The sequence below is a fragment of the Moschus berezovskii genome, chromosome 10, assembly GCF_049115385.1.
Source record: "Moschus berezovskii isolate FMDL1 chromosome 10, NW_MosBer_1.0, whole genome shotgun sequence".
Lineage (NCBI taxonomy): Eukaryota > Metazoa > Chordata > Mammalia > Artiodactyla > Moschidae > Moschus > Moschus berezovskii.
In genome coordinates, this window is record NC_142469.1 from 38,454,847 (window position 1) to 38,743,204 (window position 288,358).

At 40.3% G+C, this 288,358-nt stretch overlaps 2 protein-coding genes across 7 annotated transcripts; one reads left to right on the forward strand and one right to left on the reverse strand.

Moving 5' to 3' along the window:
• Nucleotides 1-16,874: 16,874 nt before the first annotated feature.
• On the forward strand, nucleotides 16,875-147,878 carry ROS1 (ROS proto-oncogene 1, receptor tyrosine kinase). 2 transcript variants are annotated; one of them, XM_055433306.2, is made up of 44 exons: nucleotides 16,875-17,447; nucleotides 30,473-30,517; nucleotides 32,923-32,982; nucleotides 35,910-35,936; nucleotides 40,801-40,861; nucleotides 43,158-43,306; nucleotides 44,260-44,398; nucleotides 47,303-47,504; nucleotides 48,174-48,250; nucleotides 49,735-49,857; nucleotides 50,021-50,205; nucleotides 51,678-51,775; nucleotides 56,430-56,926; nucleotides 58,275-58,487; nucleotides 59,184-59,294; nucleotides 60,258-60,436; nucleotides 62,583-62,774; nucleotides 70,248-70,348; nucleotides 79,292-79,506; nucleotides 79,829-79,989; nucleotides 80,365-80,509; nucleotides 83,168-83,430; nucleotides 85,560-85,623; nucleotides 86,637-86,839; nucleotides 90,477-90,682; nucleotides 91,761-92,044; nucleotides 95,003-95,182; nucleotides 99,912-100,114; nucleotides 101,644-101,788; nucleotides 102,645-102,877; nucleotides 102,965-103,141; nucleotides 106,684-106,852; nucleotides 107,575-107,692; nucleotides 110,660-110,850; nucleotides 112,755-112,838; nucleotides 116,874-117,006; nucleotides 118,272-118,434; nucleotides 120,023-120,087; nucleotides 121,020-121,149; nucleotides 128,651-128,748; nucleotides 128,965-129,168; nucleotides 130,535-130,669; nucleotides 138,416-138,579; nucleotides 144,654-147,878. In XM_055433306.2, the coding sequence occupies exons 1-44, from the start codon at nucleotides 17,325-17,327 to the stop codon at nucleotides 144,962-144,964; spliced, it is 7,026 nt and encodes a 2,341-aa protein (XP_055289281.2). In that variant the 5' UTR covers nucleotides 16,875-17,324; the 3' UTR covers nucleotides 144,965-147,878. The 2 variants fall into 2 exon arrangements, with proteins under 2 accessions (XP_055289281.2, XP_055289283.2); XM_055433308.2 differs by lacking the exon at nucleotides 30,473-30,517.
• Nucleotides 147,879-164,071: 16,193 nt separating this feature from the next.
• Nucleotides 164,072-172,126, reverse strand: VGLL2 (vestigial like family member 2). 5 transcript variants are annotated; one of them, XM_055433455.2, is made up of 4 exons: nucleotides 171,812-172,125; nucleotides 169,301-169,613; nucleotides 166,569-167,093; nucleotides 164,072-165,307 (listed from the first exon to the last, which is right to left on the reverse strand). In XM_055433455.2, exons 1-4 carry the CDS (start codon nucleotides 171,890-171,892, stop codon nucleotides 165,267-165,269), a joined length of 960 nt encoding a protein of 319 aa, XP_055289430.1. In that variant the 5' UTR covers nucleotides 171,893-172,125; the 3' UTR covers nucleotides 164,072-165,266. The 5 variants fall into 5 exon arrangements, with proteins under 5 accessions (XP_055289430.1, XP_055289427.1, XP_055289428.1 ...); XM_055433452.2 differs by lacking the exon at nucleotides 171,812-172,125 and adding an exon at nucleotides 171,427-171,776 and having other exon boundaries at nucleotides 164,072-165,452; XM_055433453.2 differs by lacking the exon at nucleotides 171,812-172,125 and adding an exon at nucleotides 171,427-171,775.
• Nucleotides 172,127-288,358: the final 116,232 nt, after the last annotated feature.

Consider the following 288,358-nt stretch of genomic DNA (forward strand, 5'->3'; position numbering starts at 1 on the left):
TATACATTTCTTTCTAGACTCCTTTTTTAAAAGTAAATATAAAAATTTGTGAATATCATGTCTGCACCATTGGATATATGCTAACTGAGCCAATTCAAACTAAAGGTAATTGTTTTTGGGCTCATTTTCCAGATAACTTTGAGAATATTAAAGAAAGGTTGGACTAGAATTATGTTTTCTCAGTTTAAGAATTTTAACACACCCATGTGTCGAGATTTGGTGTTAAGCATGTAAAAGTAATTTTATTTCTAAGAAGCAAGCATTGAAGCTAGTGAGTGAATAAATTAAAAACTAGACAAGATTATCTTTATATCCCTGTCATTTACCTGAATTTCAAAATTCTTCCTTAAATTGAGGGAAAGGAGTGAAGTTATAATTCATGAAATGTCAGGGGCATGTGTAGTGTCTGAAAATGTGTTTTGTGTTTTTTTTGTGGAAAAAAGGCAGAAAACACTGAATTTTGTGATTTTTAAGGCCCTAAGATTCTAAGATTTTGTCAAATTTTTAAGAAAGCTTTAACAAGGGCATGTAATGTTAGCCTTTGAACTGTTTGATTAAGTTTGTATTTCCTCTGCCATATGATCCAGCAATCCCACTGCTGGGCATACACACCAAGGAAACCAGAATTGAAAGAGACACGTGTACCCCAATGTTCATCACATCACTGTTTACAATAGCCAAGACATGGAAGCAACCTAGATGTCCATCAGCAGAAAAATGGATAAGAAAGTTGTGGTACATATACACATGGAATATTACTCAGCTATTAAAAAGAATGCATTTGAATCAGTTCTAATGAGGTGGATGAAACTGGGGCCTATTATACAGAGTGAAGTAAGTCAGAAAGAAAAACCAGTACAGTATATTAACACATATATATTGAATTTAGAAAGGTGGTAACGATGACCCTATATGCAAGACAGCAAAAGAGACACAGATGTAAAGAACAGACTTTTGGATTCTGTGGGAGAAGATGAGGGTGGGATTATTTGAGAAAAAACAGCATTGAAACATGTATTTTACCATATGTGAAATAGATCACCAGTCCAAGTTCGATGCATGAGACAGGGTGCTCAGGGCCAGTGCACTGGATGACCCTGAGGGATGGGATAGGGAGGGAGGTGAGAGGGAGGGTCAGGAAGGGGAACACATGTCCACCCATAGCTGGTTCATGTGAATGTATGGCAAAACCACCACAATATTGTAAAGTAATTAGCCTCCAATTAAAATAAATTTTTTAAAATGTGTGTATTTCTTGTTAGGGCTCCAGGGTGGTTTGGAAACATCAGTCCTTAACCATCTGGGTCCATTTACCAACCACAAAAAAAAGCCACTGATCTCAGGAGGAGTTGACTGGCCTTTGCCATTTCCCTGTGAAGATAAAGACGAGGTTTTCTTAACACAGGTGTTGCTTACGCTCCATTTGGGTTCATGGAGTGTTACACTGCCACCCTGTGGACACGAGGCTTTTCGGCGTTTGGGGTAGTGGTGCTCAGTCATGTCTGAGGCTCAGTGACCCTTTGGACTGTAACTGGCCAGGCTCCTCTGTCTGTGGCATTTTTCAGGCAAGAGTGCTGGGACGGGTTGCCATTTCCTACTCCAGGGGATTTTCCCCACTTAGGGATTGAACTCACGTCTTTTGCATCTCATGTATTGGCAGGCAGCAGATTCTTTACCACTGTGTCTCCTGGGAAGCCTATTTCAGCTTTTAGGGAGGTTTTTAAATTACTAACTAGTACCCCGCCTAAAAACTTTCAGGGCAAGCAATTGTAACAAACATACCAGTTTACTGGGAGACTTTGATTATGGAGGAGGCAATGTATGTGTAGGAGCCAGGGGTATATGGGAAATCTCTGTACCTTCCACTTTATTTTACTGTGAACCTGCTCCCAAACATAAACTCTTAAAAAATATCAAACAAGGAAAATAAAAATGCAGGGCAAATAGTATCTATCTACTTACCATCTAGTAGATAAATATGTATAACTTTAAAATAGTATATGTGAAATTGTGAAATTTTGGGGCATTGTTCACCATGCAGAGATTAAAAGAATAATGGTTTTCTACTCAAATGAGACTATGTAAAACAATAGTTACTCCATAAGCCAGTTTAAAAAATATAACTATACCATCACCAGAAATATGTAAAATGATAGGTACCGCAAAAGCCAGTTTAAAAAAATTATACCACCACCAAAAACCACAAAACTCATTCTGGGAAAGTGGGTTTCTTTTCTGAGCTAAGTCCCAGTTGAAATTGGCCAACCATCCTGGTTTATCCGGAATGAAAAGTTTTCCTAGCATGCAGGAATTTCCATGTTAAAACTGGAGAAGTTCTGGGCAAACCAGACTTCCCTGGTAATGCAGACAGTAAAGAATCTGCCTGCAGTGCAGGAGACCTGAGTTCGATCCCTGGGTTGGGGGGATCCCCTGGAGAAGGGAATGGCAACCCACTTTAATATTCTTGCCTGGAGAATTCCAGAGTAGACCATGGAGTTGCAAAGAGTTGGACACGACTGAGTGACTAACGCTTTCACTTCACTTCCTGGACAAATCAGGAAGACTTGATTACCCAGAGTGTGACCCACATATTGCTATCTTGCCCAGGGATTTTAGTCTTCTTTCTTTCTAGTAATTTGTCCCAAACATAGGGGAACTCATTGTAATCACTATAGAGTAAAAGGGGAGTATGGTGAGCTGAAAGCAAATGGAGCTAGTGTCATGAACAGCATTATTCATAATCATCCCAAAGTGGAAGTACTCCAAAAGTTTGTCATCTGTTGAATGGACAAAAAATGTGGTATATTCATACAATGGAATATTATTGAGCAATAAAAATGAATTAAATACCTATACAGGCTACAACCCTGGAAACTCTTGAAGACACCACGCTAAGTAAAAGAAGTAGACCTAAAAGGCCACAATTGTGAGTCCATTTATATGAAATGTCCAGAGCAGGCAAATCCACAGAGACAGAAAGTAGATTAGTGGTTGCCAGGGGCTGGAGGGAGGGGGAATGAGGAATGTTAATGGGTATGGGTTTCTTTTTTGGATGATGAAATGTTCTTAGATTAGATAGTCGTAATGATTTCACAACTCTGTAAATAGACTAAAAGCCATGGAATATCACACTTTAAATGGGCAAATTGTCTGGTATGTGAATTATATTTCAATAAAGTTGTTTACAAAAGAGAATAGATCCTCAGCATCATGCTTCCACTATAGCAGACTGTCAGGAAACAGAATGATGAATAATATGGAAAAACATGAAAAATTAACGCATGTGTAAAAGTTTCCATGATTAACCCCTTTCAGGTCTATAAGCTATGGAATCAATTAACTTGCAAATGACTTGAGAGAGTAAGGAAGCCATCAATTTCAGATGCAACTTTGCCTGAGAGAGTCAGAGATATATCTATCTGGGTTTCACTCCTGACTCAAGCACCTCATTGCTCAAGCCTCAGTTTCCTCACCTGTAAAATGGGTTTGAGAACATGTTCACTGAGTTGAGTTGCTGTAAGGACTGAAGGCAGGTGGGTCTCGAGCAATCTGGTTGGTCTCCTGAGGCACAATTGTCATGACTGTTGTTCATGCACATCCTATGTTCCTGTTGTTGCTGTCACCCCAGAAACTGACCAAGTGCCGGGCTGGGTGAACTGTCATTCTGGATAAACTATTCCGTATATTCAGTGTAAAAGTTAGGGGAGTTTTGGCAAGGCATCCCTGGAGAGAAGCTCCTGACTGAGAGAACCAGTCATGGTTTTAAACAATTCAATTCAGGAAGGGAGAGTCAAGAAGGGCGTCTGCAGCAGGTGTGTGGCATATCCGGTCCTGGTTCCTCCTTCCACAGGTAGGAGGGAGAGCCTGTGGAATTCACCTGTAGGGGCTCCCAGGAGCTCCAGGTATGACTATTTCAGCTAAATCTACAGAATGAAGAAAACTCAAGTGAACAGAAAACTGGCCTAAGATCAAAGCAGTAGAGGGAAACTACTGATGTATTTCAAGTAGGACCCGTTCTTTAGAATTCGTTATTGTATTTAACTTTGAAAAAAATTTGTGTGAAACCCAATTAAATGTTTTAAATTAGCATAATTTGAGATTCTTTTAATAACAGTTAACAATTGCTGAATACCGCACCCCCCCAAGAAATCCTAAAACCACAGTGAATGTTTTTTAATGTGTTTGCTTAATAAGTATTTGTTGAACAGGTGTTAGGTTGAATTGTGTGAAACTGATGTTCAGATATCAGCCCATTTCACATGCTTGAACCTATTGGCTAAATTTTAGTTCAAGGAGTCAGCAGTGAGAACACTGCTACTCTCAAGTGATTGATGATCTAGTAAGGCATACAGCCTTAATACAAATAACTGAAGAGTAATTAATCAGCAAATAATTACAGGTGTGCCAACTATGAGCAGAAAGAGGGATCCAGGGGACCACAGAATGAGGGAACCAACCTAATCTTGGGAGGGCAACTGGGAACGTGGGGGGAGGGATGGGCAAGAGTAGTCAGATGGAGAAAGGGGTGGGTCATCTAGGTGGTGGAGACTGACCAGGGAAGGCCCGCTGGGGAAGAAAAGAACCAGAAAGAGCTCTGGCCAGTTGGAGGCTGATGTAACGAGGAGATCAGAGAGAGAGGAGCCGAGGTTTACGGGAGGGAGGTTTACGAGGGCCCTCGTAAACCATATTCGTTTTAGGGACTTTTAGATGTTGAACTGTTAAAGGGTAAACTGCGGCACATTAATAATTTTAAGAGTTTATGTGAGCAAATATAGATTCTAATGGGGCAGTGCCAAATCAGAATTCGTTAGGAGGGAAGTGGGTGGAAGTGCTCTGTGGACAGGAGCTAGGGGAGAGACTCACACAGCTAAGTGAAGAGGCAAAGCAAGGAAATGATCTATTTTATTTGGCCATGCCGCTTGACGTGTGTGATCTTATTTCCCCAGCCAGGGATGGAACCCCGACCTGGGTCCCGTGCATTGGCAGGGTGGAGTCTTAACCACTGGGCCGCCAGGGAAATCCCAAGGAAATTATTTGATTAAGCAGTTGCCTCATTTGGGAAAAGCCCAGTTGGCTGTTTGCGATGGCTTGTTCTCAGGTTTTAATTTCTCAACCTTGAGGCATTTACAGGCTTAAGTTTTGGTTTGCTTACCTCGACCACCAGAACATTAGAACCAACTCAGACTAATGGCCTCCCTGTTTAATTAATTAAACAGTCTAAAGGGAAATGGGAAGCCACAAAGTGTTTTAGGTAGGGGAGCAGTTGATTTTTTATCAATACATTGTGTATTGGTATAGAATGTCTCAGAGACCGTCTAGTTGGCATTTCCAAGTCTGAACAGAATGAAGCATCCGAAGTCTGAATTGCTGTCCAGTCTTAGGAGTGTAGGCTATGCATCTGTGCCCCTAGAAGGAGTGTCCATTCATGATGAGGGCAGTGCTTATCCTGGTGGGTAGGGAGGCAGTGATCACACCACAGCCCTCACAAGTGGGTCCCTTCAGATTCATTTACAGGCTCTCTTGTACCTCTGAGAAACTGTGACTATTCAGTTTCCAGTGGAACAGATGGAAGTTGAGATTCAGAAAGGAGGTGGCATATGGAAGACATCATACTTCTCTTTTACACTTGAAATAAATGGCTTGGGGTGGATTAACTGCTGAGAAGTCCCTTCAAAACAATTGAGCCAGGGTTTTAAAGTGACTATTTCAGTGAAAATTCAAGGTAGGTATAAAAGCAACTGAAAGAATACAGTATTGATCACAGTAGTTGATCTGCTTTATATAATCACACTACACATAATATTGAAACACACAGCCATGTTGACTGTTGACTGTAGATAGTGCACTGAGTTTGGTTGTTGTTGCTCAGTCACTAAGTCATGTCCTGCTCTTTGCAACCCCATGGAGTGTAACATGCCAAGCTTCCTTGTCCTTCACTGTCTTCCAGAGCTTGCTCAAACTCACGTCCATTGAATCAATGATGCCATCCAATCATCTCACCCTCTGTCACCCTCTTCTCCTCCTGCCTTCAATCTTCCCCAGCATCAGGGTCTTTTCCAATGAGTCAGCTCTTCGCATCAGGTGGCCAAAGTATTGGAGTTTCAGCTTCAGCATCAGTCCTTTCACTGAATATTGAGGATTGATTTCCTTTAGGATGGACTAGTTTAATCTCCTTGCAGTCCAAAGGACTCTCGAATCTTCTCCAGCACCACAATTCAGAAGATCAGTTCTATGATGCTCAGTCGTCTTTATGGTCCAACTCTAATATCTGTACATGAAATGTTAGAAAAACTGTATGCTGGAAAAACATAGCTTTGACTATAGGGACCTTTGTCAGCAAAGTAATGTCTCTGTTTTTTAATATGATGTCTGGGTTTGTCATAGCTTTTCTTCCAAGGAGCAAGCATCTTTTAATTTCGTGGCTGTAAGACTGTTTAATACCTGGAACAAACCTTACTAGTAAATAACAGCTCTGTGCTCCTGAAGCCTAATTAGGATCCATTCTTTCCATGTAATTAGGATAAGCTACCAGAAAAAGAAAAATAGAATTATTATTGTGAATTTTTGACAGTAAATCTTTTCATGTTTGATACCAATATTATCACCTACAAACATTTTTGTATGACCTGCAAGATGTTAGCCTTCATTTTTATCTGTTATCATATCATATTCTTTTTGCTTTTATTATAGTGTATTACTTTTGGAGAAGGCAATGGCACCCGACTCCAGTATTCTTGCCTGGAAAATCCCATGGACAGAAGAGCCTGGTAGGCTGCAGTCCATGGGGTCGCTAAGAGTTGGACACCATTGAGCGACTTCACTTTCACTTTTCACTTTCATGCATTGAAGGAAATGGCAACCCACTCCAGTGTTCTTGCCTGGAGAATCCCAGGGACGGGGGAGCCTGGTGGGCTGCCATCTATGGGGTTGCACAGGGTTGGACACGACTGAAGTGACTTAGCAGCAGCATAGTGTATCACTGTAGAAATTCTTGACTAAGAATCACAGTAACAAATGGAAAATATCTTAAACAACACAAACATGATCTCATTTAAAGAAGTCTGAAAGTAGGTGGGCCCGGTGTTAATTCAATAAACTGCTAAGTTTGTATGAATTTTAAAGTCAAAACTAGAGATAGAAAAAAAATTTGAGCTCATGAATGACTCAAAGCCCAAAACACAAACCCAAGTCCAGAGATGGCCATCATCCCCACTTAACTCATAAATTCTCCTTTGCTGTCAGAGTTCTCCCAGGGAGAGGAATCAAAAGCACAGAACACTGTGACCTTGTGAACATAGTGGTGTTGGTGATTAGAACAGGCCAATGAAGTTTGGTTATCTCACACATGTCAGAGGGATTTGGTTGGATCAACTTTTCACAGTTCTAGAGATCAGGGAACAATCTGATTGACCTAATTACATATTCGTAAGGACATTTTTAGTTCCCAGTAAGTTAAAAGACACTTACTCCTTGGAAGGAAAGTTATGACCACCCTAAATAGCATATTAAAAAGCAGAGACATTACTTTGCCAACAAAGGTCCGTCTAGTCAAGGCAATGGTTTTTCCCATGGTCATGTATTAGATGTGAGAGTTGGACTGTGAAGAAAGCTGATCGCCGAAGAATTGATGCTTTTGAACTGTGGTTCTGGAGAAGACTCTTGAGAGTCCCTTGGGCTGCAAGGAGATCCAACCAATCCATTCTAAAGGAGATCGATCCTGGGTGTTCATTGGAAGGACTGATGCTAAAGCTGAAACTGCAATACTTTGGCCACCTCATGTGACGAGTTGACTCACTGGAAAAGAGTCTGATGCTGGGAAGGATTGGGGGTGGGAGGAGATGGGGACGACAGAGAATGAGATGGCTGGATGGCATCACCAACTCTGTGGACATGAGTTTGAGTGAACTCCAGGAGTTGGTGATAGACAGGGAGGCCTGGAGTGCTGTGATTCATGGGGTCGCAAAGAATCGGACACGACTGAGTGACTGAACTGAACTGACTGAAGCCAAAATTTTGGCTTCTGTGGTGGCTCAGGCAGTAAAGAATCTGCCTGCAATGAAAGAGACCTGGGTTTGATCCCTGGGTTGGGAAGACCCCTTTGAGAAGGGTATGGCTACCCTCTCCAGTATTCTTGCCTGGAGAATTCCATGGACAGAGGAGCCTGGTGAACTGTTACAGTTCATGGGATCACAAAGAGTTGAACATGACTGAGCGACTAACAGTTACTTACTTAAGCCAAAATTTAGTCTCTTGTCCAAACCCTATTTAGTCTTAGATCTTTGTCTTGGTAACTTGGTAACAAAATTATATTATTATAAACTATTTTAGAGGGGCTTTGCAATCATTTTGTGTTGTAAAATTTCTTTCTAGCAAAAGATTCAATTGGAACATTTGTCTGAGGTATATGTTGCAATATTTGCGAATGCAGATCCGGTGATTTGATAAACAAACAAACTTGCTAAGTCTGACGTCATGGTTTCCTAGTTCATCATCTCTTAAACAGTGTGTCTATCGTCCACAATAGCAATAAGAGCTTTTGAAAGAAAGCACTTTGCTCTTGGCTCTAATCTTTGCTTGTAAGTGGTCGAAGTATTCTTGTTGAAAAATATGTGATAGAGATCGAGACATCTTTTTACTAAACACAAATAGCTAAAGAAAGTAATGTTTGTGCAAATGTTTTTAATTTGTGAGCAGATAACCTTGTTATATGGAATTAGTTCATATAATGGAACTAGTTTACTGTTCCAGTTAAAATCACAATCTTATATATCTTTAAATAATAAACAAAATTATATAGAGTTTCAGTTCAGTTCAGTCGCTCAGTCGTGTCTGACTCTTTGTGACCCCATGAACTGCAGCACGCCAGGCCTCCCTGTCCATCACCAACTCCCGGAGTCCACCCAAACCCATGTCCATTGAGTTGGTGATGCCATCCAACCATTTCATCCTCTGTTGTCCCCTTCTCCTCCTGCCCCCAATCCCTCCCAGCATCAGGGTCTTTTCCAATAGAGTTTGCTGCTGCTGCTGCTGCTAAGTCGCTTCAGTCGTGTCCGACTCTGTGCGACGCCATAGGGGATTCTCCAGGCAAGAATCCTGGAGTGGGTTGCCATTTCCTTCTCCAACGCATGCATGCATGCTAAGTCGCTTTAGTCGTGGCTGACTCTATGCGACCCTATCAGTGCTATAATATCTAATATAGCAACCTGCAAACTCAGCCCTCTGTCCCCACAAATCTGTCCTTTTTTCTGCTTAGAACTTATTAGCATATAATAACTTAGTATGTCTTTTACCTGTTTATGTCTAGTGTGTCTTCTGGTCCCTACCCAAGTGACGACAGGGATTTTGATCTGTTTGGTCCACTGGTGTCTTCATAGTTCTTTGCATGGTCTTTGGCACGTAGTGCCAAATAATTGTCAAACAGTCAATTCAATAACTGGCAGAGTCAATGAACAAGTCATTAGAACTAATTTAACCTCAACTGGAACAACCTGGGTGCCTAGAGTGATAAAATTCTTCAACGTGAAGAAATTGATGAAGATCATACCAAGTGGCAGGTACTAATACACTGTGATTGAATCTGTTATCATCTCCACCTACAGATGAGGAAACCGAGTCAGACAGAACTGAAGCAACTCCAGAGCTCATGGGTGGAGCCAGGATCAGACACCGGCTAATATAGGAGCCCATATTCTAACTACTGTACTATTTCCAGAAGACAGGAAAGGTGAGGGCTCTGACATCAGAGACATGTTGGGAGTGGGGGATATAAGAGAAATAAAGTGCTTTGACATCTAATACCATGTCTACCATGATGGTAGTAATTGATCTTTCCATACACGCTAAGGGTGAAGAACTGTTTTCTGACATACCAAGAGCCTCTCTTTACCACTGCGGTAATTTCTGAAGCAAAGAAAAACCTGGAAGATTCCTTTTCTTCTCTTTCCTAGGTGAACTTTGGTGTATTCTTGGAAAGACATTAGTATTTAAAGCTAATTGGTTTTGTGCTCAGACTAAGTCATAAATGGCAAACAATAAATGATGTAATAGAAATAGGAGGGAAGGAGGCAGGGCACAACCACTAAAAGAATGACACAGCTGTTGAGGACACAAGGAAAACTGGTTAGAATCTACTAGGCGCAAGATGGTGGAAGATTGGACTTGCTGTAGACCCTGAGCCTCATTATACAGTCATTGTAATACATTAGCAGGCTAAATGACACACACACACAGCCACCATGGCAGTTCTGAGGCTGAGCAGAACAGGCCAAAAAATGGGCAGTGCCCCTGTTCCTGGAAATCTCTACCCATTCTCAGAGATAGAATATTCCTCCTACTCGGTAGCCTATGAAATTACCCAGCCCATAAAAACTATTGACAACTACTCCTGACCCTGGGGCTGCTCTCACCTTCTGAGATTGACTTTATTATGACTCGGGAATGTGTATCTGTCTAAATAAACTTGCTTTCCCTTTACTATGGATCACTCTTGAATTCTTTCCTGTGTGAAGCCAAGGACCCTCACTTGGTGGCCCGTCCCAGGAACTCACCTAAGACCTGGAACAGGGCCATCCTCTTGATCCCCATTTTGCTGCAACATAATTAGTTATTGGATAAGTTTTCCTGTTCTTCCCACTCTTTTATTCATTTCTCAATATCTGTAATAAGGACGATGTTGAAGTTTTTCCCACATCACTCACAGCTTAATAATTACAATTATAATCATACATTTCTTAGAGTGTGCAACTTCATTACAAGATAAAAGTCCTGGGACCTAGTTCTCATGGTTTAGAGTCGCTGCCTCCCTCACCTGCTCCCATGACCCATTGAGGTTCCCTGGCTCAGGGAGCTGCATCAGTGCTTTCCTGTCCTGTGCCCACCTTCTGTCCTTTAGCAGTTGCTTTCTTTGCTCTGTTCATGTATTTCATGCCTGGAGTAGGGTTTCAAACAGCAGCAGTTCTGTTCCAGTGGGGTGCTGGTGGTGTGTATGGCAGTCTGCAAGGTGGTGCTGTGTGACATTGCGGGGTTCCTGGGCCCTAGTGCCACACTGGTAGGAGAAGCTTCATTAAGAACAAAGGTTGGGACTGCCCTGGCAGTCCAGTGGTTAAGACACTGCACCTCCACTGCAGAGAACACAGGTTTTGCCCCTGGTAGGGGAACTGGGATCCTGATGCTCTGGGGTGTGGTCAAAAAGCAGAAAAAAAGCAAACAAAAGTTGATGGCACTCTTGCTGGAGAGGAACCATGAGAACCCTGCTATAGATTCTGACTCCTCTGATCTGGAGGCTGGGAGACGGGGGCCTGATTTAGCATTTGAAAACCTCTCAACTTTATTACAAAAGCAGTTTTCACTTCAGGGCTGGCTGTAGGTAAAATGTTAAGTGGTCATCCAGTGTCAGGATTCAATCTCTGAAAGTATTTTCCATGAAAACACAGGCTTTAGTTTCAATTAGATTGAAAAGGCTCGAAAAGTGCAAATACTTTCAAAATAAAACCGAAAAAAAAAATTGGTAGAAATATATCAGAATATTTTTCCTCTGAGTGGTGAAGAAAGAAAGGAGAAAGGAGGGAGGGAGGGAAGGAAAGATGAAAGAGGGAGGGAGGGAGGGAGCTGGTTTTACTTTACATACTTGAGACCAGTCTCAGAATACATGTATAATTTTATACACTCCTTTCTACCTAATATTACAGCATTAATTTCCTCAAGCCATTAAAAAACTCCTCCTGAGGCAGATTTTAAAGAACTGTTAAGTACCTCATACAAAGAGCAACTGTTTAAAAACCAGCCTCCTAGAACTTTATGAATCTGAGAAAGCTCCAAACTTGGAAGCAGCAGGGAAACAGGCTCTGAACAACAGCAACAATAATAAAATCCCCTGAGCACTCAGAAGTAAATAAATATATGAGAAGAGCCGGAAAAAAAAAAATGATGCCTTTATATTGTGATTTTTATCTTTTGTTGTTCTGTGCGAAAGGGGTGGCGTAATTGATCCTGTTTCCACCTTCAATTCTCAGGGAAGGAGTGTGGAGGACAGGAATGTCTAAACTCCTCACTTGTGCATTTCAGCCACTGAGGTCCCAGGCTAAAATAGAACTTAAATTTGATAGTAATGTAGCAAATCCAAACTGCAGACCAGAAACTGAAATGTGTGTTTCTGGCCTCTGTTCCTCCTGGTGAGGACATTGGCTGTTGAACCTGAAAAGCTAATAATTTAATATTTTCCTCCTTGGCATGCTGTAGCATCACCCCTTCCTTGAGGCATGGAGAGGAGATGCACTGGCTCTGACGAATGTCAGTGGGGGACCATACCCCCTTGAATGATACCCACCATCGGAATAATTATTGCATTGGTGATGGCTAGTGTATCTGTCTTTTTAGCCAATTTCAAGGTTCAGCATATGTGCCATGGCAGACCATGATCTGGCTTCTAGCGGTCTGATAAAGTAGTAACGCGGGATGGCAAGGCCATGTGCTGGAGTAAGAATTTGCTTGCATGGCAAATTCTTAGGCTGTGAATGAGAAGACATGGCCCTTCTCAAGCCTGGTAGTGTAAAAGGTCCTTCTCTGGGGCTCCTTTTGATGACTGTAAAATTTTATTTCCCTGTAAAATTTCATTCCCCATGTGGTACTGATAGACTGCAACTGAGTTTGAGGATGTACATTGTATATTTTCCATATATGTAATTTCAAAACTCAGATGTATTTGATCACATCAAATCTGTTAACCATCTGTAAAGCTTATTCTAATGAAATAGGATTAGAATAAAGGAACATTTTAACAATTTCTCCTTTCATAGTGCCACCTCACTGATTCAACTGTGAACCAGGCCATTGTTTCAGAATGTGATCTGTTCATTGCAGAACTGATCCCATGGGAAAGTCAATTTATTCTAAGGGATTTGCAGGAGTTTAAGTCTTATTTGTTGGGATAACATTTTTAATGCATGTACAAAAATGTTGTTCAAAGCCGTCTTGGAGGAACTTGTTTGGTGTGAACTCTAGTCACTTGTTTCAAGTATCCTATTCTAACTTGAGATGAATTTGGAGGCTTGCAAGTAAGTAATATGCTTTCAAATTATTATTCAGAGTATGTTAAAAAGTTATTATTTAAACATTAATTTTTTGAAGCTGTAATATGTACACATGGTACAAAACTCAGACATTACAAATAAACATTAACCTCGTCAGATATGTGATTTGCAAATATTTTCTCTCATTCTATAGGTTGCTTTTTCATTTTGTTGATGAGTTCCTTAGCTATGCAGAAACTTCTTAGTTTGCTATAGTTCTCTTTGTTTATTTTTGCTTTTGTTGCCTTTGTTTTTGATATCAAATCCTCCATTTACATTGGATTCAAATATCACTTGCAGTTTTATCAGTTTTTATTTCTCTGCTGCAATTTTATCTTTGTCAGCCAATTCCTTTTTTCAGTTATCCATTTTCTAAACATCATTTTGCAAAATGTCATGTGGGTTTATCACTGGGAGACAAGGAGGCAACACGATGCCTTGCTTTGCTCTCTGTGTAAGAACAGAATAACAGATATGCAGTGAGTGGTCAACAGTTGATAAGCTTTGAAAGAAGTGACATGACTGATGTCTGATCTTAATGTGCATCTGTTATATGCATCTGATTTGTGGACTGCAGAGATAGCAGAGAAGTTTGTACTCAATGCACAATACTCACAGGTAATGTATTGTACTAACTGAAGTTTGAACTGTGTTATTAGTTAACTAAACTGTGGTAAATGAAACGTCTACATTCCAGTCATGACTGCCTACACAGTGGCAGATTTTATTCCAAAGATGGTGCAGTAGTCTCTCCCATCCTACATGTTCTTCTAGGACTTTGCCAGTCCCATCTCAAAAGGTAGGGTCTAATTCTCCTTTTCTTGAATCAGGGCAGTTTTGTGCCTTTCTGGTAACCAATAAAATGGGGAAAATAGCCTCATTAAAAAAAATAGCTGAATGATTTCTAAAGATGAATCATGAAAGTCAATACACTTAACAGTGGCACACTTTTATCAAAGCTCGAAGTCACTATGTAAGTTACCCAGTTGCTTGGTGACTATTGTGCTGTGAAAGTCCAAAGAAGTCTATTTGGAGAAATCACCCGGACAAATTGTGTGAATTGGTTGATCCACTATTAGATTATTGAAATTTTAGGTTAAGTCTTTTGCTAATATAATTAATTTTATAACAAACATCTTGGAACATACTTCATTTTTCACAAGTGCGAATCTATGTGCCAGTTAAATTCCTCAAATCAGAATAAGCACAAATCTTGATATTAAAAGGATACACCAAAGGATTAGATTAAGTGAGAGTAAAGATTATATTTAGGTTTTCAAGGAAGTACTTAGTGGTCCACTTAGTGAAGTAACAGTTACAAGTATTACTTGTGCTAATATCATGCTCAAAATTCTCCAAGCCAGGCTTCAGCAATACATGAACCGTGAACTTCCAGATGTTCAAGCAGGTTTTAGAAAAGGCAGAGGCACCAGAGATCAAATTGCCAACATACGCTGGATCATGGAGAAAGCAAGAGAGTTCCAGAAAAACATCTATTTCTGCTTTATTGACTATGCCAAAGCCTTTGACTGTGTGGATCACAATAAGCTGTGGAAAATTCTGAAAGAGATGGGAATACCAGACCACCTGACCTGCCTCTTGAGAAACCTGTATGCAGGTCAGGAAGCAACAGTCAGAACTGGAAATGGAACAACAGACTGGTTCCAAATAGGAAAAGGAGTACATCAAGGTTGTATATTGTCACCTTGCTTATTTAACTTATATGCAGAGTACATCATGAGGAACGCTGGGCTGGAAGAAGCACAAGCTGGAATCAAGATTGCTGGGAGAAATATCAATAACCTCAGATATGCAGATGACACCACCCTTATGGCAGAAAGTGAAGAGGAACTCAAAGGCGTCTTGATGAAAGTGAAAGTGGAGAGTGAAAAGGTTGGCTTGAAGCTCAACATTCAGAAAACAAAGATCATGGCATCTGGTCCCATCACTTCATGGGAAATAGATGAGGAAACAGTCGAAACAGTGTCAGACTTTATTTTTTTGGGCTCCAAAATCACTGCAGATGCTGATTGCAGCCATGAAATTAAAAGACGCTTACTCCTTGGAAGGAAAGTTATGACCAGCCCAGATAGCATATTAAAAAGCAGAGACATTACTTTGCCAACCAAGGTCCGTCTAGTCAAGGCTATGGTTTTTCCTGTGGTCATGTATGGATGTGAGAGTTGGACTGTGAAGAAAGCTGATCGCCGAAGAATTGATGCTTTTGAACTGTGGTGTTGGAGAAGACTCTTGATAGTCCCTTGGACTGCAAGGAGATCCAACCAGTCCATTGTATAGGAGATCGATCCTGGGTGTTCATTGGAAGGACTGATGCTAAAGCTGAAACTCCAATACTTTGTCCATCTCATGCGACGAGTTGACTCACTGGAGAAGACTCTGATGCTGGGAGGGATGGAGGGTAGGAGGAGACGGGGACGACAGAGAATGAGATGGCTGGATGGCATCACCGACTCTGTGGAAATGAGTTTGAGTGAACTCCGGGAGTTGGTGATGGACAGGGAGGCCTGGCGTGCTGTGGTTCATGGGGTCGCAAAGAGTCGGACATGACTGAGCGACTGAACTGAACTGAACTGAACTGAATAAGACTGAAGGAGTTAGGGGCACAGGGAAAAGATACATTTCTTTGGGAAGAGAAAATTCCATAGGCAAGAAGGTTTATTCTCTGATTTAAACATGCTTTTGTAGAAAAATGGCCATATCCTCTGACCAAGGAACTGGAGAATTGCATATTCTTTGATCTATGTTCTTTCAAATGCAGACAATGAACATAAAACGGGCAGAAGGTGGGGAATTTTTTCAAGAGAACAGGTTTCAGGGGTCAATCTAAAGTCAGTACCATTCTTCTTTATGTTGTTTATCAGTTTGGATAGCATTTGCTAAAGGATACTCAGCTCGAAACAAACCCTCAGGTGGGTGTTCCTCACAATGAGAACTTCACATCATTAACACAAGGATAAGTTACAACAGTATAATTTATTTAGGAAGACAAGGAAGTTGATTTGATACTATAGATTGTCACGAGAAAAAATACCAACATGACAATATCTGGCCTTAAAGAGTTAACCCTCAGCAATCTAACAAGTAGCTATCCAGAATGACTCACTTCTGTACGTTGCAAACTTTTCACATTCTTTGTTTTGGGCTTGAACTTTATCTCCATGCTGAGCTGATTGAAATTTGTACAATATTTCCTTTTCAGGACAGTTACCCTCAGACGTATTTTAGGTCTCTGTGGCGGCTAGTTTCAGTTCCCTGTCTCAATAGACTTGATAAGGCAGTGTTTTAGTTAATATGTAGTGAAGTTCTCAAAGTGCCAAACAAACTTCCTTGTCTTTAGCTGACCTTCAGGGTATCTATCTATTAATTTCAGGTTTGTTTGCTTTTTCATTTTAAAGTATGTATGTTTGGTTTCAAAGGGTTATGTTTTCCTCTCTGCTGCATCATTTGATTTGGGCGCTTTGATTTTTTTTGGATAATTCTTTATTATAATAGTGTTGCCGTTTGCTGCTGCTGCTGCTGCTGCTAAGTCACTTCAATTGTGTCTGACTCTGTGTGACTCCAGAGACGGCAGCCCACCAGGCTCCCCCCTCCCTGAGATTCTCCAAGCAAGAACACTGGAGTGGGTTGCCATTTCCTTCTCCAATGCATGAGAGTAAAAAGTGAAAGTGAAGTCGCTCAGTCGTCCGACTCTTAGCGACCCCACGGACTGCAGCCTACCAGTCTCCTCTGTCCATGGGATTTTCCAGGCAACAGTGCTGGAGTGGCTTGCCATTGCCTTCTCCGGTTGCCGTTTGCTAAACATGGTTAAAACCCAGTTTCCTGCTTAGCTGAACAAACCTCAAAGAAGTGAAGTGGTGGAGGGTCCACTGAGTCTGATCCAGTCTCAGATTGTGCACGTGTCACGTGCTGGCTGAAATGTAGTTTGCGTTCTCTGCTCTGTTTCCTTTCCTTGTGAAGCGCTCTCCTAAGACCTAACCTTTACTCAGTGGGTGACTTTCTTTATGGGAGTAAAAGGAAGCCTCCTTATGAAATAGCTGTTATGGGAATGATACAAGCTATCTAGTATTCAAAGTTCTGAACATTATTTAAAAGACAAAGATATCCCAACACATCAAAACAAGACCAAAAAGTCCAGCAGCCAGTCTTTCAAGTGAAGTGATGAAACCCAAGGATTCAGATAGCAAAATGGAGACTATGAGAAGAAAGTTCATCTGAAAATCCGCCATTAGTGAAGTGATGAAGAACGTTTACTGGCTTAGTCTGAAACTTGTCAGTTTTGCAACTCTTGGCTGCATATGGATTTCTGTGGTCCAGTGTACAGTTTTAAACAGCTGTTTAAAGTCGTGTGTAACTAACCTGGTAAGTTTTCCTGGTCTAATATTTGTCTTTATAGAAAGCAGAACAGACAGAATTTAGCTTCTTATATTGGTTGAATTATTTTCTCTATGAGAGATTTTCTCATGAGAAATGATGGCAAGACAAGTCTTTTTTCCAAAATAAGTTAGGAATGTTAGTGATTATTGTAGGTAGGGCAGAGCTACTTTATTTCTTTCAAGTTGTCTGTTCATAGATTATTATTATTATTTTTGCAACAGGGGGCATGGGATTTGGGCAAAGGAGGCATAAATGAAATCAGTTTGCACACCTTAAAAAATATCAGTTAAACTCATTTATTACAAAATCATTTATATTTGTCTTGAAGCATGAAATAGGTTTGGCCACAGGGCAGTGCTTTGTCATTGCAGGCAAAAGTACAATTTATATTGTGGATAGACGATTGTATCGGAAGGGGGATGATGAGGGAAGCAGATGTGGATGCCATGTAGAACACTTTATTTTATTATTACTCATTATATATTTAGATGTTATTTTATGTATTATATACTTACATGTGATTATCATTGTTAAATGACAGAATTGTAAATTCCTGCCTACCTGTGCCTTTATAGTATTTTCGGTGCGTTTTCTGGACATCTGTGGTGTTCTTCTCATTTCTGGGTGTCATTCCTCCCAAACAGTGTTTCAGATCTTTACAGTTATTGTGGCTTATTTGTGCTTGAAACCGTCACTGAATCAACTTTAAAAGCCAAATGCATTCTAGTCAGGGAAAGATGCAATCTTCTTATCTAAAGACAATGTGACAATTTTTAAAATAAAATACCAAATACTATTCATTATTAGGCTAAAGTACAGAGAGAGAAGCCTGCGGTAGAGTGAAAAAGGAAAGGTATTTGTGTTATACTCTTGGTTTAATTTAAACTATCATTTTAAACACTGCTTAAGCTTACTATTGTTTCGGCACTTTTAAAAAATATGTTTGGTATTTTATAGAATTCTTTGCTGAAGACTTCACTACCATGAATGTAGAAATATGTGCTTTAGGATTTTTATAAACCTAAATATCCAAACATAAAAATGGAAAACTGGGACTGTTAAATGTTTTCTTTTTTATTAAATTTTTTTCTCTGATTATAAAAACAATACATATTCATTGTAAAATGTTTATAAGATAGAGAAGAAGAAAAGAAAAAAATCCTATAATTCTACAACTATTGACCTATAATCTTATTTTCTTTCAATGATTTTTCCTCAAGTATGAATATAATTTTTCACACACTGTGCACTCAGCTCTTTCATTGAACATTATTTTGTGGATTTTCCTGTATACCTTAATGTTTTTATGGAAATAAGGTCCTTAATATATTTTAAATATTCCATCATATGAATGTGCCACTATACTAATTTCCCAGCTATCAAAACTGATGTTGGCTGTTCCTGTTATTGGAGTCTCCATTTTATTTTTTAGCTAAACTTAGTTTTATCTTATCTTTGTGTGTGGGCTCCTTGATTTCAGGGTTTGGCAGAAGGAGTAGACAGTCTGTTCCTTTGCTGAGCTGCCTTCCGTTCACCTCCTACAGAGAAAGGCACAGCTGATGCAGTGGCAACTGCAGAAGACACGGTCTGCCAATTTGACTAGTGATTGTAACCATGTTCTCCATCTGTTCCTCCCACATCAGGGCAGGGGAGACAAAAGCTGGGTGAAAGAACAATGAACAGAGCCACCGATCAGAGGAACGATTTGAAAAGTGCTGGACTTTATTGCACTGTTTGAAATTTTTTTTCCTGTGCTATCGTTTTTAGCTTGGACTCTGCTATGAAGGTCATCTGATTTCATTGGGTGGTTCTTTTTGTTAATTAATTTTTTGTTATCATGCTTGGTAAATAACGTACAACATACTCACTGTAACTGCCAATTCATGTATCTCAACATTTTTAGAAAATTATTAGTCATTATTTCTCAAAAGGTTGCCTCTACTGTATCCTTTTCTTGCCTACTGATACTCTGTGCATGTTCAGTCACTCAGTCATATCTGTCTCTTTGTGCCCATGGATTGTAACCTGCCAGGCTCCTCTGGAATTTCCCAGACAAGGATACTGGAGTGGATTGCCATTTCCTCCTCCAGCGATCTTCCCTACCCAGGGATCAAAACTGCGTCCCCTGCGTCTCTTACATTGGTGGGCAGATTCTTTACCACTGAACAACCTGGGAAGCCCTGAGACTCAAATTAGATATATATTATATTATTCTCACTGGGTGATTCTTGATATCGAGGTATCTTTGCCTTTTAAAAAGAAACAAAAGTGTCTTGTAGAAAGGAATGTTAAAACTGCTGTCCCAAAATGCACAAATCATAGTTCTATGTTTGAGCATGGGTTTTATACTAATGGAGGAATCTGTGTGTATTAGTTGAGTGTATTAACTGACCTGACATTTTAAGACTGCATATGGCATGTGCTGCAGAGAACAAAAAACTAATTATTATTTTTCAGAACACTAGCATACAAACAAAAGAGATTCATGGCCAAATAATTTATGGAAATGCTTTTTGCCCATACCCTCTTTTTGTAGATTCAACAGGATACAACCTCATATTGATGGCTTTGTTTAATCATAATTTTGTGATCTCTTTTGGCAATAAAACTCTTTTATTTATTTTTTTGAGTAACAAATCCCAACAGTTGAGGACCTAGTACTCAGAAGTGCTCTTTTAGAAGCCTCAGGTCAATTCAATAAGATTGTCAGAAATAATAAGATTCAGATGGTTGTCCTGTTTAAAAAGTATGTATATATATATGTGTATATACGATACTTTTCTTATATATCAATATACAACTTTATAACATGCATGCTGGGCTGCCTCAGTCATGTCCAACTCTTTGCAACCCTATGGACTATAGCCCTCCAGGCTCCTCTGTCCATGGGATTCTCCAGGCAAGGATACTGGAGTGGGTTGCCATGCCCTCCTCCAGGGCATCTTCCCAGGGATCCAACCTGCGTCTCTTATGTCTCCTGCATTGACAAGTGGGTTCTTTGCCACTAGTGCCACCAAACCATAATTCCAAAATTCCATAAAATATCCAGAAATTAGTACAGTATGTACTGATATAGGAATAGGCAAGCCAGTAAAACAGAATAGGCTCCAGAAATTATGCTATGTACATAAGGGAATGTGGAATATGATAAACATGATAATTCAAACCAAAGTGAGGCTATCCATTTAGAATGAAAAATAATTCCTTCCTTCAGTAGGTGAAAGAATAAGAAAACTGACAATTCCGGTTCAGTTCAGTTCAGTTCAGTCGCTCAGTTGTGTCCGACTCTTTGCGACCCCATGAATCACAGCACACCAGGCCTCCCTGTTCATCACCAACTCCTGGAGTTCACTCAAACTCATGTCCATCGAATCGGTTATGCCATCCAGCCATCTCATTCTCTGTCATCTCCTTCTCCTCCTGCCCCCCAGTCACTCCCAGCATCAGAGTCTTTTCCAATGAGTCAACTCTTCCCATGAAGTGGCCAAAGTATTGGAGTTTCAGCTTTAGCATCAGTCCCTCCAATGAACACCCAGGACTGATCTCCTTTAGAATGGACTGGTTGGATCTCCATGCAGTCCAAGGGACTCTCAGGAGTCTTCTCCAACACCACAGTTCAAAAACATCAATTCTTCGATGATCAGCTTTCTTCACAGTCCAACTCTCACATCCATACATGACCACAAGAAAAACCATAGCCTTGACTAGACGGACCTTTGTTGGCAAAGTAATGTCTCTGCTTTTTAATATGCTGTCTAGGTTGGTCATAACTTTCCTTCCAAGGAGTAAGCTAAGGAAATATTATTCAAAGCTATTATAAAAAGAAATGAGCTATCAAGCCATGAAAGACATGGAGGAAACCTAAATGCCTATTACTAAGTGAAAGAAGCCAATCTGAAAAGGCTGTGTGACTCCAACTGTGTGATGCTCTGGAGAGGGCAAGGCTACGGAGATACTGGAAAGATCCATGGTTGAGAGCGATGGCATTGGGCTGTGGGGAGATGAACGGGCAGAACACAGGATTGTCAGAGCAGTGAAAGTACGCTGTGTGGTATTATATTATTATACTTTTGTCCAAATACCAAGACTGAACCCTAAGGTAAATTATGGACTTTGGGTGATTGTGATTATTCCACTGTAGGCTCATGCTTACTAAAAAATGTGCTATTCTGGTGAAGGATGTTTATAATGGGAGAAGCTGTGCATGTGTGGGAGCAGGGGGTTGATGGGAAATCTCTGTACCTTAGACTCAGTTCTGTCATACACCTTAAGCTAATCTAAACAAAATAAAGTAAAAAATAAAGTACTCCTTTCTTTGAAAAGAAAAGTGAAAAAAAAAGATTCAAAAAATTTCAACTCCTATTAACATATTACTGCTGCTGCTAAGTCACTTCAGTCGTGTCCGACTCTGTGCAACCCCATGGACGGCAGCCCACTAGGCTCTGCCATCCCTGGGATTCTCCAGGCAAGAACACTGGAGTGGGTTGCCATTTCCTTCTCCAACATGTGAAAGTGAAAAGTGAAAGTGAAGTTGCTCAGTCTTGTCCGACTAGTAGCGACCCCATGGACTATAGCCCACCAGGTATTCAAATCAATTTCCATGAGGTATTTTAAAAAGATATAATTTAAATACAAACAGACAACAAAAACAGAACAAGACCTCATCCTATAAAATATTTTGATAAGTTAGGGAAGACTGTTTAATCTTGGAGTGGAAAAGAAAGTCTGTTTCAAAAACCTAGACTCACGAAAAGAAATTATTAATAAATTCAACTGCTTAGAAATTAACTGTATGACAATAAACAGAAGACAATAAAAGCAGAGCCAAAGAATGGAAAAAAGTTTTACATATGATAAACACAATTTTACATATGATAAGCACAATTTTACCAACTCTTGTAAAGGAGAGTATTTAAATATTGTTCAGAACAAGAAGGCCTGCTTTTTTAAAAAAAGAAACATTAATGGCTAAGAAACATTAATGACTAAAATATGTGATAGATGTTCAACCTCACAGCAACATAGAATTGCATAGGAAAAATGAATTATCAATTTTTAATCTGTCAGATTGGCAGAGATAAAGACATCTTATAATTGGCCAAGTTTGGATAAGCTGGAATGTCCATGTGCTTTTCGTTAGGATGTAAATTGATAGCATTCTAGAAAATAGTGGGTAAATAAATATCAAAATTAAAAGAGAAAGCATACCTTTAACCCTGAACATCAAGAAATTTATCTGAAGAGATTATTGCATCACTAATGGTATGTCTGCAAAAGGCTGTTTATAGCAAATTTGCACATAATATTAATAATAGATTTCTAAGTGCCTGGCACTGTACTATAATAATGAATATATAATTTAATTTAATCCTTACAGAACTTTGGAGAAGGCAATAGCAACCCACTCCAGTACTCTTGCCTGGAAAATCCCATGGATGGAGGAGCCTGGTAGGCTGCAGTCCATGGGGTCGCTAAGAGTCGGGCATGACTAAGCAACTTTACTTTCACTTTTCACTTTCACACATTGGAGAAGGAAATGGCAACCCACTCCAGTGTTCTTGCCTGGAGAATCCCAGGGACAGAGGAGCCTAGTCGGCTGCCATCTATGGGGTCGCACAGAGTCGGACACGACTGAAACGACTTAGCAGCACCAGCAGCAGCAGCACAGAACTTTAAGCACTAATTATTATCCTACTTATGTTTCAGATGAAAATACTAAGTTTAAACAGCACAGCTAACTTTTAAATGATCACATCAGGAGCAAATATCATATGTGGGATTAAAATGCAGATCATTCAGCTCTGTTTCATTAATAAGGTAGGAAGTAAAGAGTGAAGTTAGTTCTGGCTGAGGTGGGCAATATAGGGATGCTTGTGCCAAGAAGTGGGAGTTGGGTTGAGGATTTAAGGTCTGGGACTAGGACAGTATCTTTCAAGCAGGTAATTGGAAGAGGTGAGCTCAGGTAAATGATGAGAACTCTCACTCCAAAGTGAGGAATTTGGTACAGATTAGAAGAGGCATCTGTGCTTTGGTTAAGGGCACAGGCTCTGGAGGCAACTAGTGCCCCATTAAAATCCTAACTCTTGGACAACTTACTAGACCTCCCTGTCTCTCAGCCACAAAATGAAGTTAATAAAAGTATCTCCCAAATAGGGTTGCTGGGACGTTGAATGAGATTCAGTGTAGAATGCCAAGAAGAGTGCCTGGAACTCGAGACTCACTCACTAATGTTAGCTATGATTATGGAGAGGAGTGGGATGGAGAGGGAGTTGGAAATTAGGGAAGAGTGTTGACACTCTGAACCCCTCATGAGGCTCATGAGGCTACCTTTCCCAAGACCATTTGATGGGCATGCCATTCAGTTTATTACACTTAATTTTGAGAGCTGACAATAGAAAGACTCAATACTATTACAGTGTGACTTAAAGGTCACCAAGAAATGTCTCTGTTGTTTCATTGTTTAAAAACTACCCAGGTATTCACCCTTTTGCTCTTATGAGCTAACACTGATTTTTTAAGGGATAGGAAAAAATTCAATTGCAAATTCGCCATCTTACATGTCACTGTATTTGGTTGTGTTTCAATCACATAAGGGGGAATCAAAAGCTCCATTTTGAACAAAATTATGAACACAAAGAACTATGAAGCATTTGGTTGCACAATTAACCTAAAGGATATAGTTCTTACTCTCTATGTACTTAATTATCTAAAAACAAAAAATGTTAAGCTTTCTTCTCCTTTCTCTACAAATATAAATGGTTAGGGAATGGAGATCAGAGGAATCTTTATTCACACACCAAATGAGAGGAAAAGAAGTCAACATTTGTCCTTTGGTTCCTATGTCTGATTACTTCTCAAGAAATGAGAGTAATCCCTCATGATCCTAGGCCACTGGGTGATGCTTCCAAGGCAGCTCTGGACCCTTCCTGAATAGTAGGCCATCTTGAATTCTTGGATTTATTCCTTCAGCATATAGTTATGGAACACCTTTATCCTTTTGGCATTGTTCTAGAGGCTGGAGAGAGTGAACAGTGAAGCGGATGGTGCTTACATGGAATGGAAAGAGAGGGCTCCATGAACTCAGCGATGGTCATCTTTTTGCTTCCTTCTGAAAAGCACAGGCTGTTCAAAAGGTCACAACAGATGCTTAAGCCACCTTCCAAGCCCTTTTAGATTTTCTTTTGTCTCTTGAAACGTATCTTGCTTGTAATGCTGGGTCACCCCAGGACAGATGGTATGCTCCTTGCTAAACTAATCACCTCTCCAATTCAATGGCTCAAATTCAGCAACTTTTAAGGAGAGGTTCTGGTCAGTACTGGACCTTCTAAGTGACTCAGTGGGAGAAGAATTTGCCTGTCAAGGCAGGAGTCACAGGAGGCACCAGTTCCATTCCTGGGTCAGGAAGATACCCTGGAGGAGGAAATGGCTATCCACTCCAGTATTCTTGCCAGGAAAAGCCCATGGACAGAGGAGTCTGGCGGGCTACCATCCGTAGAGTCCTAAAGAGTCGAACACGACTGAGCACAGGCAGATGCTGGTTAGTACCAGTTATAGTTACTAAAAATATTCACTCAGTTTTCCTCTGCCTATAATTCTAAGTCAATGAGCAGGGCGGGTTGACAACTATATCATACCTATGTAAGGTTATTTGGGTGCATACCAGGTTATCATAGACTCAGCATTGCATCTTTTGTAAGCCTTTCTGCTCATGAAGTACTCCACTCAAAAACGACCAGAGAGAGGATGAACAATTTATAGACTCTTCCTTCTTAGTTTCCATTTATTTTCCTTCAGCATAAAAAAGTTCTTAACATTTGTGAAAATGTGAGAAATAGAGGAATCTGTTGTTTCACTATATGCAAAATTCTGAATTTGTATATTTCCCTTTGCTCTTAATAAGACTGCTTTTAAAAAAAGAAAAATGCCGTGTGCCGTGAGGTAGGGTTAGAAGATCTGACCCCTAATTTGTCACATGGCAGCTGCTGCACTTGCTAGGACATGTATGCAGACACACTGCCTCTGTGTAAAGTCTCGAATATGTTTGCAAACTGGGCTTTTAAGAATTAATATCAATCTCATATCTATCTATGAGAAAAATGAGACTTTAGTTTTTGTTTGTTTTAAGAATAAAACCCTGGGCTTCAGTGAACCATCAGCAAAAAAGTTGAGGCTATGACTACATGAATGAAAATAGGATGGTCTTCGATCAAAATGCTGTTAAACCTGCACCAAGCTTGACCTATTGTACTATTTGTGAACAATTTAGAAATTTCTGGGTTGTGATTGTATGCTAACTTGGTGATTCATGGGAAATCCAGATGGGAATCTAATAATTCTTTTTGCCCGGCATGGGGGATCTTAGTTCCCACACCAGGGATTGAACTCATGCCCCCTACAGCAGAAGGGTGGAGTCCCAGGGGAGTCTCGTGGGAATCTAGTAACTCTTGACAACAATGGGTGGTATTCTGTTTCATTTTACAGTAACAGGCTCTAGTAGTCACATTCAAGTTGTTTTGTCTGTGAGATTTAAGCAATGTGAAAGGAAGGTGGATACAGATACTCAAAAGCTTAAATACTAAACAAGGTTGATGGCCCTTATGTTTATGAGAAGCTGAAACAGATGGAAAAAATGTTTAATTTTTTTTTAAGATTGGCATCCAAGTTATAGAGATATGAGTAGAGATATCTTTTAAATAGGAGCACAATTTTAGACTCTGTGCCTTAAGTCTTCATAGCAGACTGAAAATGTAGCATTGCTCTTCATTTAACTATGGATAGTTGTCATTTTAAAGGACTGGGTGGCAGAAAATTATTTTTATATAAAAATTGTTTCATTAAATGGGATCACTTTGCTAAATGGCTTATCATGAAATTTGCCAAATCTCTGAAAAAGCAACAGTTCAAAATGTGGTTGAGAGTGTAATTTGAAACAGGATGTCCTGTTTTGTTGGTTTGGCTGCTTTGATTAAAACCTTCTGTGAGGCAATTTTCGTGATCGGCTGAGATGCAAGTTAACACGACAACAACATGTTGACCTAGTAAACAAAAAGCACAACGGCTCTGTAACCATGAACAGATACAGTCACTTCACTGCTTGGTGAAACAGCACACCCCAAGCCCTTAACCGCTGCTCCCTGTCCCTCTGCCCCAAGGGGGGACAAACAGTTTCAGCAGTGGCTTCTTTTGGACATATGTAAATCCCTTCATGGAAAAGTTATGAAATGCCAGGAAATCGCACCTGTGAATCACTGTAGTTTTTGACCCAGAGGTTAGTTCCTGTAATGCTCATTTCATGAAAAACTTCCCCCAACCCCCATTTACAGTGGTCAGTTTGTATAAAAAAAGCTCAAGACTATAAACCTGAAAACCATAATTTTCCCAAACAGGCAGGATTTTCAACAATTAACAGGTTAAACTCATTATTCAGGCAAAGTCAAAGTCTCTGAGTATGATTGTATGTGTGTGCGTGCCTGCTTAGTCCCTTAGTCCTGTCTGACTCTTTGCAACCCTATGCACTGTAGCTGGCCAGGCTCCTCTGTCCATGGAATTTTCCAGGCAAGAGTACTGGAGTGAGTTGCCAGGTCCTACTACAGAGGATCTTCCTGACCCAGGGATCGAATCCATGTCTCTTGCGTCTCCTGCATTGGCAGGCAGATTCTTTACCACTGAGCCACCTGGGAAGCCCCAAGATGGAATAAGCCACAGATTAATGACTATGCTAATCACTTTGCTAATCATGCATGTGATTATGTGTTGTTGTTCAGTTGCTCATTTGTGTCTGATTCTTTGCAACCCCATGGACTGTAGCACTCCAGGCTTCCCTGTCCTTTGTCAACTCCAGGAGCTTGCTCAAACTCATGTCCATTGAGTCGGTGATGCCATCCAACCATCTCATTCTCTGTCACCCCTTTCTCCTCCTGCCTTCAATCTTTCCCAGCATCAGGGTCTTTTCAAATGAGTCAGTTCATATCAGGTGACCAAAGTATTGGAGTTTCAGCTTCAGCATCAGTCCTTCCAATGAATATTCAGGACTGATTTCCTTTAGGATTGTATCTCCTTGCAGTCCAAGGGACTCTCAAGAGTCTTCTCCAAAACCACAGTTTAAAAGCATCAATTCTTCAGCATTCAACTTTCTTTAGGGTCCAACTCTCACATCCATATATGACTACTAGAAAAAACCATAACTTTGACTATACAGACCTTTGTTGGCAAAGTAATATCTCTGCTTTTTAATATGCTGTCTAGGTTAGTCATCGGAGAAGGCAATAGAAAGCCACTCCAGTGCTCTTGCCTAGAAAATCCCATGGACAAGAGGAGCCTGGTAGGCTACAGTCCATGGGGTCGCTACTAGTCGGACAAGACTGAGCGACTTCACTTTCACTTTCACACATTGGAGAAGGAAATGGCAACCCACTCCAGTGTTCTTGCCTGGAGAATCCCAGGGACGGGGGAGCCTGGTGGGCTGCCGTCTATGGGGTCGCACAGAGTCGGACACGACTGAAGCGACTTAGCAGCAGCAGCAGCAGCAGGTTAGTCATAACTTTTCTTCCAAGGGGCAAGCGTGTTTTAATTTCGTGCCTGCAATCACCATCTGCACTGATTTTAGAGCTCAAGAAAATAAAGTCTCTCACTGTTTCCATTGTTTCCCCATCTATTTGCCATTAAGTGGTGGGACTGGATGCCATGATCTTCATTTTTTGAATGTTGAGTTTTAAGCCAGTTTTTTCACTCTCTTCTTTCACCTTCATCAAGAGGCTCTTTAGTTCCTCTTCATTTTCTGCCTCAAGGGTGGTGTCATCTGCATATGAGGTTATTAGTATTTCTCCCAGCAATCTTGATTCCAGTTTGTACTTCATCCAGTCTGGCATTTTGCATGATATACTCTGTATAAGTTAAATAAACTGGGTGACAATATACAGTCTTGATGTACTCCTTTTCCAATTTAGAACTATGGTTATATGTGTCATGTGGAAAAAATCATTCAAAGGACCCCAAGGTGATGATGGTATAGGCCACCGTGACCTTGGGATACTTTGAGTTTTTGCATGACACATATAGTTGCACGTCTGATTAGCATATTCATTAATGTCTTTCTGATATGCATATTCTACATTTATGTCTTAAAGCTCCCAATACCACCTTTGTCTCTGTATGAGACAATTTAAGTGACTTGTGTTATAAGAGCATTGTGGCATTCTCCAAGTCATGTGCTTGGCAATTTACTCAAGAAAAGTTGAATACAATGTTTTTTCATTATCTCTATTTTTGGGGGCTTCCAGGGCTTCCCAGGTGGCACTAGTGATAAAGAACCCACCTGCCAATACAGGAGATTTAAGAGATGTGGGTTCAATCCCTGGGTCAGGAAGATTCCCTGGAGAAGGAAATAGCCACCCACTCCAGTATTTTTGCCTGGAAGATCCCATGGACAGAGGAGCTTGACAGGATACGGTCCATAGGGTCACAAGCAGCCCGGCATGACTGAAGTGACTGCATACAAACTCTAATTTTTTACACCATAGCTTTATGTTTAATCTGTCTAATCTGTTTGAAACTGTTTAATCTGTCTTCTGGTGGTATAGTATTTACAACAGAAATGTTGTATGTGAAATGATGTACTTTTCAAGCAACCCAAACACCTGGTTAGAATAAATCTTTTAGTGGTAATGCCATTCCATCAACTCCTTTGTTTCCAGAACTTCTGAAAATCCCTTTGCTAAAGAGTTGGAGAGTGACTGGTCATATAAACCTCAAATATTGCATAGCCCAATGACTCAGCTGGTAAGGCACCTCCCTGCTAATGCAGGAGATGCAAAAGACGTGGGTCTGATCCCTGGGTTCAGAAGATGCCCTGGAGAAGGAACTGGCAACCCACTCCAGTATTCTTGTCTGGAGAATCCCATGGACAGGGTAGCCCAGCAGGCTACAGTCCATGGGATCGCAAAGAGTCAGACATGACTGAGCATGCATGCATACACACACACATTGCATAGCCATGAGAATTAAGAAACACTGTTCATATTAGTACATGAGACTTTATAAGGAACAAATCAAGTTGTTTCTGGGCTTCAGATTATTAACCTCATGGTCAAATAATCTGTTTAGCTTATGATTTTATTTTTCCATTTCTTAATTCTGGATCCAAGGGCACTAATGATATTTATATAGGAAGTACTTTCTTGGATGGAGGAAAATAGCTTTTTACATTATAAAAACAAATCCAAAATAATAAGCATAGAAACACGAGGAAGAAATACACCTTGAAAAAATCTTGCCTAGGGCAGCTGTTATTCCCACTTTGACCTTGTGTGTTGTGAACACAAATGTATACAGATTTAGGTTAGAATATGAATGCATGTTTTGTATGGTTTGTTATATACTGTTAATTAAATGCAGTCAATTGTTGTTTTAGTCTCTAAAAAAAGAAAAATGCAAATGTAGTTCATCTCTCATCCAGGAGTCCTTGACTGACTAATGTCACAGGCTTGTTTAATACTGTATCTCCCCATTGCTCTTAACTGCTTCTTTTGGCTACGTCCTGACCCCCACTTTTATCATTTCTGCAGAATCCTTAGACGTTGCATCTTATCCAGGCACACTTCGTTTTATTGCACTCTGCATATTTTGTGGTTTTTTACAAATTGAAGATTTGTGATAACCTTGTGTTATTTCATGATGGTTAGCATTTGTTAGCTATAAAACATTTTAAGTTAAAGCGTGTACTTTTTTAAAAACAGTGCTACTGCACACTTAATAGATTTAGTATAGTGTGAACATACTTGTGCATGCCCTGGGAAGCCCCCAGATTTGTTGATTTCCTTTGTTTCAGTAGTCTGGAACCAAGCTCGTTGGATCTCCAAGGTATTCCTATTAACTTGCAGAGGCATCTTGTCTGGTTTTATGACTGATTTAATGACTTTTAAATATTTGGCTCCTTAACTTACAGTTAGAAAGCACTGGAGAGGCACAAAAAGGAAGCTCTTTTTCACACCGTCCCTCCTTCTTCATTTCAGGGCAGACAGCTTGACGTCGGCACAGCTCACAATCTGAGTGAACCGGTGAGAAATTGCTTCCACTGCCCGGGGCTTTACAGTGTTTGCATTGATAAAAAAGGGACAAAAGTCAAGTTTGATTACCGTCAAATAATTCCTAAGTAAAAGCTCATTTTATTGTGCCCGATGGAGGAAGCTGGATGGAAAATAGTGAGAAGTCTGCATCACAGATTATTCAAACATGAGTTCAGGGACAGTGCGTTGAAGTGGAAAGAACACAGGACAAAGCCAAGACCATGATTTTGATTATACCTAGCTGTGTTCAGTTCAGTTCAGTTGCTCAGTCCTGTCAACTCTGAAACCCCATGGACTGCAGAACGCCAGGCTTCCCTGTCCATCACCAACTGCCAGAGCTTGCTCAAACTCATGGCCATTGAATCAGCGATGTCATCCAACCATCTCATCCTCTGTTGTCCCCTTCTCCTGCCTTCAATCTTTCCCAGCATCAGGGTCTTTTCTAATGAATCAGTTCTTCACATGAAGTGGCCAAAATATTGGAACTTCAGCTTTAGCATCCGTCCTTCCAATGAATGTGGCTTTGGCCAAATTACTTAAAATTTCTGAGATGTAGTTAAAACTACTAAAATACGGGTATTCTGAGGGTTGGATTAGACAGTGTCTGCTCTTTCCTCTATCAATTACATTTATGGTCTTATTTCTTTCCTGCATCTCTATCCATTTACGCAATACGTGTTTGGTGACTCCAAGTATAGGTATAAACCAGGCACTGTGCTGGGTAGTAGAGACTTAAGAATGAGTAAAATAGGGTCTCTGTTTCAAAGGACTCACAGTCTTGTAGGAGAGACAGACATGTACATAAAATAGCTAGACAGCATTGTGAGAGTCAGAACAGCGGTGGGTTTGAGGAGAAAGAAGAATACATAGGAGGAAAAGCAGCTTGCTTGCCTGCAGGTCTTGCATGGCTGAAACTAGAAAGATGAAGAGTTTTCTAGAAGGACTAGAGGGGAAAGGTACACTAGTCAGAGGGAGCCCTTTGTGTCCAGACCCAAAAGTTTGAGACAGCTGAGTTGTGCAGAAAAGGAGGGCTACTTCAGCTTGCCTGGGGGAGTGTGCGTGTGCAGAGACGTGAAGGAGAAGACTGGGCTGACAAGCTAGGTGGGGCCAGATGGTGGAGAGCTCGGTATACCATGTTGGGAATATTTGGTTTCAATGACGCACAGGGTTTTAGATAGAAGGATGTGATTAGGTTTTGTTGTCCCCCATGAAGCTGTTAGCAAGCGATGGTGGGCCCAGAAAAGCAAGGATAGTGAGTGAGCAAGCAACCAAGACAGAGTCCAGGCAACAAAGAAGTGAATCCGTAGAACTTGGTGATGGATTGTCCACCAGGATCGGGTGGGAAGGCGGTGAAAGAAGGAGAAGCTGCCCTGATTCCTGGCTCAGGCAGCTCAGAGGATTGAAGCATATTAATGGAAAACACAGGAGAGAGAGCAAATTCGAGGGTACAAAGGGAGGAATTTGACGTTTCATATGCTGAATTTGGGGCTTCCCAGGTGGCCCTAGTGGTAAAGAACCTGCTTGCCAATGTAGGAGGTGTAAGAGACACGAGTTCAATCCCTGGGTAGAGAAGATCCCCTGGAGGAGGAAATGGCAACTCACTCCAGTATCTGAGGTGCTTGTGAGGACTCAAATGGAGCTATTTAACAAACAATTGAAATCTGGGTCTGGAGCTCAGGAAGGGGTCTCCGCTGGAGGTCAGATTTGGATGGTTGATACTGAGACGGGGGATGAGCTCGGTCTTGGAGAACCTGCAGAGTGAACAGAGAAAAAGTTGAGGATAGGACATAGACACGCGAGGAAAAGGGAGAGAAAGAGAGATGGCAGAGCAGAAGGAACTGAGGAAAAGGGGAAGGCGATGTAGGTGCCATTGTGGCCTGTGGTCCACACAATCACAGGCACAGACCAACCAGGCAAGGAGGCCCAAGCTGAATCTGTCCAGTGGGAGGTCAGGGCAGCTGGCTTCCCAAATGATCCACTGACCTCGGTTTTGATGTGCTGTCTCTGCTTGAGTCTCCAGCTTTAGGTTTTGCTTGTTGCGTGACACACCCCAAGGACCTATTTGATGTGCTTGACACCATGCTGTCCTGGACTTCTCCTGCACCAAGCACCCAGTGGACAGTGTATTCCCAGACATTCCATTGCTCCCTGGGATCTAGGCCTACCTGCCCCAGGCTAGACTCCACTCAGCAACCCTGAGCCACACCAAGCCCTCCTCTGTCTGTGAATACGACTGCTCTGCTTAGAATCTCAAAAGCCCTAATCCCTGCGAGGCCACAGATTCCTTGGTTGATAGATTTCTACTTCAGGAACACTTTATGTTACTATTTGCACTTGCAGGTGACTAGAAAAATCACACTTCTTCAGCCATCATTGTCTCTTACTCTTTCATACAGTGCATCCAAGGATGTCATTTCTGGAATTCGGCAGATCAGGAAAACTGTGCCTTAAAGTGTGTAAGTATTAATTATGTTTCTGTTTTGATATTAATGTTGCCCTCAAGAGAAACATTCTCCATGAGGATTCCCTTTTGAGTTTCCCTTGACTTTTAATTAGCTTGCTTGACTCTAAAGCCAAAGTATGAGTAATACGTAATGGAAATGGAGTAATGGAGAAAATGAAATCAGTGTTGGGTTTTTTTAATTAACTAATTTGGCTTTGTGGGGTCTTAGTTGTGGCACACAGAATCTTTGCTTGCATCACGGGAGACCTTTCACTGTGGTGCATAGACTAGTTGTGGAGTGAGCTCAGTGGTTGCAGTGTGAGGGCTTAGTTGCTCTGTGGCATGCGAGATCGTAATTCCCCAACCAGGGTTTGAACATGCATCCTCTGCATTGCAAAGTGGATTCTTAACCCCTGGACCATCAGGGAAGTCCCCAAATCAACATTATTAATGCAACTGGTGAACTGGCAACCAAAAGAAGTTAATGCAAACCATGGAAGCCAGAAATGACCAATTGCTCCAAACTATAGTGACCTTTTAGTAGAATGTTAAGTATTTGTTAAATTTCCTAGCCCTGTACTTCTCAAATTTTAATGTGCAAATATCTGGGATCTTGCTAAAATGCAGATTCTGATTCACTAGGTTTTGTATGGGGACTAGAAATTCTGTGCTTGTAACATGCTCCTCGGAGAAGGCAATGGCAAGCCACTCCAGTACTCTTGCCTGGAAAATCCCATGGATGGAGGAGCCTCGTAGGCTGCAGTCCGTGGGGTCGCTGGGAGTCGGACACGACTGAGCGACTTCACTTTCACTTTTCACTTTCACGCATTGGAGAAGGAAATGGCAACCCACTCCAGTGTTCTTGCCTGGAGAATCCCAGGGACGGGGGATCCTGGTGGGCTGCCGTCTATGGGGTAACACAGAGTCGGAGACGACTGAAGTGACTTAGCAGCAGCAGCAACATGTTCCTAGGTGATGCAGTGCTGGGTGTTTCCAGACCACACTTTGAAGGGACCTAAGGCTTCTCTGCAGGGAACATGGAAGCAGTCTAACCCAGAGGGCACACACACCTAGCTTTACTTCACTTTGTGTAGGAAATACATTCTCTAATCCTTTTTCATTTTTCATTTATCCTGGCTTTGCCAATTAGTGTGTGACTTCATTAAGGTACTTGGTACTTTACTTTCCTAATAGGTATATTAAGATAATAAGCGAATCCCTGCTAAGGATAGTGCTTGTTACACTATAATTAATTACTTCAATCTCATGGATAAGAGTTTTGTAATTTAAAAATGGGTTGCTTTGTTCAGTTCAGAGATTCAATTAGTTAGGATCATGATAACTTTAGGTAGTATCATTTTCTTGAACTTCCTTGGTGGCTGAGATGGTGAAGAATCCGCTTGCAATGCGGGAGACCTGGGTTCAGTTCCTGACTTGGGAAGATCCCTGGAGGGGTGCATGGCAACCCACTCCAGTATTCTTGCCTGGAGAATCCCCATGGACAGTGAAGCTTGGCGGGGTACTGTCCATGGGGTTGCAAAGAGTTGGACACAACTGAGTGACTAAGCACACAGAATATCATTTTCTATTAATGACTCAAATTACAGCATTGAGATTTAAATAAGAATATTAATCTCTTCGTTTGAGTGAGCTCCGGGAGTTGGTGATGGACAGGGAGGCCTGGCGTGCTGTGATTCATGGGGTCGCGGAGAGTCAGACACGACTGAGCGACTGAACTGAACTGAACTGAACTGATGTATAGTCAGTCCTCACAGCTTTTCTTGTACAGTGCGTCCTCACAGATCTCAGCTACAGGAGTCACTTACACCTACTCTCCTGCTTGTGATGATGTGCTTCATAGACTGGAAGTTACCAAAAGACGGAGCAGGTGCTGTTTGGACTTGTGAACAATCACACACTCTAAATACATTTTTCCAGGGACTTCCTGGGTAGCCTGGTGGCTAAGACTCCACAGTCCCAATGCAGAGGGCTATAGTTTGATCCCTGGTTGGGAATCTAGATCCCTCATGCTGCAGCTAAGACCCAGTGCAGTCAAGTAAATAAATAAGCAAAAAAATAAAAACACTTTTCCTTGTCCTTGGTAGCACATTGTCCAGATGGCAGTTTGAATCATTATTTGCCTAGTCATGTGCTTAATGTCCGTTGCCGACATGTAGGGCTATCGGGGAGGACGCTTTCTGTCTTGTTCACACTGTCCCCTGCACCGAACACAGTGAGGGGTATGGAGCTAGGGCTCAGACTGCGCTGAGCGAGTGAAGGAATGAGAAGTACCATTTGTTGGGGGAATCAGTCCAGGAAGCAGAGTGGATGCTGGAGTGGCCAGTTTGGACATAAGAACCTGCTGGCCTTTCCTAACCAGACCTATTGGTGGCTTTTCATTTCCGATTCTGTCTCCCTGGGCACCTACCAGCATCCCTCACGGGTCCATCAAGGATTACTGCTTAGTTGAGATTTTCTAGTAGACATCATGTGTCCTTGTTTTTCCAGTGATGCAAAGAATATAATTTTTACAGCAGTTTGTACAGTGGCCTTCCTGGATGGAAGGCCCAGCTCTGGAATCTTTTGCTTTTGATTATTCTTTATTGGTTATTTTGTCACGTGCTCATGCTCCATTGCTCAGTCTTATCCAACTCTTTGTGACCCTTTGGACCATAGCCCACCAGACTCCTCTGTCCATGGGATTTTTCAGGCAAGAATATTGGAGTGGGTTGCCATATCCTCCTCTAGGGGGTCTTCCTGACCCAGGGATTGAAGCTGAGTCTCCTGTGTCTCCTGTATTGAAGGTGAACCACTGGGGAAGCATTTTGTTGATGGTGGGGCATAAATTAATTTGGTAGAAATGCCTAGCTAAGTGTCATTAAAATTATTTACAACTCTAAAGATTTTAAGTAATTTTTCTTTCCTTTCTTCTCCATGCAGAATGAAACCTATGCTGCAGTTTGTGAGGTGAGTGCCAGTAGCTTGCAAAGAAGGTGTCATTAAACCCCACGTCTTTCTCTCTTATCCTTAAAACACTATTAAAAAAAGGATAAAGAAGGCTGAGTCATTCTTGGTACACAAAATCTTGTTTCTAGGAGTGCTCTAACTCTGGGTGTAAAAATGACTGTGTTTCCATCTCTGACTCAGGTATTTGCTGTGCTTTACATATCTATGTGCACATAGAAAATGCATGTATGAACGTATACAGAGGTATGTTTGCACTCATACGCATTCTCACATGTACCTATATTACTCTAATCTGGTTTGAAAGGTTCTTCTGATTCGTGAAGGCTGGGTGGTGGGAAGAGAGGAAAAGGCATAGCGGGGATACCCTCATCTCTGCTGATTTCACCTCTTCCCCCTAAAGCCTGTGCATTATCATTAAATACAGTGCATTCGAAGAGAACCTTTTATTTATTTGTTTATTTATTTTCTCTTTTGGCCACACTCCGCAGCAGGGATTGAACCCATGCTCTCTGCATACGAAGTGCAGGATCTTAACCACTGGACTACCAGAAAAGTCGCAGAAGAGTACTCTTAGGTTGCAATCTTCTTCATTATCCAGCAAACTCCTTTGACAACACAGCTTTTTAAAATTTAAATTTCAGTTAATTAATTTACTTCTTGCTACGATAATAAGGGACCTCATACTGACTCTGGCTGCCCAGGTGTCTTCCAATTACCCTCTCCCCTAGCCCCACGGGAGGTCTCTCCCCAGCCCTTGACTTCTTCTCCTTCAGTCTTCTTCAATTAAAATTTCCTGTTCAGGATTCTATACCCTGCAGAATTTATTTTAGTTTATTTGACAATAGGTCCTTATGATGAGGCTGCATTATTTCTGTTTCGCAGCTATGCTGTATTCTATTTTAAATGTCCTTGAAACCAGAGAACAGAACTATCCTATCTTGCCTGAGGAAGAGATACAGATGATTGTTCATTAGTAAAATAGAAAAAATTCCTTTGAATAGAAAATAAAAGCAAAAAATTAAATTGGAATATTCTCTCAGTAGTCTGTGGTGACCCTGTATTTGAGTGATTTTTCCTTGGGAGTGAACGGTGATTGAGTTAGCTAAGAAGAAATAAAACAAACAGGTAAAATTGCTCCTTATGTAAATAGACAATTAAAGCTTGTTCCTGGATGAGATTTAAAAAAAAAACAAACAAAAAAACTGCCTGAGAACTCTTTTATGTGACCAAAACAAAAGCAGCAGCCAAAATAACAGTTCTTTTGAGGATTGCGTTTAGAAGCCAGGGACAGCAAAAGTGTCTGAAGCATCCAAGCACTTCAGGACTGGGTTTCTTTCTCTTTTTTTAAACTTTGTCAATTTAAAGCATTTTTTTAAAAATTGGAGGATAATTGCTTTACAGTGTTGTGTTAATTTCTGCTGTACAACAATGTGAATCTGCTGTGTATATACATATATCCTCTCCCTCTTAAGCCTCCCTCCCACTCCCTGCATCCCACCCATCTAGGTCATCACAGCGCACAGAGCTGAGCTCCCTGCGTTACACAGCAGCTTCCCACTAGCTATTTATTTTACATATGGCAGTGTATATTTATCAATGCGATTTTCTCAATTCATCCCACCCGCTTCCCGCCCTGTGTCCACATGTCCATTCTCTGCATCGGCATCTCTGTTCCTCGAGGACTGAGTTTCTAGTGCGATAGTTCATTGTTCATCAGTATGCTGCCCAGTCGTGCTTATGTAACGTGTACCTTTTCTCTCTGTTGTAACATGTAAATTTTCTATTCTTTCCTATTATAGTTTGCTATTTTATACATTAAATAATGTAGACCTGAACAGTCATACATGCTTGATAGAGGTGGAGGTAAAGAGAGAGATATAGAGATAGATATTTTTAACTCGGCTGCTCACACCTTTAGGAACTTTGAACTCCTTGACCATCAACGCTTCCACCTAGAAAGCTTGGGATTTGCCCACACGTTTCTTGGAGGGAATAGTTTTGAAAGTGGTAGCTTGCAAGGTGTAATTCGGAAAATGATGTGAGCAAGTGAGATGGCTTATCCCTGATAATTTAGAACACAAATTAGATTATCCTAATCTAGAAAGTTCTAAAAACCTTTCTATGACTTCTCATTGCCATTTTGGAAAAAGTACAAACTACCAGTGTTTGCTGGCTCATCCAGCTCATCTTGCCTCCTGTTCCTTGTTCTCTGCACCAGCCATACTGGCCCTTCCCTCATCTCCGAGTCTATGTGGCATATTCCTACCTCAAGGCATTTGCCCTTGTCCAGATTTTTGCACGGCCAGCTCCTTCTAATCTCTCAGGTCTTGTCTTGAAGGTCACCTCTGCACGGTTCTTCCTGACCACCCTAACTAAAGCTAGTCCCTTTCCTGTCTGGTCATGCCTTCTATCTTCCTCATGGGTGCGTGCTAGGTCTCCTCATTCATGTCCAACTCTTTCTGACCTTTTGGACCATAGCCCACCAGGCTCCTCTGTCCATGGGATTCCCCAGGCAAGAATACATTATCCAAGGGTACTTTATTTTTTAAGTTAGTTACTTTGTTATTGTGTATTTTCTTCTAAGAGAATATAAATTCCATGAAGTCAGGGAACTTACTGGTCTTATACATTTCTATAGCCTTAAAATCTAAAACAGTGCTTGGCATGTAAAAGGTATCAGTAAATATTTTTTGAATGAATGACTTTTTAGGAGATGAAGCCACAATTCACATGGAGACTCTGCAATAGAGGCATCCAGGGAGGGTGGTGGGGCCTGTCCTCCTTGAGCTGCAGGAATAGCAAAAGGCACCGACAGCTGTGTGACAGTCAGGGGAACACAGGAGTGGAGCCAGAGGGATGATGATAAAAGTGATCTTACTGCTATGAGAACAGAGACAGCAGATGGGTGAAGCCCGTGGGAAGGATGAACTTGGCTTTCGCAGTGGGAATGGCAGCTCAGTAGCCTGGAATATGTTGTATAAATGCCCCATCCAGGGCTTTCGGCTCAGATTCTGTGAGCTTCTTAAATCCAAATTCCTTGAAGTTCTCTCCAGGGCAACTTGAGTTTGAGAAACGCTGGATAACTTCATTTGAAATCTAATGTTAGATTAGAGAGAAAGAGAGGAGAGAAAGCAAGATAGAGGGAGGAAGGCACAGAAAGAGAAGAGGGAGAGACAAAGGAAGGAAATCCCATTCAGTAGGTTTGCCTCCACTCGAGATAACGTTTAAACTCTTTGGAGCACAAACTTCTAGTTATAAGATTAACAAGTTCTGGGAATCTAACATACAACATGGTGATTATAGATAATAACACTGTATTATGTTCTTGAATGCTGCTAAAGAGTTGATCTTAAATATTCTCATCACAAAGCAGAAATGGTAATTATATGATGGAATGAAGGTGTTAGCTAATGCTATGGTGGTAATCATTTATCCTAATAAAGCTGGAAAAAAAAGGCAAGCTTCATCGAAGTAAACAAAACATTTAAGCTCTTGGATAGGTCAGAACTAGCTGTGTTACCAAATACTCATTATTCCATTTCCTTTCTTCTTCCTCAGTTTTCTTTCTTGAAAAGAAAATCCCATGTTAATGATAATTTTGCTGCCACTTGGTACATTTATTCTCTGCAGTTAATGAATGTGTTGAGTGTATTTTACTGAAACCTCAAAGAAGATGTGAAAAGTATACTAGACCCTTAAGTTAAATAATCCTGAGCCCAGACTGAGGTATTTAATCCTTAACTAAGCAAACCTGGGCTTATCAGGCTCCACTTCCTTGGAGAGCACAGATCAAATATGGGACAGTTGAGTATTTGCAAATTAAACAGCCCTTCTCTACCTGGACATTCAGAGTAAATGTATTGAGTCATGGTTTCCCCTATCATCATGAGAAACAATAGAATGTTGTCCTAGGTATTATAATTATAAACTGAATGACAGTGGGAAGATCGATCATGATTGTGTTGTAGTTTTATGATGTGTGCCTTTTCTCCTTGTTTTTTCTCCTCCTGACTATTGTTAATGTTAAAAGTCACAGGAAATTTGTGTCTCAGCCACCAAAATGTTTACTCTGTTTTCAGTTAATGAGATGAGATGTTAATCACCATTAGGTTTTTGTAGACCTTAAAATTTAACTTTGGCCCTAAGACATTCATTGAAATGTTCAGTTGCTCTAAAGTTTAAAGTCCATTTGAAATTTTTCAAGGAAGGCATGGATACAAAAAATAAATAGGCCTCATTTTAGGCTAGAATTTTAAGTAACTCACTAAACCTTTGACTAAGATAGCAAACATATAATTGCATTGTTGAGCTCAGTATTTTGTCATCTTGTGGGGTATCACCCATTAGAAGGTTATGAAATTAACTTATTGAATAAAGAGTCCCAATAAATAAAATGACATAGAATAGAACATATAAGATTGCATCACAGCTCAGGATTCCTTTGGAGGCGAAAATGTTCTAAATTTGGATTGTAATGATGATTTTACAATTTTTTGAATATTCTAAAAACCACTGAATTATGTGCTTTAAATGGGTAGATTTTATGGTATGTAAAATATATTTCAATAAAACTGTTTAAAAAAAGGGAAAAAACTACCGTTTCAGCAATCTTTTTTCCCCAACTTGTATATGTGTAAAAAGTTGTTTTGTTAAATGTATTTTGGAATTTGGGACATGGTCAAAAAAGATTGAAAGGTGGTGTTCTAATCCCACTAGCAAATGGGAACTTGAGTATTACAGCTCAAATTCTTGATATACAGGTATACTTATATATCAGGAATTCATATTTCAAAATTTGGTTGAAGCTTGTGAGCAAAAGCAGCACAAAGGCTGCACTGACTGGCATGCTACCTGTCTTCCATAGCGAGAATCCTGTGAAATCGGCTGCAGCAGTGGGGAAGGCGCCTATGAAGAGGAAGTGCTAGGTAAGCAGATTCACACAACTATTATTGAAAATAATCTACACCACTCCAGGTACCTGTCCTAATGAAGGAGCAATGAGCCATCTCTTAAAATATCTAGACTTCTTTGTCTCAGTATGATGTATATATATATATATAATTGAATATATATATATTTTATTAACTTCAAATGTGGAATCCATATTTAGAGACTCAGCAAGTCTTCTTTCAGAGCAAAATAGGGGAAACAGCACATGACATATTTAGACTTTGAGATTTTGCCCTCAGTTCAGTGGATACAATCACTTCTATCTTAATGAGAGGGACAAATGTGAATCCTGAGCAACTTGATTATCAGGAAATGCCACTGTTTTAATGAACTGAAAGTGTAGAAATATTTTATGAATTTCATTACTCAGCTAACAGTTATTCAATTGATTGAGTACCTTCTATAGTTATGGCTCCCTACAACATATTGGGAAATTTGCAGAATGTATAGAAGTTATGCTTCTCAGTGTTAGATTTGGAGTAAGGAACTTGACTGTACATGTCTCCAGTTACCTCTGACTTATTTCAGAGCAGGTTGGGTGTCTTTAAGAGACTTTGCCTGAGTGTTTTAATTCTCTAGTAATTTCTGAAGAATCAACACTTTGATAAACTATAGCCTATGTGAGCAGCTAGCTTTTCCAGAATTCCCCAGTTTTTCCTCCCACTGGAAGATAAACAGTTCCTTCTGGAACAAGAGATGATTGGCTTTTCCATAAGCTGCAGTCCTTGTTTCAGTGACTGATGAAAACTGGCAGGTGGATCTTGCCTTGCTATCCTGATTTGCTTCTGAATCAGAGTGGTGAAGAAACCTTATCCTCTAAGTTCAGGAAAAGAAGCCTGCTTTTGCCACTTCTATAATACTGGATGTCCTAGCCAAAGCAAGTAGGCAAGAAAAAGGCATCCAAATTTGAAAGGTGGAAGTAAAATTATCTTTGTTTGCAGATGATATGATCTTATATGCAGAAAACCCCAAAGATACAACAAAATATCCTGTTAGAACTAATAAACAAATTTGGTAAAGTAGCAGGAAACAAAATTAAAACTAGAAAATCAATTGCATTACTATGCACAAATAATGAACCATCCGAAAAGGAAATTATGATGAAAATCTTATTTACAATAGCATCAATAAAATACTTAGAAATTAACCAAGGAGGTGAATGATTTGTAAAGTGAAACATTCACAAAACATTTCTGAAACAAATTAAAGAAGGCAAGTAAATGGAAAGACATTCCACATTCATGAATTAAAAAACCTGATATATTGTCAAGATATCAATATTATCAGAGCAATCTACAGACTTAATGCAATCCCTATCAAAATTCCAAATACATTTTTGCAGATGTTTTACATGGAATAGAAAGACTGATTCTGCAATTTATATGGAATCTCAAGTGACCCCAAATTCTGAAAAGAACAGAGTTGGAGGATTCATACTTCCTGATTTCAAACTTATTGCAAACCTATAATAATCAAAACAGTGTGGTTCTGGCATTCAGAATTCTAACACTTATACAGTGTCTGGGAAGTAGTACCAATAACTGTGTGTATCAATTGTAATGTTGCTAATGCTTAAAAGTCATGAAATATTTCACAATAAAAAAGAGCAGAATATAGGATACTTTGGAGCTCAGACAGTTACTTGCACATATAAAAATAATGTGTTTGACACAATGGGCTATAGATATATAGTATAAAATTTTAAAATATCTTGAGATACGTGCCCTGGGTCAGTGGATGGTTATGTTGCCCTACACATACCCTTGGCACCCACCCCTCTAACCTGTATAGAAGTGGTATGACAAGAGAAAATCAGACAGTCTCAGAACACTCCATTTTGCTTGCCTGTAAGAAAAACTATCGTCAAAGATTAGATGGCTCAGTGGGTAAAGAATCTGCCTGCAATGCTAGAGACACAGGATATGCAGGTTTGATCCCTGGGTCAGAAAGATCCCCTGGAGAAGGAAATGGCAACCCACTCCAATATTTTTGCTTGGAAAACCCCATGGACAGAAGAGCCTGGTGGGCTACATCTAAAAGGTCACAAAGAGTTGGACATGACTAAGCAGGTAGGCAGGATGAGGGGAAAAAAGCTGCCAGACCAACTGGCTGATTTAAAGAAATAAACCAACTGAATTATAGGCATCAGTTACTGTTCAAATGAATGATTGTGGTAAGATGTAGCGGGAGTGTGCTGAGATGAAGCAGGGACACGCTGTCCTGTGTCGATAGACATGGGATGTGGTGAATGAAATCTTGTTTTCTCCCCAGAAAATGCAGACCTCCCTACTGCACCCTTTGCTTCTTCCATTGGAAGCCATGATATGACATTACGATGGAAATCGGCCAACATCTCTGGAGTAAAATACATCATTCAGTGGAAATACACACAACTTCCTGGAAGCTGGACTTACACTGAGGTATGAACCACTGCCTATGTATCTACGTGCCCATTCAGTCATGTCCAACTCTTTGCGACCCCATGGATTGTAGCCCACCTGACTCCTCTGCCCATGGGATTCTCCAGGCGAGAATACTGGAGTGGGTTGCCACTTCCTACCCCAGGGTATCCCAATCCATGTATCTAACCTGTGCCTCTTGTGTCTCCTGCATTGGCAGGTGGATGCTTTACCACCACTGAACTTCAATCTTTGCTCCTCTTCATGCTAAACCTTTTATTTTTGAGGAAAATATATTGTTGGATATAGATATTATTCCTTCAGCTCAGCATCACATAACCAACTGCTCATATCATTGGTCATTTTCTGTCCATCCCATTGAAAATGATGCCAACTAGGGTGGAGGTCAGGGAGGTCATCCAGGCGGGTCCCTATTAAGACAGCAAAAGCAGGTTCAGAGAACAGTCCCAAGACACCAAGTATTTTAACACAGAAAATTAAAGGAAAGCCTTGAGGTAAATGCCAAATAACTAAACCCATAATTTTATGAAGACGGAAGGAATTTTGGTGTGAATTGTGTGGACTGAGATTGGGATATCTCAGCTCTGAGCTCCAGGCCTCCTTTTCAGCTGGTCTGACAGGCCCTGTGCTGTGTGCGCTGTTGCTCAGTCATGTCTGACTCTTTATGACCCCATGGACTGTAGCCCTCCAGGCTCCTCTGTCCATGGAATTCTCCAGGCAAGAATACTGGAGTGGGTAGCCATTCCCTTCTCCAGGGGATCTTCCTGACGTAGGGATTGAACCCAGGTCTCCCACATTGCAGGTGGATTTCTTACTGTCTGAGCTACCAGAGAAGCCCTGGATCACTTCATATCCAGAAGGCCATGCATCAGCTGCAAATGAATCTGTGCTCTTGAGTTACAATATACAGAGGTGATTCCATAAATACTGACGTTTGATCTCTCATTGATTAGGCCATGTCCAAGCTCTCCTATGTGGTAGAGCCCCTGCATCCCTTCACTGAATATGTTTTTCGAGTGGTTTGGATCTTCACAGCCCAGCTGCACCTGTATTCCCCTCCAAGTCCCAGTTACAGGACTCATCCTTATGGAGGTATGGCATGCATACCTTGCTCGAGAAATCAGGGGTTATTCCAAAGCTTTGGTTTAGTTCACTTTTATTTTAAATAGTGAAATAGATTTATTCCTTTGTTAATCAATCCATCTAACAATGGGGTATGTAACTGGGTGTCAAGTCATCTTCTAGGTGCTCACCATGAAAAGTGAAAGTGTTAGTCGCTCAGTCCTGTCCAACTTTTTGTGATCCTATGGACTGTAGCCTACCAGGTTCCTCTCTCCATTAGTTTTCCCAGGCAAGAACCTCGGAGTGGGCTGCCATTTCCTTCTCCAAGGGATCTTCTGGACCTGGGGATTGAACCTAGGTCTCCCGCATTGCAGGCAGATTCTTTACCATCTGAGCCACCAGGGAAGCGCAGGTGTTCACCATACCTCTGGTCAAAACAAAAATCTCTGCTCTAGTGAAGCTCTCATTTTGTGGAAAGGAAATTCCCTTGACAGTAAATCTAATAAATAAGCAAAGTATACTGTGAGTAGGAAGACATGGATTGCTATGGTAAGAAAAATGCTTTGAGCAGGGTCTGTCCATGAAAAATGGGGAGTGCATTGAAGAAGCTGGTCAGAATAAGCCTCATTATGTGATTAGGAGTTATGGAATGTTTTAAAGGAGTAATTGCTTCGAATACTCCTTAAAAAGATAATTGGCAAATACACATAGGATGCAATGAATGATATTGAGTGATAGAGACTGAGAAGTACAGAGGTAGCAAGACCAGCTGGGAGGTTATCATTGTACTTCAACTTTTGGTTAGAGATGATTTAAAAAAAATAGCCAATATGTTGGAACATTTTCTGATTTCTTCTTTCAAAGATTTGACTTCCATACTGGGAAAAGGATTCAAACCTAGAGCCTTTCAGGGAGATAAATGCCAGGGGGAGACATTCGGGGAGAGTTGCTGGTGTTCTCAATATCTGAGTTAGCCAAGGGGACTTGGGAGGGCTTATTCCAAGCCAGATACTGGATGTCCCTACCCCTCAGTCCTGGAGAATCAGCTGCGTGCAGAGACCCTCACACTGAACTAGGCCTTGGATCAAACCTCAGCAGGACAACTGATGAAGCTGGTTGGGGCATTTTCCCTCTCCCCTGATTAGTGCCTTCTTTATGCTTATCAGATTTTAGGGTACATGTGGTCCCTCTGCTGATTATTCCCTGACCATCCTCAGTACCTCAGATTAGACACGGGTCTGGGGCAATATTTGAAATGTTCCAGATCAGAGTAGAATACATAGATCCTTTTTGTTCAGAGCAGTGCCTCATGGACTCCAACAGTATGGGAACATTTTCCAGTACTGGAGACATACTGTGGTCCAGGGCAGATGGCTAGTTAAATCAAAGTAGTGAAGAAGGCAAATTTTGCTTTCTGAGTCTTTCTCCGTATATGCAAGCCCCCAAACCCTCCATATGTTTCAGTTCTTGTACTGGGTATCCTTTCCATGGATAATATCTCATGCTTCAATTCTGCCTCACTTTTTTAGCCACATCAAAACTTATAGAGTTATCCATTTTGTGTTCCGTCACCTTGTGGTCCTTTTCTCTTTCAGCTATGGGAAATATATGACTTTAGATGGTTATTATCACCTTTTAATTGGGGTCCTTATAAAGATAATTTCTTAATCAGGTAGAATAATTACCTTGCCTAACCTGACCAACATTTTCAGGGACGACTTTTGTCAGGGAGATCTGGACTACTCACAACTTGCCATGGAGGTGGCATGGAATGTACTTGCAGCGGGGTAGATCATGCCTGTCTGGGTGTGGACTAAAGAGTTAGGTTTTCTGACATCCTGACACTGATTCGCTAGGAGATGATTCCTACTTCCCTATTCACCTGAGTCAGTGCGTGGAGCTGAGGAGTGAGGCAATGATATTTGTGTTTGCTCAAGCTCAGTCTGAGAGTTGGGGAGGAACCGTATCAGAGATCAGTTGAAGGGCCTTTTTAAAACACAGCCAGTGGGAGGGCTGCACTGACTTCTCTCTCCCCACTCTAAGGGGATGGGGGTGATGTGGTGCACTTGCCAAAAATTGTTCAGAGGGAGCGAGCCTGCTGGAGAGCAAAGTGATACCAGTCTGCCTTTCTATGAGAAGAAATAAACGGATGGGGTTGCGGGGCATAGGAGGTATGAAAAGCAGGTGGGGACTGGTTGTTAGTTCATTTGTTTTTCTTTCTGTTCTTTGCCACTGGGGTAGATCCTACAGTCTGTGGGTGAATGCTTGGTTAGCAAATGCATGCTCATTTTCGTCCTTCATGAGGGAAGGGATGCTGCCAAGGCACAGAAAACCTGGATTTGGGGGACCTTGAGAGCTGCGGGAAGGAGAGTACTGTCTGGGTCAGCACAGCTGATGCCAGCAAAAGGGAAGCAGGCTGTTCTAATTCAGGCTTATCTAAATCCCTATCTTTAGCTAGAACTGGTCCAGCCACAGGACCCTAATGAGGGAAAAGGCCCCAGGCCTTACTTCTTTCAACTCATGTTAATCATTGACTTCAGTTTTGTTACAGAGTCCCTTCTCCTTCCTAACCTGGTTCCGTCCCATGTTTCAACTCAGTCAGGTATCTGGAGATTTTTAACAGTTTTGTTTTTTTTTTTTCCCTACAGCATTATGCTATTTGTATACTTCCACATTTAATTTTATTGCATAAATTAGAAGTGAGGAAAATACCACTTTCTTTACAGAGTCCCTTAGAAGAGTAGCTAACTGATATGGTTTAGGGATCAAGAATTGCAGTTCATAGATACATTACCACCTCCTACCACTTATTGTGACTATTAAAGAAAATATTTCACTTATGCCAAGTTTTCAAAAAACAAGACTTTTACCCTACCCTATTTACATTTTTCTCTGTATATTTTCTGCTCACGGTGTTACCATTATCTCTCCTAGTTCCTGAAACTGCTCCTTTCATTAGGAATATTGAAAGTTCAAGTCCCGACACGGTGGAAGTCAGTTGGGCTCCACCTCAATTCCCAGGTGGACCTATTTTGGGCTATAACTTAAGGCTGATCAGCAAAAATCAGAAATTAGATTCAGGGACACAGAGAACCAGTTTCCAGTTTTACTCCACTCTACCAAATACCACCTACAGGTAAGAATTTAGTGGTGCATGAAGAATGTAACCAGCATGGGTGCATTCGTGATCATTATCTAAGAAATATGGCTACAAAATAATTTAAAATGTATTTTGAGAAGTCCCATTGACTTTGTGCTGCTGGTTTGAAGTTGTGGTTTCCCTCAAGTTTGTATGCTTATTAGATTACACCATCCTAAGCAAAAGCATTTTCAAGCATTTTCTATTATATTCAGAGAAAAATACAAACGTGGGCTAATAAATATGGGCTAAAAAAGACAACATAAGCACCATCAATATCATTTCCTCATTTAATCCAACATGAAAAAAAAAGTAAAGAGGTAGAATTCTGTTAATGGTATTTTTACATTAACTGTTAAGGGAATTATTTTATTATTGTTAGCTTTTCTAGCATTTACTAAGACCTCCATAAATTAGGGCATGAATGAGGGTCATGCAGATAGCAGAATTCAGTTTATGACCTCTGTGACCCTGAACTATTCTGTGGGGAATGCAAACAAGGACATGATTGATGGTCATTTTAATGCTGAGCAGCGGCATCAAGTAACTAGATACATGCATTTCCACCTTGTCCTTTAAATGGAAACATTATTGCTCCTTCTATTTTTATCTTATGTTCACACCATGCCATATAAAACATCTCTCTCCAAATTGTTTTTGGAATAGGTTTTCTATTGCAGCAGTAAATGAAGTTGGTGAGGGGCCGGAAGCAGAATCTAGTATTACCACTCCATCTCCAGCAGGTATAGACTGGGGGTGTGCCTCCTGTTACTGGGAAGTTGAGGGGTGGAAGGGTGGATTCAGATCTTACAGGTCCTGAGTCATCCGGTGTTCCTTAAGCCCCTACTCGCCTGCCCAAAGAACACCATCTTGTGAATACTTGATAAGTTTCAATTTTAAATGAAAAATCAGTCCCACCTGACAAACAGGAGTAAGTTGTCAGAGCAAAGTTTTCACACTGAAATTTAAAAATTAAAAAAAGAAAAAATAAAGGAATTTAAAAAATGGCCCCAAGCAAACTCTTGGTTTCAGTTAAAGTCACTAGTGATTATGACTTTCATTTACATACTTAGGGAATACATATATCCTATTCTAACCTCTGCTTTATGGGTCATCATTTAATAAAGATCAGATATCTTTTTCTTCCAGTTTCCTTTAGGTTTTCAAATCTATCTGGACTTAGTAAATTACATGTTACTATTCTGAATATTCAAACCAAGAAATTAGCTTTTGTTATTATTTGGCAAGTACCTTTTTTTTTTTTTTTTTCTGGCTTCAGCATTTTAACGTTTGCCTTGGGAAACTAAATATTTACTGCATGATTCCCACATAAGCAAAATCTTAATAAAATAAAATGCTCCCTAAAAAGCACCAGAAATATTTTGGGGAAAGTTAATTCAAAACGTTTGGAATAACATGCGAAAACTCAAAATACTAGGAGTGTGTTTTCTGGCTTCGTGGCAACCCTGTTTGCTGACTTGACTTCCCATTCCCTGAATCTGCCCCAGAAATGCTGGTGGGTATTTACTGAATGTCATCCATTACTAACCTTTAGTTTCTTTGGCTGTTACTAGACTCTAGGAAAGGAGAGGTATTTTTGTTATGCAAGAAGCATCCAAAGGACAAGTTAAATATAGAGCAGGTTTAAGGTCATTATTACTGTGATTACTGCATAACATTTATTAATTTACCCTAAAAGTGTTGATCAAGGCACAATGCATCAGTCTCCAGTCGAATAGGATGTCACGCAGAGTTCTGCAGTCCTCCAATTTCATTACTACAGGCTTTTCTCCTGCCTCAAAGGAAGAGATAATTGAAGACAAAACAGAGGCAACCAAAGTCTGTCTATATGTGTGTTATGCAACCAGCCCCTCCAACCTGGGCTGGACTACCTCCACCAAGCAGTCAAGATTCCCAGGGTGGAGGATAATGAGCTGAGCTCCTATTTGGGCAAGGCTGTTGAGAACAGTGATAATGCATGTGATGTTATTTTGAGGGCATTCAGGGGCACATACCCAGAAGTCCTACTTGGTTGACACAGTACTTCCCACCTCAACCATAGAATGTGATTTATACCACAGTTGAGATACCCCTTGATCTTCAGAGAATATCTGGCAAAGCTCTTCCATGTGCCAGTCCCCTTGTTTTAAAGAGTGGTATTGATCTTTTTTGTGTCAATATGTATATGATTGGTCTGTCTGTCTATAAAGTCGTGTTGTTGTTTTAGTTCAAGAAGAGGAACAGTGGCTCTTTTTATCCAGGAAAACTTCCCTAAGAAAGAGATCTTTAAAACATTTAGTAGATGAAGCACATTGTCTTCAATCAGATGCCACACACCAAAATATTACAGGTCAGTGTAATAGACAAAAATGTTTCCTTAGTGTGTAAGGAAAGATCCAGGTTGACTTCAACTTTAATACCTTCATTAAAGATTAAATAAATGAGTTCTCTTTAGTGTCAGTGTTTTGTCTGGTTGTTACATAGTAACACATGTATTTGCATCACTTTTCCAGGAATATCAGTTAATGTCCACCAGCAAGTTGTTTATTTCTCTGAAGGAACTCTCATATGGGTGAAGGATGCTGCCAACATGTCTGATGTGTCTGGCCTGAGAATTTTTTACAGAGGTTCAGGATTAATTTCTTCCATCTCCATAGACTGGCTTTATCAGAAAATGTATTTCATCATGGATGAAATGGTTAGTCTGAGAATTTAAAGTGAACAATTAGATATTGAAAATCTAATGCATATCTTGACATATTAATAAGTAAACATAATCCTTTCATTCAATAATTAATCATTAAGTGTTTACTATGTTTTAGATAATGGGTTAGCAATGAATCATACATAGAGTCTTATAGGAGGGTCTCAGTTCAGTTCAGTTCAGTTGCTCAGTAGGAGATCAGCCCTGGGTGTTCATTGGAAGGACCGATGCTAAAGCTAAAACTCCAATATTTTTGGCCACCTCATGCGAAGAGCTGACTCACTGGAAAAGACTCTGATGCTGGGAGGGATTGGGGGCAGGAGGAGAAGGGGACGACAGAGGATGAGATGGCTGGATGGCATCACCGACTCGATGGACATGAGTTTGAGTGAACTCCGGGAGTTGGTGATGGACAGGGAGGCCTGGGGTGCTGCGATTCATGGGGTCGCAAAGACACGACTGAGCAACTGAACTGAACTGAACTGAGACTTTATGTAGTACTAAGTACTTTACTTAGTCCTGATATACCATTAAATCATCTTTCTTGTGATTTTTCAGAGCTGGAGTTTTCACTAATGATAATTTGACTTCCATGAGACAGTGGTACCTGAATTATCACTGGGTAACAACTGCTAATCATGCTTAAAATCAGCTGTGAGCATTTTAAATTATGTAGTAACCATGGATAACTTTAGGAGGTATCTGAATATATTGGTATTATCAAATCAAGTTTCCTTTTTCGAAAGAGAGGCTGGTCTCAGTCACTGTGGCTGGAAGCCCATAAGCTTCAGTTCAGTTGCTCAGTTCAGTTCAGTTCAGTCGCTCAGTCGTGTCCGACTCTCCGCGACCCCATGAATCACAGCATGCCAGGCCTCCCTGTCCCTCACCAACTCCCGGAGTCTACTCAAACTCATGTCCATTGAGTCAGTGATGCCATCCAACCATCTCATCCTCCGTCACCCCCTTCTCCTCCCGCCTTCAATCTTTCCCAGCATCAGGGTCTTTTCAAATGAGTCAGCTCTTCGCATGAGGTGGCCAAAATATTGGAATTTCAGCTTCAACATCAGTCCTTCCAATGAATATTCAGGACTGATTTCCTTTAGGATAGACTGGTTGGATCTCCTTGCAGTCCAAGGGACTCTCGGTGTCTTCTCCAACACCACAGTTCAAAAGTATCAATTCTTCCGTGCTTAGATAGGCCCATAAGTTTAGATATAGCTAAAATATTAATAAAAGTAGTTGAATGTCTCCACAAATATGAAAAATATGTACTTGTATTTCATGGATACCAAGAGAATATGAACTCATTAGGATATAGGATATAAAAATGTCTTTTAAGGGCTTTTTTATGTTTTAAAAAAGTGCTCTGGGACTAGTGAAATTCTAAGCACAGAACAGTTGCTCAAGGAATATTTGTTGGCCAAAGTGACTATAGACACTAACACTACTGATGTACTTTTCTCTAGGTATGTGTCTGTGATTTAGAGAACTGCTCAAACATGGAGACAATTACACCTCCCTCAATCACTGCACCTCAAAAAATTGTGGCTGATTCATACAATGGGTAAGCATTAGCCTTGTAAATGTGAATTCTCTTCCCTTGGCAAGAATCTTGGGGAAACTTGCTTGCTAATAATATCCTAGTGCCAGATGAGCCAATCTTATTTCATATTTAATTAAATCCAGGCAAAGTTTCACTCTTATAGAGTCAAGAGGAAATTTCTTTCAAACTTCACTCACAACTTTTCTAGGTAAGCAGGCTTTCCTTTCTCCTTTGCAGTAGATTATGGGCTTATGGGGAAAATCTCTTCTCTGGGACTCAGGGACCTGGTTTCTCTTCTTGGGTTTGTCATGATTTTATGCATGTTTTATTGCATAAAAGAGTTTTATTGCCCCTCAGCTCTCCTCATGAGAAGCCCTTCCTGCCTATCTTTCCTCTTTTCATTACACCATTTTCTCTTGCTGAGCAGTTCAGTGCCTGTTTGTTTTTCTGGTCTGGCTATCATGTCTGTTGGGAGATGGGTTTAACATTCTTCCACTGACTCCTTTCTGGTGATTTTGGGTGGTCCTTCCCGGCTGTTTTTGCTCAATTGTGGGGTATTTCATCATAGTTTTGTAAAATGCTAACACTATTGCCTAACTCAATTGTGAATATTTTTAAAAGCTTGTTCAGTTCAGTTCAGTCGCTCAGTTGTGTCCGACTCTTTGCGACCCCATGAATCGCAGCACACCAGGCCTCCCTGTCCATCACCAACTCCTGGAATTCTCTCAAACTCATGTCCATCGAGTCGGTGATGCCATCCAGCCATCTCATTCTCTGTCGTCCCCTTTTCCTCCTGCCCCCAATCACTCCCAGCATCAGAGTCTTTTCCAATGAGTCAACTCTTCCCATGAGGTGGCCAAAGTATTGGAGTTTCAGCTTTAACATCAGTCCTTCCAATGAACACCCAGGACTGGTCTCCTTTAGAATGGACTGGTTGGATCTCCTTGCAGTCCAAGGGACTCTCGAGAGTCTTCTCCAACACCACAGTTCAAAAGCATCAATTTTTCGGCGATCAGCTTTCTTCACAGTCCAACTCTCACATCCATACATGACCACGGGAAAAACCATAGCCTTGACTAGACAGACCTTGGTTGGCAAAGTAATGTCTCTGCTTTTTAATATGCTATCTAAGTTGGTCATAACTTTCCTTCCAAGGAGTAGCTATCTTTTAATTTCATGGCTGCAGTCACCATCTGCAGTGATTTTGGGGCCCAGAAAAATAAAGTCAGCCACTGTTTCCACTGTGTCCCCATCTATTTCCCATGAAGTGATTGGACCGGATGCCATGATCTTAGTTTTCTGAATGTTGAGCTTTAAGTCAACTTTTTCACTCTTCTCTTTCACTTTCATCAAGAGGCTCTTTAGTTCTTCACTTTCTGTCATAAGGGTGGTGTCATCTGCATATCTGAGGTTAGTGATGTTTCTCCCAGCAATCTTGATTCCAGCTTGTGCTTCCTCAAGCCCAGCGTTTCTCATGATGTTTCTGTATATAAGTTAAATAAGCAGGGTGACAATATACAGCCTTGACGTACTCCTTTTCCTATTTGGAACCAGTCTGTTGTTCCATGTCTAGTTCTAACTGTTGCTTCCTGACCTGCATATAGGTTTCTCAAGAGGCAGGTTAGGTGGTCTGGGATTCCCATCTCTTTCAGAATTTTCCACAGCTTATTGTGATCCACACAGTCAAAGGCTTTGGCATAGTCAATAAAGCAGAAATAGATGTTTTTCTGGAACTCTCTTGCTTTTTTGATGATCCAGTGGACGTTGGCAATTTGATCTCTGGTTCCTCTGCCTTTTCTAAAACCTGCTTGAACATCTGGAAGTTCATGGTTCACGTGTTGCTGAAGCCTGGCTTGGAGAATTTTGAGCATTACTTTACAATATGAAAAGGCAAAATGTTAGGATACTGAAAGAGGAACGCCTCAGGTCGGGAGGTGCCCAATATGCTACTGGAGATCAGTGGAGAAATAACTCCAGAAAGAATGAAGGGATGGAGCAAAAGCAAAAGCAATACCCAGTTATGTATGTGACTGCTGATAGAATCAAGGTCCAATGCTGTAAAGAGCAATATTGCATAGGAACCTGGAATGTTAGGTCCATCAATCAAGGCAAATTGGAAATGGTCAAACAGGAGATGGCAAGAGTGAATGTCGACATTCTAGGAATCAGTGAACTTAAATGGACTGGAATGGGTGAATTTAACTCAGGTGACCATCATATCTACTACTGTGGGCAGGAATCCCTTAGAAGAATTGGAGTAGCCATCACAGTCAACAAGAGTCCGAAATGCGGTACTTGGATGCAATCTCAAAAACGACAGTATGATCTCTGTTCGTTTCCAAGGTAAACCATTCAATATCACAGTAATCCAAGCCTGTGCCCCAACCAGTAGCACTGAAGAAGCTGAAGCTGAATGGTTCTACAAGACTTTTTAGAACTAACACCCAAAAAAAGATGTCCTTTTCATTATAGGGGACTAGAATGCAAAAGTAGGAAGTCAAGAAACACCTGGAGTAACAGGCAAATTTGGCCCTGGAGCACGGAATGAAGCAGGGCAAAGGCTAATAGAGTTTTGCTAAGAGAACGCACTGGTCATGGCAAACACCCTCTTCCAACAACACAAGAGAAGACTCTACACATGGACATCACCAGATGGTCAACACCGAAATCAGATTGATTATATTCTTTGCAACCAAAGATGGAGAAGCTGTATACAGTTAGCAAAAACAAGACCGGGAGCTGACTGTGGCTCAGATCATGAACTCCTTATTGCCAAATTCAGACTTAAACTGAAGAAAGTAGGGAAAACCACTAGACCATTCAGGTATGACCTAAATCAAATCCCTTATGATTATACAGTGGAAGTGAGAAATAGATTTAAGGGACTAGATCTGATAGAGTGCCTGATGAACTATAAATGGAGGTTCATGACATTGTACAGGAGACAGGGATCAAGACCATCCCCATGGAAAAGAAATGCAAAAAAGCAAAATGGCTTGGGAGGACTTACAAATAGCTGTGAAAAGAAGAGAAGGGAAAAAACAAAGGAGAAAAGGAAAGATATAAGCATCTGAATGCAGAGTTCTAAAGAATAGCAAGGAGAGGTAAGAAAGCCTTCCTCAGTGATCAATGCAAAGAAATAGAGGAAAACAACAGAATAGGAAAGACTAGAGATCTCTTCAAGAAAATTGGAGATACCAAGGGAACATTTCATGCAAAGATGGGGTCAATAAAGGACAGAAATAGTATAGACCTAACAGAAGCAGAAGATATTAAAAAGAGGTGGCAAGAATACACAGAAGAACTGTACAAAAAAGATCTTCCTGACCCAGATAATATCGATGGTGTGATCACTGACCTAGAGTCAGACATCCTGGAATGCGAAGTCAAGAGGCCCTTAGGAAGCAACACTACGAATAAAGTTAGTGGAGGTGATGGAATTCCAGTTGAACTATTTCAAATCCTAAAAGATGATGCAGTGAAAGTGCTGCCCTCAGTATGCCAGCAAATTTGGAAAACTCAGCAGTGGCCACAGGACTGGAAAAGGTCAGTTTTCATTCCAATCCCAAAGAAAGGCAATGCCAAAGAATGCTCAAACCACCGCACAATTGCACTCATCTCATACGCTAGTAAAGTAATGGTCAAAAGCTTGTTACTGTTGTTCAGTTACTAAGTCGTATCTGACTTTTTGCGACCCCATGGACTGCATGCAGCATGCCAAGCTTCCCTGTCCTTCACTTTCTCCAGGAGTTTGCTCAAACTCAAGTCCACTGAGTCAGTGATGCCATCCAACCATCTCATCCTCAGTTTCCCCCTTCTTCTCCTGCCCTTAATCTTCCCCAGCATCAGGGTCTTTTCCAATGAATTAGCTTTTCACATCAAGTGTCTGAAGTATTGGAGCTGCAGCTTCAGTACCAGTTCTTCCAATGAATATTTAGTGTTGATGTCCTATAGGAGTGGCCTGTTTAATCTCCTTGCAGTCCAAGGGACTCTCAAGAGTCTTCTGTAACACCACAATTTGAAGGCATCAATTCTTCGACACTCAGCCTTCTTTATGCTCCAGCTCTCACATCCATACTACTGGATAAACCGTAGCTATGACTATACAGACCTTTGTCAGCAAAAAGCTTAGTCTAATACAAATGCAGGATTAGAATTGTTGGGTAGCAACTGTGCAAAATAATACCATGAAGTTTAAAAAATGACTTAAATGTTTATGTTTTCTTCCGTTTTGTCATTGACAATGCATGGCAATATTTATTGATAGATTTTGACTAAGAATTTCTGTGTATTGGAGAAAAATGTTTCATAATAAATGACAGGTTCAGTCATATAAGTTTTATATAATATGCTTTCCTTTAACAGTAGACTTCATTAGAAAACCTTTAAAGACCCCTGTTGTTCTTAAATTCTGATTCCTTAAAAAGTCACATGTAATAATTAGAAGATTAAGCCTTATAAGAGAGGCTGACATTTTCCAGGATTCCAACTTCTAACTTAAATGAATAGAACATATTTCTAATAAATGACTTTGCCAATTTGCATCTTGGGAAACCCTGTACTTATCCACTCTGGAGATACTTGGTTCTGATTGCCCAACAGGATAAGACAATGGTGTTGCTCCTCCTTCACCCTTGCATTGATTCACACCAGGCTTCTTTTGCTCCTGTGTCAGGTATGTCTTTTATCTCCTGAGAGACGGCATTTATAGAGTCGATCTTCCTGTGCCTTCTGGTGGGGGCTCAGAAGCGATGCGTATTGTACAGAGTGGCACGTTAAAGGACTTTGCGATCAAGCCACAGTCCAAGCGAATCATTTATTTCAACGACACCGCCCAAGTCTTCATGTCAACCTTTCTGGACGGCTCCGCATCCCACATCGTCCTACCTCATGTCCCCTTTACTAATGTGAAGAGCTTCGCTTGTGAAAACAACGACTTCCTGGTCACAGATGGCAAGGCTGTTTTCCAACAGGATTCTCTGTCTTTCAATGAATTCATCGTGGGATGTGACCTGAGTCACATAGAAGAATTTGGCTTTGGCAACTTGGTCATCTTTGGCTCATATACCCAGCCACACCCGCTGCCGGGCCGCCCGCAGCAGCTCTCTGTGCTGTTCGGCTCCCACCAGGCCCTGGTTCAGTGGAAGCCCCCCACGCTCGCCATCGGAGCCAGTGAGTTCCCTGTCCCCCGCCTGGAGGCTGGTCTTGTCAGAAGGAGAGGAAAACTTAATAGGCTTGGCATGGCAACTCAGCTTTGAGAGCCCTTATGTGATTATTTAGCCATTAACCCAAAGCGCTACTTAGCACTCTCTCTGCCTCCTCTCTCACACACACACACAGTGTTATTACGTTTGTTCTACATTTATCAGTTTTGATAAATAAAGAGAATTTCTATAGTTCATCATGTACATCCCAACAGAAGGGTTGGAACATTTATTGAGTGTCTCCTTGGAGCCAGGCACTGACAGTCTAGTTGGAGGGAATGCATTAGCCAGGGTGATGGAACACTTGGGTTGAGATTCTGTATCCAGGGAGACCTTGCATGAATTTGAGCCTGAAACTCTCGGGACTTGAATTTTCATCTCTGGAGAAGCAGCATGTGTGGTGGGTATGCAGGTGGGCTCTAGAGCCAGCCTGCACAGGTTCAAAGGCTAGTCTCACCAGTTATTAGCAGAATGACCTGGGCAAGTTACTGAACCACTTCATGCATGTATCCACTACTGGAAATAAAAATATTAATTATATCCTTCTAAGGGATTGTCATTTAAACCAAATCAAGATGCATGGGTAGAACCCAGAACAGTATCTAGCATAGCAGTTGGCAATTATTTTTCTTTTAATAAAAGAAGGACCAGATAATAAATATTTTCAGTTTTGTGGGTCATACAGTTTCTGGGATAGCTACTCAACTCTGTGGTGTGTAAGCAGCCATAGATAATATGTAAATAAGCCACTGTGACTGTGTTCCATTACAACTTTATTTATAAAAACAGGCAGTGGGCCAGACTTTGGCCTGTGGGCTGTAGTTTACCAACCTCTGGTCCCCTAGCAAACATTGGCTACTTTTACTTTAAAACCAAGTTAATTATGCCTGTTTGTTGTATACCTCAAAGATGGCTGAAAATGAATTAGCAACATTTTTTAATTTTTATTTTTTGAGCTTGTAGGAGAGTGATATTCTGCTGACACTGGAATAAGATTAGAGATTTATCATTCAGCATTTATTAGGAGCTTGTATAGTATCCCCTTCTGATAGTTCTCTGCAGTCAGTCACACAGCAAGGTGAGGGGAACAGTGGCCTCCCATTTGTTGGCAAGATGTCTCCTTTGATGAGACAAAATGAGTGAGTAGAATGCCCACTGTCCTAATCATGTCATCAAGTTAACCCGGTGATTAAGGGGTAACAGGCCCAATTATCCTTCCACTCAAGGTGAAGCTGTAGATAAGCTTACTGACAATCCGTTGTTTGCCCTTGCTAATGTCATCCTGGTCAGTAATATTGTTTAACTCTTCCACATAGGTCCTTCTGCCTGGCAGGACTGGACTTATGAGGTGAAAGTATCAACCCAAGACCTTCCTGAAACCACTCACGTGTTCTCTAATATAAGTGGGACCATCCTTAATGTACATGACCTTCAGAGTGCTACAAAATATGAGGTTTCTGTGAGAGCAAGTTCTCCCAAGGGGCCAGGCCCTTGGTCAGAGCCCTCAGTGGGAACTACTCTGGTACCAGGTGAGAGAATGCTCTTGATTTAGGGAGTGATTCTGACAAAAAAGGCTTTCTCCCTGTCTTCTTTAAAATTTCTCACCTTAGATGTGGTAAAGAAATGAGAAAGAGGGTGCACTGACCCCTTGAGCATGTTTATTGCCTGAGATTAGGAAAGCAAGTAAAGCACAGCGTGATATTAATGTTTCTAACGTTCTACTTTATACTGTCCATGATGTTTTTGAACAAACAATATAATTTTCTTCTTTGTGGTTTTCTCCTTTCTCGTGGCTTATTAAGCTGTAGCACTGCTTGGAGGCTGAAAGTCTCGACGAGAGAAGTTGAGGGGCTGTGAATTATGTTGAATTCTGTCCTCTTGGTTGAAAGAAAATGGAAAGAACTGACCCACTTATACTACTGTTGTTCTGAATATCACCAATAGCTAAAGCAAAACAACAAAAAAATTCACCATGATGTGACATTGCTATAGTGGCAACATCAATACACATTTCTCTTCAAATTCAATTGCAAATATTTACATAAAAATCAAAGTGTGTTTGATATGATAGAGTATTCTTTTAAGCAGATACAGTTATTCACATACTTCCAGTGTATTTTTCAAAATGCTGATTTACTTTATAAAAGAAATCTAACAAACAAGATGTGTACCTAAAAATGCGTGTTTTCTGTGATATTTCTTTCAATTTTTTTTAAACCAAACAGCTGCAGAACCACCATTTATCATGGCTGTGAAAGAAGATGGACTTTGGAGTAAGCCATTAAATAGCTTTGGCCCAGGAGAATTCCTATCCTCTGATATAGGAAATGTGTCAGGTAAACACCAAGTTCCCTCTACACTTGGATGGCAGGTTTCTACTTGTTAGACTTCCTGAGATATTCGACCAATCAGAAGAATTGAGTGTTTTAATATTAGGTCAATAATGAAAGGAAAAAATATTGACTGAATTATACTGCCAGGGACATGATGAAGAAAATGTCTGTTCTCAAGGAGGAGGGCCATTTATTACTCCACAAAATGTGAGGTTATTTAATGATGTATGCCCATTTCAGGAAGGCTTTGATATACTTCTCATTTTTTTTAATCTCTCAATGTCATCTCAAAGTAACAGCTTATCTTGTTCCATGAAGATAGCTATAGTTAAGTAATTTGTTATGAGTTTGCTATAAGACCGGAGCACAGAACAGCTATGTGAAGTTCTAAATAAAGCATAAGAAAGAATTTCATGGCAAAGAAGATTACGTAATAAATGCCGAAGGCAAAACTACCCATTTATTACTTAATGGCATCTTCCATAATTATCTAATTATTTGATTTGTTTATTTGGTCATTAAAAATTACCATAGCACTTCTGACCAAAATGAGCTGGACTTAGGAGGTAGTGTGGTATTAGTGGAAAGAATGATACTTTGAAGTTGGTTCAAGTCTGAGTTCCTCCTTTCATCTGTGAGATCTCGGGCAAAATAGATAATTTCACCGAGTCTTGAGTTTGCCATGTCAAAAAATGGAAAGAGTTAGAGCTTTAAGAGTTGAGTGAGATATATAAAAGTGCCCAGGACAATGTTGGCAAAGAGGAGATGCTCAATGAATATTAGTTCCTGTGTCTAGTTCCAGGGCTTACGATTTCAGAATAACATTATTAAAACATTCTTGACACATCTCTGAGGCTCTAGTGAGTATCTGTGTTACTGCTGAGGTGCATGTGTGATTTGCTGATGCGCTGTGTTTACACTGGCATACATGAAAAAATAACTGCTACCAATTCACTTTGTTTTGAGACATGGATTGGTATAACAACAGCCTCTACTACAGCGACATGAAAGGTGATGTTTATGTATGCCTGCTGAATGGGACAGACATCTCAGAGAATTATCACATATCCAACATTGCAGGAGCAGGGGCTTTAGCTTTTGAGTGGCTGGGTCACTTTCTCTACTGGGCTGGAAAGACCTATGTGGTAAGTTAAAGCCTGACATCCTACATGCTCTCAAACAATGCCTACCCACTTCAGTGACTGGAATGTCATTTTCATGATTTTTTTCATACTTGTATTTCACCTGTTATTATTTACTTAATATTTGTCTCTAAGCCTACTCACCTGTTAATTAAAATATTCGCGTAGAAAGGAAATTCTATATCAGTATTTGATTAGTCATATATTTTCAATAATATCTTGAAATAAATATATTAAAATGTTCACCGGTGGAGTCGTGTCCCGGGGAAGATGGCACATCCCAAAGGCGTAATAAAAAGAAACTAAGTGAGGGGACTATTTTCAACAGGGCTAAGGAAAATGAGCATAGGACGGTGAAGCATGCTCTGGGCTAGCAAGTGTAGGAGGATACTACTGCCTCTAGGCATAAAGGACAAGGGAAAGAAGGGAAAGAATGGTGAGGGCTGTAGCTTTCACAGAGTTGCCAACATGAAAACCAGCCATTGTCAAAAGATACAGTCCAGCAAGGAGTGATACGATAGTACTTATGTACCTCCATGCCTCTTTGCTTCAGCCCTCTGATCTTCTGCCACTGCTTCCATTGGCTGAACCTCCCTGGAAGCCAGAGAACAGGAGCTAGGTTGATGCAGTCCATCAATGTCAGGCTCAGGGGGCACTGAGGAGAGCGGACAGGGTGGGATTTAGGGGCAAGATGAAGACATCCTGTGCATCGTGCACACTGAAGAAAGGAACGGTTGATGAGATCAACAGTCTAATACACCAAGAAAAAAATTGTTTCAGTTTTATGATACGAAAAAATCATTTTGGTTTTATGGTACAAAACTTGTTTTTTAATCAGGAAGGCACCTGTCCATTAGTTTATTTATTCATTACCTGTTACCAGTATGTTTAGAGCCTTGAAAATAGGCATAGTAGAGGATATGAAGAAAATAGTGGTCATGTCTCTGCTCTTGAAAAAAAAAATATCGGCTTTGTTGAGATATAATTTACGTACCATAAAACTCACCCTTTGATTATATAAAATGCAGTGGTTTTTAGTATGTTCTGTGCTGTGCAACCATCACCACTTGCCCCTGCTCTTTTCATGACATAAAAGTAAATTCATGGGGACTTCCTTGGTGGTCCAGTGGCTAAGACTGCGCATTCCCAGTTCCTGGGGGGCCGGGGTTCGATTCCTGGTCAGGAAACTAGATCCCACATGCCACACCTAAGACCTAGTGCACCCAAAAAAGAAAACATCGTGAATCTTTAGAAGAAGCATACAGAGCATTGCTGCTGTGCATGCTTAGTCGTGTTCGACTCTTTGTGACTCCATAGACTGTAGCACGCCAGGCTCCTCTGTCCATGGGATTTTCCAGGCAAGCATACGAGAGAGCGTTGCCGTTTCCTTCTTCAGGGACAGAGCATTGTATTTAGAAGCAAGGTAATATGGTAGAGTCTAAATTCATAAGTGCCAGTGACTTATAGGCAGAAAGGAGCTGAGTGGGGTTAATCAGAGAATGATTCCCAAAATGGATTAGTTTGAAAATAGTTTTGAAGGAGGAAGTGGAAGAGTAGTAGAAAAACTGGTTTCAAGTATTTGCTCTGTTTCTTTTTAAATGATTTAACTTCTTGAAAAATCACTTCACCTCTTTGAACCCAGGTTACTTGTGAAAGAGTAGGAAATGGAAATTCTTTACAGGCTTAATGTGAGGGTTATAATAACTAATATTTTAAAGATAAAAAAGAAGTACAGTGTGTGGCATATAATAGGTACTCAATAATGACAGTAATTAATAGTAAGCAGATTAAACAGACTGAGAGGAGCAAGGAGAGACATCACTATCAGAGGTATACATCTATGGGAGTCTAATCAAATACATTCTTATGTTTTGATTATGTGTTGATGGTCTAGGTATATGATTAGGAAGAGCAAGTATTAACTCAAAATAAGTGTATCTCCTTTCTCTTCAGAGACATAAAAAGGAGTTAGCTTCCTTGTCATTACATTCCTGAAGCTAGGCACATGACACAGCACAGAGTGCCAGTAAATATTTATGGCTGGAGAAATGAACGGATGAATGCAGTAATTTACTAACAATTGCAATAAACTATTCAGAAATAATGATGCCATTTGAAAATCACTAACTGAGTTATGATTGTTTTATAGATTCAAAGGCAGTCTGTGTTGACAGGACACACAGACATTGTGACTCACGTGAAGTTGCTGGTAAATGATATGGTGGTGGACTCAGTTGGTGGATATCTCTATTGGACCACATTATATTCAGTTGAAAGTACCAGGCTAAATGGAGAAAGTCCACTTGTATTACAGACACAGCCTTGGTTTTCTGGGAAAAAGGTGAAAGTTAAAAAAATAAGAACTGATATTTAATTATACTAAATAATGCTGTTGTATAATTATAATAATATTATTTCTGCTTGTTGTGAATACTTCAGGTAGAATCCGAAAGGAAATACGACTATGATAAGATCTTGGTATAATCAAATTTCTCTAAATCTTTTTGATTGTCATAATTGATTAAATAAAACATAATATGGAGATTTTTATATTTTGCTTTATCTTGAATGTACTCACACTTTCATTTCAGTTCAGTTGCTCAGTCATATCTGACTCTTCGCGACCCCAGGAACCGCAGCACTCCAGGCCTCCCTGTCCATCACCAACTCCCTGATTTTACCCAAATTCATGTCCATTGAGTCGGTGATGCCATCCAACCATCTCATCCTCTGTCGTCCCCTTCTCCTGCCTTCAATCTTTCCCAGGATCATAGTCTTTTCCAATGAGTCAGCTCTTCGCATGAGGTGGCCAAAGTATTGGAGTTTCAGCTTTAACATCAGTCCTTCCAATGACCACCCAGGACCGATTTCCCTTAGGATGGATCTCCTTGCAGTCCAAGAGACTCTCAAGAGTCTTCTCCAACACCAGAGTTCAAAAGCATCAATTCTTCTGTGCTCAGCCCTCTTTATAGTCCAACTCTCACATCCATACATGACCACTGGAAAAACTATAGCCTTGACTAGGCAGACCTTTGTTGACAAAGTAATGTCTCTGCTTTTTAATATGCTATCTAGGTTGGTCATAACTTTCCTTCCAAGGAATAACTGTCTTTTAATTTCATGGCTGCAATCACCATCTGCAGTGGTTTTGGAGCTCAGAAAAATAAAGTCAGCCACTGTTTCCACTGTTTCCCCATCTATTTCCCATGAAATGATTGGACTGGATGCCATGATCTTAGTTTTCTGAATGCTGAGCTTCAAGCCAACTTTTTTACTCTCCTCTCTCACTTTCATCAAGAGGCTCTTTAGTTCTTCACTTTCTGCCATAAGGGTGGTGTCATCTGCATATCTGAGGTTATTGATGTTTCTCCCAGCAATCTTGATTCCAGCTTGTGCTTCTTGCAGCCCAGCATTCCTCATGATGTACTCTGCATATAAGTTAAATAAGCAGGGTGACAATATACAGCCTTGACGTACTCCTTTTCCTATTTGGAACCAGTCTGTTGTTCCATGTCCAGTTCTAACTGTTGCTTCCTGATGCATGCAGGTTTCTCAACAGGCAGGTCAGGTGGTCTGGGATTCCCATCTCTTTCAGAATGTTCCACAGTTTATTGTGATCCACACAGTCAAAGGCTTTGGCATAGTCAATAAAGCAGAAATAGATGTTTTTCTGGAACTCTCTTGCTTTTTCCATGATCCGGCGGATGTTGGCATTTTGATCTCTGGTTCCTCTGCCTTTTCTAAAACCAGCTTGAACATCTGGAAGTTCACGGTTCACGTATTGTTGAAGCCTGGCTTGGAGAATTTTGAGCATGACTTTACTAGCGTGTGAGATGAGTGCAATTGTGTGGTAGTTTGAGCATTCTTTGGCATTGCCTTTCTTTGGGATTGGAATGAAAACTGACTTTTTCCAGTCCTGTGGCCACTGCTGAGTTTTCCAAATTTGCTGGCATATTGAGTGCAGCACTTTCACCACATCATCTTTCGAGATTTGAAATAGCTCAACTGGAATTCCATCACCTCCACTAGCTTTGTTCGTCGTGATGCTCTCTAAGGCCCACTTCACTTCACATTCCAGGATGTCTGCCTCTAGGTCAGTGATCACACCATTGTGATTATCTGGGTTGTGAAGATCTTTTTTGTACCGTTCTTCTGTGTATTCTTGGCACCTCTTCTTAATATCTTCTGCTTCTATTAGGTCCCTACCATTTCTGTCCTTTATCGAGCCCATCTTTGCATGAAATGTTCCCTTGGTATCTCTAATTTTCTTGAAGAGATCTCTAGTCTTTCCCATTCTGTTGTTTTCCTCTATTTCTTTGCATTGATCGCTGAGGAAGGCTTTCTTATCTCTCCTTGCTGTTCTTTGGAACTCTGCATTCAAACGGGTATATCTTTCCTTTTCCTCTTTGCTTGTCGCTTCTCTTCTTTTCACAGCTATTTGTAAGGCCTCCTCAGACAGCCATTTTGCTTTTCTGCATGTCACAAACCTTCATCCATCGTTCTTCAGACACTCTGTCTATCAGATCTAGTCCCTTAAATCTATTTCTCACTTTCACTGTATAGTCATAAGGGATTTCATTTAGGTCATACCCGAATGGTCTAGTGATTTTCCCTACTTTCTTCAATTTAAGTCTGAATTTGGCAATAAGGAGTTTATGATCTGAGCCACAGTCAGCTCCTGGTCTTGTTTTTGCTGACTGTATAGAACTTCTGTCTCTTTGGCTGCAAAGAATATAATCAATCTGAAATCTCACACTTTAAGAGCACTTTAATTTGTCCATTTTTATAGTCTTTAGGAATTCTATTGGAAATTTTAGAACTTTTTCTTGGGTGATTATTAGGTGTTTTATTACTTTTAGTTAATTTCTGGCACTGACTGCTCTAGTATTGCAGTTCCTAGGAAAGTTATTTGACTTTTCCGTGACTGTTTCATTAACTGAAAAATGGGAATATTAACAACTGTCCTCCCTCTTAGGGTTGTTGTGATGATTAAATGAGATAATTCATGGGAAGTAGTGAGAACAACCATTCAATAGTTAAGTTATATTTTATAACTCAATCTAAAAAATGCACTAATATATTAAGAGAAATGATTCTAAGACAAAATGTTTTTTTTACTTCCTCAACTTCTAGAAGCAATATCTATTTTTCTTGATCCTGTTTAGCTTCCCTCTGGCTATCCATCTATATTTTAAAATTTTATTTTTTCTGGTGATCTTAAGAATATGTCTCCTGTAAAAATTTTAGAAATTACTGAATACTGTGTGGAAGAAATAAATCATTCATACTATTTCTATCTATTTAATATTTCTTAAAATTTTTTAATCTCTTTTTTGTTGTCAATAGAGATAAAACATACACAATACAGGTATACCAGGTCATTTATAAACAAACAAACAAATTGTTGAGTCATTCGATTCTCAATTCCAAAAGATGTGCTGGTTATAATTACTAAGATTTTCATATCCACATTATAACAGTTCAGTTCAGTTCAGTCGCTCAGTCGTGTCCGACTCTCTGTGACCCCATGAATCACAGCACGCCAGGCCTCCCTATCCATCACCAACTCCCGGAGTTCACTCAAACTCATGTCCACAGAGTCGGTGATGCCATCCAGCCATCTCATTCTCAGTCGTCCCCTTCTTCTCCCGCCACCAACCTTTCCCAGCATCAGAGTCTTTTCCAGTGAGTCAACTTGTCACATGAGGTGGCCAAAGTATTGCAGTTTCAGCTTTAGCATCAGTCCTTCCAATGAACACCCAGGATCGATCTCCCTTAGAATGGACAGGTTGGATCTCCTTGCAGTACAAGGGACTCTCAAGAGTCTTCTCCAACACCACAGTTCAAAAGCATCGATTCTTCGGCGATCAGCTTTCTTCACAGTCCAACTCTCACAACCATACATGACCACGGGAAAAACCATAGCCTTGACTAGACAGACCTTTGTTGGCAAAGTAATGTCTCTGCTTTTTAATATATTATCAAGGTTGGTCATAACTTTCCTTCCAAGGAGTAAGCGTCTTTTAATTTCATGGCTGCAATAGCATCCACAGTGATTTTGGAGCCCCAAAAAATAAAGTCTGACACTGTTTCCACTGTTTTTCCATCTATTTCCCATGAAGTGATGGGACCAGATGCCATGATCTTTGTTTTCTGAATGTTGAGCTTCAAGCCAACCTTTCACTCTCCTCTTTCACTTTCATCAAGAGGCTTTTGAGTTCCTCTTCACTTTCTGCCATAAGGGTAGTGTCATCTGCATATCTGAGGTTATTGATATTTCTCCCGGCAATCTTGATTCCAGCTTGTGCTTCTTCCAGCCCAGCGTTCCTCATGATGTACTCTGCATAGAAGTTAAATAAGCAAGGTGACAATATACAGCCTTGACGTACTCCTTTTCCTATTTGGAACCAGTCGGTTGTTCCATGTACAGTTCTGACTGTTGCTTCCTGACCTGCATACAGGTTTCTCAAGAGGCAAGTCAGGTGGTCTGGTATTCCCATCTCTTTCAGAATTTTCCACAGTTTATTGTGATCCACACAGTCAAAGGCTTTGGCATAGTCAATAAAGCAGAAATAGATGTTTTTCTGGAACTCTCTTGCTTTCTCCATGATCCAGCGGATGTTGGCAATTTGATCTCTGGTGCCTCTGCCTTTTCTAAAACCTGCTTGAACATCACGGTTCACATATTGCTGAAGCCTGGCTTGGAGAATTTTGAGCATGACTTTACTAGTGTGTGAGATGAGTGCAATTGTGCGGTAGTTTGAGCATTCTTTGGCATTGCCTTTCTTTGGGATTGGAATGAAAACTGACCTTTTCCAGTCCTGTGGCCACTGCTGAGTTTTCCAAATTTGCTGGCATAGTGAGTGCAGCACTTTCACAGCATCATCTTTCAAGATTTGAAATAGCTCAACTGGAATTCCATCACCACCACTAGCTTTGTTCGTAGTGATGCTTTCTAAGGCCCACTTGACCTCACATTCCAAGATGTCTGGCTCTAGGTCAGTGATCACATTATCGTGACTATCTTGCTCGTAAAGATCTTTTTTGTACAGTTCTTCTGTGTATTCTTGCCACCTCTTCTTAATATCTTCTGCTTCTGTTAGGTCCCTACCATTCCTGTCCTTTATCGAGCCCATCTTTGCATGAAATGTTCCCTTGGAACCTCTAATTTTCTTGAAGAGATCTCTTGTTTTTCCTATTCTGTTGTTTTCCTCTATTTCTTTGTATTGATCTCTGAGGAAGGCTTTCTTATCTCTCCTTGCTATTCTTTGGAACTCTGCATTCAGATGCTTATATCTTTCCTTTTCTCCTTTGCTTTTTGCTTCTCTTCTTTCACAGCTATTTGTAAGGGCTCCTCAGACAGCCATTTTGCTTTTTTGCATTTCTTTTCCATGGGGATGGTCTTGGTCCGACAGGTATTTAAAAGAAATAGAATTTTACATAACATATCCAGAGATTATTCATTTCTGTCAAATAATGAAAAGATCCCTTAATTGTATTTTGGGGCCACTTGAGTCTGCATACAAAGTATATATTTTATGTTTCAGTAAAAACATATTAGAGGAAAAACTGTTTTTTGTAAAAGCATATTAAAGATAATAGTATCTCAAGAGTAACTTTCTACTCATCCCCTTGACTTCGTCTGTAATTACCCTGATGTCCTGATCGCGTTCTTCGGGATACATCTACTCAGGATAGCCCTGGAGTGGTCCTGGGGACTTTCCTATAAATGAGTGAATTTTTAGACTTCTCAGTATGTTTGAGGAAATACATTTTTATTTAAAATCCACTCCAAATTCTCTCACAGGCTAGCTAATGGTGCTGCTGCTTGTGCCAATATGTGTTCTGTACATATTTGGTGTTTTATGTTTGATGTTTTATTCATCTATCTCTGTTAATGCTAGTGAGTGTTTTGAAGGTAATATGTTTTGTGCTGAGTAAAACTTTCCCTCTCACTGTCATTCCTTTACATGTTACTCACAAATTTATCATGAAGTCATAAGATACTTTGCGATCAACAGGTATAATAAAATAGTCATTTTTAGAAAGACTCATCTGTATGATGAAAAGGGAAAATGAAATGAGATATTCCTTTAAAGTGAAAAGATGTAGGACTCATAGTATACAGTACATTTTACCACAGGATTAAACTTCAAAGTTTTAATTTAGATCAAAGGGATTATTTCCAAGGGATGGGCTTTATTAGACCGGATGATTGTTACCAAAGGTTTATGGAACACCCTCTGACACTGTTTAACCATGGGCTCCAATGGCTGGTGTAAAAGAATGGGGTAATGACCCATCCCCTGAATTTGACTTATGGCTGGCATAGTTTGTTGTATTTCAGCAGAGGGAGTTGTAGAATCTTCTTTTTTAAGAGATAAAGTAGAGTTAATTTGTAATTTAGAAAACTCTAGGGCATCTCATTATAGATAAGCAATATTAACCTGGTTTCACTTTAACTGGAAAAATTATCAATAAATCTCTTTTAGCCTGAAGCAAGGACATAATTCAATTTCCCAAAGGCTTGGAATTGCTAGAATAGTTTTCTACCTTTTGGAAAAAGAATAGGTTGAGTTTTCTTAAAGACAGAAGGCTGTGATTCATGTGATGACTGAAGGTTCTGGCAGCCATGAAACTTGAGATTATTTCTTTATAGCAAGTCTTGGGTAACCAAGTACTTTCAGTTCTTGGATACTTCATTGTATTCTTTTTATATTTTTCACTGGTTGATGCTTTTGTTTATATGTTGTTATATCTTGCTAAAGATATAATCATCAGCTTTATTTTATCTGATACCTGTTAGCCTCCAGGTCTGCTCTAGAAAGACTCCACTACTCTGAGGTCAGACTCCTTGTAATCTCAATACCTATAAAGCCAAAGAAAGCAAAAAAGATCCCTTGGATTGTAAATTCTATCTCTTACACTCTATTTCATAGGAGACTCAGTCTTTCCACAGGTCTCACCTAATTAACTGGACTTAAAATTAAGACACAAATTATAACAAGAAGACAAAGAAAGAGTAATAAAAAGTGGTTGTAAGATGTCAGCTGGAAATGAGACTAAAGTTCCATATGTACACGACTCTATCCACTTGTATCACATGAAAACCTTGTCTGTATTGTATTTTAGAAAATTATCAGAATGCTTTTGGTTGTAATTAACAGATATTAATATAATTTAAAATGGTTTGAATGGTTGCTTCTCAAACTTGGTGACACATTGGAATTATCTGGAGAATTTGAAGACATACTGGAGACTGGGTACCATCTCCAGAGATCAAAATTTAACAGGATGCCAGACTGGAAATTGAGATATTTAAAGAATCACAGGTAATTCTAATCTGCAGCAATGTTTGAGAACAACTAACTTAAACAGCGATCAGATTCATTGACTTACGTGACTGAAGAGTCAAAGTTGTGTTAGCTTCAGACAAGGCTGGGCACGGTGACTCACAGTTCCTCATTCAGCGGGACCTGGAGTCTGGCTGAAAATTTGTATTTGTAACAAGTTCCCAGGTGATGCTGATCCTGGTAGTCCAAAAATCAAACTTTGAGAACCACGAGAGATAAGTACATAGAAGTGAATAATAGATAGTTCCTGCCATTTGAGGATTTTTAGGAAACCAGTGCTTATATCCAAACTACACAGTAATAAGCATATTCACATGGTATTTATATTCAGTGAAAGGTAAAAATCACTAAGTTTATTATTCCAAAGAGGATGCTAAAGAGAAATCTGTAGCTTAAGCGTGACATAATCACAAAGATTAAACATGTATTTGATTTGTTTTCTTTCCTTATTTTCTATTTAGGTAATTGCTTTAACTTTAGACCTTAGTGATGGGTTCCTATATTGGTTGGTTCAAGACAGTCAGTGTATTCACCTGTATACAGCTGTTCTTCGGGGTCAAAGGTGAGTAATACTGAAGGCAATTGGTTGAAAAAAAGGAAGTAATTTGCTCCTTAGTTATAAATGATAGTGCCTAAGAATTCATTTATTCTTTCAATAAACATTTACTAATTATCCACTGTGTTTGTAGACATTGTGCTTGCAAGGAAAGATGAGTTTGTAAACAAATGATTAGTGTAGAACATGGTGAATATTCTATGGCTTTCCTCTTAGCTCAGTTGGTAAAGAATCTATCTGCAATGACAGAGACCTGGGTTCGATTCCTGGGTTGGGAAGATCTCCTGGAAAAGGAAATGGCACCTCACTCCAATATTCTTGCTTGGAGAATCCTATGGACAGAGGAACCTGGCAGGCTACAGTCCATGAGATCGCAAGACTCAGACATGACTTAGTCGACTAAACCACCACCATGGTGAATATGGCAATGGGGTATAAAGAGAGTCTAGTAGAGGTACTGAGGAGAATGCCCCTCAAGAGCCTAGGAAATGAGTGGATAGGTTTCTATGCTTCTTAACACAGTCTCTAACTATGATTATAGATAGGCCTATAGACCTCTTTAGTTGATCTATCTGAATGCTTTCAGTTTAGTATTCTTGATTATATTCAATTTTGTCACTATAAAATATTCTAATTCATCTATGGTAATACTCTTAATCTTAAAGAATATTTTGATATTCAGTTCAGTTCAGTTCATTTCAGTCACAGTCATGTCCGACTCTTTGCAACCCCATGAACCGCAGCACGCCAGGCCTCCGTGTCCATCACCAACTCCTGGAGTCCACCCAAACCCATGTCCATCGAGTCAGTGATGCCATCCAACCATCTCATCCTCTGTCGTCCCCTTCTCCTCCTGCCTTCAATCTTTCCCAGGATCGTGGTCTTTTCCAATGAGTCAGCTCTTCACATCAGGCAGCCAAAGTATTGGAGTTTTAGTTTTAGCATCAGTCCTTCCAAAAACACCCAGGACTGATCTCCTTTAGGGTGGACTGGTTGGACCTCCTTATAGTCCAAGGGACTCTCAAGAGTCTTCTTCAACACCACAGTTTGAAAGCATCAATTCTTCTGCACTCAGCCCTCTTTATAGTCCAACTCTCACATCCATACATGACCACTGGAAAAACCATAGCTTTGACTAGGTGGACCTGTGTTGGCAAAGTAATGTCTCTGAGTTTTAATATGCTGTCTAGGTTGATCATAACTTTCCTTCCAGTGAGTAAGTGTCTTTTAATTTCATGGCTGCAGTCACCATCTGCAGTGATTTTGGAGCCCAGAAAAATAAAGTCAGCCACTGTTTCCATTGTTTCCCCATCTATTTGCCATGAAGTGATGGGACCGGATGCCATGATCTTAGTTTTCTGAATGTTGAGCTTCAAGCCAACTTTTTCACTCTCCTCTTTCACTTTCATCAAGAGGCTTTTGAGTTCCTCTTCACTTTCTGCCATAAGGGTAGTGTCATCTGCACATATCTGAAGTTATTGATATTTCTCCCGGCAATCTTGATTCCAGCTTGTGCTTCCTCCAGGCCAGGTTTCTCATGATGTACTCTGCATATAAGTTAAATAAGCAGGGTGACAATATACTGCCTTGACGTACTCCTTTTCCTATTTGGAACCAGTCGGTTGTTCCATGTCCAGTTCTAACTGTTGCTTCCTGACCTGCATACAGGTTTCTCAAGAGACAGGTCAGGTGGTCTGGGATTCCCATCTCTTTCAGAATTTTCCACAGTTTATTGTGATCCACACAGTCAAAGGCTTTGGCATAGTCAATAAAGCAGAAATAGATGTTCTCCTGGAACTCTCTTGCTTTTTCCATGATCCGGTGGATGCTGGCATTTTGATCTCTGGTTCCTCTGCCTTTTCTAAAACCAGCTTGAACATCTGGAATTTCACTGTTCATGTATTGCTAAAGCCTGGCTTGGAGAATTTTGAGCATGACTTTACTAGCGTGTGAGATGAGTGCAATTGTGCGGTGGTTTGAGCATTCTTTGATATTGCCTTTCTTTGGGATTGGAATGAAAACTGACTTTTTCCAGTCCTGTGGCCACGGCTGAGTTTTCCAAATTTGCTGGCATACTGAGGGCAGCACTTTCACCGCATCATCTTTTAGGATTTGAAATAGCTCAACTGGAATTCCATCACCTCCACTAGCTTTGTTCATAGTGATGCTTCCTAAGGCCCACTTGACTTCACATTCCAGGATGTCTGGCTCTAGGTCAGTGATCACACTATCATGATTATCTGGGTCGTGAAGATCTTTTTTGTACAGTTCTTCTGTGAATTCTTGCCACCTCTTCTTAATATCTTCTGCTTCTATTAGGTCCCTACCATTTCTGTCCTTTATTGAGCCCATCTTTGCATGAAATATTCCCTTGGTATCTCCAATTTTCTTGAAGAGATCTCTAGTCTTTCCCATTCTATTGTTTTCCTCTATTTCTTTGCACTGATCACTGAGGAAGGCTTTCTTATCTCTCCTTGCTATTCTTTGGAACTCTGCATTCAAATGGGTATATTTTTCCTTTTCCCCTTTGCTTTTCACTTCCCTTCTTTTCACAGCTATTTGCAAGGCCTCCTCAGACAGTCATTTTACTTTTTTGCATTTTTCTTCGGGATGGTCTTGATTCCTGTCTCCTGTACAGTGTCATGAACCTCTGTCCATAGTTCATCAGGCACTCTATCTATCAGATCTAGTCCCTTAAATCTATTTCTCACTTTCACTGTATAGTTATAAGGGATTTGATTTAGGTCATACCCGAATAGTCTAGTGGTTTTCTCCACTTTCTTTAATTTCAGCCTTAATTTGGCAATAAGGAGTTCATGATCTGAGCCACAGTCAGCTCCTGGTCTTGTTTTCACTGATTGTTTAGAGCTTCTCCATCTTTGACTGCAAAGAATATAATCAATCTGATTTTGGTGTTGACCATCTGGTGATGTCCATGTGTAGAGTCTTCTCTTGTGTTGTTAGAAGAGGGTGTTTGCTATGAGCAGTGCGTTCTCTTGGCAAAACTCTATTAGCCTTTGCCCTGCTTCATTCCGTACTCCAAGGCCAAATTTGCCTGTTACTCTAGGTGTTTCCTGACTTCCTACTTTTGCATTCCAGTCCCCTAGAATGAAAAGGACATCTTTTTTGGGTGTTAGTTCTAGAAGGTCTTGTAGGTCTTCATAGAACTGTTCAACTTCAGCTTCTTCAGCGTTACTGGTCAGGGCATAGACTTGGATTACCGTGATATTGCCTTGGAAACAAACAGAGATCATTCTGTCGTTTTTGAGATTGCATCCAAGTACTGCATTTCGGACTCTTTTGTTGACCGTGATGGCTACTCCATTTCTTCTAAGGGATTCCTGCCCACAGTGGTAGATATGATGGTCATCTGAGCTAAATTCACCCATTCCAGTCCATTTTAGTTCACTGATTCCTAGAATGTCAACATTCACTCTTGCCATCTCCTGTTTGACCACTTCCAATTTGCCTTGATTCATGGACCTAACATTCCAGGTTCTTATGCAATATTGCTCTTTACAGCATCAGACCCTGTTTCTATCATCAGTCCCATCCACAGCTGGGTGTTGTTTTTGCTTTGGCTCCATCCCTTCATTCTTTCTGGAGTTATTTCTCCACTGATCTCTAGTAACATATTGGACACCTACTGACCTGGGGAGTTCATCTTTCAGTGTCCTATCTTTTTGACTTTTCACACTGTTCATGGGGTTCTCAAGGCAAGTATACTGAAGTGGTCTGCCATTCCCTTCTCCAGTGGACCACATTCTGTCAGACCTCTCCACCATTACCCGTCCGTCTTGGGTGGCCCCACGCGGCATGGCTTAGTTTCATTGAGTTAGACAGGGCTGTGGTCCGTGTGATCAGATTGGCTAGTTGTCTGTGATTGTGGTTTCAGTCTGTCAGCCCTCTGATGCCCTCTCTCAGTGCCTACCAGGTTACTTGGTTTTCTCTTACCTTGGATGTGGAGTATCTCTTCACAGCTGCTTCAGGAAAGCGCAGGCATTGCTCCTTACCTTGGATGTTAATATTTTTGATCTTAGGATATTAAGAAAGTCATAGCAGCATTCTTATGCTCAGCAGGGCACAGCTCTTTATCTCTTTACTTTAAATTTTTGTCTTTACCCTTAAAGTGTGTTCCTTGTAAACAGCATATAAGTTTTTGCTTTTTTATGCAGTCTGACAGTTTCTGCCTTTTAATTGGGGTGTTTGGCTCATTTATATCTAAATTATTTATTGATATGTTTGGATTTAAGTCTACCATCTTGGTGTTTGACTTCCATTAGTCTCATCAGCCCTTTATTCCTTTATGCATCTTTGACAGTGAATAAAATACTATTTTAGTATTCTATTTTATCTCCTCTCATGACATTTAAATTATGTGTATTTATAATTTTCTTTAGATTGCTTTAGAGAGTAAAATAAGCACTTTTAACAGTAAACATCTTCAACTTACCATTGTCATATTCAAAGTGTTCTTATTTCATAAATGATTTTAAAACTTTATGATGATATGTTTTCAATTATTACCCTCCACTCTTTGTGCTCTTATTGTCATACATTTTACTTTTACCTATACTATAAAATCCATTTTTAGTTTAAACAGCCAATAGTTTTTAACTTCAAGGAAACAGTTACATATCTCAAATTAAAATAAGGACAAAAGTCATTAGAGAACAGCAGTCAGAGGGAGAATTTAGAGGTCATATTATTTCATAGACGAGGACATTGAAACAGAGATGTGTATACATTTGCTGACTGTCACACAGTAAATTGGAGAGATAGTCAGGAAAAGGTTAAAGTAAAGCAAAAGGTCCTGCTCTTGCAGAGATTTCTAATGCTGGGTTCTTGGACCCCCTAGGGAATTCATGGCTGGCTTCAGGATGTGTGTGAGTGCTTGGAAGCTGAGCATCCATTATTTCATCAAATTTTCAAAAGAGTCTAATCTTACAAAGGCCAAAAGTTCCTGTTCTAGGAATACAATTTCAAGATTACTTTTAGATTAAAAAATACTTTGGTTTATGGAAAAATTCTTAATCATAGAGAATATGAAAAAGGAATATGTATACATATATAAACGTATAATGGAGTGTATGTGTGTATATGTATACAAGTGTATGTGCATGCATCCTCAGTCACTCAGTTGTATACAACTCTCTGTGACCCCATGGACTATACCCCAGCAGGCTCCTCTGTCCTGGAATTCTCCAGGCAAGAATACTGGAGTGGGTAGCCATTCCCTTCTCCAGGGGATATTCCCAACCCAGGAATCGAACCCAGGTCTCCTGCATTGCAGCCAGATTTTTGCTGTCTGAACCACCAGGGAAGCCACATATATATAATGCATACAAGCATATACACAGCAATCTGGTTAATCATTTATTTTATATCAGCTATACCATATAGCTCTAGCTAGTTTCCCAACTGACCATAGAAAACTGACTGTTTCTTTTCCTAGAAATGTGAAGTACTGGCAATCTGATTGTCAGAAGAATCTGTCTGTGTGATATAGACAGTGCTGAAAGTGACAGTGTCCTGAATGATCATGATTCTCTGTATGCATCTGCACATCTCAGAGGACAGTCTAACTGGCATTGTTTGAGAGTCCTGCTCTCAAGTGTCCAGAAAATCAATATTATTGGATTCAGCAGATAAGAGAAGGAAGTTTCTCCTTTAAAAATGCATTTCTTTATCTCAAGGTTAATTTTCCTTGTATGCATGCCCAATGGAGTGCAGCAGATCTTGACAAGGTTATACAAATGACAGGCATTTTGCCCTCCAAGTAAGTCTTGCCTTTTTAACACATGAGAAAAAAGAGTGATACATAAAGATAGGAATTCCAGAGCCATCTTACAAGCAGAAAATTTTCCCTAATTTAAAACCAAAATTCCTTCTTCGGCATTTCAAGTTCCTTACCTCTAGTCTAGATCATCACTGCCCAATACAAATAATGTGAGCTACATACATAATTGTAAATTCCCTAGTTGCTTCAATTTAAAAAGTAAAAACATAGGTAAATTATTGGTGAGATATTTGCATTTTTTTCATATTAATTCTAATTAATAGCCTGGGTATATTTTACAGACATAGCACATCTCAATTTGCACAATAAGTTTTCATAGGAAATATTTGATTTACAGTTCGATTTTATAAAATTTACAGTTGAAAAGGTTGATTTATGTACCCAAGTTTTTCCAAAATACTTGAAAAGTTTTCTAGTAAATCATATATATGATTTATAATGTATAAATAAAATATTAGCTTAAAATTCTAACCTAAGTTAACTAAGATTAAATAACATAAAAATTCAGTTCCTTAATTTTGGTAGGTAAGGGCTCAGCAGTCACCTGTAGCCTACCTTATTGGACAGTGTAGTTCTAGCATACAGCAGAGATGACATTGGGCTTCCCTGGTGGCTCAGTGGTAACGAATCCACCTGCCAATGTAGGAGACGCAAGTTCGATCTCTGGGTCAGAAAGATTGCCTGGAGAAGGAAATGGCAACCCACTCCAGTATTCTTGCCTGGAGAAATCCCATGGACAGGGAAGCCTGGTAGGCTGCAATCCATGGAGTCACAAAGAGTCAGACGTGACTTAGTAACTAAACAACAATAGAGATGAGATTAGCTATTTACTGCAGCAGTAGCAGCATACTCTGAACTTGATGACAACTGCAAGTGGCTTTTCAAACTGTTCTTCCCTCTGCTATGTACAACCATTCCCTTTGGTTTATTAAATAATGAATCTATTATCAGTATAACACCATATCTGTCTTGGAGGTTAAAAAGGGTGCATCTGTCGTAAAAATTCAGGCATATTTAGTCATGTCAGAACTGAGTATATTTATTGCTCTTAAAGGTGCCTACACCCTGCTGTTCTCTCTGAATAAAATGGTCCCCAAACCTGCTTCTCTTGGTTACTTTGTGTTCAGACTGCATAGCTCAGCTTAAACATGGTTTTCTCTAAGAGAGGCTTTCTCTGACCAGACTCTATTAGGTCTCCTTGTTAAGGAGCCCATTCTACCTTTTCATTTAAAGTGTCATTCAATTATGTAGTTATTTGCTTCTTACCTGCCTATTCTACTAGGCTGTATATTCTAGGAGGGCAGGAATTGCATTTGTCTTATTTACCACTGTATTCCTAGTGGCCACCATAGAACTAGGCACCCAACATTTGCTGAATAAATGAGTAAACCCCCAGTAGAGTAACCTCAGCTGACCTCTATACGTATCTCATGCTTCATGGAAGGATTTACCTTTTAGTGATTTTTTTGTTGAGCTTCGATTTAAATCCAGCTTTACCTGTTGCTGGGAACTGAAGGGTTTGAGGTACTGACTTCCTGCAAGTGAGGAGGTTGTGCTGAAATTGTGATGAACACCAGATGTTAAGAATTTTTGGATCAGCCCAGAAGATATTCACAGAATAAAAGTCTTCAGGTGGGCATGAGGGGCAATCCCAGTCAATGACAATTAAGGGATTTCCAGTCTCAGCCTGCAGGGAAGTCTCTGTCCTGGAGACTGTTTTGGGAATGCTGAATAAACCACTTGTGAACAAGGCTATCAGGAACATATCTGTAGGATCTAGGCTGCAGCAGCCCTGTGCATGGTCCAGAAGTGCTGGCCTTCTCAGGTCAAGTGCATCCTGCTTGGTGAGCTTCTTTCCATATGGAATTTGGTTTTATATATCTCACCAAGAGATATACTGGAAAGGTCTTATGAGAAGTGGAAACAAGAAAGTGTAAAATTAGAAAAGGTGAAAGTCCAAAAGGTAAGCCAGGTGCTGTCTTCACATCTGAATAGGTATGAATAAAGAATCTTTTACAAGAAAAAGGACTATGGGAATAATACGTGAATGTAATTTTTCTTTATAAGGCTCAAACTCAGGTCCTCTGAGGTAATTTCGGAGAAGGCAATGGCAACCCACTCCAGTGGGATGGAGGAGCCTGGTAGGCTGCAATCCATGGGGTCGCTAGGGGTTGGACACGACTGAGTGACTTCACTTTCACTTTCACACATTGGAGAGGGAAATGGCAACCCACTCCAGTGTTCTTGCCTGGAGAATCCCAGGGACGGGCGAGCCTGGTGGGCTTCCATCGATGGGGTCACACAGAGTTGGACACGACTGAAGTGACTTAGCAGCAGCAGCAGCAAGGAGGTATTATGAAACTCTCAGAACAAAACTTTTATTTATTTTGATTTTAAGTGCATATTTTCCTAAAAAGGGGAATGTCAACACTTTAAAAGATTTAGAGAAATCATTTTTTTTAAGTGAAATGACTACTACAAAAGGCTGAGAATCATTGAGATAGTTATTATTGAGTACTAGAAAATTGGAGTAATTAGTACTAGAAAACCAGAGTAAACCAAGCAGATTTTTAAAGTAAAAATCATTATAAAATTCCTGATCATTGAGAAAAAACTTTAAAAGCAATTCAAAATGACATTGTTTACTTGAATTCCCTGGTCTGGAACAGAGCATTTGGACTAAATTGTGGAAATTGGTAAGTATCAACGAAGCAACCGACAGTTGTGAATAGTATAAAGCGAAGGATCAAACAGCTTTGAATAAAGATTGGTGAGTAAACAGTATGACTAACCAAGAACAAGAGGAAGGCAGTGAGGAGAAACCAATCAGTGGGTTGTGCCTTCCGATGCGGGGTTATTACGAAAAATCACAAGGATTTAGTAAGATCTGTGTAACACTTGCTATTGCAATATCACGTTCGTAAGAAAAACCCTGGAAAATCTACTTTAGGAATACTTCCTGAAAAAAATGCAAAAAGTCAACTTTACATAGAATTAAGAATAATGAGAATTATTGTCGCAAAGTTTGTTCTTTGTTTTCAAACACACACACTAAACAAACACACATTCTCTCCTCTTGAATTCTCTATTTGAACGTCCAACCCTTACCCCTCTCCAGACACACGCTAATCAGCGTCCTGTTTCAGCAGTGCTGGGGATACCGCCACCACAGAATTCGCAGCCTGGAGCACCTCCGACATTTCCCAGAATGCACTGATGTACTACAGTGGTCGGCTCTTCTGGATCAATGGTTTTCGGATTATCACAGCTCAGGAAATCGGTCAGAGGACCAGCGTCTCTGTTTTGGAACCAGCCAAATTTAATCAGTTCACAATTGTTCAGACATCCCTCAAGCCTCTGCCAGGTACGATATTTTATTCCTGCTTACCCTCTCTTCTTCATACTTTCTGTTAAATAAATTTTAAGGTTGGTTGTTTTTTTTTTCTTAAAAATTATGTTTTAAGAGGGAAAAAAGGCTTTAGTAGTTTCTGTTGATTTGCTTGCAGTCCTTTTAAGTCAACCCAAATTTACAGCCTGAAACAGAAAAAAGGTGATTTTCAGAATATATTAAAGGAAAGAAAAATTTTATTTTGGTTCTGATTATCTGTGATTTCTATTAATATTCCATGTGTCCACAATAATTGATAATCCCCATTTTTTTCTCTATTCTTTCTTTCATCCCATAGGGAATTTTTCCTTTACCCCTAAGGTTATCCCAGATGCCATTCCAGAGTCTTCATTTATGATTGAAGGAAATGCTTCCAGATTTCACATCCTCTGGAATGCTCCTCCAGCAGTGGATTGGGGCGTAATTTTCTACAGTGTGGAATTTAGTGCTCATTCTAAGGTATGGCATTGGTTCTAGTAACTTCTAATTTTCAAACAGACTGTACCATCTTCATCAGGCCTGCCTATACTGATTTGTACTTTCTTTACTTAGCTGAATCCATCTCCCTCACTGTTCCTATAGCATTTGGTTATAAAGATTATTCCTGAGAATTCTGTTTTACAGCTAGTCTCTGATTGGTTTATGGTTAGTGTTAACCATTCGTGTGTTACATACACTTGTGTTGTGGAACAACATGGAACTTACCAACATTAGCATTTCCAAAATTACAAGGTTAACTTTCATGTGGACCGAAGTTTAAAGATTGTAATTTGGAAAAACAAAAACGTTATGATTCTCTTCCTAAGAAAATAATGTTTTGTGCTTATATTTTAGTTCCTGGCTAGTGAACAACAATCTAAACCTGTATTTACTGTGGAAGGGCTGGAGCCCTATGCCTTATTTAATCTTTCTGTCATTCCTTATACCTACTGGGGAAAGGGTCCCAAAACATCTCTAACACTCCGAACACCCGAAACAGGTACAGGGGCTAAAATCTCTTTTTAAAAAAGGCAAAATCTCGCTTTCCATGATCTAGAATGGATAATTAATCATTTTTAACAATAATTTTTAGTTTTGTGTAGATGTATTTAGATTCAATACTCTTTTCAGTGACTTTTTGGGGCTTAGAATAGCACAACTAAATCTGCATAATTCATTTCAAAACAATATTTCAGATTCCTTAAAGACTCTTTCACTTGACCGTGATGATGTATGTATATAATGCAGAAATATGTTTCAGGCTATTTGTGAAACGCTTCATAAGGACAAAGGGGATTTAAGAACGTAAAAATTTCCTGGAAGGCAGGTTTACCAGGAAGTGTTCTTACAGATGGCAACTCAGAATCTTCTGTAGGTGAACAACCAATGTCTAAACTTTTAAAAAAATGTTTTTCTTTGGAATATATTTTTTTAAAAGGAAATTAGCCACATCTTTACATGTGTATATCACTTTAAAAATATAAAAGTACATTTATATGTATTATTTCTTTATTAAACAGTTATTACATCCCTATCATGTGTCAGAAACATCATTGTATCATTTATTTGATCCTTACATAGCTCTGCTGTATGTAGAACAGGTGTTATTATCTCCGTTATCCCTTAGCAGGTTATTATGTTATGTTAAGCCTAAGAGTTGCCCCATGTAAGACAGTTAGTAAGTGGTGGGCTGGGGCTTACTCTGAACTTTTCACTTTAGTTTTTTCAAATCTCCATTCAGTCATTTTTGTAAACATTGGCAAATGATCATATCATGTTAATTTAATTTATATAAACTTCCCAGCATGGGACCTGGCAGGCAGTAAGAGCTCAATAAACGTAGAAATCCATTTGTCATTGCATTTTTTAAAAGACTGTTAAGATTTTATCAGCAGTATTTATTCATGAGTCTCATAACAGGAACGTAGTGGAACCTGGGCAGGTTCTGGAGCAGTTAGCGTTGGATCCAGGTATGCATTCTTTGAGACTGTCTTGGGGTGTTAGCTTTGGTAGAATTCTTCTGTGGAAATGGACTTGACTGCATCCATCCGGGGATGCACTGAGAGCAAGGGGTCTTCAGTACTCAGCAGTAAGGAAGAATGATATGATTTGGCACTTGCCTCAGGGGAAATTTATAATACAGTTGGAAATTATTCAAATTGACAAATATTTATTAAGCACTTACTGTGTGCCAGTCCTCTACTAGATTTGGGGTGATTTAATAAAGATCAAGAAAAGGTGCTTTCTCTGATGAAGCTCATAAAACCATTATGAGTTCTGGAGATCAATGTATATCATGGTAATTGTAGTCAACAATACTGTATTATATACTTGAAAGTTGCTAAGAGAGTAGAGAGTAAATATTGCCACATCAAACAATTATAATTATGTAAGTTGATGTGTTAATTGACCTTAATCATTTCGCAGTATATGTGTGTGTATCACACCATCACACTGTACACCTTAAACCTAAACAACACCGTATGTCTATTGAAAGTATTAGTCACTCAGTATACAACTCTTTGCAACCCCATGGACTCTAGCCTGCCAGGCTCTTCTGTTCATGGAATTCTCCAGGCAAGAATACTGCAGTGGGATTTTCCTGACTCAGGGATTGAATCTGGGTCTCCTGTATTGCAGGAGATTCTTTACCGTCTGAGCCACCAGGGAAGCCTGTATATCAATTATATCTTAATAAAGCTAGGGGGAAAAGTTAAAAAAAATGCAAAGAGAAAAACACAGATACTGACAATAATAATAGAAATGAGACAGTGACAGTTGACTAGCAATAGTGCAGAGTGAATAAACAAGCCATGAAACCTTCACCTCTATCAAGTGAAACATTCTTAAGAGAGGGCCATGCTTGTGGACTGGTGTGACCAGGGAAAGCCCTCCTTCGGGGAGTGGAAGCTTTAGCTGGGCTCTAAGGGATGAAGCAAGAAGAGGTTTATCCCATGCACATACAATGTAAGAAGGCCTGGGGATTGGATAATGATGTGAGGGCTGAACAGTAAGGAGCAATGGGATTGGAGTGACAGACTGGGAGAAGACCTTGTGGGGGAATCCTGAAAAAGAAGAGGAATGTCTTGGATGGCACGACTTGGAAAACAGGTGGAAGAGTTTCTCTTGATTGACGTACACACAGAGAGAGAAATTAATTAAAGGACTGTGAGAGGCTCGATTGCTTGGTTGGTTCTAGAATAGATGGCAACAGTCAAGCCATACTCTCAGAGAGGGTTCAAGATGAGATGACCTGGACCCTGGATACGCTTTATTTTATACCCTGATCTGGTGAAAATCTAGATAGTGTCTTCCTTCCAATGGTGACTGCCATCTCCACCTCCAGAATGAGAGTAAATACTGTATTTTATAAGGAGAACTAGCCAGCTTCCATGTATACAAACACAGACTAGAAAGATGAGCCTCAATGGTAGTAAGCAGGATTTGGGTTGGAGAAAAGGAAGACTAGCAGAAATATCAGGATAGGTTCCTGAAGAAATCTGTGGCATAATCTCTCCAGAAGATCTCTAAGGACAAGATAGATACATCTTAACTGTCTGGAATGAGAAATGTTTATTACTATGTTGCTCCGTACCCTCATTGTGAGTGATAGAAGTTGACCTTATATTCTTTTCTGCCCTGCGTCTTGGCTTTTCAGTTCCATCAGCGCCAGAGAATCCCAGAATATTTATATTACCAAGTGAAAAACACCGTAACAAGAATGAAGTTGTGGTGGAGTTTAGGTGGAATAAGCCTCAGCATGAAAATGGTGTGTTAACAAGATTCGAAATTTTCTACCAAATATCCAACCAAAACGACACAAACAAAACAGTTGAAGACTGGATTGCTGTCAGTGTCACTCCCTCAGTGATGTCTTTTCAACTTGAGGGCATGAGTCCTGGGTACAGTGTTGCCTTCCAGGTATGAGAGTGAAAATGGGGATACGGGGGTCTTAGTGTAAACAGAGAGTGGATTAAAGGACCAGGCTAAGAATTCTGCTCTGTTAGTAATTTGATGTATGCTATAATCACAGAGGTCAGGTGGGCAGCAAATATACAGCAGGGAGAGGGGCCAGTTAGGATAAAGGACATCTTGACACTTTCTTGCTTCCAGATTCAGGTCGGTATCACGGTTCACGTATCATGGTAGGTGCTTTTCTATTGATTATCTCATTTAATCTTCACATTGTCTGTGAAGAAAAAGCCATGTCCCCGGGTGCATCGGTGAGGTACCAAAGCTGTGTGGTTGGGAAGTAGTATGCTGTTTGGTCTGGCTTCTAGAATCCTTTCCATCATATCACATCAGTTGCTGGGAGGCATCCAACAAGTGGGGATGCCCTTACTTCCAGTCATCGAAGGAAATAAAAGCTGAGGGTCTAGGTAGTTAACATCTCACATTTTTCACCTGGCTGCTGAGAGAGAGGAAAGTGAAAGAGAGTGGGAGTCAAAAGGAAAAAGCTACTGCCACCTGTTTGGGCATTTTAAATTTAATATGACAAAGCCTTCCCCTTATGGTAGATGGCTTGATGATTTTTACATCCTCATTCTATATTGGGCTAGTGACAAGGTTGTGCATATTTAGAGTTATTTTCCATCCTTTTTGGGAAACATGGTTTTGGGGAGAGTTTTAGAGATTTGTGGTTTCCAGACGATCTATTTTATTTTTGTAAAATTTTAATTCAACAATTATTTTTATATTAGGTTAACATATACTAATGAAAATTATACATAAAAGTGAAAGATAATACACATTCCTATTTGTTAAGAGTTACGTGTGTTCCACTTAAACAAGTGTTCTGGTTAAGTGTACTTGCCTCTATGGTGTGTTGATGTTGTTTAGTCTCACAGTTGGTCTGACTCTCTTGTGACCCTGTGAACTGTATCTCACCAGGCTTCTCTGTCCATGGGGTATCTCAGGCAAGAATATTGGAGTGGGTTGCCATTTCCTCCTCCAGGGACTCTTCCCATGTCTCCTGCATTGGCAGGCAGATTCTTTACTGCTGAGCCTATATGGTTATAGTGGTTCAAATCTCAGTCAGCACAGAACTTTGCAAAGTGACACACATGCATAGGCATTAGTTTTACTTGAATAGTCCAGTGCAAAAGTGAAAACTGCTTGATGTATATAAAATATATGTGTATACATATATGCACCATGTTATACACACACATACACACACACCAGAGATAGTAATAAATAGAATACAGTAGAATTGATTTAATAGAAGTATAATAAAGATGAATCAATATTTTGTTGATTGAGGGAACACTTGAGGATCTGTCTTTCAAGGTCATCATCACGGACAGCAGTTTGCTTGTAGGCTATAGTACACAGGCAAGGTTTGGAAGTGGACATACTTATTATGTATTAAAAGATGTTTAATAAAACTTGTTTAAAAATGTTGCTGTTGGAACGCAATGTGGTGCAGTGGGAAGAAAAGCACACAGACCTGAGAAGGCTTAGTTCTTGTGCTGGTCCCCACATGCGTCGCTGTGGCTGGGTCACCCGCCCTGATGATGATCTTTGTCCAGTTTCTACTCTGAGTAGTTGTGGGGATCAAAAAGGATAATATGTGTAAAAGTAGTTTGAAACACACTATTCATTTTCACACATAAGGGATAATTACTATTTTTGTAAATCTCCTTTTTAAAAAGTACAGTAAATTTAGTTATTTTAAAGTTCATGTTGATTTCATGACAAGTGGAAGTTTACCATAATCTATATAGTTTTGTTTCTGTTAAATATTCCATGTAACTTAATTTTGGAAATAGCTAAAGACCTTTTTTAAAAAGCTTTAGATCTTTTGCAATAGGGATTTGTGCCATTAGTTGGTACTTTTCTGGACAAAAAAGCCCTAGCAATAGTAGTTTAGGACAATATTTTTCCTCATAATTAATTGCTGTGTACTTAGATGTGACTAACTGAAACTATTCATAATGTATCTCATAACTCTGAAATGAAGCATTCAATAATTTATCAGTCTCAGAACTTAATTATTGTTACTCAGGACACTTCTGAAGACACTTCTTTATATCCTTTTCTTTCTTTAGGTTCGAGTCTTCACATCCAAAGGACCTGGACCATTTTCTGACATAGTAAAGTCCAAAACATCAGGTATTTATTATCTGAAACCTGTGCAAATGTTAATAACAATTAGTGATTTAATTATAAAATATTAATATTATAACAATTTTATATAAATATTTTATTAACTTATATAATATAAATTTGATTTATCAAATATTAATAACAATTAATTATTTAATTATCAGGAGCTTCCCTGATAGCTCAGTTGGTAAAGAATCTGCATGCATTGCAGGAGACCCTGTTTTGATTCCTGGGTTGGGAAGATCCCATGGAGAAGGGATAGGCTACCCATTCCAGTGTTCCTGGGTTTCCCTTGTGGCTCAGCTGGTAAAAATCTGCCTGCAATGTGGGAGACCTGGGTTTGATCCCTAGGGTTGGGAAGATTGCCTGGAGAAGGGAAAGGCTACCCACTCCAGTATTCTGGCCTGGAGAATTCCATGGACAGTCCATGGTGTCGCAAAGAGTCGGGCATAACTGAGCGACTTTCACTTCACTCTCAAGTGATTTAAAAACATTTTGACTGTTAGTATTCTCAGGGATACCCAAGTACTATCTCTGAGCTGAAATTAAAGTCAAACAAAGTAATTTACTTTTATCATCACCTAACCCGCTTATCGGAGAAGGCAATGGCAAGCCACTCCAGTACTCTTGCCTGGAAAATCCCATGGATGGAGGAGCCTGGTAGGCTGCAGTCTGTGAGGTCGCTAAGGGTCGGACACGACTTCACTTTCACTTTCACACATTGGAGAAGGAAATGGCAACCCACTCCAGTGTTCTTGCCTGCAGAATCCCATGGACGGGGGAGCCTGGTGGGCTGCCGTCTATGGGGTGACACAGAGTTGGACACGACTGAAGTGACTTAGCAGCAACCCGCTTATATAAACCTAGGCTTAGAGTCCCTGGGCAGTCTCCATTGAGTAAGGTATAGGTGTAGTCCATGAGCCCAGAGACTCATGGGTTTCAAATGGTCTGACACTGAATCAAGGGGTTTTGCTAAAGTTCTTTTTCTCATACATGTTATCTACGTGTTTTGTTTTTAGAAATTAACCCATTTCCATACCTCTTAACTCTCGTTGACAACAAGATAACTTTGTTAGATATGGATCAAAATCAGGTCTCATGGACGTTTTTGGCAGAAGGCGATGTCAGTGCCATGGGCTACACAGCTGATGATGCAATGGGGTACTATGCTCAGGGAGACTCCCTCTTCCTCCTCAAAATGGGCAACCGGTCCAGTACTAAGGTATTTTGTTATGTAATTCCTTTGAACAAAAGTGGAGTATTTGCCTATCACACAAGCCTGTGATTAAAATGACTGGCCAGTGGCTGAGACATTAAGATTAGAATGGCTGAAAAAGACAGGTGTTGTACAATTATTTAGTTACAAATGAATTCAGGTTAGATTTGGGGCAAATGTGATTCAGGCTTAATTTAGCCAACAGTGGGTTTAAGGCACTGTGTTACCTTAGATAGAGGTTAAAAAAAAAAGTCACTGTCTTTGAACAAACCCAGTCTAGTATTAGTCTAAGATAAGGAAGACAGGGCTGCATAGTGGTTAAGAGGGTGAGCTTTGAAATCTGACAAGCTAGAGTTTAATTCTGACTCTATTACATGCTAGATCTGTGACCGTCAGCAATTTCTTTAACCACTGTGGTTGCACAGTCCCTCATCTTAGGGTGAAGATTAATGAGCTAATCCTTAGAAGGCACTTAGCACAATGCCTGGCATGTGGTAGGCATTCACTGAATTTAGCTCGTGGAGGGGATAGGCAGAAGACTGTAAGTGCTGTGCTGAGGGCAGGATGCAATGGGACTGCAGAGTGGATACTTAACCCAGGGTGGAATGGTGGTGATGGCGGTAGAGTGGAAAGACATCTTGGGTACAAAGATGATGAACCAGGTGAAACTGGGGCATGGCTGAGAGATCAGCAAAGTCTGGGGAACTAGAGAGTCACAGCCTGTTTGGGGAGCTGTAAATAGAAGGAGGTCTTCCTTGGTGGCTCAGTAGTGAAGAATCTGCTTGCAATAAAGGAAACGTGGGTTTGATCCCTGGGTTGGGAAGATCTCCTCGAGAAGGAAATGGCAACCCACTCCTGTATTCTTGCCTGAGAAATCCCACAGACAGAGGAGCCTGGTGGGCTACAGTCCATGGGGTGGCAAAAGAATTGAACATGATTTGGTGAATATACAACAAGTAGAAGGAACTTGGAATGGAGATGGGTGTGAGGGCACAGTGAAAGGCAGGTGTTAAAGCTGAAGAGGTAGGCAGGGGCCTGAATATAATGGGCCTTCTTTACTGTTCTAAGAAGTTGAGTGTCAATTTTAAAGCCAACATTAAGCCATTCAAGACATTTAGTGGATTATTAATGCAATCAACTAGTGTTTCAGGAAGACCTCTCTGAATAACCTTCAGTTCAGTTCAGTTCAGTTCAGTCGCTCAGTCGTGTCCGACTCTCCGCGACCCCATGAATCACAGCACGCCAGGCCTCCCTGTCCATCACCAACTCCCGGAGTACACTCAAACTCATGTCCACAGAGTTGGTGATGCCATCCAGCCATCTCACTCTCCGTCGTCCCCTTCTCCTCCCGCCCCCAACCTTTCCCAGCATCAGAGTCTTTTCCAGTGAGTCAACTCGTCGCATGAGGTGGCCAAAGTATTGCAGTTTCAGCTTTAGCATCAGTCCCTCCAATGAACATCCAGGATTGATCTCCTTTAGAATGGACTGGTTGGATCTCCTTGCAGTATAAGGGACTCTCAAGAGTCTTCTCCAACACCACAGTTCAAAAGCATCGATTCTTCGGCGATCAGCTTTCTTCACAGTCCAACTCTCACATCCATACATGACCACGGGAAAAACCATTGCCTTGACTAGACAGACCTTGGTTGGCAAAGTAATGTCTCTGCTTTTTAATACACTATCAAGGTTGGTCATAACTTTCCTTCCAAGGAGCAAGCGTCTTTTAATTTCATGGCTGCAATCAGCATCTGCAGTGATTTTGGAGCCCCCAAAAAAACAAAGTCTGACACTGTTTCCACTGTTTTTCCATCTATTTCCCATGAAGTGATGGGACCAGATGCCATGATCTTTGTTTTCTGAATGTTGAGCTTCAAGCCAACCTTTTCACTCTCCTCTTTCACTTTCATCAAGAGGCCTTTGAGTTCCTCTTCACTTTCTGCCATAAGGGTGGTGTCATCTGCATATCTGAGGTTATTGATATTTCTCCCGGCAATCTTGATTCCAGCTTGTGCTTCTTCCAGCCCAGCGTTCCTCATGATGTACTCTGCATATAAGTTAAATAAGCAAGGTGACAATATACAACCTTGACGTACACCTTTTCCTATTTGGAACCAGTTGGTTGTTCCATGTCCAGTTCTGACTGTTGCTTCCTGACCTGCATACAGGTTTCTCAAGAGGCAGGTCAGGTGGTCTGGGATTCCCATCTCCTTCAGAATGTTCCACAGTTTATTGTGATCCACACAGTCAAAGGCTTTGGCATAGTCAATGAAGCAGAAATAGATGTTTTTCTGAAACTCTCTTGCTTTCTACATGATCCAGCGGATGTTGGCAATTTGATCTCTGGTGCCTCTGCCTTTTCTAAAACCTGCTTGAACATCTGGGAGTTCACGGTTTACATACTGCTGAAGCCTGGCTTGGAGAATTTTGAGCATGACTTTACTAGCGTGTGAGATGAGTGCAATTGTGCGGTAGTTTGAACATTCTTTGGCATTGCCTTTCTTTGGGATTGGAATGAAGACTGATCTCTTCCAGTCCTGTGGCCACTGCTGAGTCTTCCAAATCTGCTGGCATATTGAGTGCAGCACTTTCACAGCATCATCTTTCAAGACTTGAAATAGCTCCACTGGAATTCCATCACCTCCACTAGCTTTGTTCGTAGTGATGCTTTCTAAGGCCCACTTGACTTCACATTCCAAGATGTCTGGCTCTAGGTCGGTGATCACATTATCGTGACTATCTTGGTCGTGAAGATCTTTTTTGTACAGTTCTTCTGTGTATTCCTGCCACCTCTTCTTAATATCTTCTGCTTCTGTTAGGTCCATACCATTTCTGTCCTTTATCGCGCCCATCTTTGCATGAAATGTTCCCTTGGAATCTCTAATTTTCTTGAAGAGATCTCTTGTTTTTCCTATTCTGTTGTTATCCTCTATTTCTTTGCATTGATCACTGAGGAAGGCTTTCTTATCTCTCCTTGCTATTCTTTGGAACTCTGCATTCAGATGCTTATATCTTTCCTTTTCTCCTTTGCTTTTTGCCTCTCTTCTTTTTACAGCTATTTGTAAGGCCTCCTCAGACAGCCATTTGGAGGCAGTCAGGAGGCTATCACAGAAATCCAGACGGGAAATGTTAAGCAGGAAACGAGAGACAAGGAGTGAGAGAGGAGAGGATAAACTTGGAAGATATTTAAGAACTAATTCACTATGGGTAGTAACGGGAGGAAGAAGTCAAGGGTGAATGACAGTTGTCAAGATTGTTCCTCAGGTGAGTGTTGGAAATCCACAATAATATAAAATGCAGGAGAAAAGGAAATTTGGGGGTGGAGTGATGCATTCTGTTTTCTGGGATCATTCATTTGGAGATTTTCAGTAGGTAGTTTGATATTTGAATCAGTAACTCAATGAGCCACCTTGACTGAAGATGTAGATTTGTAGCACTGGTCTATGGATTACAGTTGAAGCCATGGTGATTGAAATTAACCGCATGTGAAAAGAGGTCCAGTGTTACAGTGGGACACAATCCAGAGTTATCAAGGTTTGATGTTACAAAAGAGAAGTGCAGTTAATAAGTAATATGAATGTTAGAGGCGTCAGATTTGAGGGAAATGATCGCTATCTTCTTGACTGTGCTTCTACCTGTTGTTAAGATTTTCAGAGATGCGCTGGTTTCTGATATCACATTTATTACAATTGACTGGATTTCAAGGCACCTCTGCTTTGTGCTGAAAGAATCACAAAACAGAATGCAAATATTTGATATGGATCTTGAAAACAAGATGAAATATCCCAGGAAGCTGAAAGTTTGCAACAGAAATTCAACAATAACTTCTTTTTGTGTGTATCCTTTTTTAAGGTATGTGAAGTGTATCTGTTTCTATTGTGATGAAATAGACATAAACATATTTAATGTGATATCTTTGGTTTAATATCAGAGTCAATGATGGGACAATAAGATAGATGCCTAATGTTCTTGATGTTAACTTACAGTAAGTAATGCTATGTATGAATAATGAGCCTATAACCACAAATATATAAAATTAATCCATACTGAGAACTCCTTTAACCTAAAGTTAGATTAATTACCAGGCAGGAAACTGAAGTGTATTTTTAATCCAGTGAATTTAATAAATACCCCCCGTTGGTAAGGACAGGAAGGGGATTGAGACAGTGGCAGGAAATGAGCAGGAGATAGGCAGTTTGTTTTGCACAGTAAATGATATTCTGGACTCATTTGTCTTTATTTAATGTCTTCATAAGATGAATTTTAAGGCCACCATTCAGCAACAAAAGGGCAGTTTTTCAGGGTGCTTATGTTTGTGCCATTAGCATGGTTATAGTCTATCTTGAAACTAGATTGGTAACTAGTATTAAGAAGTAGAAACAAACTTAAGAAGAGAGGAATGGAGATGGTGTTGATGGAAAGTATGCAAATGTATTTCATATTTAGAGCCTTTAATGAGCCATTTAATACAATACCTAAGATCATGAAGGCTTCCCTGGTGACTCAGATGGTAAAGAATTCGCTTGCAATTCAGGAGACAGAGGTTCGATCCCTGGGTTGGGAAGATCCCCTGGACAAGAGAATGGCTATTCACTGTGGTGTTGCCTGGAGAATTCCATGGATGGAGGAGCCTGATGGGCTACAGTCCATGGGGCCACAAAGAGTCAGACACAAATGAGTGACTAACACACACTTACAAGGTCATTATAGTCCAAGGCTTTTGTTGTAAACACACTTATTGAGGAATTGTTGGAAAATGCTACATACTGGACTTCATGTGACCTTTTCCATCAGAAGGTTTTTGAGCACTGAAACATGCTCTCTCTAAAGGTGGCATCAGTCATTAGAAATGATTTCTCTTCATTAGAAAGTGATATGTGTGATGGTAGGTTTAACTGATTAAATTGGAGGATCTTTTTTTCCCCAATAGTCGCCTATATTGGACAGAAGTTTTTGATTCTGGATCTCAGATGTTCTACTACAGTATTATCAACCAGACTGTGCACCGAATTCTGCAACCCCCAGTCATAAACCATCCAAATGGAAGCCAATGTTCTTGCAACGTGACTGAATCTGAGCTGAGTGGAGCAATGACTATTGACACCTCTGACCTAAAGAAACCACAGATATACTTTGTCAAAGGTCAAGAGATCTGGGCAACAGATCTAGAAGCATGTCAGTGTTGGCAAGTTATCATCCTGCCTGCTCCACTTGGTAAGACACTCATGTGTATATAGATCTTCACTGGCGATGGGAGACCTTCCTATCCCATTAAAAAGGGGTTACATTCAACATATACTCAAATGGATATGTATGTATATATATATATATATATATATATATATATGGTATTTACTCCAAACCGTACCAAATATTTTTGTGGGTTTCAAGTTGTATTCAGGCAAATTGTACATAGGCATTCTCATAATTATCTGGACCAGTGGGAAACTTTTTTCTTCTTGTCATTTTACAGTTAATAGAACTATTAATACAAATTATTGAGCTCAATTACATATTCTAAACAGGTTACTAAATGCATTATTGCATTTGATCTTCAATCTACCTCAATGAAGTAGATATTAATATATGCATTTTACAGATAAGGAAACTGAGGTTGAGAAAGGTAAGGTCACATGTCTGTAGGGTTACAATTAATACAGGAGCTGGTGTTTGAAATTGGGCTTAACTACAGCGTCCCTGATCTTCCTACCAGTACTTCACTCCCATGTTGATGATCTCATTGCCTCTACACTTAGTGTGACTTGGTCAATATTTGACAGGTCTATTTGCTGGAATTCACAAGCTTGTGGAGGAAGTATTTTAAAGTCACTTGGTAGTCTAATTAGGAATATTTGTAAAATTTAAAAAACACCCTAAACATCCCCATATGTTCTTAAGGCTCTAGTCCTCACCATCCAATATAGTAATCGCTCATCACATGTGGTGATTTAAGTTTAAATTAATTAAAATTAAATTCTAAATTTAATTCCTCAGCCATACTAGTCACATTTTAAATGCTCAAAACCCATTAAGTGGCTAATGGTTACTGTATTGGGCAGCATAGATATAAAATATTTCCATCACCAGAAGTGCTATTGGGCATTTGAAACTGCAAATGTGTGTGTGTGTCTGTGTGGTATAACAGAATGTATGATTTTGTTGACATGTCCCAGAGCATTCTAGAAACAATTGCAATGTATTTTCAGTGGGCTTCAGATTAGAGATAATGTTTTGAACTTCTCTTACTAGGAGAATAACTTGCTTCTGTTGAGTCCGTGACAAAGATTCACAAAGATACTCCCAAAGACTCACAAAGACAGAGACTCCTTGGTCAAACTTTAATTCCTTTTTTTTTGTCCGTGCCTTGTGACCTGCTGGATCTTAGTTCCTGGACCAGGAATCCAACCAGTGCTTCATGCTGTAGAAGCATGGAGTCCAGGGTCTTAACCACTGGACCGCCAGGGAAGTCCCTGGTTAAACTTTAGTTACACTCTTGTGAGGAGTGTAAATAAACTAGGCCTCATACTTGACCTTGCACGTCCATCCTTGCTGAGTCCAGTTTTAGCAAGAATCTTGCAAATCGGTTTAGAGAGAATCCCTCCCACTCAGTATCTGATCAAGTTCTTCATCCCCGACTCTTGATGTTCTTGGCTTGCCTTTAGCAAAAATCCTATTGGACCAGTTTAGCAGGAATTCCCTGCCCCTGCCCCTTGATGTCTCCTCTCCTTGTTGGCTACCGCCCCCAGCTGTCATTGTTGTATTTGAGTTGTGCACGTTTCCCTCCCCTATTGCAATATTACAACATCCTTGATTAAAGTCTTCCTGACCATTTAAACAAGTGTCAGAATAACTTTCCTTACCATCTGATACACAAGAATTATCTAATGGGCCCTTATCTTATAGAACTAGTCAGTCTTTCATGAAGCCACAATTGAAATCCATAATCCAAAAATTGGAAAATTAAATGACTTTAGAGATCATTTAGCTGACATAATATTGGAAGAAATCTCCTTTACAAAAAGAGCCTTGAGCTCTTGTTTATAAAACATTTACTACCTTATAAAGAGGTCTGTTTAATTTTTGTGCAATTCTAAATATTATATATTTTTCTTATGTTTAACCAAAGTTTTCTCCCATTCCTCTATTCACTGACCTGAATTCTGACCTTTAAATTTACAAAGAATGAGTCAGTCACTTTCCAGATGATAGCCACTTAACTGTAGAAGCAGCTATCATAGCCCATACTAAGCACTTCTTTAGAGGAAAAAATTCAAGTATCTATAAGTACTTCTTAGGTAATGTGACTTCTAGATCCTTCTTTGCCCTGGTCACCCTCCTGAGATTTTACTCTAGCTGCTTAATCCTCTTAAATGTTGCCCCATAGTAACTCACTGAACTTTGAGTGTGTTTTGGTCAGCGCAGAGGACCTCTGACTACCCAGGACTTCTTTTGCTGCAGCTGAAAGTGACATCAGGCCTTTGAGCTGCCTGCCATTTGAAGAATGCATGGCTGCCTTTATGTTAATGATTATTAAGCCAGAGTTCTTTCATTCCTAATTTACAGACTTAATTTTAACCTTGAATTTAGGATGTTATATTTGTTATTAAATTAAATGCTGTTAAATTTCCATCCATTTCATGATTCTGCTGTGATATTTTTGAATGGTAAGCCAAAGGCTGAAAGCTCTAGTGACAGTAAGATTCATGTATTATCTGCCAATTTGATAAATATATTTGTTCTGCATTCGTTCTAAACTATTGATAAAATATTGAGCAAGGCATTGAGCCCCGAGCCTCGCTCTTACCTCCCTTCGGTCAGTGCTGTTTGTTGTGAAATCACACAAGTAAGTTTTAAATACTGGCTCTACCCTTGGATAACTTTGTAGCCTTGAGGGGATTATTTCACCCCTCCAAGCCTCAGTTTCCTAATTACAAAATTAGACTAATAATAATAGTATTTGCTTTGATATGGCAAGTTGGCTTGATATGGCAGTAAAATGAGAAAATATCTGTAAAATGCTTAGGCTAAAAACTCAGAATAAAATTATTTTTTTACTGAAATAATAGTTTCAAAATTGATCAGAAAGAAGATTTCACATATCGCTTAGAGCAGAAAACGTCAGCTATTTATTTTGTTCTTTACGTTGTTTCTTTCATTTATGTTTTTCATCAGCAGGAAAAATGCTTGTCAGCTTGGCTGTGGATGGAGAATTTCTATATTGGATCTCCAAAGGAGAGGACTGCACACAGATTTATCGAGCAAAGAAAAGCAATGGGGCTATCCTCTCCCAGGTGGAAGCCCCAAGGAGTAAGCATATTTTGGTTTACAGTTCAGTTCTTCAGCCTTTTCCAGGTAGGAAAGTCACATTTTTTATAAGCTTGTTCTCCCAGTTTAGGGTCAGGAAAATCTCATAATGTCTCCTCCTCCAGGGCAGTGCTTCCAACTCGTCATTGTGCTCTCAGCATTGTTCCAAATGGTCAGGGTGCCGTGCATGCTGTAATCGCTATTTGCCCTGGGTCGCAGTTTATGTCTACGTGTACTTGCGGCTTGGGCTGTGGCAGGCCACTTTAGATGTGGGAAATCCTTGTCCTGTCAATCTCTCTGTTCTCTTTCTCTTCTCAGTCACATAACTTCCTTCTTTTTGTCTTGTGTCTCCCCTGATGGTATTTTAGACTTCCCAGTGGTGTCAAAAAGCTTTGCATTTAATTCAGGTCTTTTTCAAGGTGAAGTGACTCATGTATTATAGTATTACATATGTCAACTATTTAACGTGTGTGCTACTATTTTTATTGTTTCTATCTTGCTTATTTCATGTGTCACTCATGAATTTTTCTAGTCTTGTGCTCCTAAATCTATTTTCTCCACAAATCTTCTGGATTTTGTTTAATGCAATGACTTTTAGGAATGTATGTATCATATTATGGTGGAACTGACTATATTTTTTGCTGAGAGTCATAATAAAAAATGTTTGAAATATAAAAACCAACCAACCAAAACCAAAACCAGCATCACATAGCCTTATGGGTGATATTCAAACCTAAAGTGGTTTTCTCAAGTTCTCTCTTCCATTAAAGTCACAATGTCATTCTAAATTCAGTATAATTTTCTCTTAGAGACGGACAGAAATGAATAAAAGAATCTCTCTTTGCGTAAATATATTGAGTTATAAAATATGTAAGTTATACAGTATGAAAAATGGGAGAATTCATAAATAAGGTGAATGTATATTGTGGTAAATAATTCATTAAGAGATTCAAAAGGCACGTGAAATATTTGGTTGAGGTTGAGCACACAGGCATATCTGTAGAATGAAAGTCCTAGAGGTGACATCAGTTTTCGTCATAGGAGTTCATTGAAAAATGTGATTTATAGAATACTCTCATTACTTTCTTCAAATAAAAAAGGGTCCATTTTGCTACTATCTGGAAACAGTGTCAGACTTTGTTTTTTTGGGCTCCAAAATCACTGCAGATGCTGATTGCAGCCATGAAATTAAAAGACGCTTGCTCCTTGGAAGGAAAGTTATGACCAACCTTGATAATATATTAAAAAGCAGAGACATTACTTTGCCGACCAAGGTCCGTCTAGTCAAGGCAATGGTTTTTCCCATGGTCATGTATGGATGTGAGTTGGACTGTGAAGAAAGCTGATCGCCGAAGAATCGATGCTTTTGAACTGTGGTGTTGGAGAAGACTCTTGAGAGTCCCTTATACTGCAAGGAGATCCAACCAGTCCATTCTAAAGGAGATCAATCCTGGATGTTCATTGGAGGGACTGATGCTAAAGCTGAAACTCCAATACTTTGGCCACCTCATGAGACGAGTTGACTCACTGGAAAAGACTCTGATGCTGGGAAAGGTTGGGGGCGGGAGGAGAAGGGGACGACGGAGAATGAGATGGCTGGATGGCATCACCGACTCTGTGGACATGAGTTTGAGTGTACTCCGGGAGTTGGTGATGGACAGGGAGGCCTGGCGTGCTGTGATTCATGGGGTCGCGGAGAGTCGGACACGACTGAGCGACTGAACTGAACTGAACTGAACTGAGGTACATAATTAGGGCTTCCTTGGTGACTCAGTGGTAAAGAATCTACCTGCAATGCAGGAGACCCAGGTTTGATCCCTGGGTTGGGAAGATCCTCTGGAGGAGGGCATGGCAACCCACTCCAGTATTCTTACCTGGAGAATATCATGGACAGAGGAGTCTGGCGAGCTACAAGCCATAGGGTCACACAGTCGGACGCAACTGAAGTGACTAAGCAGCAGCAAGTACATAATTAAGTATACTTTGGCTCCATCTTCTGGAAATTATAAGCAATTACCAGTTACTTTGCTCTCTTTTCCCCAGGCATTTATCATCTTCAAAATACATGAAACAAAAAGTGTCTTCAGGCACTAAGACGAAACCAGGTAAAGACACAGAGAAGACAATACACAAGATAGGAGACAGGCTAGAATACATCCTTTCCTCACAGTCCTCAAAGGAAACCAACCCTTCCAAAGATTTGATCTTGGATTTCTAGCCACTAGAACTGGGAGAAAATAAATTTTGTTGTTTAAGCCACCCATTTTATGTTACTTTGTTATTGGAGTACTAACAAACTAATACAATTTTCTAGTAGATAAATACAGAACATACTAAGTGGTCAAATGAGCTCACATTAAAAAAAGATTTAGGGGCTCCGGCGGCGCAGGCGCGAGAGACGCCTGGCTCCGGCACAACCGACCACGTGCAGAATCGTGGCTGAGAGGAGCTACCCTGCGCCCAGGGTTAGGGCGGTGGCTGAGAGGAGGTGTACCACGTCCAGGAGGCGGTGGCTGCTTGGGCACCGGAGGGCCGCGAGGAGCTGATCCACATTCAAAGCAGGAGGGGCGGCCTTGAGGAGATACCCCTCGTCCAAGGTAAGGTACAGCGGCTGCGCCTTGCTGGAGCAGCTGGGAAGAGATACTCCACGACCAAGTGGAATATAAGAATCCAGTGTTCTGGGGAGGAAGGAACAAGATGGCAGAGGGATAAGACGGGGAGACCACTCTCTCCCCCACAAATTCATCAAAAGAACATTTGAACGCGGAGTAAAGTCCACAAAACAACTTCTGAATACTGGCAGAGGACATCAGGCTCCCTGAAAAGCAGACCATTGTCTTCTAAAGGAGAGAGAAGAAATCCAGCTCCACCCACCAGAACACCAACACATGCTTCCCTAACCAGGGAACCCGGACAAGTCACCCGTCCAACCCCACACACAGCGAAGAAACTCCACAAACTGCAAGAAGAGGGAAAGGCCACCCCAAGCAAAGCAATATAAGCAAGATGAAGAGGCAGAGAAATACCCAGCAAGTAAAGGAACAAGATAATTGCCCACCAACACAAACAAGAGAAGAAGATATAGGGAATTTACCTGATAAAGAATTTCAAATTTTGATGGTGAAAATGATTCAAAATCTTGAACGCAAAATGGAGTTACAGATAAATAACCTGGAGAAAAGGATTGAGAAGATGGAAGAAAGATTTAATAAGGACTTAGAAGAAATAAAAAAGAGTCAACATACAATGAATAATGCAATAGATGAGATCAGAAACACTCTGGAAGGAACAAACAGTAGAATAACAGAGGCAGAAGACAGGATAAGCGAACTAGAAGATAGAATTGTAGAAATAAATGAAACAGAGAGGAAACAAGAAAAACGAATTAAAAGAAATGAGGACAATATTAGAGACCTCTGGGACAATGTTAAACGCTCCAACATTCAAATCATAGGAGTCCCAGAAGAAGAAGACAAAAAGAAAGACCATGAGAGAATACTTGAGGAGATAATAGTTGAAAACTTCCCTAAAATAGGGAAAGAAATAATCACCCAAGTCCAAGAAACCCAGAGAGTCCCCAACAGGATAAACCCAAGGCGAAATACTCCAAGACACATATTAATCAAATTAACAAAGATCAAACACAGAGAACAAATATTAAAAGAAGCAAGGGAAAAGCAGCAAATAACACATAAGGGGATTCCCATAAGGATAACAGCTGATCTTTCAACAGAAACGCTTCAGGCCAGAAGGGAGTGGCAAGACATACTTAAAGTGATGAAAGAAAATACCCTACAGCCCAGATTACTATACCCAGCAAGGATCTCATTCAAATATGAAGGAGAAATCAAAAGCTTTACAGACAAGCAAAAGCTGAGGGAATTCAGCATCACCAAACCAGCTCTCCAACAAATGCTAAAGGATCTTCTATAGACAGGAAACACAGAAAGAGTGTATAAACTTGAACCCAAAGCAATAAAGAAAATGGCTACGGGATCGTACTTATCAATAATTACCTTAAACGTAAATGGGTTGAAATTTTCAAAAAGGCTACGAAACAATTCTCATAGCCATCAATAGTTCAGTGTTGAGTTCATGAATAGTTTTTAAAGTTTGGGACAAACTGTAGTATTTGCTATTTGAAGTACTATTTGTAATTGGCATATTACGATGTAACATTGGTCTTCATTTCCAACTTAAAACGCCTAAAAATGCCTAACAGGTTTTTAGATTTGTGAATTTTAGTTGAAATGTATTTTACGATATTACTAAACCTGCAGAAATATTGAAATATTTCAGAGAACTTATTCACTGTACATTTAATTTATTTTATTTATAAAAGTTATGAACAGTAGAAAGTTTTACTTGTTGGGTCTAATGCTTGTTGCTTCAAATGCTTGTCGCATTTGAAGTGCTAGTTACAAGAAAATCAAATACCTTCAATGTATAAATGCTATTAAGTTTTTAAAGGACTCTGGAGTATAAGTAAGTTTGTTTAAAGATTTTAGTCTGTTCAACTTGAATCAGCTCTGTCAAACATTAATTAAAAGCCTCATTTAAAAAAATAAAATAAAATAAAGATTCAGATGCTAAAAAAACAAACAAACAAAAAAAATTGTCTTCCTGTCCAGAATAACATTTCCAACACTCCAATATATCATACCTTATCAGTTAAATAAAAATGAAATGCGACATTATCCTTGATGTTAGATAAATATGCTGTTTCTCTCTTATCCATATGTGTGTATATATTTAATCATTTTTATTATTATTTTAGATAGAGCATTTCTGTCTCTAGCTTCCGATATTGCAGAACCAACTATACTTAACACCACTAACACCAGCCTCACAATCAGATTACCACCTGCCCGGACAAAACTCACATGGGATGGCATCACCAGTCCCACTCCCACATACCTGGTTTATTACAAAGAAGTAATTGACATGAAGAACAGCTCTGAACTGAGAGATAAAATGCTGGTAAGGCTGAAGCCAGTTATCTTGTCTTTTCCCAAGATGCCCTATTTTGATCTGAAATCCTTAGCTGAAGTATTTTCTGTATAATGTTCTGAAATATGCTGTTACTCTGATTTTTAGAGCTGAATCATGAAACCATTCTGGATTCTAGTCTCTTGCCTAGGAGTAAGTTAAGCTTTAAGGAAGTACTTTAACTTTAACCAATGGTAGATCGCCTTATATTAACTGTTCCCTGAGTGTCCTAAAAGAGCTGGGTTTGTTGCCTCTCTAATTTCATCTAATTATGCCCAGAAAGTGATAGAGACCTATTTTTGTGGCCATCCCAACAGATTGAGGGGTAAGAAGTAAATTGGACAGAAAGAACATTATTGTGTACCTCTCTTCCATCACATACAGCTAATATGCAAATTGTACATTATATTTTTACTTTCTATAAGTTGTGAAATGTGCGATTAGGCAGGGACTACCTTTTTTTCCATCATTGTATTCCTAGCACCTAGCATAATACTTGGCATTGTATAGGCATTTACTAGGTATTTCTGGAATGAATGAATGGACACAATTCATTCCACCACTGATCCATGATGGAATCTAGTGATTCCATCACTGATGTTCGAGTTCCATGTGATGGAATCATGTGTTTCTAGTATTTTCTTTGTACTTATATTTTGATCTAGTCAAAATGTGAAATTGACCATCATCTATTGGAGGTAACAAGCACTGTACACTTTGACAGAAAGTACATCTGATTCTTGTTACTTTGTCTATTTAAAAAATATATATTATTTACTTTTGAATTTTGTCTATTTTACTCTTCCTTTACACGTTTCTAAAAGGAGTTGTTTCAGAGACAGATTAGATCATTTGGCTGACTAATACTGGGCTTCTGGCATTGGTATTAGAGCTAATCTATCATTTTGGCTTCACAGTGATTAATATGGATCAAAGACAGTGAGTGGTTCTCAGCCTTGATGGTTCATTGGAGTTTTTAAAATCTCTGAGCACATGCTTCACCTAAGACTAATGCAATCAGATCTCTAGGGGTGGGACCCAGGCCTCAGTGTTTTCTTAAAGTTCTCCAGATGATTCCAAAGTATAACCAAAATTGAGAACCGCTGGTCTAAGGAAAGCCTTTTCAGTTTCTTAAGCTTTATTTCTGAGAATGATTAGGTAATGTAGCTTAATCTTTCACTGTATTCACTTATGTGTCAAATCCTCACAATACCTTCCTGCTGAATTTCAAATGCAAGGCTAATAAGACAGTTTTGTCCTCTGGGAATTTAATATCCTTCATGAAATAATTGAGTCACAATTGACTGAGCGCTGCCAATTATTTGACATTTATTCCTGGAAACATTAAACAACTCAGGTCTGGGCAGACTAGGACAATGAAGATCGTCAGTCATGATCCAAGATTTAAAAATAAATTAAATATTTTGAGTCTTTTCCTTTTTCTCTCTTTGATTAAATAATTTCTCCCGATTTGTACAAAAAATAAGAATAAGATATTGATTTTTTAAAATTAATTACAGGAATTTCAGGGGAGTATAGCCGTTATTGAAGGTTTACAACCATTTTCAACATATATGATACAGATAGCTGTAAAGAATTATTATTCAGATCCTTTGGAACAAATACCTCTGGGAAAAGAGATGTGGGGAAAAACTAAAAGTGGAGGTGAGTTATGGGCATGGTGTGGGTTTCTAGAGTGGGATTTTGCAATTAATGTTATGTGTGAGCCTATATTCGGTTTTTATCTGGATGTTAAGATACCTTTCTTATGTGAGTTTTTTTAAGCTTAGTAAGAAAAATGTGTTTGTAGAAGAATATTCTGGTGACATCCTTACTCTGATACCAGAAGAAGATGGATAATATTCCATCAAAATGAAAAGCAGCTATATAGCAAACATCATAACCAATTCTGTGTTACTAGACACATATTCTTTGGCCTCACCACACAGTGTCACTCTCTTCCTGTTTGTTTGTAGGTCTCTGTACACGTGGTGAGACCCAGGGAAGTCAAACTTTTTCCTCTATGTGAATTTTAAAAAATTTATTTTTTTTTAATTGAAGTTTTAATTTAGTTGCTTTACAGAATTTTGTTGTTTTCTGTCAAACCTCAACATGAATCAGCCATAGGTCTATGTGAATTTTACCGAGGGCTGCTGAGATGTAAAGTCACGTAAACTCATTGCCTTAAAGAAAATGGATTTAGAGTCTGAAAATGTGTTGTAAGAGGTGACGATTTTTATGAGGAAATGCCATTTCTTTCACGTGTCTCCGATGGCTTTCACAAAACTCACCAGAATTGGCCAGATCCTTGAACTGGAGTCAGAGAATGATTTAGTCATTATTCAAAAATAAGCGAGAGCCTGGTAACTTACTGTTATGTAAGAGGCTGGCTTTCCCTTGGAACATCTGTCATTCATTCTGCTCACATGATATGCTTATTCCTCAACCAAGACCCTATGACTTCTTTCCATCTTTCAGTGCTGTTGCAACATCCCTTATTGTGTGATGCTATTTATTTCAGTACCAGAGGCGGTTTGGCTCATTAACACAACCGTGCAGTCAGACACCAGCCTCGTTATATCCTGGAGGGAATCTCACAAGCCAAATGGACCGAGAGAGTCCGTCCGCTATCAGGTGGCAATCTCTCATCTGGCTCCCATTCCAGAGATTCCACTAAGGCAAAGCGAATATCCAGATGGGAGTCTCTCTCTCCTCATTACTAGACTGTCTGGTGGAAAACTCTATGTGTTAAAGGTACGGCCAGTGGATTGGGTACTTTAATTACCACTCTCGAGAGCAAGGTTCGAGAAAGGTTAAGCAATTGTTCTTTTTTACTAAAAGGTTCTGGCCTGCCATGCGGAGGAAATGTGGTGTGCAGAGAGTCACCCTGTCACTGTGGAAACATTTGACTTGCCAGAGAAACCTTATGCCTTTTTTCCAGAGAACACTAGTTTGCAGTTACATTGGAATGCTCCATCAAATGTTCACCTCATCAGATTTTGGTTTGAACTCCAAAAGGTACATCTCAACGTACACTTTTAATGCAAATCTTTGTTTTATGCTATAGAAAAAATCAAAAGGCCTTTTCAAAAAATATCTTGAGGGCATTCACTTGTATTAAATGAGTGATATATTTGACAACACTCATTGATTCAGATTTTCCAGATAGATATGGTAAGCTATCTAGACTGATTTCTGATGGAAAAAATTCCCAGAGAGATTAATTTGCTTTTAAAAGGCTCCACATAAAAGGGTATAAATTACGATTTACTGGTTTCATAATGTTTTACTTACTTTAGATGTTATCAGCATGGCTCTCTGGTTTGAAGTCCATAGCAATTTGTTTTATTCTATGGAAAAAAAAAAAAGGAAAGAAATGAACAAACATAAACTTAAAACCTGTTTATAAATGTTCTTTCAACCATTTAAGTACTGTATAGCAACAGGAAAGAAGTAAATGATAAACTAGTTTATTCTCAAGTAGTTGGATCTTGGCTTGTAAACTTTAAATAGTTCCTCATTCAAAAATCTTCATGCATTAACCAGTGTAAAGATATCCACTGAATTTAAGCATCAGTTAATCTAATTAATTCACTTCTAAGGAAAATCTACATTGATTTTTATACTGATACACTTAATAAATTATTAAGTTTTTATAATTGTGACGTTTCATTTTTCACTACTATATATTTGTGTGTTCATATTTGTAAAGACTGGTTAGGAGTGTTTTGTAAAAACAAATCAGTATGGTCACGACCTCACTTTTCTTTAAAAATGAAGTTGCTCCCCAGAGGTTTTAAAATTTTACTATATAAAATATTTTTAGAATCTTGTACTTTTAGATAAAAACTATGAAAAGTAAGCAACAGCAGTGATCAGTTGCTCTAAGTATTAAGTTGATAAGACCAAAGACCATAGTTTAATTGGATTTTTTCCATTGAGCATGTTTATGATGATTTATTGCCTATTTAGAAAATAGTCATTTCATAAAAATTCAGCTTTAAATTGGAGAAACTGAAGGATCATCTTTTTGGGAGACATCTGTTTACGTAAGCTTAATGCGGTTCAGCTTGAAGTCAAGGGCAGAGATGTAAAGTTCTTTTCCCATATCAAAGGTGTGAACTGAGGCAGGACCTTAGAGGTGATTCCAGCCTCTCGTGTTACTGATGAGAGGCTGGAGGCTCAGGCAGGTGGCCCAATGAGTCAGAATCACGGCTGGGCAGGGGAGGACCCTCTGCCTCATGGATGACTCATTGCTGCAGAGGCTTTCCTTAGTCCATCTGCAGAAGGAACCTGAGTCATCATCACCCACCCCACTTCAAGTTTAGGAGAGGGGCAGCAGACAGGGGCCACCTGATTCTGTCCTCATGAGTTTCATATGATGCTTTTATTTCAAGACCTCCTCTGCCCTTGCTCAGAACAGGTTTTTAGATAGACCACTTGAGAAATCATGAAGCTGAAAATGTAAGATGGTAATTTCTACATGCATGATCACCTAAAAATACTAATGTAAAAGGTACTAAGGTAGAAGACTGTGTTCTGAGAGGGTTGGTGATGACATCTAGTTGGAAAGGTCTATTTCTTTTGAGCAAGTTGAACGTACCTCATCATGATAGGAAGTTAGGAATAATCTTGTAACTCCACGCTGCAGCTCTGAGGGGTGAGTAACAAAGGTGAATATGCATATTTTAATTAATCTTTTTTGTTCCTTTCCACCTCCTCCCTTCTCCTTCCTGAAAAAGGAGAAAAAGATAAACTTCCAGTCTTCATCTTTTCCTTACATGGAAAAATGAGAGTCTTAGAAGACAAGGGCTAAATTTTTATCCTGGTCTTTAGATTTCATAGATTCTTTATTATAATAATGCATAGAAAAAAACACATTCAAGATTGAGGAGAAATAAATAATTTTACTTTGGTAAAATTTTTTCATGAAAATTCATTAAAATTATTTTTTTCTCAGCTGTCCAGGGGAATCCCTACCAGAACTGGACATTTCCTAAAGTTCTGTCTCTGAGACATCATAGTCTGCAACATTTCCCCCACACCCTTGCTCAATAATTTGGAAATCCTCTCTGGTAGCCTTCCCCCCTGCAGTTGTTGGCCTCTGATGAATGAAGATCCCAACTCCCTTGTGATTTACTGGGGTAGCCCATGGCATCTCTATAAGTTAGTGGTCCGCCCAGAACATTCATTGCTGTGTTGAGGTCAATACGGTACAGTTTTCCAGCAAAACCTTTGGGCCAAATATCTCCCTGACATTCCAAGGAGTTCTTATGATTTCTGAGTGGTGTGGAATGTTGGGCCATCTAGACTACTCACTGAAGGAGACATTAAGGAGGCAGGACCAAAAAGGGCTAAAATTTTCAGCCAGGACTCAACATCTCCCTTCCTCCTTCCCCCTTGCCCGCTTCAGAAGGTTCAGAATAAGTATTCTTCTGCATCTGCATCTGTTTCATTAGGCTATATGAATCAGTGGGGCTGAGACATTTATGAGTTTAACAGGCAGTGTCTCGGACATCGGCATTTCTGGTTTTTTCTTTCTGTAATAAGGTGATCTGCTTCCTGAAGGTGCTATAGTGAATTATTTCTAACTGAATAGAAAACCAATATAAAGTGCCCATCCAATGAAATGGTGTGACCTTGTGAATGCTAAATGAAAAAGGAGATGTAAAGTAAGGTTTATTTATGGAAACTGATCTTCTTAGGAAACTTTACTGGGGAAAACACATGAAGAACCCTTGACAGAATGCCGTATCCTCTGTCTTCTCCTATTTGTATGTTGAAAAAAGTCATCATTTTTGTATAAGATGTTAAGGATCTTGTGTCTTATTTAAAATACACAGATATTTAAAAATACACAGATTCTTTAAAAGCAGTGTTTCAGAGAAAGAATTTTAATATAGCTATAATTACAGACCCAGTGAAATGAAGGTAACATTTCCTATATTAAACTTCTAACCTTGCTACTTAGTGATTGAGTGACAATAGGCAAAGATTTCCTTCTTTTAGGGAACTAGGCTTCCTATGTAGGAAAATAAGGAATGTTGCTTAGATGCCTGAAGAGGGTTTGGGGAGGAAAAACTAAATGTTTTCATTTATAAGTCATTGTGGACGTCTTCAATATGTGAAATATTGTGAAAATATGTGAAAATATTACTACTTTAAAGTCAACAAATGTGTGGAATTGAAAATATCACAGTTTTAATCCATCATTTCCCTTCAGCTGTGAATTTGCACCCTCAGCTATCCTGATTTGATAAAGAGGCCTATGATTAGGGATGCCAAGAAGCCAAACAATCCTCCTGATGATAAACAGTCAGAGGTGCACCTCTCACCTTGGACTTATACTTGGGATCATCGTTCAAGTAACTTACAGCTTGTCATAAAAAATAAAATTGCTGTTGGTGGAAGGGGATACTGTCTGGAAGCAGACACTCATAAAGAAGCTCTTATTTTAGTATAAACTTTAAGCTTTAATGCTTGCTACAGGCTTTTGAATTTCTATGTTTAAGAAGTTTTTCTGAAGAGACAAAAATGTTAATTGAGACTTCTTTTCCTAGTGGAAGCACAATGAGTTTTATCATGTTAAAGCTTCGTGCAGCCAAGGTCCTGCTTATGTCTGTAACATCACAGACCTACAGCCTTACGCCTCCTATAATGTCCGAGCAGTGGTGGTGTACAGGACAGGAGCAAACAGCACCTCGCTTCCAGGAAGTTTTAAGACTAAAGGTGAGTGGTAACACATTCAGCACTTAGGAAACTCTGGACATTTCTCAATTCTTTTCTCATCACTTACTTCACTAATCCTAGAGGTTGAGATTTTTCTTAAAAGAGTAAATTACTATCTTTAGAGCCTGACTGAAGAAATTGAAAAGAGGTAGTTTCTTACAGGTAGTAATGAACTGTCTTACAGGCAGTAATGACAAAAACTCATCTGGTTTTACAGGATCCTAAACTGGGAAAAATTATTTCACCTTTCGTTATTCTGATTTTCTGTCTAGCTATGATATTTTGTACTAAGAAGTAAATGAAAACAGTGTCACTGGGTGTTCAAACATTTACGTATAGACTACTACAACCAGATGTTAAAAATAAAAAATCTAACAAGTGTATTAAATTAGCCAGTATTTTAACAGCTATACCATAACTCCAAGTCGATCCCTGTAAGAATCAGTGAAAAATGCTCCAAATCTTACAATCATCATTTTTGCTTGCATCACTTATTTTGTGTCAGGCTAACATCTACTGTTACTCCTATCATAAACCTATCTAATCCGTCACTGATAAAAATCTTCAGGTACTCACTTAAACATATGCACTCTATGAACGTATTTCTGAACATTTCTTTAACGTATTTGGCTTTTCTCTTAGTAAATGTTGTCTATAGAAAGATGTTATGCAGAGTATTTTATACTTCTAACTATCAATCAAATTTTCTTTTGTTTCCAAAGCTGGAGTCCCAAGTAAACCAGGGATTCCAAAATTATTAGAAGGGAGAAAAAATTCAATACAGTGGGAAAAAGCTGATGATAATGGAAGCAGACTTATGTACTATATCCTTGAGATCAGGTATGTCTGTTTACAAAAGTGCTTTGTAAACTGCAAAGACCTAAGCAGTTGATTTTAAGGTATTATTGGATCAAAATTAACAATATTTATGAATGTGTATTTATAAGTAAACTTAAGGGATCTTTAGTTTAAGGGCCTTGCATGCCTCATTACATTCTTTGCACAATTCCTAGTGGTCACCCTTGGCATTCAGTTACAAGGCAGATAGTCATTCTTCTCAGAAATCTGTGACAGCTTGTCAGTGGGAACAACTCAGTCTTTTGAGCATACACCTAATATTTACTTGATATGGATTCTGTTTAAGAAGCTAAATTGATGTTTGATGTTAGATGATGGTATGTATGTAAATTTCTGAGACTGATTTGTTTTAGAAAGATGAATAAGATCTAGTGAGAACTGGCAATGAGCTGGTATATTTCAGAAGGTAAAGTCAAGTCAAGATCTGAAATGGTCTGTAGTGTATTGGCAACCCAGGATTCTCTCTCCATTTTCAAGGTTACAGTTTGTAGTGTGTTCCCAGGGACTAAAATTGTGCCTTCGATGAAAACCTGATGAATATACGCAACCTCAGATCCGGCCAGTATGGGGAGCTCTGTGAATCATAACTGGCTCAGATGAGCTGATTTCGTGCCAGCTTGAGGAGAGAATTCCAAATTCCACATACACTCCCCTCACGGGACTATGAAGCCATCTTTTAAGAAGCTCCAAGGACAAAAGTCACTTCCATAATTATAGTCCTGGCAACTTGAGCTTTAGATCTATTTTTGCTTCATCTTGCTCTGGCATTCCCATAACCTTAAAAAAATTTCCTGCTCACACTAGAGAATTATGTTTGCTTATTTCTAATTGAAACCTTCTTGAAATTTCTGGTACTTTAAAAAAATTGCAGAGTGAAGTACATTTTGACCTGTAGAACTGTCTTGGTGGTCTATGGCTGCAGTTATGTTCACCAACCAGGCCACACCACAGTCTTACTATAGCCTTGCTGGGAGCACTGTAGTGTATTCCCCTCAGTAACATGTTTAGTGCATAGCTCCATAAATGCTCTGCATTTCCTTGCCCCCAAGTCTCTACTCTCAGGAGAGGGACTGTAGAATAATATAAAGTGTCGTCTATCTCAGAGGATCTCATGGTATCTCAGAGTAACTTCTTCGGTCAGGATATTGCTCATGGTGTACTGGCGGTCCTAGTGCAAAGTGCATGCACTTGGGGGCTGAGTAGATTGCATGAGTTTCCCAGGGCAGTTTCCCAGGGCAGCCAGAACAAAGTGCCACCAAGTGGATGGCTTAAAACAACAGATATGTATTCTCTCACAGTTCTGGAGACTGGAAGTCTTAAGTCAAGGTCTTGGCAGGGTGGATTCTAGGGAAGCATCCTTCCTTGCCTCTTCTCAGCTTCTGGTGATGGGCCACAGTCCTTGGCTTTCCTTGGTGTGTCCGTGGATCCCTCTAGTCTCTGGCTCTGTCATCGCACAATGCTCTCCTTGTGTGTGTCTCGTCTTAATGGGGCACTGGTCATTGGATTTAGGGCCCACCCTAAATGAGGACCATCTCTTGGCTTAATTACATCGGAAAAGACTCTGTTTCCAAGCAAGGTCACATTCACAAGGTCTGGGTGGCTTGAGTTTTGAGGGGGATTAGCCAACCCAGTACACAGACTATTTAAAATCCTTGCTCTATTTCTTTTTTGAACATAAGCATTCTCATCTGTAAAATGAGATCATGATATTTACCTCTTCAGGTTGTTGTGAAGATTCAGTGAAATGATCCAGCATAGGAAAAGCCCCAGTATGATGTGTTGTAAATAGAAGGTGGTCAACCAGTATAAAAAGTCTTCCTTCTCTTCCTTAGTGGCCAATGTCTGTGAAGAGCCACTTTACACATTTAAAAAATTGATTTATTTTTAACTGAAGGATAATTGTTTTACCACCTTATATATGTTTAAAGGTCTCTTTCTTTTGGATCAGAGTTGTTTGGGTTGAAAATTGAAATTGCCAGTTCCCAGCATGAGGTGTCACATGATGCAGGAGAAACACAGCTTTACTTAGGATGCTCCCAAGGACACTTAGCTGCTGGTCACATTTGTAACCGTCGCTGCCATCTTGGCCCTCCTGATGTCCTAGCTCATCCTCTGTCCCTTGGAGGCTCAGCTCTTGCTGTCCTTGATGCTGTTTCAGGGCAATCATTCAGTTAGTGGGAGCAGAACTGGCTTCCATTATTTACCTTCAAGCTGACTGTGGGTTGGTACTGTGCCCTAAAACTGCTGTGGTCTGAAAAGTTTCAGACCTTTTCAGACTTGAAAAGGTCATTGTCAGAAAAGACATAATGGGAAGGCCTTGAGCTTACCTTCAGTCTGTGGTTCTGTTAAAAGTCATTTTAGTATGTCTTTTGAACCCAGCTCCTGATGTTTCATTAGGAAGAGTGATGCGGACTGATCCTGAGGGAGAGTGTAGGCTAATTTTAAGCAACGAGGCTCGGAATCTCAGATACAACGATAATTTTGGTAGCTGAACTATTTTACTTTCTTTTTCATTTTTATGTTCTGTATTTTATCTAGATATGGTATCAGTAAATGACAGATAGCATAAGAGACTGAAAATTAAGAAAAATTTAAAAATTCCCAGTTAAAAAGTATGAAATCATTGTCTTTTGTGTTTGGAATTCTGAAGAAAGTTTGCACACTCCAATAGTAAGAAGAGGCTCTTCAGCTGTCTCTCAGCCATTGATTATTCGTCATTTTCCAGATGGGCTGAGTTGGTTGGCTCCAGGCATTGCTGGGATGACTTTATAAGACTCTGCTATGTTCTGTAGCCAAACCATGTGAGAGGAATGAGATCAAGGGCAAAGTGTGCAACAGGAGACGCTCTGGAGTTCTGTCATTAAAATGATATATGAGCATCTAGAAATAACACATATATTGTCTTGTATATTTCCTATATTTATGATTCTGCTCTTTTTTTTTTTGCAGAAAGAGCACTTCAAATAATTCATGGAACCAGAATCTAACATGGAAGATGGCATTTAATGGCTCATGCAATAGCATTTGCACATGGAAGTCCAAAAACCTGAAAGGAACATTTCACTTCAGAGTAGTAGCTGTAAATAATCTGGGGTTTGGTGAATATAGTGGAATCAGTGAGGATATTATATTAGTTGGAGGTATGTTACCATGTCTGTCTACATACTAACTTATTACACAAGGATTCAGAGATAAATATAAGTGTATTCTCAGCATTAGCAGTAATTGAGTGACTATATAACTTCACCAAACTACCATAGAAACTATTGAACTATTCATTTTATGTGATGAAACATCAATATCAACATGTCCTTTTTCTCCTCAGTAACCGTCAGCCCCACATCAAGTCCATGCTCCTAGATGGACTTCCAAGGTTGTTTGCAGTCTGGTTTTTATCCAGCCTTATTTTTCTGTTCCTGGTTCTCTCATCTGCTACACAACACACCTGAAACTCAACTTTGTCTCTTCCTCAATATCTACATCTTCCACTGGGTAGCCTATTTTTGTTTATAATACATCGTCTTTCTAATCACATTGGCTAGAAATCTCAGTACCATATTTGATTTTTCCCTTTATTCAGTCACCAAGTTCTGCTGACTTTATTATCTTGATTTCTGTCCACTAAGGTCCCTTCTTCCTGTTTCTACTTTGGCTTTCCTAACTTAAGCTACCACTTCTTGCTCGTGCTCTTGGCTTAACCCCACTGCTGACAGCTAATCCAGCTGAAGCACAAGCTGGATCACTGCACCACTTTCTGAAAATCTTGAAATGGCTCTCCATTCACTGCCTTCAGAATCAAGTACAAACTTTTCTGTGGCATTTAAGGCCTTCCATGATTTGCCTTCCAATTGTAGTTTCTCTTTCCCAGTATTTATCCTTACGGCTATAGCCATACCAAACTGGTAAACAAACAAACAAACTTCCATGACACCAGGTTCCCTCAGCCTCAAAGGCACACTTGCACCACCTACCACTTGCCCTTTACTGGGATTTTCTTTCTCTCACTTTGTCGATGGAAATTCTTCTCATCCTTCAGTACCCATTGTGATGCTTAACTGCTGCTCCTTGGACACACACAGCACATTATTCTATGCAAACCTGAAGCCATTCTTATTTGTATTACAGTTAGTTACCTGGAGAAGAGCTCCATAAACCTTTTGTGAAAGAAACAAATAGTAAATATTTGAGGCTTTTCAGGCTACATTTGGTCTCTGTAGCATCTTCTTTTTTTTCTGATAATATTTTTAAAATGTAAAAGTTATTCTTGGTTCACGAATAGTACAAAATCAGGTTACTGTGGCCAGATGTGGCCTGCATGACATAGTTTGCCAAGTTCTGGTCCGCAAGTTCGTCTTCTCAGTGAAACTAAGAGCAGGTACCATGTTTTCACCAGGTGGCGCTAATGCAAAGAACCCACCTGCCAATGCAGGAGATTTAAGAGATGTGGGTTTGATCCCTGGCTTGGGAAGATCCCTTGGAGGAGGGCATGTCAACCCACTCCAGTATTCTTGCCTCAAGAATCCCATGGACAGAGGAGCCTGGCAGACTGCAGGACATAGGGTCCCACAAAGTCAGACATGAGACTAAACTGACTTAGCAAGCACACACACACACACACACCATGTTTTCATGTTTATATTCCTCAGTTAAATACTCATAGAATTAAATGTATATGAAGATGTTATAGAAGGAAATAATGTTCCCAACTATATGATAAATGACAGTTGAGACTTCTTTGTCCCAAATTCATTAAAAAGATTATTCATGTTTTATCAATCATTTTAAAGTGGAAGATAGGGTGGGTATACTGCAATGATATACTGGAAACCAGATCACTGGAAATGAAAAAAGAAAAAAGAAACTTGACTTTGATTACTCACAGTGTAAATATATTCTTCTCTATGGATGATTTCAAGCTACTGATGGTTTAACTATTGGCTTGCAGAAATTCAGTAGAAGCTAACTTTGGTATATTCTGGCATAATACTGAGACAATCGAGTTTTACTCTTTGAATTATGTTCTTTTTCTCATTTATTTTATTAGATGGTTTTTGGATACCAGAAACAAGCTTTATACTTACTATTATAATTGGAATATTTCTGGTTATTACAATCCCATTAATCTTTGGTAAGTAGTATAATAGATTTAAAAGTACATCAATAGATAATAAACTGCTTATTTGATCATATTAATTGATTTGTCTGAGTTTAATTTTATATCTGATTAATTTTCTACATGAAATAGATTCATGAAATTCACAATGTTACCTTTGGCTATGCTTCAATAACCACTAAACCCTGTGATTTTTTTTTTCTAATCTGGGGTAACCATTTTATGAAAAATATATCCATATTTATACTTCACAGTGTTTTTTAGATAAGACCACTTGCAAAAGCATCAACTTCTACCCTTTTTTAAAACAGTATTACAGATTGGCTATATAACAAGTGTTTGTAACTTATAGTTTTAAAAAAGTAAAAGAAAAATAACTCTGGGTATAAAAAAAAGTGTAGGATTAAAGGGAGACCAGTGAATCCCTTGTTCAGGGTAGTCTGGGTCTCCAGGCAGACAGCCTAGTTTAAAATGAACAGGGCCTCTTGCAGATGATCCATTTCTGGCTTGTAGCATTCACTCTCACTTTTGGATGTCTGGTCTATTTGTTTCAAATCTCTGCTCATTTGTAAATAACCAGGAAAGCAGAGCAATTTGGTTAGATTGATAGAAAGCTAGCTATTTCTCATCACTGCTGCTGCTGCTGCTGCTGCTAAGTCGCTTCAGTTGTGTCCGACTCTGTGCGACCCCACAGACGGCAGCCCACCAAGTTCCCCCGTCCCTGGGATTCTCCAGGCAAGAACACTGGAGTGGGTTGCCATTTCCTTCTCCACTAATTTTATACTAATGTGTTAGTCTTAAAAATCTTTCTTTAAACATTTAATAATGAGAAAATACAGGGACAAGCCCCCAAAAGGTGATTAAACATTAGACCTATCAGGTTATCATGCATCAGGGCTTCCCTGGTAGCTCAGTTGGTAAAGAATCTGCCTGCAATGCAGGAGACCCCGGTTCGATTCCTGGGTTGGGAAGATCTGCTGGAGAAAGGATAGGCTACCCACTCTAGTATTCTTGAGCTTTCCTTGTGGCTCACCTGGTAAAGAATGCAGGAGACCTGGGTTTGATTCCTGGGTTGGGAAGATCCCCTGTAGGAGGAAAATGCTATCCAGTATTCTGACCTGGAGAATTCCATGGACTATATAGTCCATAGGGTCACAAAGAGTCGGACATGACCGAGAGGCTTTCACTCTCAGGGTATCATAGTGGATCATACATCCTGCTTTATTCCCATCGTCCCATTATAGCCATTACTACTACTTTCTTTCAGTCTCCTAAAATGTCCTGATTTGGATTATAAGATACACAGTCACTCTGTCATATGAGCCTCTGACATGCTGAAGCATTACAAAAAGACATATTTACCAGAAACCAACACTCAAACATATATTCAGGAAATTGGGACTTCTTTTTTTTTTTAAAGAAATAGGGAAAAGTTTAAGGAAATGTTACAAGCATAAAGTTGAACTCTCAGGATAAAGAAAGTCAATATTTCACTCCATGTCCTAAATCTGTATTCTTTCCCCAAACTGATTAGAGTCATAGCTCAGTTCAGTCGCTCAGTCGTGTCCGACTCTTTGCGACCCCATGAACCACAGCACGCCAGGCCTCCCTGTCCATCACCAACTCCCGGAGTTCACTCAAACTCATGTCCATCAAGTCGGTGATGCCATCCAGCCATTTCATTCTCTGTCGTCTCCTTCTCCTCCCGCCCCCAATCCTTCCCAGCATCAGAGTCTTTTCCGGTGAGTCAACTCATCGCATGAGGTGGCCAAAGTATTGGAGTTTCAGCTTTAGCATGTTGCAACTTGAATTCAGATTTCTTTTCAAACATTCCACACCAGACAATATGTGGAATATATGATTCCTTCAGCTAACTTGGAAAGCTAAAAATTTCAGCTGACCCTGCCAGGATTTTAACCTGTGGTTCCAGGGAGTCTAAGTACTGCACAGCTGATGTTTGTGCTACTAAGCCAGCCCCTCCAGAATTACGCATATGACTGTAGTATATTTGGCAGTTGGCATATAGGCTTGACTATCTGTCTGCTTTCCTACTGGGAAGGAGTATTATGTGAAGGATCCTTCATCTGACCTTTGCCTGCCTACTTGTACATCACCATTGTCTAAACTCATGACTCTCGTGGATGAACATGAGATAATTTCAGACAACCTATTGTGCTTTCAAGACACTTCATGGATATCTGACTTTCTCAGGACTTAAAGGTCTTTATTCTACTTGGAACTCATCAGTAGAGCTAAGCTAATTTGGTTCTTTTGCTTTTAGTAATAGTGCATGTGGTTTTACTGGTAGGGTTGTGTGAGTGCATGAGGAAAGATTGAGCTATTCAAATAATGAAAATACCAATTGTTTAAAAATTTGAATTGTGCTGAAGGCTCTCATCAGTCATAAATACAAAATTGAAACAAAGATTTTAAAATAAGCATCAACAGCCTACTGTTTGGTGAGTGGTTATATCTACTGTGCAACGTGAGCCTTAAACTGGGAGCAAAGGAAAATAAGCTGTAATGTGCTCTTTGACAACCTAGAGGAGTGTGATGGGGAGTGGGAGGAAAGTTTAAGAGGGAGGGGATATATGTATATTTATGGCTGATTCATGTTGTTGTATGGCAGAAACCAACACAACATTATAAAGCAAGTATCCTCCAATTAAAAATAAATTTAAAAATATAATTGCTGACCTCAGGAGCTTGTCGTTTAATGGGGGAGGTAAGACATATTGGTTTCCCTTGTGGCTCAGCTGGTAAAGAATCTACCTGCAATGTGGGAGACCTGGGTTCAGTCCCTGGGTTGAGAAGATTCCCTGGAGAAGGGAAAGGCTATCCACTCCAGTATTCTGGCCTAGAGAATTCTGTGAACTGTATAGTCCATGGGGTCACAAAGAGTCATACATGACTGAGTGACTTTCACTTTCATTTTCAAGACATATCCTGTGCAAAAAGTAAAATAATAAGAGATGTGTTAAACAGCAATAAAAAGAAGTAGTAAATGGAATGTAGAAGACAGTGACACAGTCATGCTGACTGAGAGCCGCAATTGGTCTTATAAGTTCAGAGATGAGATACCAACAAAGGTTGCAGAGGTCTTGGATAGCATCCCTGAGGATATGGAGTCTTGAGCTGGGTCTTTAAAAATGAAGGACGGGTGGTAAGAGCATTTCAGGTTTAGAAAAATTGCATTAGCATAAGTACTTAAGATCTTTTCCCGTGTGGTCCCTCAGATGGAATTTCACTTGTGTAAAACTCTCACCTGTTGGGTACAGAAGCTACTATGGAATAAAGTTCAAATTTTAATCATCATCTCACAAAGCATTCCTACTGCTTTCAATTTCTGTGTCAATATTCTAGTATAGATGGGCAATCTCAATGACATAAATGTATTTTAATCTTTGAAAAATATAACATGTTTTATGGTTATAGAAATAATATTTGCCCATTGTATGAAGAAAACAATACAAATCACCCATGATTCTACAACTAGAGAGGATCACTGCCAACACTTGGTAGATTTCATTCTAATAATCTTTCCATGTATGTGAGTATGTGCATTATGAACAACGATTAATATACACTCTGTACTCTGTATTTTAAAATAAAGCATGTCGTTACATAGAAAGCATCCTTTAGGTCTGCTGAGGAGAATAACCTGGATGTATCTGGATTCAAAAATGAATTTGTTCACTAACAATTATAATGCAAATTTGGTTTATTTTGATTCTAGACTATGAGTGATTTTGTGAAATAAGTTCTGATAGTAAGATACTTCCACGTGTTTATAACAGCAATTGGAAATATATTAAGATTTACACTGAGAAGTGAGATAAAATGTGATGTGGTATAAGTTATACATTTTCATATGATTTTTTTACCTGGATTTAGTTAGTTTTTCTATTATGGGGCTATTGTTTTCAATCAAATTTGGTTATTCTATCAATAGTGTTGTTGAATATAAACTTTAAAAATGTATTGTTAGCAGCATTTTCTAAAGAAAAAGCAATATTTTATTTGGTAAATTATGCTTTTTTTTCTTTATAGTCTGGCATAGATTAAAGAATCAAAGCACTCCCAAGGAAGGGCTGACGGTTCTCATAAACGAAGACAAAGAATTGGCTGAACTTCGAAGTCTGGCCACTGGAGTAGGGCTGGCAAACGCCTGCTATGCGATACAGTATGTAACCTGGGCTGGCATTACGGGACACCTAGATGAAAAGTGTGTGCGTGCTAAGTCGCTTCAGTTGTGTTGGACTCTGTGATCCTACTGTGGGCAACTCTCAAAAGAGTGTCCATGAGTGCCACGTTGCCCAGGACTGTCCTGGTTTATGCCCATTATTCTGGCATATTCAAAAGTAACATCCCCTTTCATTCTCAAATGTGACCTGGGATGGATGGCAAATTATGTTGCTATCCTATCCTAAGAAACGTGAACAAAAATCAAATGTTTTCTAGTGTTTTAGCACATAATTTAAAAATAAGTAAAACAAAGAGATAAATACTCCATAATATGGTTGATTCAACAAGAAGAGGTGGATTCTCTTGTGTGTGCTATTAAGTAAATTTTTTTTCGTTTGCAGAAATTGTATGGTGACTGTCTACAAAACTTCTCTAAAATATATGAAGTTTTAACTTCCATTGTCATCATACTTTAAGAAAATATTTAAATGTCTTATTTAAAAGACAGACACTATATTATGCTCCATGCAAGAAGGATTATATATAGTCATGGGCCTTGTTTCTAGAAATGTATTTAAAGACATGAGAACACAGGACTTGGAGTAGACACAGAGGTGACCTAAATATGCTTTTCAGAGATGACTTTTCCTTGAGGAAATATGCAGCATATCTGATTTTCAAGATTCTCTTTTAAAAGCTCAAAGCATTTTTAATGCTGATGAATTTTCTCCTCCTCATAATATTCCAGGTGAGAAACTTGACTTTCTAAAAGTTAATCTGATGGACAAGAAATGATGCTGTGGTCATAGTAAATTCTGTATTACATGAGCGATTAGGTGTATGAAGTAAAGTAAAGGCTTTGAGCTCGTAAGCCCAGCTGTATTTATTACTAATTTGCGATAGCTTTTTATACAAATAGGTGACCTGAAGAAAATACAGACTGATAATTTTAACAAAACAAACTACAGTGGAAAATTTTGAGGCAATGCACTCACAGGCATGTTATCAAAAGGAAGCTGCCTAGAAGTGAAGTAACCTACTCTGTCTGGGTTTCACAAGACAGAAGGAATATTCTAGAAGGTAGAATAGGACTGGAATAGGAATGCAGACACAACACCGTGTCACATTGAAGGCACTACAGTGTTGCCAAACCATGAGATTTCTCTTCCCTTTCTCCTCCCTTTTTACTCTCAAACACTAACACCCATATCCACTTATAAACCATATGCATTCTGGGAGACCAAAAATAATGTTATTTTCCAGTACTCTTCCGACCCAAGAGGAGATTGAAAGTCTTCCTGCCTTCCCTCGGGAAAAACTGACTCTGCGTCTCTTGCTGGGAAGCGGAGCCTTTGGAGAAGTGTATGAAGGGACAGCAGTAGACATCTTAGGAGCTGGAAGCGGAGAAACCAAAGTAGCCGTGAAGGTAATGTGGCTCCTTTAACTCCTCGGCTTGTTGTGTCTACCTTATTGACAGGGACTTATTTAAATATAACACTGAGAAAAGAGGAGTGATCTTGACTGAAAAGATGACTGGGAGAAGGTAGAAGCCTATCCATGGCTATGGAAATCACAGTACCTTTTCCATTTCCTGCATAAGTTCTGTTATTAACAGTTAACTCTGAGGTTACTAATTCACTAAGACCAGCAGAGAGTTTTTCCCTCCAAATATACTCTAAGAGAACTGCGGTGCTTGGTACTAGAGCAGATAGTAAGTATTTTAGACTTGCTAGCCAGGAGAAGGCAATGGCAAGCCACTCCAGTACTCTTGCCTAGAAAATCCCATGGATGGAGGAGCCTGGTAGGCTGCAGTCCATGGGGTCGCTACGAGTCAGACATGACTTAGCGACTTCACTTTCCCTTTTCACTTTCACACATTGGAGGGGGAAATGGCAAACCACTCCAGTGTTCTTGCCTGGAGAATCCCAGGGACGGGGGAGACTGATGGGCTGCCGTCTATGGGGTCACACAGAGTCGGACACGACTGAAGTGACTTAGCAGCAGCAGCAGCAGCAGCCAGACGGTGTCAGTTCCAGCTATGCAACTCTGTCACCACACTGTGAAATCAGTCACAATCAATATGTGAATGAATGGGTGTGGTTGTGTTCCAGTAAAACTTTATTTATAAAAATGGAAATTTTCATTTCACATAATTTTCATGTGTTATGCAGTCCTCTTATTTTTTATAATTTTTTTCAACCATTTCAAAATGTAACAAGTTAATTATACTTCAATAAAACTGGAAAAATAAAAACATAACACCTATTTTCAGATTATAACTGTACAAAAATAGATGATAGGCTAGAATTGGTCCACAGGTTGTAGTTTGCTGACCCCTGTACTACAGAATTATTCATCATAGTGTATTCGATGTAGTTAAAAGGAAGCACGGGATATACTCTTGTATTTTTGTAAAAATTTCTTTTGATCAACAGATGACATATCTTTTATTTAATTGAGTAATATCCTGATAATTGCTTGTTAAGAATTTATTGCTTTGAGAAGTTGTCAGAGAAGTTGCAAAATTCTCTCCATTTCTAGTTGATAGGATTTTAACATACTTTAATCTCAAGTGGTTTAAACAAGTGTTTCTTTTTCTTACATAACAAGATGACTTCTGGCTTTGGTGTAGTACTGTGTCAAGAAGAGCTAGTATATCTGAAATTCTCTCAACTTTGTATGTGTGTGGTGCCTCATGGTTCCAAGATGGCTGCCAAAGAATCAAGCATCACATCTTCATTCAGGATTTGGAAAGGGGGAAGGATAGTGTTAGATGTATATGTTCAGGAAACTAAAAAATTTCCACACACCTCCTCAACAATTTACCCCTTACATTTCACTGATCAAGACTGAGTCATATGACCACCCTTGCTTTCAAGAAAGGCTGGGGAATTGGAGAACATAGTTTTTTAAGATAAATGTGGCTATTACAAAACAAAGGTTGTCTCCATTAACCTACTTAGGTCACAGAAATGTCTGCTATACTGATTCCTGGCTTGTTTTATGTTGTGCAGACTTTGAAGAAGGGCTCCACAGACCAGGAGAAGATTGAATTTCTGAAGGAGGCACATCTGATGAGGTATTAGGCAGTTCTGAAATAATTTTCCCTTTGTATGGGTAGGAAACTTTTACATATGATTAGTGGATTTTTAACTTTCAAAATCAGCTGACATCACAGATTATGTTCAAAATAAGCATGGTTGAAATTTAAAGGAAATATGTCTGGAGTGACAAGTATTCTGTAGAATAGATTTTTTATGATAGATTCTCTGAGTCTGGGCACAGGCAGTCCTTAGACAGTAGGTCTTGTCTTTTACCTCCAATAAGAAGAATGTTTTGCAAGGGATTTCCGAGGCTGATAAGCTTTCAATATACTTATGTTCTTTTAAATGTGTGATCATAAGTCAAGTAGACCAAGTAAGGGAGAGTTCTCAAGCATGGTGACATCAATGAAAATATCCTTGGTCTTGGTAAACTTGTCTTCAAGTTAGAGTTAGTTGATAGTAATGAAAACGACTCAGGTACATTTTAATAACCCTGAGGCGGTGGTCGACAGGGTCCCAAGTTGCGGGTTCTGACCGTTAGACTGGGGCTTATTTGCTTTGAGGTCTTGAGAAAACAATTGTAGCCAAAACTGTGTGTCTGAATTGTTTTTCTAAAAGGGAGAGAATTATTTCATATTTGTCTTGACCAAAAATGTAGTGTTTTTTAAAATGTCTTTTGAAGAAAAGTATTAGTTAAAGTTACTTTTTTCCCCCAAAACATAAAATACTTGAGCTAAATGCCACTTCTGAAACTACCCCTATTCTATCCACATGCCTTGGCCACTAGGGGTTGCAATATTACCTCTGTAAGGCAGGCATGAAAAGGAGGCTTTCACTTATTAGAGGGAGAAAAAAAATTCAGGGCTTGAAAGGAAACCAGAGATAAAGATTTGCTCTGTTTCACAAAGGCCTTCACAAGACTTCTGTCGCTGACATGTCAACCTGCCTGTCTGTTTCCACCTTTCAGCAAGTTTAATCATCCCAACATTCTGAAGCAGCTTGGAGTTTGTCTGCTGAACGAACCCCAGTACATTATCCTGGAACTGATGGAAGGAGGAGACCTTCTTACCTATTTGCGTAAAGCCCGGATGACACCGGTAGGAAATGGGGTCCACATTATTGGTTTGGTAACGCAGATGACCTTTAAGTTCCTCTTAATTTTTTAAATTCAATAGACTGCAGTTTTGCCTGATGGTAGAAATTAGAAGACTTCCATCAGAAAAATTCTTGTATTTCCTTCATGTTGGATTACTCAAACTAGAACCGTGGGCTAATATCTGACCTTTTCTGGCTGATTGAGCCTGTTTTTAGTATCTAATGGAAAAATAGGTTCCCCACCACCACCAGAATAGTGTTCTCTCAAGAACAGAGAGTGTGTGGAGTTTCTCTGTACTTAATTTATCTGCCTTTATGTCACAAATTGAAATTTCTAGCCCTCATGTCTTTACCAAGTACTAGGTTATGCGTCCCTCCCCAGCTGACATTTTCCGTGTGGATTTTCACAGGCATCTCAAAAACAGATCTGTTGATGTCATGCGCCCTCCTTCATGCCCCCCATCCAGTCCCTTACTTTCTCTTTTCCTACCATCATGCTAATAGGTCCTGTCTGCTCTGGGGTTCCTCTTACAACATGCAGCCCCAGTCCATCCTACCCATCTCTTCAGGCCGAGAGCAGCCGCTGGCACAAGAGATCACTGAAAATCCTGTGGCCTGTGTGTTGAATCAGGCTTGGGGGCGGGGGCGGTGTGTCAGCTCCTATGGAATTTGCTTTAGGTCTCAGATGAGAAACACCTGAGACTAAACAAGTAACTAAAATTTAAATCTGTAGTTCTAAAAATTCTGTTTTTTATTTCTATCAAAGTACACGTGCGTGCATGCGTGCTAAGTTGCTTCAGTTGCGTCCGACTCTTGCCACCCCATGGACTGTAGCCTGCCAGGCTCCTCTGTCCATGGGATTCTCCAGGCAAGAATACTGAAGTGGGTAGCCATTTCCTTCTCCAGGGGATCTTCCTAACCCAGGGATCGAACCCAGGTCTCCTGCATTGCAGGCAGATTCTTGACTGTCTGAACCTCTAGGGAAGCCCATCAAAATACACATTATATGTGTAAAAAACTGAACTATATGACAAGGTTTATGGTGAAATATAGGTGTCTGCTCACTCCTTCTGGTGTTTACCTCTGCGTTCCTAAGTGCTCTGCATATATGGTACACAGTGAGTTTTCAGCCTTGGGGGAAATCTATTGACTGTCTACTATGAGAGGCAAAGGTTGAACCTTTAGTCATGTACCAGCCCAGTCCCACCAGCTCTACACACAGAAAAACTTCGTTTTCCCCATTCTTTGACAGTCACCCCAATTTGCAGATAAATCACCTTTGCAGGTTTACATTGCTATGCCTATTTAATCATTATTTGCTAAGATACTCAAATACTATGATTGTGATTTTTCTCTTGAGTAGTTTAATAAATGCCTCTTTCCCCCATTTGCTTAGCTTTCTATATACCTAAACTTTCTGGCAGAACTGTAATCCTTTCTCAACATGGTTAAATGTATCAGGTAATCCAGCTCCTCACAATTTTTCCCCTGGACACTTCCCTCATGGGGTTGATATGGGCACTTTGTCTCCTGGTCTCTACAGTGCTGTTATCTAGGGGTTTCCTTCACGTTTACTCTGGTGATTTCCATGTTGGGACCTTATTTCCTCAATTCCATGACTTTATTCTGTTTTAGAAAAGAGAAAGCACAAGAGGCAAAAATCTCCTTTTTTCCCCACTTTGAGGAAATGTTCTTTTTCATTCCCTCCCTCTGGATTAATGATTTGCTGCATTCTAGGCTGAGAATCCCTTTTCCTCAAAACTAAATCCTCTTTGTCTTTGTTTTCTGGCTTCTACAATTGCCTTTAAAACCTTTTATGCCATTCTGATTCCTGGACAAATGATCAGTGACCTGCTTTTTTGCCCTTCTCTTTGGAAAATTTTAGGAACTTCTGCTAATCTGTGGTACTTTTTGCTCATCTGGATGCTCAGCCTGAAAAACCATGCCTTTCAGTTCTGGGTTTTTTTTCATATCATTTCTTTGGCAATTAACTCTTTGTTTTATTTCTTTGTTCTAAAAATCCTATTATTTGGGTAACAGTAATCTCTGTTTTATCCTTTTATTAACTATTTTCTACTCTGCATTTTTGCTCTCAATTCTGGTATATTTCCTCAACTTTGAAATAGAATTTAAAAATTTAATTTTCCACAGACTCATTCTTATATTTTGACTGCCTCTTAAAATAGTATTCTGATTTTTCCATACATGCAAAATCTTCTTTTATCTTTCCTAGGATACTGATTACAGTTTTTTTTTAAAAGTGTTAATTTGCTTGCTACATTGTCTTGACTTCCTTTTTGCCTCTTTGTTCTGGGATCTGTTTGTAATGTGAGAAGCTTTTCTCAAATGTGTGGTAATTTGTGGCCAGTCTGCATATTTAATAGTGAGCCCCAAGAAGCTGATTGGAGCCTATGTGTCCGAGCAGCTTCCTTTTGTTGTCAGGTGGGACCCTGCTGTTCCGTTAGGGTCCCCTAAGACAGCATCTGGATGTCTTCCCTGGCATATGCCAGTTTCCCCCAGAGAGGAGTCTGCTGGTCTCCTGCTTGGGCAATAAATGCATGAGTTCAGCGAGTCGAAGCAGGGAAGAGAGCTGGGGGATCCCAAGGCTCGGAATGAGGATGCTTGCTTAATTCCCTTCTCCATTTTCAGCACAGAGCCTCAGCATGACTGGTATCTTTGAACCTGGAGTTGTTTTGGTTCTGTGTGTGTGTGGGGGGGGGCGGGTGGTGGTGGGGGTGCGGTTTGCAGAGGAAAGCCTCCTGATGCAGTGAGGGGCTCTAGTTAGTCCATGAGACAAGCTTTTAAGTGTTCACCTTGCTCTTCATGCTACTCCTCACCCCTGCATTCAGAGATACTTGCTGCCTTCAATTCCATAGTACCTATAGGGTTCTATAGTGAAAAAAATCTCTTAATTCTTGCCTTCTTCTCTGCAGGCAGCTAGCTTTCATCTCTATGGGCTCTGCTAAATGACCACGCCTCCATCCGCTTTCCTTCCTCCAAAACGTTGGCTCGCGCTCTATCTATTCTCATCTGTTCATCCTCGTGAGTTTATAACATTCCCTTTATAAGGTCACTTTAGTAAGGCTTGGGAAGAGACTTTAATAAGAAAGTTTCTCAGTAGATTTCTTCGTTTAGTTTTTGGTTGGAGAGAGAAGAGACAATGCAGATGGGCTGAAAGAACTCACAGCGCTGCTTTTCTCTAGTGAATCCTATTCAGCTAGTGTCCTAGTGGGTCTGATGATCGGTTCTCAGGTGCATGTCGTCTTTCTGTTGTCTTTCCTGCTGGCTACCCAGGCAGCTTCCATGCTTGTCTCCCTTGCCAGGACCCTATAGGACAGGGTGTCCTTAGGTGGTCAGTGCTAGAATTAAGGTCTGGGGTTCTCAGCAGAGCACTACAGGCTCTAAGCTCTTGTCAGGCTAAGTTCATGGGAGCCAGCCGTCTCTCCACAGAGGGTACTCAGAGGCACCTTTCTAGATTTGCCACAAGCATCCTTCTCCCCATCCCTGCTCTGAGACTGTTTTGTTGAGTTGAATGCTTAGGGATTGACTGCAACTGGGTTTATAAACCTTAGGGTACTCCTTCATTTTCAGGACACTCAGTTTCTGCATCTGTAAAATGGAATATTAAATCCAAAACTTTCTCAGTTCCTTTTAACTTTGACATTCTAAGATAGAACTAACATTCTAAGATGTCAGTCAGTCAGTTCAGTCGCTCAGTCGTGTCCGACTCTTTGTGACCCCGTGAATTGCAGCACGCCAGGCCTCCCTGTCCATCACCAACTCCCCAAGTTCATCCAGACTCATGTGCATCGAGTCAGTGATGCCATCCAGCCATCTCATCCTCTGTCGTCCCTTCTCCTCCTGCCCCAATCCCTCCCAGCATCAGGGTCTTTTCCAGTGAGTCAACTCTTCGCATGAGGTGGCCAAAGTGAGTTTCAGCCTTGACATCAGTCCTTCCAATGAATACCCAGGACTGGTCTCCTTTAGGATGGACTGGTTGGATCTCCTTGCAGTCCAAGGGACTTGCAAGAGTCTTCTCCAGCACCACAGTTCAAAAGCATCGATTCTTTGGTGCTCAGCTTTTTCATAGTCCAACTCTCACATCCATACATGACCACTGGAAAAACTATAGCCTTGACTAGACGGACCTTTGTTGGCAAAGTAATGTCTCTGCTTTTTAATATGCTGTCTAGGTTGGTCATAACTTTCCTTCCAAGGAGTAAGTGTCTTTTAATTTCATGGCTGCAATCACCATCTACAGTGATTTTGGAGCCCCAAAAATAAAGTCTGACACTGTTTCCACTGTTTCCCTCTTTGCCATGAAGTGAAGGGACCAGATGCCATGATCATAGTTTTCTGAATGTTGAGCTTTAAGCCAACTTTTTCACTCTCTTCTTTCACTTTCATCAAGAGGTTTTTTAGTTCCTCTTCACTTTCTGCCATAAGGGTAGTGTCATCTGCATATCTGAGATTATTGATATTTCTCCCAGCAATCTTGATTCCAGCTCGTGCTTCTTCCAGCCCAGCGTTCCTCATGATGTACTCTGCATATAAGTTAAATAAGCAGGGTGACAATATACAACCTTGACGTACTCCTTTTCCTGTTTGGAACCAGTCTGTTGTTCCATGTCCAGTTCTAACTGTTGTTTCCTGACCTGCATATAGGTTTCTCAAGAGGCTGGTCAGGTGGTCTGGTATTCCCATCTCTTTCAGAATTTTCCACAGTTTATTGTGATCCACACAGTCAAAGGCCTTGGCATAGTCAATGAAGCAGAAATAGATGTTTTTCTGGAACTCTCTTGCTTTTCCATGGTCCAGCAGATGTTGGTAATTTGGTCTCTGATTCCTCTGCCTTTTCTAAAACTACCTTGAACATCTGGAATTTTACAGTTCACGTATTGCTGAAGCCTGGCTTGGAGAATTTTGAGCATGACTTTACTAGTGTGTGAGATGAGTGCAATTGTTCTAAGATGTACTAAGGTAGAAAAAGTGAAAAAAGAAAAAAAAAAGCTCTATCAATAAAAGCTCTATAGGTACAAACCTATTATTTGTATCTATAATACAAATCTATAGCCAGATACAATTCAATTCATGAAATTTCTGCTGCATATTTATTTCATTTAATACAGCAATGGGGGATGTGGCAGTTGCTTTCAACTTTCAGTTACCTCGCCGTATGGTAGGGTGGGTAAGTCACATGTGAATAACTCATTTAAGGTAGAATTTAAGGTACAAAGAGGGAAGGTTCATTAGAATGGAGTAGAGAATATACTTCTGAAGCTCAGATAAGAGAGAGAGATGTTACCTACTGGGAATATGCAAGAAGGTTGCATGATGGAGGTCTTCTGTTTGGGACACAACCAAGGTGCAAGAGAGAACAGTTTCTGAAACTACAGTTATAAAAGGCTTTGACTAGGGATAGACTGAGATAGAGATTTGATACATCTGGAGAGCTGGCAAGAGAAGACAGATGCCCAGGGTAGCATCTGCAGTTAAATAGGCCCGGCATGGGGTGATGAGGTGTCTCCATAGGTTGTCACAGGGACTAATAGGTGTTAAGTTGTAGTTTGAGATCCAGGCAGGCAAGGAGCATCTGAACATCTGTCAGCAGAGAACAAGGCACCAGCCATCAGACTGTCATTCAGGAGGAGGATTCTCTGGGAAGAATGTCTTCAAGAGTAGAATAGGTTTTGCCAGGAGTAAAGCAGGTTCTGTTCGTCGAGGAACCAGTGAACCTGGTGGGACACCCAGCAGGGACTCAGACACACGGCTGTGAGACAGGCATCTGGTGGACCATAACGGGGCTGCAGGGTACCGATTCTTGGGAATAGAATCAGGTCGAGTTATAAGATGTAGGTGTGGTTGAATGGGATCATGGCAATACTGAGTCCCAGATCATCAGGATTCTTCCTACTCTGGGCACAAGACATGAACTTGTCAGAGGAGGCAGAGGGAACAATATTTAAGAGCACCCAGTGACTTCACTTTCACTTTTTGCTTTCATGCATTGGAGAAGGAAATGGCAACCCACTCCAGTGTTCTTGCCTGGAGAATCCCAGAAACGGGGGAGCCTGGTGGGCTGCCATCTATGGGGTCGCATAGAGTCGGACACAACTGAAGCGACTTAGCAGCAGCATCTATGAGGAATCAAGGGATTTCAAGGTTGTGAATCCTTTGAGATGCTCAGTGAAGGATGTTGATGGAAATCAAGCATAGGGAAGGCCTTCCAGGAATGATAGCAGGAATAATGTACAGAGGTTGAGAAATGCAGAGCAGGTATAAGGAGCTGCAAATGGCTCAGTGTGACCAAAGCACAGATTGTGGGAGGAGAATCTATGGAAAATAAATAGATGTGAGGAGAGGCTGGTGCAGCCTGGGGCTTCCATGGAGGCTGTGCTCAGCGATCTCTAATAGACTCTGCAGGCAGTGGGTCACAACAAAGTGAGCTAATTAAAGCACAGGGGGACTGGAGACATGGAGAGTTTGGGAAGCATCAGATAGGGATGATAAAGGCTTGAAATAGGGTAATTTCAGGGAAATAGTAAGGAACAGACATATGAATATTGCCTCCAGGAAAGAACTTTGAATTTTTTCCGTATGGTCCTAATAAAAACTCCAACTGGCTTTTTTCATGTAGAAATCATTGCAGCTAGTACAGGCTCAACTATGTGTTTGTGCTGGTTCTCCTAGATGAGAGGAGTAATCTGTGACCTTGAAACAGAGGACTGCTAGCAATTCTATTGGGCTCATATGGAGAACAAGCCCATTCTCATGATGAACATTATTGCGTGACACTGGGCCAATAATTAAACTATCATAATTACTACTTATGAGAGCAGCTACTGTTTATTAAGTTCCTGATATGGCCCACCAGATTACATATCTCATCTGAGATCCAACACAATCAGTCTTATTGTTCCCATTTTAAACATGAGAAAGTTGTTTAGTGCATTAAGCCCTGTAAGCAAGTTCACACAACTTGTAAGTAGCAGAAATAGGTTTTAACATGGTCTATTTGACTAACACCCTGAGAGCTTTCCAATGAAGATTCTACATTGCCTTGGCTTATTAAACATAGTCTTATTTATGTATATTTTGGTGGAAAGCCTATAAATATAGCTCTTTTCCTCTTTGTTTGAATTCCTTAACCATAACTAAAAATTCCCTTAAAGCATCATATATGCTCAGTCATATGTATGCGTGAATGCTAAGTCGCTTCAGTAGTATCTGACTCTTTGTGATCCTATGGACCCCCCAGGCTCCTCTGTTCATTGCATTCTCCAGGCAAGAATACTGGAGTGGGTTGCCGTGCCCTCTTCCAGGGGACCTTCCTGACCCAGAGATCAACCTGTGTCTCTTAAACCTGTCTCCTGCATCTCTTAAACCTGTCTCCTGCATTGGCAGGAGGGTTCTTTACCACTAGCGCCACCTGGGAAGCCCAGATATATATATATATAGTGTAAACTGGAAAAGTGCCTGTAAGTTTTCTTTTGTTTCCTACAGTTTCATGGTCCTTTACTCACCTTGGTTGACCTCGTGGACCTATGTGTAGATATTTCAAAAGGCTGCGTCTACTTGGAGCAGATGTACTTCATTCACAGGTATAGTGACTTTCTGGATACTGGGTTCTTATGAATATTGATAATCAATAATCACCTTAGTTTGGGTGAAACTTGCAAGATAGTTAACATTTTCATTCCTTCAAAATAGCAATACTTTCTATTAAAGTCTCTCTTCTCTCCAGAGAACTAGTGTTTCTTGTCTGATCTCTGGAACTTTATTGTTATTATTATTATTAAATATAGCTTCTGCTATAGGGATCTGGCAGCTCGGAATTGCCTTGTCTCCATGAAAGACTATACCAGTCCATCACGGATAGTGAAAATTGGGGACTTTGGACTCGCGAGGGACATCTATAAAAACGATTACTATAGGAAGAGAGGAGAAGGTCTGCTCCCTGTTCGGTGGATGGCTCCAGAAAGTTTGATGGATGGAATCTTCACTACTCAGTCTGATGTATGGTGAGCTTACAGGGCACAGAGAAACATGGGCAGCACCATCAAATATCAGAGCCAGAAGGGACCTTGAAAGGTCATCTTGTTTCGTATGTGAGAAAACACAAGACCATAGAGGTTGAGTGATTTTCCTCAAGCTAAAGTGAAAGCTAGAGGGCAAGAAGGAGCTATTCCTGGGTCTCAGCAGTTTATACCAATTCCTTTTGATCTTTCAGCTTACTGGTATATGTTCAAGAGATCCATTATTTCAGCTATCTCTTCAAAAATGTAGAGGCTATGACTAATAGGAATTGGCACCTATGAATTAATGTCCAAGTTTGTGTCCAAATGTCAACTATTTGGGGATGTTTGGTCATTAATTTATAAGCAGAGTTTAAATCATGGATCTCAAAAAGATTAGGACATGAGGGAGGTTTGGACAGCTCTTTATTACTTGAATAGAACCCCTTATTTTTTGCTTGTTGACCCCAAACTTTTGATTAGAGCTGCTCAAAATGTAAAGATGTATCCAGTAACTTAAAAAGTAATTTTATTTATTTATTTATTTGGCTATGCTGGGTCTTCATTAATGCTTGGGCTTTTCTCTAGATGCGGTGAGTGGGGGCTACTGGAACGGGCGCTGACCTAGTTGCGGTGTGCGGGCTTCTCATTGCCATGGTTTCTCTTGGTGCGGAGGACAGGCTCTAGGGTACTCGGGCTTTAGTAGTTGTGGCTTGTGGGCTCAGTAGTTGTGGCTCCCAGACTCAAGAGTGTCACAGACTCAGTAGTTTGGCACACAGGCTTAGTTACCGTGAGGCATGTGGGATCTTTCCAGACTAGGAATCAAACCCATGCAAATCACTTGCACTGGCAGACAGATTTTTCACCAGGGAAGCCCTCCAGTAACTTTTAAGCTGGACTGGACCTTTGCAAAATTGGGGATAAGATAAAGTTGGCCCTCAGTGTCGCCAGTTTTTATTCATGCCTTCTCTCTCCACGTTTGCTGGTATTCAAACTCAAGTAGATGAAAAGCTTTCTTGCTCACCCCTAGTGTTTTTACATACTGAAGCTATGAAAGCCATAGGTAATGGAGGTCTGCAGTGCAGGTTCAGCCAGGGAGGAGGAGCAAAGAGTGTGTGTGTGTGTGTGTGTGTGTGTGTGCCCCTACTACGCCTTCCTATCACCTTTGAAGTGTTGCTAGTAGGCTGTTGCTTTTTCTACTTTTTCTTGAGGTTGACTTGCTTTTAAGTCTCCCATTTGCCTTTTATGGGGCCAATAATGCCAATCACAAAGTAGACTCTTGATAGCCCCAGGAGTAAATGTGTTGGAAAAACTACTGTAAACATGATGTTTGTAATAAGTATAATTAAAGCAAACTGTTTAATATCCTTAGGTCTTTTGGAATTCTGATTTGGGAAATTTTAACTCTTGGTCATCAGCCTTACCCAGCTCATTCCAACCTTGATGTTTTAAACTATGTGCAAACAGGAGGGAGACTGGAGCCACCAAGAAATTGTCCTGATGATCTGTGAGTTAATTATGTTCCCATAAGCGTCTCAAAAGCAAAAACACATGTACATGCATTCTTATGCCTCATTGGTATGGTATTCTTAAATAAAAACTGGAGTTCATATATTTGTATATCCTATTTAAAATATAAGTTGATTGTCACATTTTACTCACTAAATATATGATGATTTCTTTGTATATATATACACACATAATACTTTACTTCAGAAGCAAAATCTAGAACAACAGGATATGTTTATACTCTTGGTTAAGTGAATCCTAATAAGTAAACAAAAGCTCTTTGTGTGTTTGTGTGTGTGTCACACACATATCATTTTATTTTGGAACATCTGATTTGGCTAACATCTTAACCTGCATATTTAAAGATTCTCTTAAACCGGAATATATTGTTTAAAAGCTGAATTGCTTTTGTTAATAAAGCTGATATTGGGATATACTACTACTGAAAATATATAACAACCTATATAGGTTGTTATCTATTTATGAACTTAACATAAAGTAAGTATTAGAGACTCTATCAAATTGGTCCTGGAAACTACTGAATTCTAATAGATTTGTGATCCTTAGAACAGTTGGTGATTTTGATCTAATTATAAAGGGAAAACAAACCAGGTTATTTTGCTGTGTACTAATCTACCTTCTTGTGAACAATCTTTTAGCAGAAATAGGAAGTCTTGACACTTTTTCTAAAAGGTGTCTTACCCACGATGTTTCTGAAAGAACATAAAATCAACAAGTATAAATTCCTCTGTTGTATGTGCTACACCACGCTATAGATTGTGTGGAATACAGAGGTGTTTAAACCAGAGCCACGGCTCTTCAGCACCTCCAAATGTATTTTGAAAGAACAGACACACACATGGAGCAGTTGGATAACAAGCCAACATGTAATAAAGTGCTAAACTGTGTGGTACAGACAAGTGCAAAAGGAATTAGCAGCATGCGGATACACACCATGGCTGTACGGCCTTGACTATGCTGTGTTATTTAAAGGATTATTCAGCCTGGAGCCAAAAGATGATTAAGAACTGGGCACCTTGGTTGGATGTTCTTTGGGTAAATGTTTTTGTATTATTTAAATCTTCCAGCTCAAAGAAGATTGGAATCACTGTCTGTTTCTGCTTTAGCTTTTATAGCCTCTGGGATATTTACAGAAGGATCAGTTATACACATATCTGAGCGAGTTTGGTGGCAGTGCCTGAAAATATGATTCATGATCCTTTTGGGGCAGAGGGAAAAGCTTCTGTAAGTTAGGGGTAAGAAATTTATACAAAATTTAAAAAAAGTTAGTCTCGGGCTTGAGGGGAAAAAAAAAAAAAACTAGCATTCCTAAGTATGAAATACATTTGTATCAAGTAGTTAGCAAACTAATCACTGTTTTGCATCTCTTATACATCTATTGAATACTCAGAAAATTTCCCCCAAATTTCAGTTGCACAAAATTTTCCTTGTGCTGTTAGAATTCTATTTGGCATATCTTCCCCTCTAGGGGGTAATGTATCTCATCATAATTATGCATTTCTTTTTATTTGATAGGCACTCTAGGATTAATGTGTTCATTTATTCTGTTTGGGGAGGAAGAAGGTAGATAATTAATTGTCCTATTGTAAGGAAGAAAAATGCAATTATGTTGAACTTTGCCTCTCCAAAGGTATCCAGAAATTTAACTAGGAGGAGGAGGAAGAAGGAGTGCTAGAAAAGTTCTAGAAAAATATTCCTGATTATTAGTGAAAAAAGATAATGCTCTATATGATTTTATCTTGAGTAGTTATTCATTTGAATATATTATTGCTCTAATTTTATGAAAGCATAGTTTCCTTGAAGCCAAAATTTCCATTGCTGATTTTGAAGTTCATTTGAACATCAGTAATTATAAAGTAAACAATGCTCCACACTCTCCAAAGGATCTGCCTGCTTCAGATCCCCAGGAAGGGTTAACGATCCATGGCTGACTAGGAAGACAAGCCCTGCTAAGGAAATGGAGCTCTCAGCGATGCCATTCATCTGGCCACGGCCTTAAGTTGTCATGATAAAGATTAACTACTCTCCTTAGAGTACAGAGGAAACTGACTTTTATTTGAAGCCTTTCTCTGAGATCACAGGCCCAGCTTAGAGGGTTGAAAGTCTGCGCTGAGCCGGTCTGCACCTTCTATTCACTGCTTAAATACTCAGCACCTGGATGCACTCTGGGTCAGGTGAGCCCGTAGATGGCTACGCTGTGCTTAGCTATTAATGGAATGTGAGAGTTCAGAGCATTCCCGCCCTTCTTTCCATGGTCTGGGACGTATGGTGCAAAGCCTAGTCCTCAGTGTTCTCTTCAGCTTTTCGTTTGCACAACAACTTTAACACTCTCAGGAATAAACGGGGTCAAAGGGCAATCTACATCAAGTGAGAGCTCTTTGGGGTTCTTGGCCACAGGTATCACAGGGGAAACTGAAATTACTGGAGAGTCTCTCCAATGCAGGAGGTCACAATAGAGAACATGGAGGCTCACCATCTTATTTTTACCATTTAACAATATGTATAAGTGTTAGTTGCTCCGTCATGTCTGATTCTTTGGGACCCCATGGACTGTAGCCTGCCAGGCTCCTCTGTCCATGGAATTCTCCAGGCAAGAATACTGGACTGGGTGGCCTTTTCCTTCTCCAGGGGATCTTCCTGACCCAGGGATCGAATCCGGGTCTCTTGCATTGCAGACAGATTCTTTACCACCAGGGAAGCCCAAGAATATGTATATCTGGTTGTTAATTGCATCTTTCAAGGACTGAATACAATGAGTAAGGGAGTGTTTCAAATCTGAATTTTATGTGATTTGCTTAGTTCAGTTCAGTTGCTCAGAAATCCCTATTAATTCAGTTCAGTTCAGTCGCTTAGTCGTGTCCGACTTTCCGCGGAACAAAGCTAGCGGAGGTGGTGGAATTCCAGTTGAGCTATTTCAAATCTTGAAAGATGATGCTGTGAAAGTGCTGCACTCAATATGCCAGCAAATTTGGAAAACTCAGCAGTGGCCACAGGACTGGAAAAGGTCAGTCTTCATTCCGATCCCAAAGAAAGGGAATGCCAAAGAATGCTCAAACTACCGCACAATTGCACTCATCTCACACACTAGTAAAGTCATGCTCAAAATTCTCCAAGCCAGGCTTCAGCAATATGTGAACCGTGAACTCCCAGATGTTCAAGCAGGTTTTAGAAAAGGCAGAGGCACCAGAGATCCCTATTAATTAACCTCCCCTTAATTCTGAAAGATGCCATGCAGTTTTCATCTGTTGAATTTCAATTGCTTTATGAATCCAAGAACTTATAAAAACTAATAATGAATATGGTTAATGAGTTATGTGCTATTTTGGAAAAAATTGAAGCAAAGAGGAGTAAAAGGGTTGGTGTGGTGAGTGGAAGAATTTGAACTGAAACACTTAGCTCAATGAGATATTTCAAGTATCAGACTATCTGTTTAGAGGTAGAAACAGCCCAGGTAAATTTTAACAAAATTGAAGGACCTGTCACTTTATTTAGACTAATATGATTGAATATTTATAACTATAGCTTGGTAAAAGTATTTAATGCATGATATTGAATTGTGACAAGTAAGGAAAGACACCTGTTTGTAAGGAAAGACCCCTATACTAAAGAAATAGTTGTTAATTTACAAAATGCAAGAAATGCATTTTTTGGGTCTGATAATATTTAAAAGCCTAGTCATTTATTCCATTGCCATTTTAATATTGTTTAAGAGCACAAGTTATGTGTGTGCTCAGTTGTGTCTGACTCTTTGAGACCCCATGGACTGTAACCTGCCCTGCCCCTCTGTCCATAGGATTTTCCAGGTGAGAATACTTGCCATTTCTTTCTCCAGGGGATCTTCCCGACCCAGGGATCGAACTCACATCTCTTGTGTCTCCTTCACTGGCAGGCAGGTTCTTTACCACTGTACCACTCGGGAAGCCTGAACAAGTTGTACTCTTTACTTTTAAATGACTATTGCTTTCTAGAGTGTGCCTCTTTTCTTAATCTAGGGCAATCAAGTACTCATTTGACCCTGGACAGTGGGAGAGAAAGGTTTTATATATTTATCAGGTCACTTGTTTTTGCCATTAGAGAGTTAAGCAGAATGATGTAAATTAAAGCCTCCATAGGTGAAAAATTAGGAATATTTGCTTAAATAACTTACATACATTAAACTTGCAGGAAAGTGGGGGTGGGTGAGGTGCAGAGTGGAGACGGGCCAATTGTCTGGGTGCTTTCTGTCCTCTGTCCCTCCTTTCTTTTCCTCCTTCCTTCTCACTATATCATCTTCATTAAGTGTCTTGAATACTTTGCAGAATGAAGTGGATTATAAATAAAGTAAAAACTTCATAATTGAAATATGGCAAGTCTTGAGAGATTCAACGTATCCTTTGGTAATATCTCAGAGTTACAGCTTTGTTTTCAGAAGAGGCTGGGCTTCTGGTGGCAAGTTACACATTACTTTCTCCTCTCACCTCTGTGTCTAGTTGCTCAGCTGTGTTCAACTCTCTGTGGCCCCACAGACTGTAGCCTGCCGCTCCACAGAATTTTCCAGGCAAGAATACTGGAGAGGGTTGTCATTTCCTACTCCACAGAATCTTCCTGACCCAGGAATAGAACCTGCATCTCTTGCGTTTCCTACAATGGCAGGTGGATTCTTTACTGGTAACACCACTTTAGAAGTCCACCCTTAGGTTGGTCATTAAGATTCCATTTTAAATATTGGTTTAAATTCCATGATCGAGTATCAGTTACATGATATTATTTTACAGTCAGATTGTCCTCTGAGTTCTTTGTTTCATTCCTGTTGCTAAATGCCAAAGATTATAAAGCAATATGTAAAGGAGTAGGTTCTTAGTGATGATTCTAATCTATAAAAATACAGCCATGTTCAGTACTCTATATCCAGAATGTAAATTGTAGTATAAATGAAAAGTCTTCAGATCAATACCGAAAAAGGTCAATATTAGGTTTCTCTATAATACTCCGATATTATTAACACTGACCTGAGGAGCTTGTCAAGAAATAAAAGAGATGAAAGTGGAGTTTTTGTGCCACATACAGATATTACTATTCAGTCAATACCTATGATGGTTTCTGGGTCATTGTCACCTAGAGATTGAATGTATTCTTACTCCGTTGTCATTGCTTTAGAACAAACTACCATGGTCTTTCGCCTAGTCTTCTCAAATAACTTCCTTGCTTCCAACTTGCCCCTCTACAATCAATTCTCCATGTATATCAGCTAGAGTCATCCTTTAAAAATGTAAAGATCATGCCCGCTTAAACATTTTTGACAGCTTCCATTGTGTTGCATAAAATCTAGCGCCAAGGCTGATCTTTGACCTTTGTGATCTCACCTTCCTCTCTGGCCTCGTTTCTTATACTCTCCCCCTCAGTGGCTGCTCGACAGCTATACTGGCTGCCCTTCACATCCTAAAATGTGCCAAGTTCTTTCCAAAGTTAGGAATTTACACATGCTTTTACCTCTTCTAGTGTGTTCCCTGACTTTCATCCCCACCTAGTTCCCACGACTAGCATCTTATTTTTCTACAGAGTTCGTTGGCTTAAACATCACCTCTGCAGAAGTTCTTCTATGAGCAACTTACCAAAAATGTTCCATCTCTAATTAGAGTTTGCATTCGTTTTCTATAGTATCATTTTTAGAACTTATAATTTTTAATTATATATTTATCTCTTGATATGGTAGTACTAAAATTTTTAAATACTTCCCAGTGTATGCTTCTTCATTACTCTTTCTCTCTCTGCCCCAAGTCAGCCTTCTAGCTCCAGAGAGCAAAAGAAGAGAGCAGGTACTTGACCTTTTTAGTGAGTCAGCAGACTTGGAAAGGATGCTTAGAGCAGAGAGAGGGTTATGTAGAATTCTTCAGCTCCTTGTTAGTTTGCTAAATGGCAACTTTGAGTTACTAAACCTATAATTCTAAATAATCTAATAAACACGAAGATTTGAAGAGAAACTCTACTCCTTCTAAGCCCTGGACAAGGGTAGGAAGAAGAAACCTTGACAGAGGTAGGAGGGTGAAGATGTTGGATATTTAGTTTGATGAGGTGTGGGTGACACCAAACACAGGGAGCAATTGCCTACTCCTCCCAGTTTGGCAGTATGGCAAGGAGATCCCTGAGCACGGGAACCCCCGCATTGACAGGGACACTCAGGATCCTGAATAGGATGGACTGGCATGTCCAGACAGAGAACATGTAGCTTGTCCTTCCAAGCCTCCTTTGTTTCCCTGTGTAAAGTGAACATTTTGTTGAAAGCTAGAACTTTGGCTAGGGAGCATCCTGTAGGCATGTAGCAGAAACAGGAAAGGATTCCCCAAGCCTTGTCAGCAGATCTAGGACATGATGCAGTCTCAGGGAGGCCTGCAGCTAGAAAGAGAAACAGGAGGACCAGTTGAGTGAGAAGGACCAAAAGAGCAGGTAAAGAGATCATGGATTGCAGATAGCAGCTGATGCCTGCAGGATGGACCAGACCAGTCGCTCTTTAAGGAATTCCTCGTCATTCCACTTTGAGACTAGAGAAGGCCTGGAGGGCACAGTGGGGCCCAAAGCATCCTTCACTGGGCGTACAGCTCATGTAAATCCTGACACCACCTTGGAGAGGAAGACAGAGGGAGTAGCAATGGCCTGAAGATAAGAGACAGTGATTATTAGCCATAAAAGACAGGATTACCTAAAAAGGGTGGTTTTCAGAATAGACTAGTTTATAACTGGCATTGTTCTAAATGAAGTTAATTTTCTTCTGCTGGGTGGGGCTTTGAGAATCAGTTACAAAGCTATCAAAAGAGCTACGTTTTCCCCCTGTTCCTGTGAGTTGTAGTGGGTAAATTTTGCCACCCTCTTATATGTGCTTTATGTATCATATGAGGACAGGAGCCACACTGCCACATCTCTTGCTCTTGATATCCTGCTCCTATATAATGTGTCCAACAGATCTTTGCTGAATGAATGAATGAACACTCATTGAGAGTTCTGCACAGACATGTCTTAGACAATCATTAAGGAAAAGATAATATTAAATAACCAGCTATTTGTGGCCAGTGGAACTGAGCATCTTAATTAACCTGACAGTGAAGAACTGGATCTGATTTCTGACTCTGGTTCTGCCACTAAACATCTGTGTGGCTTGGAGTACATCTTAGATTTTGTTTCAGATATCAATGTATAAATGTAAAATTTAATCTCAGCTTCTTCAATAATTTGTATAGCTGTTGGTTTTCTTATTAGTTTGGTAAACATTTTCTAACCATATATTTATCTATTTATTTGATTAATAATTGTTAAATGTTGGCCTTTCAGAAGGAAGATGTTTTCTAATAAAGGTAGTTATGTTGCCAGCAACTGGTATCTTCCTGACCCATGGCTCAGCGGTAAAGAATCTGCCTGCAGTGCAGGAGACATGGGTTTGAATCCTGGGTTGGGAAGATCCCCTGGAGAAGGAAATGTATTCCTACCTGGGAAATCCAATGGACAGAGGCACCTGGTGGGCTACAGTATGTGGGGTTGCAAAAGAGTCAGACTCGACTGAGCAACTAAGCAACAACAAATTAAATAAATAAGAAACAAAAGCTTTTGTTCTGGTTCAGTTATATTAATTATGGAAAACTGGCAATAACTCAAATTCTTTTCCTTCTGAAATGACCTTACCCGGGTTATCGGTAATGGCTACCTAATGATATCCAGTCACCATTTACTTTCATGGCTTTACTCATATATCCAGGTGGAATTTAATGACCCAGTGCTGGGCTCAAGAACCTGACCAAAGACCTACCTTCCATAAAATTCAAGAACAGCTTCAGTTATTCAGAAATTTTTCTTTAAATAGTATTTCTCAATGCAGAGGAGAAGCAAACCCCAGTGGAGTCATAAATGAAGGCTTTGAAGGTAAGTTTGATTCTTCTTCAGAATTTCTGGGTCTTCTCTCCAGTGTTAACTGAACAAGGTCAAAATGGATGTACCTGGAAGGTACCTTACAGGGCACAGGAGAAATAATATACTGGCATCATCCTCATAATTAAGTATTTATTATCTTCCTCTTATAAAATAATTTTGATTTGTTCATTACATTAAAAAAAAAAAAGAATAATGATATGGCCCCTGGATTTATAACCTAAGATAGTAAGGAAGAGAATTAACACATTAGACTATATTTTCATGAGGCCTGTTCTCTTCATTCTCCACTTCTCATGCCAGTTTGGACCTCAATGGCAGAGGTGAGTTAATTACAGTTGAGGGTACATTATCATCATTGGTTTATGCGGGGTTTCTCTTTCATTTGTTTGTTTAGCCCCTTAATTGCATATTCCTCTTCTGTTCTAGTTCCTGTCTCTACCTGCCAGGTAGCCATTTAATGTGTCTCTGTTAATTTGTATGTTTTCTACAAAATGTGTATTGTATGCATGGGTACTTTAGTGCTAAGCAGTGCTTCTTTTCTTCCTTTTTGCATTAATACTGTGTTTTTAAAAGCCATCCATGTGTATATATCTAATCTAGTACTTCAAACTGCCTAGTAGTTTGCTGTGATTATTATAGTGGGTCATACCCTGATAAAGGCTAGTGTAATTCCACTTCAGTATTTTGGTATTAAAACACAATAGTCACTTAATTCATTTCCAAAGACAGATTTATAATACATTTGCCTAATTGGCTGCAGAAAAATAAATTTTAAAATGATCCTTTCCAGCTGTTCTTAAAGTCCATCCCATAACTAAGTGTTCACAGGACTTTTTTTTTTTCCAAATGCAAACATTCTTGCTTAGAAATAAACCTGGCAAGATGGACCATGACTCAGAATCCCTCAGAAATTAAGCCTCTTGGCTCAGCACTGATTGATTATACAATGGCTGATTGTTGGCCTGGAGGCGTCTCTCTGCAGTGAGACCTTCACCTTGAGTGATGCACTTGACTAATAATAGCAGGGAAAAATAAGCAGCCCAGGATGATTATCTGCTTGTCTTATTTGCTGTGTTTCTAACTACACATTTTGAGTAAATTTTGATCCATGACATGAAAGGAGATAAGACTCTTGATTGTGAGACTTCTTTAACATAAACAGCTAAGCGACAATTTGGAAAGAGATGTGCTTTGAGCATACATCCCAATCCTCCTCAGAATAAGCCTTGTTAATCATCTCACATTGGTACTACCCACTATCTCATCATGAAGCTGAGCTGATGATTCTCAGAGTGTCAGTGGTAGAAGACAGAAGACTGACTGACTTTTCTTGGTGGGCACTGAGAGAAATCAGAATTGAGGAAGGTTGTCATGGAAATCGAAAAGAGAGACTCACAGAGTCAGGAGTGGTCAAATGCTGCAGGGAAAAAGAGTTCTGTGGGGATATGAGGAATTTACAGTTGACTTGTGTTATATTTCAAAATTCAGCTTTGCTCACAGAAGCCTGTGTATAGACATTTGTTAAAAAAAAAAAAAAAAAAAGCAAAGGCTGCCATAATGGGTGTTAGAAGACCTGAGAGCTTAGCTTTATCTTAGGGTCTACCAGATGTCTCCATGAACCCTTACAAAAATCTTTTTACCATGTAGCATTACCTAGTTCATCTATGAAGCTGAGGTAAGTACCAAACTCCTCACGGTATCTGTAAAGGACAAACCCCTTTTAATGAATGTTTTTTAATTGCAATATTATGTAACTTTATTTCAGCACTTTTGAATATACCACTTGTGCTATTTAACTCATTAAATCCTTACAATAGCCCTAGGAAGTGGGCATTATAATATTACCATTTTACAGATGAAAAGACTGAGGTTAGTAACTTGCCCATGGTCATCCTGCTGAATGGGGCTGGAACAGGACTATTCTAGAGCCTTTGCTCTCAGCCTTCACAGAGAGGTAGCTAAGGCAAGGGAACTTTGTTATCTTTAGTGTCCTGCGTAGCTAGGGGTAGTGAAAGAATTTGCTACTTTTGGCCTGCTAGAAAAGATATAATAATCTGTCCTGGTTATATCTAATTTATTGAGGAGCCAAGTTGTTGACAGACTGAATTAAAATTCCAAAGGGTATTTTTTAAAAATAGAGAAGCAGACATAACTAGGCAGAATAAGGATACTGAAAGAAGAAATATAATCAAACTCTAATTTATTTTTATTTATTTTTTAAATTTTTTATTTTTATTGGAGGCTAATTATTTTACAATATTATATTGGTTGGCTTTGCCATACATTGACATGAATCTGCCCTGGGTGTACATGAGTTCCTCCTCCCGAATCCCCCTCCCACCTCCCTCCTCCCCTTATCCTCCCTCTGGGTCATCCCCGCACACCAGCCCCGAGCATTAGAAACAAGTCTGTGCCATGACAGATATATGATTTTGGTAACAAGAGAAATTCACATTCTGAAATCTACAACAAATGTACATCGTGACCATAAGGAATGGAAAGATACGTGGCGATCACCAACGTTTTTGATAATTGGCATGTGAGTGAACAAAAGTGACAGAGAAGCGAGAAGAAATAGAATGAAAAGCAGAGTTTGAGTATTTGCAAAGGATAGACATCATAGAACAGTCACTTTAAGGCAACCTTAAACTTAATTAACTTTTAAGTAAAGGAATGTGTTTAATAATAGTTTGCTGTTTTGCAGACTGGTGGATGTATTTAACAAAACAGTAAGAAGTCTTCTTTGTTATTGTCAGAGATATATAAGAAGACAAGTAAAGCCACTGGGAGGACTTTTTTGAAAAAAAAAAAAGAAAGAAAGGAGGGGGCATTAGGATTAAGGGAGCAATAATACCATGCCTATGCTATGGTCCTACTGACCTAATGGGGTGGAGAGGGGATAGAGAGAAGATTAGTAACATATCTGGGCATCTAGTAAAAATATCCCAGTGACTTCATCCAAACATTTGTGTAAACATCACCTCATCAGTCCCAGAGAGTTCTACAGGAAACAAATCTAAATGCTCCTCTGCTGTTCTAAACATAGCCAGTCAGCCGGCATATGTCTCGTCTGTAAATACCCTGTCTTACTTGGAAGTCTTTATTTTAATATTTCCCTCTTAAACCAAGGGTTGCCAAGTGCATGCCTTCTTTGCTCAGGAAATCTGCTCTAAGGACCTGCAAATTTTCTATTCAGTAGTTTTTAAATAAAAATAAACAACCCACCCCATCTCTCATAAATTCCTTATGCAATAAGAAGATGTACTCATTGCTGAAAGCTTGCCAGGGTCAAGTTACTAAATATTGTCCTAAGTACTATGAAGCGATGAAATAGTGAGCTAATGATTTTTCTTTGACATATTGCACCAGAATTTGTAAAAATAGAATTTCTTTGCCTTATGGAAAAGAATTTTTTTCCCATGTAGGCAAAAAATTGAAATCATGTTTCCCAATATGCTATTTAATGAGCCAAAGGTATGGCAGTGAAGCGGCTGATAATGTGAGTTCCTAGACCTATGTTATAAGCATATGTTTTTGTTGAAATTTTAAACTCCTTTAGCCTATTTCTTTAAGCCCTTCAGGAATATCATCCTAATTTCCTCAATAATCTGGGCCACTGGGCAATTTAATCCTATTTCTTCCTATCATTTTTTGATATTTTTATTGCTATTTTCATGCATAGCAAGTTATTCTTGTGCATTTCTCAATGGCTATCAGTACATATTGACAATAACCATAACAGTTGGATTCTTCCATAGATATTCAGCACATAGGCACTAACCAAACTCAAAAATCTGATAAGCTTATTTTTATGGGGGAGATATTTTAGAAAAACTGACTATTCACATGTTTTGAAATATACTAGAATGATGTTGGAATAATGAAGAGGAACATGGGATGATACCAAAGAGTCTGCAGCCTGGCCTCTGTGTTATTCAGCAGTGGGGGAGGGCCTGAAAAATGAAATAAACACCTACTAAGACAGAGCAAGAACAGTGATTCATGTGTTTTTATAGTAAAATAAGCTTTGTAGTTCAGATTTGGACCTGGTAATAGGTGTGTGCATGTGTGCTAAGTCATTCAGTCATGTCTGACTCTTTGGGGCCCCATGGACTGTTAGCCCGCCAGGCTCCTCTGTCCATGGGGATTCTCCAGGCAAAAATACTGGAGTGGGTTGCCGTGCCCTCCTCCAGGGGATCTTCCTGACCCAGGGATCAAAACCGTGTCTCCTGTGTCTCCTGCATCGCAGGCAGATTCTTTACCCCTGAACCACTGGGGAAGCCCTGGTTAATAGGTAGATCCATTAAATTCCATCAGGGAATAAATAGGTGCAATGGTGCTTCCCTTCATCCTTTGAAATTGTTTAAATTTTTCTGATATTTCAATTTAAATGCATTCCAAATAAATCCAGCCTGGGGTATGCACAGAAGCTTGGCAGCCAGACTAGTCTCACCCACACATTTGGATACTCTTGTGCTGGAAGTATTAGCAGAAAGGGAGGGACCTTCATCTATGTTTCTGATTTGTAAAATGTGATGCTGTATGAAAGGGCAGTTATATTTCTGACTGTAAACTTTTCATCCAGGCAGTAACACTCAGAGATTGGAAACATGGATAAAAAACAAATAATTCCTACAATATACATTTGTATGTTTATCTTGTAGATTCCCTAGAACTTTGTGGAATGTTTCAGAAGCTCTGCTATTAGGTTTCAACAGAATTCTTATATGTTTCTAAGTAAGAAGCCTTTAAGTAGAGAAAGACAAAATAACATGAGCGCAGTTGTGAAGAAGGTCAGATTTCCCTCTGACTATCTGTTTTTCTGCAGGCACCCCCACCTCACACATGTGTGTCTGGAGTCAGTCCCTCTCAAGGACTCCTCTAGGGCACACTGCCCACCACCTCCTCTGCACACAGCACGTCAGCTCCTCTCTCTGTGTGGGGAGGTGAACGTGAGGACAGACTAGAGCCAGACAGTTTGGGTTCAGATTCTACTTGTGTGACCTTGGGCTTCTCTGTCCTCAGTTTCCTCATGTGTTGAATGGAGATAGTGCCAGTACTTACTTAATAGGGGAAGAATGAGTTAATAGATGCATATAGCTTAGAATAGTGCCTGGTATGTAATTAGTACTCTATAAGTATTAATAACAATTATTACGATTGTTTCATATCAGCATTTATTGCCACCTGACATAGATTTAATTGTCTACTGCTTTATTGTCTGTATCCCCCAATTAGAATGTAAACCCCAAATAGCAACAAATGTGTTTCATGCACTGCTATACCATCAATACCTAGGACACAGCCTGGTATGCAGTATGCTGCTGCTGCTGCTAAGTCACTTCAGTCGTGTCCGACTCTGTGTGACCCCATAGACGGAAGCCCACCAGGCTCCCCCGTCCCTGGGACTCTCCAGGCAAGAACACTGGAGTGGGTTGTCATTTCCTTCTCCAATGTGTGAAAGTGAAAAGTGAAAGTGAAGTCACCCGGTCATGTCTGACTCGTAGCGACCCCATGGACTGCAGCCTACCAGGGTCCTCCATCCATGGAATTTTCTAGGCAAGAGTACTGGAGTGGGGTGCCATTGCCTTCTCCGGGTATGCAGTATGCAGGCAATAAATATTAGCTTAGTAAATGACTGAATTCCTTGATCTAAAAAAGTACATCTTTAAAGGTAGATATTTTAGCCGATGTGGCAAGATGAAAGAGTAAGCACTTTATACAAAAGGGCATCCTAGGGCCACTTAATTTCTGTCACAAAGACCAGACCTGTGTCACCTGGTATGGCAGAGTTACCTCTATGCTCTCACTGCTTCATGTATTCCTTTCTTACAAAAGCACACGTAACCTTCCATCGCATTTTATTACTTCTGCTCTGCCACTAGACTGGAGTAGTATCAAGGACAAGGAACGTGTCTTTTATCTTCGTGTTCCCTCAGTGGTCTCATAAATGTTTACTGAACCAATGAGCAAGGCTGGTGTTTTTCTAATTTTCATAGAGCCTGGATATTACAAATACAGGAAACCAAATAGATGCTAGAATAATGTTTGTATTTTTTTCACAGATGAAGATGGTCATCCAATTTGTTTGAATTCAGATGACGTTATGTCAGTTGCTCTAATGGAAACCAAGAACCAAGAAGGGTTAAACTACATGGTACTTGCTACAGAATGCAGGCAAGGTGAAGCCAATTCTGAGGGTCCTCTAGGCTCTAAGGAATCTGAATCTTGTGGTCTGAGGAAAGAAGAGAAGGAACCACATGCAGACAAAGCTATCTGCCAAGAAAAACAAGTGGCTTACTGCCCTCCTGGCAAGGCTGAAGGCCTGAACTATGCCTGCCTCACTCACAGTGGATATGGAGATGGGTTTGATTAATAGCTCTGTTTGGGACATGCAGGGTTGAGATAAACACTCCTCCCATTAAGTGGTCACTGAAAGAAAACATAGTAGAGTGACAGATGTTGTGGTGTGGTGGTCTGTGACTCCAAATTAACACTGGAAAGTTCCTGTATTCTAGTTTTGGTTCTAAGAGCCATTTGGTTTAGGCTGAGACAGTCTCCATACCAACAGTCTAACCTTGAGCAGAATTCTGTGGTGAACCTCTGAGCATTTGAAAAGCTTAGAAAGACTAATGAGTCTGGAAATGAAACTGTGATTCTTTGCCCCGAGGTCCCTTAGGCCACTTCCCATCCTTCAGTCTGGGCTGTAAGAGAAACATCTTAGGTAGACAGAAAAAAAAAACATGTACATTCAAAGACCTGAAGGAGGAGAACAAGTGTGCTCAGGGGGCCAAGTGAACTACAGATTATCCCAAGCAGGACAAAGGAAATGACTAAATAACTCTACACATACAGAAGGAACCAGCACCCAAGACACGAGTCATTAAGAAAGCTATTAATACAGTAAAATATTGTCCTTAATGACTACTCTAAAATATTTTGTTTTTTGGAGTCTTGGAACAGCAGTTTCAATCATATTGCAGAGAGGACCATGAAGATCTCTAGGTCCTAAAGTTTAACATTCCATGATCTTTGGGTCATATACAAATGACTCTGTGATTTGTGTGCTATTAATATTATAGAAATTAGCCAATAGAGATTTTTTTTTGCCATATCTATTTTCTACATAAAATACTTAAGATTACATTTACTATGAAATTGTCCTTAAAATTAAATATAAATGATAATATAATGTTAACTCAAGCTATATGATTTTCAGCAACCATACAAAATAATAAGCACCTAAATGAGAACTATGAAAAAATTGCTTCAGGGAAACACTGATTTAAAGGCAATCAGTCTTTGCAGTTACCCATTTAAATCTGAAATCCTCAAGCATTCTAACAACAGATCTAATGAAAGTATTTGATGTGTTATTTAGTTGCAGCATACAGAGTGTTCACAAGACAAAAAGAACACTTTGATCATACTAATGACATTTGCTCAAAACTATTGTGGAAGCAAAGAATATAATCAATCTGATTTCAGTGTTGACCATCTGGTAATGTCCATGTGTAGAGTCTTCTCTTGTGTTGTTGGAAGAGGGTGTTTGCTATGACCAGTGCATTCTCTTGGCAAAACTCTAAGCCTTTGCCCTGTTTCATTCCGTGCTCCAAGGCCAAATTTTCCTGTTACTCCAGGTGTTTCTTGACTTCCTACTTTTGCATTCCAGTCCCCTTTAATGAAAAGGACATCTTTTTGGGGTGTTAGTTCTAAAAGGTCTTGTAGGTCTTCATAGAACCGTTCAACTTCGGCTTCTTCAGCGTTACTGGTTGGGGCATAGGCCTGGATTACTGTCATATTGAATGGTTTGCCTTGGAAACGAACAGAAATCATCCTGTCATTTCTGAGATTGCATCCAAGTACTGCATTTCGGACTCTTTTGTTGACCATGATGGCTACTCCATTTCTTCTAAGGGATTCTTGCCCACAGTAGTAGATATAATGGTCATCTGAGTTCAATTCACCCATTCCAGTCCATTTTAGTTCACTGATTCCTAGAATGTCGACGTTCACTCTTGTCATCTCCTGTTTGACCACTTCCAATTTGCCTTGATTCATGGACCTAACATTCCAGGTTCCTATGCAATATTGCTCTTTACAGCATCGGACCTTGCTTCTATCACCAGTCACATCCACAACTGGGTATTGGTTTTGCTTTGGCTCCATCCCTTCATTCCTTCTGGAGTTATTTCTCCACTGATCACCAGTAGCATACTGGGCACCTACCGACCTGGGGAATTCCTCATTCAGTATCCTATCATTTTGCCTTTTGATGAAAGTGAAAGAGGAGAGTGAAAAGTTTGGCTTGAAGCTCAACATTCAGAAAACAAAGATCATGGCATCTGGTCCCATCACTTCATGGGAAATAGATGGGGTAACAGTGGAAAAAGTGTCAGATTTTATTTTTTCCGGCTCCAAAATCACTGCGGATGCTGATTGCAGCCATGAAATTAAAAGACGCTTACTCCTTGGAAGGAAAGTTATGACCAACCTAGAGAGCATATTAAAAAGCAGAGACATTACTTTGCTAACCAAGGTCCGTCTAGTCAAAGCTATGGTTTTTCCAGTGGTCATGTATGGATGTGAGAGTTGGACTGTGAAGAAAACTGAGCACCGAAGAAGTGATGCTTTTGAACTGTGGTGTTGGAGAAGACTCTTTAGAGTCCCTTGGACTGCAAGGAGATCCAACCAGTCCATTCTAAAGGAGATCGATCCTGGGTGTTCATTGGAAGGACTGATGCTAAAGCTGAAACTGCAATACTTTGGCCACCTCATGCGATGAGTTGACTCACTGGAAAAGAGTCTGATGCTGGGAAGGATTAGGGGTGGGAGGAGAAGGGGACGACAGAGAATGAGATGGCTGGATGGCATTTCCGACTCTATGGACATGAGTTTGAGTGAATTCCGGGAATTGGTGATGGATAGGGAGGCCTGGGGTGCTGTGATTCAGAGTCGAACACGACTGAGTGACTGAACTGAACTGATTGTGGAAGCAGAACATGGATCCATTTCCGCTTTGGATCATTTAGTTCATTTTAAAATTTGTCCACTACCTGAGAACTTGCAGAGATGACAGGCTGTATGGTGAGGTACACAGGGAGGTCAGTGTGTTTGTTCTATGGTGAAGAGCCCCCAAGTAAAGGTCCAGGATTTATGGCCACTCTATCACTTAAATGGCAACCCACTCCAGTGTTCTTGCCTGGAGAATCCCGGGGACGGGGGACCCTGGTGGGCTTCTGTCTATGGGGTCACACAGAGTCGGACACGACTGAAGTGACGCAGCAGCAGCATCACATCTAGTATCCACTGAACAAGGCAGAGTATTTTCCCTCTGATCTTTAGACTTTTTAATGGGCATTGATCATTCTTTTTGTTGGCCTACCATATGATGCCCCTTCCCCTGTTGGGGAGTTCCTCTACTTTTATCTTCAGATGGGGAGCCATGTTCTATTGCTTCCCTAGGATCTCATGCAGTACTAAGGCAGGCAGTGACCCTAGCCCCCACCACTCAGACACACCCACCACAGGCTTCTAATTGAGAGAGAAGGAAGCAAAGAAACAGGGACCCCGGTGAGTCATGCCTGGTCATGGTGGCAAGTGGAGTTAGACCGGCTCCCAGAATGCAGCGTCCAGGGCTAGGGGAGCCAGGAGGGCAAGCCTGGAACCTGGTGCCTCTGGCACCCGGGGCAGGCAGACTGGGAGCTTGGTTCTGCTGTCTGCTTCTAGCAGGGGTAAGTTCGGTTCTCAAGTCCTCCCAAGGATTCTGTAACTTATCTTCATATCCTTTTAATAAATGTTTTTCTTTTAAGTCAGCCAGAGTCAGCTTCTGTTTTTTGCATCTATGACTTTTGCTCTGCCAAAGTAATACAGAAACTTTATTTTGGAATGCACAAAGAAATGTATAGAAGAATTGGATTTTTGGTACAATACACTTGCATTACAATCTGGATAATAGAGAAATTTACAGAATATGTGAGGAGAACAGCCCATAAAGTATCATACTTTAGCTAGGATATAAGTGTAAATTATTAGACTTTTAAGAATAAATCATAATAAATGATATTGGTAGAAATATTTACTATAACATAAAATAGACAGTGGCTGAAATCGCATAAGAAAATTTATTATAGATCAAAGCAATTGATAAAAATACAAATGGCTGATAATATTGAAAACTGTAAGTTTATTCTGGCAAAATTAGATTTTGTAATCAAGAGGGGAAAATTGGCTATGGCTAAAATCAGCACTAGTTAAAATGTGTTATTCACTAAAAATTAACAGAAGAATAAAATCTCACTGATACATTTTTTTATCTGCAAAAATGACCTGGGAATATTAGACTTGAGAGAAATTATGGCTCCCAAAGGCAGAAGTTATCATTGGTATAAACAAAACAATACAAAGTCAATCAATAACTCTAGCCTTAATTTTACACTGTTCAAGGAAAAGAAACAGTCTGTAAGAAAAATATTTAAGTTGAAAATGAAAAACATTTTTTTAAATGTTGCCAGTTGAACAAAGATTTACCTGGATAAAATTAATATGTTGCTATAATTCTGCTGCAAATGCTTTATTCAAAGTGTCCTGGAGGAAAGAACCTGTCCTTGATCTCAGATATCCTGTGTTGCTTACCCATCCTGGTTTTCCCTGGCCTGTTGGAATGTTCTCACCTATTCTTCTCTGTGTATCTAAATTCCAGACATCCTTTAGGGTCAGCTCATATTCCAACTTGTTGGAAAGGCTTGTCTCTAACTCTCTCCCCTCCTTCTTATCAGAATTACGGCTGCTCTTCGCTTTATGCCTTGTTAACTGGAAATTATGGTATTGTGGTATGGTATTTCTTACCTTATTTCTATGTGTTTTGTTAACTTGAATAAATTGCAAGCTTTCCAAACTCAGATGGTATCTTTTAACCCTTTGTATCTTTAAAGTAAGTATTCATATTTAATGGGTGAATTGGCTTTCTCATCATCCTTTTCCAACACATTTCACAAGTTTTCGCTTTTAACTCATAAAAGAGATGCCAGATGACTCGTATATTGCCGAGAGGGACACTTATGAGGATTCTTTTGATTCTGAGTTATCTGAGACCTAGATATATTACAGAAATTTGTGGACTGCTTTGAGTTTAAGATCAGATTTAGATGAGCCTGAAATGCTGAAAATTCTTGAAATGATGGTAAAGGACATTAAAGAAGACAAAAAACTATTTTTCTCCCTCATTGTAAACTCAACTTTTATCCTCAGAATGGCTTTATGGATGTGGAATAAATGTTAAGTTGTCCTTCACTTCTCTTTGACTTTCTCTCTTTGGTAAAGAAGAGCCCATTCAGTTTTGCTTTTCACAGTTGATCAAGGCTCTGGGTTGCCCAAACTAGAAGACCTATCTCAATCCTTCTAGGCTTCTTCACAACCAGAAGAAACAAAGGGCCAACATATACAACTCAAATGCCATTGTATGTAATTCAGAATATTTCCTTTTAGGTTTCTTTTTTTCTTCCTCAATGTGAGCTTATTTTCATGGCTGGGTTAGTTTCTCTTTTTTTTCCCACTTACTTTTTTGCACACGCTTTCCCTCTTATCATTAAAAATTCCTTGTTTTTCTAATAACTGCATACAACCCCTTAGGATGGATACACTGTAGTTTAGTGTTCCCATGTCGATTCATTCACTCATAAATATTTATTGAATGTTTATTACACAGAAAGCATAGGTGCTAGGAATAGAACAACAAACAAAGCTAAGTCTCTGCCTTGATGGCGGTTACATTCTAGCATTCTGGATGGGGGAGAAGACAGTAAATAAAAAATAAAAGTATGTATGACAATACATTAAAAAGATGATACATCATGATCAAGTGGGCTTTATTCCAGGGTGCAAAGATGGTTTAAGCATTCACAAATGAGTCAGTGTGATGTACTGTATTAACAAAATGACAGACAAACATCATAAGATCATCTCAGTAGATGTAGAAAAAGCATTTGACAAAACTTGGCATCCATTTATGATTAAAAACTCTCAGCAAAGTGGGCATAGAGGGAATGTACCTCAACATAATAAAGACAGTATATGACAAACTCAGTTAACATCATAATCAACAGTGAAAAGCTGAAACTTTTTCCTCTAAGGTCGGAAACAAGACAGGGATGACCACTCTCACCACTTTAATTCAGAATAGTACTGGACTCCTAGCCAGAGTAATTAGGCAAGAAAAAGAAATAAAAAACATCCAAATTGAGAAAGAAGTAAAACTGTCATTATTTGCAGATACTATTATATATAGGAAACTCTGAAGACTCCATAAAAAGACGCTTTCTAATAAATTCAGTAAAGTTACAGGATACAAAATTAATGCTCAAAAGTCTGCCACCTTACTTTACATTAATAATGAACTATCAGAAAGAGAAATTAAGAAAACATTCCCATTTATGACTGCAACAAAAAGAATAAATCTAATCAAGGAAGTGAAAGAGCTGTATTTAGAAAACTATAAGACATTAAAAAAAATTGAAGAAGACAAAAAGACCTTGATTAGCCAAAGCAATCTTGAGAAAGGAGAAGGAAGCTAGAAACATGTTTCCTGATTTCATACTATATTACAAAGCTATAGAATTAAAATAGTAGTGGTATTGATATAAAACAGAAACATAGATCAATGGAAGAGACTAGAGAAGCCAGAAATAAACACAGGCATGTATGGTCAATTAATTTATGACAAAAAGTGGAGGCAAGAATGTACAATGGGGAAAGGATTGTCCATTCAATAAATGGCACTGGAAAAATTGGACAGTCATATGCAAAAGAATGAAACTGGATTATTGTCTTATATACAACTCCCTTTAGTTAACAAAAGTTAACTTAAAATGGATTAAAGGCTTGAATATAAGACCTGAAACCTTAAAGCTTCTAGAAGAAAACAGGTGGTAAGTTCCTTGACATATGTCTTAGCAATGATGTTTTGAATCTGACACCAAAAACAAAAGCAAAATTGAACAAGTGGAACTACATCAAACTAAAAAGCTTTTGCACAGTAAAAAAAAAAGAATCAACAAAATTAAAAAGCAATCTACTGGATGTGAGAAAATAATTGAAATTATAAATGTGATAAAGGGTTAATATCCAAACATAGGCTTATCTGGTGGCTCAGACAGTAAAGAATCTGCCTGAAATGCAGGAGACCCAGGTTTGATCTCTGGGTCGGGAAATCCCCTGGAGAAGGGAAAGGCTACTCACTCCCTACTCCAACATTCTTGCCTGGAGATTTCCATGGACAGAATGGACTAAATATACAAAGAATTCATATAACTTAGCAGCAAGTAAAAGAAAGGATGGAGAGGAGAGTGCTAGTGGGGTTAGATCTTGAAGGCCAGTGTATGGACTTTGGCTTTTTACCTGATAGGAAGACACTAGGGGGTTTTGAACATACAAAATACATGATTTGACTTTGGTTTTAAAAGAATCTTTCAGAGCCTGTGTGAAGAAGGGACTGAAAGTAGGGTGGGACAGAGAGGTAAAAACAGGAAAATCAGAAAGTTATGATGATTAACCATAAGATGGAAAATGGCTTGGCAGGGAAGAAGATGAAACAGCAGTAAAAGTGAAGAAAGTGGTTGATTCTATGTTTCTTCTGAAGGTTCTGCTGATGGATTAGATATGGAGGACAAGAGAAGAAAAGATTAAGATTTTTAACCTGAGCAGTGAGAGGAACGTAAATTAATGCTTATCAGATGGGAAAGACCAAAGGAGAGAAGATTCATTTTGAGAAGTGAGGTGGCAATTAGAGGTTCAGTTTAGGATGTGTTAGTTTTGAGAGGATTCTTAGAGACCTAAGGGGAGAGGCTGAATACGCAGTGGGAGAGGGGATTAAGGACGGGGTTCTGGCTGGAGAGTTATCAGTGTACTGATACGGCTGAGACTAGCCACGAGACTGGCCCAACTCAACCAGCATTGTGGATAAATAAGAAAGAAGGGCTGAAGGCAGAAGCCAGAGTCTTTCCATGTTTAGACATTAGGGAGCTGAGGAGAGACTAGCAAAGAAGACTGAGAAGGATGTGTCAGAAAAGCAGCATGAAAATCAAGAGCCCATGGAATCCTGGAAGTCAAATAAACACAGTGTTTGAAGAAGGATGGAATTATGAACTGTGTCAAATATTATTGACAGTGATGGTAACCATATGTCTTAGTTTGGATACTGCCAGTTTATGCCTTTGTCCTGGATTATTACCCATGTTCATTTCACATGTACAAGTGATCTTGTTCAGACCATAAATTACATGGTCCCCTGTGGTGGACACGGAGGTGTGCTGTTTAGATCATCTTTCAAGAGAACCTGCCTTGGGGAGCATGGCTAATTGACACGTCCAGCTGCTATACCTTCAGATCTACTGTGACATTCATGCCAGGTCATGCTTCCCTTGGGCCATTTCCAGCCACTGACTAAACACAGGGGAGTACCAGAAATGGGCCATTCCTGACTGATCTGGACATTATTTGGCTACTGTCAGGCCATTCTTTCTTGGGGACTGACACCCTCTCAGTCTGGCTGACACCTACCCAGAACAGCACTGTAGTTCCAGGCTCTCCTCATCCATTCTTCCTGCCTCTCTGTTCTTAACAGGTTTCAGGCCTGAATTGCAAACTGAAGCTTTTTTTTTTTAAAACCTACTCTTTCTCTCCCTCCCTTTATCTTTCCCAAACATTTATCCCAACAAATCATTTGCACATCTATTCCTCTTGGCATCTGTTTATTTGAAGCCCTTAACTAACATAGATAGTAGCAGGAACAGCCAAAGAAAACAGGTAGCGAGATGGGGTTTGGGGTCTGGCTCACTCATCACTCAGGGGGCTAAGAGGACCTCATCGTGAGGGATATGTGGGACGTGGACAGTCCTGGGCACAAAGTGGGGGCCCCAAGGGCTAAGGACTTCATCAGTGGCGAATAAGAAAAATGTCCCATGGAGGGAAACCTCTGCCAATGCGATGATTCAGGCCTTTGAAAGACACAGAGGTGATAATGTCTATGAGAACAGTGAAACTGGCTGGCTCTTACTAAGATGTCCTGATTCCCTGAAGAAGGATCATGAGAAATCAAGGATATGTAACAAATAAAGGCCAAGTGTGAGAGCTAGAGGACGCCTCTGATAGGTTAAAAAGAGACGTTTATAAACTGTCAAGTAAGAGCAAACACAAGTAAGGGTCAAGCCTTGCGTGTGAGTGTTACAGAGCTCCAGAGAGGTGGGACTGATAGGTCAAGGTAGGTCTGTTGAGAAAACCTAAGACCCTGAAACTCCGGGCTGGGGAAAGAGACTGGATGGATGCCCCCAAGGAATTTGGCTCAGCTGACCCCTTTCACCCCTCCCTGCTTGTCGAGATGGCTCATAGCTCTAATGTAAGAGCCAGCACTCTCTCTGTACAGGAAGATACTCCTGTGGCCTCTCCACAGCAAGAAACATGGGCTCCCTCAGGAGCTGCACACACCTCCCCTGGACACTACCAGCTTGATAACCAGGTTAAATCCCAGACTAGCCTGGCTTGGGATAGATGATCTGATAGAGGAGGAAGAGACTACATCTCAAAGGAACTACACAAATTAGCTAATACCTGACGGTGGGAGCCAGGCATCCCTGAAGGCTTAGCGGTGAAGAATCTGCCTGCCAATGCAGGGAACACAGGTTTGATGCCTGGTCGGGGAAGATCCCACATGCCTGCCACGGGGCAACTAAGCCCATGTGCCACAATTAATGAAGCCCGTGTGCCTAGAGCCCGTTTTTCACAATGAGAAGCCACTGCAATGAGGAAGCTGAGCACTGCAATGAAGAGTAGCCCCCACTCGCAGAAACTAGAGAAAACCCATACAAAGCAATGAAGACCCAGTGTAGCCAAATAGATAAATAAATAATTTTTAAAAATGTGTAATAGGGATCGACATACTTAGTGGTTGGCTCGCTGCATCTTTGGCTTGTGGGGCGAAATGTATCATGGTGTGTGGAAGGCCAAACAGACAACGCTGGAACTGTGCCTCTCCTCTCTTCCCTCCCTTAGCCGATATGGTAAGTTAAAAATACAATAGGATCCTGGGGAATTACAATGATGAGCACCAGCATTTATGTTTGAAAAGTCACAGTGTTCATGGCTTCTGTCTTATTTCCTTTTATTTTACCAGAGCTCCTGAAAAAACCACATGGACTCTGGAGAACAGATATCAGTTCAGTTCAGTTCAGTTGCTCAGTCGTGACCGACTCTTTGTGACCTCATGAATCACAGCACGCCAGGCCTCCCTGTCCATCACCTGGAGTTTACTCAAGCTCATGTCCATCGAGTCGGTGATGCCATCCAGCCATCTCATTCTCTGTCGTCCCCGTCTCCTCCCACCCCCAATCACTCCCAGCATCAGACTCTTTTCCAGTGAGTCAACTCGTCGCATGAGGTGGCCAAAGTATTGCAGTTTCAGCTTTAGCATCAGTCCTTCCAATGAACACCCAGAATTGATCTCCCTTAAGATGGACTGGTTGGATCTCCTTGCAGTTCAAGGGACTCTCAAGAGTCTTCTCCAGCACCACAGTTCAAAAGCATAAATTCTTTGGTGATCAGCTTTCTTCACAGTCCAACTCTCACATCCATACATGACCACGGGAAAAACCACTGCCTTGACTAGACGCACCTTTGTTGGCAAAGTAATGTCTGTGCTTTTTAATATGCTATCTAGGTTGGTCATAACTTTCCTTCCAAGGAGTAAGCGTCTTTTAATTTCATGGCTGCAATCAGCATCCGCAGTGATTTTGGAGCCCAAAAAAATAAAGTCTGACACTGTTTCCACTGTTTCCCCGTCTATTTCCCATGAAGTGATGGGACCAGATGCCATGATCTTTGTTTTCTGAATGTTGAGCTTCAAGTCAACCTTTTCACTCTCCTCTTTCACTTTCATCAAGAAGCTTTTTAGTTCCTCTTCACTTTCTGCCATAAGGGTGGTGTCATCTGCATATCTGAGGTTATTGGAGAATAGCTGTAGCATGAGTCAAATCAAATACTAACTCTGATCGCAGCTGCCATGCCAGGTATAGTATCTTTGCTGTGTACTGTGCTTATATGCTCAGTCATGTAAAACTCTTTGCAACCCCATGGACTGTAGCCTGTCAGGCTCCTCTGTCCATGGGATTCTCCAGGCAAGAATACTGTAGTGGGTTGCCATGCCTTCCTCCAGGGGATCTTCCCAACTTGGGGATCGAACCCAGGTCTCCTGCACTGCAGGATTCTTTATCATCTGAGCCATTATCTTTGCTAGAATATATTAATAATGCCTCAAGTACATGGTATGTGTCTTGACATCTGCTTATCAGAGGACCTTAACTGATGCATCACCCTATTGCTGAGAGAAATAAAAGATTATTGAGAGCTGATCTTCAGGTTTATATAGAACTAGGTGATGACCTTTACAAGTGTGTAGTAGAATCTAAGCTAGAGTTGGTACAAGAGAAGATGTAAAAGTTAGTGGAGAGAGCAAGAAGATGACTCATTTAAGGCCTGTTGCCGTTTAAAGGGAGCAGAGAAATGAGTTACTAAGTAAAAAGTGCTGTGCTGTGCTGTCCCTCTGTCGTGTTGGATTCTTGGTGACCCCATGGACTATAGCCCTCCAGGCTGCTCTGTTCATGGGGATTCTCCAGGCACAAATACTGGAATGGGTGCCATGCCTCCTTCAGGGGACCTTCCCAACCCAGGGATCGAACTGGGTCTCCAGCATTGAAGGTGTATTCTTTACCAATTGAGCTACCAGGTAAGCCCAGTAACTAAAAGGAGATGGGGTCAAAGAAGGCTGCTTTTTTTTAAGGCAGGAAATATTGCATCCTGTTTTTATATTAATGGAAATGATCCAGCAGAGGGGGAGAAATGATGGTGCAGGGAGAGGACAATTGTTGAAGGGATGTCCTTGAGCAGAAGACCCAGACTGAGGATCCGGATAGAAGCACAGAAAAAGGATGTGTGCATGCATGCCTGCTCAGCCGTTCAGTCGTGTCTGACTCTTGTGGCCCCATGGACTGTGGCCCACCAGGTTCCTCTGTCCATGGGGTTTTCAGGCAAGAATGCTGGAGTGGGTTGCCATTTCCTACTGCAGGGAATCTTCTCGACCCAGGAATTGAAACTGCCTCTCCTGCATTGGCAGGCAGATTCTTTACCACTGAGCCACTTGGGACACTAATTGCCTCCTAAAAGTGACAGAACCTCTCCCCACTCCTTTTATTAAGAGGATTTTTTTTTTAACTGAAGCAGGCTTTTAGACAATTTTTCATTTTTTTCAACTTGTACGTTAAACCTTAGATGAACCTATATTTTAAAATTGCTTTGCACATAATAAAACAATTAATGCAATAATTTGTATATTTTTCTCACAAGAGTTGGTGGTACCTGCTCAATGTACTTAATATCTAGTTGCTGCTGCTGCTGCTAAGTCGCTTCAGTCGTTTCTGACTCTGTGCGACCCCATAGATGGCAGCCCACCAGGCTCCCCCGTAACCGGGATTCTCCAGGCAAGAACACTGGAGTGGGTTGCCATTTCCTTCTCCAAGGCATGAAAGTGAAAAGTGAAAGTGAAGTTGCTCAGTCCGACTCTTCACGACCCCATGGACTGCAGCCTACCAGTCTCCTCTGCCCATGGGACTCTCCAGGCAAGAGTACTGGAGTGGGTTGCATTGCCTTCTCCGAATATCTAGTTGAGGGGGTAAAGAACATTAAAGTCAAGAGAGAATGAGATAATCTTTAGGATTATTGAAACCTTTTAAATCCTGAACTCGTGTCACAAGATGTTAAATAATAAATGGAAAATACATGGCATAGACATTAGGTGGTAAGAGTTCTGATACAGGTGAGACCACTCACTGCGTCTAGAGTGGAGACAAGGCTTCGTTTCGTGTTAAGAGGCAGAACTTAAGTGAGACTTCTAAGAATTGATAGCATTTGGATGAAAGGGTAGTTAGGTTGAAGGTTTCCTAATAGCACAGGAGGGGGGAAATTACCAGGAAGCTTCTGTAGAATATAAGAAAGTCATTGCTGAGTGTGCTAACCCAGAGGAGCAGTAGAATTGTTAGATGATGTACCCTTGAGCTGAAACCATCTGATGGTGAGCTGGATGTCCTCCTGAGAACTGTGACAAGGCAGATCTAACCTCATTCTGAGCATCCATATGGACATAAGGACTAGGAAGCATAAGAACTAGATCAGGAAATGAACAGACAACATGGAAAGCATTTTTTATAATGTCCCTTTTAGGACTTTTCTGTTTACAGTAAGTAAGAAGCAGGAGAATAAAGCATGTGTAATTGAGTTCAAATTAGAAAGTCCTCTAATAAAGAAGTGACAAAAATTATATTTGGACTCTAAAGTAGCAGTGAAAATGTAGTCAGAAACTTTCATGATCTAAAGAATATACATTATTAAGTGGTATAATTTTGTTTTAACTTAATGTCTTGCCTTCATTATTGTTCTGTGACACATGGAGAGTCAGTGGTACCTGTACTTTCTACCTCTGTCTCCTGAGACCCAAAGCCTATATTAGGCTGCAGCCTGGTATTTTATGGTAATGAAGCTTTATTTATTTTTCAAGTTTTTAAACATTTTATTTTTAATCTTAATTTTTATTGGAGTATAGTTGATTTAAAATAGTTTCAATACAATTTATATCACAAACATACAAAACAAAAAAAAGGAGATGGTAGCAACTTACCGGTGGATTTAAAAAATTTTCAGTCCTTAAACATCAAATACCCAAATGTCCCAAACTTCAATGAAAGATGACAGAGCCTATATTATCATTTTTCAAATTTATTAGAGAGTTTGAAACAGTTAAGTGTAAAATTGTGAATAAAAATTTCCTTCTGATCAATCCCAAGTGAATGTGACTGTATCATGGTTTTCCCTTAGGATACAAGTCTGACACTTCCCTAGATTTTTTTCTTATTCCTTTCAAAAAGTACAAGAATGTGTTTTTAGAAGAAGCCTTTGAACAAGGAGGAACAAATATCATAAGCCCTGTTCTTTGTGTTTCTTACCAAATCTGTCAACGCCCTCTGTCAGTTTCTGAGTGTGGAAGAGAAACTGCCTGAGGTAAAAACAGGATTTCACACTCCACAAAGCAAGGTGGAAGAATACAAATAATACAGAACCTTTAGATATATGGAAATGACCTTCCAGATATGTCAAGAAATTCCCCCCAAAAGTTGGAACAATGAAAAAAGTGCTATGTTACCAGATGAGAAAACACCCCATTGTTTTCTGAGATGTATTACACAGTGGGTAAAATGCGCTAGAAGGAAAAAGAAATAGGATCGTGCCTAGTAAAAATAAAAAGCAGTAACAGAAAGTTTTAGTTTTTGTTTGGTTTTCACCTTGGTTCTTGATAATACTTAATAATGACTGATACAGGGCCATTAATGTCGTTGACAAAAATAAGGGCAAAGCGGTAATAATGAGAATTAGCAGAAAGATAAGTTCTGACATTCTCATCAATTATAATGCATATTTTAAGCAATTGTGTGTTTATATTTTTAAGATACTTGATTTGTTCTTCCTAAGTGAAAACTATTTTTATGTGAAGTATTCTAAAGAAGCTTCCAAATTATGAGGTAAATAGAGTGTTTTATTGAACACATATATAGATTATAAATACATATATATTTGTACATCTATAAGCTATACATATATGATGTATACCTATAAATACATATATAGACTAAACTATGTACTCGTTAAATAAATGTTGGTAAAAATCTCTAAGTGGTAACTAGATTATTAGTCATGCAACTATTGATTAGAAAATAAAAATAGTTAATATTTTAGCTTTGTTTTTCAAATTTTAGCCTACCTTTCACCTAAACTTCTTATAGGTAATAACAATTGTATACTTATTAATTATACAGTTTTGATAGGAAATGGAAATAATAATGACAGAGGATGGTTTGAACAAAATCACTCTTTAATGAACCAGAAATTTTGGGAGAAAAGTAAGACTAGGGCTTACTAGGAGATTCTAAGGACAAAACAAAGGAACAGAAAATACGCTGCTGTTGTTTTTCTAGATGAAACAAATGAATTCAATATGATAAAGGAAATTTGCTTCTGTTTTAAAGGAGCTTAGTTCCATAAAAGTTAGACGCCTGGAAACACTGTAATTTGAGGTAGCACATGACACCATGTGTGGAGAACTTTAGATTTTTCTTACTGAGTTAAAAATTATAAAGTGAAAAAACCCAAATAGAGGGTGATGTTTTACCAAAGTATTATTTCAGTAAATTCACTATATATATTGCTCTGAACAATGTTTTCCTAAACATTAATTCTTCAGTCAAATATTTAATTCTTTTCCCTCAAAGAGAATTTGTCTGTTTTCTTAAAGTGAGTTTGGATAACCAATCACCTCTGCCGACTCTCAGTGGCCACTCTGCCTGGATGCAGTGTTTCCACTGGGGTGGAGGTCAAGGCTGGAGACAACTGGGCGCTCCTCCTGAAGGCTGCCTTGCCTTTTTAGGTTATGAGGGTCTCTCCGTGTTTAGGATAACATGATTGACAGCTCTGTTCCAGCTCCAATTAGCACCCTATAATTTATTAGCTTCTGCTTTCAGATTATGCGTTAACTTTACAAATATTCCAACCACGGAAACAGCAGCTATCAAGTGTCTCTTTCCTGATCCAGCCCTCTGGGGCTGGAGTGAAATACAAGGAAAGAGTGGTACAGTTGGTCTGTCAAGTGAGAATAATCATTTGTGTCTGTGTCTGTCTGAGGGCATGGGGTCTCTGATTTCTCTTTAGGCCTGCATTAGTGATGTGTGTGTCTGTATGTGGTACCGGTAGATAGATTTTATCATGTGTGCGTATGTGGTATTTGTAGATAAACAGATTCTATCGCGAGTGTGTGTATGTGGTATTTATAGAGAAACAAATTCTATCATGTGGATCCTGTATTTGTATTATGAATTTATTTATGGGACAGGAAGTAGAACTGGTAATGAGGAAATATGAAATTTATGTTTGCTTTACTCTGTTGTTTGTTGAAATGTCAAAACATCAGTTACGTGCAGAGAGCAACTGTAGAAATGTAGTGCCTTTAGAATGCTTTTTCCTTAACTCCAGATTTTAGAAATATGCAACAAATAATGAATGACAAATCCTAAAACTCTTGAAAGGAAGAAGGGAATATAGAGAGCAAAGACTTTCACAGGTATAATCAAAACTTGAATTATCTGCATGCAAATGATCCACAGATTATTAAAGCAATTTTATAAAAGAATGTTTTCTGGTTTCGTTTAAAGTCTTTTCAAATATCTTTCCATTTTTCCTCCATGCTTTGATACCTGGTGAGTTATGTTTTAAAATGCAGCTTATGGAAATGGCATTCATATGGAAAGCAGCTTAAGTTTTATTTTTAAAAATCTCCTCCAACTCTGAAGTAACAAATCACCAAGTGTTTTTTTTAAAAAAAAGCTTGTCTATTTTGACAGACGGTATATGGGTGCCTGCATATAAGCAAAGGATTTATGGTTCTAAGTATTAATAAATGGGAGGTTAAAATTACCTTACGAGTTGTTTCCCCCAGTTTGAAAGGGCACAGAAAATGTAGTACTTACCCAAGAAAAGTGGCAAGGGAAGCTTCCAGTCAGGCAGTCTGGGTTCCCAGCACCCACCACCTCTGCCCTCCCCCCCATCCAGGCCTGAATCAATCTTAAGTCATTGCTAGAATTTGCCACGCATTGAAATAGAACTTCAAAGGGGAAATGAGACAAGACGGCAACTCCTATTAAACCAGAGGAGTAGAACAGATAGAGTTCCCTGCAGTTGGGTGACTGAGTTCTCAGCCAGAGGGCAATCGGCGACAGGATTACTTGGTAGCGGAGAGCTGTCTCTCCCCTTTTCGTCACCTCTCCCTCAGCGGAGGCCAAGTGCAAAGGGAACACTGTGGGTAAGGAGGACACCAGTGCCAACCGGGATGATTAGAGGAGAATCTCATCTCTCTGAGACCCCCAACCGGGTATAATATATGCAAACACATCATGGTTACATTTCTCATGTCATCCCTCCTTTCCTTCAATGTCTTTTTTCAACTACTAGGGCCTCCTCTAGTCTGTGTGGTTTCACGAATACTAGCAAGACAAGCCGGAGAAGGCAATGGCAAGCCACTCCAGTACTCTTGCCTAGAAAATCCTATGGACAGAGGAGCCTGGTAGGCTGTAGTCCATGGGGTCGTTACAAGTCGTACGCGACTGAGCAACTTCACTTTCATTTTTCACTTTCACGCACTGGAGAAGGAAATGGCAACCCACTCCAGTGTTCTTGTCTGGAGAATCCCATGGATGGGGGAGCCTGGTGGGCTGCCGTTTTTGGGGTCGCACAGAGTTGGACACGACTGAAGCGACTTAGCAGCAGCAGCATCAAGACAAGCACGAGAATTCATCCTTTACATGACCTGGTAGGCCTAAAACAATGTTGAAAAAATGTCAGTTAGGGCTACCAATTCACCAAAGTTCCCTCTGAAACTATTACGCAGATCTGAATGATGGGAGTTCCAGGGCTTCTTGCATTTCTACTTTGGGAACGTAAAACATGGAAGGAAGCACTCTGCTCTGCGTGTTCCACGCGCCAGGTCACTGGAGCCCTGCTCAGCAGTCTGGAAGGTCTGTTCACGACTGCCCCGAAGGCCAGTTCCAGTGAATGAGTCTCCTCACCAGCAACCTGATATTCAGGTCAGATGTGGCTCAGGAGAGAGGCTTCAGGAATCAGAACTTCATGGCTGGGAAAAGGCTCCCTGTGGGTTCTGATCAGAGACCTTGAGTGCTAACATAGGTGGAACTGAGGGAAAGCTTCTGAGAGAGGGAAGAGACTACGAGGAAAAGATGTCCAGCAGAGAACACACTTGCTGTCTTTATCTGTACACTCATTGAAAAGTTTTTAAAAGTGCGCTGAAAGGAAATGCATTTTATTTATGCTTGTATACACTGGTGATCCATGCCAATGGAACATGGATTTAAAAAATCACAGAGAAGTCCAAAGTTAATTTTAGTTTTTGCTTCAGTGTCCAAACCTCAGACTAACATGCTTAACATGACTTGGTTAGGTTGGGTGTGAAGAGCTTCAGAGCAAAGAAGGCTAAAAATACTGAAATGAATTAATAAGAGATGCAAAAATAAGTCCTTCCTAGAGATGAATAGAACTCTGCACCTGGTTGCATGGTCAGCAGGTAGGAGTCTGGACAATGTCCTGTGATATTTCCTTTGAGACCCGGGATTCTATACATTCTAGCGTGCTGGTCTTTGCTGCCCCGTCTCTTTTCCCTTCTTTGTTCATCTTCTGTGGAGGAGAAAGTAAGCCCAAAGTTGAGCATCTCAAGACAAGTCAGAAGTGGATCAGCAGTTACTGTTGTGGGTAACAGTGCAGTCTCTGCCCCCTGGATACCTGGGTTGGTTTCCTGGCACTGCCACTTATTAGCTATGTGACTGGGCAGATTACTCCTCCTCTGTGAGCCTCTGTGGTAATAAGTACCACACAGAAATGTTGTGACGTTAAGGGAGTTAACTTATATAAAGCCCTCAGACCAGTGCCTGGAAAAATAATAAACAATTAATATTTGTTATTGCTATATACAATGCAATGATTAATAGTTATTACTGATTGCTGTCACATCTGGGAAAATATAATCATATAGTACCTTCCATCTGAGCAAAATCAGTAGCAGGTTCTTTAATGATCACAGTCTACTTAACAGGTACCAAAATGATAGAAAGAAGAGATAGGTAACTCTGTTAAGTCATGCTCTGAATAAGGTCCCCTAACTGCACCAAACTCTTGAGAATATTATCCAAGATAAATGGTATTTGCCTCTTGTGTTATAATGAAGGAGGAGGAGAATCCCCATGGACAGAGGAGCCTGGCGGGCTACAGTCCATGGGTTTCAAAAAATCAGACACATTAAAATGAAGATCAAGATTTGAATTAATATTTTATGCTTTAACAGCCTTCAAGGGCAATTTGGTCACAACATTAACTTTCTCTTTAGGGAAAGAACACAAATAACTTTGGCATCAAGGGAACATAAAACCATTAAAAGAAGCCAATTCATAAAACCATTCTTTTTTTTTTTTTTCTGGCCTAGTTGTACATTTGGTTTCTTAGCCCAGCTGATCGAAGTATAAAACAACCAAGATTTCAAAAACATTTTTAAACTGAGTATTTTACTATCTTAAGAGTCTAGAATCTAAGAAGTAATGATAATTCTCTTTTGGAGAATAATGTGTGTATCTGACTGAATGGTGCACAAGTCGGTTTTCCTATACATCTCTTTTACTTGATGAAGGCTATCAGGTAACCCAGGCTTCCTTGGGCCATGATTTTCTCGTTTACGAAACAGAGAGGGAATACCTAACTTCTCATCTCCAAGGTTGATATAAGGTGGAAAGGAGTTCTCAGATTTCATGGCATGGCAAACATTTTGGAAAACCAAACATACTTATACAAAGTGATTTTACTTACTGACATCAGGTCATGCTACTATAAATTATTTTATTCCATTAGAGAAAAACTAAAACATTTGTTTTCCTTTGAAGAAATAACACAGCAACCTAGTGGTAAACAAACATCTTTAATGTTCGTTTCTTCTTCCTCATCACCTTCAGTTTTGCCCACACATGTACCCCTTCCCCTGTCCCAATACTAAAGTGATCAAATCATGACCACAGAGACTGAGAAGAATATCTAAGGGACCCGAGACTCCATGGACATCTCTTCCCCTTGTGATTCCTAGTTCTTCTTGGAGACCATTGGGGTCTCTCGAGGCTTAATTTTTTTTTCCCTTCCATCCAGAGGAGGATAGAGGGAGGGACAGAACTTGTGGGAGAGAAGGCAGAGAGAGTTTTTTTTCTTTCATCATAAAATGTCCTTTGTAAAAAATATGATATACACACACATGTATAAAACATATCCAGTGCAATTGCAATTGTGCCAAACACTGGGAAGTGCCACCTTGGTCGATGTATTTCTGGAGTTTTAAACAGTTGTCTTACGACAGCTGCATTTTAGTAAGACTTGGGCAGGTGGCTCCAGATAAGCCACTTGCCACTCACATTCAGGCTGAGGCTTCCATGTTCACAGTCCGAAGGAAAAGGTGTGTCTTTGTGTCTGGAGTGGGTGTTGCAGGGAGGGAGTAGGCAGGAAGGGAGCTGGAGGCTACAGGTGAGGAAGAAAGAATTGGCTTCTTTTGACTTCTCTACCATATAGTCTTTGATGCAAATACAAAGACATTTTCAATGTGAGGATATTGACGTCAGCAGTGCTGTGATCCCACTACTTAATGAAATAATTCACACCAGCATAAAAAAATTATTCACACCAAAACGTCTCTTTTTCTTTCCTTCTTTCCAAGAAAACCATGATATCTTGTCACCTGAGTGATCTCACCACGGACAGTTCCAGTGATTTGCCCAAAAGTCATTTAGCGTCATTCGGAGTCTTTGGGTCTGCTCTTTTGGCAGAAGGCATTCTTTTTAGATGGAAATTCTGTCGCGTGTGTTTTGGTTCTCTCGATACACGGAGCAGTTTGAAGTCTCTGCCTTCCCCCATGTCCTCATCCATGAAGTGAGAGGCACAGATGCTGAGCCTCCATGGCTGGTCAGAAGGGAAGGGGCAGGGGGAAGGTCAGCAGATCAGCTCAGGAGGGATGCACCACAGAGGGAATAACGACGAGCTGCAAACCAAGATCAGAAGCTGTTACAAACCCACTTGATTTCAGCTCTGAGTGTCACCAATTGCGCTATGCAGAGACCTACAGGGAAGAAGCTGGGTTGTCTAAAACCAGTACAGATCCTTGCTTTTGTCCTGAGGCTGCAAACCTGAAAACAGAAAATAAAAGGGAGAGAGAGAGGGGGAGAAGAGACAGAGAGAGGGAGAGAGAAGGGGGTGGGAGAGAGAAGGGGGTGGGGGAGGGAAGGCACAAGGCATTTAAAGAAAGAGAAAGACAAACACCGCTGTTTTATTGTGGAAGTCACAGAATTCATCTAAAGGGCATGAATGAAAGTAAAAGAAAAGCAAATGTCACATCTGCACCTGAGGGAACAGAAAGCGGGGCAAGACTACAAGCCAATTTATTACGCATTTTTTTTTCATTTTTCCCTAAATATAAAGCAAACAAAAAAGTAAACCCTTATTTGAATGTACCTTTCAAATTCAACTCTTTAAGCTAGGGACGTAACATTATCACTAACAACGTATTCTCGTTAAGTTTTGTTTTCAAGAAACCTATTTCATTTGGCAATTAAGTTGTTATCAGTCATGGGTCATATTTGTATGACTTGTAACTAACACTAGGTGACAAGACCCTCTCTGCCCCTCAAGTTGTAGAGGATTTTAAACTACACTCTTAGCAGGTACTCTAGATCAGCGCTGTCCAATAGAAACAATGGAAGCCATGGGTATAATTCTAAATTGTCTAGCAGCCACATTGAAAAAAAGTAAAAAGAAACAGGTGAGAATTAATTTAGTAATATATTTTATTTAACCCAATATATATTTAGTATGCAATGTTGAAACATGCAATCGATATAAAATATAATGAGATGAATTTTACATTCTTTTGGGGGACAAAGTCCTGAAATCCAGTGTGTATTATACACTTACAGCACACCCCAATTCAGCCTGGCCACGCTTCATGTGCTCAGCCGACACACGTGACTGCTGGCTACGGTACTGAACAGCACAGAGCTAGAACCTCTCCGACAAATTTTATTCTTAAAAAAATCCTCTGTAATATTAACCGGCCACTTTCTCATTTTGTCCACACCGATGACAGAGTCATCTGTCTGCTGAAACCCAACCCCGCTAAGTGCAGACCTTCGCGCCTCAGGGTCACTAGGGTCTCCAAGGAGAACTAAATGGGGTCCCCGGCTCAGCCCAGTTTGGGGCACAGGGCAGGAGGGACCCGGGGATGCCACATCCCCTCTCCCGCTTACCTGAGTCCACGCTGAGGCCCAGACCCCCGGGCACGTCCCCCGCGGGGCTCGCGAAAGGTCCCCCGGGCGCGGCCCACGCGGCGCTGGCCGGCTCGCCCTTGGCCGAGAGCTCGCAGGGCGGGCTGCCGGGCGCGGGGGCCGGGGCCGGCGCGAGGCGGGCCGGACGCCCCGAGGCGGCGGGCATCAGCAGCGGCCCGTAGCGCGGGTCGAAGTGCGGCGCGTAGACCTCGTGCACGGCGGCGGGCCGCGGGTAGGCGGCGGCCTGGGCTCCGAGGGCGCCGCCCAGCGCGTACGGATGGTGCGGGTGCGCGTGGTGCGGGTGCGCGTGGTGCCAGGGCTCGGCCGTGCCCTGGTGCAGGTGGCCGTGCAGCGCGGCCGGCGAGTAGGGGTCGGCGGCGGCGGCGAAGGGCAGCTCCGAGTGCGCGGGGGCCAGCGGGCTGCCCAGCGGCGCGGGCACCGGCGTCTGGTAAGCGCTGTTCCAGAAGGAGGCGGGGAAGCTGCGCTGGCTCATGGGGTAGGAGCCGTCTTCGGGCGGCCGAGGCGGAGGGAAGGGAAGAGAGAGGGGAGCGCGTCACCGTCGGGAGTCGGTCGCCGGCCGACCCCGCGCGGCCGCCGCAGAGCTGATCTCTCCGGCTGGGCGAAGGGCGGGAAGGGCGCTTGTCTCGCGGGGCTGCGGCCTGGGAACGCGAGGTCGGGGAGGAGCGCCGCTCCCGCGCGAGTGGCGGACGGATTCCCGCTGCGGGACCCCGCGAGTGGCGGGGGCAGGAAGTGCGGAGCTTCCCTCGGGCTCCGAGCCGGGCCACCTCGGGCCAGAAGCGGCCTCGCCTTCCCGGCCGGCAGCCTCTTCTCAAGCTAAAGCTGCCTCTTCCCGCTCTTGGTTGGTCGCCTAACGATCTCACTACCCCCTCTCGCATTTCAGCCTCCCCTGCTCCAGAAATCGTGCCCCTCCAAGGCCTCTGATAGACTGGAAGTCCATCGACATATTTTGGAGTCTTGTTATTAGCCTCCTTTCTAGAAACTTTCTTTCAAAAAGCTTTTTTTTTTTTTTTTTCTAGAAAGTAAACCTGACATGTTAAAAGTGCAGCCGTATTATTTGCACAGAGGGACACTAACGGACAGGTCTTTAATGTTTTAATTAACAAACTTTATGCATCAAAGTGTGGGCGCCAGGAATAATATAATAATTATTATTGTCCGTGTCATTGTTGACCCCTAGTGTCTGGAAGCATTTTAAGCGAGCAGCATTTAGATCAAATTTGTTGCCTTTAGTGGGGAGGAAAGGAAGGAAAGGCATTTAATGAAAAAAAAGGACCTTGGAGAAGGCATCTGCACTTCATAGTCGATAATTTAAAATGCTTCGAAGATGCATTTTAAGTAGTGAACAGTCTATTAAAAACATTTAGGCAACTGGAGAATAAAAGGAATGTTTTATTTTTGGATCTTGTGTAGGCAAGGCTTGTACAAATGATCAGATTTAAGAAAAAATTGGAAGGTCAGTGGTTGTCATTTCCCCCAAAATGTAATACTTGTTTTCCTTTTTACAATAAAGTCCTCATTTCTCATATTGGTACACATCAAAATCTAAGATTAGTGAGAAATTTTACCAAATGGAGATTTCAGAATAGAAGGGAGAGCTCCTTGACTTGTCCAAGAAGCCATTGTCCCAGCGTAGCTATAGTAGGGCTTTGTGAGAATGGTAAAGTAATAAAGAGGGGATGTGTTTGGGGAAAACCTTCAGAGGTGTTTTGGCTACGCTTAAAGTCTTGTTTCTTTTTTTACTTTACTTGTTTATTGAAAGACATTCTCTGTTTCAAGATTTCCCAATTAACTGAAATCTGGCAAAAGGCATAAGTGGGTTTTAGGAGACATTCTTTAGCAGGTTTTGCTTGCAATGCATTCTCAGACATTTTTCTTTGGAGACATTGTACAAAGCTATTGTACTTTATTATTTCTAATGTTTAAAGTCGGGAGGCTGGTTTCTCTATAAGTTATTATTTACCTTGAATCTCCAAAGTGAACATTATTTCATTTTCCGTTTCAAGTAGACTGTTTAATAATAAATACTGTATAGGAATTGTTTTAAAATTCTTGAACTTAATATTTTCAGAGATGTTAAAATGGCTTTAACTATCATTAATGGTTGGAGAAGGAAATGGCAACCCACTCCAGTACTCTTGCCTGGAAAATCCCATGGACAGAGAAACCTGGTAGGCTACAGTCTATGGGGTCACAAAGAGTCGGACACGACTGAGTGACTTCACTATTCACTGTTGTACTTGAAGATCCACCTCCCCCCACCCCCACACCTGACTTGGGAAGCCTCATATTTCCACAGCACATTTACATATATTTTCTAGTTGCCTTACTGTCATCTCCAGGGGTAGTTAAGAAGGCAAGTGTTATTCTAATTTTAGAGACCAGTAAATAGAGTGACCTCCAAGAGGTTAAGAGACTTGCCCAAGGTCATATTGCTAGGGAGTGGTGGAATCCGATGCACAAACCAAGGGCTCCCAATTCAAGGCTATTGATTTTCCTAGGCCACTGCTCTGCTCTGCCTCCTCAAGAAGAGATCTTATGCCTGCCTGTATCAATTCCTCCTCCGACTTCCTTACCCTCCCCCATGCCCCATCTCACCTCTTTCTAACACCTATAGTTCTTTCAGCCGCCCCTGCAGGTGGACCCCAGGCTGTGCGAGCTCTCAATCCCTTCTTGTTGGTGAGGCCCGTACTTACCCCGCCAGGGCCCGGAGCTCCGCGGGGCTTTGCTGCTTGTACAGCTTGGGGAATAACTGCTAGGCTGGCTCAGGGCCCTGCTGAAGTGCTCGTCTACAACGGAGCTGATGTCTCCCTGAAAATAGGTGAAAAGGACGCAGCGGGAGTTGATGTATTCAGCCTCTGGTGGGCGCTCTTTCTCCGGGCTGCCTTCTTCTTCTTTTATACTAGCCGGAGTTTGGCTGGAGAAGGAGGAGCTGCCACTGCCGCTGCTGTTGCTGGGGCTGGCGTTGCACTCCTGGGCTTCTTGCATTTTGGAATAATAGGCTAGTTTCTGCTCAAAGGAGAAATAATAGAGAAGTCAATTTCAAAAGACATAACAAGTTGGGTTCCGACTGCACTTCCCCATCCAGATCCCTAAGGTAACCAGGAGGAACTGCCTTCTGAATGCCTATGCCGGGTCCTCAGTAACCTCAATGATGTGGGCCGCAGTCCGCAGGCCTTTCAACCTGCAGCTGAACAAAGGTGGGGTTCCTGAGAGGTGAGGGCCTTCTTGGAGCTTGTCTCCCCAGAATTGTTGCTAGGCCACAGAGAAAACTGTCTGAAGGTGTCAGGGTTAAGGTCCTGGAAGAAGCCTAAGCAGTTTGACCGCAGAGGCAGGCTCAAGGCAGATATATTTTTAAAATCAGGCTCCAAGGGTAAAGGGCACCCAAGTCCAGTTACAGCCTGACTGTTCCTTGCTGAGAATTCAGGCAGACATACAAGATGCAGGATTAAGCATCTTCGTGATAGAACATGAAGGTAACAAAATCCACTCCACACAACCAGGATGTAAAGGAAGAACTGCTATGGGACAAAAACATGGAATAACAACGTGATATGGATCATTTTAATAAATGGAAGTTGGTATGTGGTCATCCATAAACTGGCTATTTTAAAAGTCTTAGCTTCCAGAGAGATCTTCTTTTGAGAAAGGAAAAGCCAGTGGGCTGTTTCTACCCTCACCATCAGTGTGTATTGAGGAAAAAAAGAAGCAGAGGATGATCTTGGCTGTGAGGCTGGGTAAATCATGACTGTCTGATAATGATTTACAAAACCAAGTGTGGTTGCGGAAAACATTTTCTGAGCAATGGACAATGCAATGCTAAAGCAGTATGCAGACAGAGGTGTCCTTCAAGGGAGAACCTGATCATACAAAACTGAACAGAGATCTTGGTGATATAGATTGGTCGAGGGTCAGGGAGGAGAAAGGACCAAGCAGATAGAAAACCAACCCACCTTTTTCTCTGTAATACTCCCAGCCTGGGAAGAAGCTCATCTTAGACACTGAAGCTAAAAGACTGAAGTTATTTAGCTACATCACCATTTCTACCATATTCCCACTTGGCTTAAAATGAGAGAGTCTGGTGATTCCTAAAGTTAACACTGAGACTAAATAAACTCCTAGTTGCAAAGTTTTACAAAGGAGAGGAAGAGGGGAAAAAGCAAAAACCAAAATGCAAAACCTACCCATTCCATCATTAATTCATCGGGAAAAATTTCAGATATATATTTTGCAAGCAGAATTTGGCAAAAAATGGGCTCAGGCACCCACTCAGGGCTCCTAGGGGATCCCCCCTCCACCCACTGTAGTGTGTGATCTTATTCATTTCTTTGACTACTGTCACCAGTTTCAACTACATCAGCAGAGGATTGAAAGAAAAATGTTCAATTAGAAAATTCCCAGAGAATAGAAAAATTGGAATAATTAAACAAAACTTGAAGAGTTTGCAGAACCGGGGCCAGTGGTCCTCACGAAAGTGGGTTTGTTGATGGCAGAGCAGCCGGATTCAGCTACTCAGGCTAACGAAAGGCGAAGTATTAATATTATCTATGAAACTGGCCCCTACTGGGTCAATCGTACCCAGAACTTTGGGTCAATAATATTCCCCAGAACTTTGCAACGCAAAGATTATAAAGTCAGCGAGTTTCGTGCGGTTCTCTTTATAACGAATTCGCTAGTTCTGAAATTAACTGGCCTGATCGCATAACAATTGAAACGGGGATAAAAAAGGCTTTGATAAGCTTGCATGGATGAGAACGCGAGTCTTTGCATCTCAGAAAGACAGAGGCAGACCCCCTTGCCTTTGTTTCGTCGTCACTCTCACCTTTGGGACCAAAGTTTGGTTTTCTCTGCGTGAGCTTTGCTGGCATCTCCACGAGCCGGCACGGGGCTCGGAACAATCTGGAGTCCAACAGACTCCAAAGAAACAACGCGGTCCGCGAGATCCTGGTCTGATTATTCCTAGGAAATCCGGGGCGCGCATTAGCAGGGCTTAGCTGCCTTCCCGAGAGAGCAAACGGGCAAGCTAAAGGGGTTAGCTCAACCTCTTGGGTGGCAGCGCGGGCAATCCCCGCATCCGAGGCGCCCGCGGCTGGTCGGCCTCCCTTGGACCGGCGCGGAGGTACCGGGAACCTCGGAGCACTGGCAGTACTTGGGGAAGCCGGGGCGCGCCACCTGTCTACGCGGTCCGGACGAAAGGAGACACGTACCTGGTGATAGGGGGTGTAGGCGGCTGCGAAGTAAGGCTGGGGAGGACCATAGACTTGGTACATAACATCCAGACAGCTCATGGCTTCCCGCAGCGGAGACTCTTAAGTGTTTTATCGTCAACTGTCCTCGGACGGCTGAGGGCAGGGATGCTGCCTGGGCGCCACTTGGACCCGAGCTCCCGAGTCATCCGCGGCGGAGCGAGGGGCAGCGCGCTCCGCGGCTCGGGATCCCGCTCGCACGCTGCCTTCCCGCCCCTGCAGTTCCAGCCGCCACCGCGCTCCGAGCTGGAAGCGCCTGGGCTACCGCTAGTGGGCATTTAAACCCCACGCGGGGCAGGCGTGCTGACGCCACTCCTGGGCCGCGGAGGCGGGGCGGGGGGCGTCGGGGGCGGGGACCGGAGGCCAATGGAGTGAGAGGGACTAGGGACCGAGGGGCTGCCGCTGCGTTTTCCCGGGACACCCGGCGGCGAGCCTGTGCCCAGGGGTGCGGCGACCTGCGCAGCCCGGAACTTGAGCGCGGAGGCTTCGCACCGAGAGGAGTAGGAATTTTCTAGGCTGAAGCCGGAGGGGCAGGAGGACGGAGAGGAGAGCGGGGAACCGGGGATCTTATATTTGGAGAGAGGAAGTTGTGGCGTGGTGGGGAAAGGGATTTGGGGAGAGCCCCGAGCTCACAGTGGAGCATTGAGCCTGTGCGTCCGGGGTGCCGAGGTGAGGCAGAGTCTCTGCGCTCGGCTCCTGGGGGGAGGAACGGCGCCATCCCCAGGAATCCCCTAGGAGATCGGGATCTTCGCAGATAGGGTGTCAGAGTCCGGGAACTCCTCTCCGCGCGGAGGAGCTCCCTCTGCGGGGAAACGGCTGCGGCCGAAGCCTGTGTAACCATCGCCCTGCGGCACCTCGGAGCGGATCCACTTGCCGTCAGTTCCCACACCTCTCAATTCCATTCACTGGGGCGGGTCCCTACTGCCCCTCTAGAGTAAGATCCCCGCCCCTTTCTCCTGGATGTCCTCCATCCGAACCCGCTGGGTCCGCGCTGTTCGCGCCCCGCCTCCGGCTCCTCCCGGTGCACGCTGCTTTCGAGGAGTCCAGGAGGCCTTTACCCAGCCCCCGGCCGCCCCGAGTCTCCTCGGCCGGCATCCTTTGAAGTTTCAGTAACTTTTTGGAACAAGGACTCGTTGGCTGCGAGAGGAATTAACTTAGGCACTGCAGGGAGGTCAGAGAGGGCTTTTGCTGACTCTTCAGTCAGTAATACAGCAGCTGTGAAAGAGGATACACTCCAATTGTGAAACTCGCCTTGCGCATCTCTGTTCTCTTTCCTTTCCAGAGAGCTCTCCCGGCTCGGACAGGCTTTCTGCGACGCTTTCCGTCCTTTCCGAGCACCCTCCCCCAGCTCTAGTGTGCTCGGTCCTTAAAGTTTAGGGACATATTGAGATGAGTCTTTTTATACATCCGGTCAGGCGGGGTAAAGCACGTTACGGAAATACCTGTGGGGCGTACTTGGAGAGTCGAGAGGTTAGTGTTTGCGAGCTTTGAGAGCCCAGACCGAGGGAAGTGACAGCGTGGATTACTGATAGAAATGAACTCTCATGAATAACTAGAGTTTAAATACAGTTTAAATACAACAGAAAGCCCCACAGTGGTTCACAGGCTATTAAAAACTGCGAACAAATGCGCCTTTAAAGATACATTTGTCTTTAAAACGTATTTTAAGCCAAATAGTTTTGGGTTTGAATTTTGGTTTTGCCCGATTTATAAGTTGGCTTCATATCTCCAGTTCGGTTTATAAATGGTGAGAATTCCTCAGTGACTGAAATGTTTCTTTAATTAACTACAATGCGGTTTATGTAAAGAAAATTAAAATAAAATAAAGACACTTCTGTGGTACAGTTTCAGGCAAGTCTGCCCTTAGCGGCCGGCCTGTCTTGCGGCTGAGCTCCGCGATTTCTGCCGCCTACGGCGGTCCGGGTGCACAGGTGAGGCAGAAAGAACATCCCTCCCACAGTTACACCAGCCCTCCCTCCTCCGGAGTTTCGGAGGAGGGCACCAACCGCTTTATCCGTTTCTCTTCTGGGGACAAAAAAGCGAACACTCCAGGGAAGATCACCCTCGTTGCTGGGGCCACTCCGCTTCGCACCGCACTGGCCCCAGGGTGGGCTCGACCCGCGAGCCCCGGGTCAAGTGTGAGGCAGAGCTGCTCTGCGCGCGAGGACGGATCGCCGCCAGCCGGCGCAGCCTCCGTGAGTCACACTCCCCGTAGAGTTTCGACTCTGGCTTCCTTGGGTTAGGGCATCTCTGGGCCCGAGCATTCGTCGCCTGAGCGCTCTCCTTGCCTCGTAGCCCGGGCTCCGCAGCGTGGCCAGAGGCTGGCAGTACTGAGCTGGGAAAACCGGTAGGAGGCGGGCACCGAATCGCAGGTCTAGCCAGTGCCAGGGAGCTGGGAACCTGTCCCTGACTACCTCCTATCCTCTGTACCTCCTCACGTTGACATTTTAATTCTACTTTGGCCATGAACTTTACCTTTCCCACAAATGCAGGAAAAATCAACAACCTTTTAGAATAAACAAGGTCCAACGAATTGTTATTTTTCACAAGCATTATAGGAGCGGCGATTTTCCACATTTTAAAGGAAGGAAGAAAAGAGAATGTGAGGCCAGCTGCCCCGGGTGCTTTCTGTTTATTTCTCAATCCTCTCTTAGGGGAAACAGTTTTTAAAAACATCACTGAACCTAACTAATGGTCCAAGGGACTCTCAAGAGCCTTCTCCAGCACCACAGTTCGAAAGCTGTGCTTTGGCGATCAGCTTTCTTTATGGTCCAGCTCTCACATTCATACATGACTACTGGAAAAACCATAGCTTTGACTACACAGACCTTTGTCAGCAAAGTAATGTCTCTGCTTTTTAATATGCTGTTCAGATTTGCCATAGCTTTTCTTCCAGGGAGCAAGCCTCTTTTAATTTCATGGCTACAGGCACCATCTGCAGTGATTTTGGAGCCCAAGAAAATGAAGTCTGTCAGTGTTTCCATTGTTTCCACATCTATTTGCCATGAAGTGATGGGACCAGATGCCATGATCTTCGTTTTTTGAATGTTGAGTTTTAAGCCAGCTTTTTCACTCTCCTCTTTCACTTTCATCAGGAGGCTCTGTAGTTCTTTGCTTTCTGCCATAAGGGTGGTGTTATCTGCATATCTGAGGTTATTAACATTTCCCCCAGCAATCTTGATTCCAGCTTGTGCTTCATCCAGCCCGGCATTTTTGCATGATGTACTCTGCATATACATTGAATAAGCATGGTGACAATAGACAGCCTTGACGTACTCCTTTTCCAATTTGGAACCAGTCAGTTGTTCCATCTCCAGTTCTGACTGTTGCTTCTTGACCTGCATACAGATTTCTCAGGAGCACGTAAGGTGGTCTGGTATTCCCATCTCTTTAAGAATTTTCCACAGTTGGACTGCAAGGAGATCAAACCAGTCAATCCTAAAGGAAGTCAGTCCTGAATATTCATTGGCAGGACTGAGGCTGAAGCTGAAGCTCCAGTATTTTGGCCACCTGATGCGAAGAACTAAGTTATTGGAAAAGACCCTGATGCTGGAAAAGATTGAAGGCAGGAGGAGAAGGGGACGACAGAGGATGAGATGGTTGGATGGCATCACTGACTCGATGGACATGAGTCTGAGCAAGCTCTGGGAGCTGGTGATGGACAGGGAAGCCTGGTGTGCTGCAGTCCATGGGGTTGCAAAGAGTCAGACAGGACTGAGCGACTGAACTGAACTGAACTAAGGGTACTGACTGCACAGGAGCTCAAAGGGATGCCGATAATTGGGCCAGTGAGCATCAGTCCTGAATTTAGGCAGGAAAAAATCCTTCCTCCAAATCCAAAGTCAAGAGAGGAAAGCGGAAAGTCTTCAGTATATCCGAAGCATATTCAGTCTTTTCTGTATGTCTGAAAAGCTGTCATTTACATGTGGGTGGTATTTATCAAGCTGATGAGGTCGCTTCTTGTTTCTGTGTTGAGGCAGAAAGTAAAACAAGTAAATTTAACCCCTCTACTCTCCCAGCCATTCAAACTGCCAAGACAGCAGGGTCAAAAGAGTCAGGTTTTGATTCAGAACCTTGGGGATAGGTTACAGGTTGAAGGAGAAAACTGGGAGAAAAGTTTCTCTCCTCTTCCCTCTCTCTTGCTTTCTCTTTCACAGTTATTTTAGGAGAAGAGACTACAAACCAAACAGTTAAATGTCTCAGAACTTGGATCCTGAGGAAAAAATGTACTAATAGCCCCAGAAAAATCAGCTGTTTTGAATTGCATCAATGGGCTTCCCTGGTGGCTCAGAGGTTAAAGCGTCTGCTTCCAATGAGGGAGACCCGGGTTCGATCCCTGGGTTGGGAAGATCCCCTGGAGAAGGAAACAGTAACCCACTCCAGTATTCTTGCCTGGAGAATCCCATGGACGGAGAAGCCTGGTAGGCTACAGTCCACGGGGTGACAGTCCATGGGGTCGCAAAGAGTTGGAGATGACTGAGTGACGGAACGGAAATGGAATTGTCTTTTAATTTCCTAATTGGGCTGAGAGAATATACAACTACTTTTAGAAAGGAATTCTACTTGATGATAGTTTCATGGCAATTTATTGAGCTGCCAAGGTTGGGGGTGGGGGAAGTTGCTATATGAAAATTAATTCCATCAAAATTCCCTTTGAGTACTAGTTCTCATGTACAATTCTAACAATATCTGTAACTGTGAAAATAAAAGGTGTCTTTACTCTCAATACATTTCAATGTAGCATCACAATGAAATATCCTCTTCAGAAGACCTGCCTTTCATTTTTTAATAAGCCAACTGACTTCATTACCTTCTGAATTTTGTCTGTCCACCTGTATTATCTCTTATTCTGAAAACTTCAAAGAAGCTGCTTTAAAGGAAAGGTGTATGGAATAGAACTAATTTGGAACACTCACCTGCAGCTAGCCCAATCCCTCTCTTGGCTGTGGTTTATTTGAATCATTGAGTGTTGGCATTTTATGCTGCCTTATTCTGCCAGCCAAAGAGGATGAACACATGGTAATCTCACAGGCTGTGGTCCCCCCCCTGCTAAACCCATCATTGCCTATTTTACAGAGCAGAGATGTGTTTGGAATTTGGAGAGTAGTTGACAAGATTTTGTGGATTCAACTTATTATAGTATTAGTTGAAAACATGTTTGCAGAAGCCAGCTTTTTCAGTGTTACTTAGTAGTGATACTGTAGTGATTAATGGAGAATCTGAATGGTGATTTTATTTTAAAGAAATAAAGGAAAAAGAAATTCCTGTTCTCTGAAATCTCACTAAAATGCTAAGTGGAGGAATTCCAATTTGCTTAGTGAAAAGCCAAAAGAAAGAGTGTCCAATTATTTTCATATAAATTAAAGTAGCTCTTAGTAGTGTTTTCAATTAAAAATCCTCCATGGTCTATCCTGATGAACAGATGAGGCTACTTTGTAATGATTAACATATATTTGATTATTATAAGAATGTTAAACTTTTCCTTCTTTATATTTTAATGACTATTTCATGTTAGGTGTAAGAAAACTTTAGCTTAGGCTAAATAATCACAACTTTCTGAGTTTGTCTTGAATTCATGTTGACAATAATCAACAGTTCTAGGACTTTAAGACCAAATTCATCTTTCAGAAATGAGTTCTTCTTACTGGGTCTCTATGAGATGCTTAGTATAAAGGTATTATTATACAAATATAATTGACAAGACCCAAACCTTTAAAATGATAACAAATGACAAAAATGTAGATTTGGAATAGCTGTGTGTAAAATATTTTGACTTGTTAGATTTATACAAAAGGACAAATATTAGAAGGAAATTTACATCCTCTGATAGTTGTTTGGACACAAAGAGTTAATTTAGAGAATATGTATAAGTTATTTTTTAATGGGAATAATTTGTTTTTCATCTTTACTTAACTGGAAAAGTCACCCTACTTGTTTTTTATTTCTGACCGTAGTTTGTCTGACTCACTGATAGGAAATTTTTTTTTTTCTTTAAAGACACACAGTCTGAAGATAATAGCCTTGACACAAACATAGGCTGGAAACTAACATGTGTGTGAAGCCTCTTTTGTAAGACGCAGAGACATAGAGGATTTTACACATTCTGAAGGTGTAAGTAGACTGAAGGATTTAAATTGTTGACTTAGATATTTGACAGTATTGGTGTTGATCCATCCCCAAACTTCTGTTTATAAACTTCATTTCAGCAGGATGCTAAAGGGATTAAAAGGAGACCACAGAAATAACAGACAGAAGGTGAAGATACCCATCTGAGTGTGATGTCCTGTCACATGCCTCAAGAGGTCTTGAAACAGCTTATTAGAAACTCACTCATAGCAAGTTTCTCTTGGCATGTGTGGAAGAAATTTTAGCACTGACTCCCAGGTTGGCAATTTTATGTTTTTAACTTCTTTGGTTATCATGATTGATTTTTAAGTATATTTCATCATGGTATAAATAAGTTGGCTTTAACTATGTTTTAAGTATAACATGTAGAAAGAAGATCGATGGTGCACGTAGCCTAGCAGACCTCAAGGCAGACTTCACATTTAATTTTGTTCTCAACATTATGCTATAAATACTGTGCATCATATTTGAAAGTAAAAGTTTAGCTATTGACCATGACTTTTTTATTTTTCTTTATGAGAGGAATGAATCGATGTGTAAAATAACCTAATCCATGACATTACCTAAAAAAAACTGAAGTTTTAAAAATTTGAAATGTACAATTTAAGAACAGTACATCCTGTTCAATTTATATGCCTCATGCAAGATATTGCCACACAGTGAATTGAAGTGAAAATTTGGGGCTTCCCTGGTGGCTCAGTGGTAAAGAATCCCCCTGCCAGTGCAGGAGACGCAGGTTCGATCCCCAGTCTGGAGAGATTCCACATTCTGTGGAGCACCTGAGTCCATGTGCCACAGTTATTCAGCCTTTGCTCTGGAGCCTGGAGCTGCAGCTACCGGAGCCCACACACCTAGAGCCTGAGCTCTGCAACAAGAGAAGCCACCTCAATGAAAAGCTCGCATATCACAACTAGAGAGTAGACCCCTGCTCACCACAGCTAGAGAAAAGCCCCCGAAGCAGCCAAGACCTAGCACAGCCAAAAATAATCAATAAATAAAAGTATGTAAAAAGAGAAAATTTGGCAGTAATCCAGCTAATTTGGAGTGAAAACCAGCTAAATATGACCATGTCAGAAATCAAACTGAGAAATTCAGATCTCAAAGTGGGCTTTCACCAAGGAAGTTTCTTATTCTTCTGAGTGCTTTTACTCTTGACACAGCTAATTCTCCAAAGAAATCATGTACTCAGAATGTGGCCATGACCTTAGTAGTGTCTGTTGGTGTTTGCAAATATTTTAAGATGGTGATTCTGAAATGGTCCAAAATAAACATGTATTTTTATCTTTTAGCTTTCTTTTTCTCTGCAAGAATTCAGTGGTTAAAATAAATTTGAATCCCCAAACTGCATCAATGTGTATAGCTTTGTTTCTGGGCGTATGAGGGAGTAGCGAAAAAGCAAGGCACTGTATTATTTTTGTAATGGATGTGGTAAAACAGCTTTTCAGAAATGCTGTAGGATAATTCTGTTAGTAAACGACTATTGGAGTGGTAAAGAATCTGCCTGCTAATGCAGGAGATGCAAGAGACATAGGTTCAATCCCTGGATCAGGGGAAAGATCCCTGGGAGAAGAAAATGGCAACCCGCTCCAATGTTCTTGCCTGGAATATCCCATGGGCAGAGGAGCTGGTGGGCTACAGTCCATGGGGCTGCAAAGAGTCAGGGATGACTGAGCGACTGAGCATGCTCACAGGCACTTGCTATTAGAAAAATAGGCTGCAGCTGTACATTTAAAACAAAAGACTGTCAATAAATTAGGGACTTCCCTGGCAGTCCAGTGGTTAAGACTCAGTACTTCCAATGCAGGGAGCATGGGTTCCATCCCTGGTTGGAGAACTGAGATCCCATATGCCAGCATGCAGTTGAAAAGTTAAAACATGAAATAAAACCAAATGCTAAATTAAAGAAACTCTCCCAACAAGTCAAAGAGAAACCAAGATCCTTTCCTCCCCTTTTTTACCCTGGATAATAGACCTGAAAACTACACAGAGTTATTTCAGTAGAAAGAAAATACCAATAGCTGATGTCAAAAACAAGACAGTGGGCTTCCCTGGTGGCTCAGTGGTAAATTATCCACCTGCCAGTGCAGGAGACATGGGTTTAATCCTGATCCCACATGCCTTGGAGCAACTAAGCCCATGCAACAGAGCTATTGAGCCTGTGCCCTAGAGCCCAGGAATCACAACTATTGAGCATGCGTGCTACAGCTGCTGAGGCCTGTGCCCCAAGAGCCTGTGCTCCTCAACAAGAGAAGCTACTGCAATAAGAAGGCCTCCCACTGCAATGAAGAGCTGCAACTAGAGTTGCAAGTTGCAATGAAGAGTTGCGCTGCTCATCAAAACTAGAGAAAAGCCAGTGCAGCAGCAAAGACCCAGCCCAGCCAAAAATAAATAACTGAATACTTAAATTAGATAAAAGATGACATTTCAGGGCACATGTTGTCAAATAGTTATGTGAACAAGCAGTTGAAGAGCTGGAGAGACCCCTTAGCTCTTAAAAGGAGAGGGGAAAGGTGGAAGGGCATGCTGCTGATTGCCACCTTTGAAGCACAGAAGGCTTCAGACTTAATCCCTGGGTGCCTGTAGCTACAGAGGTCACATACTTTGGGATCTCGGCCCAGTGGCTGCATTTCATGGGACATTGCCCTGTCTTCTCTCTGAAAGTAATACACCCTCAACCTGATGACACTATCTTAGTTACTTTCCTAAGAATGGAGGAGGCTAATGAGTAGCATGGAAGGAGTGATGGGCTGGGAATCAAGACACTGGGTACTGACCTGTGGCGTGAAATGTTGTCACCTCTTAAGCCCTCAGTTTGCTCATGTCTGCAGAGTAGAAACTGGACTAGGTGATCTCTATCGAAGGATGTTTATGATTCCGAACTCTGAAATGGGAACAAACCCACATTTGATTTGAAAATAGTGTATAGTAGTTTTTAAAAATGTCTATGAGTGTTACTTCCAACCGAAGATCCTGCTTGAAAATGTCCTGTGTTCCCCAAATCTCACCAAGCAAGGGCCTATTCTTAAATGTTGGACAGAATTAGTTAGCCAGGGATCCTTTAGAATTCCAGGGAAATGTAATACAAAAGGGAACTGCAAGCATCAGATGAGTAAAGCTGAGATCTCTGGCATGCAGTATTGGAAGCAAACCTCTCATTACATTTGCTTTCTGTGGGCCTGAGTACATGTATGTACATACAGTGTCTGTTCCTTGGGAAATAAAAGTATAGCCTTTCTGAACTTGAGACCAGGAGCAGAAGATAACCATGTTTTTTTTTATTTTTTTATTTTAATCTGGTAAAGCTGAGACCTTGAAACTAGAACTTTTTCAGTAATATGTAATTACCGTAATTTCAATGTGCAGTAATATATAGCTTACTTAATGGAGGAAACAAATTGCTAGAATTATTAGCTGTAATATCCAGCTTAGTGAGTACCCATAAATGCCCTTTCTCAGGACAGGTGAAATGATGAAATGGTAGGTTACTGGAAGAAAACAGGCAACAACACATACTATGTTAGGAGTCTTAGTTTAGATAGAAATTGTGTTATTTGGTTTCTCTTAAAGAATACATGAAAATCACTTTCTGTAGAGATGAGAGTGAATTAACCATTAGATTCACTCTTTTTGCTTCAACCATATACAAATAATAAAGAAAATGTAAAAAGAGACAACCAGAAAACACAACAGGACCCCAAAACGCATTGTAAGATTAAAAAAAAAGGAAACTCAAAGCTGTTAGCTAGGCTGATGCCCTCGGCGCCTCCTAGTCCGCAACCTGGTCTTAAGCGTGTTTTTCAGAGCTCCTGCTGCTCCTGGATAACAAAGACAGTGTGGATCTAGGCGCTGGGTCAAGAGCCATCTGGCCCAGTCCTTGTTCATGAGCTGTTGCCTGTCCCTCCCTTCCCCCGCCCAGCCAGGATGAGAGCTTTAATAAAGATATAGCCATTTTTCCCCTTTCAACTTCTTTGTGGGTACGAAAGCCCTAGAGCAAGCCTTGGTTTAGGTAGTGAGGCCAGCTCAGAACTGTTCATCTGGTTTCCCCTCAGGAATCAAGCACCTGATTGCCAGCTTCCAGCCAGAGCCCAGCAAGCCTATGGCTGGACATTCTTATGGGTATGCTTTTGAACTGTGGTGCTGGAGAAGACTCTTGAGAGTCCCTTGGACTGCAAGGAGATCCAACCAGTCCATTCTGAAGGAGATCTATCCTGGGTGTTCATTGGAAGGACTGATGCTAAAGCTGAAACTGCAATACTTTGGCCACCTCATGCGACGAGTTGACTCACTGGAAAGACTCTGATGCTGGGAAGGACTGGGGGCAGGAGGAGAAGGGGATGATGGAGAATGAGATGGCTGGATGGCATCACTGACTCGACGGACATGAGTTTGAGTGAACTCCGGGAGTTGGTGATGGACAGGGAGGCCTGGGGTGCTGTGATTCAAGGGGTCGCAAAGAGTCGGACACGACTGAGTGACTGAACTGAACTGAACTGAAGTTGTCCCTCGGAGGCTTTGGGGGATTGCTTCCAGGACATTCATGGGTACAAAAATATATGGTGCTCAAGTCCCTTATCTAAAATGGTGTATTTTAAAACCTGCAAACAACTTCTTGTATACTTTAAATCGTCTCTTTGTTGTTGTTCAGTCCCGAAGTTGTGTCCGGCTCTTTGTGACCCCATGGATTGTAGCCTACCAGGCTTCTCTGCCCTCCAGTATCTCTCAGAGTTTGCTCAAATTCATGGCCCTTGAGTTTGGACAAATCATCTTTAGATTACTTTTAATACATGCTTGCATACCCATTTGCTTCAGTCATATCCCACTCTTTGGGACCCTGTGAACTGTAGCCCTCCAGACTTCTCTGTCTGTGGGATTCTCCTGGCAAGAATAATGGAGTAGGTTGTCATGCCCTCCTCTAGGGGATCTTCCTGACCCGGGGATTGAACCAGCATCTGCTGCAGCTCCTGAATTGCAGGAGAATTCTTTGCCACTGAGCTACCAGGGAAGCCCTTAAAATACATAATACAATGTAATTGCTTGTAAATACTTGTAAATATAATGTAAATGGTTACCATCATATGAAAAATTCAAATTTTTCTTTTTGGAATGTTTTGAAATTTAAAAACGCTATTTATTGAAATAGTTGACTACAATATTAGTTTTAGGGGAACTACATAATTATTTGACATTGCATATTCTGAAACGATTGTAAAGATAAAGATGGTAACCATCTGTCTCCATACAAAGTTATTACAATATTATTAACCATAGTCCTTATGCTGTGTATTACATTCCTGTGATTTAGAAGTGTACTTCTTAATCCCCTTAACCATCCCCTCTCTGGTAACTATTCCTTTGCTTTCTGTATCTATGAGTCTGTTTTCATGTTATTTTGTTTTCAGATTCTACATGTAAATGAGATCATGTATTTATTTTTCTGTTTCACTTATTTAACTTAGAATAATGCCCTCTAGATTCATTCATGTTGTCACAAAGGGCAAGTTTTATTTTATTTTTCATGGCGGAGTAATACTCCAGTGTGTGTGTGTGTGTGTGTATAGAAATTAGTGTTTTTATTTGCTTCAGGTAAATACTCAGAACTGAAATTGATGGATCTTATATCAGGTCTTTTTAAAAGATTTTGAGGAAAGTCTATACTGTTTAATCATAGTGACTGTACCAATTCGCAATCCCAACAGCAGTCTATGAGGATTCCCTTTTTTCCACATCCTTTCAAAAACTTGGTATTTGTTGCTTTTTGATAATAGCCATTCTAACATATATGAGGTGGCGTCTAATTGTGGCTTTGAATTGCACTTCCCTGATAATTAGTGATACTGAGCATCTTTTCATGTGTCTTTTGGCCATCTGTATGTCTTTTTATTTATTTTTTCATCTGTATGTCTTCTTAAGAAAAATGTCTGTTCAGGTCATCTGGCTATTTTTAAATTAGGTTGTTTGTGTTTTTGATGTTAAGTTGTATGAGTTCTTTGCATATATTTTGTATTAACTCATTATATATATAGTTCGGAAATGTCTTCTCTCATTTGGGATAGGCTGCCTTTTCATTTTGTTGGTAGTTTCCTTTGCTGTGCAAAAGCATCTTTATTTGATGTAGTCCCATTTGTTTATTTTTGCTTTTGTTTCCCTTTCCTGAAGTCACATATCCAAAAAAATATTGCTAAAACTAAAGCCAAAGTGCATACTGCCTATGTTTTCCTCTAGGAGTTTTATGATTTTAGCTCTTACATTTAAGACTTTAATCCATTTTGAGTTGTGTATTGACAACAGAGGATGAAATGGTTGGGTGGCATAACCGACTCAATGTACATGAGTTTGAGCAAGCTCCAGGAGTTCATGATGGACAGGGAAGCCTGGTGTGTGGCGGTCTTTGGGGTTGCAAAGAGTCAGACATGACTGAGCGACTAAACTGAACTGAGATTGTTGTCCTGCTTGATTTATTTGCATACAGCTCTCCAGTTTCCCTGGCACCATTTACTGAAGAGGTTGCCTTTTCCCCACAGTATTGGGTTGGCCAAAAAGTTGTTTGGATTTTTCCATAAGATATAACAGGAAAACCCAAATGAACTTTTTGGCCAATCCAATATATTCTTGCTTCCTTTGCTGGAGATTAATTGACCAGGCCAAAAAGTTGTTTGGATTTTTCCATAGGATATAACAGGAAAACCCAAATGAACTTTTTGGCCAATCCAATATATTCTTGCTTCCTTTGCTGGAGATTAATTGACCATATAAGTGTGAACTAACTTCTGGGCTCTATTCTGTTCCATTGCTCTATGCATCTGTTTTTGTGCCAATTCATACTGATTTCTGTAGCTTTGTCCTGTAGTTTGAAATCAGGATGCTTCCATTTAAATGAGATAATTTTTTCTCTTAACTATTAAATAAGATTTGAAATGCATCTTTCTGAGAGATGGCCAAAAGATCTCTGTCCCTTGGAGTTTCTGAAAACTTATCCCCAACCACTTCAGGATACACCTGAACATATCAATTTTTTAGGAAGCAAAAGAAACAGTTGAATTTTCCAGCTAATGAATATATTGATTTAGACCTCTATTTTCTTTACATAAGGAATCTTCAGACCAATGAACTTATTTAAGAAAAACTTTCATAACTCAAACAATAACAGAAATATCTTGTGAATATTTTAAATTGTCAGGGCCCAGATTAACATAGTTGTTACTGATGTAATATTTTAATAATTGCATTAATAATAGATAACATTTTGAATATTTAATAGGCACTTTGCATATTTTTATTTACGCTTTCTAACAGCCCTCTTATCTTAATTTTATTTATTAGGGAGCTTATTTTTAGGAGTTCAGTAATCCTTCTGAAGTCACAGAGTAAACAGATGAGAGAGCCAGAACTCATATTTGCATTTTAGTGATTCCATAACCTTTTCTCTGAAAGATGATTAGCATAGTTTTTCACTCTGAGTCACAAGAAAGATTTATGTAGATTTAAGTTTTATTTAGGGAAATTCTCCATCAGTGCTCAGTTAAGATCTTAATGGTTCTATAATTATCCAATATTTACTTAGCAAATTTAAACATCTATTAATATCTTCCCTCGTGGCTCAGTGGGTAAAGAATCTGCCTGCAGTGCAGGAGACCCAGGCTCGATTCCTGGGTCGGGCCGTAAGAGTTAGGGCTTCCTTAGTGGCTTAGATGGTAAAGCTTCTGCCTGCAGAGGCTTCTATGCTTGTAGAAGACCTGGGTTTGATCCCTGGGTCAGGATGATCCCCTGGAGAAGCAACGGCAACCCACTCCAGTACTCTTACCTGGAAGATCCCATGGAGAGAGGAACCTGGTAGGCTACAGTCCATGGGGTTTCGAAGAATCAGACACGACTGAATGACTTCACTAGCGACCAAACCACCACCATTAATATCTTTTATCTTGATAAACATTGAACTGTATGAACAACTTAAAGTATAACTAGATTTCAACAGGTTTATCATAGCAATCTTCTTTGTATTTATTTTCTTTTTGTGTTTGACAAATATTGTTTAGTCGCTAAGTCATGTTTGACTCTTTTGCGACACCATGGACTCTCGCCCACTAGGCTTCCCTATCCATGGAATTCCCCAGTCAAGAATACTGGAATGGCAACCTGCCATTTCCTTCTGCAGGGGATCTTCCTGACCCAGGGATTGAACCCTCGTCTCCTGCATTGGCAAGCATATTTTTACCACTGAACCACGAGGGATACTCCTAACAATTATGTCCTTGTTATAAATTTATAAATTATCTCTACTACGTGAAGTTAGAGGCTACTGGCCATTTTCCTTAAGCTTCTTTTGAGATAAATATTCTTATATTTTGTAAACAATAATATGGATCAGAGTTCTGTGGTCTTAGTGTACAATTCATAACTAAAGTCCTGTCCGCTGAGGAAATGAAGCACTCATCTCTAAAAAGTAAAGATTCAACTGAGTGAGAAAAGTATTTAACTCAGTGTTTAAATAAAGCATTTTCTTGTTTTTTTTTACCCCAATTTTACCATCTGTGATGGACATGGTTAAACAATGTATCAATTAGTTTTGTCTCTTTATGAACTTCATGTAAATTGACTCATACTGCATGTGTACTGTGAGCTGCTTTTTTCACTCAGATTTATGTTTTTGCTATTTAATCAGGTTGATGTGTAAAGCTATAGTCCATTCTTTTCCTGTTGTGTGTACTACTGTATGTAGTCTGTTGTAGAGAATAAAACTACAGTTTTGTTCATTCTGTTGTTAAATGGCATTTCAGGTGTTCATAGCTTTTTGTCTGTTTGTCTGTCTTTTGGCCATGCCACCTGGCTTGCAGGATCCGAGCTCCCTGACCAGGGATTGAACCCAGGCCCTGGGCAGTGAAAGTGTGGAGTTCTAACCACTGGGTCACCAGGGAATTCCAAGTATCCACAGTTCTTTGATACTGAAAAAAATTTAACTATGGACATGTCTCCTGGTACATACATGTACAAGAATTTCTCTAAAGTATATCATACTTGGGAGTAAAATGGCTAATCATAGGGTTTTTGCATGTTTAACTCTACCAAGTAATGCCAACATGTATTTCTAATTGATTATACCTGTTTGTCATTGTTGTTCAGTCACCCAGTCGTGTCCGACTCTTCATGACCCCATGGACTGTAGCCAGGCCTCTCTGTCCGTCACCATCTCCCAGAGTTTGCCCAAGTTCACATCCATTGCATCAGTAATGCCTTGCAGCCGTCTCATCCTCTGACGCCCTCTTCTCCTTCTGTCCTCCATCTTTCTCAGCATCAGGGACTTTTCCTGTGAGTCAGCTGTTTGCATCAGATGACCACAATACTGGAGTTTCAACTTCAGCATCAATCCTTCCAGCAAGTATTCAGCGTTGATTTCCCTTAGGATTCTGTTTTGTTAGCTTCATTGAGTTACACAAGCCCCTTTGTCATGACAAGGCAGTGATCCGTGAAGCAGGTACCTGTTTACACTCCCACAAATAAGGGATGAGAGAGCTCCCATTCCTAAACATTTTCCCCAGCACATAGTCTTGACTATTAAATTGGTCAGTATGTTGTGTCTGTATTGGAGTCATATCCATTTTCTTTTTCTTGATTATTTATGACAGTTAACCATTAATGTTTTGTCTTTCATGAAGTGTTATATATTCTGCACACTTTTCCTATTTGGTTGCTTGTTTTTTCTTTTAAATTCATAGAAGTTTCACATATATGTATTGAACACTAATTCTTTTTTCTATGCAGTGTAAATATCTTCTCCCATTTGTGGCTTGCCTTTCCCCTCTATGGTAGGGTGTATTTCCATACCTTGTGGCTTCTCTTTAGAGCATCCTGGATATATTTCTATATTGAATCACCATATAAAATTTTAAATTAGCTTGCTAAGTTCCGTGAAAAATCTTCTAGATCTATTTGGGGATCATTGACATCTTTTTACCATTGGGTATATTCTGTACGAATACACGCAATAGCTCTCTATTTATTTAGGTCTATTTAAAATGTCTTTCAAGATGTATTCCTAGGCATTCTCCATTTTTAATGATATCTTTTTAAAATTAAATTTTCTAATTTATTGTTGCTGGTAAAGAGATAGTTGTGCATTGATTTTTTTTTTAAATCCAGCCAGCTTGCTAAATTTGCTTATAAATACCAGTAATTTACTTAGAGATTTTTCAGTGTATTTTATGTGGACACTAATATCATCTATAAATGGTGATGACTTTACTTCTCACATTGAATTAATTGAAATGACCAAACTTTCTCCTTAATCTATTAATGTGCAGAATTTCATCAGTTGATTTTCTGTTGATAATATTAACCAACCATGGTGATGATGTCTCGTTATTTTTCCATAATTTTTTGGATTTGGTTGTGAATATCTTGTTTAGGAATTTGTGTATATGTTCATGACTGAAGTTGTATTTTTTCTCTTTTGTAGTATGTTCAGCTGGCTTTCTTATCAAGACTATGCTAGCTTTATGTCAAGAGTTGGGGATGTTCCCCCGTTCTTATTTTCTAAAAGAATTTGCTAATGATGGAACACAGTTGCAAATATTGCTTGCAAAGATCAACACGAAAGCATCTGAACCTATTCCTGAAGTTGTTTTTAAAAGATATTGTGTGTGACTATTTAAAGAAAATTTAAATTCTTTCAACTGTAAAAGATTTTAGTTTGGGAAAATTATAGCAGTAGAGAAAGTATATCCTGTTGCATCTAATACTGCCTCTCTTTGTTTCTGTCATCTAAATTCTTCTTTATGATGAAAAGAATTCACATCTATGCTATGGGGTAATTTATACTGGTATGTGAAATCTAATAAAAGTTAGATACAGGAAAAAGAGGAGATACTAATTCACCATCTCGTAACTGGTCAGTAGTCTTGGGAAAGTATCCAGAAATCTGAGAAAAAACGTTGCTTGTTAAAATTTGGGGATTTCCTTGCTGAGGAGGGTGGGTAGACTGATAAACTGGAAAAGTGGCCTGGGAAAGTCACAATAACACCTCAAGTCTCAAGACTGTCAGCTTCTTGAAAAGAAAGGAAATCTACTTTAGTTTATGTAATCAAATACACTTTACTCTGAAAGTCAGAGAGCAGAGTATAATTATCTTCAGGAACATGTGTTCTTTGTTTAACTATTGCATGGTTGAAGCCCGTGTTTGTTAAATTGAGTCACCATACCAGTTGATTCCAAAGGATTATCTTGGCAACCGATTCCAGACAATTTTCTTCTAAACCTTTATTGTAAAAGTTCAACTCCTATAACTGCCAGAAGATTGGGTTACTACTTATAGTAACTGCTCATTTATGTTCTTCAGTCTCGAAACAAGGACTTTCAAAACATTTTACCTAACACATTCTATTTCTATGTAAAAAGGCTTCAAGTGAGATACCTTTTTAGTCTGGGTTACATTTGAGACATAAGTATGTCAGAATTTAAATGGAGTGGAATAAATAAGTGAATTGTGCATTTTTATCTCCAATCTAACTGCCGAGGTTTGTCAAGACAGTCTGAAGATACATCAATAACTTATAGATACTCTTGACTTCCAACGAGCAGTTATGATCTAAGATTATAACTTAGTAGTGAGTGGAGTGTCAAAAACTGAAGATGCAAGAAGTTTGGGAAAAATCACCAACCAAATTATAGCATTGTAACATTTTAACATTTCCTTATATTTTTCTTGACCTTTTTATTCAAGAATCAGTCACAAGAACAATCTATCATTATACTTTAAGAAATACCTTAATGCTTTTTTGTTTTAGTTTATTTATTTACTTACTTTACTTTTTTTGGTGTGTGTGAACATTTTTTGCATTCATTTTATTTGTTTACATTAAATTCTTTTTATGATTGTCATGTTAGTTTTTGCCATGCAATGCAAATCAGCCATCACTGTACATGTATCCCTCCCTCCCGAGTTTCTCTCCCCTTCCCCTCCCATCCCTCCAGGTCAGCACAGAGAGCCAGACTGGGCTCCCTGTGCTACACAGCAACTTCTCTCCAGCTATCCATCTTACATCTTATTCGTCCCACTCTCTCCCTCCCCGACTGTGTCCACAAGTCCATTCTCTACCTCTGCATCTCCTTTCCTTCCCTGCAAATTGGTTCATCAATATGTCTCCAGATTTCATACATATGTGTTGATACACTATATTTGTTTTTCTCTTTCTGACTTACTTCACTGCGTGTAACAGGCTCTAGGTTCATCCACCTCACTAGAACTGACTCAACCTTGTTCTTTTTTATGGCTGAGTAATATTCCATTGTATGTATGTACCACATCTTTATCCATTTATCAGTTGGTGGAAATCTAGGTTGCTTCCATGTCCTGGCTACTGTAAACAGTGCGGCTATGAACATTGAGGTACATGTGTCTTTTTCAATCATGGTTTTCTTGGAGTACGTGCCCGGCAGTGGAATTCCTGGGTCTTATAGTAGATTTATTCCTAGTTTTTTTTTTTTTTAAATGGAATCACCGTAGTGTTCTCCATAATGGCTATATCAGTTTACATTTCCACCAACAATGTAGGAGGGTTCCCTTTTCTCCACATCCTCTCCAGCATTTATTGTTTGTAGATTTTATGATGATGGCCATTCTGGCTGGTGCGAGGGAATACCTTATTATAGTTTTGATTTGCATTTGTGTAAGGAGATCCAACCAGTCCATTCTAAGGGAGATCAATCCTGGGTGTTCATTGGAAGGACTGACGCTAAAGCTGAAACTCCAATACTTTGGCCATCTCATGCGACGAGTTGACTCACTGGAAAAGACTCTGATGCTGGGAAAGGTTGGGGGCGGGAGGAGAAGGGGACGACAGAGAATGAGATGGCTGGATGGCATCACCGACTCGATGGACATGAGTTTGAGTGAACTCTGGGTGTTGGTGATGGACAGGGAGGCCTGGCGTGCTGTGATTCATGGGGTCGCGGAGAGTCGGACACGACTGAGCGACTGGACTGAACTGAATAATTAGTGATGGTGAGCATCTTTTCATGTGTTCGTTGGCCATGTGTATATCTTCTTTCGAGAAATGTCTGTTTAGGTCTTCTGCCCATTTTTTGACTGGTCTTTTTGTACCTTAGTATTATAATCCCATTTGTTCCTTAGTAAGAGAATAAATGATACAATTAGTTCAATACATTTTATAGTTTATTTGTGCAATACATTTTATAGTTTATTTGTGCTTGCAGGAGATGATTAATTACTTGAAGGCTATAGTTTTTAACTTTATCTTTTTTTTTTCTATTCTCTTTTCCTTTTTTTTGTTTTGGTTCCTAAAACTTAAGAGGTAGTGGATTTGAGGGAGGAAGACAGGTCTGTCTTGGTATCACATTTGGGAAAGATAGAAGATTTCACTGCTCTTTTAGTAGAGAGAATAATTAGGATCTTAGGGAAATTTCCATTTTTATACATTCAGAATGATTTTATCCCATATTCCTAATCTTTCTGACATCATCTGATGTTAGCTAAAAAACATCAAGAATTGTTATTCTTCTTTCTTAACTGATGTTCTTTGTGGATGGTTTTTGGTTGGTGTCATGGTTTTTCCAGTAGTCACGTACAGATGTGAGAGTTGGACCATGAAGAAGGCTGAGCACCAAAGAACTGATGCTTTCAAACTGTAGTGCTGGAGAAGACTGTTGAGAGTCCCTTGGACAGCAAGGAGATCAAACCAGTCAATCTAAAGAAATCAACCCTAAATATTCATTGGAAGGACTGATACTGAAGCTGAAGCTCTAATAGTTTGGCCACCTGATGAGAAGAGCCAACGTTGGAAAAGACCCTGATGCTGGAAGAGATTGAGGGCTGGAGGAGAAGGGGATTACAGAGGATGAGACGGTTGGATGGCATCATCGACTCAATGAACATGAGTTTGAACGAACTGTGGGAAATAGTGAAGGACAGGGAAGCCTGCCGTGCTGCAGTCCATGGGGTCGCAAAGAGTCAGAACAATGTGGGACAGAACTGAGAGACAGAACAATGTGTACTCTAGGGTGTGTGAGTTAAAGTTTGCTAAGAGTTACTGTGAAAGTCTTTAAGCTTCATTGTCTAATCCAAATCACTTAATTTGGTGTGGAAAGTCAAAACACAGAAAAGATTGTCTTCAGAATAATGAGATACTGTTTGGTCATGCTGTTTTACTTGTTTGGTTTAAGCTAGCAGTAGAATCTTTCTTTTTACTGCATTTTTTGAGAAGGTAAGGAAATTATTTTATTGACATTTTTATGAAAAGAGGAAAAGGAAAGGGACATTTAAAAATATTGATCCTAAGGAAGGGAAAATGAAGCATGTCATTTATTGGAAGTTGACAATTATTTGAGGACAGCTAATTTTCTGCACTGTGTATGCACTGCCGTATCTAAATGTTTTCCTGCATGAATTCTACTCTTAAATGTTAAGAAATGTTTTCTGTAGGTCAAAAAAGTGAATGACACTGCTTTCTAAAATACCCACACACATAAGCACACACACATAGAACTTTACCTTTCAGATCTCAATATAAATCAACTGACTTTGTCAATTAATTTGTCCCTTTTTTCAGTTCCCAAAGAGCTGAGAAAATGACACCAAATCTAAATGAGAGGGGATAAAAAGAGTTCATAAAAGAACTGAGATTACTCAATGACTCTATTTCAGCTGTCACCGATCTGGTGAGTGAAATGATTATAATTTTTTAACATGCGCATGTACACACACACACACACACACCGGTGGCATGGATATAACTTCCTTCAGGGAAATGACATCACAGCAGAAGCATACTTCAGATGAACTTCCCAGGTGCTATGCATTTCACCTTGCCCCTACTTCTGGATCACAGCTGACTAGTGTTACTTGAGTTGTGGACAGGGCTGATGTAATGTAAGCCATGAGTGTGGAAAGAAACGTGGACTTGGAAATGTAACGTCTGAGGTCAAGTTCCACACTGATCTCTTATCAGCTTTTTTGCCTGGGATTGCTCACACCTTTTCTGATCTTTCTGGCTTTTGCCTCTAAAAGGGGCACCATACCACATGTCTTTCTTTCCGAGGGTTTCAGATGAAATCATGAAAGTGAACAATCTTTGTAAATGCTGTGCATAGTTCAAGAGGAATACAGTACTAATATTATTCTATCACTATTAACAACTATAAAACTTTTGAGAATCAGGATGTGAAAACAGTGATGAAGGGCAACTATGGAAGACCTACATATCCTGAGTACAGAGAGAATCATATCACACTGAGAACATTTGAAGAAGCACTGAATGATTGCTTATCTTGTTTCTCACTTTCTCTGAATGACGTTCATGGCTCCTAGGAACCCATGTCTCCTCATGGAACTTCCTGAATTAATCTCAAAATACTGAGAAAGCTTTAAATCTCTTTTTGGGTTGCCATGATAGCTCAGTTGGTAAAGAATCCACCTGCAATGCAGGAGACCTTGGTTCAATCCCTGGGTCGGGAAGATCCACTGGAGAAGGGATAGGCTATACCCACTCCAGGATTCTTGGGCTTCTCAGCTGGTAAAGAATCCACCTGTAATGCAGGAGACCTGGAGATCCCCTGGAGAAGGGAAAGGCTACCGACTCCAGTATTCTGGCCTAGATAATTCCATGGACTGTATAGTCCATGGGGTCCAAAGAGTTGGATAAGACTAAGCAACTTTCACTTTGTTTTTTTTTTCATTTTTTACAGTGCTTTCTCTTTCTCAAGAGTTTTCTATCCCTCTCTTAAAGACTGAGTTATGCTGGGATGTTGAAACCTTGAACTGCCGCCCCCCCTGCCCCGGCCAGTGAAGGGATGGAGAAAGTGGCTGCACGCTGAAAAATGCAAGGCATCTGGAAAGAGTGCCCAAAGGCTGTAATGTGCCCTGGTGACCAACTGGCTGCCTGTATCCTGTTCTCTCATTCTTTTATTCCCTCCAGACATCCTTGGTTTCTTTTCCAGCCCTGAGTAGTAATGACTTCTTCATCTGGCACAGCCACTGGAGAGGGAGAATGAGGGCCTTCCCAGGCCTTGGGGACCATGTCCCGCTTCTATTGGCGAGAAGAGATGATGGACGAGCAGCAGATGCTGCTGTCAGCTCATCCCCATTGCTTTGCCTCCGGAGATTATTGATACACAGTAGAGGCTGGTCAGCTGTTTGGTGGAGGAGACCCAGGGTCAATATGGGTCCCAAATCCAGGAATATTGGAGTTCTCAGAAAGCAACTGTTTCTCAGCCATACACATAGAATGGCAGTGCCCAGAAAAGTGAAGTGAAAGTCACTCAGTCGTGTCTGACTCTTGGCAACCCCGTGGACTGTAGCTTTCCAGGCTCCTTTGTCCATGGAATTCTCCAGGCCAGAATACTGGAGTGGGTAGCTGTTCCCTTCTTCAAGGGATCTTCCCAACCCAGGGATAAAACCCAGGTCCCTTGCATTGCAGGCAGATTCTTCACCATCTGAGCCACCAGGGAAGCCCGCTAGCATCACCTCAAAACTTGACACTTAAGTGTACTCCCCAAATATAGACTCGCAAAAAAGCAACTGTGGAAAATTCACTGATCTCTCCATTCCAGGGTCCCAGAGAGGTCCTAGCACTTACTGGATGTTGCCTCTTTGCTGTCCCACTTCCTCCTTACCACCTTACTCGATTTCCAGGTTTAGTGACAGTGGCATCCCTAAGACACACCTGACAGCGCTGCAAACCCCAGTCTGTGAGACACTATGCTCCGATTAGTGCTGACCCGTATTAGACTCCAGAATGCCTGTTCAAACCCCTTTTCTTTCTGCCTAGTTTTCTCTCGGGAACTAAGGTTGGCCTGTTAATTGCCCGTTCGTACCTAAATCTTTGATATACTTACAGCCCGAGTCCCTAGTTTGTACCGTGTTTGTAAAGAGAAAAGGGGATGGAGACCCTGTTTTTTCTGTGACCCAGACCTCTTAGATTCAGGTGAAAGTGCGCAAGTTGCTGGCCCTCTACCTGGTCTCCATAATGAACAGCTGAGTGGTCTCTTGATATATTTCAGTCCTCGATCTCTGCAGGGTGGAGGTGAAGCCTGGGACTGACCGAGGCAGCAGCTGCTGCCGTCCATCACTCTCTGTGGCCAATAGGCAGAGGGAAGGACCGGCCTATAGGCAGGATAGGCTGAGTGCTAACTGACAAACGAAGGATCGTTACTCAGGACTGTAAGAGAAACCTGGCATGATGGGATGTAAGTCGTTGATAGCAGACCTTTGCTCCAGTGCTCCTTTCATAGGTCAAATACTTTTCAGATTCAGAAATGTCTGTTGACAATGTGTCATTGATATTAATTCCTTATGATCGGATTGCATGGTTTAGGAGCAGGATGTTATTTTGGGAAAAATGACATGGCTCATAAAGCTACCTAAATATATCCTTACTGCTGAAGACCTGAAAATATGAAACATAAATTGTTACAAAGTTAACCTGACTGGCAAAAGTAGTGCAGAATTAACTTACACCTCAATGCATAACAAATAGGTTAAAGTAAATATTGTTTAAAATGGCAGAGAAATAAAGCATTTAATTTTTTCTTTCTTGCAGTGATTTTTCTGGTATTCTTGCCTGGAATAAACTCATATTCTGGGTATAGTTTCTTTTGCCTGCCCATGGAACCTCAGCTAGTACCACTGTCCAAGGCCACAGCACCCCCTCTTTGGGACAGCCTGAAGTCCAGGACTTGTCAATGGGATGTGTAGTGCCTCATGTCTTTGCCAAGTAAGGTCTTTTTGTGAATGCATCACAGTTCAACTTCCGCCTCTGTCCGATCCTGCTTCCTTCTCTTCACTTCTCTTTCCCTCAGCAGGTATTGATCTAATGAACACTCTTCAGTAAACTTCCTGCATACAAATCTGATAATCAGAATCTGCTTCTTTTTATTGAGAATCCCAATAAATGACAAGGAAAGAGTTTTTTTAAAAAATTATTTTAATTGGAGGATAGTTACTTTACAATATTGTGGTGGTTTTTTCATACATCCACATGAATCAGCCACAGGTGCACCTGTGTCCCCCCATCCTGTACCCCCAATCCACCTCCCTCCCCCACCCTATCCCTCTGGGTTGTCCCAGAGCATTGGCTTTGAGTGCCCTGCTTCATATATCGAACTTGCACTGGTCATGTATTTTACATATGGTAATATACATGTCTCAATGCTATTCTCTCAAATCATCTTACACTTGCCTTCTCCCACAGAGTCCAAAAGTCTGTTCTTTACATCTGTGTCTCTTTTGCTGCCTTGCATATAGGATTGTTGTTGCTGTCTTTCTAAATTCCATATATATGCATTAATATACAGTGTTAGGGTTTCTATTTCTGGCTTACTTCACTCGGAATAATAGTCTCCAGTTTCATCCACCTCATTAGAAGACAAGGAAAGAGTTTTTAAAAGTTAAAATATTAAATTCCTGAAGTGTAAATAATTAAATAGAAAGACTGGTAGATGATGTCAAGAAAATCTCCCAGAACTTAGAATAACTGAGATGTGAGAAAAAAATCTGATGTTCCTCCAAAAGGAGTTTTGAAGAAGGAGGGAATGGAGGAAAAAAAGAATAATTAAAAAGATAGAAAAAAATTCCCAGACTTAAAAGGATATGAGTCTTCAGATTGAAAGCATTCACGGAGTATTCAGCTAGATGGATGGAATGAAGATTCACCTTTATTTATTGATTTTTAATTATTTGGCCGTGAGGCACGGCATGTGGGGTCTTAAGTTCCATGACCAGGGATTGAACCTGTACTCCGTTCAGTGGAAGCACAGAGTCTTAACTGCTGGGCCACGGGAAGTCCCAAGATTCACCTTTCGACACATCATCATTCCATTTTAGAACACTGGCAATAAAGAGAAGGAAGAAGAAGAAGGAAGGTTTAACTGCCACTTTTAGGGAGTAGATCTGGGAAGGAGGCAGGGAGGGTGTAGGAGTTTTTTATTTTTCATTTAATACCACTCATATACTGCTTGCAAGAATTGCTTTGTAACAAACATACAGATGAGTGAGTAAAATCATCTCATCTTTGATTCCATGTAATTTAATTGTCTAGGAAGTTACAGGGCTTCCCTGGTGGCTCAGACATGAAAGAATCTGCCTGTAAAGCAGGAGACCTGGGTTTAATCCCTGTGTTAGGAAGATCCCCTGGGGAAAGGCATGGCAACCCACTGTAGTATTCTTGCCTGGAGAATTCCATTGACAGAGAAACCTGGCAGACTACAGTCCATGGGATCACAAAGAGTCCGACATGACTGAGTGACTAACATACAGGAAGCTACAGAAGATTTTGAGTTCAGGCTCTGGAGTAAAACTCTGCATTTGAACCCTGACTTTCTTGTGTTCTTTTGTGTGGACTTGGACAGTTTCCTTAACCTTTCTATGTCATCCATCCCCTGTAATGGGGAACCTATTCATAGACTCTGTGAAGCTTAAAGGAGGTAATATATGCATTTAACTCAGAGACAAGCGCATAGTAAGAAAAACAATGAATGTTAACTGTTATTACTTTATGAACATAAACATAATAAAGGTCAGATAAATTTATATACAAGATAATTTATTCCAGTATATTTTGATAATAAAAACCTGAAACAATTCAAATGTTCAACAATAGGCAAATGTTTAAATGTTATGTGGTATTTATAAGACAGTAATCAGCTGTTAAGAAAAATCTTGTTTCCTAAGAGTGTTTATTGACATGAAAAAAGACAGGCATACAATTACCTATATCTGCATACAATACACATATGTATTATGTGTGTTGATGTACATTCTAATTTTGTCAAGGAAAAATTCTAGGTATATATCGATAATAAAAGCCTGAAAGAAAATAGGTAAAGTGTAAATGGTGATAGTCTCTTTCGGTGATGGGATTACAGGTAATGTTTACTGTCTTCTTCACTGAGCTCCCATGGGAGGGGAGTCTTTTGTCTTGTTTGAAGAGAATACCTCCTTAAAGTGGAGGCTCTCCGCGTGGCCCGTGGTTGCCTCTCAGATGCTGCTGGAGTTCTGCTTTGTTTCTCACGGACAACGGACAGGGAGGGGAGAGAAAAGGGAGGAAGCGGATGGGCAGAGTGGGAAGGCTGGCAACTGACTGTCTTCAGGGCTGCGATAGATCAGCAGGGACAATGATGACACCATGAGCTGTGGGATCCGGGATGTAAGGAAATGCTCTCTATCGAGATCCACAAGGTTTGGTGAGCAATGAGTGAGGAAAAGTGAGGAGAGGCTGTGCATCTAGAGGTGTGGCTTAGAGGACGATTGAAGGAACCCCTATTCAGGTTCTTTGCCCGTTTTTTTAAATTGAGTTGTGTGATTTTTTGCTTTTGAATTGTTAGCCTTTTGGATATTATCCCCTTACCAGGTATATGCTCTGCTAGTATTGCTTCCCATTGCATGAGTTGTGTTTTCATGTTGTTCGCTTTGCTGCTTCTCATTACTTTCTAATCTCATTGCCCACATTTCCTCAGTAGGACTCACCTTTCCTGCCAGCCTGGCTGGTGTACAGACAGACCTGTAATTTCCCATGCCCCCCTTCCCTGGGTCGTTCCACTGCCTGCAGGCTTCCTTGGTGGCTCAGATAGTAAAGAATCTGCCTGCGATGTGGGACACCTGGGTTCAGTCCCTGAGTTGGGAATATCCCTGGGAGAAGGGAATGGCTAACCACTCCAGTATTCTTGCCTGGAGAATCCCAGGGACAGAGGAGTCTGGTGGGCTACAGTCCATGGGGTTGCAAAGATTCAGACATGACTGAGCAACTAACCCACACACTCCACTGCCTGTAGTGCCCTCTCCTTCTTCACCTGATGAAACACTAGGCGCTAAACATTTGTTGGTGAAAAACCATGTCTTCATCACTTTCATCTACCCTAGGCCTTATACAGTGTTTGCACTTAGTGACTATTCACTAAATATCCACAGCCTCCCGTCCTCTTTACGAAGGATCCACTAGGTACCCTTTGGCTCAGTTTCATCCTTCAGATCCTTGGGGGCCCAGCACTTATCCCTGCAGAGGACACACACATATCTTTCAGTGCTGCTCTCTCCTTCCAGCCCATGCTTGCCAGCCCTCCTTTAATCTCCTGCCTTCCAGCAGCCTGCACACCCAGCGCTCCACGCATTCCACCGGGTCAGGACTCGGCTCCCAGGGCTCTGTCATCATTGGAAGACCGGACGGTTGTTGCTAAGCAGAGTATACAGGACACAACTGTAGCCAACTGTTTAACTCAGGCTAATTCATGGTATTTCTCAGTTTGCCTGGATCATCAGTGGGGGAAGCAATGATTTCCCAGTTTACTGCAAAGTTGATATACCTCGATGACCTGCTTGAAAATGATAGTTATGTCCTATGACTTTAATTTTACTCAGACCCCAGGAAGCAAACATTTATTCAGTACATTATTTGTGGCCTAATGATTAGCTCTGCCGGAAAATAAGTCACAGGAGAAATAGGTGACATTGAACCTGGATTAGACAGTAAGACCTCATTTTTGAATCAGGACAGATTGGCATTTATGTGATTGCTTTTTCTTCAGTTTTTTTAAATTGAAATACAGTTGAATTGCAATTTCGTGCTTGCATTTTGTTCCATTTAGCCAAGTGATAGAGTAAATTGTGTATGCCTGCACAAGTTCTGAACTCTGACACATGGAAATCGCTTGAAATTAAAGAGAACTAAAATAAATGTTGGTTCCACCTTGTACGAGCGTTGTGATAGGTGGCCAATTGTCTCACTTCTCTGAGTCTCAGGGCTTCCCCAGTGGCTCAGATGGTCAAGAATCCGCCTGCAATGCAGGAGACTGGGGTTTGATCCCTGAGTCAGAAAGATCCCCTGGAGAAGGGAATGGCTACTTACTCCAGTATTCTTGCCTGGCAAATTCCATAGACAGAGGAGCCTGGTGGGCTACAGTCCATGGGTTTGCAAAGAGCAACCGGACATGACTGTGTCCAGTTGCTCCAGACACAGAGCGAGTAATACTTTGACTTTTTCTGAGTCTGTGAAGAGGAGGTGATAATAGTCACTGTGAAAGTAAACAAATAGTCAGTGTGAAAGTAGACATGTATGTAAAGGATCTTCTCTGTGTGCATCTACAAGGTCATACCTACAAGGTCACTGTGCAGCAAATGAGTGCCCCTCCCCCACCAACAGTGTCTGTTATATGGACTTCAGTGTAAAGTTGAACTTTGTTTTAATCCTGAAAAACTGCTAAAATAGTCGATATTTATTTATTAAGGAATAATAAATACTATGAGGATTGGTACAGTGGGAAACGGAATGATCATTTGGAACTTTCTGTCCTGACATAATTTCTGACTTAATTCAAACTGAATGTCATTGGTTGTGGGGAGCTGGCTGGAGACTTGATGAAATAACTCCATGGGTCTCATTCTTCTAGTTTTTACATATATGATAAAATATCATCTAGCCCAACATTCCAAGATCTTAACGGTTAAATGGATGGGAAATATCAAGCCTGGTGTCTTTATCAATGTAGATGAACATTTTTGTTTTTGTTGTATGATGAAGGCATAGTGATTTTCAGGCTGGAGGCTGTGACTGATTCCGTGTGTGGAGTCCAGGGATGTTCACTGTGGGAGAGCTCTCACCTGCTCTGGGGTAGGTAATAGAAGAGCCTTTAGACATCCTCCTCCTGTGACTGACATGCTGTTGACATTTATTGGATGCTGCCAGGGTGCTAATCACCTCACTCATTTACATCCTTGTCTCTTTCATTTCTCCCAACCATGCCTTCCCATGGACTATTACTGAACCAAATCAGAGCAGTGTCTCCACAGCTTGGAAAATTCACACATTTCCCAAAGCCCTCTGGGCAAATTTATAGTCATTGACACATAGTGGACAGTTAGGTGGGGGTACCAGCTTAAAGGAAAAAAGCTAAACCAAACCAAATTAAACTTGAGCGTACTGAGAGCATGACTCTCAGAGAAGTAGTAAGGGAAGGAAAGGAATATTTGTGTAGTGCCAACTATGTATTTGGCACTATGCATACATAACCTTGAAAGAATCTGCTGCAGTGTCTTCCCTTTTAGACCCCAGCCCTCTTTATTGCATAGGATCTTTGAAATACATATGAAATAAACATGAACAAGCTGGAGAACTTTGTAGGGTGTAGGATAGAGAGGAGAAAATGTTAAGGGAAACTTTGCCTCTTTCCTGTCCCTAAGCTTTGCATAAATCTGTCACCATACTCTGGGGTGTCCTTCTTGAGCTTCAAAGTGATGCCTGATGGGGAGAGCATGATCTCAGGGCTTAATTCTGGCTCTATTCTCCTTACTGTATGACTTTGGAAAGCTAGACTCTGATGGTTTCAGCAGCCTCATGTGCAAAATGGGGATAATATGTACCTCAGAGGGTTATTTGAGGATTAGAAACAATGTCGGTAAAGTGCCTAGCACATATTTAGCACTCAAAATGCTCTGGTTATTACTTGAATCTGTAACTATCCCTATATCCAGTGCCTTATAATCACTTGCTGAGATTATATAAATTTTTTAGTTGATCCACTAGTATTGTTACCTGATTTAGCATCAGTGATCTTTTTAAAATACAAATTTAGTGTTCTTTTTCCACTTCAGAATCATAAGTTCCTCAGTCTTTAGTGTTCTTTCTTCAGGCATTTAAAGAGCTTTAAAACTTGTCCCCATACTATTTGAAAAAGCTTTCTTTGTATCCTCCATCCCCAAGGCATGCTTCTCAAGCACACGTTTGTACAGTCACACAGGGTCCTGCTTTCAAAAAGGACCCCATCCTTGGTCAAATGCTCTGCTTTGCACTTCTTGAAATTCTTGATGATTTTATCTTTGAATTCTATTCTGTGAGCTACCGCACAAGTATCAACAACAATAGAGCATGGGCATAAACAGTGTGAACATGTTAGGCTGTAGCTTACTCGTGCATGAGCTCAGCTCTGTTGCAGCTAATGTCTGCGTTGCCTGGCCTCCTGGCATGTACCTTGGACAGTCTGGGATGACTTGGGTTCCCTAGGGGGCATCCAGGTTTAGAACCTGAACCGAGATTGGCAGTGGCCATGGCGGCGCTAGAAGCTGAAACTGTAGCAGTGGAGGCAGTTATGTCCCTGGGAGAGAGGAGGGCTTCTGTATGGGGTGAGCACCTCACTGTGGTGGGAGACAGGCTTCTTGTCCATCGTTGGAGCCCATCCGTGTGCATTTGCACAAATATAAGCTGGATCTCCAGCCTGAGTGCAGGGTCAGGAACTCTGGAGATGGGGCAGTAAACTTTGTTTGTAAATAATTACAAAGTCAAGGCATACACACAGATATTGCAATAAAGCATATCAGGAAGTTATTAGAATTTTTCAAAGAGTTTTGAATTTCTGATTTTGAAAACTGCTGCAGCATTATAAAGCAAATATCCACAGACTTAGAAGCAGAAATTAAATTTAAGAATGATCACATTTGATAGAAAAGAATGCTATTTTCATGTGACACTTCACATGAATCATTATAAGGAGACAATTACAAAATCAGATTTCCCTTGTAATTGAAGATACAGAGATGGATTGCATAAACAGGTATTTTGAATTATATGCAAATCATGAAGCCACTTTTAGCTTCTTATACAAGCTCCACTAGTTTTAGGAAATGTCAGAGGAAACATTAAAATGTCATTGTATAAATTTACATTTAAAATTAAATTGAGATCTACACGAAACTGATTCACAGGAAAAGTCAAATCTTTAAAAAAAATTGTTCTGCAAGAGTTATTGGCTCTAGATGTACTAAAATTCATTTTATGAAATAATTTATCAGAAATGTATCTCAGTGTAGCCACTGCATATGGAATACCCTTAACAATTAAGTAAATTTGTGCCAGCAGAAAGACCATTAGGAATTATCAAAAAATATTTGTGATCTATTTGTGTCAGCAGCTGACATTGTTTTTAATTATATTGTTTGAAAACTAAGTTCCTAAGAGTACACATTCTTTTTCCTTTGTAAATGAATTTGTAGAAAAATGAGTTAGAAACCAAGATACCACATTAATAAGTATTAATTAATTAATAACAACGAATAATAATATTTTAAATAAATTATAATAATATAATTAATTAATAAATATTATTATTCATTGTGTTACATAAAATTATGACACAAAATATTATCTTTTTTGCAATATACAAGTATGTATTCATATATCACTATTATGAGCCTGTAACTTTTTTTTAAAGGAAAAAGCTTTTCTTAGTACCTTTAATTGCACTTTTCCCCCTGGTTTTTGAAGTAAGGCCTCACAAATATATAGCTGCCCATCCCCCCTACCATTGTGGTTATGGTAGTTGCTCAGTTGTGTCTGACTCTTTGCAACCCCATGAATTGTAGCCTCCAGGCTCTTCTGTCCATAGGAATTTTCCAGGCAAGAGTACCGAAGTGGGTAGCCATTCCCTTCTCCAGGGGATCTTCCCTGGCCCAGGAATTGAACCGGGTCTCCTGCATTGCAGGCAGATTCTTTACTCTCTGAGCCACCCGGGAAGCCCCCTTCTCTGTTGCCCCTACCATTGCTCACCTCCTATTAGGCACTGAACAGACTTCTTTCTAACATTTGAAATCTACAGTGTTCTTCCATATTGGCATTTCTTTGGTTATGATGTTTCTCCTGCTGAGAATGACCTCCATGCCGTCTTGCCTATACAAGTCCTCCTTATCCTTTAATTCTCAGTTCCACCTATAGACATAGTCTTATAGCACTTTTTAATACCTTAGCTATAGCCTTACTATTTTGTGATATCATTAGTTGTTTGTATGTTTCTTACTTTTGCTAGATTCTGATCTCCTTGAGGGCAAAGACTCTACTTCTTTAGCGGATACTGTTTCTTAGTACCTAATAACTGTGCTATTCACATTTTAGGCATTTAATTCATATTTTAGGAATTTAATGAATATGATTAAACAGAGTATTGAGCCGAACAGTAGTCAGCATCATTAATAATGAGGAGATACTGATCATTTGGCTGAAGCATTGATGTGGGTTTGTCCACCTGATCAGCAAGCATCCTTGCTTTTTCAGTGCTATATTCTTGGAGAAGTGGCATAGAATCCAAAGTCTGACAAAAGGGAGGAGGTGAGAAGAAGGCACCCTCAAAGCAGAAGGGATACTAGATGTACAGACCCAGAGAACATAGTGAGTCCCAGGAACTGAAGATGCTTTCATCCTAAGATACATCCTTGTCCTGAGAAGGTGGCCCTCATAAAGAAAGAAGGTATGTTTTTTGACCAAAAATTATAGAAATATTTTTCTCCCTCTCCAGGACCCCCAAATAAACTTTTAGAATTCATCTCTAGGTCAGAGATGATGGCAGTCAAAATATTTAACAAAATATTTAATGTAATGGGTGTGTGCTCAGACATTCAGTTGTGTCCAACTCTTTGCAACCCCAGGGACTATAGCCCACGAGGCTCCTCTGTCCATGGAATTTTCCAGGCAAGAGTACTGGAGTGGGTTGCCATTTTATCCTCCAGGGGATCTTCCTGACCCAGGGATCAAACTTCGGTCTCTTATGTCTCCTGTATTGGCACGTAGATTCTTTTCCACTAGTGCCACCTGGGAAGCCCAGTGCAATGGGTAGAACTTTCTTTATCCCTAAAGTTTGGGCTTTCCTGCTGTCTCAGATGGTAAATAATCTGCCAGCAATGTGGAAGACCTGGGTTCAATCCCTGGGTTGGGAAGATTCCCTGGCAGAGAGCATGGCAACCTACTCCAGTATTCTTGCCTGGAGAACCCCCTTGGACAGAGGAGCCTGGCAGGCTGTAGTCCATGGGGTCGCAAAGAATTGGACACGACTGAGTGACTAAGCACAGCACAAAGTTTGAATCATTAGGTGTGTCCCTAGGTCCTTTCCATCTACCAGCTCATTAGCTAATCAGTGCTATTGCTGATCCAGTTGGATGGTCTCCTGAATTAATTAGCCTCTGTCACAGAGGTTCACTTCTGGGTATGGGATGGATAAGGATGACTTAGGTCTGTAGTTAGATATGGTGTCCCTACCTTCTGTGTCCAAGTCACAGTAGGAAATAGGTAAGAAGGATGATAGCAAACACAGTCAGCACAAGAAAAAAAAGCTTCTTAAAAGTCTTTGCATACAAAGGGGAACTTGAGTCTGGTTTTCTAAATCCAGTGTGAAGGTCATATGTCTCCCTGAGTAGGACACATATCTTAAGAGTTTCGCTAGGGTAAAATGCTTTTCTTTCTTTTTTAGTTCAGAACTTTAATTACATCTTAAACTATTGTAGTTGGTTGTATTATTTGTTGATTCCTTGATTTTGGCAGCTATAGGTAACTAACAACTAGAAAAAAATCTGAAAAAAACCTAAAGATTTTATGCTGATTAAGGTCACAGGCCTTCTTTGTCTTTTCTGATCCTTGAGACTTTGGTTTTTATGTGTCTTTCTTAAGTGGTCTAGGGAATCAGACCTAGAAAAAGAATTTATAAATATGATCTTTTTGTATTTGTCCTATAGTGTCTTACACATGGCAAAAGTTTCTGTAAAAAGGGTATGAAAGCCCCCAAAAGTAAAGGAGACATGAGCATACAACTAAATTTAGGTATTTATAAGTACAAGTTATGTTTATAGGCTTATAAATAATTTTCTTATTAAGTATGCTTCAGTTACTGCTGACAATCAGGAGTAGGAAAGATAAGAGTGAGAATTCATATTTCACTTACAAAAACAACAAGTCCAAATGAAAGGCAGTGAGTAAAGAGGAAGAATGAGTTTGTTTTGTGTAGTAAAAGATATTAAGCGTATATGTTATAAGCTGAGGATGTCTTAGGACTTTAAAGATGCACCCTGTGAAATTTTAGAAGTTATTGATGAAATAGTATACCAAGGTGAACTATATTAAAATACTTTTGCCAGCCATTCTAGAAATCGTGGTCCAAGTTGGCACAGCAGTCAAGGCTGGTAGGTCGTGCACTTTTGACTGTCGCTTGGATTGCTGGGAGACACATCTTCCTCATTAGTTTCAGGTGACAGCTCAGTTCACTGTACAGGAGAAAACCACTTGTAGAGAAAGAGAGAAGAGGGAGAGGAAGATTTAGCACTGCATTTTCACAGCGCAAGAAATTCCACCCCAGCTCCAATGTGTGTTGGCCCATTGCCTGGGATCTTGTTAAACACGTGACCGTCACTCTTCTGCCTGTTTCTGGCCTAGATTTGGAGCTTGGTGGCTAAGCAAACTCTAGTCGGAGCTGAAATTAGGCAGCCACATTGTGACAAGACATACTTGTCTTCAACAAAGAGGAGAAATCTGTTTAAGAAAAAGTGGGAACTTCCCTGGTGGTGCAGTGGATGAGAGTCTGCCTCTCAATGCAGAGGACATGGGTTCGGTCTCTGGTTTGGGAAGATTCCATGTGTGACAGATTAGCTCAGCCCACGTGCCACAACTGCTGAGCCCACGTGCTGCAACTGCTGCAGCCCACGCACCTAGAGGCATGCTCTGCCAGTAAGAGAAACCAGCGCAGTAAGAGAAACCACCACAGTAAGAGGCCGTACACTGCGGTCAAGAGTAGCCCCTGCTCAGCCCAGCTAGAACAAAGGAGCAGCAGCGAAGACCCAAGGCAGTCAAAAATGGATAAATAAGTATTTTTTAAAAAAGAGAAAAATTGGATTTATCCTTGGGTCAGTGTCAGTTGCATGCATCTTAGCAGTCTGTCTGTACTGTGCAGAATCTGAACTAAAATAAACCAACTAACTAGACTGCATTCTGATTTCCAACCCTCTAGTACTGCCACAATGCCCCAGTTCTGTTATAAACAGTCTGGTTTAGCTGGAGAAGAGTTTAAGGAGTGCAGCAATGTAACGGAACTCTTGACATGGATGGTGAAAAACTGTGGGAATAGTTATATCCCTATCCTTTGGATTAAGGTAACTTTGTGATTTCGAAGATGTCAAAAATTTGAAGTCATTTGCATCATAGGAGGAATGTATTTAAAGTCTGAGAGTTACAGCATTCTCTTTCATTTGATGAGTATCTAATAGAAGAGGGATTGTCATCAAAACTACAGCAAAGTATAGTAACACTATACCTTATTTAAAATATATTTTAACATATATTTTTCTAAACATCTCGGCCAAGATCTTTTGGTCATCCACTTATGAGTGACTAACTGAGATGAATGACTATGATGAATCAGGTTTCTCTGGCTTTCTAGTAGCATAGGCTGTGTATTTAGAGGCAAGAAATAAGCACAGGGAAAATGAAACAGCAAAAAAGAATTCAGTCGCAGTTTGAGACAATATAGAGGCAATAGTTGTTATTATACAGGAGGTACAGAGCTGTACACTTGAGAGATGAAGCCCTTGTAAGTCCAGAGGAAGTCTAAAGACAGAGCTCTTTAGCTCTTTTGTGCAAGGTCTCAAGCTTGAGGAACCAGACAATTAGATTGTTACTCTTTACACTACACAATATGTAATGTGATGCGATGCGAAGTCGCTTCAGTCATGTCCGACTCTGTGCGACCCCATAGACGGCAGCCCACCAGGCTCCCCCGTCCCTGGGATTCTCCAGGCAAGAACACTGGAGTGGGTTGCCATTTCCTTCTCCAATGTGTGAAAATAAAAAGTGAAAGTGAGGTCACTCAGTTGTGTCCGACTGAGTGACCCCATGGACTGCAGCCCACCAGGCTCCTCCATCCATGGGATTCTCCAGGCAAGAGTACTGGAGTGGCTTGCCATTGCCTTCTCCACACAATATGTAATACTAGGGCCAAAATACAAACAACAGCAACAAAAATGAGCCAAACTAAATCACTCTCTTCTCTCCTCCAGATATAACCACTTTAGGGCCCCTGGTAATGCTCGGTTGATACCTTCTCTGTCATTGAAGTGATTCACCCCATTTCTCTTAGGACAGCTCACATACTACATCATATGATCACACTCCCACCTCTGTTCTTGCAGAGTATCTTAGCTCTGTGAATTGTATTACCATCCATCCAGTCTCCTAAACCTTTTTATCAGGATTGAGCTTTGGTCTTGTTGACTCCTTGTCATGTCTAGTCCTTCTGTCTAGTGGGGAGGAAGAGATTTAGCAGAATAACACCAAAGTTATACTTTAATGGGAGGGGGATCAACTTAGGAAGGGAGAGGTGTGCTTGTATTATGGGTGCTGTATTCTGAGAAATACCAGGATCCCCTACTGCTTTCCCAGAATAGAGGCAGAACTGAGTTTTGCCAACTTGAGACAAAAGGGGTTGGAATCTTGCTGGCCTCAGTCATAAGGGGCATGCAATTGCAGGCTGGAGCCTGGACTGTCAGGGTAGTAAGATAAAGGAAGGAGGTTCTAGGCATCTTTATGAGGCCAAGTTTTTGAATTGAAATAGCAAAAAATTGTTTTATACCCTGCCTTGAACCCTAACCTGATAACTAACTCAGTAAAGGTAGTTTCTGTTTGGTGACAGATTAAGTCTTCCCAAACACCGTGGAGCATGTAAGAGCAAGGTTACGTTGGAAACCTCTGGGTCATCATTGATCCATTGGATTGCCTCAGAAAAGTTCACGACATTTCACTTCTTCCTTATTTCAGCTGTCCAATTGCCTTCTAAAATCTATAAATTCTTTCTCTTGAAGATTTTTGGATCAGTCCAACTCTTTGCAATACAACTAACAATCCCTTAACATCAGCTCCCACTTGGATTCCCATCATGACATATTAAATGGCTTCACTACCTTTAGCTTTGATCTCTTGAAACCTTCCTCCAACCAGTGGCCACCACTTCTGATCAGGCCATTCCCTTGTTTAAAATTCTTCTGTAGTTTTCCACTGCCCTCTGGGTCAAGGAGTTTCCACGTTAACTCCTTTTGGGTTGTTAAACATGCTCTACCCCTTCTCAGAAACTTTCAACATTTTCTCTTTCTAGCCTAGAAGACTATTCCCTCTGTTTTTACTGCATGAATTCCAGCTCCTCCATCAGGTCTTTCTTAATGCCTCCCACTTCTGCCCCATCTTAGGTTATAGGATCTTATTTCTACAGCATCTTATACTCACCCTCCCCCAAAACACAGCACCCATGATGTTTTTCATAGTTGGTTTTAAATTTAATTTTTAAAGTAGTCTTCCCCACAAACCTATAAGCTTTGTGAAGTCAGGGACCATAGTATCTTGCTCATTGCAGTATGACCTGACTCATAGTTAATCAATGAAAGCTTGCTCTAATAAATCCAAGAGAGACCCTTCTTATTATACTGTCAGCCAAATATAAAGCATTTTGCATGAGGTGAGATAACCCTATAATAACTTCTATAAGGTATTTTAAGCAGCTGCACAGTAATTAAAATAATCAAAGCATCCAAGGAAAGTATAAACTTCTACTGATCTTGCTTATTTCATGTCACACTGAACAGTTGTATTCATTTAATCCAGATTCTCTCACGAGCACCTCTGTATGCCAGGTTTTGTTCTAGGTATTGGGAAACAGAAGTGACCTCAACAGGATTTTTCAGATGGCTATTATCTGTGCTTTCATGGGGCTTCCATTCTAGTGGGGATAGACAGACAATAAAGTAATAAATATCAGTGAGATAATTTTACTTATAAAGTGTTAAAGCAGAGAGTGGGAGTTGGAAGGCAGTTATCCATGGAGATGGTATTGGAGTTGAGACATGGATGAAGACTAACTATATATATTTATTGGAAATATATATATATCTTCCTTATTCTATGATACAATATCACAAAACCCAAAAGACCTTCTGTTTATATAGTTATATCTATTGACATTTATCATATTAGAAATTAAAAATGTGAATTAACTAATATTTGCTTATTAATTTAATAAAAATAATAAATCTATTACATGTTAACATATTTTTTATAAAATATAGCTATATTTTCCGAAACAAAATAATTTTGGTGAGAATAGTGGCACTGTTCTGTATTTTTTCCAAGTCTCTTTAATATCTAACTTAACAAAAGAGTTGGATTCTCATATATGCTTCTGTATTTGATCTGTTGTGATATCACGTGTCCTACACCCTCTGGAAAACTCCACTGTTTACTCATACAAGAGTAAGAGAGAAAAAGACAAATAGCATCTTAGTAATATTATGAAAATAGTTTTAATTTCATGGATTTTCCCTGAAATGGTTTGAGAGCTCTAGGGTTCCCTGAAACACATCTTGAAAACCATTTCTTTATACTTCTCTTATTTTTTCCCAGAGTGTGGGGCCCAAAGTAGATGTTCAATATATATCAATATTTATTTACACATAAAAATTGAAATGTGGTTTGACTTTTTTTCTGCTTGCAGTTTTGTTTATTATCCTTGCATATGAAAAGATACAGAAATCCACCAGTTTTCAGCCCATGCAGAATTATAATTGTTTATTTGGTAAAGTGATGCAATGTAAGCCTGTGGAGGTGTGGGGAAGAGATGTAATGCACACACTGCCCTGTGTCACCTAACAATGGCAGGGGACACATGGGCAAGAGAAAGCTGGGATTGCAGGAGTTTCAGGAACCTGAGAGAGTGCAGGGAGAGATGGATATGGAGCCAGTACTCGGTGCATTAATACTAGAGGTGCTTAGTCAGTGTGATTTTAATGCTGAAGAGAATGGAGTAGGAGTTGTTGAGGTCTCATGGGTCATACAGGATCCACTTGCCAGGCTAGGGTGAAACCTTGTGGATACAAATTCTCTCTAACCATTCATAAATCTCAAATGGCTTGTATGTGTGGTTGTAAGTCGCTTCAGTCATGTCCAGTTCTTTGCAATCCCATGGATTGTAGCCTGCCAGGCTTCTCTTTCCATGGGGATTCTCCAGGCAAAACTATTGCAGTGGGTTGCCCTTCCCTCCGCCAGGGGATCTTTGCGAACCAGGGATTGAACCTGTGTCTCTTATGTCTTCTGCATTGGCAGGCAGGTTCTTCAGGTTCTTAACCACTAGCACCACCTGGGAAGCCCTCAAATGACTTGACTTGTTATTAATATTAAAGTACTTTCAGACTTTGTATGGCACTGACTGTAGCATCTAATAAAGTTTAATAAAAGACATAAAGCTGCTGAGAAATGGGCACCCTCAGCCTCCTTACAAATGATCTTTGCAGAAGAGCTTACCAGTAAGGTTTGCAAATGAGAGAGCACCGTGTAACCAGAGGGTAACGATGGTTCTGACAGAGGAAAGCTCTCAGCATGGACACCTAACAAGCCAAATGAGAGATTGCTAACTGAGTAGATTGTTTTGAGAGCCTTTTCTCTAAATTCCTGGGCTTCCCTGGTGGCTCAGATGGTAAAGAATTTGCCCATAGTGTGGGAGACCCAGGTTCAATCTTTGGGTTGGGAGAATCCCCTGGAGAAGGTAATGGCTACCCACTTCAGTATTCTTGCTAGAAGAATCCCAGGGACAGAGGAGCCTGGCCGGCCACAATCCATGGGGTTGCAAAGAACTGTACACAACTGAGCAACTAACACTTTCACTTTCTCTAAATTCCTATAGGAACAAAAAGCTCCATAATATTTTATGGAGTATGTGATATTTCTAAGTCATGGAGGGTTTTAATTACACTGTACTGAGGATATGGGATCTACATATCTGAGGTTATTGATATTTCTTCTGGCAATCTTGATTCCAGCCTGTGCTTCTTCCAGCCCAGTGTTCCTCATGATGTACTCTGCATATAAGTTAAATAAGCAGGGTGACAATATACAACCTTGACGTACTCCTTTTCCTATTTGGAACCAGTCTGTTGTTCCATGTCCAGTTCTAACTGTTGCTTCCTGACCTGCATACAGGTTTCTCAAGAGGCAGGTCAGGTGGTCTGGTATTTCCATCTCTTTCAGAATTTTCCACAGTTTATTTTGAACTGTGGTGCTGGAGAAGACTCTTGAGAGTCCCTTGGACCGCAAGGAGATCCAACCAGTCCATTCTAAAGGAGAACAATCCTGGGTATTCATTGGAAGGACTGATGCTAAAGCTGAAACTCCAATACTTTGGCCACCTCATGCGATGAGCTGACTCACTGGAAAAGACTCTGATGCTGGGAGGGATTGGGGGCAGGAGGAGAAGGGGACGACAGAGAATGAGATGGCTGGGTGGCATCACCGACTCTGTGGACATGAGTTTGAGTGAACTCCGGGAGCTGGTGATGGACAGGGAGGCCTGGCGTGCTGTGATTCATGGGGTCGCAAAGAGTCGGACACGACTGAGCGACTGAACTGACTGACTGACTGACTGAGGACACGTGAAAGCAAAGACCCTTCTGAAGCTTTTAAAAAATGTATGAAAGTACTAATTTACTCCCCAGAAATCTAGTACTGTTACTTTAGAAAAACATCAGAGAAGAATAGAAGAAAAGCTAAGCACCAATGATATTTCTAGTGAAATTGGTGGCCAGCCTTTGTGCCGAGTCACAGTAGTGATGGTAATTCTTTGGTTAAAATTCAAACATCAGAAGTTGGAACAGGAAGAATGTGAGACACCGAAGGAATCTCTTAAGGATTTATGTATCAAGTATTTTCTAATAAGGATGCATGTTTGGCCTTTTATAAGTGAACTAGAATGCAAGTGAGCTTTTCCCCTGAAGCACCTCTTGTGTTGCTCAATTCAGGCATGACCTTGACACTTGAGAAGCCAGGCCATTCTGTTTCTGTCCCGAAGTCATCTGTTAACACCAGAAGTGTCCAGGCTGAGGGGAAGTGAGATTTATGGTGGGCCAAGAAGATGGAGGAAGAGACGAAAAGTTTTATGAACATCTTATGACATTCTGATGACTTAATTTTACACTGCTTTCCTTAGATTGGAAGTTCAGTTAGAAAATGAAGGATGTTTAATTGACTCCAAGACACTGTTGAAAAATGCAAAATTTATGAATCATACAGTCATTCTAATGTGACTGATTTTTTCATGTTGACTTTCCCCCTCTTCATTGCATTAACCTAACTATGTGAATTAGCTTGGAGGTAACCTTAAGATATTCAGTATGCCAGCTGGTTTTTACAGAATATCTTAAAAGAATTTAAATCCAGTACTCCATAGCAGGATGAAGGCCAATATTTTACAGGCATTGTGCTAAATAGAAATTTCACTGTCGTTCATTAACTCCTTCCTGATTTGGGGTTTCAAGGAATTCATTCGATGTGTTCCTTGAGTCATCACCAAATTGAAAATATAGAAAATATCTGTGGAAAATGAAACAACATTCCATCCCCCGCAAAACCAAACAATGAAGGACAGCTGCTGACAGGGAGATTGGATTAACAAAGGAGCAAGTGTATGAAATGCAGCGGTATTTGCCCAGACACTGAGTTTCTTTCAGCCTCTTGGGCTGGCAGTGGTGACAGCCATCTGTCCTATCGTCTTGCCCTCTGCAGTCAGCCATCAATTTTCCACAAGGGCTCTCAGTGACAGCTCCCTCATAGTGACCATACTTGGACATGGGGTGTATGATACGTTTCATGAGAGTGGCTTCAAAGATTCAGGACTTAAGATACTGAGTCTGTGGAGAAGGAGGAATAGAAACATTTGTAGACAAGTCAAAGGCAGATGAAAACTACTTATCTGAGGAAACCGTTTTATTTCTTTGTTATGTTTGATCTTGAAATCCCATGCTGTATGGGTCTGACTCTTGGTTCACATATAGTGGGGCTTGTTGTCTGAGTAAATCTGGAAAGATGCTAATAGGTTGTTCCTGAAAGTCAGAGGAAAGGTAAAACACAAACTTTCCTACATCTCACTTTGCGATGATTTTCCTTTTTTGTATTAATAGCAAGGTCCACAAAATTTTCTTCTGCTTCCCAGTTCTCTCTCTCTCTCTCTCGCAGCTGTTCTGCCCTCACTAGAAATAATATGCATAAAAGAGTATTCTACAAATATGCATCGAAATTGGCATGCTATTTTCCTCCTGCTTGCACTGATGCTAGAGAGCACTCAGGCTTGGGTTTTAGAGCTCTAGGTTTCATGAAGAAAGATTTCAAGGATACATTTAAAATAATCTCCTTGAAATATTATTCTGATAAAAGAGCATGAGGTCATTGTGAATAGCTCTGGAAAACCAACATTTCATTTCAGGGAGAATTCATTGACTACTTGGAATTGCTTTTGGTTGTTCTGAAGTTTTATCATCTCCAGTGCTGTTCATAATAATTGAACTCATTTTCCAGGTAAAGAAGCATTTTTGTCAATGTAGGAATTTGGGCCAGGAATTCTATTTTTCTCTGTGTATGTGCTGTAGAGGACAGAACTTTATATGTCTAAGGTCATTTGCAAAATGTCTCAAGAATCAGGCTAGAAATTAGCTTAAACTCTAATCTAGAGAAGAAGTTTACTAATCAATATGCTTGATTCTAGTTGGTAAGAAACAAATTTTAGAACAAAGAGTTTTGGATGACTATTTAATATAGTATCAGCAAGTGTCAGAGGTCAGAGAAGATTAAAAGACACATAGAAATTAAGAAGTTACCAAAACAAAAAGCAGATTAGGAGAAAATGCAATGCAACAAAATATGAAGTTCTCTGAATATAAGGAGCTTTACAAAAATGTAAGATGATGTAAACACAAATATGAGCCAAGAATATAGTCAAGTAATTCACAAAAAGAATAGTAAAGGTTGAATAAATAAATGAAAATATGTTCAACCCAGTCAGTAATTGGAGAAATACCAATAGAAAAAAGAAAGATAATTTTGCCTATTTTTTGGAAGGTAATAAATATATATCCAGTGTTGGAAAGGGGGTAGAAAAAGAACAAAATGTGTTAAGAGGACGTTTGATCTAACTTTACAAAGACACACAGCTATACTGAGACAATTGGGGAAATTTTAAATATGGGTTGGGTATTAGAAGGCATGAGGGGACTGTGGTTGAAAAGTCAACCACAATCAATCACACAATTGGTGTGATATAGCTTATAAATATGTAAAAAGTTCTTATTAAGATGCAAAGTAAAATACTTACAGGTGAAACTGCATGATGGTCTAAGATTTGCATTAAAAACACTCCGGAATAAAAAATATGTGGGTGTGGGATAGATGAAATCAGATTGACAGAATGTTGGTAATTTTTAGAGATGGGTGTATTAGTTTACTACAGTTGTCGTAACAAATACCACAGACAGAGATAACACAATAGAAATCTATTTTCCACAGTTCTGGAGCCTAGAAGTCCAAGAGTAGGGTGTCAACAGGTTTGGTTTCTTCTGAAGCCTCTCTCCTGAGCCTGGAGCTGACTGCATTGTTGCTGTGTCCTCATGTTGTCTTTCCTCTGTATGTTCACATCCCTGGTGTTTCTTCTGTGCGTCCAAATTTCCTTTTCTTATAAGGACTCTAGACAGATTGGATTAGGGTTTACCCCAATGACTTCATTTTAACACAATCACCTCTTTAAAAGCACTATCTCTAAATACAGTCATATCCTGAGATACCGGGGGTTAGGGCTTCCACATATGAACTGGGGAGGGGGGATAAAATTCAGCCCATAACAGCAATAGAAAATGAGTTTAGATGAGTTTATTATGCTCTTCTCTCTACTTTTGGTACTCAATGGGTGAACATTTCCATATTTTTTTAAAAGCACATTTGCTTGTACTATTTAGAAAAAAGAGGAAAAGAAAAAAGTGAAGTAAAACTTATTCCTTATCTATCTTCTAATCTGTCTACGTAATTACAGAAAGGGCTTCCCAGGTGACACTAGTGGTAAAGAACCAATCTGCCTCTGTAAGAGACGTAAAAGATGCAGGTTTGACCCCTAGATCAGGAAGATCCCCTGGAGGGGGGGCATGGCAACCCACTCCAGTATTCTTGCCTGGAGAATTGCATGGACAGAGGAGCCTGGCGGGCTGTGGTCCATAGGGTCACAAAGAGTCAGACACGACTGAAGTGACTTAGCACGCACAGTTGCAGAAAAATGGGTGGCAGTACACAGACCGAACTGCTGACAGCTGTTACTTTTGGAGAGGGTAGTGGAATAAACGGAGGTAAAGGGGTCTTTTATATTTACTTTATATTCTTCTATACATTCACCATATGTTTTTTGTTCTTTGCTCTCTGTTGAATTGACAGTTTGCTTCTTTTTTAAATACAAAAAGAAAAATTTTATCTTTTATTGTAATTTGGTAACTTGAAAGTGATTTAAAAAAGAATACATACCTATTTAGGTAAATATATTGAAGTCTTCCAAACAATAAAAGATATATTACTTCATTATTTCACTTACTACTATATAATTTTTAAAAATATATGTTACTTTTTATATTAGTTTTAGGGCTTCCCTAGCAGTCCGGTGGCTAAGCCTCTGTGCTTCCAATGCAGAGGGTGGGAGTTCAGTAAGATCCCACATGCCATGTGGCGTGACCAGAAATTTTTAAGAATTAAAGTAGTTTTAGGTTCATAGCAAAATTGAGCAGAAGGCAAAGAGAATTCCCATGTGCTACCAGCTCCTGTATGTACACAGCCCACTCCAGTATCAAAATCCTACACCAGACTGGTACATTGGTTACAATTGCCAAACTTACCCTGACTCATCATTATCACTTAGAGTCCTTGGTTTATGTTAGAGTTTCCATTCTGTGGATTTTGACAAATGAATTGTGACATGTATCCACCATTAGAGTACCGTACAGAGTAGTTTCACTGCCCTAAACATCCTCTGTGCTTACCTGTTTATCCTTCCTTCTTCACCAACCCCCTATGAGCACCGATTCTTTTACTGTCTGAATAATTCCTTTTTCAGAAAGTATTGTAGCTGGAATCATACGGTATATAATCTTTTAATTTTGTAATATGTGGTTAAAGTTCCTTTGTGTCTTTTCTTGGCTTGATAGCTCCTTTTTAGAGCTAATAATCTATTGTCTGGAAGTATGACAGTTTGCTTACCCATTCACCTGCTGAAGGACACCTTGGTTACTTCTAAGTTTTGTTAATTATAAATAATGCTGCTATAAACATTCATGTGCACGTTTTTGTGTTGACATAGGTTTTCAGCTCCTTTGTTAAAAAGCACGGAGTGCAATTGCTGATCATGCGAAAAGAAGAGTATGTTTAGTTTTGTAAAAACTGCCAACTGTCTTTCAAAGTGTCTGCACCAATTTGCATTCTCACCGCTGTGATTGAGAATTCCTGGTCCTCTGCATTATTGTCAGCATTTAGTGTTATCAGTGTTTTAGATTTTAGCCATTCTATTAAGTGTGTAGTGGTATCTCACTGTTATCTTGTTTTGGATTTTCCTGATGATATATGATGTGGAGCATCTTTCCATGTACTTATTTGCCATCTGTATAGCTTCTTTAGTGTGGTGTCTATTCAGGTCTTTAGTCCATATTTTAACGGTTGTTCAGGTTGTGAATTTTCTTATCGTTGAGTTTTATTTTTGCTTCTTCTTTTTTTCTCTGGTGCTATGAATCTTATTATCCTTTATTTTAGATTTTTTTTTGCTCTTTTAATGATTATCCTTAGTATTTTATTATGTCTTTTAAAAGTTGATGTCTGAGAATCATCTGAATCTGTATTTTCTCAATGAACAAACAAAATGTTTTAGCATAGTCTTACTTGTCTATATACATCACTGTTTTTGTGTCACATTTTTCAACCATTTGGATTTTTAGATTCAGTTTATTAATGGTGAGGAGATCAATCCTGGGTGTTCATTGGAAGGACTGATGCTGAGGCTGAAACTCCAATACTAGGGCCATCTTATGCGATGAGTTGACTCACTGGAATAGAGTCTGATGCTAGGAGGGATTGGGGGTGAAAGGAGACAGGGACGACAGAGAATGAGATGGCTGGATGGCATCACTGACTCGATGGACATGAGTTTGAGTGAACTCCGGGAGTTGGTGATGGACAGGGAGGCCTGGTGGGCTGTGATTCATGGGGTCGCAGAGTTGGACATGACTGAGCAACTGAACTGAACTGAAACATTGTTAATCAACTATTGTTTAGACTTGATTATGTGATTGGTTTATGTCTTGGTTCACTACAGTTTCTTTAATCCTATATCATTCCTTCTCTGTTTTTCTTTTTTTCTCTCTCTCCAGAAAAAGATTTGCAATGAATCAGTTCAGTTCAGTTCAGTCACTAAGTCGTGTCCGACTCTTTGCGATCCCATGAATCACAGCACGCCAGGCCTCCCTGTCCATCACCAACTCCCGGAGTTCACTCAAACTCATGTCCATCAAGTCGGTGATGCCATCCAGCCACCTCATTCTCTGTCATCCCCTTCTCCTCCTGCCCCCAATCCTTCCCAGCATCAGAGTCTTTTCCAGTGAGTCAGCTCATCGCATGAGGTGGCCAAAGTATTGGAGTTTCAGCTTTAACATCAGTCCTTCCAATGAACACCCAGGACTGATCTCCTTTAGAATGGACTGGTTGGATCTCCTTGCAGTCCAAGGGACTCTCAAGAGTCTTCTCCAACACCACAGTTCAAAAGCAGCAATTCTTCAGCAATCAGCTTTCTTCACAGTCCAACTCTCACATCCATACATGACCACTGGAAAAACCATAGCCTTGACTAGACGGACCTTGGTTGGCAAAGTAATGTCTCTGCTTTTTAATATACTATCTAGGTTGGTCATAACTTTCCTTCCAAGGAGTAAGCGTCTTTTAATTTCATGGCTGCAATCAGCATCCGCAGTGATTTTGGAGCCCAAAAAAATAAAGTCTGACACTGTTTCCACTGTTTTTCCATCTATTTCCCATGAAGTGATGGGACCAGATGCCATGATCTTTGTTTTCTGAATGTTGAGTTTCAAGCCAACCTTTTCCCTCTCCTCTTTCACTTTCATCAAGAGGCTTTTGAGTTCCTCTTCACTTTCTGCCATAAGGGTGGTGTCGTCTGCATATCTGAGGTTATTGATATTTCTCCCAGCAATCTTGATTCCAGTTCGTGCTTCTTCCAGCCCAGCGTTCCTCATGATGTGCTCTGCATAGAAGTTAAATAAGCAGGGTGACAATATACAACTTTGACGTACTCCTTTTCCTATGTGGAAACAGTCTGTTGTTCCATGTCCAGTTCTGACTGTTGCTTCCTGACCTGCATACAGGTTTCTCAAGAGGCAGGTCAGGTGGTCTTGGATTCCCATTTCTTTCAGAATTTTCCACAAAGTTTATTGTGATCCACACAGTCAAAGGCTTTGGCATAGTCAATGAAGCAGAAATAGATATTTTTCTGGAACTCTCTTGCTTTCTCCATGATCCAGCGGATGTTGGCAATTTGATCTCTGGTGCCTCTGCCTTTTCTAAAACCTGCTTGAACATCTGGGAGTTCACGGTTCACATATTGCTGAAGCCTGGCTCGGAGAATTTTGAGTATGACTTTACTAGCGTGTGAGATGAGTGCAATTGTGCAGTAGTTAGAGCATTCTTTGGCATTGCCTTTCTTTGGGATTGGAATGAAGACTGACGTTTTCCAGTCCTGTGGCCACTGCTGAGTTTTCCAAATTTGCTGGCATATTGAGTGCAGCACTTTCACAGCATCATCTTTCAAGATTTGAAATAGCTCAACTGGAATTCCATCACCTCCACTAGCTTTGTTCGTAGTGATGCTTTCTAAGGCCCACTTGACTTCACATTCCAAGATGTCTGGCTCCAGGTCAGTGATCACGTTATCGTGATTATCTTGGTCGTGAAGATCTTTTTTGTACAGTTCTTCTGTGTATTCCTGCCACCTCTTCTTAATATCTTCTGCTTCTGTTAGGTCCATACCATTTCTGTCCTTTATTGAGCCCATCTTTGCATGAAATGTTCCCTTGGAATCTCTAATTTTCTTGAAGAGATCTCTTGTTTTTCCTATTCTGTTGTTTTCCTCTATTTCTTTGTATTGATCTCTGAGGAAGTCTTTCTTATCTCTCCTTGCTATTCTTTGGAACTCTGCATTCAGATGCTTATATCTTTCCTTTTTTCCTTTGCTTTTCGCTTCTCTTCTTTTCACAGCTATTTGTAAGGCCTCCTCAGACAGCCATTTTGCTTTTTTGCATTTCTTTTCCATGGGGATGGTCTTGGTCCCTGTCTCCTGTACAATGTCACGAACCTCTGTCCAGAGTTCATCAGACACTCTCTCTATTAGATCTAGTCCCTTAAATCTATTCCTCACTTCCACTGTATAATCATAAGGAATTTGATTTAGGTCATATCTGAATGGTCTAGTGGTTTTCCCTTCTTTCTTCAATCTAAGTCTGTATTTGGCAATAAGGAGTTCATGATCTGAGCCACAGTCAGCTCCTGGTCTTGTTTTTGCTAACTGTATAGAGCTTCTCCATCTTTGGCTGCAAAGAATATAATCAGATTTCTGTGTTGACCATCTGGTGATGTCCATGTGTAGAGTCTTCTCTTGTGTTGTTGGAAGACGGTGTTTGCTATGACCAGTGCGTTCTGTTGGCAAAACTCTATTAGCCTTTGCCCTGCTTCATTCCGTGCTCCAAGGCCAAATTTGCCTGTTACTCAAGGTTTTTCTTCCTACTTTTGCATTCCAGTCCCCTATAATGAAAAAGACATCTTTTTTGGGTGTTAGTTCTAAAAGGTCTTGTAGGTCTTCATAGAACCGTTCAACTTCGGCTTCTTCAGCGTTCCTGGTTGGGGCATAGGCCTGGATTACTGTAGTATTGAATGGTTTGCCTTGGAAACGAACAGAAATCATTCTGTCATTTTTAAGATTGCATCCAAGTACTGCATTTCCGACTCTTTTGTTGACCATGATGGCTACTCCAGTTCTTCTAAGGGATTCCTGCCCACAGTAGTAGATATAATGGTCATCTGAGTTAAATTCACCCATTCCAGTCCATTTTAGTTCACTGATTCCTAGAATGCCTATTTCACTCTTACCATCTCCTGTTTGACCACTTCCAATTTGCCTTGATTCATGGACCTAACATTCCATGTTCCTATGCAATATTGCTCTTTACAGCATCGGACCTTGCTTCTGTCACCAGTCACATCCACAACTGGGTATTGGTTTTGCTTTGGCTCCATCCCTTCATTCCTTCTAGAGTTATTTCTCCACTGATCTCAAGTAGCATACTGGGCACCTACCGACCTGGGGAATTCCTCATTCAGTATCCTATTATTTTGCCTTTTGATACTGTTCATGGGGTTCTCAAGGCAAGTATACTGAAGTGGTTTGCCATTCCCTTCTCCAGTGGACCACATTCGGCTGTGGTCCATGTGATCAGATCGACTAGTTTTCTGTGATTATGATTTCAGTGTGTTTGCTCTCTGATGCCCCCTCGCAATACCTACCATCTTATTTGGGTTTCTCTTACCTTGATCGTCGGATATCTCTTCACAGCTGCTCCAGCAAAGCGCAGCCGTTGCACCTTACCTTGGACGAGGGGTATCTCCTCAGGGTCGACCTTGAACGTGGAGTAGCTCCTCTCAGCCCTCCTGTGCCCGTGCAGCCGTCGCCTATTGGACGTGGGGTAGCTCCTCTCAGCCGCTGGCCCTGGCCTCGGGTGTGGGGAAGCTCTTCTAGGCCACGCTTCTGTGCGTGGTCAGTTGCGCTGGAGCCAGCGTCTCTTGCGTCTGTGCGGCCGCAGCCGGCGTCTCTCAAGTATTCTCAGTTCTTACATGTCTGAAATGATTTTTGCCCTGTAACTTAATGCTAGTTTGGCTGGGTATAGAATTTTAGGTCAGAATATTTTCCTTCAGGTCTTCAAAGTATTGCTGTATTGTCTCCTAGATTCCACTGTTGCTTGTTTAGAAGTCTCATACCAATTGGAATCTTTTTCCTATTAAAATAACTTTCTCCTTCTTTCTGGAAACTTACAGATTTTTTCTATTAGTGTATTTTGAAATTTCACAATGATTTTCTCATCTATAAATCTTCTTTATTTATTATGACTAGCCTTGATGGAAACTTCAAAATGATGGCTAATACTTTTCTGAAGTTCTAGGAAATTTTCTTTGATTAGCTGTATTTCCTTTTTTTTTTTTTATAAAACTTCAGTTAATATGTGTACAGAGAATGGAACTTCTAGATCTACTCTTGTATCTCTTAATTTTATTCCAGAGCCTCTTTGTGGTTTTTTTTTTTCCCCTGCATAATGTCCTGGAGTAATTACGTGATTTGGGGGGGCAGCTTACTGATTTGTTTTACTTTTTATTGTTATGCTAGTTAATTTATGCATTGAGTTTTAAAAAGCAACAGATTTAAAATTTCCAAGCTCTTTAGTAGTTGTTTTTCAAGGGGACGTGCACTACCATTTCAGATCTCTCTGAGGATGTCAGTAATACTTATTTTCAATTATTGTTGTTTGTCCTGTTTTTCAAAAGTATTTATTATAATATCTTTTCCCTTGAGTATTAGTCATTTCTGCTTTCTTTAGACACTTGGTACAGGAATGGTTGTGCACTCAATTTTGTATTTGATAATTCTCATTCATGTGTTCATAGAGCCTAGTTCTGTATACAAAAACCAATATGTGGATTTGGCTAGATGTGCTATCAAATGTTCGTATCTTTCTTGAGTGACGGTTCCCTGTTCTGGTTGTATCTGCTAGTTGGATCTTCACCTATCTAGGCTAAGTTCCCATACTTACTTTTACTTGACAATGGATCTATATTATTTAGTAACTTTAAAAGCAATAAAAGTAAATTTTAAAGCATTAAACTATTTAAAAGATGGAATATCAGTGTTTTACTGCAATAAATGATTTCTCACTGCCTGAATCTAGCCAGTGCACCTAAGTTTACATTTGAAAAAAATGGTTAGGGTGTGATTACCTCTTAATAAAAAGTGTGACACTTGAGAATCTTTACCTTCTAATAAAATCTCTTAGTGAGAAATAAATATATATGATATTAAATATATATATATATAAATTCAATTTATGGTTTGCATATATTAAAAAGTGAATGTTTGCATATGCCAGAAAAAAGCAAGCAGGTTTGTGTTAGTATTGTTATTTCTTACCATTCTTTGATGTTGTCCTAGGGAAAATTCTAACTAACTTGAGTTTTATTTGTCAGTGCAGGAACTAAATCTACTATACTGTTTGAACAAGCACACAACTTTGAAAGGTTAACCACTCAAAGGTTATTAAAAGTAAGTCACTCAGAATATTTTGTAAGCATAATTTTGGGAGGAAGGTAATGAGAAAAAGATAGAAACTGAAATTATTTTCCTTACCAAAAATCAATAATAGATGTGTAATCATTTCCATATCATTTCTGTAATGGCAGTTTTAAATAGTGATAGTCAGGAACAAATATAAACTTCCAACCATTGCAAACATAGATTGTCCTTAATACCATTTATTCCAGTTAGTTTGAAGATTATCTGAAGTATGTCACTATTGATATCCTTAACTAATAACTACTACAGCAGAGATGGTCAAAGTCATTTTACAACTAGAGGACTTAAGGTTCAGACTTAAATATCCTTATCCAAAACACACACAATCAATTAAAAATGTCTGAAAGGTAACTTGGATTCTAGATGAATAGTTTTTGTTATTCTCTGCACTAGATAGATTGATTTATTCTTTTATTCATATAACCACACTCCACTCAACTGACTGTCTGATATTTAACAATAAATACTCACTAAACAATGTAGTTCTGCACGTGTCTGTTGGTTGTCCCAAGTAGTTTATAATGTTTTGAATAAATTTTGAAAACCTACTAGAATTGATAGCTTTGATTCAGTTCAGTTCTGTTCAGTCGCTCAGTTGTGTCCGACTCTCCGCGACCTCATGAATCATAGCACGCCAGGCCTCCCTGTCCATCACCAACTCCCGAAGCTCACTCAAACTCATGTCCACAGAGTCGGTGATGCCATCCAGCCGTCTCATTCTCTGTCGTCCCCGTCTCCTCCCACCCCAACCTTTCCCAGCATCAGAGTCTTTTCCAGTGAATCAACTCGTCGCATGAGGTGGCCAAAGTATTGGAGTTTCAGCTTTAGCATCAGTCCGTCCAATGAACACCCAGGATTGATCTCCTTTAGATTTGATTCAGCATATGCTAAAATGAGTTATGTCAATCAGCACTTTCATGGAAATTTCCTTTTAAAGAGTAATGTTAAGTGGAAAAGAGTTAAAGAGATTTTTTACTAAAGGACTTTTTCAGAGCCTTGACTAAGCTAATGGTCAGTGTTCATATCCTAGTAGGAATAGTATACCAAGTTTTTCAAATTTATTTTACCAAGAAGTACTTTTTTCTTCTCCCCAAAACATCTTGTTCATTGATGTTCTGAGGGACACACTTATTGTTACTGGGTTGAGAGTTACTTTCTTCTTTTTGTCTTTTTTCTTCTTAGATATTCTAATAATATTGTGAGAAGAATAAAAAAATTTCACTTTAATTCTTTTTCTGTAAATATGCCATTCTATGACCTATCAAGTAAATGCAGAATAATACTGATATATAGGAATCCTTGTGTAGATACTGCTGTGAAGGTGATTTATCTCTAATGAAAACAATACTTGTCTTTTTCCTTGGTGGCCACATGAGGGAGCTAAAAAGAGTTAAAGTTTTACTTTTTTTCTTTAATAGGAAAATTTTTTTATCAACTTTAAAATACCTATTGATGTGAGTGATTTAATATCAGATTTTACTTTATTCAAGTTCATTTTTAAAAAGTCTGTTAACAATATTATCTCAGGGAAAAGAAAAGTATCAGCAGAGGAGCAGTACTCTATATTGCCACAAAAATTCAGGTGAGTATGTATGTTTATGTGTTTGTGTGATTCTCTCTCAGTGGACCAGAGGCTAAGGTGGTATAAACTTTCAGAAGGAAATCTGTACATTTATATATCTAAGAATTAAGATTGTATTTTAATATGATATGTATTTTATGTTTTAAATTGTTAGTCTTCTGAGCATTTTTTCCACAATCTAAAATTCATCCAAGTTGAGCTTGGGAGTGCATTTCACTTATTTTCACTGGTATATTAACATTCCATTTTTTTTTTGTCCCTGCCACAAATTATTCACCAGTTTTATGTGTGTATACTTGGATTTTATTTTTAATTTTGTTTGAATGGAGATTACATTTTCATATTATGTCTCACGGTGCAAATTCAAAGTAATTTTCCAAGGATAGTCTGAATTCCTTGTAATAGAGTTGTGCACATATTTGTATTAAAAAGGTAATTCTAGTTTTATTCCAAAGTTTGTTCTAGAAGCGAATAAGAATTCCGGTTGCCCTATATCTTTGCCAACACTTGTTTTTTTCACAATTAAAAATTTTACTAATTCAGTATATTTCAAATGTTATATAATGGAGATCTTACAAACATTGCTTTAATACCTATTGAGATTTTTAATATATATATATATTTATTTATGACTGTGCTGGGTCTTTGTTGCTTTGCATGGGCTTTCTCTAGTTCACGAGTGAGACCTACTTCTTTGTTGTGGTATGCGGACTTCTCATTTGTGTTGGCTTCACCTGTTGTGGAGCATGGGCTCAGGGTGTGCAGGCTTTTGTAGTTGCACCTCCTGGGCTCTAGAGCCCAGTCTGAGTACTTGTGGCACGTGGGCTTAGTTGCTCTGCAGCATGTGGAATATTCCTGGATCAAACTTTTGTTTCCTGCATTGGCAGGTGGATTCTTATCCACTGCCCTACCAGGGAAGTCCCTATTGAGATTTTTTTAATAGGCTTGTTGGGCATTTGTGTTTCCTCTTTTGTGAAATGCAGATTTATGACCTTTGTCTATTTTCCTTCTGGAGTGTTTGTGTTCTCATTGTTTTATGCAGTTTTTATCTTCTACATATGAATCTTTTATGGTTATATGTACATTTTGCTTTCTTATTCTCCTTATGGTATATTTTGATAAAAAGATCTTAATTTTGACTTTTGAATTTATGTTTTTCTTTATGGTTTGTGCTCTTTTTGTGGTCTTTTAAAAGTTTTTTTAAAAAGATTTTTTGATGTGGACCATTTTTAAAGTCTTTATTGAATTTGTAACAATATTGCTACTATTTTATGTTTTGTTTTTAGGACCCAAGACCTGTGGGATCTTAGCTCCTCGGCCAGGGATTGAACCCACATCTCTTGCAGTGGAAGGAGAATTATTAACCACTGGACTTCTGGGGAAGTCCCTGTACCCTGTTTAAAAATCTTTCTTATATGTGTGGGGGAGGTCATTAAGATAAGATATTCTTCTAAATGTTTACATATTTTGATTTTCACATCTTCACTTTTTAAAAAACCTGAATTGATTTTTGTGTAGGAGATGATAAAGGGATGCAATTTGATTATTTTTATATTGTTAATTTTAACAGCTTCACTAGTTGAATCGTTTATCCTTTCTTATAACTAGCCTCCTACATTAAACTCTCATTAATTCTAATAACTTGTAGGTTATTTTGGAGTTTTCTATGTTAATCTGAATATGATATTTCTGTTTCTTTTTTTCCCAATAATTGTACCTTTTGGTTCTTCTTATCTTTACATATTTATCAGGTATCTTGTCTCATTCCTTATTTTAAACAGCATATTTCCAATATTTCACCATTAAAATCATTTGATTTTTGGAGGTTAACCCTTTGCCAGCTTAAAATATTTCCCTTCTACCCCAGTTTGGTTAGAGTATTTCCTAAAAATGGGTGCTGAATTTTATGAAATCTATCCTTTACATTTATTGGAATTGTCATAGGTTTTTTTCCCTAAACAGTTAACATGATAAATGACATCAGTGGATTTGCTAGATTTGATTTACAAATATTCTAAATATTTTATTAAGGATTTTGTGTTCATGTTTATGAATGTCCTAGGAAAGTAATTTTCTTTTCTTTTCCTTTTTTTTGGTATCAAGCTATATTAGCAACTTAGAATTAGTTGGGATGTATTTCCTCTTTTGCTCTTTCTGATAGAGATTGCATAATGTCGGAGTGGTCTATTCCTTGAAAGTTTGACAAAACTTGTCTGTAACTTGCTTAAAAGTTTGATAGAATCAGATGCTTCCTTTGTAGAATAACTTTCAAGTGTGATACAGTTTATTTAGTAGGTCTTTCTTTTGAAGACTATATAAGCTATTTATAAGCTATTTCTTTTGCAGTTGATTTTGATAAGTTTTAAAAATAAGAGTTTAGCTATTTCATCTTTTCCAATTTCCAATTACATGAAAGAATTTATAGTAGTAGTTTCTTAACTTTTTAATTACTACTGTATCTGTGACTATATCTTTTCTTTTAACTAATATTTTATATACTAGTAATTTTGATTTTGTTCCCCCTTTGCTCAAACTTGCTAGAGATTTGTCAATTTTATTAGTATGTTTCAGTTCAGTTCAGTTCAGTTCAGTCGCTCAGTCGTGTCCAAATTTTGGCTTTATTGGGCCTCTAATAGTTTTATTTCCTTCCTTTAAAAAAATTGCTTTATCAAATTTTCTGAGCACACAGCTTAAGCAGTAGAGTAATTTTTAAAATTAGTTTTCAGAAAATCGTAGGCTTCTGACTTTTTTCTCCCATTCTTTCTTTCCTGGACACATCACTTTCATTTCTTTTAGCTAATTATTTTGATATTTATTGCCAAGACTCTAAATGACAGGTTTTTACTGTTACTTCCTATTTTTTTAAGGTCAGTGTTAACAGTGATAAATCTCATTCTAGTCTCCCATCCTTGTTTATTTGTAAGTTACTAGTTCAAGAGTAAAAAATTAGGCTCTTATTTATTTAGTTAGTTGCTTAATTCTTATATATATACCTGTATGTATATGTTGGTAGAAATATCAGAATTGTTAATTTGTACCTTCATGGGAAATGTCTTTATTAACTCGAGAATACTGCTTATGTGCTGTTTCTTTTGCCTTTAGATTCACAGACTCCGCTAATTTTTAAGTTACTGAGGGCAATGTACCCCCCTTCTCCCCAACTTCAGGGGATTGTTTCATACATTTGTAATAGATCGTGTCATATTCTGCCTTCCATTCTGTCATTCTCCTCAACTTTCTAAATAATTTCTAAAAATGTGCATTCATTAAGGTTATTCTTTGTGCTGTAAAGTTCTTTAGTAGTAGTCACTCAGTTGTGTCTGGCTCTTTGCGACCTGATGGACTGTAGCTCTCCAGGCAGGAATATTGGAGTGGGTTGCCATTTTCTTCTTCAGGGGACCAAACCCAGGTCTCTTGCATTGCAGGTAGATACTTTACCATTTGAGCTACACGGGAAGCCCAAAAAAGTTCTGTGGATTTTGACAAATACATACTATTTTGTATCTTTAATTACAGTATCATATAAAAGTCACCTGGGCTTCTCATAGTCAGCTCCTTCTCCCTATCCTGAAACCTCTGACAACCACTAGTGTTTCTACTTTTGCATTTTTCAGAATGTCATAGAGTTGGAATCATACAGTATGTAGCCTTTTAGATGCCCCCTTTAACTTAGCAACATGCATTTAAGGTTCATGTATGCTTTTTGTGGGTTGATACCTAATTTCTTTCTTAAAAAAATATTTATTTGGTGTGCTGGGTCTTATTTGTGGCACGTGGGATCTTTAGTTGTGGCTTATGGGATCTTTTCTTTTAGATGGGCATGTGAACTCTTGGTGGCCATGTGGGATCTAATTCCCTGACCAGCGAACAAACCTGGGCCCCCTGCACTGGGAGCACAGGGTCTTAGCCACTGGACCACCAGGGAAGTCTTGCTAACTTCCTTTTAACATTGAATAATGTTCCATTGTATGAATGTGACATAGTTTTTTTTTTTTTTTCATCCTTTCACTCATTGAAGGACTTCTTCATTGCCTTTAGTTTTGGGAGATTATGAGTAAAGCTATTATAAATGTTTGTGTGCAAGATTTATGAAAACATGTTTTTAAATCAATTGGGTAAATACCCAGAAGTGTCGTTGCTGGATTGTATGGTAAAACTATGTTTAGTTTTGTAATAAACTATCAAACTGCCTTCCAAAATGGCTATGTCATTTTGCATTCCCAGCAGCACTGAATGAAAATTCCTGTTGCTTTTCACCCTTGCTAGCACTTGGCATTGTCGGTTTTTTGAATGTCAGTCATTCTAATAAGTGTGTTGGTATCCCATTATTGTCCTAAAATAGTTCTAAATAGTGAATTAAATCAAAACCATTTGTATTAATTAGTGATTTGGATTAGCTAATATATCTGATTAACTTTTGTTTTTAAAAATAATTTGATTGCATTTAAAAAATATTATTTCATTTTTAAGATCTGCCCATATACCTCAGATATTTAATGGAATGTAAACACTTGTGAGAACTAGAGAAAAAGACATGATTCTTCTATATAAATATATTAAGATCATTTGCCTCCTATAAAATGCAAGATTAATACAAAGATTGATTTTAAAATTTTCTTATATGGTATATTGATAATTCAATTAAGAACCATTTAAATTATGAGAGGGGGGTTCAGGAGGGGGAACTTATGTAAACCCGGGGCGAATTCATGTCAATGTATGGCAAAACCAACCAATATAATATTGTAAAATAATTTGCCTCCAATAAAAAATAAATTAATTACAAAAAAAAAAAAGACCAAACTAATGGGGGAAGAGACCAAGGTATTGACATATCCCCACAAAAGGAAAATCCTATAGAAGTGAAATTGCATAATAATAAGAGAACAGAAGGAAACAGAAGAATGAGAGAGCCTGTTTACTGTATTATTTGTTAAATGTTTGCTGAATTATGAATGAATTCATTCATTCAACGATTTTTTGAGCCTTTCCTATATAGTAGATAGCTGGGAACACAGCAGTGAGTAAAAACAGGCAAGATCCCTATTCTTATGCAACTTCTAGGCTAGTAAATGAATTTGGAGGATGAATGAGTGAGTAAATACTACAACATTCTTTTATGGTCATGTCATAAGCTCTTGCGGTCTTAAATAATTTGAATGAAATATTTGAAATTTCATCTCACCAGATGCTACTTGTGCTGTGACTGCTTATCTCTTTGCCCATTTTTAGGTTAATTTTGCTCTAGAAATCCCCAGGCTTGGTCATGTGCGTGGCTGCTGTCTGCAAGGTAACATCCAGAGAGTTTATTACATCCATACGCTGGGGGGATAGGGAACATGTTTCTGGGATGGGTGAATGATTTTTCACTTCTGTCAGAGAGATCAAATTATCAGCAGGGCTGCTAATCTGCCTATCTGCAAAAATAGCCAGAAATATGCACAAATGTAAACATAAAAGGAGACACTCATAATTTGCATAGCTCTCGTGTTTGTCCATCAGTCACCCTAAGTGCTTGTAAGCTGTGAGGCTGGACACAAATGTGCTGTAGCTTGAGGAATTGTCGTTTTATCATCCGATGAGATACTTTATTATCGCCATTAATTGATTAAACATTTTCAACACTCTCGGAGTAAACCCGTCACGCCATCTATTTCTACCTTCGGCTTCTGTTGATGGTCAGAGTGTGCCAAACATCCAGACTAAATGAAAATATACCCTCCAGGAACCACGCGCGGCATCCTCATAACAAGCTACAGCACCTCTCTGAAGCACGGCTGCTATGTCGTGGGAATCCCGGGAATCTTTAGCTTAACTCCCGGCGCTGGGAGGACTGGAGCGTGAGTGGCGCTGGAGGCTTCATGCGTGCGGATGATTGGCATACTTAGGTCCCTCATTTTGAGGGCAAAGGAGTAGTGTCCAGGCACAGATTAGGTACCCTGGGATAACTGGGATTTGTGACCATCCCTCAATTAACAATGTGAGTTTCAGCCAGATCTCCGAAGCTGTCCCAGGGCTGAGCTTCTGTGGTTTGGTGGATCAAGCGAAGGTGCTGATTTCCCTGTTGCATGTGCCTTTCCCGTTTAAAATTCTCTATCACATCCAAGTAAGGAGAGAAATGATCCCCTGCTTGCTGCTCCATCTCCAAGATGGTTCTAAAGCCTGGGAAAGAGAGTGGGGGTGGGGAAAGGGAAGAGTTTGGCTAAATGGAAAGTGTTGAGATGATTCAAAGGACTTGTGCTGACAGAGCAAGGGTGGCTTGACCTTCTGTGGGGGCCGCAGAGGCAGCTTCCTACTGGTGGTTATTTTGGGTGCTGGAAAGCCTGCCTGCCCTGAAATATCTCTCCGTGCCATCTTGCCAGGTTCTGAAATTCCCACAAGAGTCAGCCACCACTTAAAGGCATTGTGTCTCCAGGAGGCCCGGCCAGGAGCGCAGCCACCCATAGGGCCACTGCACGCAATTAACCCGTAATCGCCCGTAAACCCGGAACCTGGCTGCGGAGAACAGCTTCCAGCTGTTGGTAACCCAACACTGCCTTGCTAAGAGAAGCTTTTCGACAGCCTCTTCACATAAGTGGGGGAAATGGGTGCCGCAAAGCTCCGGATTGGGAGCGTAATGGCTTCCATGGGAGCAGCCAGATCGCCACAGTGATGGGGTCTCCATTCCATCCTCCCTGGGTAGGGAAGGCTAGACTGCAGCTACCGAGAGGAATGTGGAAATGCAAACAGCATCCGGGCAGGGCACGTACGTTCGTGGGTGATGGATCCTGTGTGGAATCAGGGAGTGCTTGGGTCACACCCTTAGCTGGTTAACTCTGAGGGATGAAGACCCCTGTCTACCGTGATTTGGTGTTCATCCGCCCGCACCCCCAGTATCCTGTCATCGGTCAGTAAATATGTCTGAAAGTTTCGCTGACGTTATTTCTTTGGAGGTTATTTCTAGGAGGCTCCTGTTTAAAGGTAAACATGTTCTCAGAGAGGGATAACCTGGCATTTTTCAGAATTGAAAGCATTCACGAGAATTCAATCATCTCACAGGTTAGTCTAAAAGAAAGCTTGGAGGCTTGGTATGCTGCTGCTATGCATGAGAAAAACATTCTTCACAAAGTACTGGAACCGGCCAGCCAGCTAGCGGGGTGACCCCCTTCCTGCTAAGGGTGTTTAGAGGGTCATGTGCTCTCTTCCTAAAACTAAATTCTTAGGATGGTTATTTAGGGCTCCCTTTCTGTCTTCTGGCTTTGCTTCTCTTCTTGGTGTCTCTTTTTGAATTCCCTCCAGAGGATGGAAAGTTGCACCCGCATATCCACCTCTACTTTCCTCATTTTCCTTTGGGCGCTCCTTGCACAACCCAGCACCTGGTTGGACAGAAGAGTGCCCCCGCAGGTGCAGGCAGGCCACCCTTCCTTAGAAGATGCTTCTGGGAGCTGGCTATGTACCTGTGCCTCGCAGGCCGCCTACCGACAGTGTGGCAGTTTAGGAGCAGACTCCCTGAAGGGGCCCTGCTGGCACATCTTCCCTAAAAGCAACAACTATGGGTCCCAACAGAGAAAGGGTAGTGAGCAGGTGCCCCCAGGGGACAGACAGGAGCCTGCAAAAGAGCATAGAAACAATCGGGGCTTCAAAGTCAAGGAGTACTAGGAATGCCAAAGAGAGAAGTAGAATTGGATGTGAATGCAAAGAATAGCAAGGAGAGATAAGAAAGCCTTCCTCAGTGATCAATGCAAAGAAATAGAGGAAAACAACAGAATAGGAAAAACAAGAGATCTCTTCAAGAAAATTAGAGATTCCAAGGGAACATTTCATGCAAAGATGGGCTCGATAAAGGACAGAAATGGTATGGACCTAACAGAAGCAGAAGATATTAAGAAGAGGTGGCAAGAATACACAGAAGAACTGTACAAAAAAGATCTTCACGACCAAGATAATCACGATAACGTGATCACTGACCTGGAGCCAGACATCTTGGAATGTGAAGTCAAGTGGGCCTTAGAAAGCATCACTACGAACAAAGCTAGTGGAGGTGATGGAATTCCAGTTGAGCTATTTCAAATCTTGAAAGATGATGGTGTGAAAGTGCTGCACTCAATATGCCAGCAAATTTCGAAAACTCAGCAGTGGCCACAGGACTGGAAAAGGTCAGTCTTCATTCCAATCCTAAAGAAAGGCAATGCCAAAGAATTCTCAAACTACCGTAAAATTGCACTCATCTCACACGCTAGTAAAGTCATGCTCAAAATTCTCCAAGCCAGGCTTCAGGATTATGTGAACCGTGAACTCCCAGATGTTCAAGCAGGTTTTAGAAAAGGCAGAGGCACCAGAGATCAAATTGCCAACATCCGCTGGATCATGGAGAAAGCAAGAGGCTTCCAGAAAACCATCTATTTCTGCTTCATTGACTATGCCAAGGCCTTTGACTGTGTGGATCACAATAAACTTTGTGGAAAATTCTGAAAGAGATGGGAATACCAGACCACCTGACCTACCTCTTGAGAAACCTGTATGCAGGTCAGGAAGCAACATTCAGAACTGGACATGGACAAACAGACTAGTTCCAAATAGGAAAAGGAGTACATCAAGGTTGTATCTTGTCACCCTGCTTATTTAACTTATATGCAGAGTACATCATGAGGAACGCTGGGCTGGAAGAAGCACAAGCTGGAATCAAGATCGCTGGGAGAAATATCAATAACCTCAGATATGCAGATGACACCCCCTTATGGCAGAAAGTGAAGAGGAACTCCAAAGCCTCTTGATGAAAGTGAAAGAGGAGAGTGAAAAGGTTGGCTTGAAACTCAACATTCAGAAAACAAAGATCATGGCATCTGGTCCCATCACTTCATGGGAAATAGATGGAAAAACAGTGGAGACAGTGTCAGACTTTGTTTTTTTGGGCTGCAAAATCACTGCAGATGCTGATTGCAGCCATGAAATTAAAAGACGCTTACTCCTTGGAAGGAAAGTTATGACCAATCTAGATAGTATATTAAAAAGCAGAGACATTACTTTGCCAACCAAGGTCCGTCTAGTCAAGGCTATGGTTTTTCCCGTGGTCATGTATGGATGTGAGAGTTGGACTATGAAGAAGGCTGATCGCCGAAGAATCGATGCTTTTGAACTGTGGTGCTGGAGAAGACTCTTGAGAGTCCCTTGGACTGCAAGGAGATCCAACCAGTCCATTCTAGAGGAGATCAATCCTGGGTATTTATTGGAGGGACTGATGCTAAAGCTGAAACTGCAATACTTTGGCCACCTCATGCGACGAGTTGACTCACTGGAAAAGACTCTGATGCTGGGAAAGGTTGGGGGCGGGAGGAGAAGGGGACGACAGAGAATGAGATGGCTGGATGGCATCACCGACTCGGTGGACATGAGTTTGAGTGAGCTTCGGGAGTTGGTGATGGACAGGGAGGCCTGGCGTGCTGTGATTCATGGAGTCGCAGAGCAGAGCAGACACGCAGAGCAGAGCAGACACGACTGAGCGACTGAACTGAACTGAACTGAAAATTTTAAATTGTGCCTCCTTGAAGTTACTTAATGTCTTTGAGCATTAATTTTCTTTTACAAATGATAGATGAATAGTAATATCTGCTTCATGAGGTGTAATTAAAGGCACATGGTTGATCAGCACTGTGATTCTGGCTCAAATAGGCATTTAAAACATTCACTGTCATGCTGATTGTTAACAGCATTTTCAGAAGAGTGGTGGATGAGTGTAAATAGGAAGTTAGGAAGTGAAGTCCAGTTGGAAAGGGAGATAGAGTTACAGGATTAACTTTTGGCTCAGGTGGGGTTGAAATAATGATTTTTTTAGGATGAAGGAAACTTGAGCAGGGGTGTATATTCAAAGAGAAGTTAGAGATGTGATATTCAAGAAAAAAGGATAGTTCATAGATCAGTAATAACTAAATAATGCTGAATAACTTAATAGGAAGTAGATGTGATCTCAAGACAAGGATTATTATCTTAAAGGAGCAGGGACCCATTTTACTTTGAAAGAAAGGGAAGCTTTGTAGGATGGATAAATATTTCATGAGTTTTGAAGTGGTGGAAACAGAGGGAATTTGAGAGATTCATGCCTCGTGGATTCGAATCTATAGAAAGCATTGGTAGTAACTGTAGGATCATGGCCTTTGGAAGAATACTGCTGCTGCTGCTGCTAAGTCACTTCAGTCATGTCTGACTCTGTGTCACCCCATAGATGGCAGCCCACCAGGCTCCCCCATCCCTGGGATTCTCCAGGCAAGAACACTGGAGTGGGTTGCCATTTCCTTCTCCAATGTGTGAAAGTGAAAAGTGAAAGTGAAGTCGCTCAGTCTGTCCGACCCTTAGCGACCCCACGAACTGCAGCCTACCAGGCTCCTCCATCCATGGGATTTTCTAGGAAGAATACTAAAGCCCTGCAAAACCACAAATCTACAAGCCAATGCTCTTCACGGTCCAGGGGCTGTTACTGTACTTCAATATGAGACATCATAAGGGGATTATACCGGCATGTAAATCAGTTGTATGGCTAAGGGTATTAGTTAATTCAGCCGTTTGTTTTTTTTTTCCTTAGCAAGACTTTCTCAATAGTGGAAAGAGTGTTTTCTTTTACATTCTGGTGCTAGCTTCTTGCCTTGTCATAGAATGGTAACACATAGTCACACATAGCCATGTAGAATGGCTACATAGAGTTGCATTGCTATAAGCCACTGAATTTTGGAGGGTGGTTTGTTGTTACAGCTGAGACTGACCCAGTCTATTGCTATGGTCTGAATATTTGTGTCCTCCCCAAATTCAGACTTTCAAATCTTAACCCCCAAAGATGATGGTATTAGGAGGCAAGATCTGTGGGAGGTGCTTAAGTCATGAGAGTGGAGCCCTCAGTGAGTGTGTGTGTGTGTGTGTGTGTGTGCGTGCGTGTGTGCGTGCGCTACGTTGCTTCCGTCATGTCCAACTGTCTGCAACCATATGGACTGCAACCTGCCAGGATCCTCTGTCCATGAGATTTCCCAGTCAAAAATACTATAGTGGGTTGCCAGGCCCTCCTCCAGGGCATCTTCCTGACCCTGGGATTAAACCCATGTCTCCTGCATTGGCAGGTGGATTCTTTACCTCTAGCCCCACCTAGGAAGTTCTCAGTGAGTGTAATTCAGTTCAGTTCAGTCTCTCAGTCGTGTCCGACTCTTTGTGACCCCATGAATCACAGTGTGCCAGGCCTCCCTGTCCATCACCAACTCCCGGAGTACACTCAAACTCATGTCCATCGAGTCGGTGATGCCATCCAGCCATCTCATTCTCTGTCGTCCCCTTCTCCTCCCACCCCCAATCCCTCCCAGCATCAGAGTCTTTTCCAGTGAGTCAACTCGTCGCATGAGGTGGCCAAAGTATTGGAGTTTCAGCTTTAGCATCAGTCCTTCCGATGAACACCCAGGATTGATCTTTAGAATGGACTGGTTGGATCTCCTTGAAGTCCAGGGGACTCTCAAGAGTCTTCTCCAGCACCACAGTTCAAAAGCATCAATTCTTCGGTGATCAGCTTTCTTCACAGTCCAACTCTCACAGGAAAAACCATAGCCTTGACTAGACGGACCTTGGTTGGCAAAGTAATGTCTCTGCTTTGTAATATACTATATAGGTTGGTCATAACTTTCCTTGCAAGGAGTAAGCGTCTTTTAATTTCATGGCTGCAGTCAGCATCTGCAGTGATTTTGGAGCCCCAAAAAATAAAGTCTGACACTGTTTCCACTGTTTCCCCATCTATTTCCCATGAAGTGATGGGACCAGATGCTATGATCTTTGTTTTCTGAATGTTGAGTTTCAAGCCAACCTTTTCACTCTCCTCTTTCACTTTCATCAAGAGGCTTTTGAGTTCCTCTTCACTTTCTGCCATAAGGGTGGTGTCATCTGCATATCTGAGGTTATTGATATTTCTCCCGGCAATCTTGATTCCAGCTTGTGCTTCTTCCAGCCCAGCATTCCTCATGATGTACTCTGCATACAAGTTAAATAAGCAGGGTGACAATATACAACCTTGACGTACTCCTTTTCCTATTTGGAACCAGTCTGTTGTTCATGTCCAGTTCTAACTGTTGCTTCCTGATCTGCATACAGGTTTCTCAAGAGGCAGGTCAGGTGGTCTGGTATTCCCATCTCTTTCAAAATTTTCCACAGTTTATTGTGATCCACACAGTCAAAGGCTTTGGCATAGTCAATGAAGCAGAAATAGATGGTTTTCTGGAAGCCTCTTGCTTTCTCCATGATCCAGTGGATGTTGGCAATTTGATCTCTGGTGCCTCTGCCTTTTCTAAAACCTGCTTGAACATCTGGGAGTTCACGGTTCACATATTGCTGAAGCCTGGCTCGGAGAATTTTGAGCATGACTTTACTAGCGTGTGAGATGAGTGCAATTTTACGGTAGTTTGAGCATTCTTTGGCATTGCCTTTCTTTGGGATTGGAATGAAGACTGACCTTTTCCAGTCCTGTGGCCACTGCTGAGTTTTCGAAATTTGCTGGCATATTGAGTGCAGCACTTTCATAGCATCATCTTTCAAGATTTGAAATAGCTCAACTGGAATTCCATCACCTCCACTAGCTTTGTTCATCGTGCCTTATAAAAGAAGGTCCAGAGAGAGACTGCCAGCCCCTTCTGCCATTTGAGAACATATGGTGAGGAGGTTCTATTATTACCAGAACACCACCATGGTGGTGCCTTGATCATGGAATTCGTAGCCTCCAAAACTGTGAGCAAAAGCCACCCAGCCTATGGTATTTCATTGTAACAGCCCTAACAGACTAGGACAGCTAACACAGCAGGTTTGGGGAAATAGAAGAGAAGGCAAGGATAAGTAGATTGTAGTTAGAGAAGGAACATTCAGGATTGCAGATGTCAGGGGGCTTGTGGAATGCTCTGTGTGCCTTAGGTGTAGGGAGGCAGAAAGATGGGTGCTAAAGAGAAAGCCCATAAATGGAGTGTAATGGCTTTAGAATTCCAGTTGGAATTTGGTGTAGCATTCTGTCATCATTTAAACATTCTTTTTCCATGTATGGTGAGGACAGTTGGAGGACAGTTTTCTATGTCTGTAGAGATTTTGGAGTTAAAATTGCCTTGACCTGTTTCTCGGCTCCATCACTGTCTGGTTGTTGTCCTTGAGCAAGAAACTTTGCTGAGATTAAGTTAACTCATCTGTGATCTTATGGACAACCCTGTATACTCTACACTGTGGAGTACAGATCATGATAACCCGGGATAAGACATGTAAAGCAACTGGTACCTGACTGAGCTCTTATTGAGCCCCCAAGGCAAATGACTTTCTCTTATTTCTGTCATAGAGTGGAGGCCTTCCTGATCTTGCTACATGGCCACTCTCCAATACAACTTTTTTGCAGTTATAGGGATGCCTATAATCTACACCTTCCAATGTGGTAGATATTACCTCTATGTGGCTGGATGCTTGAAATGTTTGCCAGTGCAGCTGAAGACTGATAGTTTAATTTTGTATCATTTTAATTAATTTTAAATTTAACTTAAATAGCTACATGTGGTACCATATTGGATGGCATGGCCTATAGGCATTATTGTTCTAGTCTGTTCCAATCTGTCTTTTTCTGGTCCATCTTCTGTACTACTGTCTGAGTTAGCTTACTGAAGTACCTCTCTTGTCATATGATTCTTTCATCTCAAACATCTTTAGTAGTTCTGTGTTTTCTAGAAAACAAAATGAGATAGAGTCTGAGAAATTCCGGAAGGAAGAGGCCAAGAGAAGAGAAGTCAGAGTCAGTCTTCTTTGGAGAAACAGAAGCAACAGAATATGTACATATATGTATGCCTAGATAAATAGATAGATATATAGATAGGGATTTAGCTTAGAGAATTGGTTCATGTGGCTGTAGAAGCTGGCAAGTCTAAGATTTGCTGGGTAGGCCACAGGCTGGAGACCTGGTAGAGAGTAGATTTTGTGGTCCAAAGACTGACTCCTGACAGAATTCCCTCTTCTGTGAAAGATCAGTCTTTTTCTAGAAGGCCTTTGATTGGATGAGGTCCACCCACATTATGAAGAGTAATCTATATTACTGATTTAAATGTCAATGAGAAGACTAACCTTCAAAGTAACATCTAGAATGATGTTTGACCAAATATCTGAGTACCATGGCCTACTCAAGTTAACACATGACATTGGCCATCATACCTAATAATTCCTTTGTCTAGACAGCATCACCTATCCTTGGTATCAAAGAAGAAGCAAAGTCAGGCTTTCCACATGGGGACAGCATTCTTTCTCCCATACCATAGGGCAGGCATTTTAAAGCTTTGTTTTTCCTTCAAAACCTCTATCCCCTGTCTCTTTGATCATCTCTGTGGACCACACCCAGGTCTTTGGCCCTTTCCTTGTTTGCAAAAACCCAGCATTTGGCTCTGCTGTCTCCATGTGGGTTCTTACCAGACTGATTCTGGAAATGACCCCTGACACTGCATCTACCGGGTCTTGGCCAGCATCTTGTGCACTTTGGTCTCTTCTGCACTGGGCTTGGCCTGATTAAAACCAGGGACTTGGAGGGAAAAATCTTTATATCTTGTTATCAGTTCACTGAGTCGTTTAGCCTCTGCCTGACTGTAAATGTGATGGTGTTACTAACAGCTTGAGCCCAATTTGATTTATTGGTGAAATTAAATTCTATACTTCCACAATGATGTCAGTACTTCCTGGGTCTTAAACACACACACACACACACATACACACACACACGGCAAAGCAGCAACTGCAAGCTTAACTGGTTAATCCATAAGTTGTCCGGGCCAGTTGCTCTCTAGATGTCAGGAAAGCAGTGCACTGCCCATTTGGTTCTGTGGAACACAAAAAGAAACCTCACCTTCAAATGTCCAGTGCAGTCAAGCTGTTAAAATAAAATACTAAGCCCTCTCTCAAAATATTTTGGGGAAAGATTGTAATTTGCACTTCTGACTTATAATGATGTCTTTTAATGATGGGATTATTATGAAAGCAAGTTTTCTTCCTCACAGTATGTAACAAGATTTTTCAAGAAGGAGATAAATATGTGAAGCACAGTTTATTATTATTATTGAAATTAAGCTGGCAAATGTGGTCTACTTGACAATATGAAGATGACAATCTATTATAACTATGAAGATCGGTAAATTATGTGAGCATTTCTATACTCTGCAAAATTATTTCTGTCATTCTCACACTGTGCTTTAGGAAAACCCAGCTGTGGAAAAAGCTGTTATGCAGTTAAATAAAACACAATCGATACAATTGCTATGTTCATCTCAAGAATACTGACACTGGGGAAAGAATTTGGATAGTTCATTTTAATAGATGACACAGCCCACCCGCCTGGTAAGTGTAACTAATGGAGAAAGACAGGATGGTGAAATCTGAGCTCCCAGCATCTCCAAAAAACAGGTTTTTTACTCATGAAAGTAAAACGGGACTTATAAAAAGTAAACCTTCATGTAAATCTATTATTTCTTTGTGGACGTGTAGAGTGTGACTCTATTAGTCAGCCCCATGTTTGTTTGAATTGAAATTGAGCAGCCTGTTTGGATTAAGGGATTTTGGGGGGTAAAAAATGGGGGTAAATTGACTTCAATCTTGTTGTTAAAAAAATGCAATTTCAGTGTTATAAAATGGTTTTGTATAAAGTGTTTGGTTGTAATTTGGAAAAGATTGCATGGGCCATGAGCCCACAATAAGGATGAGCAAATCCAGTTAGTGCTGTATGGACGTACATGACGGCCTCTGGTGAGGAGCTGAAATCACTCACGGGGTTCTTGGCTGCCTGTTGCCCAGATCTCTAGAGAGAGGCATTTGAGACACAGGAAGACACTTCAGTCCATCAGTGTTTGACCTGAGATGCTGTCAGGCCTCCTAGCCATGTCAAGCATGTTCTTCAGTCCCAGGAAACTATAATTATGATCAAGTGATTTAAAACACCAGTGCTCTACGATTCAAAGGAAATCCATTCTTAAGAAATCTGATGGGAATGGTGTAAATGTGAGCATGCAAAAAGTGAGGCAGAAGTTGAAGCCAGAATAAGTGGGATAAAGTATTGGATTGGATTCAGATGTGCATTTGTTTGAGGAAATCTGTCCTGTCTGGGTGGTCTGGGCCTTTTGTCCTTCTTCAAGCCTTTGCTGTAGAACAACAATCACTCTTTGAGGTTAGAGTCAACTTTTTATTTTGCTTTCATGACATTCACGCGATTGTACATGTTGTTGCTGTTCAGTCGCTGAATTGTGTTCGACTCTTTGTGACCCCATGGACTGCAGCATGCCAGGCTCCTCTGTCCTGCACTATCTCCCGGCGTTTGCTCAGATTCATGTCCATTGAGTCAGTGATGCTATCTAACCATTTCATCCTCTGCCATACCCTTCTCCTTTGCCTTCGGTCTTTCCCAGCATCAGGGTCTTTTCCAAGAGAACCACTTCCCTGGGTGTTATGCTGTTGAACTGAGTTGCCTTATTTATTGTATTTAGAGCTCCCTCAGGCTTGATTGTTGGAAATCTCCAGTAGTGTTTGAATTAGAATTTAAAACTAGAAGCTTAGCATTTTAGGAAAGAAATAAAGAGAATGTAGTATCCATGTGTCTGCAAAACTACAGATGGTGAGGCCACACATTACACATGAGCACTGTGCATGTATGTGTATATCACTGAGCATCTGTTTATATTCTGTGAAGTAGTTATTTTGGAATCTGGGTCCAAGTACATAGATTTTCTCAAGTCACATCTGTTGGGCTACTTTAAATATAGTCATAAATTAAAGGAACTTAAGATAAATTTTCCTTTATTCTATTTCCTTGCATACACTTTTCCCTGATGTTTTCTTTCTAGATGGTAGAAGCTTTGTACTATATCAGTTCAGACCAAGTTTGGATACAAGTAAGAGAGGTTTTTTGCTGTGGTATGAAGGATTCTTGAAGTTAATGGTGCAGGCATGCATTCAGCTTCTTAATGATGTTATGAAGCCATATGTTTATCCACATAATTCTAATTTTTTTCTCCTGTATGATAGCATATTATTTTGAAATGTTGCTTGTTATTTACTTTTCCTTTTTGGAAATCCCTTTTTCTTTTTTTTTTTTTTAAACAACTCTGTAGCTCTTCTACCACTACAATAGACAATGATTAAGCATTTTTGGTATCAGGGAGGGAATCCCTGAAAGCAACAAAGAGCCAAATTATTGGCTTTCGAGCAATTAAGTAGACTTTTCTAAATTTATACCAGAGCCAATATGCTTGAAAGATATGACTTTCAAATGGAAGAGTAGTTGGGCCCTGCTGCTGCTGCTACTGCTAAGTTGCTTCAGTCGTGTCTGACTCTGTGCGACCCCATAGACGGCAGCCCACCAGGCTCCCATCCCTGGGATTCTCCAGGCAAGAATACTGGAGTGGGTTGCCATTTCCTTCTCCAATGTGTGAAAGTGAAAAGTGAAAGTGCAGTTGCTCAGTTGTGTCCGACTCTTAGCGACCTCATGGACTGCAGCCTACCAGGCTCCTCCGTCCATGGGATTCTCCAGGCAAGACTACCGGAGTGGGGTGCCATTGCCTTCTCCAAGTTGGGCCCTAGATAAGGTTATTTTGGAATTCACTTAAAAGTATTCGTTGAGTACTTACAATGTGCTGGGTGCTGTAAATATTAATAAACAAAATACCCTACTCTCATAACACTTACATTCTAGCCAAGAGAAGAAGACAAGAAATACAATAGAACATAAGCAAATTATTATGAGGTATGGTGGAAACAGTAATGTTCTACTTGAAAACTCCTTCTCGAACTAAGGACTTACTTCTTTTGGCTGCTGATAGAACCTGACCTTCAACTGTTGGTCTCCTCTTGGGATTGCCTTTAAACAAAACTCCTCACTCAAGGTTGGGTCTCTTTCCAGAGGTAGCCCACATCCAGACACAAAGGCCTAACCTTTCATCCTAACTTGGAATATCTGAGCTCCATAACTCCCAGAAGGTCAGCTGAGACCTCTTCACCGGGACCATATTACTGTTCGGCCTTTTCCCTCTCTGCCCAGCCCTGTTTCCCTGCCCTCACTTTCACAGGTACCTGGTCACAGGTACTCTCTAATGAACTTCTGCTTGCTTTTCAACATCTGAGAATCTGCAACTCACGGAAACTACCTGAGATAGCAGATGATAAACACGATGTTAAGAGGGGGAAAAAGAAGATGGGCGATTCATTTGAGGTGGGGCAAGGGTGTAACATGAATTGAAGTGTTCAGAGTAGGCAGCATGGAGAGTGTGGGATTTGAGCAGAGATAGGAAGGTGTTGAGGGGATTATCGAAGAGATTTTGGGAGCAGAGCATTCCAGGAAGAGAGAACAATTAGAGCAAAGGCCATCAGGCATAAGGTGCATGCCTGATGTGTTCAGGGAGCATTAGGAAGGTCAGGAGGGCTGGGGTTAGGGAGGTCAGAGTTAAGAGGGTTGAAATCATGTGGGGCCTTGGAGGCCATGGTAAGGCCTTCAGCTTTCACTGAATGAAATAAAGAGCAACTGCTAGGTTAGAATAGTGTATCAGAATCTGACATGTTTTAGGCAGATTACTCCAGCTTCTTTGTGGAGAACAGATTTTGAGAAAATAAGAGTAGAAGCATGGAGTCCAGAAGGAAACTTAAGCCATTTGAGCTGCTATGATGGAGTACCATCAGTTGGGTAGCTTACAAACAACAGACATTTATTTCTCACAGTTCCAGAGACTGGAAGTCCAAGTTCAGGGCATATGGCAGTAATCCAGGTGAAAGGTGATAATGACTTGCAGTAGGATGGCAGTAGAAGAGACAATATAAAGTTGGGTTCTGAATACATAGTGAAAGGCCTCAGAGTCAATAGGGTTTCTTGATGATTTGGAAAGGAGAGCTGGCTTACAGTTTTAAATAATCTGGCCTGAAAGATCAAGTGTCAAAAATGGAATGAAGACACCATGGAGTTTATTTCTAAATAATGCACTATAAGAAGAATATACCATGAACTCTGAAAGAAACGAAAAGGCTGGTCAACTCATGGTAAGGAGATCTGGAGAGGATGTAATCAGTTTGCAGTCTGCTTTGAGAAACGCCCAGTCTCCTCGCCCTTCCTGCTCTGAAACCCTGGGGGTTGGCTGGGCAGTGAACACTCTGGACAGGCTGAGGGGAAGGTGAGGACCATTGCCAGGCTTCCCATATGGCCTGGAAGGTGGAAAGAGTAAGGGAGAAGATCCTTATCCAACACAGTGTTTGAGCAATGGTTTATCTGCGAGTGAGGGAGGCATCTGGGTGGACGGGCCTGAGAGGAGCCTCGGTGTCCTCTGCCTCAGAGTGGTCTGGGGGAGTGTCTGAATAGAGAGAGCCATAGGCAGGGCTGCGAGACCTGTATGAATGAAGGAGTCCCAGTGCCCAGGGACCCCAGTGAGTAGAGGTTGTGGTGAGACCAAGAACATCAGTGATGGACACCAGTGCGTGACAAGATAAGCTGAGGCAAGCTGTCCCTCAGAGGTTTGTATAGATGGAGGAGAGCAGTGGAGTCATAGACTCTACCTGGGTGCCACAATGACCCACGAGGCAGAGGTTGATGCTGGGAGAGAGTGGTCTACTTTGCGTTGTCCACTTTGAGTTTTCTACGGTAAAACCTTCGATGGACATGAGATCTCAAGAGCTAAATTAATTCCAGTTAATATAAAAGGAGGAAGAGTACATCTTGACACCCTGAACTTTTATGACTTGAAAATTCATACCTAGTAGATATTTATTCGTTATCCAAAATTACAGTGTAAACCTAAATCTTTGGCATTTTTAGTGTCTAAAGATATTTCTTTGGCCACCTGATATAAAGAACCAACTGTTTGGAAAAGACCGTGATGCTGGGAAAGATTGAGGGCAGGAGGAGAAGGGGGCGACAGAGGATGAGATGGTTCGATGGCATCACTGACTCAATGGACATGAGTTTGAGCAAGCTCTGGGAGACGGTGAAGAATGCGGAAGCTGCTGCAGTCTATGGGGTTGCAAAGAATTGGACATGACTTAGCAACTGAATAACAACAACAAAGATATTTCTGAATTAATTCAGTGCTAACAGTTATATGTGTATAACATCCTGATGATGCTGTTTTTCATATCTACACTGATCATCCTAATCTCTTTAGCATCTTCAGGGTTGACACTATAAATTAGAAGTATATCAAAGAATGCTGGTTTTTTGTCCCCATTTCTTCATTAGTTAAATCTATAGTTACCCCCACTCCCCCACTTAATTAGGGGTTTCCCAGGTGGTGCTAGTGGTAAAGAACCCACATGCCAGTGCAGGAGATGTAAGGGATATGGGTTCAATCCCTGGGTTGGGAAGTTCCCCTGAAGGAGGGCATGGCAACCTGGAAAATCCCACGGACAGGGGAACCGGGCGGGCTACAGTCCATAGGGTTGCAAAGAGTCTGACATGACTGAAGTGACTTAGCACCACTTAATTAAATTCCCTGTAGCTAAAACAGAGTCATTCATTTGAAAAGAAGCCCAAATTCTTTTTTTTTAATTGAGGTATAATTTACATCTAATGAAGTATACACATTAAAGTGAATATTTGAAGTGTTTAGATAGTGTGTACACCCATGAAAGGCTTCCCTGGTGGCTCAGAGGGTAAAGAATCTGCTTGCAAGGCAGGAGACCTGGGTTCGATTCCTGGGTTGGGAAGAATCCCTGGAGAAGAAAATGGCAACCCACTCCTATATTCTTGCCTGGAGAATCCCATGGACAGAGGAGCCTGGTGGGCTACAGTCTGTGGGATTGAAAAGAGTCACACACCACTGAACGACTCACACATATACACACACGAAACCAAAAACCATCACCACAATCAAGATGGTGGCTATTTCCATCACCTCCAAAAGATTCCTCATGATTCTTTACTCTCTCCCTCAGCTGCTAAATCCAGACAGCCACTGATCTGATTTCTTTCACGACATATCCACATTTTCTAGAATTTTACATAAATAAAGTCATCAGTATAGACTTTTTTGGGTCCAGCTTTTTTCACTTGGCATCACAATTTTGAGATTCCTCCATGTTGCTAGCTAGGTGGAATTCCATTGTACTGATATAACACTTGATACTCATTCACCTGTTTTTGTGCATCCCCACCTACCATGCGAAAATGAAAGTGTTAGTCGCTAGTCGTGTCTGACTCTTTGTGAGCCCATGGACTGTAGCCCACCAGGCTCCTATGTCAATGGAATTCTCCAGTCAAGAATACTGGAATGAGTAGCAATTCCCTTCTCTGAGGATCTTCTTGACCACACGAGGTAGTGGGTTAAATTGTGTTCCCTAATCCCGTGTGTTCAAATCCTAAGCTTTAGTACCTGAATATGGGACCTTATTTGAAAATAGGGTCTTTGCAGATATAATTGGCTGATGTGAGGTCATCCTGGATTAAGGTGAACCTTGAATCCATTCATGGGTGGCCTTATAAGAAAAGGACAGACACATAGAGACACAAAGGGGAGACAGCTATATGATAACAGAAGAGCTCAGAGAGATGCAGCTGCAATCCCAGGGAATGCCAGGGATTGCCCGGCAACCCCCAGAAGCTAGGAGAGAGGCATGGAACAGATTCCTCCCTGGAGCCTCTAGAGGCGATGCATCTGCTGACACCTGGTCTCCTGAACTGTGAGAGAAATCAATTTCTGTTGTTTAAGCCACTCGGTTGGTGGTAATTTGTTACAGCAGCTCTAGGAAACTAATATATCCAGTTTTCAGTGATTTGACTTAGACTGCTATGAATATTCACATATCATGGTGTGGATGCATGTTCTCATTTCTTTGGGATAAATATCTAGGAGAGGAACATAGGTTTAACTGGCATTTTAGTTCCCCAAACAGGGATTGAACCCTGTGTCCCCTGCATTGGAAGGCAGATTCTTAACCACTGGACCACCAGGGAAGCCTCAGGTTTAACTTTTAAAGAAACGGCCAAGTAGTTTTCCAAAGTGATTGTACCACTTTACATTTCCACCAGCGAGGTATGAGGGTTCCAGGTGCCTACCTCTTTGATGAATTGTATTACAGCGTTGCCAGTGTTTTTAATTTGTCATTCTAACATGTATGTAGTAGTATTCTGTATGCTTTAAAATTTGTTTTGTTTATATATTTATGAAATTTAATTGACTTACAATTGCTATATTAGATTCATGTGTGCAGTATAGTGATTCATTATTTTTACACATTATAAAATGATCACCCTGATAAGTTTGGTTACCATCTGTCACCATAGAAAGATATTACAGTACTATTGAATATAGTCCATATGCTGTACATTGCATCCCTGTGACTTATTTTAAAACTGGAAGTGTGAACATCTTAACCTTTTTAACCTATTTCACTCATTCCCCCTACCCCTTCCCTCTCCTCTGGTAACCACCAGTTCATTATCCGGACCCATGAGTCTGAATCTGTTTTGTTATATTTGCTTATTTTGCTTTGTAGGTTCCCAAAGAAGGGAAATCATACAATATGTGCCTTTTTCTATTTCACTTGGCAAAATATCCTCTAAGTCCATCCATGTTGTACCAAGTGGCAAGATTTTATTCTTTTTATGGCTGAGTAATATTCCATTGTACATACATACCACATCTTCTTTATCCATTCATCTATTGATGGACACTTAAGTTGCTTCTATATCTTGGTCACTCAGTTGTGTCTGACTCTTTGTGACCTGTAGCCCATGGACTGTATCCCACCAGGCTCCTGTGTCCATGGGATTTTCCAGGCAAGAATACTGGAGTGGGTTGCCATTTCCTTCTCCAGCGGATCTTCCCGACCAAGGGACTGAACCCGCATCTCCTATAATGGTGGCAGGTTCTTTACCACTGAGCCTCCTGGGAGCCCTCCTTTACGTTACTGACTGTCAGTGCTGTGATCAGAAAAGCTGTATTCTGTTTCACATCTCCTTGCTTCTGTCATTGTTCCCTGTTGTTGGATACTTTAAAGGCAACATCTACTAATTGAGAAGGATTCATTTCAAATACACCATCTAATTTCTATAATTTTTTAATCTCTGGGGCACTTTGCCTGATGAAGGTCATATTTATTATCCTTACGTTCTCAGGGGCCTCAGGGTCTATATCTGTGTAGCACCTATTTAGTTAGTTAGTTCAGTCGCTCAGTCGTGTCCGACTCTTTGCGACCCCATGAATCACAGCACACCAGGCCTCCCTGTCCATCACCAACTCCCGGAGTTCACTCAAACTCATGTCCATCGAGTCGGTGATGCCATCCAGCCATCTCATTCTCTGTCGTCCCCTTCTCCTCCTGCCCCCAATCCCGCCCAGCATCAGAGTCTTTTCCAGTGAGTCAACTCTTCGCATGAGGTGGCCAAAGTATTGGAGCTTCAGCTTTAGCATCAGTCCTTCCAAAGAATACCCAGGATTGATCCTTTAGAATGGACTGGTTGGATCTCCTTGCAGTCCAAGGGACTCTCAAGAGTCTTCTCCAGTAGCACCTATAAGTTTGATAAATCCTTTACTAGAAACTCTGATGGATCCTCAGTTGGATTTTGTTTTATCTCCTAATTTTGTTGAACCTCTTTTATCTAGGTTCCCGCTGAGTTTTCCCTCAGACCTCCACACCATACGGTGGTAGTCCTCTGACTCTTTTTTCTCCTGGTGCAATAGCATAAATGCTTCTGCATATGGTATCTCATCTCTTTTCCCTGGTCTTTTACAAAACACTTGTGACTGTGAGATGGCGTAATAGTTGAGGGAGCCATGGAGAGGCCATTGCTCTTCTGTTCCTAACGTATATTGGGTCCACACCCTATTATAGTAGTGTAGTCATAGGCTTACAATTTTATTTTGCCCGTTTATCCAGTATATGCCCAAAAGGGCTCTCTTTTGAGATAGATGGAGTAATTCCCACTTATATTGCGGAATACTCCCCATTTTTAAAAGTATGACCATACCGCAACATGTATAGCAACTCCAATATAAATAATTCCACAAAAATATTGCAGCATCAATACACCAACAAATTGGCTCTCAGCTCCCAAACTTACCCTACAAGCCAAAGGATTAATTCCAATTAGGGTAGACTTACCCCCACAAGAACTAGTTCCCCAATAAACTGGTTCCAACTGAACATGTTCCCAACTCAGGTAAATAAATTTACCCTTCTGTATCTTGGCTATTTTGAATAATGCTGCAATGAACATTGGGGTGCATATGTGTTTTTGAATTAGTGTTTTAATTTTCTTCATATAAATACACAGAAGTGAAATTTCTGGATCGTATGCTAGTTCTAGTTTTAATTTTTTGAGGAATCTCTATACTATTTTCCATAGTGGATATTATGGTTTTAATTTACATTTCTTTAGTTCCATTTAGCCTTTTGTATATCTTTTCTCTTTTCAAAACTTTTGGGAGTTTTGTCTTATAATTCTGAATAAAAATGTTTTTATATTCATGTGTATGGAGAAGGCAATGGCACCCCACTCCAGTACTCTTGCCTGGAAAATCCCATGGATGGAGGAGGCTGGTAGGCTGCAGTCCATGGGGTCGCTAAGAATTGGACACGACTGAGCGACTTCACTTTCACTTTTCACTTTCATGCATTGGAGAAGGAAATGGCAAGCCCACTCCAGTGTTCTTGCCTGGTGGGCTGCCGTATGTGGGGTCTCACAGAGTCAGACACGACTGAAGTGACTTAGCAGTTAGCAGCAGTATGTATAATATATATATATAGCTTCATTATATCCTATGTTCACCCTTTTATTTTTTAATGGTATCTTTTAAAAAAGTATTTATTTGCCTGAGCTGGATAGTTATGGCACGTGAGGTCTAGTTCCCTGACCAGAGATCGAATCTGGGTTTCCGCACGGCCAGTGTGGAGTCTTAGCCACTAGACCACCAGGGAAGTCCTTTAATGGTATCTTTTGAAAAGAAAAGAAGTTCTTAATTTTGATTATGTAGCATCAATATATCTTCTGTGTTTTCTATCTTTTTGGCCTTTCTAAAAAGATGTGAAGTTCACTTACACTCCCAGTGACAAACACTTGCTGTGTTTTCCACAGATGTATGTTTCATAACTCTTCTATGCTTTGGCATGCACAATGCTTTTTGTTTCAGTGTTCTATCATGTCATAATATCTTAAAGATATTTTAAGCACAATTACAAATTAAAGATCCATATTGAGTTAAATCCAAATAGCTCAACCAAGGTGGCAGTTGAATGAACTGACTCATTTGGCAAATCTGCCAGTAAGTCCTCATGTGCTTTGCGTCCTCCTGTTGGTGGAGGGTACTCAGGAGGCTGACATTCATCCACTCGCCCACCTTCCTTCACTGCTGATGTGGATGGACATGGACATTACAGCTCGAGCCTCTGCCTGGGGAAGGAGAGAGGAAGGCAGAGACAAAGACAGCAGATGAGGAGCAGCAGAATAGTGAAGGACTTTTTGCCCAAACCACAGCCGTGGAAAGAGCCAGCTGCAGTTTTAATGTAACTTTGCCTGCTGTGGTCAAGACAAAGCACTTTTCCTTTCAAGAAACTTGACTGCAACAGTTGCTGTTTTAGAGTGTTAAAAACTGGGGGTGAGGAAAACATTAAAAAACAAACAAAAACAACCAAGTTGTGTGGTGGTGTGAGGTTGGAGGGAGGGTTTAATTTCATGGGAGGGGAGAAAATTTAAAGTTAAAAATCTAAAGATGTTTCCAAAAAGTTTTCATCTGACTTATGTTGATGTGCAGTTGGATTCTAATCAAAGCATCTTAATTCTGTAATGTGGGCTTCCCAAGTGGTTCAGAGGTAAAGAACCTGCCTGCCAATGCAGGAGATGCAGGAGCTGTGGGTTTGATCCCTGGTGGGGAAGATCCCCTGGAGGCAGAAATGGCTGCCCACTCCTCCACTCCAGTATTCTTGCCTGGAAATCCCATGGACAGAAGAGCCTTGCAGGCTACAGTTCGTGGAGTCGCAAAGAGTCGGATATGACTGAGCAGCTGAGCACCCATGGATGCAATTATTTAATGTGGCAAGCCTACAGGAATGATCAAAATCTAAAGTGACCATTAAACTAAATTAAGGACATATAATGTAATTGTCCATAACAGGTTATTTAAGTTTATACCACAAGCATAACACTTTCACTAATTGTTTTACAGTTTCATTTCCATATGATGCAGCTCATTTCTCTCTCCTTTTCACACTCCTTGGCACCCCCTGAAGCTGGATTGAAGGACTGAGTGACAGAGTAGGAAGAGGTGTTAAGAAGTTTACATTTTGCAGCTATAAAAGACAGCAAATGTGGTAGAGCTGGGAGTTAGGGAACTGCTGCCTTATGGAATTCCAGAAGGATTTAGTCAATTTGATTTTCTGTTTGACTCCCAGTAATGGGAGACATTCCAATCCCACTGCTTTTTGTGGATCAAATGTATTGTTTTTTGGCCACCCAGCTGGGTGACTGGGACTTGGCAAGAGTAAGAAACTGTCTCCTGAAGAGTTGTGAGCGCCGGGAGGAGGGGTCAGTGCTCCCACCGGAGTCTGGGCTATAAAGGCGTTGCAGAGGAACGTTAAAGACGAGCAAAGACACCTGCTCTGCAGGAGTGTCAGGCTCCGAGTGAGTGTGACTTTGGATTTAAAATGTTCTAGGCAACTGAAATGGGAATCACATTGGAAACAAGGAGGTAACTTGTGTTTCAACGACCCCGTAACTCACAGTCTACAAATGCAGCAGCAGCAACCAAGGATAGATACTTGGAGATACTTGATTGCTCATCTTTTATGGTACCCATGCTCCTCTTAAATTTCTACCCATTCATTCAACCAGTATTCACTGGGAACACATAGTGCATCTGGGCACTATTGCAGGCACCATGGGTACAGTTGTGAATCAAATAAAACCTCTCCTCTAGGAGCTAACATTCTAGGTGGGGGAGACAGACCACAAACAAACAAGCAAATATTCCATGCCAAATAGTGAGAAATACTATGGGAAAAAATACCAGGTTAAAGACAGAGACAGTTTTAGGGTAATACATTTTGGAATGTGAACAAGCTTTCCTCGTTGTTAAATTGATACTGCTTACAATGTGTGAAGGCCAGGCAAGGTGCCTGACGGACACATTTGCTGGACACCATGTTTATAGAACGATATCTATGAATATTGTGTTTTCACTTGTATTTCCTTTCTGGCTGTCACAACCACCCCCATGTGGGAAACAGGACAGGTGTGCTCCTCCTGGGATACTGAGACTTGGAGAGGTTAGTGATCTGCTCACTGATATGCACTTGGTTAGAAGCAGACTTTAGATTTAAGTAATAAGTGACTTATACCATGCTTATATCACACTTAAGTTTTTTCATTCACTCAGCAAATATTTATTTAGTGCCTGGAATTTTGTGGGTCTGGTTTTGATTTCTGTCTCAGTGGCCAAAGACATCAATACTGATCCAGACTCATTGAGTTGACAGTGTTGTGGGGAGATAGATATTAAGCAAATGATTATATATGACATAAAAGTTAGGAATAAATGTTTTGAGCTGGGGAATCTAGACAAGGGAACCTGACCTTGTCTGGCCTAAGAAATAGTCATCTGAATAATCTAGTTATAGTTAGAAAACCATAATGTGATCTTGTTACATTAAAACTTCCTGAATATGGCATAGTGGAAAAAGTGTTCATTGCTCAGTCGTGTCTGGCTCTTTGTGACCCCATGGACTGTAGCCCGCCAGGTTCCTCTGTCCATAGAATTCTCCAGGCAAGAATACTGAGTGGGTTGCCATTTCCTTCTCCAGGAAGGAATGACCTAGGGGTTGAACTGGGCCTCCTGCATTGCAGGCATATTCTTTACCAACTGAACCACCAGGGAAGCCCAAATATAGCATATTTAAAGTTAATTGGTTGACCAAAATTGTACTTTTTGTGTGCACCATTAAAAATTGAACTTCCACCCTCATATATTTGTGTATGTATGAAGTTCTCCCTTGGCCATGACTGAAAAGCTCTAGTGTCACAGCACCTTGGAGATAATATCCAGGTCTTTTCTTGGTGTATCGTGAAGAAAAGATCACTGCTTATTTATTAACATTTTAGTGATGGTAATTGCCCTTTGTGTATGGTTGTAAAATGGTAAAGAGCTACTTATAATATTTTATCATTATTCTGACTTATGTAAAATTTTGAATACTTGAAATTTACCCATTTACCCATCATGTCTTCTCAAATAAATAGTAATGATTAGCTTCATTGAAGCCCTTTACTATGTCCTGGTCACTAAGTAAGATAGTATTCATGTACTATTCACCTATGAGGCAGGTTCTATTAAAGCCCGTGTTTACTTGTGGTTAAATGGAAGCACTAAGGAGTTAATAAAGCTGCTCAAGGTCATACAGCTGGTAAGTGGGGAAGCCGGAATTTGAATGCTTAACTCTTATGATATGGTGAATGAGTAAGAGCAAATCTGTGAGTGTAAATGAAGTTTGATAGTAGCAGCAACTGCTTTTGTAGAAGCAGGTCCCAACTAATCTGTGCTCACTGTGGGACTGAAACATATGCTGAGCTTATGTGGACATCACTAGGGGACATTCACTGCGAGACTGAGTTGGCAATGGAGGAGGAAGTCACCCAAAGGGAAGCAGGCTTCAGGAAGCAGCAGTTTGGTTCAGGGGCAGCAGTCAGCATTGGAAGATGGTCGTAATCCCAGCCAGCACCACAACTGTCATCTGAGTGCTCTCTGATCCTCTGGCCTGCCCCTGAGCCTTCATGCATGAATTCTGGGGCAGGAGTGAGGATGTTGGGGGGCTGTGGGGAGAAGGATCAGTGTGTGTCAGGGGAGCAGAATAAGAGTGTAAGAACTCTAGAATCTCTGTGGGAGGCACAGGTTGAAACAAGAGCATCAGTGTCTGTGTTTTTAGGGATGGAGAATGACATTTTAATGTCAGGAGAAACATGGAAACACAGACCATGATAATGTGTGGAAGAGAGACTTTTCTACACTTACCCAACTCTAAGCCTCAGCTCCTCTCCATTCCTACCCCAGTAGGCTCAGAGATGGGATAAAACACCCTCTCTGTTTTGTATCATAAACTTTTAAGGATGTATGACATATGTGCAGAAGAATGCACTAGTTGTAAATGGACAGCACAGTGAGTTTTCATGAAGTGGACACCATGTGAAGACCAAGAGGCAAAACTTAAATGTGTCCCCACAGCCCCCTCACTCTCCACCTCACTGTCTTGACTTCTCACAGCGTCTGTTAGTGGAAGATACTGCATTTTTAATATTTTTAATAAGTTCAAAGACCAATGAAAGTCTCCCAACTGCAAGCCTTTTTTTTTTTTTCTAGTTGATAAAAGAATTTTCAGCATCAAAATTACTTAGTGATGGAAACTTTTCCAAAATATTCTTTTAGAGGCATGAGTGTCTTTCAAAAAGCAACTACTTTCCCCCCTCATCTCCCTTATAAGAAACCCATTTCTGAGTTTCTGACTCAGGAAGCCTGGGGTGAGGCCCTAGAATTGGTATCTCTAACAAGGTCCCAGGTGAATTGATGCTGCTAGTCTGCCTTTAGAGCCTTGAGCATGACTGCTTGAAGCTAAGAGCTAATGGGGAAAAGATGAATAGGTTTGCAAGACTCCAGGCTGGAAGCCAGAATTTATTTTAGCTGATGAGTAAGGAGTCACCTCTCCCTTTCTGGGCGAGGAATATGGAGGCCTGCCTATGCCAAAGATCGCCACACTTGGCAGGCTCCTTCCAGAAGCTTCAAGTGTCTATGAGCAGTGCCTCCGTCACACTTCCCTTTGAGACCAACAAATATGTCACATGCGCATCTTGAGAAACTGTTTAGAGGATCTCTTTTATTCATTGTCTCCTAGGTGCAGATGATAATAGTTTATGCCGAATTGTTCTAATTATTCTTACTTTATATCTGAGATATATATGATTTATGTAAATATCACATTGATAAAAAAATTTTTTTTGAAAATTCTATTTATCTATTTATTTTTGGCTGTGCTGGATGTTTGTTGCTGCATGGATTTTCTCTAGTTGCGGTGAGTAGGGACTACTCTTTAGTTGCAGTGCATGGGCTTCCCATTGTAGGGGCTTCTCTTGCAGGGGCTTCTCTTGTTGAAGGGCTCTAGGGCTTGCAGGCTTCAGTAGTTGCGGACCTGTGGTCAGTGCAGCTTCCAGGTTCTAGAGCACAGGCTCAATCATTGTGATGCATGGGCTTAGTTGTTCTGAGATATGTGGGATCTTCCCAGATTAGGGTAGAATCCATGTATCCTGCATTGGTTGGCAGATTCTTTACCACTGAGCCACCGGGGAAGCCCTTAATTTTTAATATATATAAAATATCCTATATTTTCCTATTTATTCTTATTCCTAAAATTAATTCCTATTTATGTTGTAAATCTCATTAGGAGACAAGACTATTATTCTTGAATTTTAAAAACTATGTTGCCATAACTCCCCACAGTGTTTTAGAGCTCTTATCGTTTGCTTTTTCTAGGCACTTGTTTTCATCAGAGTTCTGATTGATTAAATACTACAGGGTGTCGTTTGCTTATGATACATCCACATTGAAGATGCAGGTTATAGATCTGTAATTAAAGGGAGCAGACATTTGAAATGAAGCATCAGTGTTGATAAAAGATAATTATATGATGCTGATAAGATTGTTTATGTATGTGTGTGTGTGTGTATGTATGTGTTTATCGCTCAGTCATGTCCAACTCTTTGTGATCCCATGGACTGTAGCCCACCAGGCTTCTGTGTCCATGGAATTCTCTGGGCAAGAATACCAGAGTCGGGTGCTATTCCCTTCTCCAAGATTGCTTATGTACTACATCTAATATTTGGGCAGAGTCAGAACTAGGGTCAGCCTCTTTTATCCTGTTAGCTCAGTGACTTGCAATCTAGAAGAGGCTCTCTCTCAAATGTCACCCAAAGTTGACTTATTGCAAGTGAGCTATGAGCCATTAGAATTCAATCTTGGAAACAAAGTTTTTTCTCAATGATAGGGTTATATGGAGAAAGGCTGTGTGGAGCGCCGTAACCTCTGCTGCAAATATTCTTTCAGTTTTAACAATAGGTGTTACTCTGGCCATGAAATGCTACCCATTACCTTCAGCTGTTCCTCATGTTCTCACCTGGTGTGACAAAATGGTCACTGGGAACACAAGGCGAACTAATTTGATGCTCTCGGAGGGCTAAATACTGCTTATCGACATCTGCTGGGATCTTATGCTAGACTTCCCTGCAGGCCCTGGCTCCTTCCTCTATGGAATTTACTCCTGCTGGTACTCATGCTCTTTGCCATGTAACTTCCTGTGACCTTCAGCTATGGGAGGAGAGTCTCTCTCTACACCTTGGCTTTTGGTTTAACATGTGACTTGTGTAGGCTAATAGGATGGACAGAAGTAATGATGTGCCTGTTCTGAACCTAGGCATCAGGAGGTCTTACGTGTTTCTGTCTGTTCTCTCGCACCTCCCATCACCATGAAAGAACATCTAGGATAGCCTATAGATCCCAGCATTAGAATAAGAGACACATGGATCTGAATTGCCCTTGCCAAGTTGTACTGGCCAAACCCAGCTTAAAGCAGAGCCACGATTCAATCCTCAGATACATGAGCAAGCTAAGCCTAGTTCAGCTGATCCCCCACTGACTGTAGATGTTTGAGCAAGCCTTGCTGCGATCAGCAGAGTCATACAGCTGAGCCAAGCCTAGATCAGCCAATCTGTGGCCAGTTCACAGGTTGCATAAGGTATAATAGATTGTTGTTCTAAGCCACTGAGTCTTGAGGTGCTTTGTTATGCAGCTGTACCTGATTGATATGTTTTCTGATGCCAAAGAGATCACCAAAATGTGACAGAAAAGGAAATAGAAATTGATTGTGTGGAGAACTGAAAGCTAATGTCATACATTTCTGTGTAAAAGATACATCAGTAGTAAAAGGAACGGGATTTCAAAATAGGAAGAAAAGCAAAATGAGCAAAATGTTTAGAGACCAGGATTAGCCAAAGGTAAGCAGCAGCAGCAGCAAGATAAGATTAGATATATCATTGAATAAAAGCATATAGAATAAATGCACAGTGGATAGTAAAAAAAGTGCTGTCTGAGGATTCTGGAAAATCTTCAGGCTTCCCAATTAAATGACCAAACTATACACTTTCCGGAAAAAAGATCTACTTGAGGAGACAGAAGGCAAAAATGTTTAAAATTTTACTTAAATAGTAACTTTTAGTAGTAACTTTTAAATAGTAACTCATTTATTCAATCCAATGACTGCTAATTTCTAGGCATGAAATGTTCATAAAACAGCTGTAATTGAAGGCATTTTGCTCCAATAGAGTAAAATTTAATCTTAAATCCATGGCATTTAAATTTATTTGTATGAGATTCTGGTAAACGCTTTTTGGACAACGTCAGTCCTTAGAAATGTGTCAGCTTTTGTTTGTTTTTGCTCAATATGGATACCATGAGGGAAAACATGAGCTCATAGGATCAGTATGACTGAAACAGCTTAGATTTTTGTAGTCAATTCCTAATTTGCAGTGTATTTTCTTATTGACAATGTTGTTGATGTCATTATCATCCTTAATTTATAAGTAAAGTAAATTGCTTGAGGCTCAGAGAACTTAAGTGGCTTGGGATTCAGTTACTTCTGGCTCTGGTTTCAGGTACTGACGTGTCCCTCAGCATTGCTCTTTTTAAAAAATTTATTATTTATTTATTTATTTTTGGCTATGCTGGGTCTTCGCTGTTGTGTGGGCTTTTCTCTGATTGCAGCGAGCAGGGGCTACTCTCTAACTGCAGTGCACAAGCTTCTCATTTGCATGGCTCCTCTTGTTGCAGAGCACAGGCTGTAGGGTGCGTGGGCCTTAGTAGCTGCAGCATGTGGGCTCAGTAGTTGGGGCTCTTGGGCTCCAGAGCGCAGGCACAGTAGTTGTGGTGCACGGGCTTAGCTGCCTGGCGGCACGTGGGATCTTCCCAGACCAGGGATTGAACCCATGTCTCCTGTATTGGCAGGCAGATTCTTCACCACTGAGGCACCAGTGAAGTCCAGCATTGCTCTTTTTAACATAAATGTTGGAGACAAGTTTGAAGCAATTCTTATCTGAATTATAGGAATTAAGATGGAAGTATTACCATTCTGACATAATTCTTTTTAAAAAATTATTTATTTTAATTGGAGGCTAATTACTTTACGATATTTTAGTGGGTTTTGCTATACACTGACATGAATCTGCCCCGGGTGTACATGTGTGCCCCATCTTGAGGCCCCCTCCCACCTCCCTCCCCATCCCATCCTTCTGGGTCGTCCCAGTGCACTGGCTTTGAGTGCCCTGTTTCATGCATTGAACTTGGACTGGTCATCTATTTTAATATGGTAATATACATGTTTCAATGCTATGCTCCCAAATCATCCCACCCTCGCCTTTACCCACAGAGTCCAAAAGTCTGTTCTTTACATCTGTGTCTCTTTTACTGTCTCACATATAGGGTCATCGTTACCATCTTTCTAAATTCCATATATATGCATTAATACACTGTATTGGTGTTACTCTTTCTGACTTACTTCACTCTGGGCTCCAGTTTCATCCACCTCATAAGAATTGATTCAAATGCATTCTTTTTAATAGCTGTGTAATATTTCATTGTGTATATGTACCACAACTTCCTTATCCATTCATCTGCCGATGGACATCTAGGTTGCTTCCATGTCCTGGCTATTATAAACAGTGCTGTGATGAACACTGGGGTACACATGTCTCTTTCCATTCTGGTTTCCTTGGTGTGTATGCCCAGGAGTGCAGTTGCTGGGTCATATGGCAGTTCTATTTCCAGATTTTTAAGGAATCTCCACGCTGTTCTCCATAGTGGCTGTACTAATTTGCATTCCCACCAACAGTGTAAGGGGGTTCCCTTCTCTCCACACCCTCTCCAGCATTTATTGCTTGTAGACATTTGGATATCAGCCATTCTGACTGGCGTGAAATGGGACCTCATTGTGGTTTTGATTTGCATTTCTCTGATAATGAGTGATGTTGAGCATCTTTTCATGTGTTTGTTAGCCATCTATATGTCTTCTTTGGAGAAATGTCTGTTTAGTTCTTTGGCCCATTTTTTGATTGGGTCAGTTATTTTTCTGGTATTGAGCTGCATGAGCTGCTTTTATATTTTTGGGATTAATTCTTTGCATTCTGACATAATTCTGAGAGAATTCTTTAAGCTCTGAAATAAGATTAGAAATGGTTAAGGGTGGAAGGAGGCTCATGAGGAAGGGGATATATATGTGTGTGTGTGTATATGTGTGTACATTATATATATATATATATATAACTGATTCACATTGTTGTACAGAAGAAACTAACACAATAAGACAATTATACTCTAATTAAAAAATTTAAAAAAGAAATGGTTAGGAATTCTGGGGAAATATTCAATATAGACTGTTCTGAGAGAGCTAAAGTTTGTCACATACTTAGCGTGCTAGATTGAATAACACTCAGCATTTCAATTGTTTGGTTTTGGCACTTAGGTGCACACTGCCTTTTTCAGTATATTTTATCAATATGTCTTATCTACTCATATGATTATTCCACTCATATATTTCCCCAGTTTCTTAGAAGGAGGCAGAAATTCTCTTGGGGCCTTTCACTAATGTTAGTTTTCTTTATCCCACAAACTTATTTTAAAGGATGTCTGGCCCACTGCAGGTAGGAAACAAACATTTGTAAAATCAATAAGCATGGCCGTGCTAAGGGGCCGCTTGCTGCCAGCAATAATTGTGAATCTGTGTGATAAAAATAGATTGCCATTGTGCTCAGTGCCTCGCATATGTTATTTCCATTCATCTTTATAACAATACCATCCAGTACACATTCTTTTCCCCTATTTGTCGATGAGGAAAATGAGGCTCAGAGAGATTAAGCCGTTTGCCTAAACTTGCACAGCGTTAAGTGGCAAAGGCTAGATTCATATGTGTGTTTGAAAGACTAGAAGCCTAAAATTGTTTGTCTCTAGTTCTTTTCCTGGGTTGGGAAGATCCCCTGGAGAAGGGAAAGGCTACCCACTCCAGTATTCTGGCCTAGAGAATTCCATGGACTGTATAGTTCCATGGGGTTGCAAAGAGTCGGACATGACTGAGTGACTTTCACTTTCACAGCTCCTTTCCTCAACAAATCAAGAAACCTGAGCTGTTTCCTTATCATTCCTGTAAAAGGGAAGAAAATGACGAGCTGTAAAGTGCGGTTTTTATTGTATTCCTTTATGCTTAACCTGAAGCAGATCTTGCAGGTGGGCCCCAGAGATCCTAGGTCTTGGTCCAAGCTCAGGGCTTTCCCCACCCATCTTCTACTCTTTCTTTCTTATTTTTTTAAAATTTTAGTATACTTGCTTTATGATGTTGTGTTAGTGTCTGCAGTACAACAGTGAATCAGCTCTATGTATACATATATCTTCTCTCTCTTGAGCCTCCCTCCCACCCCCACCATTCCACCCCTGTAGGTCATCACAGAGCACTGAGCTGATCTCCCTGTATACACTTGACTCTTTCTTCATGCCCATGAGCTGACACTTCTTGATGATTGCTCACAAACATGCATTCTGATGAAACTCAGAGCTTTCTCAGATGCTTGCTTGCCCATGGCTCTTTAGAGATTTTCTAGCAGCAGAGTGCTCCAGACAAACCTCCCCTCCTCACTTCCCCCTTAGCATTTCACACTTCCAGACTTGGCCCGGTTTGTGGGATGGTGTAGCTGGGTGGGAAAGGGGAGCAGCAGTGGAGGAATATAATTTCAGAGGACCTTACAACAAAGATCAAGATGGTGGGCACAGTAGCTGAGCTGGGATTGGATGTGAAATACTTGGTGATTACCCAGTTATTTTAGGAGACCTTTTCTTTAAGCTTGTGAACCCTTTGTCTTCCCATGAGAATATCTTCTGTGATATAGCTGAAGGGGCAAGCTGGAAGTGACTGGGACCTTGTTGATGTGAAACCCAAACTAATATATAGATTGTTTATTGCTAAGATTCTGGAAAGAAGGAAGAGGCCAGCTGACAGATAAGCCTGGACTTCCACCAAGACTCTATTTTCCACTCATTAAAAATAGGAACTAAATTTGGTATGAAACCACCAAACAAAAATCGACCAAAGAATGCAGTGTCCGTGTTTTTATACTGGCATTGCAGTCATCCCACAAGCCAATAATAATAATTTCCCAAGTTGCCTTTGGCCAGGTCTAGGCCTTTTGCCTTAAGCATGTTTCCCTCTTGATGTCATACTGTCTCCTCTTTGGCATTTTACTAGATCTTGTGGGTCTCTGCCAAGGGCACCAGACAAGCTTTCTGTCAGGAGTTTTTCCAGGCTAGGAGCCAAAAAAGTGGCTTGGGGTTGTCCAAAACCTCCTTAACTGTTCTTTTCAGCCTCATCAGTTATAATAGAGGTGAGAGGGTGCAGGACACAATGGCTTATGTCATTGAGTGGGTTTGCTGACTGTTTATTAATTGGCAACATATAGCAATCTATAGAAAAATGTGACTTGTTACTACCAGCATGCAAGTTTTGTCCAGCAGGAAGAAACTAAGAATTGGAAATGGGAAATATCTTCCAATTTGATCTGTCTTCACCAAAGGAAGGAAAATCTTCTGGCACAATCAGCTTGATATTTGAGTCCTGTGTTCATTGTGGTTTTCAGGTTGTGTGAAGTCGCCCAGATTTACATTGTAACACAGACATCGCACTGGAGCTTTCAGACCCAAGATGGAAAGTTGAGCTGCCTATCAGTAAGCAATATTTTTAAAATCCTGGAGCCTTTTCATCATGACGTCATTTGGGTTCACAGCTCAGATTGCTTCCTAGCTGATATTCTTTCCATCCAGAATTGCAACGTGCGCCTTGTGGCGCTTGGGAAATGCCTTGAGTCTTTCACTCTGCTTTTACTTATAAATAGATTTCCACTGTTACCATATAAATCAAGTTAAGATTAAGTCACCTTGTATTAGTACCCAGAATATTACCATAAATTGGAATGTGGAATAAGCTGTAATGAGACCAAACTCAGTGGACACAAAAGTATGAGCAGCTAACATACAGACTCACAGTTTATTCAGTTAAAAATATTGTTGTAATTAAAAATATTTTTTAAAATTCCTTTTCATCTAGCTCGAGTTAACTTGCTTAGGTTTCCATTTTGTATCATTTCTTTTAGGGAGATTAGAAAATCATCATCAATTGCCTCCTGGGGTTATTTAATTTGAATTTTGAATTGCCTGTTTATCTACAGGATACCTGAAGTTGATAGTTTAGATTGCAAAGCACAGTTCAAAAACAGGCAAGCAGCCTCAGAATAAATACTCCAACTTATTTTTTTCATAGATTGCTTAAATTCTGTTATATTCAACTGTGTAGAGACAAACAGAGTGCCTTTAGCAAGATGAGCCATCGCTTTATTTTTAAAGCTCGCTTATGTCAACGCTTTCTATCCATGGCTAGGTTAGCCACCATTATTCAGGGGTGAGATCAGAGTCCTTTTCTTTCCTAGAGCTGCTTGCCATTTTCTCTACACCTGCCTTGCAAGTGACAGCTCTGTGGGTGTCCTCATAAATTACAAATCATGTGCCTTGGTCCTGATGCCTTGGGACAGGCACAAAGTTAGAAACTGTCCTGTAACTTTAGAACTGTAGCTGCAGGATGGGACAGCTGAGTGGAGAACAGAGATGCACATCAGCAGGGGTTCTGCTAAGACACTATCAGCCTGAGGCTGGTGGACAATTTGTCCAATTTGTACTGGAAACTCAGTAGAAGTTGTAAAAGGAAACGGGATGGTCAGCAGGCAAAGGGGATGGGAGGATGCATCTGAAAAGGAGGGTTTTTTCCTTTTAGGGTAATAATCAGGTCTGGGATCATGTGGTAAAAATATACTCCCATTCAGCATCCTCACTTTGTTTAAAGACTTACTGGATTTCCTGAGACCAATGACATTCTGATATCTGAATGGAATAAGGATTTTAATTTCCTCCTTAAAAATTTCTCCTCCCATAGATTTCATAATAAAAGCTTGAAGTAAGCATAAAAACAGCCAAAAATGTAAATGTATATAATGAATAACTGTCCACATAATTTTTCCTAGATATACCACGTAACTGACACACCTATAAAGAAACATGATATATCAGTTAGCTCTAGCTGTGTAACAAATCACCCCCAAAGCTTACTGACTTAACAAAATTATTTATTATTTCTCATGGGTCCACAGTTCTGATGGTCAGTTTTTCTAGTCTGAGCTGTAGTCAACTGAACTCATTCAGGAATCCATGATCAATAGCAGGTCCACTAGGCAGCACTGTTAATCTTGGCCAAATTGTCTCATATATCTAGGGCTTCAGTTAGGACAGCTGGGCAGATCTGACTTTCTTCCACATATTGCAAACTTACCTGAGCATATAATCATTGTGAAAGTTTAGGAATATAAAGAGAGTAGATGTGCAATAAATGTGCAAAAGCTTTATAAAGTCCCTGCTTATGTAGGTTTGCTACTGCCCAATTGCAAGAAGATCCAACCAGTCCATCCTAAAGGAAATCAATCCTGAATATTCATTGGAAGGACTGATGCTAAAGCTGAAACTTCAATATTTTGGCCACCTGATGCGAAGAGGTGCCTCATTGGAAAAGACCCTGGTGCTGGGAACGATTGAAGGCAGGGGGAGAAGGGGATGACAGAGGATGAGATGGTTGGGTGGTATCACCGACTCAATGGACATGAGTTTGAGTGAACTCTGGGAGTTGGTGATGGACAGGGAGGCCTGGCGTGCTGCACTCCGTGGGGTTGCAAAGAGTCGGACACGACTGAGTGACTGAACTGAACTGAACTGGCTGAAGCAAATCATATGGCAAATCACAGAGTGTGGGAGGAAACAACAGTGTAGATACATGAACACATAAAAAAACAGATCTTTTTTTCTTTTTTAGTATTCCACACATGGCAAGCAGCCTAACTCTTCCAACTGAATTATTGATGTAATAGAATGTTATGATTAGAACTGTACTGACCAAGAACTGTGGAGGCAGTCTGAAAGACCTCTCTACTCCCCCAACCCCCACCAACCTGTCAGGTGTTATTCTTCCACCTAGAATAAGTTTATTTATAATATTAGGACTAAAACATAAAGGTCATGTCTTTGAAATTCCTTGGTTGTATTACAACAGCAAATCTCGGTTATTTCTGCCTTTTTAAATGAAGAAAAAGGTTAGAAGGAGGGTTAAGGGACTCTCTCCCCCCGCACACACACCTGAAATATGTGTTTTCCAGGGATGGAAGCTGCAGTTGACCTGCACTGATATTTAATAGTGCATTCCTAGGATAAATCAGGCGCTTTGCTGATGCTACGCTTAGCAAGGAAAAAATTAATCAAGTTTTCTGACATATGGGTTTTACCAGGTGTCTAGTTTGGTCTTGATGATAGAGGATTTTCTCTTTTGCCCCCTGCTAGAGTGGAACCAAGGCTTAGGGCCACACAGGCAGACATGCTGTATGTTCTGATTTAGAAGCAGACCTCATCTTCTCCAAGACAGAGCAAAATTGTTCATGGCCTTGATGAGCTCCACCTGCCCTGTTTTTCTAGTGTGGTAGAGGCAATTTCATCTACTGACCACCCAGTGTGTGTGTGTGTGTGCACGCTTGTGTGTGTGTGTGTTTAAACTAATAATTATATAATGGTCAGTGTTTCTCTCTCCGGGACAACACTCTGTCCTGGGAATCTGAAAGTTGGGTGACAGTTTAGTGCTCTCAGTGTATGGACCAGGAGCCTCAGAATCATCTGCGAACTTGTTTTAAGTGCAAAGTCTGGAACCCTCACTCCGTTCCCACTGAATCTGAAACTCAGAGTGGAGGAAGAGATCAAGCGATCTGATCTGTGTTTTAGCAGACCTTCCAGGGGATTCTGATGCTTGCTAAAGTCCAGGGGATTCTGATGCTTGCTAAAGTTGGAAATCACTCATTTGGAGCTTCCGTAGCTGTGCTGTCCAGTATGGTCGCCACTACCCACCTGTGGCTATTTACATTGACACTACTTAAAACTTGAAATTCAGTTTCTCAGCCACACTAGCTATGTTTCAAGTGCTCAGTAACCATGTGTGGCTAGAGGTGACTATATTACATGGTGCAAAACTGGAGAATTTCATCTATCACTGCAGTTCTGTTGCACAGTTCTCTCTTATAGCGTTTCAAGTCTCCAGCTAACACTCTGGGACTCTCGGTCCTTCAAGTACTCCTCTCCAGGGTGCTTCCCTTTTCACCTGGGAGGGTCTTGACTCTTGTAAACTCCGGGGTCTTTTATTATCTTGGGTATCTTGTACATATGATGGCTTCCTTTCCTCCTTGTCTAATATTCTAATTGGCACACGGTGGCGCTAGCGGTAAAGAACCTGCCTGCCAATGCAGGGGACGTAAAAGAGATGTGGGTCTGATCCCAGGGTCGGAAAAATCCCCTGGAGGAAGGCATGGCATCCTACTCCACTGTTCTTGCCTGGAGAATCCCATGGATAGAGGCACCTGGTGGGCTACAGTCCATATGGTCCCAAAGAGTTGGACATGTCTGAAGCGACTTAGCAGCAACAGCATGCTTAACAATGGAATTAATTTCCATCACTAAAAATTGGGATTATTTCTTATACAAAAATTTTCATTTATTTCCAAAAAATTGGAATATCTGGCCACCAGGACTTCTCCCTGCCTGTAATCTGCTGGACTGAGCAGCAGTTTCCGCCTCTAGTTGGGTGTGTAGACTCCAGTTTGCCCCAAGCCTCCTCTACCCAATTCGCTCACGTATGGTCCCTGCCTCACACCTCACTTGAATTTTGGATCGCCTGATATAGGCTTCCCATCTTCTGTTCCTTAGTTCCTCATTTCAGGGGCCACTGGGATTCTCAAAATCTCTGTAAAAGTCTCTGACAAGTTCTCTGATGACAGGTTGGATTGTTGTTCCTCGATGAAGTAAATTTTTTTAAGAGAACTTTTAACAGGCCACCCAAACTAACTGAAAGAAAGTGATCAGTTAGCTGAGAGTGATATGTTCACGGACACCATCTCAATTCCGAGGCAGGATCCATGACCACTAACTTCCGTTTGACTCAAGGCAAGGCTGTCCAGGTTGCATTGAGGAGTCTTTAAGACTTTTTGGGCAGGGCCTGCCTCAGGAAGCAAGAGCACTTTACAAAAACCCTAGAGAAATCTTCATATGTCTTTATAGAGAGCAGAGAAATCTGACAGAAATGTGTATAATGCAAATGGAAATTTTGAGTTACAAAAGAGAAGCTGGGGATGTATTTTCAAAAATTAAAGAAGAGTTGATGTACAATATGATGTTAGTTCCAAGTGTACAGCTTAATGGTCTGGCAGTCAGATACATTAGGAAATGATCAGCACCACAAGCCTAGTAACCATCTGTTACCAAACAAAATTATGGCAATGTTTTTGCCTATATTTCTTATGCTATATTTTATATTCCTGTGATTTGTTTATTTTATACCTGGAAGTTTGTACTTCTTAATCAGCTCCTCCTATTTTGTTTACCCCTGAGCCATACCTCTAACCAGTGGCAATTACCAGTTTGCTGCTGTCTGTATCTGTAAGTCTGATTCTGTTTTATTTGTTCATTTGTTTTGTTTTCTAGATTATACCTATAAATCAGATCTTACAGTAGTTGTCTTTCTCTGCCTGACTTATTCACTTAGCATAATACCCTCTAAATTCATCCATGTTGTCACAAAAAACAAGATTTTATTCATTTTTATGGCCAAGCAATATTCCATTGCATACATTAATATATAACACACCTTCTTTATCTTTTTATCTATCAGTGAACATTTAGGTTGCTTCCATATCTGGCTACTGTATATAATACTGTGATAAGCTTAGGGATACATATATCTTTTCAAATTAGTATTTTTGTTTTCTTCACTTAACTACCTAGAAGTGGAATAGCTGGACCATATGGTGCATGAATGCATGTGAAGTCACTTCAGTCATGTCCAACTCTTTGTTGCCTTATGGATTGTAGCCCGCCAGGCTCTTCTGTCCATGGGATTCTCCTGGCAAGAATACTGGAGTGGATTGCCATTTCCTTCTCCAAAGGATCTTCCCGACCCAGGGATCAAATCTGTGTCTCTTAAGTCTCCAGCATTGGCAGGCGGGGTAGTTCTATTCTTAATTTTTTGATGAAGCTCCATTTTGTTTTCCTTTTTGGTTGCACCAATTTCCATTCCGATTAGCAGTTTATGAGGGTTCCCTTTTCTCTACATTCTCAAAAACACTTGCTATTTGTTGCATTTTTTAATGATAGTTATTCTGATAGGTGTGATGTGGTATCTCATTGAGGTTTCGGTTTACATTTCCCTTATGATCAGTGATGTTGAGCACCTTTTCATGTGCCTGTTGGCCATTTAAATATCTTCTTTGGAAAAAATGTCTGTTTAGGCCTTTGACCATTTTAAAATTGGAATATTTTGTTTTTTGTGGTATTGAATTGTGTAAACTCTTTATATAATTTAAATATTAACCTTTTATCAGGTATATCATTGCAAATACTTTCTCCCATTCAATAGATGGTCTTTTCATTTTGTTGATGATGATTTCCTTCACTGTGCAAATGCATCTTAGTTTGACGTTGTCCAGTTTTTTATTTTTGCTTTTGATGCCCTTCCCTGAGGAAACAGATCCAAAAAAATACTGTTAATACTGATGTCAAAGTTTACTACCCATGTTTTTTTTTCTGTGAGTTTTATGGCTTCAGCTCTTAGATTTAAGTCCTTGAAATGAAATGAAATGAGTTTTATGGCTTCAGTTCTTAGATTTAAGTCCTTAATCTATTTTAATTCTAGTTTTATGCATGGTATAAGAAAATGGTCCAGTTTTATTTTTTGTATATAGCTATCTAATTTTCCCAACATTTTTTAAAAGTCTTTCCCCCCTTGCATACTCTTGCCTCCTTTGTGGAGGTTGATTGACCACAAAAGCATAGGTTTTTTTCCTAGGTTTTGCATTCTGTACCATTGGTCTATGTTTCAGCCTTTGAGCCAGTACCATACTATTTTGATTACTGTATTTATGCAGTATAGTTTGCAAAAAGGGAGTGTTATGTCTTAAACTTTGTTCTTTTTTAAGATCAATTTGGATATTCAGGGTATTTTGTAGCTCCATACAAATTTAAAAATGTTTTGTTTTAGTTCTGTGAAAAAAATGCCATTGGCATTTTGATAGGGATCACACTGAATCAGTAGATTTCTCTGGCCAAGGTCAGAGTCATTGTTGGAAGGCACTACCATAGGTTGTGGATACATGAGTGTAAACAGTAAGGAAATCAATCCATAATAATGTTTAAGAAATACATAAAATGATTATATTTTATACATTGAAACATAGTAAAGAGGAGATGATGTTTTTCTCCAAAGGCATATTATAAACTCAATCCAGTTTAGTGAATCCTATTTGATCACTATTTTCTCTGGTCTGTAAAACTGGGATAATAATACCTACTCCTTAGTATTTTTTTGAGAACTATGTGAAATAATTAACATGCAGTCTTTTCACCAGGCTTGGCACAAAGTCATCCGCAGCATTCACTTATTTCTTTTTTCTACCTTCCTCCTGTCTCTAGACTCCTTAGTTTTTCACTGTTTAACTACTGTTATATGAGGCTATTGAGAGATATTTCAGTGGCAGAACAGATGTATTTCAGAGATGAATCAACTGACTTAGACATACAGAGGTAGTATCACCTTGAAATACCTTGAAAAGAAAATTCTCATATTGTATAACATCAGTGAAAAGCACAACTCATCATTATTACATATCATAGTCTTTGCCAGGATTTGTGGTCACATTCTGATCCCACGTACTTTATTTTATGTGAAGATGTTGCTTAGTAACCTTGTATTAAGGGAAAATGGGCAAGAAAGCTGTCTCAGGCATTTCTAACTCAAGTCAATACCACTATATCCTTGGTATGAAATTGGGAAATTCTACTCAAGGTCAATGGATTAAATAACATTATTCCTTGATTCCAGCCTTTTTCTCAGTAACACATGATTTAAACTTGAAACATTAACTACTAATCAGATCTAAATCATTATTAAATTCAGATTGAGTATCTTTCTGTTCTTTGGGACTTTGCACTTTTCTTGAGACATAATAAATGCTCAAAATGGGTGGATCATTTGAAGTTTAGCAACTATTATAGAAAGTCCAGTTAAAAAAAGATTTAAAAGTCAAAGGGGATGACATTGCCTCTATATTTGTTTATAAAGGATATTAGTAATCCATTCAGCATTTATTCAAGTTTATAAAGTGTTATACATTCAATTTGATTAATATTTATTGAGTGCCTTTTGAGTGTAAGTTATTGTGCCAGCACTAACTATGCTGAAACTCACAGGAAGGTCTTCATTGTACTGGTCAGTTAAAAGCATTAATGATAAAACAATGCAGTGATGGTGAACTTGCAAACCCCTAACTCACGATTAATATGTTGAGTGTCACAATTGCTTTGTGTCCTCTGTTCAGGTATTCAGTCTCCACAACAGGCCTGGAGTCAGCTAGGATTTATTTCTCAATAAGAGAAGGGTTGGTTGATTGAAAAATGTACATGGCTTTGTTTCAGAATACTCATGAATGACTGTGATTATTGACTGGTCAAGATTAGGTCTCATTTCTATTCTGCTGTTTTGTGATGGTAGGAACTGGCCAAGATAGGACCCAGGACCCCCTTTTGTTTGGGATGGCAAATAATCTACCATGATTATTATTCCACCGCGATGATACAAAATGCTGCTGCTGCTACTAAGTCGCTTAATCGTGTCCAACTCTGTGAGACCTCATAGACGGCAGTCCACCAGGCTACCCCGTCCCTGGGATTCTCCAGGCAAGAACACTGGAGTGGGTTGCCATTTCCTTCTCCAATGTGTGAAAGTGAAAAGTGAAAGTGAAGTCGCTCAGTCATGTCTGACCCTCAGCGACCCCACGGACTGCAGCCTACCAGGCTCCTCCATCCATGGGATTTTCTAGGCAAGAGTACTGGAGTGGCTTGCCATTGCCTTCTCCACTCCTCCTTTTAGACCTCAAATTTCACTTTTTTCCTTGATGACCTGCCCACTTTTCTGAAGCAAAATAAGGAACTGGTCTTACACTATTTGACAGATGCTTGGCTCATAGAGGCTATATCTCACACATCTTCAAAGCTGCAACAGCAGGAAGACGCATTCCCCACACTCCAGCATCTCAAAGGCCTCCAGTTTTGGCTTCTAGGCAATTAGACTTTTGCTTCTGTTAATGAGAAGGGACTCAGCCTACCCTGATGAAGGGGTCCAAGAAAATCTTCCCAGTGCAGAGGCATGAATTTCCCACCTCTCCTTTCAAAGGATTTTTCCTTCCTATTTCCATGCCTGTTTACATCTCCTAACGGGTTTGCAGAGATGTAGACTTATTCACCTCTTCTAATTAGCTTGTTCATCTCACTAAATTCAGACATAAAATTTGAATGCACAAAGGTCACTATAAGGTGCAAATTAGAAATCAACAAAGGAAGAAATATTTTCCTTCGGAGGGTAAAGTGCTGATATCTTAGGTGGGTTCTTATCAAAGCGGACCTTGAGACAAAGGTGTGAGTGCAAGTAGCTACTTGTTTGGAGTCTAAAAAATAAAATCCCTTCTCTTGCAGAAGTAGAGAAAGACAGATACTCAGATGTGTGATTGGCAAACAAAGAGGTCGAGGCAAATTCTACTGATACAAATAATTAACCAGATTCTCCAGTTTCAGCCCCACCCTCACATATATTGCCTTCCCCAGCTCCAAGCCCTGAACCTTTCTTGGGCTTGTGTTTCATCTGCATTTCACCCTTAGCACTTCAGTTAGGCTTCCTTAGCTATAAGACAATGCCCACTTGTCCACTTATTTTCCATCTTTCAAATGTTGTTGGCACTTCTTAAATATTTTTGTCTCTTTTCCCATTTGCAAACTAATTTATAAATCCCTTGTATTGTTCTATAGTGTGGTTTAAGGAGGACACAGAGATAGAATACATGGGTACAGCTAGATATAGATATGGATACAAATATAAGTGATTTCCCTCGTAACTCAGTTGGGAAAGAATTCACCTGCAATTCAGGAGTCCCCTGCAATGCATGAGACCTGGGTTTGATTCCTGGGTTAGGAAGATCCCCTGGAGAAGGAAATGGCAACCCACTCCAGTATCCCTGCCTGGGAAATCCCACGGACAGAGAAGCCTGGCAGGCTACACTCCATGGGTTGCAAGAATTGGACATGATTTAGTGACTAAACCAGCACTGTAGATATATAAAGAGGCAGAGAAGAGTTTGGCTGTGGTGCTAAGCTGGAGACATCTCATATTGTCTAAAGTATACATGTAAGAGATAGTGGACCTCTTTAATTCCTGTGATCTAGTGGACACAGATGTTTGGATGACTATATGATATTAAGAGAGCATATAGTCATCCAAATATTTGTGGCCACTAGATCCTGGATTAAGTAGTTTCCTACTTTCTTACTAGGTAGAGTAGAAAACAATTTTGTTAAAATTAAAAGAAGAAACTATTGAATTTCCATTCCCTCTGCTTGAAACATAGACAAATAATAAGCCATGGTTTTAGCGGTATTTGGGAAAGGAGAGGGATATACACACACATATACACACAAGTATGCAGATACACTAATTTCTGAGAACTTAAACATCTTTGTAGGTTCTGTGCTTTGCACAGAAAAGTTTGGTCTGTAAAAATAGAATTTATTGAATTTTTCAAAGAAGTCACTATTTCTGGTTTCCTATTAGTGAGGTAAGGGAATAGGGGTATAATGAAAAATTCACCTAGAATGAAAGCCGAAGCCTTGAGCCAGGGTGTGTATCTTTTCACGGACCCAGCTGCTCAGGAAACATCAGACTGAGATATGTCCAAATACATCAATTTGGTCTCTCATCCTGGGCTTAAATTTACCAAGCGTTAGTGAATGTCACTGCAGTTTCCAGAGACTAAAGGGTCGTCAACTTCTCTGTGTAGCCTGTAAGCCTCCTTGTAAGAAAACCATTATTCTGCTACTCAATTGACTGCTATGGAGACAGAGAACTATGTGCCCAGGAGAGAAAACCTTCTTTTGTGGGCTAATCAAAATCCAATGGCTTCTGAAAAGGGCTTGAAAAGATCTTTAATTAGGAAGGAGGCCTAAATTTGGCATTCAAGGAAACGGTGTACAAGTCTAACAATAAAGGCATAAAGAATAAAGTCTACAGACTATAAGGAGGTCTGGGCTCTTCCTGACATACCCACTAAGGCTTCTGAGCTCCATATGTATCTCTAATTACTGTTTAACCATTCGAATTTGATGGTGGGCTTCTTAGGATTCTTTTTATATATTTATCCCTCTGATTTTTTTAACCACCCCCCGCCCCCCGCAAGAACAATGCACCAAACCAGGAATGGGAAACAGAGGGGCAACTTATGTATTAAATTGTTATAAGTAAACAACTGAGAGGAACATGGGATGTTCACCATCTTAACACCATTTGGAGATGACTTTTTTGACTTCAGCCTCTAGGTGATAGATAGATCATCAATGGTACTTACGCAAATGATTAAAATATTACTTATTTCCTGTGTCAAAATCATTCTAATTATCTATGGATTAGACAGATCACTTATCTTTTGTGAAAAGATGGAAAGAACACAAAAGTTGAATGCAAAGAGGTTGAAGCTGATGGGGTCATATAATCGTTTGCAGATTCCCCTTGGATTTCTGTTTTGCCTATATCCATAGAGTAACTGGAAGGGTCTCTGTTAAAACAGGGTGTGAATCAGATCTGTAAAAGCCTCTATGAAATGGAACTAAGCATAAGAAAAAGCTCTTTTGCATTTTATAAGTAGGGGCTTCAGTTGCTAAGTTGCTTCAATTGTGTCCGACTTTGTGCGACCCCATAGACGGCAGCCCACCAGGCTCCCCTGTCCCTGGGATTCTCCAGGCAAGAACACTGGAATGGGTTGCCATTTCCTTCTCCAATGCATGCAAGTGAAAAGTGAAAGTGAAGTTGTTCAGTTGTGTCCGACTCCTAGCGACCCCATGGACTGCAGCCTACCAGGCTCCTCCATCCATGGGATTTTCCAGGCAAGAGTACTGGAGTGGGGTGCCATTGCCTTCTCCGAGGGACTTCAGAGTAACATTTAATCACAATTTTTGTTTTTGTGCTTTTTTTTTTCACCCCATAGATCATTTCCTGAAGACCTAAACCCCCAACTTCACCTACTTGAAATATAAAAATAATGAATTGGATTGGGATTTTTTTCTGTGATTAATGATTAGTATTTTGATCAACCTGTGTTAGTTTATATATTTTATTGGCAGTTCAAAGCTTATTCTAAGCTGTCTTAGAATAAAACTTGATTGCCTTAATAAAGAAACTACCACTGCTCTAGTAATATAATGTTGATAGTTTGTTTACCTTGCATGTGAGAATTCAGGGAAGGTGACCCAACTTGCTGGATCTTTCTGCTCCATGGTCATTCAGCCACCATGGTCTTATGCCTTTTATATTCTGCCATCCCCTAAGGCATTGTTTGCATTGGTCAAAACTAAGTTATTGTTATAGTAGGGTGCAGCTGGCAAAAGAACAGCTCTTTATTGTCCCAAGAAGCCAGTCCTATGTGGCACATGACTTCAGTTCACTAGCAAAGCTTTAGACCATGGCTAAGCTTCTCCGATGGCTCAGCAGGTAAAGAATCTGCCTCCAGTTCAGGAAACATAGGAGACACAGGTTCAATCCCTGGGTCGGGAAGATCCACTGGAGAAGGAAATGGCAACCCACTCCAGTATTCTTGCCTGGGAAATCCTACGGACAGAGGAGCCTGGCGAGCTACAGTCCAAAGTGTCGCAGAGAGTCAGACACAACTGAGTGGCTAAGTGAAAGTGAAGTCGCTCAGTCGTGTCCGACTCTTTGCGACCCGGTGGACTATAGCCCACCAGGCTCCTCCGTCCATGAGATTCTCCAGGCAAGAATACTGGAGTGGGTTGCCATTTCCTTCTCTAGGAATGGCTAAGTACCCTATCTTAACTACAAAGGAGGCTGGGAAACATGACCTAGAACGGTAGTCAAACTTTTCCTAAGGGTCAGATAGTAAATATTTTAGACTTTATTGGCCAGACTAGTTCTGCTGTAGTAGCTCGAAAGCAGTCATAGGCAAAATGAAAAGAATGGATGTGGTTGTGCTTTAATAAAACTTTATTTACAAAACAAGCTATCAGCCTGCCAATCCCTTACATGCCAACCAAGCCTATTGTGGTGGAAGAAGTGGCAAAGACCTTTGTACAAAGCCAGCAGCTTCTGCCATAGCAGCAACAGATTTAAAAAATCAGCCTTATGTTTCTTATCTAAATAGAACTTTTACCAGTTCTACATATAGAACCATACCAGGCTAATATTTGGTTTGTAAATCACCTTGTAGATTAGATAAAGAGAATGGAAACAAATAGCTAGACCATAGTTATGGTATTTAATGAGGCTCAAAACATTTATTTATTGTTTCCTCAAACTGCAGTGAGTTTGGAAGTTGGAGAATATTTTTATTCTCATGAGTTTTTTCAGATGTCTTTATGCTGAATAAGAACTGGCTGATTTTTTAAAAATTGAAAAATTTGTCTCTTTTGATTATTTGAATATCTTTCATGTGTGCATGCATGCTTAGTTGCTAAGTCATGTCTGCCTCTTTTGTGACCCCATGGAGTGTATAGCCCATTAGGCTCCTCTATCCATGGGATTTCCCAGGCAAGAATACTGGAGTGGGTTGCCACTTCCTTCTGAAGGGGATTTTCCTGACTCATGGATCAAACCCACATCTCCTGTATTGGCAGGTGGGTTCTTTACCACTGAGCCACCAAGGAGCCTGGATATCTTTCATAAAAATACCTCCAATAAAGCTCTTGAAAATTCCTATCAATGAATGATTTTAAAGTCTGTACTGTATTGACAGATTGTTGAAGTAGATGTTTTGTGCATCAAAAGTGGTTGTGATAAGGTTGTCACAAACCCACAAAATCTTTGACGGCACTCCCATTAAAAATTTCTCCTCCCATCCAGTCTGGGATGAATGTGTGACTGTTGAACAACAGAATATGGTGGAAATAATACTGTGCCAGTTTCCAGACCTGGGCCTTGAAATGTCAGTGGCTTCCATTTCTTATCTCCTTCAGCACTCTCGGGAAGACTGAGTCACCTTCTTAAAAGGCTGATGACCCTGGGAATTCCCTGGCAGTCTAGTGGTTAGGGTTCCATGCTTCCACTGCAGGAGGAACAAGGTTGATCCCTGGTCAGGGGAACTAAAATCCTGCATGCTACCATGCAGCCAAAGAAAAAAAATGTCTGATGATACTGAGACCTCCATGTTTGAGAGGCTAGTTTAAGATGCGTCAGTTCACTGTTCCAACCTATCCCTGGACCCAGGCAGAGGGAAGCTGCCCTGGAACCTCGGGCTCAGCCTGTCAGCCAACTGAATCCTGCCCAGTGACTTCAGTCAAAGCCACGTGGAGCATAAAAATGGACCGGCTAAGCAAGACCTACTCAAATTCCTGACCCACAAAAATAATGAGATATAATAAAATGGATGTTGTTTTATAGTGCTAAGTTTTACAGTAATTTGTTCTGCAGGAACAGATACCCAGAAAAGGAAAAATAGAAAATAAAGGGGAAAATATCACCATTTGGTCAATTGTTGCTGTAGGATTTTTTCCTTAAATTTCATGTTAATGCTAGTTGCAATTAATAGCAGTTTAAATTAGATCACAAGGTATTTTCATAGTGGCAATATGGTCTAAAATTTTCCATAAGGAAAGAAAATTGTCTCTCCAGGGATAAAAGTGCCTTAAGAATAAAGTTTAAAAATGTGAAACACCAAAAAGGATCCTGATTGAAGATATATATAATTCAAAATGGAAATCTATGAACAAGGCTAAAATAGCAGAGTGAAAATAGAAAATGTCTTGTGAAGTGTTTGCAAGTGGGAGATGACATGTTTTGTGGAAGGATTCAGTGCTTTGCAGTTAGACCCAAGGTCATAACCCATCCAGTGGTTGGGTGACCCAGGGCAAGTTACTTATCCCCCCTGAGCTTGGGTTTCCTGAGCTATAAAATGGGGATAAAACTGCCTTCCTCATAGGGTTACTATGAGGATTAAGAGAGATAATGTATACAAAGCACTCAGCAAAACACCTGCCATGTGGTAGGTGCTTAATGAATGGCCATTCCCTTCTCTTTTTCAACAAGAAAGTGAAAAAACTGAATGCACTGGTAACACATAGGGTCGTTCTGCATGGAAAACCTCTTCCACTTCTGATTCTGAAAATTATGGTGAGATCCAGTTTCTTAATATGTGACTATCCTGAATATAGGCAAATAAAAAAAGGAGAGAAGGATTTGAGAACATGCATTATTTGTTAATGTAGAAAAAATAGGACTTTAAACAAAAAAGGTTTGAAAACAATAGATTTTGGAAAATCTATGCTTTTGAAATGCTGTGTTCATCCAAACTTATATAATTTTTGTTTTCAATTTTAGAAAGATAAATGTCAAATATTAGCTTGGATTTGATAAATTGGTAGAACATTAATATGTGGTGAAAACACTGGAATACTGGCTCCCTAGGCTTGGTTTCTATGGAGTAACGTATCCAGAGCAAAACTCACTCTGAAAAACCTCGTCTTCTCAGACAGGTTGTTGAAAATTACTCTTTTCAGATCACTGTTCTCATGATTACCTCCTTCTTTAAAGTTCTATTACGTGTGGTAGAAATCTGAAGTTGTAGCCATGAGGAGTCAACTTTTAACCTTAAATTTTCAGTTTTGCTTATGTTAAAGTAATAATAGCTGGCATCAAGAATGTGAGGTGCTTGTATTTAAAAATTTCTCAACAGCTGGGCTTAAATCAGGAATTATATCTCTTCAGTTTTCCTGGACAAGTATGATTTAGTTGAATGTAGTTATTTTCAATAAACATGATTCATTCCTTATATATACTTTTAGATATGTAATTTTTCTTCTTTATTCATTTCTATTCCATCCTTTACAAAAAGGATTCAAAGATTCCATGAAACGGCAGATTATGCAAAATTAAGATCAGTAAGAAAGAAAAGGAGAAACAAGTATAAGTAAAATGAACTAACAAGTAAAATGCAACTAGGAGTGTGACTATCCCAATGGGGATAGACTGTAGCATGTTCTTATTTAATTACATCCTTATAGATTTTCATAAAAAGAATCTCATAAATCTGAAAAAGTATCACAGTCATCTTACCTGTCCTGATTTTGGGGTCAGGAAATATCAGCAACATATACGTAAATGCAGTGATTTTCCGAGACTCCACAATGGAGGAAGGCAGCAGGTGAGGGAAAAGTTGGCTCAGCTGGCAGGGTCAAAGGCTGCTGATGAATGTATCACACTCTCATGGTCCATTCACAGGGAAAAATGGTGGGCTTGCCCATTTGCTCTTCCCTACACACCTCTTAGGTCTCCACAATATATTTCATCCACTAGAATCCCCTTTATTCAAGCTTAGTTTGAATTCCTCATCTCCAGAAATTTTCTGTAGCCCCCTTCTCTTTCTCTTCCCTTTGCAGGTAGAATTTATCCTGCTGTTCCCATTGGTCCTGCAATACTTTGTTTACAGAGCCAGCAGAGTTTAATAGTATTTTAGAGTTGTGCAATGTATCTCTAGTCTCCTCCCTGTCCATGATTGTGAGTTTTTAATAGGAAAGGACTGTGCCTTTCCTATTTCTTATTCTGTTTCCCCTTTCCCATCACAACCCACTATCTAGACTCTAGAGTATCATCTAACCATGCTGTTGCTAAGTCGCTTCAGTTATGTCTGACTTTGTGCAACTTTATGGACTGTAGCTTGCCAGGCTCTTCTCTCCATGGGATTCTCCACGCAAGAATACTGGAGTGGGTTGCTATTTCCTCCTCCAGGGATCTTCCTGACCCAGGGATCGAACCTTCATCTCTTACATCTCCTACATTAGCAGGTAGGCTCTTGAACACTAGCACCACCTGGGAAGCCCTTCAGTTCCTAAACATAGTAGGCATATAATAAAGGTTGTACTGAATCATCTTCCTTTTTAGAGTCGTCCTTGGTATACAGTTCAATTTAATCAGTTATACCAATAGAAGTGTTGAGATGAGGATGGCTGATTTGTTCTAGCTGTTGCTGTCCTGGGGAGAGCCCCATTCTTTGGGTATTTATTATAGAATTCTGTTTTAAGATTCTAGCTTGGCTCGTGCTCTCAGGAGAGTCTGGCTCAATCCCTGCTGTTTGTGCAAGGTAGTCCTCTCGTTCCATATACCCCAGATCTGGTTGATTTCACTGAGTGTCATGGACTTTACATTTCATCATTTTTTTAAAAAAATGTATGACTTGCTTAGCACCCTGTGCAAAGCTGTTAATAAAAATCAAAAGCCCATGGAAGCTTTGCTAATCTACTCCTCTCTAACTGGCAGGTGTATGGAAGCTGCTTGTATGTGGCAAAGCTTCCGAAGCTGCGGATGTTTCCTTTCAATGGATGGAGAATGTTGGGCTTTAGTCTTGTCTGTTGAAAGAAGATGAAAAGAAGCCTAAAAAACGGTTATGGTAAGGGAACGGACCCAGAGAATAGCTGAGAAGTCACAAAAGGAAGATGTGAGTGAGCAGCACCCCTGACTGTTTGCTAAGCAGTTTCTAAGCAACTTTTAATGGAAGGTCAGACATAAGCAAGATAAAGGCAGGAGGAAACAACATTATTTGACACAATAAAATGACTGTGAATGCTGTCAGTTAGAGGGAAAAATAGACTGATCAGTCTTGGCACTTATTCATGTGTGCAGGGTTTTTTTTTTTTGTGAAAACAAATGAAAATCTTTCATAAAAGAGCCTATCTAATTTGAACAACTGTCATAATCCTGGCAACATGTATATATTATGATTAAAAACGGATTTCTGTAAAACACACTGGGATTTACCAACAAGCATGGACACTCTCCTTTCTCCCCATGCCAGTCCACAGGCATTTCATTCACTCATTTTTCTTCTCTGGACTGGACACTGTGCTAGATCCAAAGAGAGAGGGGATCCCCAGGCTTTGACTCTAGGGTACTCAGAGTCCAGCCCAGTCCATCAGTGAGTACAGGGCAATGTGGGAAATGGCTCACGGTCCCTGGAGAACAGGCACCAGGGTGTCCCTGGGGCTATCAGGGAGGGCTTCCTAGAGAAGACAGATCAAAGTCAATTTTCAATCAGTTTTCTCAGCTCTGGCTTAGTTTTCTTCATTCAGGTAACTTTGGAATGTTATTTTTTTTTCTTTCATGGGAAGAATAGAAAATGACCTTTCTTTTTCCTTCAACTTGTCTGTGCAGAAGAGAATGTTAAGTGAGTACTCGTGAATGTCAACACTGAAATTTATATAAAGTCATTAATGGTGTCCCAACTACTACATGTAATGGCCTTTTGGAAATTGTCTCATTTGACATGGACTAATTCTTTGACAGGTGCTCTCTTCTGTAGGCTGCAATTACACTGGATTTTTCTAATGATGCTCCTGCCTCTCCAGGTGACCTGTCTCTCTTCCAGTCCTTTTCTCTCCTTCTATTCCCAGAGTCTGCTCTTTCCCTCATCAATTTAATACTTCCTCATGCTTTGAACTCATGAGTTTATGCTTACACGTCTCAGAACTTTAGCTCTGTTTTCTCACACAGCTCCAGCTTCATATTTATGGATATCCCAGGGTATTTTCAACCCACTCCAGTATTCTTGCATGGAGAATCCCATAGCCTAGACAGAGGAGCCTGGCGGGCTATGGTCCATGGGGTTGCAAAGAGTCAGACATGACTGAAGTGACCGAGCACAAGCACAAGGGTATTTCCACTCTGATATTTCATCATCACTTACAATCAGCCTTCCCAAAGCATCAGCAAGAGCCCAAGATCCATAAAACATGCACAATCACCCCAGTAATATACCATCCCCAGCTGGCTTGCATGCATGTGTACTAAGTCGCTTTGGTCATGCCTGACTCTGCAACCCCATGGACTGTAGGCTGTCAAGCTGCTCTGTCCATGGGATTCTCTGGGTAAGAATACTGGAGTGGATTACCATGCCCGCCTCCAGGGGATCTTCCCAACCCAGGGATCGAACCCATGTCTCCTGAGTCTCCTGCATTGGCAAGCGGATTCTTTACCACTGAGCCACCTGGGAAGCCCCCAGCTGGCTTGGAGAATCCTGTATTGTCCATCCAGGAGGAAGGGGTGGATGGTGGTGGGCAACGACCTGGCTGAAGTATGAAGGTGGGTAGTGCAGATGGAGTACAAGGTGTGTGCAAATCGTATTGTTTTCCTAAACCATGCTCTGAGGAGTAGTGATGAGAAATTTAATCTTATCATTACTCACTTTCACTACATAGAATAGCAATGGAGAGCACAAAGGAATGTTATTCTGGTAACTTTGGGCTCCTGTGTGGGGAGCTGAAGGATATACAGACATAGGTAATACTTTCATTTCTTCTTCTAGTCATGATCTCAGTGAATTCTTAAATTTATTCCAGAAAATATTTGAGTCAGAAAAAATATGGGCTTGTTTCTGGTTTATTCTAGAGAGGTGATCTCCCACAGAAGGATGAAATGAATTTAATGAAATTTCTGACATTTAACCAGCCTAATCCAGGGTTTGAAAACTAAAATTTGAGGTTTTAGGAGAATATCCAAATACAGTCAGATACTATGAAGGATAATATACGTGACAAAGAGAGATAAGCAGCCATGCATAGTATTCTGCCAGAGAAAATAAGAAGGGCAGCTATTACAATCATGTTCCTAACTGGAGTACATATGTGAAGTAAACTCAGAAAGTTCTTTTGACCAGAGTTTCCCAAGATGATGAATGAATGAAAGATTAATATTACAGTAACATTTTCAGAACTTTTTTTCTTAATGAATCCCTAGAAAAAGCCCAATGGACATGAGACCCTCTGACATCATCAAGCAACAATTTGTCCTTTTCATGGGAAATGAGCTCCATCCAAGAAGCTTTATTTCTTAAAGAATAGGCCCTATACTACAACAATGGATAAAAAATGTTATGTTTGCAATTTTTGTAGTAGGAACAGCTGTTTATTTAGCAATTGTGCTGGCTTACTTTCCGTGCATATGATAGAATACATTTTTTCTTCTGTGTCTTGAGTGCTAAATTAGATGGATGCTTAGGGCACATAATGTCTGCCTCAAGAGGACAAAAATAAAAGGAATTAACTACCTCCCCTCTTTGGGAATAGTGTCTGTTTTCCCTTACAGAGCTTGGCTGTGAGTTGCTTCAATTTTCTTTGGGTTTTCCCATCACTGGATAGCCATGTTAGTGGGAGGCCTGGAGGTGATCAGAAATTGAAGAATTCCGCCTTAGAAGAGGGACTTGAAACAGCAAGGGAATATTTGAATGTTAATTATGATTATATATTTTAGGAAATAAAAGGATTATGATATCCTGTTACTGGCTTCTGCCTCTCAGTGATCTGAAATTTTCATTTCATTGTAATAAACAGAATCAAATTAAAGTCTAGCCTAATTCTAAGGTTTAAGATAGTCTTTGAAGGTTAATATGTGATCTATATTAAGTGAACTATGACCTAGCTTTTTGACATTCATTTCAAAATATTTTACTTGAGAATGTAGATTTTTGGATCTGGTGGGGGGAATAGGTTCCAGGTGGGGAATAGCAGTGAAGTCCATGATAAGCAAGTGAATTCCTGACAAAGAATCCTAGATTAGTTGTTCTCAGAGTGTGGTCCCTAGAAAAGCAGAATCTGCATCCTTTGGGAACTTGTTAGAAATGGAAATTCTCTGGTTCCACCTCAGATTTACTGAATCAGGAGTGTATGTGTGTGTGTGTGTGTATGTGGGCACACACATGTGTGTGTGCACATTCAAAGCAGAGCAATATTTGTTTTCATTTCCATTAGCACTCTAGGTGATTCTGATGCCCCGTAAACTTTGAGGACTCTATATATAATCCAAATACTCAAAGGTAAAGAGTTTATTAGGCAAATTGTTGGTGCCAGTGCAACGGACTGTCATGTTCTCATTAAAAATAGCATTTTTTGTAGCTAAACGAAAGAATAAATTTAAAACAGAACTCAGAATTACATATAAATTATAATATGAGGTGATTAAATTGTGTATAACAGGAAATTGGAATCCCAAATTTGTAAAATTGGAGATAGAGGATTGCTTTGATTGCACACATGTGATCATTTTATTGTCACTGTTGTTGAGTAGGAGTTTATCTTTTATTGTTAAGGTAAATACACATTGAAAAGAAAGAAAATATGCCTACCACTAGAAATAACTCATTTATTTAAAATACATAATAAAATATAATTATTTGTTGAATATATTTAAAGTGCATATTAATTACAAAAAAGCAATATTTAAAGTTTCTCAGATTGAAAGCCCAGTTAGTTTGGGGTATCTTTCTTGTTTTTAAGTGAAACACACACAGCTGGGAGAAGCAGAGGCTCCCTTGCCAATACATCTGCTTTCTTTACACTGATCATAAAATACTTCACACTCTCCAGTTGGAGAACAGCTTTCCCCAGGGTGCCACAACTGAAACATTCCAGTTAAAATACTTCATAACACTCAGAGGTTGGAATCCCCCCACACTCTTTTTTCTTTTTCTCAACCTCTGACTTGCCAAAAGGGAAAAATCCATATATCCTGATTTCATGGATATACATGCAAGAACAGAAGCAAACATATACTATTTGATGCATTAGTATCTGTAGATTATGGATGATTCAAGTTTTAAAAGTTCGTGATGTCTGAGGATTGGGTTATTTGAGAGCTTTCACTCAAATTAAGGGCCTTTCACCTCAAAATCATCATTTAGAATCTAGACATGGACAATGACAAAGTGTTATAAACTCCTGACCCCTAAGATTTGTTCCAGTTCTAAATGCTTGTTGATTCTATGATTCAACTGGTGTTTCATGGCTATGAATATTTTGCAGTCTCAATGTGTTTTGTGGAACAGAATATACATTATGTCATTTAGGAAGATATTACAACAGTCCAAGAGCAAGGCCATATTTTTCTGACTGGAGAAGTGACAAGTCTGAACAGATAACAGCTAAGTGTTGAAAGAGATGCTGTAAGGACTCATAATCTAGTCACATATATACCTTAGATCCCTGTGGAAGAATGTTCAGAGAAATAAATTTTCATAAGCAAAAACAGATAGACAGAAGGCCCTCCCCTTCAAAATATGACCTTGTCACATTCAAACTGATCAATGTTCTAGCCTATCATAGAGTGTTTGGAGCATATTTGTTTCATGGTTTAATCTAATGGCATCCAATATATCTGGAGGTATTTAAGAAAATCCACTGAGGTGTGGAGAGAATATATTTGCATTAAAATTTTACTTAGAAATAAGAAAGAAATATGCTTTACTTCTGCTTCATTGACTGTGCTAAAGCTTTTGACAGTGTGGATCACAACAAACTGTGGAAAATTTTTAATGAAATGGGAGTACCAGCCCACCTTAACCTGTCACCTGAGAAACCTGTATGCAGGTCAAGAAGCCAACAGTTAGAACTGGACATGGAACAACTGACTGGTTCAAAATTGGGAAAGGAGTACGTCAAGGCTATACATTGCCACCCTGCTTATTTAACTTATACGCAGAGTACATCATGCAAAATGCCAGACTGGCTGAATCACAAGCTGAAATAAAGATTGCTGGGAGAAATACCAACAACCTCAGATATGCATATGATACCACTCTAATGGCAGAAAGTGAAGACAAACTGAAGAGCCTCTTGATGAGGCTAAAAGAGGAGAGTGAAAACCTGGCTTGAGAGTCAGCATTCATAAAATAAGATCATGGCATATGGTCCCATCACTTCATGGCAAATTGAAAGGGGGAAAAGTGGAAACAGTGACAGATTTTGTTTACCTGGGCTCCAAAATCACTGCAGACAGTGACTGTAGCCATGAAATTAAAAGACACTTGCTCCTTGGATGGAAAATTATGACCAACCTTGTTAGCATATTATAAAGCAGAGACACCACTTTGCCGACAAAGGTGTGTATAGTCAAAGCTATTCTTTTTCCAGTAGTCATGTATGGATGTGAGAAAGTGTAAAATGAACGTGTTAGCTGCTCAGTCGTGTCCGACTCTTTGTGACCCCATGGACTGTAGCCTGCCAAGCTCCTCTGTCCATGGAATTCTCCAGGCAAGAATACTGGAGTGGGTTGCCATACCCTTCCCCAGGGGATCGTCCCCACTCAGACACTGAACCCAGGTCTCTTGCTTTGCAGGCAGATTCTGTACCTTTTGAGTTACCATGGATATGAGAGCTGGATCATAATGAAGGCTGAACGCTGAAGAATTGAATCTTTAGAATTGTGGTGCTGGAGAAGACTCTTGAGAGAGCCTTGGAGTGCAAAGAGGTCAAACCAGTCAATCCTAAAGGAGATCAACCCTGAATTTTCATTGGAAGGACTGTTGCTGAAACTGAAACTCCAATGCTTTGGCCATCTGATGTGAAGAGCCAATTCATTGGAAAAGACCCTAATGCTGGGAATGATTGAAGGCAAAAGGAGAAAGGAGCAGCAGAGAGTGAGATGGTTAGATAGCATCATGGACTCAACGGACATGAGTCCATTTCATGCTCAAATGGAATTTGAGCAAACTCCGGAAGATAATGGAGAAAAGAGGAGCCTGGTTTGCTATAGTCCATGAAGTCACAGAGTCGGACACAACTTAGCAACTGAATAACAACAGCAATACTGTTGTTATTTGGCATGTATTTTGCATGTTATTTAACATGTATTTAACATATAAAATGGAACACGTGCCTTTGCTCCGTCCATATGCTACATTAGTTATGTAAGGTATCCCAAGGTGAAGGTGAATGTTCCACCAATAAAGAGGTTGATAATACAGTTTCCCTTATTTAATTATTCACTTGTAGGTCATTTTTCCATAGTTCAGTTAAGTGAATGTAGGAACTGTATTATTGAATTATCACTAAGTGGACAAAGATTTTAAAATAGCCCTCTCCCCAGTACAAAGCCCAAAATATGGAGTGAAGATGATACTGATAAGGCAAGTACAAGTGACAGAACTGACATGAAAATTATATTTAGTTCTGAGAAATTCAGACAGTCATGAAAACCAGAGTATCAAATGAAACATATTGAATGTAGAAGAGACCTTTGAATTGTTGAATCACAAAGTATTGCACCAAAATTTTTCAAAAGTAATGAAATATTTTCAGTCAGCTTGCTCTTATTAGTAAATTCCATCACTGGATGGTGGTGAAGTCCTGAGTGTCCACCAAGCCTTCTCTGACAGCTTATGGCAGCAGGTTGAGGGTGAAAGTCTGGGCTCTTGGCATTTGTTTAACGGGTAGAGACGAGACCAAGGTTTTTCTAGGTGTCTGACTGGAATAGACCATTTGTTGTCTAAAATCTTTCTGTCTTGCTAGGCTGCCCCTATCCCAGCTGTTTGGCTAAAGAAAACAGGCTTTTGTTAGTGGGAATGCTTTTGAGAGTCATCTTTGTCGTATATATGTTGATGCTTTCGAACTGTGGTGCTGGAGAAGACTCTTGAGAGTCCCTTGGACAGCAAGGAGATCAAACCAGTCAATCCTAAAGGAAATAGGGGATATTCAACCCTGAATATTCATTGGAAGGAGTGACGCTGAGTACTAGTCCATTGTGTGAATGTACAATTTGTTTATCCATTCCCTGGTTGATGGACAACTGAGTTGTCTGCAGTATAGAGTCACATACAGGTCTTTGGGGATTATGTTTTCATTTCTCTTGGATAATGCCTTGAAGTGAGATTTCTGGGTTGTATGTTTAGTTTCTTAAGACCGTATCAAACTATTTTCCAAAGTAGTTGTGCCATTATGCATTACCTTTAACAGTTTATGAAAGTTCCACTTATTCTGCATCAACATTAGGTATTATATCCTCATCATTTGGTATTTTCAGTCTTTCTATTTTTAGCCATTTTGTTAGGCTACGGTCCAAAGGGTCACAAAGAGTAGGACATGACTCAGTGACTGAGCACACATATAGGTGTATAGTGGTTTCTGCTGCTAAGTCACTTCAGTCGTGTCCGACTCTGTGTGACCCCATAGACGGAAGCCCACCAGGCTCCCCCATCCCTGGGATTCTCCAGGCAAGAACACTGGAGTGGGTTTCCATTTCCTTCTCCAATAGTGGTTTCTAGTTGTCTTTTAATTGCATTTTACTAATAATTAAGTGCTTCTGAACATCTTTTCATGTGCTTGTTTGTCATCTGTATCTCTTCTTTAATGAAGTATTTTTATTCATTTTTTGAATTAGACTTTATATTGTTATTAATATTATGTTTTAAAAGTTCTTTATGTGTTCCGGATGCAAATTCTCTATCTGATACACATATTGCCAGTGATTTTTATTGTCTTTTATTTCATTTTTATTTTTATTATATAAATATGTAATACATATCAATAATGTTATTTGATATGATACACAATGTTCACCCTGTTTCCTTTTCACTCATTCTCTTTTCCTGTCTTTTTTTTCCCTCTAGTAATTACAGTTGGTTCCAACCAGCCTTTCTCACCACTTGTCATGCTAGTTTTTATATTTTCCTTTGTGGTAGGTGGATTAGGTATCCCAAAAGTAGTGAGGGTGTATATGAAGGTTGGGATATAATTAACCTTATTATATCATATATATATATATAACATATATATTGATTGTTCAGAGAAAACATAACTACTTTATTTTTATTTATTTTTAATTGAAGTATATAATATTGATATATAATATTATATAAGTTTTAGGTATATAACAGTGATTCATACTTTTTAAAGATTATATTTCATTTATAGTTATTATAAAATATTGACTATATTTGCTGTGCTGTATCATATGTTCTTGAGCTTATTTATTTTATACATAGTAATTTGTATCTCTTATCCTCTACCCCATCTTGATCTTGCCCCTCGCCCCTCACCTCTCCCCACTAATAACCACTGATTTGTGAATCTAGGTCTTGTTTTTGTTGTTGTTGTTATATTCACTAGTTTATTTTTTAGATTATACAGAAGTGATAGCATACAGTATTTGTCTTTCTCTGAGTGACTTATTTCACTCAGTGCAATTCCAAGTCCATCCATATTGTTGCAAATAGCAAAATTTCATTCTTTTTTACACCTGAGCAGTATTCCACTGTGTATATATACACCACATCTTTTTTTATCTATTCATGTGTTGATGGACGCTTATGCTTCCATATTTTAGCAATTTTAAATAATATTGCTTTAACATTGGGGTGCATATATCTTTTCATATTAGTGTTTTTTTCTTTTGGGGGTGATATATACTCAGGAGTAGAATTGCTGGGTCATATGGTAGTCCTATTTTGAGTGTAAACAATTTTAATATATTTTATTCATTGATCATTAAGTGATTCTAGATAACTAAAAGCAGGCAAGTGGTCTGAATGGAGAATAAGAATTTTTCACCCTGTCTTCATTTATCTCAAACTATATTCTTCCTATTTCCTGAACACTGATCCTTCTAGTCTCTTTTCAGTAAGTAGTACCACTGCAAAGTGGTCATTGCTGCCAAAAACCTGGGAGTTAGCCTAGCGTGGCCTTTTCTTGCAAACGATTGGCCATTACATCTTCCTTAATGCTTCTGGATCTTTTCTCTCACCTCCAGCCCTTCTTTCTCCTACTGTCCTATTAATGGTAACCTATATATTGCCTGATCCAGTGATTCTTAAATTTCAGTATGATCAGAATCACCTTAATATTTGTTGAAACATAAATTCTTGGGTTGTTAAAACATAAGTTCAAACAAAACATACATTTGTTAAAATATAAAAACTTGGAGCCCCCGAGTGTCTGATTCAGTCGGCCTGGAGTAGGGCCAGGGAATTTATATTTCTATCAAATTCTCAGCTTTTATTCTAATGCTCATTCAACCTTCCCATGGTGGTTGAGCCTCATCAAACCTCACTGACCTTCACTGCTCTTCACTGAGCAATGACGTTGGTAAGAATTTTAGTGAGAGGCTCTGACCATGAGTGCAGAAATTGTCTTCAGTGCCTGAAAGAATATTTGGGCATGCCACCTGATAGTAGGCTTTCTGGAGAAATTCTCAACTTTGTTGAAAACCAGGAATCCTTGTGATACTTAAATTTTTGTATTGAGAACTGGACAGTAGGTCTGCCACCACCCAGCAGTGGTATCACAAAATCCCCACAGGTTAAGCTGGGAGGGGTTGTAAATGTCAGTAATTTATCATCCGCAGTCACTGTCCATGACTGGATTCTAAATAGGACTGGTGAGGTAAAAGACTTGCCACCAAATAAGCTCATCCTCAGGTATCAACTTTCTAACCTTGAGTCATCTATAATTTGTTTTGAACTCATAAAGTCACAAAACTTGAGAATGTCACGGAAACTCGTGATGTGCTTCCTGCGAACATTATCTTTAGGCCTCTATGAGAACAGCACCGCAGTACCTGTCGAAATCCAGAGATGAACCTGACATAAGGCTGTCCACAGAGTTAGGTCTTCATCTTTCTTTGGCTTTTGCCCTTTAGAAGTCTTGTTTTTATAAAATAAATAGTGAAATATTACTGTTTATCGTGTGTGGAGTGTGTGTATATGTGAGGGGCGAGGAGGAGAGACAGAGACACAGAGACAGAGACACAGAGAGAGACAG

Coding starts and splice junctions, on each gene's coding strand:
- ROS1 (XM_055433306.2), top strand. CDS start 17,325: ATGAAGAACGTTTACTGGCTTAGTCTGAAACTTGTCAGTTTTGCAACT. Junction 48,251..49,734: donor TACCACTCCATCTCCAGCAG/GTATAGACTGGG, acceptor TTGTTGTTTTAG/TTCAAGAAGAGGAACAGTGG. Junction 70,349..79,291: donor GCTGTTCTTCGGGGTCAAAG/GTGAGTAATACT, acceptor CTGTTTCAGCAG/TGCTGGGGATACCGCCACCA.
- VGLL2 (XM_088840588.1), bottom strand. CDS start 171,585: ATGCGCGCCCCGGATTTCCTAGGAATAATCAGACCAGGATCTCGCGGA. Junction 169,614..171,426: donor ACCAAACTTTGGTCCCAAAG/GTGAGAGTGACG, acceptor TCCTTTGAGCAG/AAACTAGCCTATTATTCCAA. Junction 167,094..169,300: donor GAGCTCCGGGCCCTGGCGGG/GTAAGTACGGGC, acceptor GGCCGCCCGAAG/ACGGCTCCTACCCCATGAGC.